This window comes from Amblyomma maculatum, chromosome 11, assembly GCF_055883805.1.
Source record: "Amblyomma maculatum isolate TAMU_Amacu chromosome 11, ASM5588380v1, whole genome shotgun sequence".
Classification (NCBI taxonomy): Eukaryota; Metazoa; Arthropoda; class Arachnida; order Ixodida; family Ixodidae; genus Amblyomma; species Amblyomma maculatum.
In genome coordinates, this window is record NC_139354.1 from 53,408 (window position 1) to 341,765 (window position 288,358).

At 47.3% G+C, this 288,358-nt stretch overlaps 4 protein-coding genes and 2 pseudogenes across 7 annotated transcripts; 3 read left to right on the plus strand and 3 right to left on the minus strand.

The window, feature by feature from the left end:
• Nucleotides 1–33,451: 33,451 nt before the first annotated feature.
• LOC146172628 (uncharacterized) lies at nt 33,452–117,601 on the minus strand. 2 transcript variants are annotated; one of them, XM_084584031.1, is made up of 5 exons: nt 117,083–117,601; nt 107,031–107,192; nt 81,614–81,702; nt 70,953–71,064; nt 33,452–34,128 (listed from the first exon to the last, which is right to left on the minus strand). In XM_084584031.1, exons 3-5 carry the CDS (start codon nt 81,683–81,685, stop codon nt 34,004–34,006), a joined length of 309 nt encoding a protein of 102 aa, XP_084440157.1. In that variant the 5' UTR covers nt 81,686–81,702; nt 107,031–107,192; nt 117,083–117,601; the 3' UTR covers nt 33,452–34,003. The 2 variants fall into 2 exon arrangements, with proteins under 2 accessions (XP_084440157.1, XP_084440158.1); XM_084584032.1 differs by lacking the exon at nt 107,031–107,192.
• LOC146172629 (uncharacterized) lies at nt 88,525–98,387 on the plus strand (annotated as a pseudogene).
• A 22,731-nt stretch (nt 117,602–140,332) lies between the features above and the next one.
• On the minus strand, nt 140,333–149,129 carry LOC146172630 (uncharacterized). Its single transcript, XM_084583993.1, has 2 exons — nt 148,742–149,129; nt 140,333–141,697 (listed from the first exon to the last, which is right to left on the minus strand). Exons 1-2 carry the CDS (start codon nt 149,082–149,084, stop codon nt 141,645–141,647), a joined length of 396 nt encoding a protein of 131 aa, XP_084440119.1. The 5' UTR covers nt 149,085–149,129; the 3' UTR covers nt 140,333–141,644.
• A 1,592-nt stretch (nt 149,130–150,721) lies between these two features.
• On the plus strand, nt 150,722–161,461 carry LOC146172631 (uncharacterized). Its single transcript, XM_084585055.1, has 2 exons — nt 150,722–151,028; nt 160,076–161,461. Exons 1-2 carry the CDS (start codon nt 150,744–150,746, stop codon nt 161,186–161,188), a joined length of 1,398 nt encoding a protein of 465 aa, XP_084441181.1. The 5' UTR covers nt 150,722–150,743; the 3' UTR covers nt 161,189–161,461.
• Nucleotides 161,462–168,601: 7,140 nt separating this feature from the next.
• Top3beta (DNA topoisomerase 3-beta) lies at nt 168,602–212,420 on the minus strand. Of its 2 annotated transcripts, XM_084583994.1 has the most exons (16): nt 212,085–212,419; nt 210,071–210,148; nt 209,886–210,008; nt 209,408–209,575; nt 208,381–208,515; nt 206,286–206,398; nt 205,691–205,891; nt 191,413–191,496; nt 190,218–190,338; nt 188,408–188,590; nt 182,414–182,623; nt 175,810–176,027; nt 172,811–172,991; nt 171,250–171,449; nt 170,216–170,321; nt 168,602–168,983 (listed from the first exon to the last, which is right to left on the minus strand). In XM_084583994.1, exons 1-16 carry the CDS (start codon nt 212,316–212,318, stop codon nt 168,765–168,767), a joined length of 2,574 nt encoding a protein of 857 aa, XP_084440120.1. In that variant the 5' UTR covers nt 212,319–212,419; the 3' UTR covers nt 168,602–168,764. The 2 variants fall into 2 exon arrangements, with proteins under 2 accessions (XP_084440120.1, XP_084440121.1); XM_084583995.1 differs by lacking the exon at nt 182,414–182,623 and having other exon boundaries at nt 212,085–212,420.
• A 21,818-nt stretch (nt 212,421–234,238) lies between these two features.
• On the plus strand, nt 234,239–235,653 carry LOC146172633 (uncharacterized; annotated as a pseudogene). The gene is made up of 2 exons (XR_014702231.1): nt 234,239–234,514; nt 234,665–235,653. The product of XR_014702231.1 is annotated as an uncharacterized LOC146172633 (transcript).
• The last annotated feature ends 52,705 nt before the right edge of the window (nt 235,654–288,358 follow it).

A 288,358-nucleotide genomic window follows, 5' to 3' on the forward strand; every position in this document is an offset into this window, starting at 1 on the left:
TTCCGATCAAACCTAACCAGACCCGACCAAACCCAATCAGACCCGACCGGACACAACCAGAGCCAACCAAATCCAATCAGACCCGACTGAACAGAACCAGAGCTGACCAAATCCAACCAGTCGACCAAAATCAAATCCAACCCGACCAAACCTAACCAGACCCTACTAAGCCTAACCAATCCCAACCAAACCCAATCAGACCCGACCGAACAGAACCAGAGCCGACCAAATCCAACCAGTAAAACAAATCCAAATCAAACCCGACTAAACCTAATTAATCCCGACCACACCTAAGCAGACCCGACCAAACCCAATCAGACACAACCAAACACAACCAGAGCCGACCAAATCCAACCAGTCGACCTAAACAAAATCCAAGCCGACCAAACCTAACCAGTCCTGACTAAACCCAACCAATCCCGACCAAACCCAATCAGATTCGACCGAACAGAACCAGAGCCGACTAAACCCAACCAGTCGACCAAAACCAAATCCAACCCAACCAACCTCACCAGACCCGGCCAAACCCAATCAGACCCAACCGAACACAACCAGAGCCGACCAAATCCAACCAGTCGACCAAAACCAAATCCAACCCAAAAAACTAACCAGAGCCGACTAAACCCAACCAGTCGACCAAAACCAAATCCAACCCAACCAGACCCAACTAAACCTAACCAATCCCGACCAAACCTAACTATATCCGACCAAACCCAATCAGACCCGACTGAACACAACCAGAGCCAACCAAATCCAACGGATACCGACCAAATCCAATCAGACCCGACCAAACAGAACCAGAGAACAAATCCAACCAGTCAACAAAATCCAAATCCAACCCGACCAAACCTAACCAGAACCGACAAAACCTAACCAATCCCGACCAAACCCAATCAGACCCGACTGAACACAACCAGAGCCAACCAAATCCAACCAGTCGACCAAAACCAAATCCAACCCAAAAAACTAACCAGAGCCGACTAAACCCAACCGGTCGACCAAAACCAAATCCAACCCAACCAGACCCAACTAAACCTAACCAATCACAACCAAACCTAACCATATCCGACTAAACCCAATCAGACCCGACCGAACACAACCAGAGCCAACCAAATCCAACCGATACCGACCAAATCCAATCAGACCCGATCAAACAGAACCAGAGCCGGCCAAATCCAACCAGTCAACAAAATCCAAATCCAACCCGACCAAACCTAACCAGAACCGACAAAACCTAACCAATCCCGACCAAACCCAATGACACCCGTCTGAACACAACCAGATCAAACCAAATCCAACCGATACCGACCAAATCCAATCAGACCCGACCAGAGCCGACCAAGTCCAACCAGTCGACCAAAATGAAACCCAACCCGATCAAAACCTAACCAGACCCAACTAAGCCTAACCAATCCCGAACAAACCTAACCAGACCCGACCAAACCCAATCGAACACAACCAGAGCCGACCAAATCCAAGCCGAACAAACCTAACCACTCGGCTAAACCCGACCGAAACCAATCAGACCCGACCAAACAGAACCAGAGCCGACTAAACCCAACCAGTCGACCAAAACCAAATCCAACCCAACCAACCTCACCAGACCCGGCCAAACCCAATCAGACCCAACCGAACACAACCAGAGCCGACCAAATTCAACCAGTTGACCAAAACCAAATCCAACCCAAAAAACTAACCAGAGCCGACTAAACCCAACCAGTCGACCAAAACCAAATCCAACCCAACCAGACCCAACTAAACCTAACCAATCCTGACCAAACCTAACCATATCCGACCAAACCCAATCAGACCCGACCGAACACAACCAGAGCCAACCAACTCCAATCAGACCTGACCAAACAGAACCAGAGAAGAACAAATCCAACCAGTCAACCAAATCCAACCCGACCAAACCTAACCAGAACCGACAAAACCTAACCAATCCCGAGCAAACCCATTCAGACCCGACCGAACCCTACCAGAGCCGACCAAATATAACCAGACCTGACTAAACCCAACCACACCAGACCAAACCCAATCAGACCCGACCGGACACAACCAGAGCCAACCAAATCCAATCAGACCCGACTAAACAGAACTAGAGCTGACCAAATCCAACCAGTCGACCAAAATCAAATCCAACCCGACCAAACCTAACCAGACCCGACTAAGCTTAACCAATCCCAATCAGACCCGACCAAACACGACCAGAGCCGACCAAATCTAACCAGTCGACCGAAACCAAATCCAAGCCGACTAAACCTAACCAGTCCTGACTAAACCCAACCAATCCCGACCAAACCCAATCAGATCTGACCGAACAGAACCAGAGCCGACAAAACCCAACCAGTCGACCAAAACCAAATCCAACCCAACCAACCTCACCAGACCAGGCCAAACCCAATCAGACCCAACCGAACACAACCAGAGCCGACCAAATCCAACCGATACCAACCAAATCCAATCAGACCCGATCAAACAGAACCAGAGCCGGCCAAATCCAACCAGTCAACAAAATCCAAATCCAACCCGACCAAACCTAACCAGAACCGACAAAACCTAACCAATCCCGACCAAACCCAATCACACCCGACTGAACACAACCAGATCAAACCAATCCAACCGATACCGACCAAATCCAATCAGACCCGACCAATCAGAACCAGAGCCGACCAAGTCCAACCAGTCGACCAAAACGAAACCCAACCCGATCAAAACCTAACCAGACCCAACTAAGCCTAACCAATCACGAAGAAACCTAACCAGACCCGACCAAACCCAATCGAACACAACCAGAGCCGACCAAATCCAAGCCGAACAAACCTAACCACTCGGCTAAACCCAACCGAAACCAATCAGACCCGACCGAACAGAACCAGAGCTGACTAAACCCAACCAGTCGACCAAAACCAAATCCAACCCACCCGACCCGATTAAACCTAACCAATCCAACCCAAACCTAACCAGACCTGACCAAACCCTATCAGACCCGACCGAACACAACCAGATCCGACCAAATCCAACCAGTCGACCAAAATCCGATCAAAACCTAACCAGACACAACTAACCCTAACTAATCCCGACCAAACCTAACCAGACCCGACCAAACCCTATCAGACCCAACCGAACACAACCAGAGCCGACCAAAACCAAATCCAACCTGACCAAAGACTAACCAGACTCGACTAAGCCCAACCAATTCGAACCAAACCTAACCAGACCCAACCAAACCCAATCAGATCCGACAGAACACAACCAGAGCCAACCAAATCCAACCCGACCAAACCCAACCAATACCGAAGAAATCCAATTACAGACCCGACCGAACAAAACCAGAGCCGACCAAATACAACCCGACCAACCTAACCACTCGGCTAAACCCAACCGAAACCAATCACACTCGACCGAACAGAACCAGAGCCAACTAAACCCAACCAGTCGACCAAAACCAAATCCAGCCCAACCAGACCCGACTAAACCTAACCAATCCCGACAAAACCTAACCAGACCCGACCAAACCCTATCAGAGCCGACCGAACACAACCAGACCCGACCAAATCCAAACAGTCAACCAAAACACGATCAAAACCTAACCAGACCCGACTAAGCCTAACCAATCCCGAACCAAACCCATTCAGACCTGACCGAACACAACCAGAGCCAACCAAATCTAACCAGACGACGAAAACCAAATCCAATCCAAAAAACTTACCAGACCCGACTAAGCGTTACCAATCCCGACCAAACCTAACCAGGCCCGATCAAACCCAATCAGACCCGACCGAACACTACCAGAGCCGACCAAATCCAACCAGTCGACCCAAACCAAATCCAAGCCGACCAAACCTAACAAGTCCTGAAAAAACCCAACCAATCCCGACCAAACCCAATCAGATCCGACCGAACCCAATCAGATCCGACCGAACAGAACCAGAGCCGACTAAACCCAACCAGTCGACCAAAACCAAATCCAACCCAACCAACCTCACCAGACCCGGCCAAACCCAATCAGACCCAACCGAACACAACCAGAGCCGACCAAAACCAAATCCAACCCGACCAAACCTAACCAGAACAGACAAAACCTAACCACTCCCGACCAAACCCAATCAGACCCGACTGAACACAACCAGAGCTGACCAAATCCAACCAGTCGACAAAAACAAAATCCAACCCGACCAAACCTAACCAGACTTGGCTAAATCCAACCAAACCCAATCAGACCCAACCTAACAGAACCAGAGCCGACTAAACCCAACCAGTCGACCAAAACCAAATCCAACCCAACCAGTCCCAACTAACACTAACCAATCCTGACCAAACCTCACCAGACCCGGCCAAACCCAACGAGACCCAACCGAACACAACCAGAGCCGACCAAAACCAAATCCAACCTGACCAAAGACTAACCAGACTCGACTAAGCCTAACCAATCCGAACCAAACCTAACCAGACCCAACCAAACCCAATCAGACCCGACAGAACACAACCAGAGCCAACCAAATCCAACCAGTCGACCAAAACGAAATCCAAACCGATCAAAACCTAACCAGGCCCAACTAAGATTAACCAATCCCGAACAAACCTAACCAGACCCGACCAAACCCAATCGAACACAACCAGAGCCGATCAAATCCAACCAGTCGACCAAATCCAGCCAGAACAAACCGAACCACACGGCTAAACCCAACCGAAACCAATCAGAGCCGACTAAACCCAACCAGTCGACCAAAACCAAATCCAACCCAACCAGACCCGACTAAACCTAACCAATCCCGACCAAACCTAACCAGACCCGACCAAACCCTATCAGACCCGACCGAACCCTATCAGACCCGATCGAACACAACCAGAGCCGACCAAACCCATTCAGACCCGACCGAACACAACCAGAGCCAACCAAATCTAACCAGTCGACCAAAACGAAATCCAACCCAAAAAAACTAACTAGACCCGACTAAGTCTAACCAATCCCGACCAAACCTAACCAGGCTCGATCAAACCCAATCAGACCCGACCGAACACTACCAGAGCTGACCAAATCCAACCAGTCGACCAAAACCAAATCCAACCCGACCAACTATAACCAGACCTGACTAAACCCAACCAATCACGACCAAACTCAATCAGACCCGACCGCACAGAACCAGAGCGGACTAAACCCAACCAATCGACCAAAACCAAATCCAACCCAACCAGAACCGACCAAACCTAATCTCACCCGACAGAACACAAGCAGAGCCGACCACATCCAACCAGTCGACCAAAACCAAATCCAACCCGACCAAACCTAACCAGACCAGACTAAACCTAAGGAATTCCGATCAAACCTAACCAGACCCGACCAAACCCAATCAGACCCGACCGGACACAACCAGAGCCAACCAAATCCAATCAGACCCGACTGAACAGAACCAGAGCTGACCAAATCCAACCAGTCGACCAAAATCAAATCCAACCCGACCAAACCTAACCAGACCCTACTAAGCCTAACCAATCCCGACCAAACCCAATCAGACCCGACCGAACAGAACCAGAGCCGACCAAATCCAACCAGTAAAACAAATCCAAATCAAACCCGACTAAACCTAATTAATCCCGACCACACCTAAGCAGACCCGACCAAACCCAATCAGACCCAACCAAACACAACCAGAGCCGACCAAATCCAACCAGTCGACCGAAACAAAATCCAAGCCGACCAAACCTAACCAGTCCTGACTAAACCCAACCAATCCCACCAAACCCAATCAGATTCGACCGAACAGAACCAGAGCCGACTAAACCCAACCAGTCGACCAAAACCAAATCCAACCCAACCAACCTCACCAGACCCGGCCAAACCCAATCAGACCCAACCGAACACAACCAGAGCCGACCAAATCCAACCAGTCGACCAAAACCAAATCCAACCCAAAAAACTAACCAGAGCCGACTAAACCCAACCAGTCGACCAAAACCAAATCCAACCCAACCAGACCCAACTAAACCTAACCAATCCCGACCAAACCTAACTATATCCGACCAAACCCAATCAGACCCGACTGAACACAACCAGAGCCAACCAAATCCAACGGATACCGACCAAATCCAATCAGACCTGACCAAACAGAACCAGAGAACAAATCCAACCAGTCAACCAAATCCAGCCCGACCAAACCTAACCAGAACTGACAAAACCTAACCAATCCCGAGCAAACCCAATCAGACCCGACCGAACCCTCCCAGAGCCGACCAAATATAACCAGACCTGACTAAACCCAACCACACCAGACCAAACCCAATCAGACCCGACCGGACACAACCAGAGCCAACCAAATCCAATCAGACCCGACTAAACAGAACTAGAGCTGACCAAATCCAACCAGTCGACCAAAATCAAATCCAACCCGACCAAACCTAACCAGACCCGACTAAGCCTAACCAATCCCAATCAGACCCGACCAAACACAACCAGAGCCGACCAAATCCAACCAGTCGACCGAAACCAAATCCAAGCCGACTAAACCTAACCAGTCCTGACTAAACCCAACCAATCCCGACTAAACCCAACCAATCCCGACCAAACCCAATCAGATCCAACCGAACAGAACCAGAGCCGACAAAACCCAACCAGTCGACCAAAACCAAATCCAACCCAACCAACCTCACCAGACCCGGCCAAACCCAATCAGACCCAACCGAACACAACCAGAGCCGACCAAAACCAAATCCAACCCGACCAAACCTAACCAGAGCCGACAAAACCTAACCAATCCCGACCAAACCCAATCAGACCCGACTGAACACAACCAGAGCCAACCAAATCCAACCAGTCGACCAAAACCAAATCCAACCCAAAAAACTAACCAGAGCCGACTAAACCCAACCAGTCGACCAAAACCAAATCCAACCCAACCAGACCCAACTAAACCTAACCAATCCCGACCAAACCTAACCATATCTGACCAAACCCAATCAGACCCGACCGAACACAACCAGAGCCAACCAAATCCAACGGATACCGACCAAATCCAATCAGACCCGACCAAACAGAACCAGAGAAGAACAAATCCAACCAGTCATCCAAATCCAACCCGACCAAACCTAACCAGAACCGACAAAACCTAACCAATCCCGAGCAAACCCAATCAGACCCGACCGAACCCTACCAGAGCCAACCAAATATAACCAGACCTGACTAAACCCAACCACACCAGACCAAACCCAATCAGACCCGACCGGACACAACCAGAGCCAACCAAATCCAATCAGACCCGACTAAACAGAACTAGAGCTGACCAAATCCAACCAGTCGACCAAAATCAAATCCAACCCGACCAAACCTAACCAGACCCGACTAAACCTAACCAATCCCAATCAGACCCGACCAAACACAACCAGAGCCGACCAAATCCAACCAGTCGACCGAAACCAAATCCAAGCCGACTAAACCTAACCAGTCCTGACTAAACCCAATCAATCCCGACCAAACCCAATCAGATCCGACCGAACAGAACCAGAGCCGACAAAACCCAACCAGTCGACCAAAACCAAATCCAACCCAACCAACCTCACCAGACCCGGCCAAACCCAATCAGACCCAACCGAACACAACCAGAGCCGACCAAAACCAAATCCAACCCGACCAAACCTAACCAGAGCCGACAAAACCTAACCAATCCCGACCAAACCCAATCAGACCCGACTGAACACAACCAGAGCCAACCAAATCCAACCAGTCGACCAAAACCAAATCCAACCCAAAAAACTAACCAGAGCCGACTAAACCCAACCAGTCGACCAAAACCAAATCCAACCCAACCAGACCCAACTAAACCTAACCAATCCCAACCAAACCTAACCATATCCGACCAAACCCAATCAGACCCGACCGAACACAACCAGAGCCAACCAAATCCAACCGATACTGACCAAATCCAATCAGACCCGACCAAACAGAACCAGAGCCGGCCAAATCCAACCAGTCAACAAAATCCAAATCCAACCCGACCAAACCTAACCAGAACCGACAAAACCTAACCAATCCCGACCAAACCCAATCACACCCGACTGAACACAACCAGATCAAACCAAATCCAACCGATACCGACCAAATCCAATCAGACCCGACCGAACAGAACCAGAGCCGACTAAACCCAACCAGTCAACCAAAACCAAATCCAACCCACCCGACCCGATTAAACCTAACCAATCCAACCCAAACCTAACCAGACCTGACCAAACCCTATCAGACCCGACCGAACACAACCAGATCCGACCAAATCCAACCAGTCGACCAAAATCCGATCAAAACCTAACCAGACACAACTAACCCTAACTAATCCCGACCAAACCTAACCAGACCCGACCAAACCCTATCAGACCCAACCGAACACAACCAGAGCCGACCAAAACCAAATCCAACCTGACCAAAGACTAACCAGACTCGACTAAGCCCAACCAATCCGAACCAAACCTAACCAGACCCAACCAAACCTAATCAGATCCGACAGAACACAACCAGAGCCAACCAAATCCAATCAGATCCGACCGAACAGAACCAGAGCCGACTAAACCAACCAGTCGACCAAAACCAAATCCAACCCAACCAACCTCACCAGACCCGGCCAAACCCAATCAGACCCAACCGAACACAACCAGAGCCGACCAAAACCAAATCCAACCCGACCAAACCTAACCAGAACAGACAAAACCTAACCACTCCTGACCAAACCCAATCAGACCCGACTGAACACAACCAGAGCTGACCAAATCCAACCAGTCGACGAAAACCAAATCCAACCCAAAAAACTAACCAGAGCCGACTAAACCCAACCGGTCGACCAAAACCAAATCCAACCCAACCAGACCCAACTAAACCTAACCAATCCCGACCAAACCTAACCAGGCCCGATCAAACCCAATCAGACCCGACCGAACACTACCAGAGCTGACCAAATCCAACCAGTCGACCAAAACCAAATCCAACCCGACCAACTATAACAAGACCTGACTAAACCCAACCAATCACGACCAAACTCAATCAGACCCGACCGCACAGAACCAGAGCGGACTAAACCCAACCAATCGACCAAAACCAAATCCAACCCAACCAGAACCGACCAAACCTAATCTCAACCGACAGAACACAAGCAGAGCCGACCACATCCAACCAGTCGACCAAAACCAAATCCAACCCGACCAAACCTAACTAGACCAGACTAAACCTAAGGAATTCTGATCAAACCTAACCAGACCCGACCAAACCCAATCAGACCCGACCGGACACAACCAGAGCCAACCAAATCCAATCAGACCCGACTGAACAGAACCAGAGCTGACCAAATCCAACCAGTCGACCAAAATCAAATCCAACCCGACCAAACCTAACCAGACCCGACTAAGCCTAACCAATCCCGACCAAACCCAATCAGACCCGACCGAACAGAACCAGAGCCGACCAAATCCAACCAGTAAAACAAATCCAAATCAAACCCGACTAAACCTAATTAATCCCGACCACACCTAAGCAGACCCGACCAAACCCAATCAGACCCGACCAAACACAACCAGAGCCGACCAAATCCAACCAGTCGACCGAAACCAAATCCAAGCCGACCAAACCTAACCAGTCCTGACTAAACCCAACCAATCCCGACCAAACCCAATCAGATTCGACCGAACAGAACCAGAGCCGACTAAACCCAACCAGTCGACCAAAACCAAATCCAACCCAACCAACCTCACCAGACCCGGCCAAACCCAATCAGACCCAACCGAACACAACCAGAGCCGACCAAATCCAACCAGTCGACCAAAACCAAATCCAACCCAAAAAACTAACCAGAGCCGACTAAACCCAACCAGTCGACCAAAACCAAATCCAACCCAACCAGACCCAACAAAACCTAACCAATCCTGACCAAACCTAACCATATCCGACCAAACCCAATCAGAACCGACCGAACACAACCAGAGCCAACCAAATCCAATCAGACCCGACTGAACAGAACCAGAGCTGACCAAATCCAACCAGTCGACCAAAATCAAATCCAACCCGACCAAACCTAACCAGACCCGACTAAGCCTAACCAATCCCGACCAAACCCAATCAGACCCGACCGAACAGAACCAGAGCCGACCAAATCCAACCAGTAAAACAAATCCAAATCAAACCCGACTAAACCTAATTAATCCCGACCACACCTAAGCAGACCCGACCAAACCCAATCAGACCCGACCAAACACAACCAGAGCCGACCAAATCCAACCAGTCGACCGAAACCAAATCCAAGCCGACCAAACCTAACCAGTCCTGACTAAACCCAACCAATCCCGACCAAACCCAATCAGATTCGACCGAACAGAACCAGAGCCGACTAAACCCAACCAGTCGACCAAAACCAAATCCAACCCAACCAACCTCACCAGACCCGGCCAAACCCAATCAGACCCAACCGAACACAACCAGAGCCGACCAAATCCAACCAGTCGACCAAAACCAAATCCAACCCAAAAAACTAACCAGAGCCGACTAAACCCAACCAGTCGACCAAAACCAAATCCAACCCAACCAGACCCAACAAAACCTAACCAATCCTGACCAAACCTAACCATATCCGACCAAACCCAATCAGAACCGACCGAACACAACCAGAGCCAACCAAATCCAATCAGACCCGACCAAACAGAACCAGAGAAGAACAAATCCAACCAGTCAACCAAATCCAACCCGACCAAACCTAACCAGAACCGACAAAACCTAACCAATCCCGAGCAAACCCAATCAGACCCGACCGAACCCTACCAGAGCCGACCAAATATAACCAGACCTGACTAAACCCAACCACACCAGACCAAACCCAATCAGACCCGACCGGACACAACCAGAGCCAACCAAATCCAATCAGACCCGACTAAACAGAACTAGAGCTGACCAAATCCAACCAGTCGACCAAAATCAAATCCAACCCGACCAAACCTAACCAGACCCGACTAAGCCTAACCAATCCCAATCAGACCCGACCAAACACAACCAGAGCCGACCAAATCCAACCAGTCGACCGAAACCAAATCCAAGCCGACTAAACCTAACCAGTCCTGACTAAACCCAACCAATCCCGACCAAACCCAATCAGATCCGACCGAACAGAACCAGAGCCGACAAAACCCAACCAGTCGACCAAAACCAAATCGAACCCAACCAACCTCACCAGACCCGGCCAAACCCAATCAGACCCAACCGAACACAACCAGAGCCGACCAAAACCAAATCCAACCCGACCAAACCTAACCAGAACCGACAAAACCTAACCAATCCCGACCAAACCCAATCAGACCCGACTGAACACAACCAGAGCCAACCAAATCCAACCAGTCGACCAAAACCAAATCCAACCCAAAAAACTAACCAGAGCCGACTAAACCCAACCGGTCGACCAAAACCAAATCCAACCCAACCAGACCCAACTAAACCTAACCAATCCCAACCAAACCTAACCATATCCGACCAAACCCAATCACACCCGACTGAACACAACCAGATCAAACCAAATCCAACCGATACCGACCAAATCCAATCAGACCCGACCAATCAGAACCAGAGCCGACCAAGTCCAACCAGTCGACCAAAACGAAACCCAACCCGATCAAAACCTAACCAGACCCAACTAAGCCTAACCAATCCCGAACAAACCTAACCAGACCCGACTAAACCCAATCGAACACAACCAGAGCCGACCAAATCCAAGCCGAACAAACCTAACCACTCGGCTAAACCCAACCGAAACCAATCAGACCCGACCGAACAGAACCAGAGCCGACTAAACCCAACCAGTCGACCAAAACCAAATCCAACCCACCCGACCCGATTAAACCTAACCAATCCAACCCAAACCAAACCAGACCTGACCAAACCCTATCAGACCCGACCGAACACAACCAGATCCGCCCAAATCCAACCAGTCGACCAAAATCCGATCAAAACCTAACCAGACACAACTAACCCCAACTAATCCCGACCAAACCTAACCAGACCCGACCAAACCCTATCAGACCCAACCGAACACAACCAGAGCCGACCAAAACCAAATCCAACCTGACCAAAGACTAACCAGACTCGACTAAGCCCAACCAATCCGAACCAAACCTAACGAGACCCAACCAAACCCAATCAGATCCGACAGAACACAACCAGAGCCAACCAAATCCAACCCGACCAAACCCAACCAATACCGAAGAAATCCAATTACAGACCCGACCGAACAAAACCAGAGCCGACCAAATCCAACCTGACGAAAGACTAACCAGACTCGACTAAGCCCAACCAATCCGATCCAAACCTAACGAGACCCAACCGAAACCAATCACACCCGACCGAACAGAACCAGAGCCAACTAAACCCAACCAGTCGACCAAAACCAAATCCAACCCAACCAGACCCGACTAAACCTAACCAATCCCGACAAAACCTAACCAGACCCGACCAAACCCTATCAGAGCCGACCGAACACAACCAGACCCGACCAAATCTAAACAGTCAACCAAAACACGATCAAAACCTAACCAGACCCGACTAAGCCTAACCAATCCCGAACCAAACCCATTGAGACCTGACCGAACACAACCAGAGCCAACCAAATCTAACCAGACGAGGAAAACCAAATCCAATCCAAAAAACTAACCAGACCCGACTAAGCGTAACCAATCCCGACCAAACCTAAGCAGGCCCGATCAAACCCAATCAGACCCGACCGAACACTACCAGAGCCGACCAAATTAAAACCAGTCGACCGAAACCAAATCCAAGCCGACCAAACCTAACAAGTCCTGAAAAACCCAACCAATCCCGACCAAACCCAATCAGATCCGACCGAATCCAATCAGATCTGACCGAACAGAACCAGAGCCGACTAAACCCAACCAGTCGACCAAAACCAAATCCAACCCAACCAACCTCACCAGACCCGGCCAAACCCAATCAGACCCAACCGAACACAACCAGAGCCGACCAAAACCAAATCCAACCCGACCAAACCTAACCAGAACAGACAAAACCTAACCACTCCCGACCAAACCCAATCAGACCCGACTGAACACAACCAGAGCTGACCAAATCCAACCAGTCGACGAAAACCAAATCCAACCCGACCAAACCTAACCAGACCCGACTATTCCAGACCAAACCCAATCAGACCCGACCGAACATAACCAGAGCCGACCAAATACCAACCAGTCGACAAAAACCAAATCCAACCCGACCAAACCTAACCAGACTTGGCTAAATACAACCAAACCCAATCAGACCAAACCTAACAGAACCAGAGCCGACTAAACCCAACCAGTCGACCAAAACCAAATCCAACCCAACCAGTCCCAACTAACACTAACCAATCCTGACCAAACCTCACCAGACCCGGCCAAACCCAATGAGACCCAACCGAACACAACCAGAGCTGACCAAAACCAAATCCAACCTGACCAAAGACTAACCAGACTCGACTAAGCCTAACCAATCTGAACCAAACCTAACCAGACCCAACCAAACCCAATCAGACCCGACAGAACACAACCAGAGCCAACCAAATCCAACCCGACCAAACCCAACCAATCCCAACCAAATCCAATCACAGACCCGACCGAACACAACCAGAGCCGACCAAATCCAACCAGTCGACCAAAACGAAATCCAACCCGATCAAAACCTAACCAGGCCCAACTAAGATTAACCAATCCCGAACAAACCTAACCAGACCCGACCAAACCCAATCGAACACAACCAGAGCCGATCAAATCCAACCAGTCGACCAAATCCAGTCCGAACAAACTTAACCACACGGCTAAACCCAACCGAAACCAATCAGAGCCGACTAAACCCAACCAGTCGACCAAAACCAAATCCAACCCAACCAACCTCACCAGACCCGGCCAAACCCAATCAGACCCAACCGAACACAACCAGAGCCGACCAAATCCAACCAGTCGACCAAAACCAAATCCAACCCAAAAAACTAACCAGAGCCGACTAAACCCAACCAGTCGACCAAAACCAAATCCAACCCAACCAGACCCAACTAAACCTAACCAATCCCGACCAAACCTAACCATATCTGACCAAACCCAATCAGATCCGACCGAACACAACCAGAGCCAACCAAATCCAACGGATACCGACCAAATTCAATCAGACCCGACCAAACAGAACTAGAGAAGAACAAATCCAACCAGTCAACCAAATCCAACCCGACCAAACCTAACCAGAACCGACAAAACCTAACCAATCCCGAGCAAACCCAATCAGACCCGACCGAACCCTACCAGAGCCGACCAAATATAACCAGACCTGACTAAACCCAACCACACCAGACCAAACCCAATCAGACCCGACCGGACACAACCAGAGCCAACCAAATCCAATCAGACCCGACTAAACAGAACTAGAGCTGACCAAATCCAACCAGTCGACCAAAATCAAATCCAACCTGACCAAACCTAACCAGACTCGACTAAGCCTAACCAATCCCAATCAGACCCGACCAAACACAACCAGAGCCGACCAAATCCAACCAGTCGACCGAAACCAAATCCAAGCCGACTAAACCTAACCAGTCCTGACTAAACCCAACCAATCCCGACCAAACCCAATCAGATCCGACCGAACAGAACCAGAGCCGACAAAACCCAACCAGTCGACCAAAACCAAATCCAACCCAACCAACCTCACCAGACCCGGCCAAACCCAATCAGACCCAACCGAACACAACCAGAGCCGACCAAAACCAAATTCAACCCGACCAAACCTAAACAGAACCGACAAAACCTAACCAATCCCGACCAAACCCAATCAGACCCGACTGAACACAACCAGAGCCAACCAAATCCAACCAGTCGACCAAAACCAAATCCAACCCAAAAAACTAACCAGAGCCGACTAAACCCAACCAGTCGACCAAAACCAAATCCAACCCAACCAGACCCAACTAAACCTAACCAATCCCAACCAAACCTAACCATATCCGACCAAACCCAATCAGACCCGACCGAACACAACCAGAGCTAACCAAATCCAACCGATACCGACCAAATCCAATCAGACCCGACCAAACAGAACCAGAGCCGGCCAAATCCAACCAGTCAACAAAATCCAAATCCAACCCGACCAAACCTAACCAGAACCGACAAAACCTAACCAATCCCGAACAAACCTAACCAGACCCGACCAAACCCAATCGAACACAACCAGAGCCGACCAAATCCAAGCCGAACAAACCTAACCACTCGGCTAAACCCACCCGAAACCAATCAGACCCGACCGAACCAGAGCCGACTAAACCCAACCAGTCGACCAAAACCAAATCCAACCCACCCGACCCGATTAAACCTAACCAATCCAACCCAAACCTAACCAGACCTGACCAAACCCTATCAGACCCGACCGAACACAACCAGATCCGACCAAATCCAACCAGTCGACCAAAATCCGATCAAAACCTAACCAGACACAACTAACCCTAACTAATCCCGACCAAACCCTATCAGACCCAACCGAACACAACCAGAGCCGACCAAAACCAAATCCAACCTGACCAAAGACTAACCAGACTCGACTAAGCCCAACCAATCCGAACCAAACCTAACCAGACCCAACCAAACCCAATCAGATCCGACAGAACACAACCAGAGCCAACCAAATCCAACCCGACCAAACGCAACCAATACTGAAGAAATCCAATTACAGACCCGACCGAACAAAACCAGAGCCGACCAAATACAACCCGACCAAACCTAACCACTCGGCTAAACCCAACCGAAACCAATCACACCCGACCGAACAGAACCAGAGCCAACTAAACCCAACCAGTCGACCAAAACCAAATCCAACCCAACCAGACCCGACTCATCATCATCATCATCATCATCATCATCATCAGCCTGATTATACCCACTGCAGGGCGAAGGCCTCTCCCATATTTCTCCACTTAACCCGGTTCTGTGCTAGCTGCCCCCACTTGACCCCTGCGAACTTCTTAATCTCATCCGCCCACCTAACTTTCTGCCTCCCCCTGCTACGCTTTCCTTCCCTTGGAATCCAGTTTGTTACCCTAAGCGACCATCGGTTATCTTCTCTTCGCACTACATGTCCTGCCCATGCCCATTTCTTCTTAAATTCCACAAGAATTTCCACCCGACTAAACCTAACCAATCCCGACAAAACCTAACCAGACCCGACCAAACCCTATCAGAGCCGACCGAACACCACCAGACCCGACCAAATCCAAACAGTCAACAAAAACACGATCAAAACCTAACCAGACCCGACTAAGCCTAACCAATCCAAAACCAAATTCATTCAGACCTGACCGAACACAACCAGAGCCAACCAAATCTAACCAGATGACGAAAACCAAATCCAATCCAAAAAACTAACCAGACCCGACTAAGCGTAACCAATCCCGACCAAACCTAACCAGGCCCGATCAAACCCAATCAGACCCGACCGAACACTACCAGAGCCGACCAAATCCAACCAGTCGACCGAAACCAAATCCAAGCCGACCAAACCTTACCAGTCCTGAAAAAACCCAACCAATCCCGACCAAACCCAATCAGATCCGACCGAACAGAACCAGAGCCGACTAAACCCAACCAGTCGACCAAAACCAAATCCAACCCAACCAACCTCACCAGACCCGGCCAAACCCAATCAGACCCAACCGAACACAACCAGAGCCGACCAAAACCAAATCCAACCCGACCAAACCTAACCAGAACAGACAAAACCTAACCACTCCCGACCAAACCCAATCAGACCCGACTGAACACAACCAGAGCTGACCAAATCCAACCAGTCGACGATAACCAAATCCAACCCGACCAAACCTAACCACACCCGACTAATCCAGACCAAACCCAATCAGACCCGACGGAACATAACCAGAGCCGACCAAATACCAACCAGTCGACAAAAACCAAATCCAACCCGACCAAACCTAACCAGACTTGGCTAAATCCAACCAAACCCAATCAGACCAAACCTAACAGAACCAGAGCCGACTAAACCCAACCAGTCGACCAAAACCAAATCCAACCCAACCAGTCCCAACTAACACTAACCAATCCTGACCAAACCTCACCAGACCCGGCCAAACCCAATGAGACCCAACCGAACACAACCAGAGCCGACCAAAACCAAATCCAACCTGACCAAAGACTAACCAGACTCGACTAAGCCTAACCAATCTGAACCAAACCTAACCAGACCCAACCAAACCCAATCAGACCCGACAGAACACAACCAGAGCCGACCAAATCCAACCAGTCGACCAAAACGAAATCCAACCCGATCAAAACCTAACCAGGCCCAACTAAGATTAACCAATCCCGAACAAACCTAACCAGACCCGACCAAACCCAATCGAACACAACCAGAGCCGATCAAATCCAACCAGTCGACCAAATCCAGTCCGAGCAAACCTAACCACACGGCTAAACCCAACCGAAACCAATCAGAGCTGACTAAACCCAACCAGTCGACCAAAACCAAATCCAACCCAACCAGACCCGACTAAACCTAACCAATCCCGACCAAACCTAACCAGACCCGACCAAACCCTATCAGACCCGACCGAACACAACCAGAGCCGACCAAACCCATTCAGACCCGACCGAACACAACCAGAGCCAACCAAATCTAACCAGTCGACCAAAACGAAATCCAACCCAAAAAAACTAACTAGACCCGACTAAGCCTAACCAATCCCGACCAAACCTAACCAGGCCCGATCAAACCCAATCAGACCCGACCGAACACTACCAGAGCTGACCAAATCCAACCAGTCGACCAAAACCAAATCCAACCCGACCAACTATAACCAGACTTGACTAAACCCAACCAATCACGACCAAACTCAATCAGACCCGACCGCACAGAACCAGAGCGGACTAAACCCAACCAATCGACCAAAACCAAATTCAACCCAACCAGAACCGACCAAACCTAATCTCACCCGACAGAACACAAGCAGAGCCGACCACATCCAACCAGTCGACCAAAACCAAATCCAACCCGACCAAACCTAACCAGACCAGACTAAACCTAAGGAATTCCGATCAAACCTAACCAGACCCAACCAAACCCAATCAGACCCGACCGCACACAACCAGAGCCAACCAAATCCAATCAGACCCGACTGAACAGAACCAGAGCTGACCAAATCCAACCAGTCGACCAAAATCAAATCCAACCCGACCAAACCTAACCAGACCCGACTAAGCCTAACCAATCCCGACCAAACCCAATCAGTCCCGACCGAACAGAACCAGAGCCGACCAAATCCAACCAGTAAAACAAATCCAAATCAAACCCGACTAAACCTAATTAATCCCGACCACACCTAAGCAGACCCGACCAAACCCAATCAGACCCGACCAAACACAACCACAGCCGACCAAATCCAACCAGTCGACCGAAACCAAATCCAAGCCGACCAAACCTAACCAGTCCTGACTAAACCCAACCAATCCCGACCAAACCCAATCAGATTCAACCGAACAGAACCAGAGCCGACTAAACCCAACCAGTCGACCAAAACCAAATCCAACCCAACCAACCTCACCAGACCCGGCCAAACCCAATCAGACCCAACCGAACACAACCAGAGCCGACCAAATCCAACCAGTCGACCAAAACCAAATCCAACCCAAAAAACTAACCAGAGCCGACTAAACCCAACCAGTCGACCAAAACCAAATCCAACCCAACCAGACCCAACTAAACCTAACCAATCCCGACCAAACCTAACCATATCTGACCAAACCCAATCAGACCCGACCGAACACTACCAGGGCCAACCAAATCCAACGGATACCGACCAAATCCAATCAGACCCGACCAAACAGAACCAGAGAAGAACAAATCCAACCAGTCAACCAAATCCAACCCGACCAATCCTAACCAGAACCGACAAAACCTAACCAATCCCGAGCAAACCCAATCAGACCCAACCGAACCCTACCAGAGCCGACCAAATATAACCAGACCTGACTAAACCCAACCACACCAGACTAAACCCAATCAGACCCGACCGGACACAACCAGAGCCAACCAAATCCAATCAGACCCGACTAAACAGAACTAGAGCTGACCAAATCCAACCAGTCGACCAAAATCAAATCCAACCCGACCAAACCTAACCAGACCCGACTAAGCCTAACCAATCCCAATCAGACCCGACCAAACACAACCAGAGCCGACCAAATCCAACCAGTCGACCGAAACCAAATCCAAGCCGACTAAACCTAATCAGTCCTCACTAAACCCAACCAATCCCGACCAAACCCAATCAGATCCGACCGAACAGAACCAGAGCCGACAAAACCCAACCAGTCGACCAAAACCAAATCCAACCCAACCAACCTCACCAGACCCGGCCAAACCCAATCTGACCCAACCGAACACAACCAGAGCCGACCAAAACCAAATCCAACCCGACCAAACCTAACCAGAACCGACAAAACCTAACCAATCCCGACCAAACCCAATCAGACCCGACTGAACACAACCAGAGCCAACCAAATCCAACCAGTCGACCAAAACCAAATCCAACCCAAAAAACTAACCAGAGCCGACTAAACCCAACCAGTCGACCAAAACCAAATCCAACCCAACCAGACCCAACTAAACCTAACCAATCCCAACCAAACCTAACCATATCCGACCAAACCCAATCAGACCCGACCGAACACAACCAGAGCCAACCAAATCCAACCGATACCGACCAAATCCAATCAGACCCGACCAAACAGAACCAGAGCCGGCCAAATCCAACCAGTCAACAAAATCCAAATCCAACCCGACCAAACCTAACCAGAACCGACAAAACCTAACCAATCCCGACCAAACCCAATCACACCCAACTGAACACAACCAGATCAAACCAAATCCAACCGATACCGACCAAATCCAATCAGACCCGACCACTCAGAACCAGAGCCGACCAAGTCCAACCAGTCGACCAAAACGAAACCCAACCCGATCAAAACCTAACCAGACCCTACTAAGCCTAACCAATCCCGAACAAACCTAACCAGACCCGACCAAACCCAATCGAACACAACCAGAGCCGACCAAATCCAAGCCGAACAAACCTAACCACTCGGCTAAACCCAACCGAAACCAATCAGACCCGACCGAACAGAACCAGAGCCGACTAAACCCAACCAGTCGACCAAAACCAAATCAAACCCACCCGACCCGATTAAACCTAACCAATCCAACCCAAACCTAACCAGACCTGACCAAACCCTATCAGACCCGACCGAACACAACCAGATCCGACCAAATCCAACCAGTCGACCAAAATCCGATCAAAACCTAACCAGACACAACTAACCCTAACTAATCCCGACCAAACCTAACCAGACCCAACCAAACCCTATCAGACCCAACCGAACACAACCAGAGCCGACCAAACCAAATCCAACCTGACCAAAGACTAACCAGACTCGACTAAGCCCAACCAATCCGAACCAAACCTAACCAGACCCAACCAAACCCAATCAGATCCGACAGAACACAACCAGAGCCAACCAAATCCAACCCGACCAAACCCAACCAATACCGAAGAAATCCAATTACAGACCCGACCGAACAAAACCAGAGCCGACCAAATACAACCCGACCAAACCTAACCACTCGGCTAAACCCAACCAAAACCAATCACACCCGACCGAACAGAACCAGAGCCAACTAAACCCAACCAGTTGACCAAAACCAAATCCAACCCAACCAGACCCGACTAAACCTAACCAATTCCGACAAAACCTAACCAGACCCGACCAAACCCTATCAGAGCCGACCGAACACAACCAGACCCGACCAAATCCAAACAGTCAACCAAAACACGATCAAAACCTAACCAGACCCGACTAAGCCTAACCAATCCCGAACCAAACCCATTCAGACCTGACCGAACACAACCAGAGCCAACCAAATCTAACCAGACGACAAAAACCAAATCCAATCCAAAAAACTAACCAGACCCGACTAAGCGTAACCAATCCCGACCAAACCTAACCAGGCCCGATCAAACCCAATCAGACCCGACCGAACACTACCAGAGCCGACCAAATCCAACCAGTTGACCGAAACCAAATCCAAGCCGACCAAACCTAACCAGTCCTGAAAAAACCCAACCAATCCCGACCGAACCCAATCAGATCCGACCGAACAGAACCAGAGCCGACTAAACCCAACCAGTCGACCAAAACCAAATCCAACCCAACCAACACCTCACCAGACCCGGCCAAACCCAATCAGACCCAACCGAACACAACCAGAGCCGACCAAAACCAAATCCAACCCGACTGAACAGAACCAGAGCTGACCAAATCCAACCAGTCGACCAAAATCAAATCCAACCCGACCAAACCTAACCAGACCCGACTAAGCCTAACCAATCCCGACCAAACCCAATCAGTCCCGACCGAACAGAACCAGAGCCGACCAAATCCAACCAGTAAAACAAATCCAAATCAAACCCGACTAAACCTAATTAATCCCGACCACACCTAAGCAGACCCGACCAAACCCAATCAGACCCGACCAAACACAACCACAGCCGACCAAATCCAACCAGTCGACCGAAACCAAATCCAAGCCGACCAAACCTAACCAGTCCTGACTAAACCCAACCAATCCCGACCAAACCCAATCAGATTCAACCGAACAGAACCAGAGCCGACTAAACCCAACCAGTCGACCAAAACCAAATCCAACCCAACCAACCTCACCAGACCCGGCCAAACCCAATCAGACCCAACCGAACACAACCAGAGCCGACCAAATCCAACCAGTCGACCAAAACCAAATCCAACCCAAAAAACTAACCAGAGCCGACTAAACCCAACCAGTCGACCAAAACCAAATCCAACCCAACCAGACCCAACTAAACCTAACCAATCCCGACCAAACCTAACCATATCTGACCAAACCCAATCAGACCCGACCGAACACTACCAGGGCCAACCAAATCCAACGGATACCGACCAAATCCAATCAGACCCGACCAAACAGAACCAGAGAAGAACAAATCCAACCAGTCAACCAAATCCAACCCGACCAATCCTAACCAGAACCGACAAAACCTAACCAATCCCGAGCAAACCCAATCAGACCCAACCGAACCCTACCAGAGCCGACCAAATATAACCAGACCTGACTAAACCCAACCACACCAGACTAAACCCAATCAGACCCGACCGGACACAACCAGAGCCAACCAAATCCAATCAGACCCGACTAAACAGAACTAGAGCTGACCAAATCCAACCAGTCGACCAAAATCAAATCCAACCCGACCAAACCTAACCAGACCCGACTAAGCCTAACCAATCCCAATCAGACCCGACCAAACACAACCAGAGCCGACCAAATCCAACCAGTCGACCGAAACCAAATCCAAGCCGACTAAACCTAATCAGTCCTCACTAAACCCAACCAATCCCGACCAAACCCAATCAGATCCGACCGAACAGAACCAGAGCCGACAAAACCCAACCAGTCGACCAAAACCAAATCCAACCCAACCAACCTCACCAGACCCGGCCAAACCCAATCTGACCCAACCGAACACAACCAGAGCCGACCAAAACCAAATCCAACCCGACCAAACCTAACCAGAACCGACAAAACCTAACCAATCCCGACCAAACCCAATCAGACCCGACTGAACACAACCAGAGCCAACCAAATCCAACCAGTCGACCAAAACCAAATCCAACCCAAAAAACTAACCAGAGCCGACTAAACCCAACCAGTCGACCAAAACCAAATCCAACCCAACCAGACCCAACTAAACCTAACCAATCCCAACCAAACCTAACCATATCCGACCAAACCCAATCAGACCCGACCGAACACAACCAGAGCCAACCAAATCCAACCGATACCGACCAAATCCAATCAGACCCGACCAAACAGAACCAGAGCCGGCCAAATCCAACCAGTCAACAAAATCCAAATCCAACCCGACCAAACCTAACCAGAACCGACAAAACCTAACCAATCCCGACCAAACCCAATCACACCCAACTGAACACAACCAGATCAAACCAAATCCAACCGATCCCGACCAAATCCAATCAGACCCGACCACTCAGAACCAGAGCCGACCAAGTCCAACCAGTCGACCAAAACGAAACCCAACCCGATCAAAACCTAACCAGACCCTACTAAGCCTAACCAATCCCGAACAAACCTAACCAGACCCGACCAAACCCAATCGAACACAACCAGAGCCGACCAAATCCAAGCCGAACAAACCTAACCACTCGGCTAAACCCAACCGAAACCAATCAGACCCGACCGAACAGAACCAGAGCCGACTAAACCCAACCAGTCGACCAAAACCAAATCAAACCCACCCGACCCGATTAAACCTAACCAATCCAACCCAAACCTAACCAGACCTGACCAAACCCTATCAGACCCGACCGAACACAACCAGATCCGACCAAATCCAACCAGTCGACCAAAATCCGATCAAAACCTAACCAGACACAACTAACCCTAACTAATCCCGACCAAACCTAACCAGACCCAACCAAACCCTATCAGACCCAACCGAACACAACCAGAGCCGACCAAACCAAATCCAACCTGACCAAAGACTAACCAGACTCGACTAAGCCCAACCAATCCGAACCAAACCTAACCAGACCCAACCAAACCCAATCAGATCCGACAGAACACAACCAGAGCCAACCAAATCCAACCCGACCAAACCCAACCAATACCGAAGAAATCCAATTACAGACCCGACCGAACAAAACCAGAGCCGACCAAATACAACCCGACCAAACCTAACCACTCGGCTAAACCCAACCAAAACCAATCACACCCGACCGAACAGAACCAGAGCCAACTAAACCCAACCAGTCGACCAAAACCAAATCCAACCCAACCAGACCCGACTAAACCTAACCAATTCCGACAAAACCTAACCAGACCCGACCAAACCCTATCAGAGCCGACCGAACACAACCAGACCCGACCAAATCCAAACAGTCAACCAAAACACGATCAAAACCTAACCAGACCCGACTAAGCCTAACCAATCCCGAACCAAACCCATTCAGACCTGACCGAACACAACCAGAGCCAACCAAATCTAACCAGACGACAAAAACCAAATCCAATCCAAAAAACTAACCAGACCCGACTAAGCGTAACCAATCCCGACCAAACCTAACCAGGCCCGATCAAACCCAATCAGACCCGACCGAACACTACCAGAGCCGACCAAATCCAACCAGTTGACCGAAACCAAATCCAAGCCGACCAAACCTAACCAGTCCTGAAAAAACCCAACCAATCCCGACCGAACCCAATCAGATCCGACCGAACAGAACCAGAGCCGACTAAACCCAACCAGTCGACCAAAACCAAATCCAACCCAACCAACACCTCACCAGACCCGGCCAAACCCAATCAGACCCAACCGAACACAACCAGAGCCGACCAAAACCAAATCCAACCCGACCAAACCTAACCAGAACAGACAAAACCTAACCACTCCCGACCAAACCCAATCAGACAAAACTAAACACAACCAGAGCTGACCAAATCCAACCAGTCAACGAAAACCAAATCCAACCCGACCAAACCTAACCAGACTTGGCTAAATCCAACCAAACCCAATCAGACCCAACCTAACAGAACCAGAGCCGACTAAACCCAACCAGTCGACCAAAACCAAATCCAACCCAACCAGTCCTAACTAACACTAACCAATCCTGACCAAACCTCACCAGACCCGGCCAAACCCAATGAGACCCAACCGAACACAACCAGAGCCGACCAAAACCAAATCCAACCTGACCAAAGACTAACCAGACTCGACTAAGCCTAACCAATCCGAACCAAACCTAACCAGACCCAACCAAACCCAATCAGACCCGACAGAACACAACCAGAGCCAACCAAATCCAACCCGACCAAACCCAATCAATCCCGACCAAATCCAATCACAGACCCGACCGAACACAACCAGAGCCGACCAAATCCAACCAGTCGACCAAAACGAAATCCAACCCGATCAAAACCTAACCAGGCCCAACTAAGATTAACCAATCCCGAACAAACCTAACCAGACCCGACCAAACCCAATCGAACACAACCAGAGCCGATCAAATCCAACCAGTCGACCAAATCCAGCCCGAACAAACCTAACCACACGGCTAAACCCAACCGAAACCAATCAGAGCCGACTAAACCCAACCAGTCGACCAAAACCAAATCCAACCCAACCAGACCCGACTAAACCTAACCAATCCCGACCAAACCTAACCAGACCCGACCAAACCCTATCAGACCCGACCGAACCCTATCAGACCCGACCGAACACAACCAGAGCCGACCAAACCCATTCAGACCCGACCGAACACAACCAGAGCCAACCAAATCTAACCAGTCGACCAAAACGAAATCCAACCCAAAAAAACTAACTAGACCCGACTAAGCCTAACCAATCCCGACCAAACCTAACCAGGCCCGATCAAACCCAATCAGACCCGACCGAACACTACCAGAGCTGACCAAATCCAACCAGTCGACCAAAACCAAATCCAACCCGGCCAACTATAACCAGACCTGACTAAACCCAACCAATCACGACCAAACTCAATCAGACCCGACCGCACAGAACCAGAGCGGACTAAACCCAACCAATCGACCAAAACCAAATCCAACCCAACCAGAACCGACCAAACCTAATCTCACCCGACAGAACACAAGCAGAGCCGACCACATCCAACCAGTCGACCAAAACCAAATCCAACCCGACCAAACCTTACCAGACCAGACTAAACCTAAGGAATTCCGATCAAACCTAACCAGACCCGACCAAACCCAATCAGACCCGACCGGACACAACCAGAGCCAACCAAATCCAATCAGACCCGACTGAACAGAACCAGAGCTGACCAAATCCAACCAGTCGACCAAAATCAAATCCAACCCGACCAAACCTAACCATACCCGACTAATACCTCTGTCACACGGACACGGCTGAACTCCTTTCAACTCCCTTCAACCAAGGTAGCCATTACCTCGAGGGAGATACGTGCCGTGTCACACGGCAGTCCATTATGGAAGGAAGTTAAATGGAGTTTTGAAGCAAAGGAGATCGACGATCTCCATTGATGGGCGAAGGGAGTACTCTCGCTTCCAATGTGCTTTGCTTCCGAGTCATTAAATAACATATTTCTTCAATAATGTAATTTTTACTCCTAAATATATTAGTTTTTATTGCATAAAATTGTATTCTAACTCGGTTAGTTGCGTTTAATTGTCGCTACTGCACCACGTATTGCACAACGCCGCGCATGGTGTCCAGCAGAGCGAAAAAAATGGCTATGTTTAGAGCATGGCCATTGTTTTCAGCAAATGTGTGTTCTTTTATATTGATATGACTAAAGCTAATTGCATTTTGCGAGGAAAATAGTATAAAAAATATTTCAGTTTGTTTTGGACATTATTTTTTATATCTTTGTGCAAAATAAACAGCGCCTAATGGCCCCCTGTTGGCTGCTCTGAGAAGCTCGTTGCAAGCCGTGTGACACGGGGACAACTCCTTTGAGGCGAAACTCCCTGCGACTCCCTTGCGCTCCTTTAGACCAAGGAAGTTCAAGGTAGTTCCGAGTCGGCTGTGTGACAGGAATATAAGCCGAACCAATCCCGACCAAACCCAATCAGACCCGACCGAACAGAACCAGAGCCGACCAAATCCAAATCAAACCCGACTAAACCTAATTAATCCCGACCACACCTAAGCAGACCCGACTAAACCCAATCAGACCCGACCAAACACAACTAGAGCCGACCAAATCCAACCAGTCGACCGAAACCAAATCCAAGCCGACCAAACCTAACCAGTCCTGACTAAACCCAACCAATCCCGACCAAACCCAATCAGATTCGACCGAACAGAACCAGAGCCGACTAAACCCAACCAGTCGACCAAAACCAAATCCAACCCAACCAACCTCACCAGACCCGGCCAAACCCAATCAGACCCAACCGAACACAACCAGAGCCGACCAAATCCAACCAGCCGACCAAAATCAAATCCAGCCCGACCAAACCTAACCAGACCCGACTAAGCCTAACCAATCCCGACCAAAACCAATCAGACCCAACCGAACTGAACCAGAGCCGACCAAATCCAACCAGTCGACCAAAACCAAATCCAACCCGATCAAACCCGACTAAACCTAATTAATCCCGACCACACCTAAGCAGAACAGACCAAACCCAATCAGACCCGACCGAACACAACCAGAGACGACCAAATCCAACCAGTCGACCGAAACCAAATCCAAGCCGACCAAACCTAACCAACCCTGACTAAACCCAATCAATCCCGACCAAACCCAATCAGATCCGACCGAACAGAACCAGAGCCGACTAAACCCAACCAGTCAACCAAAGCCAAATCCAACCCAACCAACCTAACCAGACCCGGCTAAACCTAACAGTAATGTTTAGCTGTCTTCAGCAGGTACAGAAGCAGAAGACGATGATCTGATGATGGTCAGGAGGAGATATATATTTACAGAAGCAGAATAGTATACATAGGCAAAGTTACAGCAACAAGTCACAAGACAACTGTAACTTAAAAGAAAATGAAGACTCTCACACAGAGAAGTCACTTTACAGGCCCTTACTTTCCTACCGAGCGTTTCGGTTAAAGCCTAGGGGGTGTAAATACGTGCTAAGCACGGAGCCTCAATCTTGACTGTCAAACATGGTCTGAGGACCGCTTTTTGATATCAGACATCAACAAAGACCCAAGGGCGGTCACCTTAGGTGATCCGCCCGAAAAATGAAGCAGCCAATCAAATTATTTAAAAACATGCCACAACCCCAGTGGGTTGGGAATAATCTCGGACCCAGGTCCTTAATTACGTCAAATAAAAATACAACATTCAAAACACACTCTCTTCACTCGCTGGTCCCCAAACCCTCTCACACGGCGCCTTCTTTGCCTCCCCTCCTCAGCGTGTTTGCGACGCGACCTTGCAGCTGGCGCCTTTGTGAAAGAAACGCCGTGGGGGATCTGGAGACTAGGCCACCCCGCCGTCCCGTTCAAGGAAAAGGGGGGGCACTGTCCCAGAGCAGTGTACAGTTGCCGTTGCTCCGACCCAATGTCTCGCGACACAGCGGGAGGCTGCTGGGCTGATTGCCTACTTGGGAGGACCGAGGGTCGCGCCTATGTCGCCTTCTGCAGGACATTTAGTGAGCGCTTGTGGCAGCGCAAAAAGCTTCATTAACGGCATCTCCCGGCACCCATGCTTGGCGCCACGGCGGGAGATCGCTGAACGAGCCGGCCGTAAAGTGGTTCGCAGAAGCGTGCCGCTGTTGTTCCCGGCTGATAATTGGATGCGTCTGCCGTTCGCTTCTTGGCGACGCCTCGGGGCGAAGGGACGGAATAAACCAAGCCTCGCGCGCGCCCAAGAAGAGGGGAGAAAAGCAGAAAATAAACAGCGCTCGCTCCTTGGCCTCGGCGCATTGGGGGTTCGACCGCCAGCTCAACTCCACGTGCGAGTCGCTTTTCACTGCGGCCTTACAGTCCCTCCTAAGAGGATAAATGAGCTTGGAATCCCGTCATATCAGCCTAGTACAACAGAGGCCGCAACAACCCGCGAAGAAAACAAAACATGTAAGACACTTCGCACGTGAATGGAACACCAAATGAATCTCGCGACACAAGTTGGGTATAACACAAAACAAATCACACATTCGCATCGGCGGACCGGACAGTGTTCGTGAAAGTCCCGTGCGCGAGCAATTGGATGTCCTCATGCCAAGTTCACGCGCACTCCACCGTTCACATCACACATTGCACCGGGTACAAGGGAACATTCACGTGTCACCGAAAGGCCATGGCTCAAGCGTGTGCTTGCTCTACGCCCCAAGTCACATTGGGGACACGGGTTAACGTGTCGGCGTTAACATTGCTTGACCCTTTCCTGTGGGTCACCGTCACATTGTAGCGCTGTAGGGCCAGCGCCCATCGCGCGAGTTTTGCCCCATGAGGCATACTAGTAGTGAGATAGGAGAGGGGGTTGTGGTCAGACACCACGTTAATTTCTGCCCCGTACACAGAGGAGTCGCTGGAGAAAGATTTGATGTTGGGAAAGGTTGAGGGTCGCCGGAGAAGGGGTAGGCAGCGAACGCGATGGTTAGATGGCATTCTCGAAGCATTGCAGATGAAGCTATGTGATGTTAAGAAGATAGTGAGAGACCGGAAAGCGTGGCGTGACATGGTCCATAGGGTCACGAAGAGTCGGACACGACTGAACGCCTGAACTGAACTGAACTGAACACACAATGATCAAATTTCTTTAGTGCCCAGATAATGCCGAATGCTTCCCGCTCGATCGTAGACCAGCGGGTCCGCGTTGGCGTGAATCGGTGGCTGGCAAACGCTATCAGCCTTTCCCGTCCCTCGTCTCCCATCTGCGCCAAACAAGCCCCCGCTGCAACGTCGGACGCGTCGGTGAACAGCCAATATGGCCTTTTAATGTCGGGGGTGTTCAGCGATGCAGCTTCGCACAGAGCTGACTTGAGCCTGTCGAGCGCGTTTTGCGCTTCCTGGCTTCACGGAATCGTGTTAGGTACACGTCGCCTCGTCAAAGACGTGAGTGGTGCGGCCACCTCGGCGTATCCTTCAACATAATCGCGGTAGTAACCACGTAAGCCTAGCAGACTCCGTAGCTGTCTCTTGGTTGCGGGGGGCACGAGCCCACGAATGGCCGATATCTTTTCTGGGTCGGGCCCATGGGTTCCACCTCTCAATATGTGTCCTAGGTACTTAATGTGGGCCTGTGCGACCTGACACTTTTCCCAGCTCACTTTAAGCTTGGCGTCGTACAACAAATCAAAAATTATTTCTAAGTGCCGCAAGTGTTCAGTCCACGAGGAAGAGAAAATGGCGATGTCATCGAGGTATGCGGCCGCATAAGCCTGATGTTTCTAGAGGAGGGTGTTCATTATCCGCTGAAAAGTGGCCGCGGCGTTCTTTAGCCCGAACGGCATGACGCGCCAAGCATATTGTCCCTCGTGAGTTACGAAGGCGGTCAGATGGCTCTCCGGAGCTACTGGCACCTGCCAGTATCCAGGTCGCAAGTCGATAAGAGTGATATACCAGCGCGGCCCACCCTCATGATGAGCTCTTTAGGGGGTGACATTGGAAAGGCATCCGAGCGTGTCGCTGTGTGTAAAGCGCAATAGTCAACACACATGCGCACCGATCCATCCTTACCCACGCATACAACGGGATGGGCGCACTCGCTTTCCACCAGATACACCAGCCCGAGGTCTAGCAACTCGTTTACCCGGCGGCTCACCTCACTCCTTAATAACTCCGGCGCGCGATATGGGAAAGTGCGTTTGAGCTGGTGGCCTTCGTGCAGCTCTATCTTATGTGCCCCAACTCGTGCGACTCCCGGCGTTTCGCTGAACAAATCAGCGTAAGCGGCAAACACCTCCGAGATCTCGAGGCGGTCCCGAGTAGGTAGGTGTGCGAGTTTCTCCGCATCTATCAGACAACCACCACATCTCAGGCACAGACCGAGGGATGTACCCGATTTCACCAAACTCCTCGTCTTCCTCGAAAACTACTCCGCCATGGCTGACACGTGCGTAGTAGGGTCGCAGCCTGTTCGCATGCACTATCTCTGTAGCCTTTTTCCCTTGTCGATTCTGTACGAGTTCTGCCTCTCTTGCGCGGTTACGACGAATGGACCGAGCCATTTGGGGGCCATTTTACTGCCAGGGTCTGTGTCAAAGAGCAATACCTGGTCTCCGACGACAAACGTCTTGCTCCGTGCGCGCCTGTTCTACGCCTGCGCGTAACTTCCCTGACGTGCGCTCTCCGTCAAACCCGCTACTTCTAGCTGCTCGCGTAGCTGTCGCAAATACTTCGCGGGTTCTTCCCTGAGTGTGTTCGGGAGGGGTTGCTGGCCTGTCCATGTTCGCTGCAGAATTGCCAGTGGTCCGATAGGGTTTCTACCGAATAAGAGCCGGAACGGCGCCACACCTGTAGTGTCATGGGGGACTTCCCTGTACGGCCAGAGAACGAACGGGACCAGTCTATCCCAGTTCTTGGGATCTTTCTCAATAACATGGAACATGTTCTTCAAAACGCGGTTCCACCTTTCCACTGTCCCGTTGCTCTCCGGATGCTCAGGAGTCGAAAAACGCGGTGCGCATCCCAGTCTTGCTAACATCTCACGCGTCAGCTGCGCCGTGAAGTTCGTTCCCTGATCTGAACAGACTACCTCAGGTATGCCAGTGCGGCTGAAAATTGTAAGCAAGGCGTCGCATGTTGCCCTAGCGGTTAGGGATCGCAAACAGACTACCTCCGGCCACCGCGTGCACGAGTCAACGAGGCAGAGAGCGTACCTATGACCCCTGCTCGACAGAACATCGAGCGGCCCGATTATATCGACATTTACGACCTGAAACGGATGGTCGGGTCTGGTGAGAGGTGTGATGCGGACCCTTTCTTTAATTCGCCTGCCTGAGCGGACTTGACAGCCATGACATGTCCTGCAGTGTCGCTTTACGTCCCCTTCTAAGCCTGGCCAGAAAAAGTTGTACTTAATTCTGGTCTTTGTCTTCCGTGGCCCCAAATGGCCTCCCCAAAGGGACTCATGCGCAAGGCAGAGTACCTCCTCACGCCTGCTAAGGGGGAGCAAAAGCTGCTTCACTTTGCTACCGGAGATCGAGTCCCAGTGATACAACAAGCTGTCTGAAACAAACATGCCTGCCTTCCCTTCCTTTGCGTTAGCCCACACTTTCTTTAAGGTTTCGTCTCATACTTGGTCGGATCTGAATACCTGGCACTGTTTTAGGGCTGCGTCCGCATCATCCTGGATCGAGATTACATCTTCCTTCTCGCTTTCTTCCAGATCTACTTCACAGGGCTGTTCCGTCGCCACACCCTGCTCACCACTCATTAGTTTGTCTGGCTCAGGTCCCGCCGCTTGCTCCTCGTGTGATGTACAGCTCAGCTTTGCGCTCTGCTCTGCCACGGTGACAGACGAGTCAACTGCTTCAGACAGAGGGCAGGCCTTATTCATAACAAGTGCCTCGTAGTGACTGTCTATCTCCGAAAGCAGTTCCCAATCCTCCCTGGAGAGCAAACAATCCACTCCCTCCGCCAGCTTATCAGAAAGCGTGCATACAATGTCTACTGCCTCAGGCCCTGCTATGTGTGCGGTGGGCCGCCTGATGCTTACCGCAAGAGTGACCAGTTTTGCGTTAACCGTCTCCCCAAAAGCCAAAACTAGCTTTATCGAGCCGGATGGCTCCCGACATATACTTGGCACGAGGCCTTCCCTAACCACGGTTATCTCGCTACCGGTATCAAATATAGCTGTCGCCGGTATCCCTGCGCACTCAATCTCCACCTGCTGTAGCTTCGATTTGCGTACCTCGTCGAATGACTGGGGCGTTTTCATCTCTGCTACTAGGGTTGTCTGGGAGGTTACTGACGCTGGTGTTTCGCATGCCTCTACGTTGGCTACAGCTACCTTTTGAGCTCGAGCGCGTTTCTCCTTCTGCACGTTTTGTGAAGCGCGAGGGCATTCCTTGGCTCGGTGGCCAGATGCGCGGCACTCGTAACACTGAATTGGCCGTTTGCTACCATTGTTCGCCGCTTGCGGGGGTCCCTTCGGTTTTTCCGCATACACAACAATTTGTTTCGCTGCGTGCCCCTTGCCCTTAATCTGTTCGAACGTTTGGAGAACGTTGGATATTTCATCCGGTTTTGACCACCTCTCCTCCTCACGAAGACGCACATACTCTGAGCCCTCAGGGCTCAAGCTACCTTTTATGCGACCTGCGATGATCGCATAAAAGGTAGCTTCCCGGCTTTTTTTCTTTTTTTTTTTTTGTTTTTCGAATTTAAGCGCCCGAGGGAGCACTACAGACGGGTTAGCAGAGCCTCTTCCAAATGCACACCCCTGAAAGAGCCGGGCGCCAGGCCGGGGGACGCTTGTACCCAATTTTACCGGTGGGTGTCCGGCGGCGGGTTTCGAACTGACCACCTCCCGCAGCAGAGACGGGCGCCCAAACCACTCGGCCACGACTACGTCCCGTGACCGAAGGTAGTACTGAAAGTACATCTTAGTGCGCGAGGTGAACTGCGCCCAAGTTTCATCGCGGCGTTTCGTCGCGCGCTCAAAGCATTCGAGGTATTCTGAGGGGTTAAGCTTCAGCTCCTTTAAAACGGCTCTTTTTACCGACTCGTAGCTGCCACACTCAACATCCCCGAGGTTACGGAGAAGGTACCTGACACGCTCAGCTAGTGCTGGCATGATTAACTGAACGCGGCTTTCGTTTGGCACCTTGTACGTCGTGAAAATTCTCTCGACTTCCCCGAGCCATACCGGCACGTCCGCGTCACACGGCAGCTTCAGTCCCTTAAGGACTTTAGCGCATTGGGAGACTGGATCGGGCCCCATTCGACGCTGATCGTCAATGTCTGACCTTACAGACGTCTGCCCGCTTCCCGCTATCGCCATTGCAACTGCTGGATCTAGCCCAAGTTTCTGTAACTAGGCGTTCCTGTGAAAAAATTTTCAATTTTTCCAGCTCAAAATCTAGTTCCATGCGGCGAATTGCAACCGCATCGGATACCGACATCTCCGCTACTTCACGTAGCGCTCCTGCTACAGGCTGAGTTGTCGTTTGCTGCGACTGCTCGCCGTCATCTGTTATATCTCCCCGTCTCTCGCCATCATGCTCCGTGTTAAAACCATATGCCACTTTACACTTGAGCCATAGCCACTTCAACAAAGCACAAGAAATCCAGCTTACCCGTGCTGGTGTCGCCAGTTGGGGCCTCCGTCCCTTGGTGCCGCAGCCTCGTCGGAGTCCTTCCCCACAACGCTGCCTCTGGTTGGGGCCTGGATCACCTTGCTGCTTCTGGCTGGACGTGCAGACACTTGTTGCCTAGTGGGTTCCCAGGGCCCGGGTGCTCTGGGTGATGCTCGTTGTCGCTGGTTGGCGAACGCTGTTGTGCTGCGCCAGTGATGTTTTAGCTGTCTTCGGCAGGTACAGAAGCAGAAGCCGATGATCTGATGATGGTCAGGAGGAGATATATATTTACAGAAGCAGAAAAGTATACATAGGTAAAGTTACAGCAACAAGTCACACGCACAACTGTAACTTAAAAGAAAATCAAGACTCTCACACAGAGAAGTCACTTTACAGGCCCTTACTTTCCTACCGAGCATTTCGGTTAAAGCCTAGGGGGTGTAAATACGTGCTAAGCATGGAGCCTCAATCTTGACTGTCGAACATGATCCGAGGACCGCTTTTTGATACCAGACATCAAAAAAGACCCAAGGGCGGTCACCTTATGTGATCCGCCCCGAAAATAAAGCAGCCAATCAAATTATTTAAAAACATGCCACAACCCCAGTGGGTTGGGAATAATCTCAAACCCAGGTCCTTAATTACGTCAAATAAAAATACAACATTCAAAACACATACTCTCTCCACTCGCTTGTCCCCAAACCCTCTCACACGGCACCTGTCTTTGCCTCCCCTCAGCGTGTTTGCGACGCGACCTTGCAGCTGGCGCCTTTGTGAAAGAAACGCCGCGGGGGATCTGGAGTCTAGGCCACCCCACCGTCCCATTCGAGGAAAAGGGGGGGGGCACTGTCCCAGAGCAGTGTAGTCGCCGTTGCTCGGACCCAATGTCTCGCGACACAGCGGGAGGCGGCTGGGCTGATTGCCTACTTGGGAGGGCCGAGGGTCGCGCCTATTGTCGCCTTCTGCAGGACATTTAGTAAGCGCTTGTGGCAGCGCAGAAAGCTTCATTAACGGCGTCTCCCGGCACCCATGCTTGGCGCCACGGCGGGAGATCGCTGAACGAGCCGGCCGTAAAGTGGTTCGCAGAAGCGTGCCGCTGTTGTTCCCGGCTGGTAATTTGATGCGTCTGCCGTTCGCTTCTTGGCGACGCCTCGGGGCGAAGGGACGGAACCAAGCCTCGCGCGTGCCCGCACCCAAGAAGAGGGGAGAAAAAGGAAAAAACAACAGCGCTCGCTCCTTGGCCTCAGGGCGTGGGGAGTTCGACCGCCAGCTCGACACCACGTGCGAGTCGCTTTTCACTGCAGCCTTACACTAACAAATCCCGACCAAACCTAACCAGACCTGACCAAACCCAATCAGACCGGACCGAACAAAAGCAGAGCCGACCAAATCCAACCCGATCAAAACCTAACCAGACGCGACTAAGCCTAACCAATTCCGGCCAAACCTAACCAGACCTAGCCGAACACAACCAGAGCCGACCAACTCTAACCAGTCGAACAAAACCAAATCCAACCCCACCAAACCTAACCAGACTAAACCCAACCAATCCCGACCAAACCCAATCACACCGAAACGAACAGAACCAGAGCCGACCAAATCCAACCAGACAACCAAAACCAAATACAACCCAACCAAACCTAACCAGACCCAACTAAACCCAACTAATCCCGACCAAACCCAATCAGACCCGACCGAACAGAACCAGAGCCGACCAAATCCAACCAGTCGACCAAAGCCAAATCCAACCCGGTCAAAACCTAACCAGACCCGACTAAGCCTAACCAATCCCAACCAAACCTAACCAGACCCGACCAATCCCAATCGAACACAACCAGAGCTGACCAAATCCAACCAGTCGACCAAAACCAAATCCAACCTGATCAAAACCTAACCAGACTCGACAAAGCCTAACCAATCCGGACAAAACCTAACCAGACCCAACCAAACCCAATCAGACCCGACCAAACACAACCAGAGCCAACCAAATCCAACCAATACCGACCAAATCCAATCAGACCCGACTGAACAGAACCAGAGCCGATGAAATCCAGCCAGTCAACCAAAACCAAACCCAACCCGACCAAACCTAACCAGACCAGACTAAACCTAACGAATCCCGACCAAACCCAATTAAACCCAATCAGACCCGACCGAACACAACCAGAGCCGACCATATCCAACCAGTCAACCAAAAACCAAATCCAACCCAACCAAACCTAACCAGACTCGACAAAACCCAACCAATCCCGACCAAACCCAATTAGACCCGACCGAACAGAACCAGAGCCGACCAAAGCCAAATCCAACCCAATCAATACCTAACCAGACGCGACTAAGCCTAACCAATCCAATCCAAACCTAACCAGACCCGACCGAACACTACCAGAGCTGACCAACTCTAACCAGTCGACCAAATCCAACCCCACCAAACCTAACCAGACAACCCAAGCAATCCCGACCAAACCAAATCACACCGAACCGAACAGAACCAGAGCAGACCAAATCCAACCAGTCGACCAAAACCAAATCCAATCCGGCCAAACCCAACCAATACCGACCAAATCCAATCAGACCCGACTGAACAGAACCAGAGCCGATCAAATCCAACCAGTCGACCAAAATCAAATCCAACCCGACCAAACCTAACCAGACCAGATAAACCTACCAAACCCAATCAGACCCGACCGAACAGAACCAGAGCCGACCAAATCCAACCAGTCGACCAAAATCAAATCCAACCTGACCAAACCTAACCAGACCAGACTAAACCTAACCAAACCCAATCAGACCCGACCGAACAGAACCAGAGCCGACCAAATCCAACTAGTAGACCAAAACCAAATCAAACCCGACTAAACCTAACCAATCCCGACCAAACATAAGCAGACCCGACCAAACCCAATCAGACCCGACCGAACACAACCAAAGCCGACCAAATCAAACGTCGACCGAAACCAAATCCAAGCCGACCGAACCTAACCAGTCCTGACTAAACCCAACCATGCCCGACCAAACTCAATCAGACCCGACCGAACAGAACCAGAGCCGACTAAACCCAACCAGTCGACCAAAACCAAATCCAACCCAACCAACCTAACCAGACCCGACTAAACCTAACCAATCCCGACCAAACCCTATCAGACCCGACCGAACACAAGCAGAGCCGACCAAATCCAACCAGTCGACCAAAACCAAATCCAACCCGATCAAAGCCTAACCAGACGCGACTAAGCCTACCCAATCCCGACCAAACCTAACCAGACCCGACCGAACACAAGCAGAGCCGACCAACTCTAACCAGTCGACCAAAACCAAATCCAACCCCACCTAACCTAACCAGACTAAACCCAACCAATCCCGACCAAGCCCAATCACACCGAACGGAGCAGAACCAGAGCCGACCAAATCCAACCAGTCAACCAAAACCAAATCCAACCCGAACAAACCTAACCAGACCCGACTATACCTAACCAATACCCGACCAAACCCAATCAGGCCCAACCGAACCAAATCCTACCCAACCAAACTAATGTAGTAATCCCGATCGCCATCAGCTCACGTGGCAACCCGAAGAGATAGACGAAGTCTTACCAGAACGGCCCTACATTTTATGCTCCACCTCCTTTCATGGCCCCACAATCTCCGAACCCTCGACCGCGACGCCGCATTACGAACCCATGGCGAACCGCCAACAATCGCCCGATTTGCTATGCTTGCGGGCTCCCGGGTCACGTCGCTCGCTTTTGCCGTCAGCGCCCGCTTCATCCTGAGAACACAGTCTGTCAGTTCCACTACGATCCCGAGCCTCCCTTGAGCAACGTCTTCTGGATCGTCTCCACCTCGGGCTCAGTATTCGACACGCCGTTCACCTTCGCCTCGCCGACGTTCCATTTCGCCGATGCTCCGGCGACAGGGCCCTACGCAAGGGGAAAACTAAATGCCGCAGTTCTGGAGGCAAGAACTGCGCGTTTGATGAGCTCGTTAAGTCCGCCTTCTCCCGCCAACGTCATTGAAGTGTTCGTAGAAGGTTCTTGCGCTGGTGGATACAGGTGCTGCCATTTCCGTAATTAGTGATGCCCTTTGCCACAAAATTCGCAAGGTCACGACGCCGCTTTCTGCCTTTTCACTTCGTACGGCCAGTTCAGAGCGCATCACCCCTGTGGCAGCATGCACGGCACGAGTTTGCATCAAAGACATTACGTATCTCGTCAAGATGTTGGTGCTTTACGCCTGCTTCCACATCATCCTCGGCTATGACTTTCTGTCGACTCACAGTGCTGTGATTGATTGTGCCCGTGCAGAAGTTGAGCTTTCCCCTGTGTGTAATGTTTCCCTGTGTGACCCGCCTGTGCGCCCTGCTAAACTCCTTGTAGCTGCAGACACAGACATTCCTCCCTTTTCTTCTGTTCTTGTTCCCCTTATTTCGACATCTGCCCTCCCTAGTCCTGTTCTCTTTACGCCCAAACTCGCCTCAACCCACCATAACCGCTTCCTTCTTCCTTTCGCCGTTCTAACGATTTCTGATGGCAGCTGTGTCATCTATGCTTCAACCCTTTTCCCTGCCCGATGGTTCTTCACGGGGAGTGCCTCGGCTACATTGAAGAGCTGGACCCTGATCGCACTTACATGTTCTCCGAACCTGAAGTTTTTCCTCACGTCGCTGCCCTAACGTCTTGTGCTGCTACGAGTGATGAGCTTCCTGTCGACGCCCTTCATCGCGCTATCGCGACCGACCTTCCGTCCGCCCAACGGGACAAAATAGTCACCCTCCTTCAGCGCTTCAGTGCATCTTTTGACGTGTCCCAGCCTTCCTTGGGCAGCGCCTTGACCGTATCTCATGCAATCGACACTGGTCCTCATGCTCCCGAGGCAGCGACCATATCGCGTGTCGCCCACTGAGCGCCGCGTCATTCGTGACAATGTCGCCGATATGCTACAACGGGGCATCATACGACCATCTCATAGCCCTAGGGCCTCTCCCGTAGTGTTGGTGACGAAGAAAGATGGCACGATCCGCTTCTGTATGGACTACCGGCGTCTGAATAAGATAACCCGCAAAGATGTTTACCCACTACCACGAATTGACGACGCGCTAGATTGTTTGCAAGGAGCGGAGTTTTTCATCGCTAGATTTGCGCTCTGGCTATTGGCAAGTACCGATGGCTTCCGCTGACCGCCCGAAAACAGCCTTCATCACTCCCGATGGCTTGTATGAATTCAAAGTGATGCCATTCGGACTGTGCAACGCCCCCGCCCCCTTCGAAAGAATGATGGATAACATTCTCAGTGGGCTCAAATGGGAAATGTGTCTTTGTTATCTAGACGACGTTGTCGTTTTCTCGAAAGATTTCCCTTCCCACCTTCTGCACCTTCAGTGTGTCCTTATGTGCCTTACTGAAGCCGGCCTACAGCTCAACTTAAAGAAATGTCACTTTGCCGCTACCAAGCTCACAATACTCGGTCATGTCATATCCAAGGATGGCATTCTACCGGATCCTACCAAACTTCGTGCCGTCGCAGACTTCCCCACGCCCACAACTTTGAAAGAACTTCGCATTTTTGTCAGTCTATGTTCGTATTTCCGCCGTTTTATCCGCAACTTCGCCAGTATCATCGCCCCTTTAACGCAACTTCTCGCCGGAGGCCCGAACCTCTCCTCTTGGTCACCAGCCTGTGATACTGCGTTCAGTACACTACGCCGTCTACTGGTCTCTCCCCCTATACTCCGCCATTTTGACCCTGCCTGCTCGACCGAAATACACTGATGCGAGCGGCGTAGGTCTGGGTGCTGTTCTTGCTCAACGGAAACCTGGATATTCCGAGTATGTCGTCGCGTACGCGAGTCGTACCCTCACGAAAGCGGAATCCAACTATTCTGTGACCGAAAACGAGTGTCTGGCCATCATATGGGCCATTACCAAGTTTCGTCCTTATATTTACGGTCGTCCATTCTACGTTGTTACCGACCACCATGCACTCTGTTGGCTATCCTCCCACAAAGACCCCTCTGGCCGCCTCGCCCGCTGGGCGTTACGACTTCAAGGAGTACGATATCCACGTCATCTATCGATCTGGACGCAAGCACACCGACGCTGATGCCCTTTCCCGTTCACTGCTTCCTAACGACTCGACGGCTGGCTTCGTTTGTGCCTACGATAAGTCGCCGCTCAACATTACCAATATTAAATCTGAGCAGCAGAAGGATCCATGGATATCTTCCCTCTTAACATTCCTGTCTACGCCCGCAGAGCTGTCTCCGTCACGTGCACTTCGTCGTCAGGCCCACCACTTCGCCACTCGTGGACTTTTATACCGCCGCAATTACCATCCTACAGGGCGAAAGTGGCTTCTCGTGATTCCGCGCACGGCCGCTCGATGGAAGCGCACTAGGTGCGGCCTGCTACATCGCCCGAAACCGGCGGGTGGCGCCTACTTCCAGTCGCCACCGCCGCGGCGCCACCGTTCGGGGACAGCCGCGCGCGGAGAGCTGCGCCTGGCTGCGCTTTGAGGGAGGCGTCGGCGTAGTAGAAGCGCTTTATTTTAACAATATAAGAGCTCTGTTTCACACAATTTGGCAGCAAGAATTAGTATATTGCCGCATAGAAGACGACGCCAAAGATGATGACTGGGCCCCACAAGCGCAAGCCTGGAAGAGAAGGAAGTTGGAGCGCAAGACTCGTCCAGGTTGATTTATTAAACCCGTCCTATCTTTGGGTCCTCCTTGGCGTTCAATCGAGACGTGACACTGGTGGAGCGCGCTGGGGTATGCATAAGACTCCTTCCGGCAGTCCACAGCGAATCCCAGACGTCGACACGCCTGTACATCGCGCTAGCCGCCGCCTTCTAGGCCTAGCCCCGGAGTACAACCATCTGCCAAGCTACTCTTCAAACGACCAAGTCCATCAGGTCTCCCAAGCCATGGCACATCCCAACCCTACGCCGGTGACTCTTCAGAACACCAAGGTGCCAGAGTGCTTTCGCGGGGAAGCGTTTGAAGATGTCGAGGACTGGCTTGACCAGTTTGAGCGAGTGGCCAAGATTAATCAGTGGAGCGAAGATCACAAGCTTTGCAATGTTTATTTTGCCCTTCAGGATAATGCTAGAACGTGGTTTGAAAACCACGAGGCCAGCTTATCCACATGGAACGACTTCCGCCGCCAGCTTGTAGACACCTTTGCGAGAACTGATCGACGCGACAATGCGCTGCGCCTGCTTGAAGTGCGTGTCCAGAAGCCGAATGAGAGCGTGGCTATGTTTGCGGAAGACATGGCTCGCCTTTTTCGCCGTGCCGACCCTGATATGAGTGAGCCAAAGAAGTTACGGCATCTCATGCACGGTGTCAAAGAACAGGTGTTTGCCGGCTTAGTACGCAACCCACCTAAAACCGTGAGTGAGTTCATTAAGGACGCTACGGCTATAGAGCGAGCCCTCCAAGATCGGTGCCGCCAGTACAACCGACCAGCCAGCTGTGCCCCGACGACTGCGGCGGCGCTGACTGCAACAGATCAGACCACTCTTCGAGACATGATTAGAGAAATTGTCCTTGAGGAGTTGCAGCGAATTTCGGTTACGAAAGCTCAGTCGTCAGAGGCCCTCGTGCAGGCTGTAAGGAATGAAATTCGGTGCTCCCTAACACCGTCTGCCCAGTGCAACGAGTTTCATCCAGTCGACAACGCGGCAGTCATTTCCGAACCACCATACCGCGTTCCACAACCGGTCAACTACACGGCCAACATTCCTGCACCTTATCACGAGCCGCAATCTGAGAGCTACGCCGCGGTCCTACGTCGCCCGCCTCCAGACCACGCCTCACCGAGCGCACCAAGCCGTCAGGAGACGCGATTCTTCCAGGGGCCTCAGTGGGCGCCTTCCAGGTGCTCTCAACTACGCCGAACGGACAGGTGGCGCAGTTATGACAGCCGGCCACTCTGTTTCTACTGCGGACAACCTGGCCACGTATATCGGTACTGCCGTTACCGCGAAGAGGGGCAGGCCTTTCTGTCTGCTTCTGCTCGCCGCCGCTTCGACGCTGACACTGCCCAAACCGAGGACGGCCTTCCGGTCAGCAGGGAAACCGAATCCCCGGGCTTCCGCCGCCGCTCCTCCCCATCGCCACAGCGTTATTCTCCGCCGATGCGTCGTGGCAATGCTGACGTTGGCGGACGGCGGTCCCCTAGCCCTCACCGGGGAAACTAACAGCCGCAACCTCACGAGGGGAGGTTGCACACAGTCTAAAAGTGTCAAAACCCTCACCACCGCCGCAACAGCCGACAGCCCGTGCTTCTGACGCTGCCGTTAGTATTGACATTGCCGCACTACCGCCGAAAATGCCGCCTACATTACCACCGAAAATGCCGCATCAGATGAGCAGCCCCGACGACGAAGCTGATACCGCTGACCTTGCCGCACTTCCGCCGAAAATGCCGAAAGAGACGAGCAACCCAGATAACGTTGTTAGCGCTGACCTCGCCGTTTCCATTGATGGGCTGGAGGTACATGCTCTGGTGGATACCGGGGCGGATTTTTCAATTATTAGCCAGAAACTGGCTGACACGCTGCGCAAAGTAAAAACCGAATGGACTGGGCCAGTAATAAGAAGTGCTGGGGGCCAGCTACTGGCACCGACAGGGAAGTGCACTGCCCGGATAGGAATAGGAAACGCGGTGTTTGTTGGCAGCTTCGTTATTCTCCCTGACTGTTGCAAAGATCTCATCTTGGGCATGGACTTTCTGCGTCTTCATGGGGCTGTAATCAGCATTCGTGACAGCGTCGTTGCCTTCACCAACAATCATGAAGACCTTGGTGTTGCGGAAGTACCACTGATGCCCTTACGCGTCGCCAATGAGACAGTGACATTAACTCCACGATCATGCTCTCTTGTTGAAGTGAAGTGCGACATGGCGCACACCGGCGATGGTATCGCCGAAAGGGCAGTCGCCCTGGTACTAAGCCGAGGTGTTTCTATAGCTCGAGGGCTAGTCAACTTGACCAATGGACAGACCGAAGTGCTGCTGACAAACTTCAGCGACGAGCGTCAGCAAATTCCGAAAGGCACAACTGTGGCCTTTTTCGACAGCATCCCAAAGGCGCAGCACTGCTTCTCACTGCAACAGGAAGGATCAATGTGCAAGACGCCCGTAACCATCGTCGATGTGAGTAAAAATTTGTCTTCTTCAGAACGGGACCGTCTTTTGGATCTCATAGATCAATTTCGAGACTGCTTTGCTTCCGAATCGCGGATCGGCCAAACGCCTTTGACAAAACATCGAATCATCACGGATGACTCGATTCGCCCGATTCGACAAAATCCTTACCGTGTAGCTCCGAAAGAACGTGCAGCCATTCAGCGCCAGGTGGCCGAAATGCTTAGAGACGACGTTATCCAGCCGTCACAGAGCCCCTGGGCTTCCCCCGTGGTACTTGTTAAAAAGAAGGACGGCAGCTTACGATTTTGCATAGATTACCGCAAGCTCAACCAAGTAACTAAAAAAGACGTGTATCCTCTTCCTCGCATCGACGATTCCCTTGATCGCCTACGAAATGCACGTTACTTCTCATCAATGGACTTGAAAAGTGGATATTGGCAGATAGAAGTAGACGAGAGAGATCGGGAGAAGACAGCATTCGTCACTCCCGATGGATTGTACGAGTTTAAGGTCCTTCCGTTCGGTTTATGCTCAGCACCAGCAACATTTCAGAGGTTGATGGATACTGTGCTCTCGGGACTTAAGTGGCAAACATGCCTGGTGTATCTTGACGACGTGATTGTGTTTTCGGCCACATTTGAAGAGCATCTACGCCGTCTGCTAGCTGTATTTCAGGCCATACGATCTGCGGGCCTCACACTAAAACCCGAGAAGTGCCACTTCGGGTACGAGGAGCTGCAATTCTTAGGTCACGTCGTCAGCCAAGAAGGTGTCCGGCCTGATCCTGAAAAGCTCTCCGCAGTCGCCAAGTTCCCGACACCTACGGACAAAAAGACATTGCGGCGTTTCCTGGGTCTTTGCGCCTATTACCGCCGGTTTATTGCTGGTTTCTCACGAATTGCCTGGCCATTAACTTCGCTGACGCATGACAATGCTGTCTTTCACTGGGGTGAAGAACAGGAACAAGCGTTTAATGAGCTGCGGAGACGTTTACAGACACCACCTGTCCTGGCGCACTTTGATGACGACGCCCCTACACTGCTTCATACGGATGCCAGCAACGTGGGCTTAGGTGCTGTGCTGGTGCAGCGCCAGGGTGGTGTGGAAAAAGTAATTGCTTACGCCAGCAGGACCCTATCTAAAGCAGAAGCGAACTACTCGGCAACCGAAAAAGAATGCCTTGCAGTGGTATGGGCGGTTATGAAGTTTCGCCCTTATTTGTACGCTCGCCCCTTTCAAGTCGTTAGCGACCATCACTCGCTCTGTTGGCTGACGAATCTAAAGGACCCTTCAGGGAGACTCGCGCGTTGGAGCCTTCGATTACAAGAATTCGACATGGCAGTTATTTACAAATCTGGAAAAAAGCACGCGGATGCTGACTGCCTTTCGCGAGCGCCGGTCGAACCTTTCACTATGACCGATGAAGACACTGCGTTTTTAGGTGTCATAGATGACGCAACACTTTCCCAACAGCAGCGAGAAGACCAGGAATTGCTCCCTCTTATTGATTTCTTGGAAAAACGAACTACCGTTGTGCCTAAGATTTTCACCCGAGTAATCTCTTCATTCTTTATTCGCAACAACGTGCTTTACAAGAAGAACTTCCGCCCTGGGGGAAACAGTCATCTACTCGTCGTCCCATCTGTTCTCCGCAGTGAAGTTCTGCAAGCGTGTCACGACGAGCCAACCGCCGGTCACCTAGGCTACACCCGAACGTTGGCTAGAGTCCAGCACGGATACTACTGGCCAAAACTGCCTGCGACAGTGAAACACTATGTACGTACGTGCATAGACTGCCAGCGCCGTAAGTCACCCCCTGTAAAACCAGCTGGCCTACTCCATCCTCTTCAAGTGCCAACAACACCTTTTAAGCAAATCGGCATGGACCTCCTGGGACCATTTCCGACGTCGACAGCAGGAAATAAATGGATAATTGTCGCCACCGATTATCTAACCCGCTACGCGGAGACCAAGGCTCTGCCAAGGGGTACCGCCGCCGAAGCAGCTCGGTTCTTCGTGGAGAACATTGTCCTGAGGCATGGCGCTCCGGCGCTCATTATAACTGACCGAGGAACTGCATTTACGGCCGAACTTTTGGAGACCGTTCTCCGCCTCAGTGGTACCAGTCACCGTAAAACTACAGCCTATCACCCCCAAACCAATGGGTTGACGGAACGCCTCAATAAAACCATTGCAGACATGCTTTGCATGTACGTTGACGTGAACCACAAGAATTGGGACGAAATTCTTCCCTACGTCACGTTCGCCTACAATACGGCACGCCAAGACACCACTCGTATGACACCATTCAGCCTCCTTCACGGGCGACCAGTAACAACTATGCTGGATGCAATGTTGCTCCCGAATGCCGACACCGACGATCTCGATCAGGACGCCGAGGAAATCGCTCAGCGTGCAGAGGAAGCCCGCCAACTAGCGCGTGTGCGGATCAAGAATCAGCAAGAGCATGATGCACGACGCTACAATCATAGACGCCGACATGTCATGTACGAACCTGGCGACAAAGTGTGGGTCTGGACGCCTATTCGCCGCCGTGGACTCTCCGAAAAACTATTGCGGCGATATTTCGGGCCATATGTTGTTCAGCGACGTTTAACCGACGTCACTTATGAGGTGGTGCCAGACGGGGTGTCGACCTCGAAGCGACGCCAGCAACAAGCCGACGTCGTCCACGTTGTACGCATGAAGCCGTACAACTCGGACTGACCTTGACCCCCTACTCCCTTTTATGCTCATCGGGACGATGCTTCCTGAGGAGGGGGGCAAATGCCGCATAGAAGACGACGCCAAAGATGATGACTGGGCCCCACAAGCGCAAGCCTGGAAGAGAAGGAAGTTGGAGCGCAAGACTCGTCCAGGTTGATTTATTAAACCCGTCCTATCTTTGGGTCCTCCTTGGCGTTCAATCGAGACGTGACAATATACTGTCATGTCTAGTGTGACCATGTCAGCACTTAGCGCTTGCTCGGCAAGGATGTACACTGCAGTGTACCCCGAAAAACTTAGTCACGGTGGTTCAAGGCCACTCGAATGGAGACCTCGCATTACCGTGATGTTGCATCGGATCCAGTTGTTCGCCACATTAAAATGTCACCCGGCTGTGAACAATTCGAAGCTGTTCAGCTGCCATGGTAGCCTAATGCATAACCACTTAACTGTGTCGCGAATTCCGTGTGTCATTTTTATACCATTTACTCATACCTGCATACAGCTTTTATACACAAATTGATGTCAACCTGTTCTAAGCTGCCAGCGCTATCCACTAAAAAAATGTCCTACTATGAGCAACCTCTGTGAAAACGCGACATGTAACCAACCTTTCTATCTCATTGTGACAAATTTTACGGTGAAAATATGAAGATGTTTATTAGGTTAAATCTAGACGATAACCTGGCATCTTCGACTCAGTTGGAGACCTTAAACTTTGTACGCCAGACCATTATCCGTCATGGCTTCCCGCAGTTTGCATGACCGGACAAAGTAAGCGCGCTTGATAGAGCCGGTCTGCCTCAAGGTGCTACGTATATGCGCCAAAAGGTTTTAATAATATTTTTATTGGCTGCTCGCAAACGCATACAATTTTGCTGGTTCGTAATTTTCAAAAGAAGAACGCGCATCGAGTGTTGCTGTTGTGAAACTAAGCTGTGATCACAAGAATGTTCACGCGTCAGAGCGCAACTGCAGCCGAGATTCAGCGAGCAGCGAAGTACGCTTATTTAATGGCCACACAAAAAAAGGAAGAAAATTACCAATCGCAGACGGAAAACCTTTCTTGAGAGAGGTTTATGCCATAGCCATACACATCGCTCCACTGTTGAGTTGATTTTTCCAGCCCAGCTCGCTATCAGTGGGGGCAGCAACTTAAAGATATCTTGCATAGCGCCTTAGCATGGGCACGATCATTGTTTTTATAGATTAGCTGCAGGTACTGTGTACAGTGAGAAAACAATGATGAAACCAAAAGTTTACACAGCTTGCTACTTCACCGGACCTCTTCAGACTTCATCATCCTGTTTGAAGGTGCTCGTAAGCTGACAAAGCTTGATTACTTCCTTTGCGGGGTACATCAAGCCTCCATTGTCCTTGGTTTTCATTAACCTGTGACTGGTCCAGTTGACTATATTTCCTGCAACAGGCTCTTGCTCGACTGACATGTCGCCTCAAAACCATTACCATATATCGCATAAATTAAGCAACAACCTGGTAGTGATAAACAAAACTTGGGGTTCTTAAGTCTCCTTGAGGAGCCTTGTTAGAGTGCCCGCACTTTGCTACCTGCTTATTCACCGTATCCCGTAATTGCTGCCTCTGTCTCATATCATTAGAATGCAGCCTTAAGCCACTGCATTATATGAAATAGCATCCTACACATAGCTATACTATAAAGCCCCTCTTTACTGCAGCCGTACGAACGTGCCCTATAGTGTGCCTGACTTGGGATCTAAGGGTCCCGCTTTCAATAATTCCCATTTCACCCTTACATTTTATTGACTCTCTCTGGTTTGGCAGCTCCTGCCACATTGAACATGTCATGTGTTCTCATTGCGCCAAAGGTGTCTGGCCATATCACCCACTAAAGTGTCTCTTACCAGACAGGTTTTTTTCCGACTGTCCGCCGACACAGCGGGCGCCGGATTTTCTGTGGAACGCGGCTTTTCATTTTATCGCATCGGCTCAAACAGTCTCAACAGTATAAACAAATTTTGTATGCGCAGGCTCCTTTACTTGCAAGGCCACTAAGACTAGCGCGGCAAAATATAGAACAGATTGCATGCTTATATATAAAAAAGAAAAAAAAAACCTTCGTCGCTTTTTTTTATATGTCCTTGCAACATAACCTGAGAGAAAAGCTTCTGGTGCTACCTCATCGTTTTCATCTGCTTCACAACACATAGTTAAAAATCCTAGTTCACTGGCCAGCTCCCTGGTAACTAAATAGGTTAAACAATGTGACGGGAACACAGGAAAAGAGGACGACACAACTAGCGTGGTTATGCCGTCTTCTTCTCCTGTGTTCCCGTCGCGTTGTTTGCACGGTTAACCTATAATTAATCACCAACAAGTCCAATCTGCTATCCCTTGTAGCAAATTCAATGGCAGCTGATAGGGCATTATGCTTCAGCATCTAGAATTTTTAACCGCAGCGCCGCTTTCATTTCAGACGAAGCGAGTGCATTTCCACTCCTCGCTGCTGTCTTTGCCTGAAGCGAGCTCAGCAGATAAAATTAGAGGGTCTCTTAGATGTCTCTTAAGCGCTAGACGGCGAAAGCCTACCCTTCTCCTATCATTTGCCTGTCATCGTTTGTTACAGTTCGCCATTTCAAGTCGTCGTTTGATATATTGGTCGTTTCTCAATCATGATGAGTCTGCCTGCGTAGTCATTGTAGCCCTTATCACTCATTTAGAATCAGCAGTGGTCATTACATGTCGTTTCACATATTGGTCATTTCGTTGTCATTAACCGTAATGATGAGTCATGCCTAGATATTATAGTCATTACCACACATAGCTAAGCACTTTTACTCATTTGTAATCAATTGCGGTCATTACATGTCGTAGTTTGATATACTGGTCATTACAAATCATTTTAATCATTATTAACCATTATTAGTTATTAGCATTAGTCATTATCTCTATCAATGTCTATAACTTTTATTGATTACCTATCACCATGAATCATTTTCATTCTTGATCTCCCTCCTTGCACGCCCACTTTTGCGACTGGCACACCAGTGCACAGATGCGACGCACAGATAACAGGCACAGCTTCTGCGCATAGATTTTCGTTCCATGGGCCTAGAACGGCTTTCGCCCTAAAAAAATAAACGCATCCAGTCTCAACGTTAACGTGCTTGCACATGCGCGCACAAAAAAGTTTTCGTTTACCACGCAGACGCGAGGCGAACGCGCTCAGAAAGGAAGCAAATCGCGCACTCAGAGCCGGCGACCCCGGCGGTGACGTGTCCCCGAACAGTGGTGCCCTCAGCAGAAATAGCGGGCGCAACTGTAAACTCCCCAAGGACGCGCTTGCCCATTGACGGCGGCGCGACGCAGCAGGCCGCACCCAGTGCGCTTCCATCGAGCGGCCGTGTTCCGCGACATCTCCGTGCTGAAATCTGCGCCTCTTTCCATGCCGATCCCCAATGCAGCCATGCAGGTGTCATGAAAGCCTATTCTCGACTGCGTATCAGATATTACTGGCGCGGTATGTACCGCTTCATTCGTCAATACATCTGATCCGTTACCGCCTGCCAATGTCGCAAGAATCCAACCACTCAGCCAGCCGCTCCGTTGCAGCCATTGCCTTGCCCCAGCCGCCCTTTTGATCGTGTCGGTATCGATCTGGATGGCCCGCTTCCGACCACTTCGGCTAACAAAAGCTGGGTCATCGTAGCCGTTGACCACCTAACCCGTTACGTGGAAACATCGGCCTTGAAGTCTGCCACCGCACGGGATGTTGCTTCATTCATTCTGCATCGCCTCGTTCTTCGTCACGGCGCACCAAAAGAATTGATCAGTGACCGCGGACGTGCATTTCTTTCCGGCACTGTCGAAGCCCTCCTCAAACAGTGCCAGATCATTCACCGGAGCACCACAACGTATCACCCCCAAACGAACGGCATGACTGAGCGATTTAATCGCACTCTTAGTGACATGCTAGCCATGTACGTTGATAGCGCTCACTCTAATTAGGACCAAGTGCTGCCTTTCGTAACGTACGCCTACAATACGGCTACGCAGACTACGACTGGGTTCGCCCCCTTCTTTCTTTTATATGGTTGCAAACCCACGTCCACCATGGATACTATCCTGCCCTACCACCCCGACGCTTCAGAGACCACTCTACTGTCTGAAGCGCACACATTTGCCAAAGAATGCCGACAATTGGCACGCTCCTTCACAATGGAGAACCAGGCTCAACAAAAGCATAACCGGGACCCTACAAATCCAGCGCCTTCATATCCCTCAGGTGCCCTCGTTTGGCTCTGGGTGCCTGCCTCAGCACCCGGCCTCTCATCCAAACTCCCATCGCGCTATCATGGACCTTACTGCATTCTCAAACAATCTCCCGTCAATTACATAGTAGAGCCCTTGAACCCATCTCCAGATCATCGCCGCCGCGGCCGAGAAACTGTACATGTCGACCCCCTCAAACCGTATTATGATCCCCCTACCCTTTAGTTAGTAATCTACCATTAATGCTGTAACTGTAATCAAGGACAGTTTTCTTTCTTGTAATGGTCATAAAAACTGTTTTGTTTGAATTTAATACCATCTGCCACACCTTACACCATTCATGTATTTTCTGCAAGTTTTGATTGAGTTCTGCCTGATCTTCTGGAGTATTAATTTGTTTATAAACGATGCAGTCATCTGCATACAGTCTAAATGGAACGCTCAAACCAACAGGCAAGTCGTTGATGAAGATCAAAAACAAGAAAGGGCCCAGAACGCTGCACTGGGGAACACCGGAATCGACTGGCATGATGTTGGATTTATACTCTTGAACCTGAACATACTGTACTCTAGACGAAAGATATGACCTGAACCACTCAGTTATAGTTTCATTTTTAAATATGGCACTGATTTTTAGTAATAGTTTAGGATGCGAAACCTTATCAAACGCCTTTGCAAAGTCCAAAATTACGATGTCAGTTTGCATGCGGGAATTAATTGACTGGGAAAGATCATGTACAGTTTCCGTGAGTTGTGTGATGGTAGAAAGCCCCTTGTGGAAGCCATGCTGGTTTACAAATAGGAGATTGTTACTCTCAAGAAAAGTTGATAAGTGAGCGTACATATGTTCGAGTAACTTAATATGTTCGAGTAACATTCTACGACGAGTGGCTCCAGCAAGAAAACCCAGACACCAACAGGGCGGCTGAAACAAGCTTCTTTGGGCGAAGTGGCTCAATGGGTCAACGATGCCTGCTTTGGCTACCAACAGACATGGTCTCCGCGGTGTTCTGTACGTGCAGCATCTCGGCAACGCTTCCGACGACCAGCGGCAGCAGTGGCTCATAAGATTATGATCGCGACTGTGTCCTCACAAGAGATGACAGATGTCTCATGAATGAATAAATGTTTCTTTATGACTCAGCCTTCTGAAATACTTCTTGGGCGAGCTAGAACCGTAGGGTGTGGCAGCGTCGACCTAAATTCAGAGTAAAACTTTTTTTTGCCCAAAGGGGGTCGCGAGTTGGGGGGTCAACTTATAATCGGAGTCTACTTATAATCGGCAATATACGGTACATGCTGTGACCTGGCCCAAATGGCTAAACAGCTCTTTCACACACTGAAAGCATTGAAATAGAATATACTTTTATTCAGCTGCTACTGTGTTAATATCTGTTCAAAACGTAAAAGAAATGGAGAAACTGTGTTGTCTCCCCCAGCGGTGGTTCTGTGGATAGGGCTCTTCACTGCTGAGCCAGAAGACATGGGTTTGGTCACGGAACCTATGGCCGCTCTTCGATGAAGATGAAGGTGCTTGTGTATTGTGCGATGTCAGCACGTGTTAATAAACCCCAGGTATTTATTAAATTTCCAGAGTACTTCACTACGACATACCATATAGCCGATGCCACTTTTGGACTGATAACCCAGTTGTCATGCTCCAAGCTAGCATTTCTTTGCTGCCGTTTCTTTCTTTGGCATGTACGACAATGTACGTGAAAGATTTAAAAAGAATGTATCATGCTTGAAACGCAGGCGTTACGGTTTGATAGGCACTAGATTTTCCAGGGATAAAATGAAACGATCCTAATGTGGCGGTATTTATAAAGCGCAACAAAACTTGCCTGCTGTTAGCTGGTCGACTCAGATGCGCACAGCGTGATAATTTGTCTGTGTTAATGGCACACACCACGCAAACGACCGCACAGCCTAATTGGTGAGGTTCAAAATTGGCTGGCATGAAGGAATAAGAGCTCACTGCACTGGCATCGCACACTACACAAGCGCCTTCATCTTCATCGAAGAGCGGCCATAGCTTCCATGATCGAACCCATGTCTTCCGGCTCGGAAGTCAAAAGCCCTATCCACAAAGCCACTACTGGAGGGCACAAGTCCATAGGTCGGCACCATGAGGAGGGGCTCACTCAAACTCACACTCACGACCAGTGACTCTCAACCCACTCACTCGCACTCACACTCAAGCCCGCTGCCATTCACCGCCACTCACTCACACTCATGGCCACTCCTGTTCGCGGCCACTCACTCACACTTACACTCACGATCACTCTGGTACCCATCCACTCACTCACGCTCACACTCATGCCATTTCTCATTCATGGCCACTCACTCACACTCGCACTCACGGCGACACTCATACACGTCCACTCACTCACACTCACACTCATGCCCGATCCCATTCACGGCCACTCACTCACACTCACACTTATGGCTGCTCCCATTCACGGCCACTCACTCCCACTCACACTCATGCCTGGTCCTATTCACGGCCACTCACTCACACTCGCACTCATGCCCGGTCCTGTTCACGGCCACTCACTCCCACTCCCATTCATGGCCACTCACACTCATGACCGCTCTTATTCCCGGTCACTCACTCACACTCATGACCGCTCCCATTCCCAGCCACGTGAGTCTGAGTGAGGCAATATGAGTGCACTCATGAGGGAGTGCGCCGACCGATGCAAGAAAGTATTAGAATAGAGCAGATAGGTTTACGCACGCTAAAAAAGCATTAAGCAGGACATTACGCAATTTGTTACTTCAGCTCTTTTGGCTCAGCCGTTAATTCAGTCTACTGGCGTCATCTTGTTGTTAGAACAGTAGTAGTTTTTATTAAAAAAAATAACACTTGTTAGGTCCCATTTCTGCGTCAAAATCATCACTCCGTATAACAAATAAACTAAAATTAGAGCTACGAGATCTTTTCTAAGCGATGGGTCCGGCGTCAAAGTGAGCCGTGATTTTGGAAACGATAAACACGAACGAGAATCGCGCATGCTAAATGCCCGTTTTATGTAGAGCTGTTTCACCCGCTGACATTGCGATCATCATCAGCCTGCGACAGAACATAGTGTATGTCTAGCCTCAAACTGTTCGAGCAGCGTCACTGTGCTCGCTCTGCGTCCGAACACTGACGAACACCGGGACGTCCTCTGATGTGCGGTCACGTGAGAGGAGTTGCCGCGGCAGAGGTCAAACTATTTTCTTTTCTATTTGTTCTAGTTAAATTGAATTTTTCACTGAATCTGAAATTGTAATATCAACGCATTCCGTATTAACATTATCGCGAGAAATCCCGGATTCCCTATGCAAACATCAAGCATGCTGTCCTTGCGTGTTGGTCGAATCGTACTCACTTCATAAGCGTCACATGCGAAAGCACTGATCAAAAATCACACTGCAACATCAACATCAATATTTTCGTTTGGCGCAAGCGCACTTAATTTAAAGTACGGTATCCCAGTTTTCCGCATGGCGATTTTATCCGGCAGCATTTGAACATATTCATCGCAGCTTTGGTAGCGCTGCCAAGAAGTACAGAGATCGAGTATAGCTCTGGTTCTCTAGAAGATTGGGTTCTAGAGCTCTGCATAGTATAGCCTTTTTTTTTTTCACTTAATGAACATTTGTTGACAATACCACACTCCTGGAGCGGATGAACGGTGAAGATTGCCGGGTCGGGTCGACTCGTATATTTCACCTCGCTCAACTTTTCGGTTCCCTGACGTGCGCTCTCATTGCTTTATGTACTTCCTTTTTTCCCTCCATATCTATACTTCTCGTCCTGGCTTCTTTCGTTCTTGCCCATTCCTCCATCCAACTTGCTCGTTTTTCGCCACAACACTTCTCATATGTATCGCATTAAAGTCCTATATCTGATAACTCGGCAACACATAAATAACGGTCAAATAACACCGAAAGCCGAGCACGGCGAGCGCCCTGGCCATAAGATCGCCTTCGAGAAAGTCAGCTGTGAAACATATAGCCCTCAAGTTGTATCACACCCAGCTCACAAAGGCGACTCAGGTTACTGGGAACGCTACTCCCTTCCGCACGCCAGCTACCTAAACAGGAAAAGCGAAGGATGCGGCCCTACTACTGCTCACTGATCATATTGTTAACATTAGCTTCGGGCTTATTCATCCTTTTAGTGATTGTTTGTCCCCCCGCCCCCCCCCCCCCCACACACACACACTGCACGGGGACAAAAGCTAATTTTCCTGCCTTGCTGTAAAACAGACGAGTTGCAAAACCTACAAGTTAGCTTCCCTGTGAGGCAGGAATTCATGCACAATGGCGGCATAGACTTACTTTGGAATAATAGTTGGGAGCAGCGCTGGCACAGCGACTGGCGGCAGAGTAACTCCAGCATCCCTTGCCCATTCGTCACAGCATTCCGCACGTGGGTCGCCAAACTCCTCTCCTCACCCAGTGTGGCAGTGCTCTCCCTTCCTTTATGCCCGCGTCAAGAATGTCCCAAAAAACCTGTTCTCGCACAATGGCCTGTGCGACAGGGACTGCATCCGAAGCTGCGTGGACTGTAGTAGATGCATGCACTGGACCTAACTATTGCCACGGAGTCAGGTTCTGCCGCCATTGTGCATGAATTTCTGCCTAACAGGGAAGCTGACTTGTAGGTTTTGCAACCCGTCTATTGTGCAGAAATTATTTCACAATGGTGGGGTGGGCTTATTTTCCAAGCAGTAGTTGTATGCAGGGCTGTTTCGCCTAACCGAGGCAGAGATGCGAGGCATCTGTGGACCCACCGTGATTCACTCCCCCCTCCGATCCTTCTTCCGCTCTACACTTTTAACTCTTGACAACAGGACGGTGACGAACCTAGCCATGTCTCTTCGCTTGAGGCGAGCTAGGGGAGACAGGTACAATGCAATGCTTACATTCCGAAGGCCTGGAAGTTGCTAGCACTGTGCACAATTATTGTGCAACAGTTTGTTGCGTCGGTGGTTGGTTGGTTGGGGTCTTTGGGTTATTAGAGAGTTTTAGCTTACCGTGATCCGCGATCCGCTACTGGGATCCGCCACTGCGCATGCCCAGACCCCCCTTGATGCTGACAGATGGCGCCACATACTGGATGTCGGCACACAGACCTGCCGCGTCGGGACCAATCAGCTTGACCGCCCCGGCCACACGCGGTAGAGAGCCACAGTGGCGGATCGCGGATCACGGTAAGCTAAATCTCTATTTTCGGGGGGGGGGATACCGGACACGGGTTATGCCGGCCTTAATTCGCGGCTGCACTCTTGGTGTCTGGCGTCGATGAAACGAGGGACGGCGCGTTCGCAGTGCTCAACGAGGAGGTTGCTTTCATGCCACGGAAAACGACGTCCCTCGTTTGCGTCGATGAAACGAGGGACGTCGTTTTCCGTGGCATGAAAGCAACCTCCTCGCCGAGCACTGCGAACGCGCCCACCACAAAATCGTCTTTGAGAAGGTGAGCGTCCTTGCTGTGGAAACCAATCTTTTCAAAAGACGACAAGTCGAGTCTTGGTTCATCCGACTGACAGCAGCAGCAGTAAATAGGAATTCGGGGACGCTACCCTCCACGTACACAATTGGACTCCGCGAAGGGTTGGGACACCTTTGGTCTCGTGGAAAGCATCATGCCGCCTCAGCCGTCCGGAAAAGCCGTGAAGACTTAGGAGGGGTTAGGTTAGGCATTGCGCTAGCTAGACGGCTCTAAGTCGTTGCGATGGCGCCGCCGCAGCCTAGGTTGCGTCCGTTTACCTTCTTCGGCAGCGTACCGAAGGGGGTGAACAGCACCGACATTTGCAAGGAGCTGGTGAAGCGATTTACCAGAGCTGAGATTGGAGGCGTGCAGGACTTCCAAGCTGGACGCTTTGAGATCTGCCTGAAGAACAAGAGGGTGGTACAAACCTTCCTTGCCGACCCAGTGATCACCGTGAAGGGCACCGCCGTACGCTTCTCGTACCGCGGCTTCTCGTACCGCGGGAAACTAAGCACGACTGTACGCGTGTTTGGTTTTCCAAACGACCTGGACGTGAGAGAACTACGAGAGGCCTTGGAGCGGTACGGACCCGTGGAGTCCATCACCATCGAGTTCGTGCCGGAGTTCGAGGGGATACCGAGCGGCAACCGCCGCGTGAAGATGGACTTGCGACGACCGCTGCCGAACTTTCTGCAGGTGGCCGAATTCACCCTGCAGTGCGAGTACGAGGGGGTCGCACGTGTTTGCCGGCGCTGCGGCGCTAGCGGCCACGTGCGCGCTGCGTGCGATGTCCCCTTGTGCGCACGCTGCGGGGCCTTCGGCCACGCTTCGTGCACCCTCCCCTGCCCCCAGTGCGGCGCGGACCACGTGCTGATCAAGTGTAGCGCTAGGACGTTCGCGTCCGTGGCCAAACATGCCATGGTAGTGGCCGCTGCAGCCGCAGCTTTGCCACAACCCACCCAGCCTGCTGCCAGCGAGCCGACCGACGCGTTGTCTTCTGAGCAACCGCCGGAAGGCACCGAGGACTACGAGACAACCGACAACGCAGTCGCGGTGAGTAACATTTCTCTTACCGCATCCGAACTGTCCTCGCAGGCCGCGCCGAACCGCCTCGCTCCTCGGAGCGACAACGCACACCGCGGCCCTGCTGATCCCGGCTGGAGACTCGACTGTCAGCACCGTGTTTCTATCGCTCCTGTTATTATTATTATTATTCATTCTAGCTATTTCTTATCCCTTCCACACCTCTCCCATCCTAGTCCCCCTAATTTCTGCCCCACCATGGGGCTTTCTTATTTTTTAATCCGTCCTAAGAAGAAAAACCGTCTTCACGAGACGTGACCATGGAGGGCGAACTTCACCCTGCCGCCATCCGCGCCCGACTCTTCGGCCGCCACCGTCGTGCGGGCAGTTATGACTGCTCCCGCATGCTCCGCAAGCTCTGTGAGGAGGCCTCTAAGATCCTGGAAGCCCAGGAAGAAGCGAAAAAGTTTGTGGATGCCACCGAACTGGCTCCTCCCTCGGAGGGGTTTCGTACCCCTCCACAGCGCCCCTCAAGTCCTGACCTGCTAGAGGATCTGGAGGAGCACACCATTGTGCAAACCCCTGAGCCGCCAACACTCCAACGCTTCGATGCCTCCTGGGTGGCAACACCGAACACAGCAGCCCACGATTCCGCAGCCGAAGCGGACGCACATGACGCATCCCTCGCGAACGGCGAGGCGGCCAACGCAGCGCAGCTTCAGGCTGCCCGCGCTGAGGAGGACGCACCTGACGCACCCCTGGCGACTGGCGAAGCAGCCGACGCGGCACAGCTTCAGGCTGCCCGCGCCGAGGAGGGCGCATTTAACCAACACCTGGTGACTGGCGATGTAGCCGAAGTGGTGCAGCTTCAAACTGCCCGCGCTGAGGGCGCACATGACCCACACCTGGCGACTGGCCATGTAACCGGCGTGGTGGCGCAACTTCAAACGGCCGGCGCTGAGGAAGGCGCACATGTCCCACCCCTGGCGACTGGTGATGTGGCCGAAGCGCAACTCCAAACTGCCCGCGCTGAGGGCACTGACCTCCCACTTTCGGATGGGAACACCCAAACAATGGATACCCAGCTCAGAGAGACCCCCCCATCTGAGGCCCTGGACACCCTCCCAGATGTACAGGATGCCTTCGCAAAGGAGAGCTGTCTGGACCGGACAGTCTGGTCTTCTGCACAAAATCAATCCTCAGCTGTCCAAAGCCCTGCTGTTGATGCACGTCCAGGGACCCAGACCAGCGCAAGCGCAGGGGAGAGCAAGCACACCTCCTCTCGGCGCCGCTCCCTATCGCCACCCGCCGAGCGAGCACACCTCCTTCCACAACCGAAAGATGGCGGCACCAGCGGCGCGTCAGCTCACCGGCAGCAGCACACCAGCAGGCAGCCCTCGCAGCCCAAGCGCCGCCGCCCTCGCTTTCGGCCTCTCTCCCCCCAGAGAGATCCCCCTCGCGGCTCTGCGTCATCTGCTAGCCGAAACGACAACACACGGTCCGCGGCAGCAACAAAAAAGGTGGGCCCGGCAGCTCGCTTTTCCCAATCTGGGGCACTTGCGCCTGAACGAAAGCATGCCTGTGACACTGTCTTGTATCGCCCAGTAGGCAAAAAGAACAATTTTCTTGCCCACCCTAGAGACAAAATTGCTGCTGAGCTCTGTAAACATAAGGAGGTTAAAGCCGTCCGTGTTAACCACAGACGCAATGTGGTAGCCGTTGATCTGTGCCCGAATGCCGATCTAGCTCCCCTCCTCGCTATCGAGGCCATCTGCGGCGTCGCAGTTAGAGCTAAAGAGGTGAACACAAATTCCTGCGCTGGCCTCCTCTTCGGAGTTTCGGGCGACTTCACCGATGACGAGATCGCCGCGGGGATTGAAAGTCGAGCTCCCGTCCTAGGCTGCTCTAGAAGAGGGAAGACAGTCCTCATCAGGTTCGCTGGTCTCACCCCTCCCGATGAGGTCGCTCTCTTCAAACTCCGCAGACCAGTCCGCCCATGCAGGCCACGCCCTGTACAATGCCTTAAGTGCGGCACCCTTGGCCATGCCACCGCCGCCTGCACGCGTGACGGACGCTGTTTGCGCTGTGGGGCATCGCATGACACGCAATCCTGCGACGCAGAGAGAGCTCGCTGTATCAACTGTGGCGGACCACACGCAGCCACCGAGCCCCGTTGTCCTCGCTGGCAGGAAGAGCGTCAGGTTGCAACTACTCTGTGCGCCTCACAACAACCCCTAACTCGCCGTGCCGCGCTGTCGCAAATTCGACAGAAAAATAACACTAGTGATCCCCCCCCCCAGCACCGCATCAGATCCCTCCGCCTCAGAGCGCAACCAAACTCAAAACGACCGCTCAACCCGCTCGTATAGTGCAGCTACCCGCAGCCGAACACTGACCTCTCGCCCAGACCCTCGCGATGCAGTCATCACCGCCCTGTCCACGGCTGTACAGGCACTCATGGAGCATCTCCCACCCGATTCTCCAGCGCGTCAGCTCTGTGCTGCGGCGCTTGCTGCTCAACATGCCATAACCAATCATGGATAATCGCTTCCCGGTACATCGGCCGCGTATTTTGGAGTGGAATTGCAATTCCCTGCGCCGCCGCCAAGCTGAACTGGCAGAACATCTCCCAAACCACCCTTTCGATGTCCTAGCCTTCCAAGAAGCATATGCCTATGCTGAGGACATCCGCCTACCTGACTTCATTGGGTATAGCAGCCCCTCGGACTGTGGTGCCAGTGCATGTATCGAACACCCTTGTTGTAACACGACACACCCTCTTGGTCGCCCTCGTGCTGTGCTTTATGTCCGTGCTGATACCGCCCATGTAATCCATGACACAAGTGATATGGTGAATGCTGCTTTTGAGTGTGTAGCCGCTACCATCCGCATCAGCGGCACTGACACTTCTGTAGTCAACGTTTATGTGCGCCCATCTGTCGCCTGGGACCCTTCATCTCTAACCCCATTGCTCCGACGCCTCGCACGTGATGTGATTGTGTGCGGAGACTTTAACGCGCATCACACAGTGTGGGGCTCACAGCGCTGTGACCGCCGCGGAAAAGATCTCACCGTCTCCCTATCCGCCGGACTTCTCTGCATTAATGAAGCCCTCCCCACCTTTGCCAACTCCAGTGGCGCACTAACGGCTATTGATGTAGTCTTCGCCTCACAGTCATGTGCGCCTGACTATGAGTGGCAACGCGCACCTGACACACACGGGTCAGATCACTTTCCAATCTCAATTTGCCCGTCGCGCTATCGCCCGCGCACCCGCAATTACCCCGTTGTCAGGTGGGCAAAATTCCGTGAACTCTGCTCCGAGCCCCCAGAGGGAGTCAGCTTTCTCCAGCATATCGTGGAGTGTGCTAAACAATCAACAACTGTTTGCACTGTACCCATCGGCGCTCCCGTTCCTGACATAAAGCTGCTCAATCTTCGGGCCTCTCGGAGACTCGCCCAGAGACGCGCTATCCGCTCACGACCTCCCGTAAGATGGACAGTTTACAACAGAATAGATGCTGTCTGCCGGCGACACGATAAACGCCGTCGCAGGCAAAGCTGGGCTAGTCTGTGTACCACCCTTGACAAACCCCGCAATCAAGCGCGGGCATGGCGCATTGTGCGCGCACTTTTGTGGCCACGCCTCCCCACCTGCCCTGTCCTCGCGGTGGCCATACACCTGGGCATCTCAACAGAACAGTTGGTTGAGCAGCTTGCTGAGCGCTTCGCACCTGCTGCCCCTCCTGCTCTCCCAGCAAGCCACACTGCTACTCGCCCTGCTCTCCAACAATCCGAGCAAATTCGTGCCTTGTGCGATTCTCCCTTCACCCCCCATGAGCTCCGGTTGTCGCTCCTCTCTCGAAAGCACAAATCGGCCCCTGGAGGAGACGGTATCACGTACCAAATGTTGCGCAACCTAAACGATGAGCAGCAAGCCCTTTTTCTACGAACATACAATGATATCCTTGAAACCGGTCTGGTTCCGGAGAGCTGGCGTTGCGCCATCATAGTGCCCATTTTAAAGAGAGGCAAGCCTCAGCGCTCCCTTTCTTCATATCGCCCCATTTCCCTCACATCATCTGCGGGGAAAATCATGGAGCCCATGTCACTCCGCAGACTGGAGTGGCTTGCTACGGAAAGCGGGTCCTTGGCGCCTCAGCAGAGCGGTTTTCGCCCCTTACGAGCAACTGCTGACTGCATTGCGGATGTTGTCAGCACCCTTGAACACGCCCGCAACACCAGCCAAGTGGGATACCTCATCCTGCTCGAGATCAGAAGCGCCTTCGACTCTCTTCCTCACTGGGCAGTGATCGACGCGCTAAAAAACATTGGTGCGACCGGCCGCCTCCTGAACTTTGTCAGTGCGTTCCTCTGCGAGCGAACACTCTCCGTGAAGGTGGGCAACACCTGTAGTGCCCCCCGTCCAGTGCCATGTGGTGTCCCTCAGGGAAGTGTGCTCAGCCCTTTCCTATTCAACATCGTGCTGGCCCAACTACCCTTGTGTCTCCCCCGTGCTGTGCGCGAGTTTGTGCGTGTGTGTGTGTACGCGGACGATGTTGCCCTGTTCGCCTCATCAACAACCCGCAGCAACACCTCATCGCTTCGCGACCTTCAGCGTGCGCTCGATGCTGTCACCGTGTTTATCCGCAGTGTCGGCCTCGCAGTGTCGGCCGAAAAAACTGAAGCCCTGCTCTACCATCCCCGTGGTGCTGCAGCCCGCAACAAAACACGCCCTCTTCGCCTGGACGGAACCCCCCTGCCTTGGCGCACAACGGTTGTTTACCTCGGCCTCAAAATTGATGCCCGCATCACCTGGCACCCTGCGGTGGATAAAGTGTGTGCAGACACCAAGCGCATAGGTAAACTAGCGCTTCGTCTCCTTGCCAAAGGTGAAGGAGCCTCTCCCCCGCTCTGTGCAAGAATCCATGAAGCGATCGCCTCAGCCAGAGCATTGTATGCCCTTCCCCTGCTCAGCCTCAGCCCACTCCAATGGAAAAGGCTGGACACATGCCATAGGAACGCCATACGACACATATATGGTCTCCCCAACGGATCTCAGGTGGCAGCGACCTATGCAGAAACCCGCACCATCCCCCTCTCACTAAGAGCACACAAAACTGCCCTCAACCACATCGAGCGGCTTCACCGAGCACAAGATGGCTCTGAACTTCTTCGCAGAATTTCAGCCAAACCCAACACACGCATCGGTCGTGTCATGTGCCTCTTCCATGAGATACTGGGCCCCCCTCCACCGCCCCTTGCTGCTCCACAACCCCCACATGAAATCTGTCCGCCCCGTATCCATCAGGGTCTCCCAGGTGTGAAGAGCAAACGAAACACGCCCGTATGCGCCCTTCAGCAAGAGGCCGCATCCAAAATTCACATGGATTTTCGTCACCGTACTCTCATCTTCACTGATGGATCAGTCCGTCAGCAACAAAAATCCGCAGCTGCCGCATGTGTGATTCCCGACTTGGACACCTCTAAATTAGGCAGGCTACACTTCCCTTCCTCGTCACAAACAGCTGAGATAGCTGCACTCAATCTGGCAGCCACTCTTCTGGAAACCCCTGAAATTAAAAATGCTGCCATTCTCACCGATTCGAGGGCAGCGCTTCAGGCCCTTGTGCAGCCTAGCAAAGGACCTCGCCTACTGCAAGTATGCGCACGCAACTTCCAACGCCCCGCCGAATCCGGCTGCGATACAGTCCTACAATGGATCCCATTGCGCTGTGGGATAGGGGGCAACGAACGAGCAGCAAGCGCCACCATTGGCCGAGAGTTCGGAGCACGTGGCGCCTACGCAGGAGGCAGCCGACCAACTGGAGAGCCAGACAAGCGGCAGCCTCGTCCAGTCCGATGACGAAGAGTTTACTCCCGTCACCCGGAGGAAACGAGGCAGACCACTGCAGCGCATTCGTCACCGAACCGCTTCCGCGAGCAGCTCAGCGACATCGGGAGCTGCCACTCAGGCGAAGCGGCGCAATGAGCGATCACCATCGCCGCTGTGCGCGACCGAAGGCGTGAGTGTTGCGCCATGTGTGTTATGTGATGGGGCCTTTCCAGGCCAATGCGACTGTGTGGAACTGAGCTCCTCGTCAGAGGAGGGGGCAAATGCCCCGTGACCGTAACCGCCTTCCTGGCGTGTTGCGGCCCTTGTCCGGGTAGGACCTTCGCCCCAAAACAAAAAACTCTCCCCCCCATTTTTGGAGGGGGAGGGGGCCTTGCCGGGGGCGTCGGATGAATGATGATGAATGATCCAAATCAGACTTTGGATTGGGGCTGATGGATTATGTGCGATCCTGGGACGCGGCACCCTCGGGTGCCAAGTCCCCTTCCTATCTGACAACGGCTAGAGGGAAAGCAAAGGCCCCTGCTTGCTACTACGGGCCTTGCATTTCAGTCGCCCCGGAGGAAGGGACCGAGTTGGTCCTGAAAAGTCGGGTTCTAATAAATATTTTTGGTTGGAGATAGTGTTCCCGAAACTTCTGTTTCAAGAACCGAACCAGGTGGATTTCCGTCGAAGATGCTCTCGTTCAAAATCCAGGCAAAAGTGGCGGCCGAGGAGGCATCGCGCATGCGCAGTAGTGCTACTTGAAAAATGTCCATTGGTACATCTTAAGCACCCGAGCTGCACCCGGCGCAAAGAAAGAAATGCCGTTCAAAAAACTACTTCATATGCCTGACGCCTTCATTTAAGGCTTCGTAGATCGCTCGTGTTGCTGTGCATTCCTTTTGAACAGAGCATTCGCATGGCAAGGGCGTGAGGGCACTGCAAAGCGCCAATCAAAAAAGGCATGCGATATTCTAAACTGAAATAAAAGGAAAATTATGTACTGAAGATTGCCTCCTTTTTATACGAGCGAGAAGGAACACATAAAACAATGCAGAAAAAAATTAAAAGGACATACAATAATCGTAATTATAAAACTGCTTGTGCTGAAAGGGTTTCATTCAGACATTTTATTTGAGAAAGCCAGAGCTGGAATTCTCAGTCATGTCCCTCATATAAGGTTCTCTAATCTTTCAAAATTGGCCTTTCTTTGTATTATTATTTCCTTTGGGTGTATTATAAAGGCGCCCCTAACAGCGGTTACTTTGAACGCGGCTTTCACTAACAGTCGCAAGTTTTTGGATTTGACGACTGGTGGTGGTAGTGGTTATTTATGGAATAATCAAACGAAAGGAAGGAAAAGAGTGCTGCTGGCCGCGGCAACTCCTGCCTAAAATCTGGAGCAAGCGAGCTGCGACCGGCGGGAAAGCAAAGGGTTAGGGAGAGGACAGCGAGTGGTTGTGCAGAGGGAAGCGACAGCAAGAAAGGACACGGGGAGCTTTGTACATTATTTCCAGTTCGCCTTTCAAGCACTGCAACATCGTAATAAATTCCCTGATATTTGACCTGCAGCCTTTTTACTTCTCGTAGAAGAGACCATTTATTTTGCCAGTTAAAGTAAACGCTATGGATAGCAGTCTAGAGCAGCAATAAATCGAATTGTTAGCATGATAGGGACAAAGTATACAAGTAATGCATCATTCTTGCAGCCAGTACAGCACAGACCACGGATTAACGTAGTACAACTGCTTGAAAGGTCCTATAAAAATGGATGTCGATCTCGGCTCACGCCCAATATCCGATAGGTCTCAACAGATGTGAAACAGGCCGAGCTCAGGCTTTCCGATGTGCCCCGGTCGTTGCAGTGCATTAGTCGGATGTTGTCAGATTTTTTTTTAAATTCTCGCCATGCCTAATTGTTGTCTTCTGCTTTTAAGGGACATAGACTGACGTTGGCTTTTATTGATGTGTTAATTAGCAAAGATAGAACTGTCGTTTGCCGGCATTTCATTAAAGTTATATATACCATACCATAATCAGACCAAAATGGAGATTTTGTAAGGGAGGAATGGCAAAAGTCCTTGTCCTTTCTTCCTGTCACTCAACTCTTTTCTTATCCGTCTTTTTTACTGTCCCTTCTTCTTCAGTACAGGTGCTTCTGGGGATTAGATAGCAGATATCAGTGCTGATGAACATCTTTTTGCTTCCCTTTTTGTTTATGTGAATAAAACCACTTACTACTACTATATTACTATTACAGGGAAGGCAAAATATTTACCAGATATATCGGTATACCATCGGCTGTATTCACAAGCAGAATGCGATCATATCAACCACGTGCTGCCGACTCGGCAGCCCTTTCCGAGAACTTTCAACCCGTGATCGCATATTGCTTATAAATAAAGTATGGTGGTAAAATGTGCGAATTCTTGTTTTGTTTTTGTTTTTCACAAAACGCAGAATAAATTTGGAAATTTCCCTAATTTCACGGCTAGTTGGCGGCGTAGCTGGCTCTTTCCAGCCAAGGTTTCCTTTAATCATTGAAACATTGCTGCGGGAGTATAATGATCAAAAATAAACCTGGCAACACGAGTTTGGATGTGTTCAAGTTTTTCTCTGGGATGCAAGCGAATAGCGCATGGCGTTCCGATTTGTAATGAAAAGCTGTTCTTTTTCTTCTTTTTTTTTTGGGGGGGGGGGGGTGACTTTATGCAAGTGACGTCGAATGAGGCTAAGAATTTGAGGATACGCATAAGATGTTGAATATATCTACTCCTTGTCATGTTTACTGAAAACTCGACCCCAAGATATGTATGATGCTAAACCCTTCCAAGACGTCGGCAGACGTGCACGGGTGATTAGCACATGTTGACATTTACCATTCATCGGCATGCCCCACTTAACGAAACATAGGTTGCTGAGTACACTGCTAACATGTATAGTGATCATTTTGCACAGCATGATAAATGACAGAGTCGTGCAATATAACCTCAATTTGTACTCCCGAGACGATACCACATCATTTATTATAGATTAAAAAAAAAAAAATACCGAGGCCAAAACAGACCCCTAGGAAGTCTGGGCTCCTGAAAGAACATGAGTTGGTTTAACTCTTTTGAACAAAGCATGCTGCGCTCAGAGACGAATGATTTCTGAACTGAGCAAATCTATTCACTATGGTATCCGAACTATTCATTTTATTTCTGAAGCATTCAATGCATACTTTACATTGTTACAAAAGGAAGTGACGCGCACACGCACATTTCTGTGACCTACGGTCAAAGGTACCAGTAGAAAATTTCCATAACAGTCACTCATGAAATGGCTTGTCGCGAAGGCTAAATCCTCAAGAAAACAAACAAAAGAGGAAAAGACAGCAACACACCAACTTAATCAGAAAACTCTGCCAACGCCGAGCAAACAAATGTCAGCAACCAAAGTGGCTATGATGATTGCATTGCAAAAGGGATGGTGCACTAGACGTAAAATTAAAAAGGAGTCATATATATCTGAGGCAATAATTGACAAGGCACAACGCTGATAGGATGAGGGAACAAATGAAATTGAAAATTTCAAAATGATCGTTGATGATGGCATGTACAGCATTGGGCTTAAGTCAGGTGGAATATATATTGATCCAGAGATTGACGAAATTTCTTCTTTCCAAAGGGATACGATCGCGTGCTACAATTCAGTCTGTTTATTGATTACAAGTTATGGCTGCATCAAGTATTTCGCGAATAAGCTGGTTTTCTATTTGCCGTTATAGTTGTGTTTATAAAGTTTGGAGGGCGGCAGCTGCAGTGTATACTTTCAGGACAGTGAATGGTCAAGTCACCTAATATTTTTTTCTCTCGTTGTGAATATGCTTCTGCAGTCTTTTGCTGACACCAGTGGCCTGTCTGCCCGACGTATTCTTTGCGGCAAATAAAAAGATTTAAAATATAGGACTTCCAATGGCGCATATGAACCAACGGGTGATCGATACGCCTTACTGTACATTCATGCATTCGTTAGGCTGGTTTGTTCATGCGTCGATAAAATCTAAATAGACAGTGACGAGCACAAAATATTATAACTCTCGATCTCTGCGCAGTCCTTATCAGAATGTGGGACGTGATGAACGTCAGAACTAAAGGCTAGTTTTTTGCTTGACCTCTTGCATTCGGTGAAGTTCGATTTCATTTAACAATTTCTTGGCTTCTTAATGACTGGGAAATACAATCTGGTCCAGCAACATATGTACCAGACACATGGTAATTTCAGTAATATCAAGGCGTGAGGAACTATAGTGAGGCAACCGGCAATGGACTACCTTACAACCGGTGATCATAGAACCCATTAGTTTTTCCGTCAGGTGTTATAATCTAATGTTGGGAGAAACAATGTTCTGTTTTTTGACATATTTTCACTCTGATAATTGAGTCTTTTTCGGTTGTGTGAATGTCAGTATAACCAAAAAATATATATTCTGTTCGACAAATTTAAGCGGCTGGAAAAAGAAAACGGCAAGTTAACACAGAGGCATTATGCCTTTCTGCCCTCTAAGTTGGGTTCCCTCTTCCGCACATAACTGCATGGTGAATTTTTTTATTATAGCTGTGAAGTTCGCTGAACTTTCGGATGCGGTATTTGGTTTCCCGTGGTTGGCGCGAGGTAGCAATCAGGTGCACCTGTCACGGGGATTACCAAATTGGTGGGACCGCGGACGCACGACGGAGGCTCGGTTGTGCTGCAGAGCGCTCGTTCCCCCCTCGTCTTGCATTCCTACCAGAGACGTCTTTCCAGCGCCCAACTTCAGGCAGTGTTCACAGGGTTGAATGTCATTTCTGTGGCCAGTGCACTTTTTTTTTTAGGGCTATTGTGCGTAAGCAGGTACCTGTACAGTGGCTGACCACTGTGCGATGAGGCGCCAATGGTCGTTTGGGCTGCAGGTGCGAGCACCCTCAGAGACAACTTTCTTCTTCTTTTTTTTTCTCTTTTTTTTTTTTTTTTTTTCCAAGAGCCTTCAGCGATTGCTCCTGCTGCATACGTTGGTCTATGCACGTGTGTGGAAAAGAAAACGTAGGGGAAAGCAGAGGTTCGGAATGCAGTGACGTCAACGCTGTTTGTAAGTTTGCTTGGGACGTCTCCTTTCCCAAGTTTTTAACATCCTTTCCCCAGTCTTTGATTAACTGACGGAAACTTTATCTTCCTTTCCCTAATCGTCGATTGGTGAGAAGTGTTGCCTTTTTGAAGCCGTCCCCACCAAAGGCGGATACAGAGGGCTTAAAAGTAAGCGCTCTGGTTGAAACCAGGGCTGATTTTGTCTCATCAACCGGTCAGTCATGTAAATAGTTTTCTCCTTGCTTGTTTCTGCTTGTTTTATTTATGTGTGAATGAATAGTTAACCTTTTTTTTCTGCCGCCGAGTGATGTGAATGTTTGTGAGTCCGAACCACCAATCCATCAAGAAACCCCGATTTCATCATCAAGTGTTCCTCACATCGCCACATGAAGGGGAAACTCAACTCGGCCATATTAACGGAAGATCCTGCTACAGGCGTACACAGTTTAGTTGGCAAGGCCATTTCAAGCCCGCGACATCGAAGTCCTGCTGACGGCTGACCTGAAAATTGATTACGACTTCGTCGGCAGCACGACACATCAGAAGCAAATTCTTCGGATGCCGGCATTGATGAGACAAGTGATATGCAAGAATTCAAGCGGATTTATTTGATGCCACCTTTAGGTAAGCAGGTTTATCACATTTTGTTTGATTTTGTAGGTACAAAGTTACATATTTAATTTAGGCTGACCTCTATGGCTCTGTGATACATGGTTGACAATGCGTTAACAAGTGCAGGGTTGTAGCAGTCGCCTTGACCAAGCCAGGAAGTCGGTTTTATTTTTGGGGCCATTTCACTGACTACTTAGCGATAATTATACTCTTCAGGGACATTCGCGTGTTCCCTCTTAACGATTAAGCCGGCCTGCAAAATTTAAAATTTGCAAGTGACTGAGCGCTCCTGAGTTGCAGCGTTAACTTAACCTAGAAAGCGTTTAGTGGCATAAAGTTGCACAGCGAATAAAGAGGTCACACTATTGGTTCGGATATCAGCGCAGGCATCTAATTTTGCTATAGAATCATGACTGTACAACATACGCGCAATTTGGACAGCAGTAATCTATTCTGTAGCGCAAAGGGGCGGTGGTGTGCTTGCAAGCTTTTGTCCTATCTTGATCCTAACAAAACGGTCAGGCCATCAATATGACCGGTGGCCTGCTTTCTTTGGTTTCGTTAACGACCTCCTTAAAGTTATGGGGAGTTTGAAGGTCAAAACATGGCACGAGAACATAGTCACATTTGCATTTTTTGTACATTGTGGTATTTATTTTACGCCCCAAAAGACGAAATTCATCCAGTTTGAAGAAAACAGCCGAAATGTGGATTTCTGAACATGCTCTTTTTTGATGAAAACTTTTGCAGTAAAAAGAATGCTAATTTGACTGCGCACTAGCTGGCTCTTCATAGCGCGCGCTGTCGCTGCACTTCGAAAATATCTAGCTTCTCTAAATGGCTACAATTCATCCTCAGCAGACGCATGCTTGAAACGCAGAGCACACTACCCATTAAAACTATTACGTATTCCCTGACCACGTCTGTAATGTCGGCAGTGCTAGCGCAAATGGATTTGTCTTACTTTTCATATTTTCTGTGCTTTTTCTTTTTTTGCTTTTCTTGGTGCCATTTACCTTTCACCTTCGTGATTGCTTTGCTTGTATTGTTTCTAAAAGACTCTTTTCAGGTTATCACGGCCAGTAACCCTGCTTTCTGGATCAGCAGTCACAGCCTGTGCATTCGGATATTTCTTTCAAGTCTAAGTGTTCTCCATTTTAATGCTGGTCCCTGCTCCTGAAGTGAGGAGCCCACATAGCATCAGCTAATGGTGGACGTACTTGGGTTGACAAAGACAAGTTTTCTCAATGAACTGTTGGTTAATGGGCTGAGGCTTTCCTTTCATCACGATCAGTTTGGCTGTTCGGTAATAAAAATTTGCTGATCCTTGTGGCTGTGCAGTGCTGAGAATTTACTATCTGCGTGGTAATTTGATAAAAATGCCTGAATGCCATAAAAATGCCTGAAAGGAAATTATTTCCTGCTGAGGAAAAATAAAGGAATCCGGGTTGATGATTTTCTGTACCTGGATGTCTGGGAAGAGAAGCATTCCGACCCGATCATATTGATATTGCATAACGTTTCTTGTGCTATTTCTATTCTGACACTTATCCAATGATGTCCACTCACACTCCGACTACTCTCGCTCACAACCACTCACTAGCACTCACGTCCACTCTCGCTCACAACCACTCACTCGCACTCAGGTCCACTCAAACTCACGTCCACTCCTGTTTGCATCCACTCACACTCACGTCCACTCCCACTCGCAACCACTCACTCGCACTCGCACTCACGTCCGCTACCGCCCACATCCACTCATTCCCATTCACTCACCGCCGCTCCAATTTGTGGCCACTCACTCGCACTCACACTCACGTCCACTACCGCCCACATCCCCTCACTCCCACTCACACTCATCGCCGCTTCAATTTGTGGCCACTCACTTGCACTCACACTCATGGCTGCTCCCATTCGCGGCCACTCACTCGCACTCACACTCATGGCAGCTGCCATTCATGACCACTCACTCCCACTCACACTCACGACCGCTCTCATACGTGTCCACTACTCACACTCACGGCGTGAGTGTGAGTGAGGCGATATGAGTGCACTCATGAGTGAGTGCGCCGACCTATGGGCCCAACACCGTTTCTCCATTTCTTTAGGTTTTGAACAAATATTACCACAGTAGCGGCTGAATACGAATATTCTCTATTTAGATGCTTTCAGTGTATGTGAAAGATCTGTTTAGCCGTTTGGGCCAGCTCATAGCATGTAATGAAATTATCTTTGTTGAGTCTAAGGCAGAAACCACAAAAAGCTACTACTACGCTCAACCGTTTTGCACGCAGAGGAAATGAAAATTTGGATCGCTGTTAGTGTGAGTGCAGACAGCGCAAGCGAAAACGAAAAAAAAAAACTGGAACGTAGGTCCCAGTTTTTTTTTTTTGTCTTTGCGCTGTCTGTACTCACGGATTACCCAACTCGCCCAAGCATCTGTTATAATCAGACTTACACTCTCGTTAAGGAATGGCAAACGAAAGGTAAAGACGAACCACTGGTGGCCAAAAACACTCTTTGCTAAGCAACCTTAGAGCGAAGCTAGCCAATCCGGTTACATCTCTCACTATAGAGTTTGGTCCAAAATTTTACATTCTCATTCGCAGAATCAAAAAAGTAAAAAAGCAAAACATGCATTCAATACTTGTGAAGGACAGTCCCAGAAAAAAAATACGCCACCGCCGCACAACAACGGCGATTTACAGTTCGCAACCTGCATGGCACCTTCGTATGCCTTCGTATATTGCATCAACGAGAGGACAGTGCGATTCAAAATGCTGTAGTATTATGTGGAACAAGAACAAATGTGAGTATAGCGAGGTACAGCACACACCTACATGCATAAGTGGTAGAGTGCGTTAACAGATGAACTGAAGAATGATTACTCACGAACACGCATATTCAACGCGAGGCGCCTGCGTGACCCGCGGTCCCGCAATCCTCTGGCCGCGCCCACCCGACGTAAGTCGCCAGGTGTCGAGAGCAGGAGCGCGCTAGAAGCCTGCGTGCGAGGGTAAAAAATCTATATCAAGCAGATATGTCTGGCCAACAATAACTGTACGCAAGGTAGTGTCCAAGCAACAAATACAAGACCAAGATCATCACTCACATCGTCCAAACAAGACATTCACAACTCGCGCCACAGACACAAACTAAAAAAAAAAAAAACCACATACAGGTGCCACAAATTATGTTCACATTCCCTCCCAATACATCTAAATGAGTCTGCTTTTCGAGTTTCAACGGCAAAAAACACATCAAGGAAACGCTTCTTTCAATCGCTGATCACTTTGGCCAATCTGGTCAGCTGCAGTTCATTACAAAACACAATGGCTTTTGCACTAGCTTTCTTCCTCACAAGGATAAAATTCTTAATTGCCTGGGTCGCCTTCTCTTCGTATAGACCAGCCGGAGCTGCGAAACACTGTTGTTTGTCAGTTTCAAGAAGACAAAGGTTATTCCTCTAAAAAAAATCAGGACTTGTAAATGTCTTCTATCTGTAACAGGCCCATCTCCCGAGAAGTCCTCAGTAAGCCTTCAAGCCCATCCAAAAAGCACTTTTCATGCACCACACATCCTTCGCAACAGCTCATAAACAGTTTCAAGGACTGAAATTTCATTTCTGCACAAGGACAAAGAGGCCTCAATGACACATGTGCTGTCTTTTGTATCTAAACGCCTCAAAAATTTCTCGGGCAATCCTATCCCGACTGTTGCCTGAGAAGGCGACCTTAGGCAATTAAAAAGAATTTAATGCTTGTGAAGAAGAAAGCTAGTACACTCTAAAAAAAAAAGTGTAAAAGGAGGGTAACTTCGGGGTTTATGCTATCTGAAACCGCATGGCTTAAATATACCCTGCGCAATCACCCGCACGGAAGACATTAGTCTCTTTCGCATGACTTTACACCATTTCGTTCCTGCAGCTCAAGCAAAAAAAAAAAGTTTGCCGCTTGTTTCTTTTTTTTTTTATGATGGTAACCGGTTTCAAGCTGGGTGAGGCTGTGTTTCTTCTTCCCGTCTGATGCCCTTTCAAGAGCTACCACAAAAGGACCCCCCGTTTTTCCCTGGAGGAGGTGGGGAATCGTCGAAAGTTGGGAGCATCTTATCTTTTTACAAAAAGCGGTGCCTCCCCCCTTCACTTCCCCCCCCCCCCACACACACACAGACACCCCTTGCCGTCCCGTCTTTTGACTCGTCCCGTCTTTTGAGGGAGCAAGGCCGAACTCAGAACAAGAGCGGACGGAGAAGTGTGTACGCTGCAAAACAGGGAGAAAGGGGAGGTGAGGGGGGAGTGGTGGTGAGGCGAGAAGCGAAGCAGTTGCTTTTTAGTTTTGTTGCTTTTATTCTCAACAAAGCGTCACGTGTTCGTAGTTGCTTGAGCCTGCCTGAGTTCCCTGCGACTCTGCGATTCCGAGAAGACGACGACGGCGATTGTCGCACGAGTCAGCGTTCGTGCTCTTTGTCGTTGGTACTCATCTGTGTTTTCAGAAAAGTCCGGCTGCTCTCAGCGATTATTTCATCGAGTGCGCTTATCGGTGCCTCCCTCTGAAACGACTTCGTGAAAGTGTGAACTTCGGAATGAAACGGCGGATGGCTGGTCGTCGCGGTGGTGGTGTTCCAATGGATCCTTGGCGCCAAATTTCAGCTGCGCATGCAAGTGACGTTTTACATTTCGTCTTACGTGTTTTTCTCTACTATTTAACTTGGCCTGAACATGTTTTGTTATTGCTTACGTCCGCGACGCTGCTTCTTACTGCTGTTTGTCTGTGAAACGGCCTCTGAGCATGACGTCTTGGATCCCAACCTGAGCATACCACTCCCTCAGTTCAGACTGGAGGAGCGGCGCATCCCAAAATTTTCAGATGGTCCCGGCCTTTTTGCAGGATGTTAATGGTGCATTTCTAGTCGTCTACGACGCTCACATGCATATCCTGCGGTCGAAAGTATGCGTCGACGAGCGCAAATCCAGTCCCGGTGATACGTATTGACGTCTTTGCATGCCGCATTATTTTTGCTCGCTGCCTACAATCGATTTTGATCGTCTGTTGTTGCTGCTTTACGGGAACGTTGCCATAAATACGGGGGAGCATGCAGGTTGATGGGTTAAGTTTACGGTTCTTTTGCCAGCAACCTGTACGTTCGAAGGCAGTGCGCTTGATATCCTAAAGCCACGCTTTCAGAATGCCGATTTAACCCCGCAGTTTTGAGCTGGTAGCGTCGAGACCGGAGGTGGGACCGAGCCGATTCGTGTACATACTGTCGCAGTGACACAATGTGCAGGAAAGACATTTCTCAAGCTTTTTTTTTTTTTTGCGCTGCAGGCTCAAGTCCTTCGTCTTTTCTGCGCAAGAACGTAGACTGTCGTTTCTTCAAAGAATTTGAAACTGGTCACTGCTATCCGTGCTGTTAAGTCCAAAGCATTGTTTCCGTTCAGAAAGGGGCGTTTAAATTGACACGTGCACTTTTGTGGCACATATTGCTGATCACTGACATCTGCCTCAATGTATACTGCTTGGGATTCTCGTCGGAGAATATTTATGTCGCGTGCCATGTGTGTGTCTCCTTGCGTGTTGCCATTTTCGCTAATGCCGCGCAATATGGTGCACGCCCAAACAGTGACTTATCAATTGAGTTTCATTGTGTTTGAGGGCGTGTGCGAGTAAATAGTGTTATTTAACTTGCTGATCACTTATGTTAAGAACTGATAATAAATATTGGACTCGATCAAATCACTTAACAAGTGAAAAGTCTGGGTTAGCTGGTGATCAGATGTCTTCAGCATTGAAGCAAATCATGTGTCACCCCTTCTCTGCTTTAAGACTGACTTTCTTTTTGTGATTGGTACATAAAAAGACCACAGCAAAAAAAAATAATTACGGGGACAAAGGAACAAAAAATGACAGGACGGGCGCTGAAATACGTTTTATGTTCCTTTGTACCTGTTTTCTTTTTTTTTTGCCACTGGTCTTTTAGGGTGCTAAGTATGAACCAACTGGCCCAAACAGCTATTTTGATTAAATGTGTTAATTTTTGTTAGCGAGCTAAGGGAAGTCTTTATATCACTAATATTTTTCATTTGGGGATTTGCTATAGTTTCTACTCAGCTATTTCGATTATGAACTTTTCAGCCTCCTGACCAATAACAACACATTCTTTTCCTTCTGTAGTTTCTGTTGCCAGACATTGTGTTATACTCATTACTACAATTCACTGGTACTGAGACATTCCCTCATTGAAGTTAATGTGTATTGTCATTGTGCTAGCAATTTGTCATAAATCTGCTATTCTAGTTTATTTTAGCAGTTATTGCAACTGTAAAGGGGTGGCAGATATTGTTACAGATATATCTAGGAACAGGAGTTGTAGCTTTTAAGCTCATTGTCAAAATATTTGAGTCATTGTTTTGGCATGTGTGGTGCCATTATTTTTTGTACTATAGTTATGTATTTACTAGTTACGAGTATCATGCTAATGTTACGAATGATACCTTTGCTGCAGCGTACTTGCCAGTAGGAGGAATATGGTGTAGAAGTGCTGTTACTCCCGCTGCTAAAGATCAACCTGTTTTCTTCAGAGCTGGACGACTACTTACGGCAAGATTTGTGTGGTATGTATTTTTCGACATAGCTGTGGCATTGTGGTCTGTTCATTGTTGCTTTATGTCTATCAAAGAGCATATTTTTCTATGCTGAGGAGCAATAGCCCTGGCATTACATTTATTTTGGAACCATTCAGTGCTATTGAGCAAGTTAGCAAGGGAGGAATTTTTTCAGTATGTAATCGATCTGAACATGGTGACTTCTTTTTATTGAGTGAGCGGTTAAGGGGGGACGCGGGGTCTTAAACTGGTCAAAAATGGGCGAAAAATTGATTGTTGAGCCGTTTCCGGTCCGCTGATTGGCTGAGGTTTAGGAGCCTTGTTCCTATGCTGTCTTCTGGACCACCTCAGAAGACAGCATAGGAACAAGGCTCCTAAACCTCAGTGCGTCATCCACGCATCTCAAGGATTGGCTCTACCTGAGCATGTGAAATCTGTTTTGTCGCTGGGACCTAAGTTCGCCCTGGATCCAAAACCGTCTTCAGTGGAGCGGCTCACGTTCGTACACCAGATTTCTAGGATCCTTCCCGAACAAGAGTCCGACCACTGTGTTTCCGCAGGTGTAGACATCTTACAACGATGTAAGTTGCAGCCTTCTAGACTTCCTGTAAATCGAGTTAAGTCCTATCTTGAGCAGCATTCGTTGTGTCTTCTTCCCGCAGACAAAGAAGGGGGGTTTGCTGTACTGCCGTCTGCTCTTTTTCATAAAAAAGCATGTGAAGCTGTGTCCTCCGCTTTCAACTGTCATCCAAAACTTAATATGTCAAAACTTAAAGCTGAAGCAAAGAAACTATGCAAGAAATTGGACCTTGGGTCTGTGCTCAAAAAGATTACAGATTGTAAAAAGGAGTTCCTTCAGGTTTTCTTCAGTGCAAAGACCCATAAAACTGATGTACCGTTCCGTGCTATTGTATCTGAGAATGGCACATGGCAAAAATCTGTGGCCCTGTGGTTACAAGAAAAACTAAAACTGCTTTCTGTTCAAGATCCCTTCCTTGTCCGTAACTCTGAGCAGGTGTTAGATTTTGTTAATTCACATGCAGATCAAGGCGTTTTGGCTTTTTCTGTTGATGTAAAAGACTTGTACTATTCCATTCCGCATGACGCTCTCCTATCCTGTATTGAAGATAGCATTGATCAGTATGGGCTGATTGCCTTTCAAAATGCTTGTGGTATATCAGTGAATGAATTTTTAGAACTATTACGATTTTACCTGACTTCGACTTTCATAATTTTGGATGGAAAACCATACCTTCAGAAACAAGGCATCTGCATTGGGTCGTGCATAGCCCCCATCCTAAGCGATTTATTTTTAGCCCGGCTGGACAGGTCTTTTGCTGATACAGTAACTGATACCAATGTTATTAGGATTTTTAGATACGTTGACGACTACCTCATTGTACTTAACAGAAATGACGGTTCCTTCATGGATGACGCTTTTAATGTCCTTGCGCTGTTTCGTAACCATTTCAAACCTCTAGAATTAACATTTGAATTACCTGAAACAGGTGGTATTCAATTCCTAGATATTAACTTCATACTTCATCATGATCGGACGTGCTGGATGTTTAAACCTTGTGGCGAAAAACCATTGTTACCTTTCAATTCATCGCACTCTAAACTTGTGAAACGTTCCATTGCTCGCCTTTTATTTGTTTATTCTCTGAAGAAATCTTGCCCGCACCTCATGCATGACAGTTTTTCACAACAGTGTAAGCGTCTAGAATGTGCCGGGTACCCTTCCCATCTTCTTGTGTCCGTGGCCGAAGGCGTTTTGAAGAAAGTATGCCAGAAAAAAGCGGATGTCAGTCAACAGGCCCCGTGTAAGAAAGAAAAAATTGCCGTCATCCCTTACATTCATAGGCTGTCCCATAATCTGAAAAAAGTTGCGCAGCGATCGGGAGTTAGAGTGGCTTTTTCGGCTCCGAACAAGTTGAGTCAGCTATGCACTAAAACTTCGTCAGAAGCCAAGAAGGTGATAGACTGCACAAAGAAACATAAAGAAAAATTTGTTAATTGCATCCAAAATGTAGTCTACCAAATACCCCTATCCTGTGGCAAGCAATATATTGGTCAAACGGGCAGATGCCTCAATGATAGGCTTCGTGAGCATAACCGGGATGTCAGTAACAGGTGTGGTAAAGGTTTGTCGGCTCATTGCCGTGTTTGCAATTGTATTCCTCTCCTGAAAAAAAGTATGGTTTTAAAAGTGCACAAAAACCGGTTAACGTGTGAAATAGTTGAAGCTGAATGGATTACTCTTTTGAAAGATGATTGTATTAGTAACCCTTCTGTCGCGTTGTTGCCAAAGGAGATTGCGTATCTGAGTGACATGACTTGCTAGCGCATGTTCTTTGGCACATGTGATACGCGGTGGTATAAAACCATGCTTTCTTCCTTGAATAAACATTAGTTGGAAGTTAGCGCTGTGTGTGTCTTCTTTCTCTGTCCTTGTCTTGGTGCGCTACATTTTGTTCCCTTCAAGGTTATGTTCTCTGATGGGTATAATTTTCAACAACTCACATGCTCTTATGTTGCTAGGTATGTCCACAACAGAATGAAACTAAAAATTAAGTACTGTAGGTGATATGTAATGGATGATATTTTAGCACTTTCAGCTTTATTATTTCTTTTGTGTTGTTTATATTGTTTTGTGCCATTTGTGCCCAGCATATTTTCTTTGTGTGTCACCACTACCATTTAACTAATATATATATATATGCCCCCACCCCTTATGTCATGTCTATGGGCCTATAAAGGGAGAATAAATGAAATGAAACTTGCAGTACAATTAGAACTGGATTGTGCAGCACAGTGGACATGCCTGTGGTAGAGGATAATGGATGAATGGCTAATCAACCAAAATTAACTTAACTTTTGCATTTTAATTTTAGGGGACAGTATTATATACAAGAACTGAGGGTCCCCAATATTATAGGTGAGCCCAGTTCTTAAATTTTCTTAAAGAGCAATGTAGTTCAGAATATTTAACAAAGAAAGGCATATTTGAAAACTATTGTAGTCTTGCTTTCCCACATTGCGTGTAAAAAATGTGGCTGCACTTAGTATTGTTGCCAGAATCATGTTAGCTTCTTCTGCATCATCAAAAACACAAAATATGTATATATTCTCTGAATAAGAAATTTCAGCAACACCCTTTTTTAGTTACGTAATGTGGGAAAACCAACTTACAAAGCTTTTAAAGGAATATTTTTGATGCTCATTATGTTAGACCAAATAGGTGATTAGGAGGGTTTTAGACCTAGGCTTACTCATTAATAGCCTTCAATTTTGCAGTTTTCATATTGCCTCTTATAAACAAAAAAAAAAGATAATTAAGTCTAATCCTGAAGCTGTACCAGGTACCCAAAGTCCACATTGCTGCACAACCCACCGGCAGAGACTGCACGGGTGTCTCTTCATAGTTTATGATTTGCAATCTGTAAAGGTAAAGAACATAATCGTAGAGAAATTTGTTGTAAACACTTCTTAATAATCATTCTTGTATAATATTGGTCTGCATTTACAATTTCATTAGTTAGGCATCTAAAGAGATAAGCAGTGGACAGTTCTGGCAAATTGCAGTTTGAGAAATTTTATTCCTGCTGCATGTGCTGCGAGCATTACATGAAGCAGCAATACATAGAAACTCAAGCTTTGTGGTTTGTTCAAGGAATTATAGGGGTATTGAAGTGTATTGTTTTTTGCCTCTTGAGCAAGATAATGTAGTTTTGAAGTGAAACGGCAGTCTTGAGAAGTTTTTGGCATCGGCATAAGCTGATGTGTGGTGTGAAACTAGCAATGAACTAATGTAAAAGTTGCATTTTATTGCCATGCTTTACATAATTCTGCATCTGTGACATCACTGGAGTAATGCACATGATCAGAAGGTGCTTTGGATGTGCCTTGCTATCGTTGCGCTTTTAGCATGAAACGTTCCATCTTTCAGAAGTGGTATCCCGCATTTTATAAGGCCTCTGTGGTGTATTCATGCCTTTTTCCAGGAATGTAAACTGCACTAAAGGCAGAAACAATAGAATGGCCTTAAACATACCCCTGCAGGAACAAGCTTCATTCTTTATATTCATGGAAAATGACGACAAATGCAAGAACAAAAGAACCTCCCCCCCTCCCCCCCCCAAAAAAAAAAGAAGAGATTTGCAGTTGTCACTTGTGATGGATGATCAGATGACTAAAGACAGTGTAGTCTCAGGAAAAAATTAACACTATAGGCAATATAAGATAATGTCATAAGGACCAGAGGAGTGTTTTCTAGGAAGGTGAGACCATAGTGACTAGAAACACGACCACTGGTATGGTCAGGTGTGAAAGCAAACTATAATCTTTGGGTGTTGGAGTGGAAACCAGCGAACAACAAAGGTGAAAGTGAAGGTGATAAAAAAAGTTTAACATATAAAGCTAATGATAAAAAAAGGAGAACTGCACATATGAACGAGTTGAGGGAGGGGTTATTTAAATCACATCTTTTACCTTTATTGGCTAGCTTCTATTTTATCAATATGTTTTCATTCATATTTCTTTAAATGACCCTCTGGAAAGTCCAACATCAGTGATGCCTATGGCTTGACCCTGCTCCTAACAAGAATACGTCTCATTGTATATTGTGTCTTATTGAGCATATTGTCAATTTTTTCTGAGATTGCAATGTGATAGTTGTCTATGTGTGTGCTAGTGGCACAGGTATAGCTCAGGTTTGGATAATTTTCATTCATCTATATATTGTGTGAGTTCACTTCTCATTATATAAACACTTGGAAGCCTGTACTGGTGCACTATTGCCATCTGTCTTCCTTTTTACTTGCCCTTTGTGCAGTGTTATTTTTATATGTGAATTAATTACTCCATAAGCATGTTTTGTGAGACTTTCTTCGTGAGTCACCAATTACAAGTTCTCTTTTCTGTGCAGGTCCAATACTTGGTACATCACTGCCCTGACTGTGCGGAGATTATCCAGTCCGTTGCTGCAACTTCGGTGTATAATGAGGTGAAATAAACACCATGGTATGTTATTTTAACTGACTGTTCTGTAAATTCTTTTTGTTCACTCTGCAACATAACTTACGGCTTGAACACAACATGACACAGCCTACCTCACCTGAAACATTGCTCACTATCACACTCCAGACGACACAAAGATATTGCAATGTTTCAACATTATCTTTCCTTCCAGAAAATCTTGAAATGTATTGGTTAGCTTTATTCCTGCTTCCAATGACCAAGTTTGCGATGCAGATTGGTAATAGTACCCTTGTGTGGATAGCGTATATATACCACAAGATGATGCTTAGATACCCTATGTAATATGGCATTACTTTAAACTGCTTGAAGGGTAACATTATCCTTCTCCTGGTGGTATAAGCTTGCGCCATAAACTGGCAAAACTGTGCACTCTTTGTCATAATATAAATTTATACTCTAAAATGATAACTTTGCACCTGTGCATACAGGATAAGTTTACGTTGTCAAGGTGCAAACTTGCACCTTTGATGGAAGGGTATGTTTATGCCATCGACAGACTAAAACATATGCCTTTATGAAAGGTGCAACGTTATGCCTAGGTAGAATACAGTTACACTGCTTGTGAAGGTGCAAGTTTATGCTACCAGAAGCGTAATGTTACACTACATGCAATGGTATAAATACTTAGTCTTCAAGAAACAGCGTAACCTTACCCCAAAAAGGTGTCAGCTCAGCGACAAGCAGTTTACCCCCCAAAAAGACTAAGATCACACCTTTTTTTTTAGAGTGTAGAGCAAAAGCCATTAGTGTTATGTAATGAACTGCAGCTGACCAGACTGGCCAAGGCGATCAGCGATTGAAATAAAGGTTCCCTTGATATGTTTTTTGTGTTGAAACTTGGAAACCGGACTCATTTAGATGTATTGTGAGTGAATGTGAACCTGATTCTTGGCAGCTGCAGATGCGTTTTTTTTTTTTTTTTTTTTTTTAGTTTATGCCTATGTGGCAGGAGTTAACTCTTGTTAGACGATGTGAGTGACGGTGTTGGTCTCGTATTTGTTGCTTGGATGCTACCTTGCTGACATTTATTGTTGGCAAGACATATCTGCTTGGGATAGATGTGTGCGAGTGTGCTGTACTTGAGAGTAGAGAAGGAAGTTGTGGCCGAGTGTGAAAGAGGAAGTTCGGGTTCAGTTTTGTATTACAGTTTGTAGTGTGTGCTTGTTTCGTGTTTCTATGTGTCTGCCTATGCTGCACCGCAGTTCTGAGTATTATGCGCCAACTCACCCCACAAGCTGCTATACCCCCTTTACTGATTATCAAGGAGGTGACAAATTATGAATATAACATACTTCATCGGAGTTTTGAAAGATTTGAATGCGATTCGCCTGGCACTTCCATTTCTTTTTTTCTTTTTCAGTTGGACATTATGGGGCCTTGGAAGAAGACAAATCACTCACAGATTAGCGTGCAGTTGAATAGATGATCCCTCATATGATCAGCTCCAACATTCTGCTGCCACCCTTATAGTAGTCAGCCAACCTATCTATCTTCCTTTCAATAAATCTTGCTCTGTACACATACTGGTTATGTCTAAAATAGCCAGGTTGCAATGACCCTACAGTGCAAAACCATTAATCAGCAAGCACCTTTATGATTCTCAAGGAGGTGGCAGCTAATCACACTACTATAATAAAATGAACCCCAAGTGATATTGCTCATTCACTTACACTTACTCTTTAGAGGGTCACAATGTATCTGATACTGCACACATGATGGCCTCATCTTGCAGAACACTTTAAATTGGTCCCTCCTGACAGTAAGTGTTGCATGCACAGGCTACTGCTTTAAGAAATGGACTGTCCAATTGGCCCACATCACAAATAAAACTGCAATTAAAAAATACCCAAACTGTTATGTACAGCTCTTTTGAGCGCAGCTGTTCATGGAGTGATGACAGAAAAATCCTTACCATAGCAGACTTGGTGACCTTGCCAGAAATCAGCCTTGGCACTGAGGTCCACGATATCTTAAAAGAAGCCATCAGCTCTCCAAGACCTTCTGCATGACAACACACAAAAGAGGCATGAGAAGCTTTTGTTAAATGCCTAGCAAACAAGAAAATCTCATTTAACCATATAAGTGGATGGAAACTGATATGGTATGATATCCAAAATGAACACAAGTGCATGATGTATAGAGTTCGTGAAACTGCTCCAACACATAGGCCAAGTTTGTTGAGCTGTTCGTAAGGCAAAGTTATGAATTCAGGCTGTCATATTAGGTCAAATGTGCAATCACAAAAACTATAAGCGGTAAGGGATAATTATGTGCAACTACATGACATAAGCTCGTGTCTTGTCTTCCCTTCCACATGTGATTGCCAACAAGCATACAGGCAAAAATGAGTTAAAACTTCCTTCTTAAAAGGTCCGCTTGTTTGAGTACAGGCAGGCTGACTGAGCTCTTTCAATATATAAAACTAATGCCCATGACACACGGGAAAATTAATGTCATTTCCACCGAATGACATTCGTTCAGTTTAATGTCATTTTTTCGACGCGCTGCTACACGACCAAAACTGATGTCATTTGCAAATGATGGTAATTGCGATCGATACACAAATGTTGGTGCGCCTTTGAGAGAATGATAAGCGCTGTGAACGAAAGCGGCCTTTAAAATCATATTTATGCCTTGCATGACTCGTAAATAACCTGTTGATTACAACTAACCATTACGAAGTTAGCGACTGCGCCGGTTGCGTTTGTTTACGAAAAAGTAGGGAACGTGCGCGCGTCGGTGCCATGGGTGTGGAAAGCGGACGAATTGTTTCAACAACGTACATTTTGCACACTCCAAGTGCGACACGTAAAATAGGCAGTGGCTAGTGTATTGAATCTTCGAGTATCGCCCGGCGGCGTAGCGCACCACAGCCCCGTCGAGTTTCGTCATCGCAAGATCGTTTGCTCGGCATAAATGCCCGTCGAAAAATGCCGAACCCCATCCTCATCAAGAAAGCAAACAAAATAGCATCACTTGCTGCGCCGGATCCCACAACCATACTGAAACGGTGCTGCCCGCGAGAGCGGTGGACGACGTCGCTCTGGCCGTGCGCTATGCCCTGGTCGTCGCTAGGCCTAAATGGTTTCGCATCGAAGCCACAGCGGACGACGCGTTGGGAATAGTCAGTTTCCTATTCGTGGAGCTGCTTACTGTAATTTCAATGGTGTCATAAATTTTCTGACAGTAAACGGAAGGAGTAATTTCGGCGACGCATTAGCATTGGAGCTACGTATATTACAGACAGCACGAGATCGGATGACCTGCCTCACACCGACGCTGCGGCTGCTACGGGGCTGTGAGTAGAAAATCGCTCTGGTTACTTATCACCGATCCTCAGTAAAAGTTATTTTTGAGGTTCCTTTATCCAACCGCATATTATTTAAGGTCAGCAGATTTTGACATGTTTTCTGACGGTGGCAAAAGAAAACCACTGTGCCTGCGCTCATGGACTGCGGCAGCCGCGGCCATTGCCGCTCGCGCTGAGTACGGTGGCTGGTTGGCTGGTAGCGAGGAATGAATTTTTTTTTTTTCGCGATGCTATTTGGCATGTTTCACATAATTTATTGACTAGCTACAAAATTGTAGATGCACAATAGTATTTAATGCCTGCAGCACTTTTGCAGTGTATTTTGGCTATATATTCTCGTTGGGTCTCTGGTGTTGAGATAACACATGCCCTCGTTAGTCGCATTCGAACGAGTTCCTCAAACTCATTCGGTGTCTAATGTCGTTTTCAGCGAATGTCAGTACATTTCCCCGTGTGGCAGCAAACAAATGTCATTTTGAACAAATGTCATTCAACGAAAATGACATTAAATTTGCCGTGTGGCAGGGGTATAACAAGGGTCGTTCTGCACCAAACGTCCCGGAGGTTGCACTCAACCACCTGATTTGTCCAAAAAAATTCTGATGACTCATCCCAAGGCGTTTGAAAGACTAAAATGGCTCCAAAACGTTTTTGTGAGTTGAGCAAAAATTCAAACGTTTCAAAAAAGCGAGAAACATTCTATGAACAATAAAGTATTCAAATTTTTCAAAAGCTCTCCTCAAACATCTTAATGCCATTTCCAAATTCTTGCTCTCAGTCTAATAACAGCATGAAGTTTTGAACAAAATAACTATTTAAGAAGTGGAAGAAATCCTGAAAGTGCATAAATTGTAAATTCGTTAAAACTGTCAACTGGCTTTTGAGAATTGGGAAATAGCCATATTGCTTCCCCAGATGTTATTTATAACCAATACAGCTAGTAAATCAGTGTATATCGAAATAAAAAAAAAAAATAGTTTGCTGAAGAAAGTGCATGTTGAACCATGAACACATGTTAGTGTCAGCCTGGAAGGGTTACAGTAAAAAAAGAACAAACGCTAAGGCACTAGGTAGAGCAGCTTATTGTCTTTCGTTTCTGAAATTTTCATCGAGTTAGCTGTTGGTTTCGCTACTCCAGACGACATGTATCCCCTCTATAGACCAACACCGTGTTTACAAACAATGGGGGCGCTCGCAGCATCGCAGCCGACTGGGAGTGAAAAATAAGGTTAGCGCCCATAAGAATACATGGAACCGAAATATTTCTAGGCAGTTTTTAATTTCACGAGACACCTCTGATGACCTTATTCAGTGCAGAGTAACCGTAAACATCCTAAAACAGACCGTGAAAGTATGAAATCTCATGACTAAGGCGAAGTATTTTTAACACACCGCAAAACGTATAGGGGTGAGAGTTGGGAGGGCGACCCATAAAAACACAAGTAAACGCAACATTTTTCTCGTTTCGCAGAGCACCAGAAGTGGTGGCCGGCCATTAAACATTGGCCAGCGCTTTGAAGAAGTATACTGCGTCATTGCGAAGGCGGTCTACTTTTAAAACTAGCCGAATAATCTATGTTGTAAATCCAGACACCCCCAAAATGCTTATGCAGCGAATCCCGTAGTTTTGTTTACAGTCTGATGCGGCAGCATGGAGTAAATTAGCTTGATATACTGTCCCTCAAGTGATACATCCTAGACAGAATTACATTTAAAAGGCAGTTGTCAAACGCCGTACGACAATACTGACCGAACGAGTCGCGCATTGCAGCAGACGACAGCGCAGCTGGTGATACCCACCGCAGCCGCCTCCAGCTCCGGAGTGTCTGCTAGTGACAGCACCAGTGGTGCATTGCCGTCTGCAACTGTGCGCGGTCAGTTTATCGTGCTGTAAACGGTCCCGCAAGTTGTCAGACTTGCAGTAGATGCAAGGGAATGTAGTGTGATATGCAAAATGATGCCGAGGCATGGTACAAGACGTTCACCAAAAAATGAGAAGGGCTCAATGCTGCTGAACCAAGTAAACTGTTGCGGTAAGTTGTGTTTACATGTGTTTCTATAAGTTGCCCTCCCAACCAGCACCCGCATACGTTTTGCGGTATTTTAAAAATACTTTGGCTCGTTAATGAGATTTCATACTTTCGTGATCTGTTCTGGATGTTCGTGGTTCCTCTGCACCAAATAACGAGATCATGGGTGCGCCTTGAAATTAGAAACTTGCTTTGAAACTTTTCGGGTCCATGTATTCCTATGGGCTCTAAGCCTAGTTTTCGCCCCCAACCGGCCCAACCTGGCGACAGAAGCGCCACCGCACCACGCTTACGTCACAGATCGGTGTAGGTCTATACTTTGGCGCTAAGCGCCGTCAGCGGCTCTCTTCGGAGCATGCGCAGAATGATCACCGCCCCGCGGGCCGCCTGCATCCCGTTCGCAGCCTCAACCGTTCGCGGGTAAAATATCTCGAAGCTTCTTCCACAACTTATAGCATTCTTAAACTACAGATAGAGACAAGAGAAGAAAAAAATTGCCCACGATTACATTACTTCCTAATGCTAAATTTGAGCGCAGCTCATCAGCTGTTTCACCTTTTCGATAGATTGAGGCAGATATTTCGAGCAAGACACGTATGTACAATTACAGACAACTTTTTTTTAATTTTCTACACGTATTCCATCAAGAAACACTCCACTAACAGTTCTTGGCTGTCATAAAAGAAGCTTTGTGGTCGGAGAAATGAAGTTCAATTGAGTTATCAGAAGGTTGCGGGAAGCAACGTGTGGGCCCATAGCAACGTTGCGCGACAAATGGATAGCAGCGACTGACTGATGCCACTGACGCCGCTAGCGAGTAAAGCGAGTGAGAACGGGATGCACCAGGATCGCTGCCCAGTGTACCCCCCTTCCCCCCCCCCCCCCCCTCTTCCTGAGAGGCTCCGGTTGCCATAGCAAACTGGAGGTATGAAAGGGGGGCAGAGCATGTTACGAGGCCCCCGACGCCGACGCGAAACTCAGGAACGGGTGCCAAATAGTTGCGCTCTAAAAAAGATCAAAAGTTACGGTGCGTGCAGGAAGTGGGAAACTCGCTTTGGCCGGCAAGCATACAAATGAAACCGAACACAGCAGCAGTAAACAGCTCACCTGTCAAGAGACCGCAGCTCCGCCTTATCTGTTCACACGCGTTCTATTTGTGCTGCTGCTCTCTGAATTCGAGTCGCTTTTTGTCGTACACACTAAGGTTAGCAATAGAACGAAAAAAAAAAAAAAGATGTGAAAGAAAAGACTGGAGACACAAACAAAATACGAAAAAGAACAATGGCTATATTAACAATTAGGGAGTGGATATATTGCTGGTAGCTGGCAAAACAGCTCGGGAAATAAGACTGCCGGCAGTGTCGTCTCATTGGCAGGCTACAGTCACGTGATGCCGACCATTCCGCGAACACGGTCAGTCCTCGCTGGTGGCAGTATTCATCCGTACGTGCCGCTTATTTTGGACATTACTAGAGCTGTGCCGCGTTTGATGATGTTAAAGAGTCTCCGTCAATGGCTGTGCTGGACAGCATCGCCGATGCGGGAGACAACCACATCAGTTTCAACATTGGCGACACGTTTGCAAGCTTTTCGGAGCTTGAAGATTTCACGGTAAAGTAATCAGAATTACATCCAGCTGTGGAAAAGGGATGCACGCATCATCGAGGCGACCAAAAAGCAAGTCGGCAAGATTGCGGGAAGCATGCCTGGCACGCTCAAATACCAGTCGGTGAAGTTTTGTTGCATCCACGGTGGAAAGAAGTTTGCAACCAAGGCGTCAGAACGAAGCTCCTCGTAAGTGAATGATTATGCTGTGCAAATCTATTACATTGTTGAAATAAGATTTGTGCACTTCCTTCAATTCTTCCTTAGGCACGTATTTCACAGCAGTGTGCTCCTTAGAATGGTTCAGGTTCACTGTGTTTAATTGATGCAGGTTGACGGCTTTAATACATGTGCTTTTATGTATTATAACATCTCGACCCTGTAACATCTAGTACAAGAATTGAACCAAATTCGTTTTCTGTCGCATAATCAGTAACCGGTAATATTGCCAGAGTTTTCTAGTTGAAATGGCAGCGGCACGTACCCACAGTAATATGGGTCCACGTGGTCTCTTGATATGGCTTCTTAAGCTTGGAACACACCCCTTGTAGGAGGTAACACCAACCGCCAAGCTCTGGGGGGTGGTGTGGTTGGTGCTTTCGACTCGAATAGGACTATCCGCCCGCCGTGGATGCCAGCAGCGCATGGCGCTCAGTCTGCTTGGTGTTGCATAATAGGTTACATGATTACGCTTGAAATACAACTCTTCTAGCCTATAACGCTTGCTATCAAGTCATGGCACGTATTCGTGTAGCTTTTATGCAACTTCCATCACACAGAGATGCGCACTAACGGAATCCGCAATGGACGTCAGTCGCGTTGCAATCTAAAGCTTGCCTGCTATAACATGACTAATTACAGAATTGCGACACTTGTCCAGCTTTCTACTGATAGTATTTTAACAGAGTCAACCTCTTGCATGTTATTTTGCAGCGTTGTGGTGAAAAAAATTGTTTCATGCAGGACCTTCAAGAAAGACTACCCATTCCACATCTACTTGGTTGCGAGCAAGGATGGTGCGGACTTGGAGATCAGGAGCCTCGTCCTGGCGCACAACCATGCCTTGTCAGAGGCACTCTTTAGACATTTGCCCCAACAGCGAAAGCTAGCACCTGAGCTTGAAGAAAAGGCAAAGGAAATGCTCCAACTCAAAGCGAACAAGAAGCTTGTGAGAGAAGGTCTTGAAGAAGAGAGCAACAAGGTGGTGACACTAAAGGACCTTTCAAACCTAGCTGCAAAATGTAACAACCAAGCTCCCTGAAACAACCTCCAAGCCAGTCACAATGTTGCAAAATGAGTACCATGCCTCTGTCCGTCTCCTGACTGATGAGAGAGATGAACTGAGGGAAATTTATTTTCAGGATGAAGACATGAAGAAGTCTTTTGAAACCTACCCTGAGATCATATTCATTGATTCCACATACAAATTACTGGAGACCAGGATGGCCTGCTTTCTAGTGATTATTGAGGATGGAAATGGTCAAAGTGAGGTTGTGGCCGTTGGCCTTTTTGCCACAGAAGATGGTGACACACTTGAATGGTTTTTCAAGGCATTTAAAGAGCTGAACAAGAACTGGGAATCTATCAGGGGTAACTATGTCAGATAAGAACCTTAAAGAGCGGCAGGTTGTTATGAAAGTATTTCCCCAATCTTCACTCCACATATGTGCCTTCCATACTCTTCAGACCTTTAGAAGGAAAGCAAGCACACAAAAACTTAAAATTTCAAGGCCGGTTCAGAAGACACCTCAGCACATGGTCTACGCCGAGAATGAAGAGGAATATGCCTGCTTGTATCAGACACTTATATTGTCTTCGCCCCCACCTGTAACTGACTACTTCAACTCAGATTGGCATCCCATTCACGAGGAATGGATCATGGGCCTCAAGTGGTCATGCGGAAATTTTATGAATGCACCAAATAACCTTGCACAGACGATTAATGCAAAGATTAGGAGCGTTGTTGACCGGTACAGTTTGCTCGAAAATTTTGTGTGCAGATTTTTCACATTTGTGCACACAACACGAAAAGAGGTGATGCACAAAGCAGCCACGATCCTCCAAAAAAGGCATGTGACTTCAAGCACTGATGAAGCTCATGCTTTACTGTGAGCTGACCCCATATGCATTCAGGCATGTGGAGCGGCAATTGTACCTCTCATCTAGAGTGTGCGTGAATTCATATGATGGAAAAATGGCACAGGTGGTCATCAATGGTGTGGTAAACTCTGCTTCTGCAAATGACTGCTCCTGTGGGTTCCGAAATGCAATGTTGCTTCCATGCTGCCACATTCTTGCAGTAAGGCATCACTTTGGACTGAATAAGTTTGGTGGAAGCCTTTGCAGTGATAGGTGGTCGGCAAAACTGTATGCGCAAACCGTAACAGTGTTCCTGGACTGTGAGCAGAATGAAACAGCCCTATTGCGTGTTGAAAAACAGAAAGATGCAAGAGTTCTTTCAAGTCGCCAAAAATTTAGAAAAGCAGCTGTGATAACAGGAAAGCTTGCTAGCATTGTACCTGAAGGTTCGATGCCAAAATTTGCAGAGCGAATGGAACTGCTGCAAGATCTGCTTTGCCATTGGATGTATGACCACGAGGTGCACTTGCAAAGAAAAGACAAGTGTTCAGAAGCAGCAGGAACACAGGAAGTGCAAGACATCTGTGCAGATAATATTCAATCTGCCCTAAAAGGAACAACCGATCAGAAAATGACCTCTGATGACCTGCTAATCTCCGATGCGAGCACCTCTGACACTGCACCAGTGGGAAATCGGGCGATTTCCACAACTGCCGAAGATTCTACTGCACATGACCTTAATCACAATGTCAATCTGGAACACGAGGCTGCTTTCATGAGAAATGAAAGCCTTCCAACAGCAAATGAGGCTATTGATCTGGAACACAAAGCTGCTTTCAACATGAAAAATGAAAGCCTTCCAACAGCAAATGAGGCTATCGATGTATCAAGTGATGTGCTAAGTCAAATCAAAGTTGCGCCAGCAATGCGGAAGTGTGGACGGACAAAGGGACACACACTGACCGTAGTTCGGCTTATTAAGAAATGGAAACATGTTGCTGGTGAACGCATGCAGTTTAAGCTCTTGTCAGCAAGAGAAAAAAAGAAAAATAATTCTGACATGGTTAGTTGGCGAATGTGCTGCAAAAGCTGCAATGCAAGGCAAAGAACTGGGAGAAACAGACATTGAGCACCGGCCAGAGTTAGTGCACTGTGGTGTTTTAGATGAAAATGTCGACATACAGTACAACCTCGTTAATTCGAACTCATCGGGACCGTGAGAAATCTTCGAATTAAGCGGGTTTTCGAATTAACCGAACACACCAAGAAATAAGACTTAGGCAAAAAAATTCGTTGAAGGAACGTGTTACCTTTATTCGGCATATTTTGAATTACTACTGAAAGTAATCAGAGATGCTGGTTTGCCGCGTCCGGTAGTTTGCGGCTCCTAAGGTCATGCTCTCGAGTTGGTCAAATAGACGAAACATCTCTGAACTTCCACCACGGCACTCAACAAAACTGCGGATAACGTTCAGCGATCCGATAACTTCACCAAGAGCAGGTGCTCGGGGAGGCTCGTCGGTGTCGTCGTCGCTATCGTCGCTGTCATCGCGCATGTTCGTACCAGCAGTGATCTCACTCTCCAAGTCAGAGTAGCCAGTCTGCTCTTCGCTCTCAATGTTGATATACTCGGCGAAGCCGACTGCGTTGGACTCATCCTCTGCGCACAGCGCATTGATGCGGTCGCAATACTCTGCTCCTTCTTCGTCAAGAGTAGTAGTACATGGGTGGTCTGCATCGGCATCAACAATGCTTTCACTGGAAAAACCAGCGTGTTCAAAACACCGCCTGATCAATGTGGGCTCCACTTGTTTCCAAGCGTACACCATGAGGCATATGGCTCCGAGGAGGTCGATGGAGTACTCCTTGCCATTGTCGTAGCAAAGGAGCATGCGCTTGAGCAGGTGGTACCAATAAATCTTCCTAGTGTGGTGAATGACGCCTTGGTCCATCGGCTGTGAGATCGAAGTGGTGTTCGGAGGTAAAAATACCATCTTGATGGCCTGGAGATGTGGGATGTCGCCATGTGCCGGGCAGTTGTCGACGACAAATAGGACATTCCTGCCCGTGGCCACGAACTTGCGGTCAAGTTGCCGCACGTACTCTTCAAATATTGCACCTGTCATCCAGGCTTTCTTATTGTGCCTGTAGACGAGTTCATCCTTTGGCGGCAGTAGCGCATTTTTGAAGCAGCGAGGCTTCCCCGTCTTCCCGACGACCAGTAGCGGCAGCTTGTGTTTACCGCACGTTTGCGCCGAACAGCACAGTAATCCTGTCCTTGGCCTGTTTCCTACCCTTGATGGCGGTGTTCTTCACTGCGAATGTTTTTGTTGGCAGCATCTTATAAAAAAGTGCAGCCTCGTCAAGGTTGTAAACGTCGTCTGCACCGTACTCGCTAAGCAGCGGCGCCAATGTGTGGTTTCTCCAATCCTCGACAACGCTCTCGTTAGTGCTGCCGCTCTCACCACAGACGGTGAGAAAGGTTAAATTATTGCGTTCTTTAAAACGGCAAAACCATCCATTGCTGCACTTAAATTCCTCGTGCCCAAGTTGTAGAGCTAGGTCGTTGGCCTTCTCCCGCAGTAGCGTTCCACTGACGGGAAGGTGGGCAGCGTTTGCTTTCTGCAGCCAGCAAAGCAGAGCAGCTTCCACATCTTGATACGTGGGAGCCCGCACTCGTGACCGCTTCGAAGAATAGGTCTTGCCGTAAGCCTCTAGTATTTTTGACTTGTTGCTCAATATTGTGGACAACGTCGAGAGGGGCACGCCATGCCTTTTGGCCAACTCGGTCTTCGAACAAGCGCTCTTGCCTGCTTCCTGGATCAAGCAGAACTTCTGCTGCAGCGTTAAAGTCTTGTACTTTGGCATTTCTGCACTGCTACGGTCACAAAGCTAGCACTTCTGCACAGTCCCGCCCAAAAAAACGGCACAGTAGCCGACCCCTAACCACAGCACACAACACAAAGAAATGGCGCAGGCGAGACCGGCGCGGCGGTGGTGGTGGTGTACTTGCAGCGTCGGAGGCACGGGGGAAGAGCGGGCGAAGCACACCAAGGGATGGAGTGGGGGCGAGGTCACGTGATAAAAACCGGTATGCCCGCCGTGTTGCAGTGAAGCACGCCTTCTCCTCTGCAGGCGCGTGTTTCGGCGGTGCGCGAGGCGCACTGTGGACCGATTTTTGTGCAGAGTGCTCCGGCTGGGGCGCTTCGCCTATAAATCATCACCATTACTATGTGGCTTTGCCTCGCGGCTCCGTAGGGCCGTCGTTTTGCCGGGTTTGCGGCGAAACATGGATCAGGCATTGCCGCATAGCAGTCCAAATTTTCGAATTAACCGGGCTGGCGCAGGCCGCCTGTTCGAATTATCCGGCCAAATTTACATTGGAAAATACGGGACCGCAGAAAACCTTCGAATTATCCGGGATTTCGAATTAACCGAGTTCGAATTATCGAGGTTGTACTGCAAATGCTGTTAGAGCTCATTTTTCAGATGATGCCCGGCTAGCCGTGACTGATACGGTACAACGTAAACAAAGGCTGATGCAATGGGAATGTGAAGCATGCAAGACCAATCTAGACTCCGTCGTGTGACTGGTGCTTATCATGGTACCATTTCCCTTGTCTGCACCTTAAGAGGCAGCCAAAAGCAAAGGTCTGACAATGCTCCAGTTGTGAATAGCTCTATTTTGTATTTTTTGCGTGCAAAATAAAGAGTAAAAAACTGTATTTGTGCCTTGTCTCTGCAGTAAGAATGAAGGATGTGGCACTTCCTTACACAGGAAGTTTTTTTTTCCCCCTTCACCACAGCCTTCTGGACACATTTAAAGCTATTTCATTTCTGCAAACATATGCAGCCACAACAAAACTACAAGATTGTGGTTTATAGGGTTTAACCTCACTTTTTTAGGAGCTCTTTTATAGGGCATCAGCTGAACCTCTGCAGCAGAGAAAACCAACAATTGTACATGATGGCTTCAAAACACTGTGCGCTTCCAAAATGCGAGGAATTTTATTTGGCAACCAATGGGGGCTAACTGTCATAGGAAACTCCTTCCTCCATGGCTCGTCCCGACTGGTAAGCCTAGCAGTGAATGCCCAGCGAAGCTGCCGGCGTACTTTCCCGATGGCAATTCTGCCGGCATTTGAGGCGTTCAGTGCGATACCGGCTGCTGGCATCTTTACCCCACTATCAATACTGCCGGCAAAAGAGACCTCAAAAGAATATACCGGCACTATAATCACGTGGTCGTAGCCAACCAATGGGGGCTAACCTGCCGGCAATTTTTCGGGCGGGCTATTCAGCCGGCTGCCGGCATAATAGGCGCTTCCTAACAATTAACCACTCTATTACAAATACACTTCGTTTCGCACACGCACTTCGCACAGTTTTCAAACGTCCATTCTCCGTGCTGACGCGCACCACACCGCTCACTGCTTCGCACATTTCTTCACGCGCCCGCTCTCATTGCCGACGCACTGCGCACTGCTCCTCGGTACCCCGTCCCCGTGATTGCACTCTCTCGCACCAAAACATGGACGATGTATTCGCTGCGCACTAGGCCCATTCCAGACGAAAACACAACCAAAACAAGGTAAACACGGACGGACGGCACAGCGAGCCACCGCGGCACCGACTCGTCAGAGGCACGCTGCTGGTGGGGGTTGTCAGTTTACATCGCACTCACGGGAGGCTCACATGTGGTTCAAGGTTCACACAACAGCCGCCCAGGCGGCAATTCCCGGCGCAATAAGTCAATGCAATAAAAAGCTGCGCTAATAAGACACGGACGAAGGAAAGGCAGGACGCACACAAACGCAGACTGACAACTTTATTTCGTGAAGAAAACCAAGGCATGTGTACACGATCTCCGCTAATATCTAATCACAAAAAAACAACAAGCGAAGAAGTGACGTGCACTAAATCAACACAAAATACCAAACTCTGCTGCAGAGATGATAAACTTAACTAGGGCCGGCCCACTAAGTAAACCAAAACCAAAAATCTTCCAGTCTAACAGATTATCAGCATAACCATCAAATGGTAATGCACAAATACAACACAGTGATGCAAGACAAAGCCCATAGTACATCAGACCACCATCTTCAGGCTGGACAACGAAACATGGTATAAAATCAAGGTCACACAAGCAGCTTATACAAGCCTCGTCAGCAACAATAAATGCAGTGAAAAAAGGCACCAAGTCAGGCTAAAACCAATTGTCTAACTCTAGTACCAACCACAACAGCAAAAAAAAAAAAAAAAAAATGTGAAGCTATGACATCTCACTAACACGCAACCCACAACGCAGACACATGAAAGAAGGCCAAAGCAGAGCCTATACATGACCTAAATTCTTTTTCCGACACCGAAATAGAGGGCTTGCTGGCGCAAAAGCTTGTGGTGCTGATGTAAAAGGTTTCAATTACTAGGCGCTCCTATTTGTCTTTCGAGCTGGCCAGAAACTTCGTCCTCTCAAAGTAAGGCACGCATTCCCGTTTGTTTTCTTTCTTGCAGTCAGCACAGTGCTCGGCCAAAAACCCTCTTTCATTTTTCTCCACATTCAACTTGTGCTCTTTTTCTCTTTCATTAAAGCACCTGCCGGTTTGGCCTATGTAAACTTTTCACAACATAGGGGAATGCGGTAAACTACTCCAGAAGCACATTCTGTGAATTTCCTTTGATGTTTGATAGTGCACCTATTTATTCTCTTTCATCATCGCACACACCTTTGAGAGTTTGCAAGGTGCAGAGAAAACGATGTTGACACCGCCTTTCTTCGCAATTCTCTTGACATTGTGCGAAAATTTATGAAAATACGGGATTACGTGGAGCTTCAATGACTGCTCTCCTTCATTACTTTGGAAGTTTTTGGAAGGTCATGTATAGGCTCTGCTTTGGCCTTCATGTGTCTGCGTTGTGGGTTGCATGTTGGTCGGATGTCATAGCTTCGCGGTTTTTTTTTTTTTTTTGTGGTTGGTACTAATGTTAGACAATTGGTTTAATCCTGACATTGTGCCTTTTTTCACTGCATTTATTGTTTCTGACGAGGCTTGTATAAGCTGCTTGTGTGACCTGGTTTTTATACCATGTTTCGTTGTCCAGCCTGAAGATAGTGGTCTGATGTACATTGGGTTTTTTCTCGCATAACTGTGTTGTATTAGTGCATTACCATTTGATGGTTGTGCTGATAATCCATTAGACTGGAAGATTTTTGGTTTTGGTTTACTTAGTGGGCCGGCCCTAGTTAAGTTTATCATCTCTGCAGCAGAATTTGTTATTTTGTGTTGATTTAGTGCACGCCACTTCTTCGCTTGCTGTTTTTTGTGATTAGATAGTAGCGGAGATCGCGTATATATGCCTTGGTTTTCTTCACGATATAAAGTTTAGTCTGCGTTTATGTGCGTCCAGCCTTTCCTTCGTCCGTGTCTTATTAGGGCAGCTTTTTATTGCATTGAACTATGAACCAACTAGCCAGGCAAATTTTACTCACGCAATAAGTCAGCCGCTGGCTTCGATAAACCTCTCCACCAAGCTGTCCGAAGCGAGTTCATTGTTTGTGCCACTCGCGCCACTCACGTTGTTTATGCTAGAGCTCCTCAATACTACCAAAAGCTCTGGGATGTCTGCCGCTTAGGGCTGACCAATAGGAACAGGGCATTGTGAGCGGTTTGTGACTGTGAGCGGTACGTATTTCGGCCCCTGGTCTCTGGTTTATGCGGCCGTCCGCCATCTCTCTCTGTGCGATGCATTGTGGGTCGACGTGCCGACGCTCGAAATAATGAAACAGGAGCCATCTTTACACCGGGCCCCGCGCTGGCGGGCTTCAGTCGTACATGAACGAGTGGGATCTGTACCCTCATACTATGTTGGGATTCAGACCCCTTTTATCCACACAGGACACAATGTTAAGGATTAAGCACGAAATCTTGCCACCTGAGATGAATAACAGGTTAAGAGCCATATTAGCTCCTGACCTTACAAAAGCCTTCGATAATGTGAACCACAAAGCTATCATGGGTGCCCTATCCGAGCTGCAGGTGGGCGCCAGAATGTATAATTATATCAAGGCCTTCTTAACAGGTAGGACAGCAGAAATTCAATTAGGATCTATACATTCCAACAAATTCCAACTAGGGGACAGGGGCACGCCACAAGGCTCAGTACTGTCCCCATTTCTCTTTAATATCACTTTAATAAATTTGGCACGCAAATTGGAACAAATCCCAGATCTAGAACACTCTTTCTATGCCGACGATATTACTCTATGGACAACGAAGGGTCACGCCGGCACAATTGAGGACACGCTGCAGCAAGCAGCAGATGCGGTAGTGGAGGAGACGAAGAAAATTGGCTTGGAATGCTCATCTCAAAAATCAGAACTTTTAGTCATTAAACCAAAAAGATATACAAAAAACATTAAGACAAACATCAATATATACATGGATGGTTTCACTATCCCGAGAGTAGAAAAGTTACGCATACTGGGTATGTACATTCAATCAAATGGCAAAAACACGGATTTAATCCAAAAACTCCGAACGATAAGTAATCAAACATCTTGCCTTATTCAAAGGATATCAAACAAAGAATGAGGGATGAAAGAAAAAGAGACACTAAAACTTGTGCAAGCATTCGTTCTCAGCCGCATTATATATTCCACGCCCTACTTATTCCTGCAGGCCAAGGAAAGAGAAGCTATCGATTCCATTATACGGCAGTCCTTCAAAACAGCACTCGGTCTTCCCATTTGCACGGCTACCGAGAAACTCATGCAACTGGGGATACATAACACACTAGAAGAAATGATCGAAGCACACCTCACGGCACAATACAAGCGGTTGACCGCAACATCGACCGGAAGACAAATACTGCAAAAGACCAACATACAATACGAGGGCAGACACTCACAGGTAACGTCAGTTCCCCGTCCAATACACAAAATACTGGTAGTCCCTCCACTACCTAAGAACATGCACCCGGAGTTTCACCTGCAGCGTCGGGTAGCAAGAGCCCAATCATTAGAGAAATACTATTCCAGTCTACCAAATACGACATATGTGGACGCAGCAGAATACGGGAATAAGAGAGCCTATGCCCTGGCACTAGTCGATCACAAGTATCGCTTACAAAATTCAGCGACGATAAACGAAGTAAGAACGCCAGAGGAGGCAGAAGAGGCGGCTGTAGCACTGGTGATTGTCACGACGGACTCCAAATACATTTTTAGCGACTCAAAAACAGCCATTAGAAATTTCGCAAAAGGTAGAATTCATCAACCAGCAGCCAAAATTTTGAAATTTTTTTATTACTCTAAAAACGCACGTTCGATCAAAATTTTTGTCGGTCCCCGCACACGTGGGTCATCCTGGAACCGAGGCGGTGCACCAGTATGCCCGAGGATTCGTCGTAGGCCGGGAGGTGCGTTACCCCGAACTAAGATCGGCTCGCGAGAGAGACCCTACGTACAGAGGAATTATGAATTGGTATAAAAACAACAGACTGAAATATCCGGAGCCCCACTATACTCTCAGCAAATCACAACAAACACTACTTATAAAACTTCAAACAAATATGTGCTTTAATCCGTATAAGCTAGCACAATGGTATCCAGGCGAATACAGCCCCTCATGTTCACTTTGCGGTGACCAGAGGGCAGATCTCGAACACATCATGTTTAAATGTGAAAACATGCATCCGCCGGAGGGCCTGCAGATTACCAATTCGGAACACTGGGAGGCCGCATTGCTTAGCTCTGATCCAAGCCGGCAACACGCAATCACGGCTTGTGCCAAGGAGGTCGTCGAGCACCATCGAGCGATGACCCCCCCTGGGGCGGCTTGAGGAGAACCGAACTCCCACGAAGAAAGAACTTTCCAAATTCTCCTTAATAAAGTTTCCTCCTCCTCCTCCTCCTCAAAATTAGACCAATCAGCTTACTATCTATTACATATAAGGTGTTTACTAGCGTAATCGCAAAATCGCTAACAGAATTATGACAATCTTAGACTGTAATCAAGTAAAAGATCAAGCAGGTTTTCGAAAATGTCATGTTCATGTCCATACCATCAATCAAGTAATAGAAAAATGCTACAGGGTTCGTACAGATTCAGAACAGGCAAATTCAAGGTTATTCAAGGAATTTCAAGGCCCAGTTGGAGTATTTTCAAGGACTCAACACAATGCTACATGCAGCAGTTTTCAATGTCAGGTACCAATTTTACTGAACAAAATCGAAAAAGAAACATTTCAAGGAACAGCTTGTATTGCACTAAGCCAATATTGTACTAAGCCAACATAATAACACCAGTATTGCACGAAGCCAAAATAATTAAAAAATGTTCAGCCTTGAAAAACACCCTGCAATGCGTTGCACCAATGTCGAAGAGCAATCCATTCTGCAAAACTGCTAATGGCAACTTCAGGGGAGCTCTTGCCGCTTTTCCTGAATCTTCTCGTTGAGGCTACACTGTTCCTCAGTCTTGCTTCGTGCAGCCTTCCTCAGGCTATTGGATCTGACAATTTACTTCAGATCATTAGCTGCATCTGCCTTTTCAGCATACGTATCTGCTGAAGCCAGTATGAAACCGGTGCAACAGCAAGCGGTGCAAGCCGGTGAAACCGGTGTGCAACAAAGTTCAGGGGAAAAGTCTCCTGACCGGTAACTGCTGAGAAGTCTTCCCTCCTTGCAGAAGAACCATGGAAAAGCGCACTCAGACTGAAGAGCAGACAGTCAACTCCCCACTTACTTGCTGTAACACCTGCCCTGTAGGCATTGTGCATGGTGGGCCACAGGTCCCAATGTCCAGACATTGAACTTGGTATGCTTGATGCAGGTGCTCTTGGAAATTCTTGAGTAACCTAAGGTTAACATTGGGAGCATCCATTGAAATCTGAAGAATTTTTTCAGGAGGGAAAGGCTCGAGCGCACTCAGCAGGTTTCCTTGGATGTCCTCGGATGTCGAGTGCCCCATAAACACAGAGGTATAGTACGAATTCCAAAACCGGATGTGAACATCCATTTGTTTCCGCTGGAGATAGTCGTTTGTGGACTCGTCGAAGAGTACCACGTAGTAATCACAATCTTTTATCTCCCGCTGCAAAGCAGATAAAAAGAAGGACCTCAGACCATGGCACGTCACGTAGGCACATTTTTTCTCTCCGCAAGAACACGCTTTGGCCACGTCACTGTCCGGGAACATACGCTGGAATAGCTGGCCTGTTTCCGATGATGACCGATAGGAGAAATGCGATGTGACAACCTTCAAAGTCCACAGAATCTCTGCGTTCGTCACCAACTCGTGTGGCTTGCAAGCATCGTCTAGCTTTCCCGATTGCGAAGGAGGTGGGACGGCTGACTGTTGGCTCTTACTTGGAACTAAATAATTTCACACGAGCTGTTGGCTGCAATCTTCATGACACCAGCATGCTTGGCACTCTTCATATTGTCATGACTTAAGCCACAGAGAGCCGTGAAGGTACATGTAGACGAGGACCCGAGAATAAGGTCGGCTTCACCCCAAACAGATGCCTCGGCTCTAACAGGCAGAAAAACTGTCAACAGCAGCGGCAAATTTACATGTTCGAAGTCTACTCGAAGCACAGCTCGGCTCGCTGCATGAGGCCTTGGCGAAACAAAACGTGTCCGGAGTGCCAATTTGTTCTGCCCCACGTCGATCACTGCGCCATACTCGCGAAGAAAGTCCATTCCCAAAATAACAGCTTTAGGGCAATGCTCTAAGATCACGAATTTCGCAGGGCAGGTCTCACCAAGAATTTCGATGCGAACGGTGCATTTTCCTTTAGGGTATACCAGGTGACCTCCCGCGGTTCATATTGGAGGGCCATCCGACGGGGTAATGACTTTTCGCAGTCGGCGGCAAAATTCTCCACTAAATAGCGAATAATCAGCACCGGTGTCAACGAGCGTGGCAACTTCGTGGCCATCGATTATCATCTTAACGTTATTCAGAAGTGTAGTATGTCCGTTTGTGTCCCCAAGGGTGCAATTGTTCGTTGCGCTATGTTGTAACGTACATGGAGGCTCTTTGTATCGGCCAACTTCGGCAACGCTACCGCCAGGCATCGCCGTACTCAGTTTTCCCAACGAGGAAGAGCGGACAGGCTCTGACGGCGAGAGCCGTGGGGAGGGGAAACTTGCCGACGTGGTGATGGCGAGCACGATGGACGTTAAGCTTGCACTGGCGATGATAGAGGACTTCACCGTAGCGGGCCGCGGATCACGTCGGCTGAATCCTCGAAGGCCGAGTTCTCGATAAGGGCAACGACAATATATGTCGTCCGGCTCACCGCAGTTAAAACACAATGGCCGCCTGTCAGTGGTCCTCGAGATGTTGGACTTTCTTCGCCCTCGCGGCTCCAAGGGTGCTTTACTGCGGCTCATATTCGCGGCGCCGAGATTCTCAGCCTGGGTGTACTGGCGAGGGGCGAGAGGCGGCCGACTGGCCATAGCGGCATAGCTCACTGTCGGTTGTGTGTCTAGAGCAACAAGGGGTACTCCTTCTGAAGCAAGTGCGTGTTGCACTTCTTCCCGAACGGCTGTAGTAATAGTTGCTGGGGAACATTGCTCTGAAGCAGGAAAAAGCCTTTTAAGCTCTTCTCACACGACTTCGCAGATGATATCGCGAATATCAGCGATGCCAAAACCTCCTAAGCTAGGCGAGGTAAGACTCGATACGTTCGGGAAGTTGTTGCCCAATCGCTGATAGTGTGTGTTCCTTGTGGCTAACGCCCGCTTGATAGTAGTAGCTTCAGTGACAAAACTCTCTACTGTAGTCGGTGGATTTCGTATAAGTCCACCAAAAATCTCACTTCGTACGCCTCGCATCAACACGCATACTTTTTTCTCCTCAGTAGCCCTAGGGTCGGCACGAGAGCTTAAGCACAGAACGTTCTCAACAAAACGTCCTCATACTCCGCCCTGCCCCTAGCAAGCCCTATTTTGGACCAGTCCGAGCGACCACCTCTTCTTGTTCCGTGCCCCTTGTACGCCTAGGCATCGGTTCACTTTCTTTCGCACATGTGACGAGGTGACTTTGAGCGGTGTGCGTCGCGAGTTCTCCATCCATCTGCATCATGCCAAAGCTTGGACAGAAACATCGGGTGCTTAGTCTAAATGACAAGGTGGAGATTGTCTGTGCCATCGAGAGAAGGGCAAAAAAATCTGTGCTGGCACGTGAGAGAGACTTACCGCTAACTACTGTGTGTGGCATTTGGAATGCCAGAGAAAAGCTACTCGGCAGTGCTTCCGTGACTGCAAAAAGATGTCGAGTACGAGGATCAACATTTCCGGATGTGGAGGAGGCGCTGGTGCGATGGCTGAAAACAGCTCGGTCGAAAAATATACCAGTTAGCGGACCTCTCCTTGTTGAGAAAGGCCTGGTTTTCGCCTCAGAACTCAACCATGACAACTTCGTGTGCAGCAATGGCTGGCTAGGCAGATTCAAAGCAAGGCAGGAATAAGCACGAAGACTGTAGCTGGAGAAGGCGCCGCAGCTGACATTGAAGGTGCAGAAGATTGGAGGAATGGCCAGCTTGGACAAATTTTGGAAGACTATGCGCCTGACGACATATTTAACCTTGATGAGTCTGCATTTTTCTTCAAGCTGCTGCCGAATAGAATGCTTGCATTCAAGAGAGAACCGTGCACTGGCGGCAAGCATGCCAAGGACCGCATTTCAGTTGCATTCGCATGCAATATGTCTGGAAGCGAAAAGTTGCCACTTCTCGTCATTGGCAAGTCAGCCAAGCCAAGGTGCTTTAAATGCGCCCCACTGCCATCAGGAGTCCTTTATAGGAATAACACCAAGGCATGGATGACTGGGAAGCTTTTTGAAGCGTATGTGCGCTTCATTCACCGCCGTTTTGAGGCGAAAGGAAGAAATGCTGTTGTTACCCTTGACAACACATCAACATGTGCAACATAGTCAAAAGCCTTGAGCTTGAACGCGGCGGTGAAACTGGCATACTGCCCCGTGGTGAAATGGCGTAAACTCACACAAAACCGCAAAGCATGCTGCGACGCTGCCGAATTACAAAACGGCAAACTTGCAAAGCGCATTTTAATCAAGGAATCATGGGAACTCGTATGCAATGCATTCGCTGTGGGATGACTGCAGATCAACCAACAGGCAGCTGCCGCTATAACAATGCAGGACATGAAAACAAAAATGGCGGTGGAAGCAAGTTCAAGGTGCGATCATTACGCGGGGAATTTAAAAAATGGAATTTTGACCTCAAAATTCAGGGGTGCGATCATTAAGCGAGTGTGATCATTATGTGAGTAAATACGGTACTTAAGACAAATCACAGAAATCGATTATTGAAAAGGCAGTTTTAAAGGTGCTATCGCGACTACTCTCAATGCACTACCGTGATTAACACAGCTTGCACTCGAATCACTAGTTTCGTCGAAAACCATGCTTAAACATTCGCAACTTTTTCCAATACTTTTGCCAACTTTTGGTGCGATGTCAGGTGATGGCAACGGTATCCTTTGGTTGGGAAGAGCTGTATCCGCTATCGCGTAAAATAAGACATTTTTAACTCCGCTTAAACTGAACATGACGTACGAAAGCACTCTTTAACATCGCTTGGCATCGTTACGAGTGACAGTTTGTCATTGCGAGAATAGGAAGGAGTTTGGAGAAGTGTTTACCGACTTAAGTTAGTTTTATTTTTTATAGCGAAAGCTACATCGGCCGCAAAGCCGCATTTTCGCTTAGGCGGTGGCCACACCGTGGTCGCAACGCTCCTTGCATCACTGCCTAGCAACCGCTGTCTTGCCATCTGGCATGACGTCCCTGAAATATTAAGTTGATCCTGCACTGGTTTTTTGGTGTTTACGCCCCGTTTAGCTGATAAGTTGCATACGTAGTATTTGGAAATACAGTCCGCGTACTGGAAACTCACACAGAAAGCTGAAACTAGGTCTGCAGAAACGTTCGAATTTTGCCACGGCAGGAGTTCTGACGTTCGTCGTTAGGTACAGATATCACTGAAAGCACGCTGACATTGTTCAACTGCTCAACTGCCGATCTCCTTGAACTTATGCGCTTGCAGCTCTCGAGCCAGAGCTTTCGCCTGTTGGTGCAGTGGGGACAGCGCACATTAGAAGCACACGGTAAGCTCAGGAATTATGCACGCTGCATAATGATCGAAATGCTATTGTTGGCTGCTTAGTAATTATAAGCATGCGCCAAATGCCGTCTATTCTGTTTCTTCTTGAAAGTGAATGGTTGTTTTCATTGAGATAGCAAGCGTTTTAGGTGAGCTTGTGGAAAACCAGTTTCCTCCCCCTTCGCCGCGACCGACCACCACCACCCCAACGAGCTTCATGGCAGCGCCGGCTGGGAGAGGAGGTAAATACCTCCCCTTGGGGGAAGGAGACCAGCGATGGGTGCGCCGCCAAGAGGTCTATGCGGGTTCCCGCGAGAAGACGAGAGGAAGCTTCTGGATCCAGCCGGCAGCGAGAGCGGTCGTCTCCCGCCGCCTCTCCCGGCAAATGCCGGGGGATAGCGGGCACGGAGTACGCTGGGCACACGGGAGGACCCGTCGTGCACGACCGCCCATCTTCTGGTTCCCAACGGCGAAGCAACCGGTAAATACCGCACGCTCTCGCCGCCTCCCGCAACAAACGCCGTGGTATGGCTTCGTCCGAAGAATGCGGCGCGCACGGGAGATCCTGGCCGCCATATTCACGGCGCGTTCAAATGTCCGCCGCCGAAATCGCACCCCCATTCCCCAGCCGGTGAGTCAAAAGTCCTTCTTACGTAGCCTTGCCCTTCCAAGGAAAACCTTGTTGATGTATAGCTAGCCGGAATGCTGTGTATTATTTGCAAGTGCAATAAATAGCATTCGAGTAGTAACCATGTGTCGTCCCCGTCCTTTGTCTCTTTGTTCCCTCCGCGGGTCGCCAGCGAGGACGTTGCACCTGCGGAGTAGGAGCGGGGCGGAAGACCGTTCCCCCTTTAAACCCCCACAATGGTGCATCAACGTGGTTCTCTCGTGCAGAAGCACTTGAGCTAGTTACCCCTCCCTAGGGATAAAGGACGATAGTCAGTTCGCGGCGTGGAGTGCCTGCCCGGACTTTTGACATTAGGCCTGACCCAATATCGCTATGCTAGCAAGGCTATTATGCTTTCTTGACGGTGAGGTGGGAGGAGTTGCAGCGAGAACAAATGGTCGTGCGTGTATTTGTGTGTGTGTGAGTGCGTGTGTTAATGTGTGTGGAGCATTTTTATTTGTGAGTGTGTGTGTGTGCGTGTGTGTTTGTGTGTGCCGACTTCCAAGGCCTTTGAGAGGTACAGCCACGAGGTCCGTACATGGAGCACGAGACCGAGCCGTCCACGGAGAACAGCACGCTGGAAGCGAGTGAGTGCCTCAGCCGGGACGGTGGCCCTACTTTTCTTGTATATAGTTGTAAATATTTCCTCTTCTGTCTCTTTGGCTCTGGGAGCCAGGTGCCGCAATCAGCTGACTGGTATTGCAGCCGTGATTGCCGGAAAGCATAGGGGCGCTCCGACACCGCTGGACGCAGTGGGCGCCATTCGCTCAGAAGTTGCCTTTGGATGGCAGCGAGCGAGTAGGGCCACCCTGGGTTCCTTGGTGGAGATGCACATCCTCGCGGCGCTGCGTTCTAGCTATTGTCCTTAGCGCTAGAGCGAGTAGGCTTAAGGCTCTTTTTGGGAGCTGCCTGTCGCACATCGGAGGACAGGCTAACCGTGGCATACAGCATGCGCAAATGTGGTTTGCTTGTTTTATATTGACCTCGCTGTAGCCGAACATCTCGCTGAATTAGAGGAAGCTAACTTCGTTCAAATGAACTTGGTATTTTTGGACTGAGAAGGAGAATCGGAAATTTCGTGGAACCAGATTATTATGCCGGCAAACGAACCGCGGATGCCCGTGCTTCGTTCGGATTAACGGAACGCAGTGCGGTGCCGGATAAAATTGTTTGGCACTCGCATTGGCCCGCATTTTACCAAATGGTCATTTTGCTCAATTTATTCAACCTTTTTGGAGATCCGGAGGGTTGTGCAGATATCAAGTGAAACCGCCTGGACCTGCCGCCATTGTTTACGTTCCTGCCTGCTGCCCTGTGGCCGTGAATCACCGAACCTCGGAGTCTCACGGAACCAGTCCGGCTTGACGGGAGAGGAGGCCAACCCCTATCTGCCAACAAAGGCGCGCCAGCGGGAACAACACCCTCCCGTCACGCTGGCTTCTGGGACCTGCAGATGGACAGCGGAGGCCCCTTCACCTTGCCGCTCGTCGGATGACACCAACGTTTGGATCGCCCTGCTAAGCCTGGTGTTTACCTCGAGGATGGCGTCCAAGGAGCTGCTCTCGACAACCAAAGGTGAACATTTAAGGAGGGAGGGATGTGGAAAACCAGTTTCCTCCCCCTTCGCCGCGACCGACCACCACCACCCCAACGAGCTTCATGGCAGCGCCAGCTGGGAGAGGAGGTAAATACCTCCCCTTGGGGGAAGGAGACCAGCGATGGGTGCGCCGCCAAGAGGTCTACGCGGGTTCCCGCGAGAAGACGAGAGGAAGCTTCTGGATCCAGCCGGCAGCGAGAGCGGTCGTCTCCCGCCGCCTCTCCCGGCAAATGCCGGGGGATAGCGGGCACGGAGTACGCTGCGCACACGGGAGGACCCGTCGTGCACGACCGCCCATCTTCTGGTTCCCAACGGGGAAGCGACCGGTAAATACCGCACACTCTCGCCGCCTCCCGCGGCAAACGCCGTGGTATGGCTTCGTCTGAAGAATGCGGCGCGCACGGGAGATCCCGGCCGCCATATTCACGGCGCGTTCAAATGTCCGCCGCCGAAATCGCACCCCCATTCCCCAGCCGGTGAGTCAAAAGTCCTTCTTACATAGCCTTGCCCTTCCAAGGAAAACCTTGTTGATGTATAGCTAGCCGGCATGCTCTGTATTATTTGCAAGTGCAATAAATAGCATTCGAGTATTACCAATGTGTCTTCCCCGTCCTTTGTCCCCTTTGTTCCCTCCGCGGGTCGCCTGCGAGGACGCAGCACCTGCGGAGTAGGAGCGGGGCGGAAGACCGTTCCCCCCTCATTAAAACCCCACAAGCTCTAGTTTGCCGTCCTAACCTTTCAGTGCTTGACGTATACGTGCAGTTTTTATACTTGTGCAGCTGCCAAAAACTGTAGCATAATGAACGGTTTCTCTCGCGATCACAAATAAGCATGCGCACATAGCTGGCGGAGCGTCCAGTGTAGGGCGAAAGACGTTTCTCTTGCGTGAGCAGTAGAGTCGAACAATGAAATTGTTAACTTGTCTGTGGCACCCTATGACGTAAGCGACAATATAGCTGCGGTGACGATGTTTCGAGAAGGAGACGTAAACGGCAAGATCGATGCCGCATGCTTTGACAATTTCGCCGGAAGGCAGCTGCAGCGTTCTTTTTTTGTTTGTTTTTTTTAGTCTACTGCCGGTTCATGATGGTGTCCATGAAACACGATGAGTCTTTTCACGCTCACAACGGGGCAGAAAAAAGTGAGAGTCTACATAGAAAGCCTGCGAGATACACGCTGCAGCATAGGCAGGGCCGCTGTTGTACGACTCAGTAAGACTTTCCTTGCCCACAACGAGGCAGCGCCACCCTACTAAAATATCCAGCGCAAGGCTCCTATAGACGTTTTCAAAATTGGCCAACGGGCGCTGCCATATTGGAGACTGGGCTGTGCTCATAACACAGGAAAAAGCTGCGGATTCTCCCCCCACACCTGGTTCTCAGCCCAGTCGAACCGGTTTCTCCAAGGGTCGTGAAAAGGTCTATAGATTGCAGCGCGCTGTCAGAATCGACCAACTATGGAGGAGAGCCCGGCCGCTGCTCAGCACGTAGCCTAAGCTGTCCTAAGCGCAGCCAATGCAGCTGTTGCTTTCACAACTCAACGAAGTTTAACCGGAGCTAAACCACTGCCAATTTATTGTTATGCGTACGCTGCATTAGAGTATAGGAGGGAACTATCAAGATTAACTAGCCTGAATCGCTACAGTGCGTTCATTTGCTTAGCAGCGCTATGTATTGTTATTGGGCCAGCGTCCTCTGTGCACCTCACATGGGTGCATTCTGCTGCCCTGTAATTCGCTAGCGAATCAACCTCTTGGTTACCGCGGTGCCACTGGCGCGTCTTTCGGATGCCATTGGTGCCTAATTGGTCCCGGCGGTACTCCTGGACTTTGGCAGACGACGCCTGCCCGACGATGTTGCCGAGGCACCACGGGCCCATGCTGCGGGCGTCACTGCTGCCGCTTACCGCGTTCGTCGCCCTGGAAGGCCCCTCAGCCGAATGCACCCGGCCTTGAGATGTTCTGGCAGTCGCTGCCACGACTCGGGTGGTGACAAGCTCGGCCATGGTGAAAGCACCGAGGCGCCAGGGCCACTTGTAGCCGCGGTGTTCCGGGCGTGGCATGGGTAGCTACGTAGAACGTATGCAATTCGGTATCGCCGTCACCGATGCTTTAACCCAGAACTGGGGAAAACCCGCGGAAAAAAAATGCTCCCATGACATAGGATCGAAACTGAGACGCAGCTGTTTTTAGTGCTGCAGCACTATTACCTGCATTCTAGCAAAAACCCAATGTCTGATGCCGATTTGACCTCTGACCTAATAGAAGTCTAGTAGAAAGTCTAGAAGTCTAGTCATAGCTGTTATCAAGATGTAGCAGGCCTGAAGCCTTCCTGTAGCTGTGCTAACATTCACTAAAAGTTGGCTAAAAAACTTCTTGCATGAACATTTCAAGACATACGCTAAACGTTCATAACTTTTTCGCCAAATCCTCTCCTGATCACTGCAATAAGCAATCATGCACTATTTGGTGCACCTTTGCAGCCAAGCAAGGTTTTATCCTGACTATACTGGCCATTCAGTGATCCTAACGTGCACAACGGCCACATTTTGTGTGCCCTTACGCCTTACGGTGGATCAAACATCTGGATCTTTTCGCAGGTTAGCTCCTTTGTAATGCACACAAGCACAGAAAAAAAGACCTCTGCACTCGCTAAATAGCTGGATGGCTGTCCTATATTGGCACTGGTTAAAAATTCTCATTAACATTTTGCATAAAAACTATTCAATATGCTATCCCAAAAACAGCACTGTCCCAAGAGGTTGTGACAAAAGCAGGAGAGAAACGCTTCAGTCGCAAGTGATGTAGACATGCAAACTACATGATGGCTGTAACAAATGCATGGCAACTATGAGAGCTGACCTGTAATACCAGAGTTTGGCAGCGGTGCGCGAACGAAAAGCAAGCCTCTTATCCACTCTGCTTTTTGCAGTGACACACGCCTATACTTCACAACACGTGCTGGAGCTGCCTTGGACTGCGACGGCTAACCCTGTCTGCCTGGTCACAGCAGATCATCGGCGATTCCGGTGCATAATCTGCGTCCAATCGCCGTGTGACAACTGTCTTCTGCTGCCTTTAAAACGGACAGCATTCCTGGGACTGCAGTATATTGGCAGCGGTGCGCGAACGAAAAGCAAGCCTCTTATCCATTCTGTGTTTTGCAGGTGAGCGATTGAACTTTTTGTTGCTTAGCCCATAGTTTCGTTGCGCACTGCTGCCAAACTTGAATTTTTGTGTAGTGGTTTTTGTCACTCTTGTGCCATGTCGAAAGATAAAGAAATAGCGAAAGCATTGGACGATTTCAAACGTGAAATGAGAGCTGAGCTGCGTTCTGTCAAGGATAGCAGCAACACTTGCGACGAGACGAAAGTTATCAGCTCTGAAATAAGGGCACTAAGAAAAGAGCTTAGCGAGCTGGTAAGCTGCAATGACAATTTGAGATCCGAAAACAAACGTTTGACTCTAAGGGTTGAAGAACTTGAGCAGTATGGTCGCCTAAACAACCTAGAAATCAAGGGTGTAAAGTCAGATGTTGAACCCATCGAAGTGGTAGAGAAAATCGGCGAGGTCATTAATGAAGAAGTTTCTGCCATTGACATTGACACGTGTCATAGAATCCCCACTAGCCGCAAAGATGAAACAAACATCATAGTCCGCTTTGTGCACCGAGATAAGCGCCATGCATTTCTTTCCAAGGCCAGGGCTGTCTAATAAGGAATTTGGCTTCACAGATACAGACAGTGGGCGTATCTACGTCAATGAACACTTGACCTATGCCAAAAAAAACTGCTAGGAGCGACCACTGCTCGAAAAAAGGAACTCGGCTGGAAATTTGTGTGGACGAATGGCTGCAAAATTTTCGCACGCAGGGATGAATCATCTGACACAATCAAAATCTCTGCAGGATCTGATCTGGCTAAAATGGCTAATTAGGTGTTGACTTATCTGATAGCTGGATTGATATCTCATTGACATGGACAGCCCGTTCCATTGCATTCATTGTGATACACGATGCTTTAGCAACAAGTTTGCCACTTCCATGGGAAGATTCTCTGGCATACATATTAACGTCCGTAGTATGAAGAACAAACTTGACAGTCTTGATGAGTTCGTTGGATCATTAAATCTGCAGTTTGATGTGCTTTTCTTTGCCGAAACTTGGTTAAAATCTCAAGATGATCATTTGCCATTCAAGAACTACCGGCATCATGGGCACATTCGCCCGAACATGAGAAGTGGTGGTATTGCCTTGTACGTGAAAAACTGTTATCCACAATCTGTACTAGAAGACATTTCGATGATAGATCCCAATGTCAAGTGTTTAGCTGTATCATTGTCCGATATCATTGTGGTTGTGGTATACAAACCTCCTGCTGGGAAAAAACTGCATTTTTTAAAGTTTCTAGAAAGTTTACTGCTCTATCTTGCCAATTTCCGGTTGCCTTTTGTAATAATGGGTGATGTTAATATTAACCTAATGCATGATGATTGTAACACACATGAATTTAATAACATTATAGCATCTTATGGTTGTATAAATGCTATATCTATATCAACTAGAGTTACCGTTGATACAGCTTCTCTTTTGGATGTTTGTGTCACAAATACGATTCCTCCTCAAACGGAGGCTGGCCTGTTCTCTTCCGAAATTAGCGACCACATCCTGACTTTTTGTTTTCTTCTTATGAACCACAATAAAATAGTATCCAAAAGCACCAAGAAGGTAACTAGGGATATTTGTGAGCAAACCTTTTTAAATTTCGAACTCTTATCGAAAAATCCAGTTGGGACTATATATATAACATATCTGATGTCAACTTGTCATATACTACATTTCTTGCAAAGTTCACTGAATGTTAAAATACTGCATTTCCTTTAATTCAAGTTAAGCAGAGCTCCCAAAAGTCCAGAAAGCCATGGGTCAATAAGCAGTTATATAAACGAATACAGGTTAAAAATAAAATGTACCATAACTTCGTATGCACTCGTGATGCAAACCTTTTTACTGAGTTCAAGAAATTCCGAAATAAATTAAACAAAGACCTCAAGGCAGCAAAAACGGCTTACTATATAGAACGCTTCTCGAGAATATATAACGACCGCAAGAAAGTTTGGCATGAGATAAACGAATTAATAAACAAGCACAAGTGCAGAGATAATGCAGAAATTCTTATATCTCATTCCAAGACCAGTGGAACTGATATAGTAAACATCATAAACCACTTTTTCATTGAAGCTGGTAAACCCACTTTTGATAAATCTTTATCAAACCCCTCCATACGTGACCTCATTGAACCTTTATCTAATTCTATTGTGCTGTTAAAATAAAAAACAATGTTTCTGCCATCGCCATGACGGCATGAAAGCTATACCGTTAAAGTATGTATCGGCATCAGTTTGCGACATTCTAGCTTATCTTATAAATCTAACTTTCACCAGCGGTGTGCTTCCAGATGAACTAAAAATAGCCCGGATGCTCCCATTATATAAAGGAGGAAATAGAAATGTTACGAATTATCGACCAATTTCCGTATTATCTGTATTTTCTAAGGTATTCGAAGGAGCCATTCACAGCAGAACGGAAAAGTTATTCAGTGTTCATAATATAATTAACCCGTCCCAGTATGGTTTCTTAAAAAATAGATCGACCAAACAAGCCTTACTCGCTGTTAAAGAGAAAGTTATTGATAACATTGAGTCCCGAGCATATACACTTGGTTTGTTTTTGGACCTCCGAAAGGCTTTTGATTGCGTGCAGCACAAAATTCTTTTAAGCAAACTAACTGGGTATGGAATACGAGGTACTCCCTTGAGCATGCTTAGAAGTTACTTGAGCAACAGGCCTCAATATGTTAAATGCAATAATTTTGTTCCAGATTTCTTGTATGTTACTCAAGGTGTGCCGCGGGGATCTATTTTAGTTTACATACTTTTATTTACTTTTTACTTTTTAGAGTTTACTTTTATTTTTAGTTTACATAAATGATGTTTGTAACATACCTGATTTACCTGATTTGATCATGTATGCTGATGATACAAATATATTTTTCACAGCGCGAACTTCGCCAGATTTAGGAACTACTGTAAATGACTACATGGTAAAATTGCCCGCTTGAATGCAGGCAAATCAATTTAGCTTAAACTTGTCCAAGACTAGTTATATTATTTTCAGACCTATCAATGCCACAATTCATTACTCACTTGATGTAAGGTATGCTAACAAACAAATACAGCAGGTAATCACTCAGAAGTTTCTCGGTGTCTGGTTCAATGAACACTTATCCTGGAATACACATATCTCTAAACTTGCCACAGATCTTAGCAGAACTGTTGGCTGTCTCTACAGGACCAGTAACCTTTTACCGGTTTCATTAAAAGTATCTATGTATTATGCTCTATTTTTTTCTAAGTTATCTTGGTGTGGGGCACCACAACAAATAGCAATTATCAGAAGCTTTTGATTCTGCAAAAAAAAAGGCACTCCAGGCTATTGAGGGTTATCATGGTAGACCGGAAAGCTTACCAACATCACCTCTATACCAAACACATGTTCCCCTCCGCGGGTCGCTAGTGAGGACGCTGCATCCGCGGAGTGGCGGCGGGGGGGAAGACCGTCCCTCGCCTACCCCACAAATGCTCACTGGGGATTGCAGTGCAGTAGTAACAGGGACGAGATAAGAACGCAAACACAAGCACTGACTAACAGCTCTATTCTATACATATTGCCCTGAACCACATTACATACGCAGCAGGTTTAAAAAATAGAACCAACACATCATTTTACACATCCGTGGCACAATTTTATCACCTTTGTGTCCCGTTCCTCCAATCTCATGTGATCATTGGTGTTGAGAAATGACATTTATTTTTCGCTAATGCACACAGAGGGGTTACGACACATTTATCTGTGCATTTTGAGATCGCCAGAGCCTCCATTATCACTTTTGTGGTGGTGTCCTGATACTAGAGAAGAATAGTTGCTCTGTCAAGGGCAGGGGTGCAGTCCTTTCACTGGCTACAATGTAAGGCAGGTTCCCCTGTGCTTGGACTCCTTAGATTTCTTTTATGTTCTTACAATGTTGTGTTCACGCACCTCTCTGTCTGGCCTATGTAGATGTTGCCGCATGACAGGAGAACTGAACACACCCCCCCTATGAGACACGGACAGTGCCTTGTCACGAAGCAGGGGTTACATTCGGCGTCAGAATTTACACCTTTGCACAATTGATGCAGCTTTCTTTTGGGCCCAGAAGAAAATATCAACCCCCATTATATTTCCTATCTTTTTGAATTTGTGTGGTACCGCTTGTAGACATGGTATCGCAGCTACCTTTCACCGACATTCCTATCTGGTGGGCCCCTTTCGAGATTTTTTAAGTATGCTCTCCGCAACAGCAAATAGGCGATGAGCTGGATATCCGGCTTGCTCTAGACAACGCACTTGCCTCTGAAAGGCTTCTTCTTTACGGTTCCCACGACTTTTCAAGAGAGCTCACGAAGCACGTCTTCAGAATGGCTCTTTACTATCTTCGAGTAAGCTGAGGCATACGGGGGACTGATTTCTACCCCTCGGCTCACAGGCCCAGCAAACATGTTGAGAGCCGAAGTATGGTCCCAAATCTACGAACTTAATGTGACTGTCGGCCAGGCGCTCGTGAGTCACCGTCATTGGTCGAAGACAATCTGCAAGCATTGCTAAAGGTTCAGACACTCGTGTATTCGCACAACCGTTGTCGTCGTTGAGGATAACCAGCGTCAGCAAACCTAAAACTTAGTCTCTTCCAAACTTAGCGCATCATTCCTGTATCTTGCCGTCATCGACCGTAAGGCATATGTGGCTCAAGATGGGTACGACACAAGAACCAATGCAAATCCCGTTTCGTTGAGAAACAATGTGGTCTCCGAAATATGGAAAGGTGGAATTCAAGTAAGTTCCAAGCAGCTCCTGAATAACAAGAAGAGTTGTGTGAACACACGAGTGTCCGAAGTTTTAGCATTGTTCACAGTGTCTTCTACGGTAGACGATGGCTCACGAGCACCCGGCTGATGGCCACATTAGGTCCTTAAATTTGGGACTGTACTTCAGCTCTCAACACGTGTGCTGGGCCTGTGAACCAAGGGGTAACGAACCAATCCTTCCGGATGCCTCAGCTCACATGAAGCTTGTAAAGAGCCATTGTGAAGTAGTGCTTTATCAGCACTCTTGAAAAGTCATGGGTGCCATAAAGAAGAAGCTTTTCAGAGGCAAGTGCATCATCTGGATCAAGCCGGATATCCACCTCATCCCCTAATTGCTGTTGTGGACAGCATACTTAAACAAATACGAAAGGGGCCCACCACAAATGAATCTTGAAGAAAGGTAGGTGTGATACCTTACTTACATGTGGTATCATACAAATTGAAAGAGATAAGAAATAGAGCGGTCATAGATATTTTCCTCTCGGCCCTGAAGAAACTGCATCAGTTGTGCAAAGGTGTGAATTCCGACATCAAATGTCAGCCTGACTGAGTGATGAGGCACCATCTGCATCTCGTAGATTGCAAAGATATGGTGTATTCAGTTCCCCTGCTGAGCGGCAACATCTACACAGGCTAAACAGGGAGGTGTCTGAACACGATTGCAAGAACATAAAAGACACCTAAGGGGCCCGAATTAAGGGGAACTTGCCTTACACTGTAGCCAGTGCAAGTGCTGAACCCCTTCCCTTGAAAGAGCTATTTTTCGCAAGTGCCGGGGCACCACCGCAAGGATGATAGTAGGCGCTCTGGCGATCTGAAAATGCGCAGATAAATGTGTGCATTAGCGAAAAAGAAATGTCATTTCTGAATGCCAATGATAAGATGCAAGATTGGAGGAATGAGAAACAAATGTGATAACCGTGCCATGGATGCATGAAGTGATGCGTTGGTTTTTCATTTTGTTGTTCTGGACCTAGCGCCTATATAATCTGGTTGAGGGCAATAACATACAGTTGCTAGTGAGAGCTCTTCTTAACTCATCTCTGTTAGTACAGCACTGCAATCTAGAGTATGCAAAACCAACTTGCCACTAACTAATGTTTAAAATAAAGTGCTAATTAGAATTAGCAGGCAGCTCTCTTCATTATACCAGAACAATGGTAGAATTCATCATTAGCCAAAGGGAATGGAGACAAGGAGACTTGTATTCAGCCTGATGCCTGCCCAGATGCAAAAGAAAGTGAACAAATAAAAATGAAATGCATTTACATCAACTTATGAGAAACAATCAACACAACTGCCATTCTCTCTCTGCTCCAGTCTAAAAGGGACACTAAAGACACCCAAATATGCTATCAAAATCTAATAAACGGCTTTTGGTGAGACTATCGCCGTATATCCGGCAGCAAAAAATCGAATTATTGCAGAGATATTGCGATAAGAAGTTGAGGTTTTTTTGTTCCCGCCGGTCGAATTCAAACTGTTTTCTCCTACTACGTAGTAGGGTAGGATGACGCACACTATGACGCAAGAGGAGACTCCGTGATTGCTGGCACACGGGGAGCGGAGAATACTTCGAAGGTGCGTGCAGTGTCATGATCTTCATTTGATATGCACTTAGGGCAGGCGCATCTGCTGCTCCGAGCTCGTATTTCAGGAGCCGCAGGCCCTAACCAAACGATCCGAGCACGCACGAAGTGCCTGAGCCAGACCATAACCGAAACTGGAGTGAACGCCTATAGTGTTAGCTGAGAGACTAGCGGCATGTACCAACAAGCGGACGAAATTAGTATATTTTTATATTTGCCTTGCAGCATTTACGTTGCCTTTTTGTCTTTTCGCCATCGTTTATGTGTGATAAAAGCATGTTATCATATTCGAGACAAAACCGACTACGCATTAAAGCAATCAACGTAATTCGCATTTGTCAGCCTCCGGCATCCCTTACGTGTCACATGATTTGTAGTTGCGAGCCTTGGCCATTTCGGCCGTGGTGGCGATACCTGTATTCCTGTTCTTCCTCTTTACTACCTCATAACAGCTGTTTTCAGAAGGAGTTGCTTTTATGTAACTAGGAACTGGCCTTCTATCAATGCAAGCCCACTTTATTTTTCCCTTTAGTGTCCCTTTAAGCAGGACGCAGCTGTCGCCAAGATGCCTGCATACATGTAAAAAGAATGTGAGGTACTAACAGAGCTAATTAATGCACATGTATTGGTTTAGCTCAAGTAAACATAAATGAAGCCTTGGTACAGGTGAACTACTATCCACTATGAGGGTTTCTGCATGAATTGCCCATCTCTAACCAGGAAGATGCCTGCACACATGAAAAAGAATGTGAGGTGATAACGGAAAGTTAATTAATGCATGAGCCTGCTTGCCTATTGTAAACAAAAATGAAGGCTTGCTGCTGCAATCGTCCAATATATATGTTTCAGCTTGAATTGTGCGGATTGTGCACACGGCGACCTTGCTGCCTTGCAGGACATCATTGTCGGACATCTATCCATACGCTAGAAAGCTGGAAGCCCCAAATCAGATAAAAATAACTGTGAGAAAGTCAAAATGAACACGACACTTAATAAATACCAAACTAGGCTGTCGAGCCTTTTGCAGAGCGTGAAAGACTGAGCAACTAGCATGCATTTACACAAAGTGATGTTTCATTGACAATTCCACAGGCATCGCAGGTAGCCAAGTCTCGAATATTACTAGCCATAAACACACAAACTGCCCTCTGCCCATAACTGAAATATGACACCAGCATCTTTCTTCGCTGACACCCTGTTTAACTAGCTGACACGTCTCCACTAGATGCAGTATTCTTTATTTTATTTTAATCTTATATTCAGCAATTTTTAACATACTCTTTTTAAGTCTGCTATACTTAAGGTGAATAAAGCCAGAACACCTTTTTAATGAACTCCCACCATACAAAAAAAAATATCTTTTCTGAAGCAAACCTGACTTTTGTTCTATTCATCAGCCGTAGTACAGACATACAACTGGAGCGGAGCAGAGCCATCTGAAGTCAATAACTATTCCGAAAATTTTTCGCAATTACTTCAATTCTAGAGAGCAGCATTAACTCAGTTCATCATACTTATGCAGTTACCAAATGGCCCATTAATTACCTCTGTAGTAGACTGCCTTCTCACTTTTTTCGACTTAGTTATATGCTCATCAGAATATAAAAGTCTATTTTGCCGCACACGAGCTATGTTTAATTCGTAACTCTTGTTTGACCAGTCATTTTCTAAGAACTAATAACAGAATGGAATAAGCTTAAGAATGAAACGTTACAGCAATATTAGGATTCATTTACAAGAAGTGAAGTTTTTGCCAAGAACGGCATTGTTGTATTATTGGGTTGTACTTTTCATTTTGTTCAACATTTGTCAATGACTGGCAGTGATAGCCCTAGTTTGCATTTCTTTCAATTATTATTCCCTCTGCTTACTGCCAAAGAGGAGTTTATTACATTTACTTCTGATTTTCGCCCTGACATTTCATCTCCTGTACTTTTATTTTTTCTCATATTCCCGCACCTAGACTGAAAAATCCCCTGTGTAACTATATTTTTTAATTTATTGCAGTTTGTAGCAAAATACAGTTTTTGCCGTGGGACCAAGGCTAAAGGTGACATACAAGTCACCTGCTTGGGCCTTCGGCACCACAATTGACATGTGCAACACAACGCAGCAGGCACAGAGCAGCACAAAATAGTCAGTCATATGTCAGAATGCAATACAAACACAAACCAGGAGTAAAACACATAAAATTCAATATTTAACATACATCAAGGTGATGGTGTCAACAGTAATTGGTATTACACAACAGAAATAGGAAACAAATAGCTCTTGCGCCAACTGCGAACGAGACTTGTTTTCAGCTACGTACACAACGGCAGCGATTGAGGAAAAATGGCAGCTTACAAAGTTCCCCACATGAGAGTGAACACAGGTCAAACTGAAAATATGGGAGCACTTTTACTCACACTTGGAAATAATGTGCCGCAGGAGCTAGGAACAGCACCCACACTCGTCTCGGCTCTCCAGCAAAATGCAGTACGGATGCAGGACTTTTACTCACAATGACTGTGCTGAAACAAAAGAACTCGGAGACTCTTGCTGCAGAGCGCGCGAAATCGGCGAAAACTGCGCAGTGGCAGTCACGCGAATGCCGATCCATTACAGCCAAAGTTACTAAAATCACGTACACGACAGAGTAATGAAGCCACAAAAAAAAAGACATTGTCCTGTATTCACAGAATGTACAACCAAACGGACTACACACGCCGCACGCACACGCCGTTTCAATCGTTTCAATGCAAACGGTTTCAATTGTTTTAACTACGTTTTAACATTTGAAACCTGACGGTCTTGGTCGCCACCGCGCGCAGGGTTGCCAGGTCCTCGGGGGAAAAAAGCGCTAAAAATTTCTCAGAAGTAGCCGAAAGAGTCGCCAACTGTGCCAGACATTTCATTTAGTAGACAAAAAAAGTAGCCAAGGAGCATTAGTGATACTTTCTTTTCAAATCGCGACTTGTATTAAAGAATTTATGCAGAGAAAACAGAGTATTAGCAGTATTAGCAGGCCATGGTCTTGAGCAGGCCGCGGAAAGTCGGCGGGGCGCGCCTTCCCGCCGCAACCGCGGGGCAGCGCTACCATCATGGACGGGACGGCGCAGCTATAGTGCTCTAGAAGATTCTGTTCGCGACAAGGTTTTATAAATATGCCGGTTAATGGGGCTCAGTACTGTTAGCAATCACCTAATTTATTTTCCCTTTTGGCCGTCGGCAACACCTCGCGGAAGCAACATCTACAAGAGCTGGGCTCCGAAGAAAACAGCTTGGAGAGGGCGTACAAATTCAGACTCGCACACCACGCTTCACTCGCCGTACAGCTTGCTTTAGCATTCCTGAAGCATCTAATTGACGTCCAGAAATGCACTCGTTTTGAAAAGAGAGCAGTGTGGAGACAGGATGTATGAAGAAGTCAAACATGCAACATGTGCGTTCGAGCGCTGACTAAAGCTGGCCACAGTAACCCCAATATCAAAACAGTCAAGAATAGTATATTCCGTTGTTTCACGCGCAGACTATGCCGACTACAGTAAGTTACCTGAAGCCACAAGAAAAGTTGGCATTCAGTTCGAATGAATGAAATATGGACTACCCCGCATAGAGGTAGAGACATGAAAAACGAACGATACTAGGCAAACGGCTACTAAATAAATAAACACAGTGGGTCAGAAAAGGTGGAAGAAATGGGAAGTAAAGGATGCACAGAAAAAAAAAAGAAAAGAGACGTGTCGCCTACAAGGGAGGGAGAAAGGATCGAGGCACGCAGCGCCGTGAAAAGAGCGACCGCGAATGGGAACAAACGTTTGGAATTGCCGTGCGGCGCAGCAAACGCACGACGGAGAAGAAAGCAGGCAGCTAAAGACGAAGAAAAATTGAGAAATATGACAGGCAATAAAAAAAAGGGAAACAATCGAGCTTAAGAACCAAATGGAGGCCTGGGAATCAAGAAGGAAGCACACAAAAAGGCTGCAATCGAACGCGTAGATATAAGCGTCGAAGTTTAAGTCAACAGCTTCGTAAAACTGTACACTAATATAAGAACAAACCATTTTATTTTCTTTCCAAAAATTGGAACATTGCTGTAACGGGTAGCTTTAAGTACCCAGAGATGCGCGCTATAGACATTTAATCTCAATGCATTATAGTTTGACAATGACGTAATTGTTCCAGAAAATGTTTTCATTCTAGGTAGTTTTTATTCTGCGTGCTCAAGCAACCGGTAATATGTAAGTCATTGACCCCAGAAGATCGCTCTAGTCCTGTTTTGGTGCACATATAAAATGAAAAAAAAAAAAAAAAGAAAGGTTTAAAAAAAAAAGAAAAGAACGATGGAAAATAGAGGACGTAGAGGCTATAGTGTACGCCTAATTCGCTTCCGCTACATAATTCTTCAGCGAAAGAGAGATTGTGAGGTCGGCACGGTTTTTCGCCACGAACAAAAACTGCGCCATAGGCTCCAAGCTATAGTCGCAATTTACCCAAAAATTTGGCTCGGGTGTACGATCCTTTTGGACGCCTTTGCACTTGAGATTTTGCAACCTTCATCTAAAATGTGGAGGTTCAAAAATGTTACCTATTAGAGCACCAGAAAGCTCACACTTGAAATAATGAAAGTTCATGTGTTTTTGCGGCTTCGCTCTTTGCGAAGTAAGCGAACCACGACCAGAGTTCTCAAAGGAAAAATAATTGAATCCCCTTGGAGTATTCCACGTGTAATATCAACCTTGTTAACAATCATAGCCTGATTAGTTCTGCAAAGAATACCCGCGGCAAGTAGCCCGATTATAGTCCGGCAAGCAGTAGTTGGCGACTTTATTCAGTTGATTACTCACATTTCCATACCACACACTCGAAGAATAAACACGCATTAGTGTCCGCATCTGAATTCGGCCTTATACTAATTGCATGTGCATTTGGTGCCCGTCACCGTTTTTGCATTTTTCGTTTTCTTTCGGTGCGCGCCAAGAACTGCATCATATCTGCCAATACGACGCGCAATTATAAGTGTTCTTTTTTTTTTTTTGCTCTGTACCATTTGATGCCAATAAAGCGTCCGCTCGCAAGTGCCCATATGAACGTATTCCCTCGTATACGTACATGTGACAGGTTTAATTTTTTATATTTTATCTGAAGTATTGTCCTAGCTGTACTTGACATTTTTTAAATCTAAACAGCTGGTTCACCCTTTGGTCAGCGGCGAACTGAGAATAAATGCTTGAGTCACGTATATTTTCCTTTTTTTTTTACTTTTTGCCGCTAAATACCACAGTGCTTTACATTAGAACGGTAATAAATAAATGTGTTTTGCTCGCACACTGTATTTGTAATTTATATAAGCGGTGATAGGGCACATTAAGAACACCTATTAAAGAGATATTTTACAAATTACTGACGATTTAAGATAAACGTTGTTATGTGTTAATAAGCACGAGTAGCAAAATGTAAGCAGGTGTTCGTAAATAAGGTTCGTAAAAAATAAGCTGTTCCTAAGAGACCTTACGAGGCACAAGCTTTGATTCGCATGTATACTGTTTTTCTCCGCGTGTTAATACAGCGCTCCTCGGCAGTAGCCTTTATTTCCTTATGGAAGAACGAATGCAAAACATCACGCTTCGTTGAAAACATTAAGTACAAGCTCATCTGGACGATTTATGGCTGTCTGCAGGTAGAAATGTTGAAAGAGTTTGAAATAGCGATTAAAACATCGCGCGCTGCTCCGTAGGACTGCCCAAGCGAGCACGGCGTCTCCTGATTAACGTAATGGAATGGCAGGGATGAGTTTAAGCACTTGTAATAAGCACCCCTTAATTAAATATCGCTGCATTTGCGTAGTGTGTCAAAATAGCTCCAAAAAGAACCGCACGCCTCCTCTGTACCCCCGCTATCCCCGCGGCCGCTACGCGCCGAGCGGCGAACGTGGCACCCCTGTTGCATGTCGCGTTCTCTCGCGGTAGTCGGTTCCTGTCATCGCAAAAGCGGCCCGCTCTCCGGCGCCGGTCGTCACACTGCCCAATATTCCAGAGCACTATAGCGCAGCCGACTCCGTTACGTTTGCGTGCATGGAGTGCATGGGTTGCGTGGCTTGCTTCGTCCTCGCGCACGGTGCAAGATAAGTAGGTGGGGACACAGCGTACCGCGCCGGTTCCAGATAAAGTCCCCTAGTTAGTCTAAGCCGTACGAGATGGCAGTTCGCTCAGCGGCCTGTGAAACAAAAAACAGGTGAAAAACACAGAAGGTAAAAATCGAATAAATTCGATGGAAAAAAAAAAACAGATTGTGGAATTATACCGAAAGTGGAAAATGCAGATCAGGAAGGAAGATTTCTTTGTTAACTCAAGAGGCAGTGCCTTACTTTTTGAAGCAAGATCAGGGTGCCGCAGCTACAAAAAGAAATTTAACAATGGAGATGACGCGCATGTGCTGTATGTGGAAACTCCAGTGAAACAATTGACCATATTATCATCATCATCATCAGCCTGATTATACCCACTGCAGAGCGAAGGCCTCTCCCATATTTCTCCACTTAACCCGGTTCTGTGCTAGCTGCATCCACTTGACCCCTGCGAACTTCTTAATCTCATCCGCGCCCACCTAACTTTCTGCCGCCCCCTGCTACGCTTTCCTTCCCTTGGAATCCAGTTTGTTACCCTTAGCGACCATCGGTTATCCTCTCTTCGCACTACATGTCCTGCCCATGTCCATTTCTTCTTCTTAATTTCTACTAGAATGTCGGTAACTTGAGTTATTTCTCTGACCCACTCTGCACGCTTTCTATCTCTTAATGTTACCCCTACCATTTTTCGTTCCAAAAAGGGCGAAGGAGCGCGGGATAATGAAGCATAAGGCATTGTGGGGATACAATAGGTATGAGGTATTGAGGGTTATTTGGAAAGGAATTATGGTGCCCGGACTTACTTTCGGAAATGCGGTTTTGTGCATAAAATCAGAGGTACAGTCGACATTAGAAACAAATCAGAGATCCGTTGGACGATTAGCACTAGGTGCCCACGGCAAAACTACAAATGAGGCGGTACAGGGAGATATGGGCTGGGCATCTTTCGAAGTACGGGAAGCTCAGAGTAAAATATTATATGAGGAACGCCTGAGGAAATTGGACAGTAACAGATGGGCAGCTAAGGTATTTAAATACCTGTACCTAAAAAGCGTTGACTCACAATGGAGGAAAAGAACTAGGAAACTAACTAGTAAGTATGCTAGTAACAAGGACGGAGAAATAAAGAGCATTAAGCAACAGGTGAAAAACACAGAAGGTAAAAATTGGATAAATTCGATGAAAAAAAAAGCAGTGTGGAAATATACCGAAAGTGAAAATGCAGATCCGGAAGGAAGATTTCTTTGATAACTCAAGAGGCAGTGCCCTACTTTTTGAAGCTAGATCAGGGTGCCTTAGAACACGCAGCTACAATAAGAAGTTTAACAATGGAGATGACGCATGTGCTGTATGTGGAAACTCCAGTGAAACTATTGACCATATTATACTCGAATGCAATGGTATCCATCCGGAAGTTGATGCAGGCGCAATCACTGTTCCTGAAGCTCTGGGGTTTAGAGATAACAGTGGCCGGGTGAATAAACCGGCGGTGGTAACTAGCAAAAAACGGCTGGAAGATTGGTGGCTTAAAAGCAGAGAAGTGACATAATGTTAGTAATGTAGGAGCGAAATTTAATAAATAGAATGATGGTTTAGTTAACCATTCTAAATCAATAATTAGGATATATAGAGAAAAATGAGCATGATAGCTACTGCTACCACCCATTTCAAATGGGGACGCTCCTATATTCCATCCATCCATCCATGTGACGTAGTGGGAATCAATGCTTTTCTATGGTGAATACACACTTTTTGAGAGCCATTTTCTCGTAAACTGTGGCCGATGATGAGAGAAAAATATATTTGCCGCGTTGTTTCTGTCTAGGTCCATTAGTCAGCGCAGTTTTATCAATCTGCGGCTTCGTGAATGCTTAAATAAAAGCACAGAAGGCGAATAATATTTCGCGCGGAATTTGAACCTGCTGCACGCATAAGCGGCGGCACTTTGACAACACAGCATTAACCTTCGGTCGTTTCATTTGTTCTTTGACTTTGCATCTTTTGTTCGCCCATCAGTGTGCCCGCTCATCCTTAGTTTGCTCCTTACTTTATTCGGTCCCTAAATTAGAGGTCCTCAAACTGGATTATGCCAGCTCCCACTGAATCCCCCCCCTCCCCCCTCTCACTTCCTCTATACCATTACTTCTCTTAGCTTCTTTTTTCCTTTTCCTCATTATTTTATCCTCAGGGTATTCGGTACAGTACAGAGGGGAAGAGAATTTCACAACAATGGAAAAAGAACACCGAGTATAATTTATTCAATACAAAACAATAGAGTTAAAATTACGGTTAACAGCTTTCTTGAATCTACGTTAGAGATTGTACGTTAGAGATGAATTGAATAACGATGACTTAATGGTTGAGTAATGCAGTACTCACTCCCCCATATTTAAACATAAAGTGCAACTTCAACCTTTTCTTCACTTCGTTGTTAGGAATAAATTACGTCAATAGTGTTGATAAGCCAATAAATTATTCTGGACTTCGCTTCTGCAGTGATGCAGTGGGCACGGCTTAAGAATAAAGTGCTACGGTGATGCTTCTGGCGACGACAGGGAAACAGTTCGGGCCACGCAAACGGCTCACACAGGAGAAACGCGCCGCGCGATATCAGCAGGTTGCTATCGCAACGGCATCGTCGATGTATGTGTTTTTTACTTCCAGCGAAGATTCACCGCTACATGGACGCTGACGCTCCGATCAGCGGCCCGGTTAAGTCGGGTCTGATGATTTTCAACGGCTCAACTGATCAGGTCTTAAAATACAAGGCCTTGAAATACCTAGAGTAGCAGAATATAAATATCTGGGGGTATGGGTAAACGAAATATTGGCATACATTGGAAAGCATGAGCAATCACTTAAGGCCAAAGGGCGAAGGAATGCCGGGATAATGAAGCATAAGGCATTGTGGGGATACAATAGGTATGAGGTTTTGAGGGGTATTTGGAAAGGAATTATGGTGCCCGGACTTACTTTCGGAAATGCGGTTTTGTGCATAAAATTAGAGGTACAGTCGACATTAGAAACAAATCAGAGATCCGTTGGACGATTAGCACTAGGTGCCCACGGCAAAACTACAAATGAGGCGGTACAGGGAGATATGGGCTGGGCATCTTTCGAAGTGCGGGAAGCTCAGAGTAAAATATTATATGAGGAACGCCTGAGGAAATTGGACAGTAACAGATGGGCAACTAAAAAATTTGAATACCTGTACCTGAAAAGCGTTGACTCACAATGGAGGAAAAGAACTAGGAAACTAACTAGTAAGTATGCTAGTAACAAGGACGGAGAAATAAAGAGCATTATAACAGGTGAAGAACACAGAAGGTAAAAATTGGATAAATTCGATGGAAAAGAAACAGAGTGTGGAATTATACCGAAATTGGAAAATGCAGATCAGAAAGGAAGAAGGCAGTGCCCTACTTTTTGAAGCGAGATCAGGGTGCCTTAGAACACGCAGCTACAAAAAGAAATTTAACAATGGAGATGACGCATGTGCTGTATGTGGAAACTCCAGTAAAACAATTGCCCATATTATACTCGAATGTAATGGTATCCATCCGGAAGTTGGTGCAGGCGCAATCACTGTTCCTGAAGCTCTGGGGTTTAGAGATAACAGTGGCCGGGTGAATAAACCGGCGGTGGAAACTAGCAAAAAACGAGTGGAAGATTAGTGGCTTAAAAGCAGAGAAGTGACATAATGTTAGTAATGTAGGAACAAAATTTAATGAATAGAATGATGGTTTAGTTAACCATTCTAAATCAATAATTAAGATATAGGGAGAAAAATGAGCATGATAGCTACTGCTACCACCCCGTTTCAAAGGGGACGCTCCTATATTCCATCCATCCACCCCGGTTCGGAGGAGCGTGGCTGGTACTTTATCTGCAAACTTGCGTCCAGCATAGAGAAAGAGATTTCGCCCGTGCTGTGTCCCCACCTATATATTCTTATACCGTGTCCTCGCGTGAACCGCTGCAACCGTTACTACTCCGCTCGTTTTGAATTCGAACACGTCGTCTGCGTCGGTCGTCTGCGTCATAGAGTTCCGTACCCTAACTAGAGGGAAAGCTGAGGACGCTGCACTTCAGCAGCCATGGGCGCGCTAAGAATCATGGGCCTAAAACCCCTCAATAAACTAAAAGTAGCGCCATCTCTTCTCTCCTCCTCCGGCGGCGCCGCTCCTCCTCTCGCATTTCGACCGTGGCTTCACCTACGGTGTGCGCGACTGCGCGCGCTTTCCGGAGCACGCGCCCTTCACAGCCGTCTCGATCAGCGCCGCGCGCGCGCCGATCGAGGCGGCCGTGCGCTGGGTCTCACCACAGCCTTGCATTTTGTCGCAATGTGTTCAGGTTAAAATATTACTCACTGCTGAAACATAATTACCGAATGTTGACAAGGATTTCCCGCCAGAATAGTTTCAGATGTGAGTGTCGTACACCACATATACGCGATTTCGGAGTTGGTTCAACTCGCCGTCATCTCCGTGTGTCCGTAGTTCGTCACCTTTGGCCACTCAGCGGCATGCTTTATAAAATTTGTAACTAGGCGGCGGACAGGAACAATTTTGGAACAGTCTGTGTATGGTTTCTTTGCAGCGTTGACTGGATTGCGAGCTGCCGGTAAACTTGAGAAGTGTGGCAGCAGTTGTCTTCCATGTATTTTCAATTTCAGCTGCAGATCAAATTAACTATAGGCGGCGGAAGCTGCAGTTTGTGTGGAGTTTTTGCAGCTTTGATTGACTTGTGAGCTACCGATACACTTGGGAAGGGAGGTAGCAGTTATTTTTTTTAATATTTGGCGTTGAGACGGTGCCGTTTTCAGCTGCCATGGTGTGTCACCATACGTACACGATCTTGGCGTCGATTTAACTCGCCTTCACCTCCTTGAGTCCGTCAGCCGTTGATAAAAGTGCGCAACATGCTTGAAAAGAATTTAACCAGCCTGCGGAAGCTGCAGTCTGTATGGTTTCTTTGCAGGTTGGACTGAATTGTAAGCTACCGTTAAACTTGAGAAGCGTGGTAGCAGTTTTTTTTTTATATTTTGCGCTGAAACGGTTCCGTTTTCAACTGTCAGTGCGTGACACCATTCGTACGCGATGTCTACGTTGGTTGAACTCGCCTTCACCACCGTGCTTCTATCAGCCGCCGGCCAAAGAGCGCAACATGCTTGAAAAAAAAAAAATTAAATAGCCAGCGAGAACAATTTAGTACCAGTCCGCGTGGCAACAAAACACACGGCGATATGTGCCGCGCGCGCGCCGCCCGCACCGCTGGAAAGGAGGAAGCTGCACGCCAATTGCAAAAAAAAAAAAAAAGCGCGCGCGCGCACGTGACGGCGCTCGGCCAATGAGAGGGTCGAACGACGAAGGAGAGCGCCGGAGAGGAGGCAGGCGGCAAACTTCACATGTTGGCGCTACTTTTAGTTTATTGAGGGGTTTTAGCAAACTTCACATGTTGGCGCTACTTTTAGTTTATTGAGGGGCTTTACATGGGCCGGTGTGCTACTTGTTGCGGGCACGGTTGCGGGGTAGTCGGTTTTTCTCGGGTACGTGGAGTGGCGTTACTGTGATGTTTCTTTTTTTGTCATCATCATCATCTGAAGGTGCGTACATAGACCGCGAAAGCCATAGTAGCGAAGGCGCAAAAGCAGACGTCGCCAATAAATGGTTTCTGTTTCCCGAAATGCCACTAAAAACTTTCTTAAGTGATTGTACAACCATAAATATTTTTATAAAGTTTTTTTTTATTTCAAAGTTTGCCTATTACGTGCGAAATATTGATATTTGTGCTGCTCAAAACTAAGCCAATAGGAGAAAGAGCCATCGCTTATATTGGATAAATATCACACTGGCATGCTGTTTTTCTGTCTTTTTGCAATTTATAGTCACAATATTCAATCTTATGAAATTATTTACGGTAGAACAACGTTTATCTTTGCATTAGTTTTGGCCAAAAGTTGTAGTAGTTCTGCACTCGGTAGCTCTCCGGCCCATGATGCTTTGCTTTGAGCGCCCACGGTGGCTGAACTATGCTGAACTGGCCGTCTGGAAACTCCATGTAAACTCCCATAGACGGCAGCACAGCTTTCCCTCTAGGTAAGAGTACGAAACTCTATGGTCTGCGTAGCCTAGCGCTGTGAATTCTCTGCGTGTTGGCTTATCGGCCAAAGTAGCGATTTTTCGTCGCGGTTCTTTTACTCTGTGCATCTCATTCCTGCTGGCTCTTCGCCCCTTCGTGAGACGAGAGACTTGTCTGCGTGCACCTCCAGTTCCGTGGACCCATCTCGTCTGCTGATTGTGCTGACAGTCGACGATTTCCGCTGTGTTTCGTGTTGTTGAACTTGTTACCTTAGGAGAGACGTAAGTGCGTTTAGAAGAAGACGGTTCTTCCAGGAAGGGTAGTGTAAATTTTTAATCATGCATTTTGGTTATGTATAGCACAGTGACATGCGATTACTTGCATCAAATACCAACCACTAGGTAACTAGAACGCAGGCATTCGCTCGTTTCTACATTGCTTTGATGGTATGGAATGCGTAGAATGAATATGTACATCATTTATTTAATTTCATATTAACTGTACACATGCTGACAGAAGCAGTGCCGGCAAACTGGGTTCTTTTGTAGTGATAAAGCAAGCATGCAAGATTACAGTGTTAGCGCAGAACACAGAACACTACTGTAAACTGTTGGCTATGTAAAGTGCTTGTGTGTGAGGGATACCTCGTCGCATCTTTTCATTTTCTGTTTCACGTGCAGCTAATAAAAAAGAGAAACGATATCTGCTGTTCTCTGTGCTATTTCTTGCTCCGGTCGGGTACGCTTGCTCGCGAGCGCCTGCGCCCTCGAGAGCGCTATGCTTGTGGTTTTTCTTTCCATCACACTGTTCCTGCCGCGAGCCGGTCGCGCCGCGGCTGAACGATGATACGGTAGAAAATCCACGGGCAGAGTGTTCTCTCGGGCGCGGGCGCACGCGAGCGCACCGTTTTTTGTTTTTGAACCAGTCCGATATACGGCCTCCCCCGTCAAGTCCATTTTTTACGCTATAATGGGGAGTTTAGCGCTAGCGTCTGTAATTCGTGGCCGCTGGAAGGTATAGGGAGTTTCACACCCCTGGTATTAGTATTAGCTAACCGAAATTACCGTTATTCAGGTAGTTCCTAATATAAAGCAGCCAGAATGCCGGGTGGCCACGAGGAAAAACGACGCTCTTTATGGGTGATCGGAAATAAAAATCTCCTTCCCGGATGCTGAGAGTAGGTGCCTTCTTATATGTGGCCACTATGGTCATGATTATTTAGGATGCCGGCTGGCCTCGGTCTGGGTTTTTCAAAGGCCGCGGAAAGTCAGCGGCGCTTCCGTCCCGTCAAATCTCCCAAGCAAGGGCGAAAGGAGGAAAGAAAAAGCTGGGAGGAGGACTTCTCCCTCGCGCCAAAATTTTCCCCTCGCACTGACGGCGCCGCCGACTCCGCTGCGTGACTTGCTTCGTCCTCGCCTGAACCGCCGCAACCGTTACGACTCCGCTCGTTTTGAATTATAGAACCATCGTCTGCGTCGGCAAGTAAGGACCAAAGGTGGGCAAATGCCCTCATTTTGGCCTTTCCTCCCTCGCCCTCAATTTCCAATCGGCAGCTCAACCTCACTTAAAAAAGCTCATTCGCCTTCCCTCACCCTCGCCTAAAAAATATTGCTGGTCCTCACTCACCCTCAAACTCATGACCAGCAGTTTGAATATTTTAGTTATTTTTCATTATTTTCGATCTATGACAACGTTACAGCGAGTCAAAGTAGGCGCAAACTATTCTTATTGGCGTCTGTTTTCGGCAGTGTCAAGCCGCATTGATCATTTAGCAATCCGAATTTCTCGAAGCTAGCAATGGACTTAAATAAATGACAGGGCTGCGTTCATGCTGTAACGTATCACTGGCAAGAGCCATCTGGTGCTTGTTCCGACAGCTGCTAAGAATAAGATATGCACTGCACATGGAAACCAGAGGCTGTGAAAAGTGCAAAGAACAATTCTGGCAGTGCCCTAAGCATGCCAATCAAAGGCGAAACTTCGAGGAGGAAGGAAAATAACCACGTGCTTTGCGTGTGCGACGATGCTGTTGTGCCCCCGATGTCTGTGCAGTGTGTTCCAGTTTCGTGTTCTCGCCGGGCGACCGAAGCTTTTGATGCGACCGTGACGTCTAATTATTCGAACTGCACGAAGCCATCTCTCCTGGTCCCTCATTCCTTGGTGTCGGTAAAGCAAGGATGCACGCGATTGTGGACCATTAATTGCTCCACACAGTCAATTCTTTTAGCAGCTGGCATGAAGCTTGCCTCTTCTAGAGAAGACGCCAATGTTAGTGGCCTTGGTTACGGATGTACCAGAGAGGCATGTCGCAGCATCCCCAGTGAATGCTCAACTGCGTGGTATGATTAGTAATTCCCTCAATGCCACAGAGCGTGATGCTATGGGAGATCTTTTATCGAAGTATTCATCCGTTTTTGACTACTCGAAAACCACGAGCCCCCGCTCTTTTCCTGAGTCACGCACCATTCATCGCATTGATACCGGACACGCGCCCAATTCGCCAAAAGCCGTACCGTGTGGCGCCATCCGAGCGCAAGGTAATCAATGAGCAAGTTCGTGAAATGTTGAAGCAGGGTGTCATTCAAGAGTCGTGCAGTCCATGGGCGGCTCCAGTAATTCTTGAGCGAATAAAGATGGCACATGGCGATTTTGTGTAGATTACCGCCGCCTGAATTCAGTCACCAAAAAAGACGTCTACCCGCTTCCCCGCATTGATGACGTCATTGACTGCATGTACTCTGCCTCGTACTTTTCGTCCGTAGACCTTTCATCTAGATACTGGCAGATTCCGATGCACCCAGCAGATGAGGAGAATGCCGCCTTCATCACTCCCGATGGACTGTTCGAATTTAACGTTATGCCCTTCGGTTTATGCAATGCACCTGCGACATTTGAAATATTCATGGATTCCATACTACGCGGACTGAAATGGGAGGTCTGTATGTGCTATCTGGACGACGTAATCATCTTTTTCCGGACATTCAAATAGCACAACGACCGCCTAGTGCTCGTGCTGAACTGCTTACGCCAAGCTGGCCTCGTGCTGAATTCAAAGAAGTGCCGCTTTGGTGAGCGACAGGCGTTGGTGCTTGGTCACCTCATCGATGGTGATGGCGTCCGGCTTGATTCTCAGAAGACCGTAGCTGGTGCTGCGTTTCAACAACCACATAATGTGAAGGAGCTCCGCAGTTTTTGGGGGCTTTGCTCTGTGGTTTCTACGTGGACATAGGCCACCAACCACCGCGGGTTCGAGCGTCGCGCGAGCCGAAGCCCCGATCAGCCGTCACCACGCGCACACTGAAACACCGCAGCGCGCACTCAACCTCTACAGGGAGGAGAGCACTTCGATGCAAGGACACAAGCCTCCAAGTTCACAAAGGAGACGTTTATTGAAACGCCATCCTCCAGCGGCATACACACACACGCGCGCGCGCGCACGCACGCACATACACAAATATACAAACGCACAGACACACACATACTCAGTCACCGTGTCCCTGGAGCGCGCGAGGAGCAAGGCTCCCCTGCGCGCACGAAGTGACACGGATCGAGTGCGCGCCGCAAGCACGCAAGGGCGTGCTGTGATCTCTCTCTCGCTAAGGTGCCTCGATGTAGCGCGCCGCCGTACAGGGTGGAGACACCGCCTTCGACGGCGCCATGTTGGGGCAAGCTCAGATACGGTGGGCTATGGAGCCGCGGCCCGATTTCTTATTCTGCACGCGCTTGCGCTAGCAGGCTCGGCTGTGTACCGTTTTTACACACATACTCGCAATCCTGAGCGCTTTTTTGCTCGAAAAAAAAAATGTGAAAGCAACTACTGTTTGCTAGCATGCGTAGTTTAAGAGGAAAGGATCAAATTGCAGATGGTAAGCATTTACACTTTCGCCGTATCGGATGTTCAAATGCGATTATTTTTACGACTGGCTGTTTTATAAAGCAATGCATTTTGTACTGCCGGACATGAATGAGTTTATGAGGTGCATAACATTCAGTTGCGTGTATTGCTATAGATCAACAACCATGTCTACGTTTGAGTCAGCCGTATATCGAAAATTATTTGTATCGCAATGGCCCATCGTAAACCGTAGAAAAGACACAGCAAAAAACGATGCGTAAATCAACCTTTGACACGTGTCGCATGCTGATGCACCACGCCTAGGAGACATCTTTTTAATAAAAGTTGGCGCCAGCTACAGTTTTGCTGCCGTACCCATCATTCGATTTTTCTGGCTGACTTAGCCAACTAAAATAAATGCGCAAGCGTATCGCTCCAAACCGCTCTAACAGTCTGTTCATAAGCTTTGGGTATTCCGCGCAATCAACCACTGGAATCGGAACGGTTTGTTCGATAAGACATTTATAGGATTTTACTGGACTCTTCAAATGGAAGATGTCGTTTTGTTCCGATAAATTTTTACACGCAATCAAACAATGTCGGGACAGCTGTTGACTTGAGGAGCCACCGTCCATACACTGTGTTTGCCCTCAAACTGGCGCTGAACTGAGATAGGCGACGAAACAGTCATTTTGCGCATTTTTTAGTGTGTATGCAAATGAATGAAATAATAAAAACATTATGGAAGCAATGCCATATTTATATGTACGATCGCAAAAATTTTCCATGGATGCCAAACAAGCGACAGCACTAATTCGGGTGTCAGGCGGTCAAATTTAGCTTCACCTAAATTTGGCTTAACCTCAGACGAGTACTTGCGGGGACAACGGGGTGTGAATATCGCCTCGCGATGCGTAATTATTATACAGGGAAGAAAAAGCTGCATTCAGGATAAACTTTTGTACTGCGCAGGAACCTGCTTCCTAGCTCACGACCGCTTTCACAAGATGATGCCGCTACACCATCCAGCTCACGAGAGCAGTTTCTTTGAAACTTGTCGAGCTGCCAATCATATGCTTAAAATGACTTAATTTTAATGAGAACCCAACTTTTTATATTATTGCGAATCTCAAAAACCTCGCGTAAAACTGCTCCTGTGTATAATTAAAAAAGAACAGCTTCAGAGGACCTGTTATCTGTTTCGCGAAATGTTGTACTAGCGATAAGCCCACTTGCCAAATTCTAGCGCGGCCAACTCACGGGGTATTCAGATATGTGGCGCAAACAATCACAAGCACAGGAGAAGATACACACCACACGCGCGTGTGGTGTGTATCTTCTCCTGTGCTTGTGATTGTTTGCGCCACATATCTGAATACGATGATGCACCAACTAGCCCCTCAAGCCGTTATTTTGAGATAACTCACGGGGTGTTTTTTTTTTTTGCGACCAAAGTAATTGTTACAAACTGCGTTTCACTTCCTACTCTGCCGCGAGATGACATGCCATCCGTCGCTCTCCGTTGTATTATTTCCCGAGAAAGACAGAGGGAATGTAATCTGTGTGAATCTGTAGCCTCGGCGGTTGCCACCAGCTTTCAAGATCGAGTGTAAAGGGGAGCGATCGAAAGGGCACAATGGTGCATTCCTTTGACAAATACCAGGCTCGACCTTCTCCACATGTTCTTGGTGCGGCTATGAACACAGAAAGACAGATCCTCAACAACAGATATTATTGTGTGACACAACGCGAATGATATTAAAGTCGAGTGTCACTCACTGAAAGTTACACTAAATTTCCTCGAGAGACTACAACATAGCAGACGAAATTGTCCATATATTTAGTTTATAAGCCCTCATGTACGCTGAAATTTCAAAATTTACACTTAAAAAACATAGTGCGCTACTCTCGATGCCAGGAAATGCGATGCTTCGACCTGCTTCAACGTTGAAGAAGGCAGACCAAACTCTGTTGCGCACGATGCTAGATTGGGAAGCCAAAAACCGCACAAAGCTCGTGCTTACAAGCAGATGGGTGAAGCGGCGTAAGATAATGTCATTCCAAACAGGGTAACTGCATTAGAAAAGTACAAAAATATCTTGTAAAACGCTTTCGTATAAACAGATACAGACCGCAAGAAAGACGACACGCGCACATACGCAAGCGCTTGTGTGCGTTTGTCATCTTTCTAGTGGTCTTTGTCTGAGCTAGACTTTTTTACACGATTGAAATGCACCTATTCACTCAAACAAAATTTATGAATGCATAAAAGAGGCACAGATATTGTGGCTTACTTCGCAGTCTTCACGCTTCACTTTCGCGTCCCATACATTTCTCCGTCTCTTATCTCATGGAGAACGAACATCATCTGGCTCCTTTTTTTTTCTCTTTTTTTTGCTGAGCCAGCACCCAATGAAACACAACAGCCTGGCATGCTAGTTTTCGCTACTAAACATAGTTCAATCGCCCAGCACCCAGCGCATAGCGCAACCGCTTCGGACACTCCGCTGCAACAGACCGAACCGACTTGCCCCAAGATGGCGAGCGCGGCGAAAGCGGCGGCGCGAGGCATGCCAAAGGGTGTCACCACCCTGTACGGTGGCGCTGGTATCGAGGCACCCTATCTCTCGCGGTTACCAAAGGGTTCCTTTGAGAGAGAGTGGCCAACCACCGCATGGTACGCCTGTCGCGGATCGTTGGATCACGATCGACAGGCTCGAGTTGCGCTCTCAGGTACGACCCGGAGCAGACGAACTCGAGTACACACTGGTCTGTGCGGACAAAGGCCGGCAGACAAGAACAGTAGCGTACGCACCTTACGATGTCTCGGAGGGGTCTCTCTTTGGGCCTCGCTAGGAGGGCGCGAGCGCGGCCGTCGAAGCGGTGCCATGTTCTCGCCAAAAGGCGCCAATGGGAACAGCCACTGGGACGCCAGGGCGGAGCTGTGGCCCGAACGACAGTGACAAGTCGTCCGAGCCTCTCTCCGCCGCCTCAGGCGGGAGAAAGGGAACGAGGAGAACAACTGGGAAGCGGGCGGCGGCCGCGCAAAGGGCAGCCGCAGCAAGCCCGAATCCCACAGCTCCCATTTCCGACGCTTCACCCTCGTTTTGCAGGCCTACCCGCTCATGTGCCTACTACACAAAGACGCTCCATTCGAGTGGACATCTCAGTGTGACTCGTATTTCCAGCAACTGAAGTTCCTCTTAACATGGAATCCTACGTACGAAGAACGAACATAAGGCTAAACGTGCTGGGAAAAGGATAAACAGCTGAACCTTAGCCCCAGCCCGCCATCTAGAAGCGGTCAGTGGAAACCATGGAGGAAGGAAAGCGACGACAGTTTTGCCTAACAATGTTTGTTATTGCAATTTTTGAACATATATAATTTTACCGACGATTGTTCAAAGTTTGCAATTTAGTTTCCTGTTTCCTCTAACGACCCCGGGCTGCCGCCACTATTCGTAGACACCCGAATCCCGAATTTTGACCAATACATAGATAGTGAACTAAAACATGAATTTTATGGGAAGATTCGCAAGTGATAACGGTAAAAAACTTTGGTTTGTACGTCAACGAACAAACTTTTTTTTTTCCTCTGCTGAGCTGACTGCGGAGAGGACATGGTAGAATGTAGAATTGACCTTGGAAAGGACTTGTCCAAAAATGCTCTCTTGGATATATCTAGTTTACCTAGCCACTGCTAATGCCCCTCAATAAACTAAAAGTAGCGTCATCTCCACTCTCCTCCTCCGGCGGCGCCGCTCCTCCTCACGCATTTCGACCGTGGCTCCACCTACGGGGTGCGCGACTAGCGCGCGCTCTCCGGTGCAGGCGCCGGTCACAGCCGGCCGCGCGCGCGCCGATGGAGGGGGCCGTGCGACGGTAAAAGCGCTGGCGCCGGGTCTCACCAGAGAATTTCAGCTTGCATTTTGTCGCTTTGTGTTCAGGTTAAAATATTACTCACTGCTGAAGCACTATTACCGAATGTTGTCAAAGATTTCCCGCCAGAATAGTTTCAGCTGTGAGTGTCTTACACCACATGTACGCGATTTCGGCGTTGGTTCAACTCGCCGTCATCTCCGTGTGTCCGTAGCTCGTCACCATTGGCCAAACTGAGCGGCATGTTTTAAAAAATGTGTATTTAGGCGGCAGACAGGAACAATTTTGCAACAGTCTGTGTATAGTTTCTTTGCAGCGTTGACTGATATTTCGAGCTGCCGATAAACTTGAGAAGTGTGGCAGCAGTTGTCTTGCATGTATCTTCAACTTCAGTTGCAGATCAAAATTAACTAGGCGGCGGAAGCTGCAACCTGTGTGGTGTCTTTGCAGCTTTGGCTGACTTGTGCGCTACCGGTAAACTTGGGAAGGGTGATAGCAGTTACTTTTTTTTAATATTTGGAGCTGAGACGGTACCGTTTTCAGCTGTCATGGTGTGTCACCATACGTACACGATTTTGGCGTCGGTTTAACTCGCCTTCACCTCCTTGAGGCCGTCAGCCGTTCATAAAAGTGCGCAACATGCGCGACAGTCTGTGTGGTTTCTTTGCAGGTTGGACTGAATTGTAAGCTACCGTTAAACTTGAGAAGCGTGGTAGCAGTTTTTTAATATTTTGCGCTGAAACGGTTCCGTTTTCAACTGTCAGTGTGTGACACCACTTGTACGCGATGACTGCGTTGGTTGAACTCCCCTTCATCACCGTGCTTCTATCAGCCGCCGGCCAAAGTGCTCAACATGCTTGAAAAAAAAAATTTAACTAGCCGGCGGGAACAATTTAGCAGCAGTCCGCGTGGCAGCAGAACACACGGCGATATGTGCCGCGCGCGCGCCGCCCGCACCGCTGGAAAGGAGGAAGCTGCACACCCAGCAAAAAAAAAAAGCGCGCGCGAGCACGTGATGGCGCTCGGCCAATGAGAAGGTCGAACGACGAAGGAGAGCGCCGAGAGGAGGCGGGCGGCAAACTTCACATGTTGACGCTACTTTTAGTTTATTGAGGGGTTTTAGCCACGGCCGGTCTCGAGGGAGAGCGCGTCCCTGTCGTTCTTTTTTTCGCGCTGTTCTACACAGCGCGCTTCTCTTTTCTTACGGCCTCTCTCTCCAATGGGGTCTGTTTCCACCGCCCGCCGCGCCTCGGTGGGGTCGCCACCGCCCCACTGCTGCTAGACAGCAGGGCCATGCCTGACGCATCAGCACAAATCAGCACGTGAGCGCTGACTACGGGTGGGTAACGAGTACTCACATAATGTTACTAGAGAACACGGTATTCTGGCGGGGTCGAATGTTGCTCGTTATAGTCAAGTGACTGGGAGCGATTGTCAGAACGATGGCGTCATTTATTTTACCTGTTCAAACTTGACGTCGCAAAAGGCTTGCAGGGGCCAAAGAAATGATTATTCACAGAACACGACGTAACTGGAACTTGCTATATCACGCCCACTTTACAAGGAACATAGGAATGCTCATGCTTCACCCGACACGCTTTTTCCTACTTTTTCGCTGCTTTCTTCTTCACGATGCTAAATATTTTAGCAATATATTTTGTGCTGAGAAAACAACTTAAGAGAACTTCTTGTTGGGCTAGTTGGTGTATATTCATTCTAAATTTAAAGGCGCCAAAACTACACGCACACACACAAGAGAAGAACAGGACAGAGCGCCACTCACAACCGACTTATTGTGAGAAGTACATACTACATATACATCAGTGCCAGCGCATGGGAACACATTCAGCATCATGTAGTATAAGATAAGCTATGCGCAAAAAACGTTTTCTCTGCAATATACAGATTGTTCGACGTGTCACCGACGCACAAATTGCCTTTCTTTTCGACATAAAACGCTTCCCTTAGTTCTCTGGCCATCGTATTGTACCGCTCCTTGTAAGAATGCGCACATCACAAAAACATGGTTCACAAGTTCCAGTAGGGCAGGATATGATATGCTTCGATAAATTTGGGCCCTCTTTATTTTGCTCTATATTCGTTTATGTTCCAGGATTCGCTCATTAACACATCGCCCGGTTTGTCCGATATAGGAGCAACCGCAAGAGAGGGGAACTTCATAAACAACCCCTTCGACGCATTTTATGAATTGTCGCCCATGCCTGGTACCCCAGCCTCTTTCCTTTTCCTTTCGCTATTCGAGGACAAAGGCTTCCGAGCTTCAGGGGAGCTGAAAAGGCGAGTGGGACCTTATGCCTACTCGCAATTTTCTTCAGGTTGTGGGCCAACTTGTACACGTATACCGGCCATCGGCCTCACCTCTTCTCGAAGAACCTCCTCCCTTGCTCCTACTACCTTCTTCTTCATCTATGAAGAAGAAGGCACTTGTGAGCCGTGTTTTTCTGATGTGCGGATTATTTCAAGGAGTGGTAATACGATGTCCAGAGAACTAAATGAAGCGTTTTATATCGGAAGGAAAGGCGATTTGTGCGTAAGTGACATGTCGATCAATCTGTATAATGCAGAGAAAAATTTGGAGGACGCTTAAGCTTCGCCTTCAAGAGTGGAACGCGATAGCGTTATTGCACCTCGTCGAGAAAACTTATTAAACGCAAGGGTAATGGGGCATCCTCGCACCGGTACCCGCGCGGCCCGAAGGGGAGAAGCGGGTGAGCGAAGATAGTGATCTAAAGAAAGGAAAGACGCTTGATTCTACAACCCGTGAGGGTGCACGGCGAAACGCCACGTGTCGGGGCAGCGCCGCACATTGCGTGGAGGGGTTCTTCTGTGTTTGCCGCAAGATGGCTCTGCATGTGCGCAGAGCGCAGAAGAAATGTAGCGAAAACGTACTTCGCTACTCGTGTAACTGCGACTTGTGTAAGTAACATGCTCATAATTACCGATATACACCGCAGTATAGCGTTCTACGGCACGTTTCTAAGGCAACACCGCATTCACTAGAAGCGCTTTTGTACCGCTTTCAAGCATCGAACTCATGGCTGAGCGCTGAGACGGTACCGTTTTCAGCTGTGATGGTGTGTCACCATACGGACTTGCCGTGGGACTGCAGTGATCTCTGAGAAGTGAACTTTATCAGTGACAGTGAACCTTTACGTCTTTCGACACGCTGGCTTAAAGCGTTTCGCACTTGAAACCAGGCTTTTCTGAGTTTTCGCGTGTGCAGGACACGACTCGCTTTCAGTTTTGAACCCTGTGAAACACGGTAACTCGAACCACTTTTGCAGGCTGAAGTGTTCGAAACTATTTTGCCCCAGAGGGAGCGCAGCGGGGTTTGCGGAGCGCCCACCCCTGTGAGAGCCGGGCGCCAGGCCGGGGGACGCTTGTACCCATTTTTACCGGTGGGTGTCCGGCGGCGGGTTTCGAACGAACCACCTCCCGCAGCCGAGACGGACGCCCTAACCCCTAGGCCACGACTGCTAAAACTAAAAGAAATTTTGAAGCAGCAAGACGCTGCGGAGGAGGTCTTGAGTCTGATGGGCGAACTTGTGGTAATGAAACTCCATTAGACACGGTTGTCAGCCAAGGGGCATGGCAACCACGATCTTTTACTGATGTATTTGTACCAATTCATGCAATAAATAGAAAAACAAACTCGTGGCTGAGTGGTGCACTTCATGCCGGGTAAAAATCCCGGCATGAAGTGCATGCCGGGATTTATCGCTCACGGCCAACGCCGCCGACGCCGACGACACCGGCTTGAACGTAGCTTATCTTATACTACATGGTGCTGAATGTGTTCCTTGCACATGCGCCGGCAGTGATATATATGTACGTTTCCCCGTCGGGGTGGCGCAGTGGTTACGACGCTCGACTACTGTTCCCAAGGACGCGGGATCGAATCCCGGCCTCGGCGGCCGCTTTTCGATGGAGGCGAAAAGCAAGGTGCCCGTATGCTGGGCGATGTCAGTGCACGTTAAAGAACCTCAGGTGGTCGAAATTATTTTTACCGTACATCTATTTAAATCTATTTTTTTCCAGCCCCATACATCCGTGTTGTTGCTAGGACGTCATAAGTGTCCTTCAGTATGCAACAATGGATCTAAAGCATCACACAGGATGATTATGTATCTTCCAAGACGGACAAAACTCGAACCTCAAGCCAGGGCAAGGCCCAGGACCCACACATGAGCGCATTTGATAAAAGGGCCAGGTAGACTTTACATTCAATCCCAGTTTCCTTATGTAAGATGCATAATGAACAAACCGGATCGAGCTCAAGGAACGTTACATTATAAAAAAAGCCGGCAGAGCATTAAATACCGCAGTGCACTTAGCAAATAACTAGGGTTGCTCGTTTTGGTTTCCCGAGACTAGTATCAGCAGCAGGGGAAATAAAGGAATGAATGACATTTGATAAGGCGTGCCTGAACAGAGAAAACGAGTATATGTTCATAAACCATGCATCTGTTACCAGCAGGGCTGCCCGTATGAGACAGATTTTGCTTGGAAACCATAAGCGCACAAAATCGCACTTTTCTCCAACGTGGCCAAGCAGGAATCGTAACAAATTCAGCGGGTCTTCGAAACCGGCGTATTCATGTTGGCTCAAGTTCATATGTTTGTGCCTTGCTGACGGGACAGTACAGATGCTTGCGACGACTCCCGGTAACAGGGACTGCAGCAAATTAATTAGAGATGTCAGCAATATTAAAAGGCACTAATGTGCCATAAATATATCAAGACGCCAATTCGTGAGGCGTATGTTAATGGAGTGTTGCTGGCGTAATTTAATTTTCGTCCTCGAATGTAATGCGAGCACAAGACTGTCATATTAAAGCGAATTTCAACCGAAAGAAAATGTGCGTGATAGAATTTAATAGAAATTAACAAATGCGGTATTTTCTTCATCATCCCGAAAAGTGAGTGCCGAAACTGATATAAATATCACCATCAGACAATAATTACATATATTTAGCATAGAGCAGCTTGCGTATCATTTCTCCTACTTCTTGCTCCCCTGGGACATGACTCGTTCATGAACCACTCGCGATTTTACAACACCGCGATGCGATCTACTGATAGTAGCCAAAAGCACATCGATGATCTCAAAGGATCGTTGATTTGACTGAACACTCCACTGAAGAAAATTGTACTAAAATACAAACCTAGGAAAAAAAAAGAAAATAATGCTGTACTTCAAATATCACTGCTATGTTATCAAGATACTGTCACATGATGGCTGCACCGATAGTGACGGTTTCACAGCTTGCCGGCATTGTTTACTTCATGCAAAGTTTTCATTCACAATTCCAATTAAAAAGATTTTGAGAGCCTCTAATACCATAGGAGGAGAGACCCTGCAGCTTCCACCACAATCTCATCACATGATTTGGTCATTCAATGCTCTCCTTAATGCACAATGTTTTTGTCCTTAGCAATAAATTAGAGTAGCATGTGTGCTTACAAGGAATGTTTTTTTTTTACTGTAAATTAATGCGGTAGAAATAAATCAGACTTAATCCCACCAATAGTGTCTGTAATCATGTCTTGCCCTGGATCTCGCTTTCTCTTGTTCCTTCCGTGTCGCTTCTTCTGACCGCAAGAAATGAGTATCGAGTCGAAAAGGTACTGTTAAAGAATGCGTGTGTAATATGGCTTTGCATGTCTGTAGCGACAAGTAACAAACATCAAAGACGGAAAGGGTGGAAGGAGTGCATCGCACATAACGATTGACCAGATTTATGCAAATATCAGTATTTTCCTTTAATACAATTCCATGTTTACAAGAAATCGTTATCGAACTATAAAACATCAATAAATATTTCAAGATGAGAAAATAACACTGAAATTTTCGTATATAGTCTCTTCCATGAGTATGAACATTTTTATCCCTGAAACGAGTCATCGAGACGTGATAACCAAAAAAGCAAGGGAGCATGTTAGTTCTTTATCTTGAGTTCTTTATTTTTAATATCCTGAAGATCCTTGCGAAACCAATTTATACTTCAGAAGAAGGCAGTCGTCATTCACGAAACCGTCGCTTTGAAGCCCACTCAAGAGACATGCTTCCGGTAATATAGGCCAAATGGGTTGGTTCTGCGGCGGCATTGGTCCTGAAACAATATCGCTGACAGGGCAAACAAAGTCAAGCGGCCGGTCCTCTGCAGTATGAGGGTGTATTGCACTTAATGTCAAACCCATTCCCATGGGCCAATCGAGAGACTCGTCGTATTGTCCCCAGTGCAAATTTATCCATGGATGCAACGTTGCCGAGCTCCGGCACTGTAGGAAACGAACACCGGGCGACATGAAATAGCCTCGCAGGTAAACTTCGTCCACCGCCATAAAAGAAGCCGACCCTGTACTAACTACATCGCTCCACATATCGCTGATTCCTTCCACGGTGAACTGGTAAACATTCCTCTCTAGGGACGTTTGTGCTATCATCATCTCATTATCAACCAGCATTCCTCGATTCGCTAGTATCAGTTCAGAGTGCATTACGAGGATTTTTGTCGTGTTGCTTGCGATGTCGCAACGAATCTGGTTCGCAACTGATTTCAGTTCCTGCTTCACCAATTCTTCTAGTTTTCGTATTCTGCCGCAAACTTCCCTCGGCGGCTCACTCAGTGAGGATGAGCTGTCGACTTCCACTGCAGCAGCTCCGTCGAATTTGCCTGGACTCCTTCCAAACATGCGGCGCCCGTGTTGTGGCGTTTCGACGAACTCTTTCTCCTTGAGTGCTCCTATGCCAGTTAGGATTTCGCTGAGTGTCTGCTTGTGCACTGCCTGGTCGTTTAAAATTTTATCCAGCTCAGCTTTTATGCCAGCCATGCGTTGATGGAGCAGTTTCTTGCAGTCTTCCAACGCCACCGCCTCACTCCTTTTGTCTGACCCCCGTCCGTCCTGAGGCGAGGTTGACAGAAGTGACGCGCTACAGTCGCTGATTAGGTGTGCGTAGACTTTGGAGCAGAGAACAGAAGCCGAACATTTTGGACATAAAGTTGAGTGATAGAAACACTCGTTGTGGAAATGGTCGCTAACGTTAGAAGCAGCCATCACGTAGTCGCAGCCAGCTGACTCGTTCCAGCATCTGACCTGTAAAAGAAAAAGAGAAACTTAGCACTCTACTTAAAGTATAGAGTAAATAACACAGTGTACAAGTGAGTCTTGTAGTCCCCCTTCTGGATAAAAATGAAATTGCCAATGATAACTACATTGACCGGAAATTGATTGATACAATCATACTTCTAGACCGTAGATTAAAGTTCCTCTCAACACTTGTTCAGTTATTACTATGTTATAACGTACACAATCTTAAAGATTTGTGCACTGCTTATTCTCATCGTTCAATTTCTGTAAACAAAGATATTTTACTGCGAAGTCATACGGAAGGCACTACTGCAGTGCATAGAAAGCGCCATGCACAGGTTTTACTGCAAAAAAGTTCATTGGAGTAACGCGCAGGACATAGTGCCCAATTTCTGAACAAGTAAAAATGATTACATCCAAATCTACCATCCAGTGTCTTGGTTATCAACAATACGCGTTAATTCGAACGTATGCTCTATACTCACATCTCTAGCCCAGTAATAAATCCACGCAATGAACCAAAAACTGTACCACCTCATCTGTTTAATAGGCATTTCGAAAAAAAAATGGCTGAAGGCTTAGCTTAGTTAAGCCTGGAAGATTGTGAAAGTAATACCCTTGGCTGCGCCTTGTTCGGCGGCTGCGCCCCGATTACTGCGAGGAGCCGAGCCACAGCCCCATTTATCCTCCTAGCGTGACGTCACAAACAGCGAGTGCCCTCTCTCGGCTGCGACACAGCGCCGTGTATGGACTCGGCGCCACCATCCGATGGCGCGTAAAACCCCTTGATACTTTGAAAGTTACGCCAACGATTGAACTTTGCCGCCGCCGCGCTACCTCCTCACCTCCTCCTCGCCCCTTGCGCGCCCCTTCGCTGAAGGCCGGCTCTCCGCCCGATTTCCTGAGCGACGATTGGTCTCCCTGCCGTTGCCATTGGAAACCGACGCGCGTCCGGCGTTTTCCTTGTGCTTTCTTTTTCCTTCGCGCCATTTTTCCCCCAGTCTCGGCGAGCGAATATTGCGCGCTGTGCTTTTATTGCAGCGTGCAAGCTCTATGCCGTGCTGTTGCGCGTACAACTGCAGCAAGCGACCTGAAGATGGTTATGCGGTATTCATAATATCTCAAGGCAAGCGTGACGGCTCGCGCACGAGTCAATGGATTCACAAGATTAGTCGAAAGACGTTTATTCCTAGAAACAACAGAGTTGTTTGCGACGTCGAGTGCCTTTCTCACTCCCCGTAATAACGCGTCACCTGACGCTGCGTTTTTTATTCCTGCTTGCTGCTCAATATTTTTGCGGCGGCAGCATGTTCATTGCATAAAAATAAGGTTGTCCTCTGCAGCATGCTGAATATTCTGCGAGGCTCCAAGGCTCCATCATTTAACACGCTTCGACTTCTGTACAGTGAGAAACAGGGCGCTATAATCTGCTTTTTGCTGTCAGAAATAACTGGAAAATTACAGTCTCTCGATTGCATTTGTCGCGATTATGCTAGGATCCCTGGCCTCCTTCACTAAAAATCAAAATTCGGGCTTGTAGAGGAGCTAGCCTTTCCAGCTTTTACTTGTAGTGTGCGTCGGTTACTCGGGAGCATTGAATGCTGGCCCTGAAAAACTGTTTGGCAAGTAAACCCGAGGTATTGCGGGTAATCCGCACTAGTTAGGTCGTATGGCATTTTTTTTTTTTCAATTCTTGAATGTGTCTTGCCATGCTTCGACGCACGCGTGGGTTAAAAAATATGCGTTCGTTTTATCAGGGATACGGCCAATGTGCAGGAGGTGTTCATATGATCACACACTTCTCTTTGACCATGACTACAAGGCGTTGGCAGGTTACCTTCGCTTTGAAAGCTGGAGCTCTAAAAGCGCGATTCCGCGTATTCATTTATTGCGAGAAAAGTTATCCCATCGATGTGAAATCAGCCAGAATCATTGCATCAATTTTCTGTATTTACGAAACTTAAACAATCAATGATGATTATAGTTATTATGTAAAAATAGGGGAACATTTTGCGAGCAACAATTCCTAACACTGTAACATATTACTCATTTCAATTGTATGCAAGATTTTTTTTTTCACCTAGCCTGAGTAATTATCTCATCGCTCTATGTTCTAGCTACATTTCACTGAAGACCAGTTTGAGCCGCCAATATTACACGAACTCGAAAAAAAAAACAGACCAAACGCAGTTCCATCAATTTTCTCTCACCGACCTGTCCTGAAGTAAAGGAAGCCTCCTCGACAGAGACATGAACCTCGCGCTGATAGTAGTCAGTTATTTCTGTGGCTTGCTCTTTTCTCACCTCCATTTATGAGAAAACAAGAAAGTATAAGAATTAAAAGTCAATGTATAGTTGTCTCGTCAGATATTATGAGATAATAGAGATATGACTGACAACGTAAGTCAATGAAAATTGAAGTATATCAATGGGTCATGGGACGGCATCAGATTAAATAGTGATGGTTATGAATAGTGATAGGTAATGATGGTGACTGTTACGGATAATAATAGTAAATTATAGTAATAGGCCCGGATAGTGACGTGATAGTGTTCGTTGCGGATAGTGACAGTTACGATAGGTCTCTGGCATTAGTAGATATAGTGATAGATAGGATAGCGATAGTTAATGAATTGGCAGTTATATGCTTTCTCATTTCCGCACGTTGAAGACCTATGTGCACCTTGTAATTTTTTTTATTTGATTGTTGCGTTCAATGAAATCAAGCTCTTTTACACAGCGCATGAGACCACAGCATGCTTGCCCCAGAACTTCAGTGTATCGGCAATAGGGCCCACCACTTCTCCCAGTGTACCCTGCTGTCTTGTTAACCACACGCGAAGTCAGTGAGGGGCCACGTACTCATAAAATTATTTAATTCCTCCATCAGCATCATATCAAGACTGCCGTGGCAAAACTGTTCCTTGCCTCGAAGCAGCAAGGAACAGCTCAAAATTTGATTTTATACAAAATTAACTAATGAACGCAGATTATCGCGGATCGCTAACTAGCACAGTGCCATTACACTTGGCCTAAGCTTTCCAACGGTATACGGTTCGGTGTTGCAGCTAAAATTTAGATTTTAATTGCAATTTACTAACTATCAATTAATTTGGCCCAGTAATTGATTGAAATACATGTACAATTAACCAATAATCCAATCTCATGGTTGATCACGTGACATATACTATGCTTAGAGAGATAGCTTGACAGTAGCGAAATAGACTAAGTCCTGCTTTAACCTTCTCTAATCATGAAGCTCAAAGCAGCAGCCCGGATCGTTTTCTGAAGTTTTACCGCGGTGACAGATTTCACGCTCTAAAAAAAACAAACACAAAGTCAGAGGCAGTACTAGATTAAGTGCACAAAGTAAAACCTTATCATGAGACTTAAAAAGTGTCTGTAGCACAGAACTCGCCTGAAAGCTTTGTTTATCAGCATTCCCCATTCAAACAGTTCTAAGAAGAAAGCAATCAATTCATGAACTTTACTATAGGCATTCTCAATGCTTTTCTCGCAATTTTTCAAAAATTTTGTGCACTCCTGGAGCGCAGACCTGGCCCAAAAGCTCGCGCTTCACTCACTGCTGCGGCCGGCCGGCGGGCGTCAGGGGGAAAAAGCGTGTCGTGCGCAGCGCTCGCCGCCGCCGCGCGAGGAGAATCGAGGAGGAAAGCGCGGCGCGGAGGAGAGTGTCGCTACTTTCAAATTATCAAGGGACTTTAATGGCGCGAGCTGGGGCCCCGTCTCTCGGCCTGGCGTGACGTCACACGGCTACGTGAAAATGGCGTAACGTCACCGCTGCGGCTCCTGTAAGGACTCACCGCCACCATCTGATGGCGCGAGCTGGGGCCCCGTCTCTCGGTCTGGCGTGACGTCACACGGTCATGTGAAAGGTCATGTATGGAGGCGCCACGACACGTCAAATGCTCGAAGTGCTAGCAGTATTGCTTTCGCAATAAAAGCGGCCCCCCTGCTGGAGTAAAAACTTGCCGCCCGTTTGCAGTAAGCACAGTTAAAGGTTTAACGAGTTCTAGAATAATAACGGACTTCTGTGGGGCGTCGTCATGGACGCATTCGAGACGGTGCGAGCTAATCCGGCAAAAAAAAGGTATTCATCAATCCGCCTTTTGCGCGAGGATGTGGCGCCATCATGCGGGAGCGGGCGGGAAACACATTGAGCGGCAGTGTAGCAGACGACGCGAAAGCGCACCATACGAAATGGCCACGTAGAAAGCGAAAGCTTCCCCCCTTTTTTGGCCTCGGAGCGAAAAATAGTGACAGTGATTGCAGCATATCATGTTCACGCAGTATGGGGGAAGGTAGAGCGTTTTCACAATCCACTCATAACGCACGTACGCATATACTATCTTCGTATTGTAAGAGCGTGTAGCGCGGGCCGTGTTCGACGTGAGAGACGCTCTCAGCGTGCAGGTTTTCGGCAGACAGGAGAGCGTGGGGGCAGAGAGAGAGAGAGGGATCTCAAAGGGCAAAGCAGCCAGGGGTTTGTTGATGCTGCAGAGCTAGGTGGAATCGTCTCCTGTGACTTTGAGCGGCGCATATGCGCGGGGTGTCTTGAGTTACCGAGCACAATGCGGTCACCGCGGCGCCGGCATGGTGCAATGGGCGTCGCTTCCTCCTCGCGTCATCTACAACCGTGCAGCTATAGGATTTCATCCACGAAGATCGGCAGAGAGTCACATATACACACCCCGTGAAAAGGGCATTGTCCTGGCCGGAATGCACACCTGCAGGAAACGCGCTGCATTTTTCTGGCAATGGATGATTCAGAGCTGTAGCCGGTTTCTGGCCTCAGGAGTCAGAACGGATGTGGTCGCAGTGGTGAAAAGGTTCTCGGTGCGCAGATAATGGTCATTCTGTTGTGAAAGGATCTCCAACATTCATTTCTGCCTCCGCCGCGATTTCTGCGGAATCAACAACTTGGCGACACATGTGAATCTCCTACATATCGGATGCGCATCTCGGTCAGGAACCAACCCTGTTCTACGTCCAGAGCGATCCACTCTGCAAGTGAACGAGCATGAACCCTCCAGGAGACTCATTTATTGTGCCGGGCGGTTTCCTTGCCGTTGCAAACGGTTGGACGAAGACGACGATTATCAAGCTCCCTAACGAAGTGCATCTGATTGCGTACATTAAAGAAACAAAGTCCGGATGCTTTGGCGTGCACGAAGGCGAGCCTTTAATTAAAAAAAAAATACTGTGCGTCGTGCAAGTGTCAAGTGCGTCATATGCTCCGAGCGGCAAAAACACAGATACTACAGGTATGTATGCATCTAAGCGAAATAGGCATGATGAAAAGTACCTACTGGAGTTTTCACCCTGGCTGTAGCGCACCAGTGATAGCTGCAATGAGGATTTCTTCGGTGCGTGATTGCTTCAGTTGCACCGGGGCCTGAAGGCGATGTATTTTGTCCCTTCTTATCTTTATGTGCGAAAGGGCTAGGTAGCTTAGATATCACAGGCGGCTGTGTGCGCTAGGCCGTAATATTTAGCATGTTTTATCGTGACTGCCACCTCACTAACAAGAAAAAAAAATACGGAGTTTTAATGCACTGCCGTTCGCGAGCCTCATAGTTCAACCACTCGGCTCGCTAACAGCGGTGCATCACAACAAACACCCCTTTTTTCTTCTTTTTAGTCAGGCGGCAGTCGCGATAAAACATGCTAAATATTACGGTCTAGCGCACACAGCCACCTGTGATATCTGCGCTACCCGGCCCCTTCGCACATAAATAAAACAAACGACAAAATGCATCGCCATCAGACGCCCCGAACAAATGCTCATTGCGGCTATCACTGGTGGGTTACAGGCTTGGTGCAAACTCCGGTAGATACTTTTCATCATGCACATTTCCTTTAGATGCATACATACCTGTAACGAAGTGTTTTTCGCACAGTCGAGAGCACGCAGTCGGCTGCCAAGGTCGCCCATTCACGTCTTGACGCTTGGTTGCCCTAATCCAAGCTTCACGCCGTTGCAGGTCGCGGCTCGCCGAAGGAAACCTAACAAAACGCGTCTTGCATCCCGGCACGCCTCGAGAGTGGCAGCCGTGAGCGGCACAGGTGGTTGGCATCGTTTTACCGAGGCTGTGAACATGACCGCGCCTTCAGCCCCCGTGCGTTGGCTATGAGTGCGGCGACGAGAAGCGCCGTCGACGCCTCTCAGCGTGTTTTCATCAGTCGCCGCTGGGGCTTCGCGCATGCGCAGAAAACTCGCGCAAAAGGCGGATTGGACGGTTATGTGCTGTAACAGAAAATTTGATCTCAATTGCAGACGCACCCCGCCGGGGTGGTGCAGTGGTAAGACGCCCGACTACTGTGCCGAAGTTCCCGTGTTCGAACCCGACCACGGCGGCTGCGTTTCGATGGAGGCGAAACGAAGTGGCATCCGTATGCTGTGCGATGTCAGCGCACGTTAAAGATTCCCTAACTTTTCGCCTTCACTGAAAAGTGGCCGCCGAGACCTTGGGCGAGACCGAAATGGCCGATCCGCTCGCGGTTCTGCCTGTTGCTATGCGGTGACCGCGTCAGCTGTCACACTTGTCGATGGCGAAACGTAACACTGCATAGGCTTAGTTCCACTGCGCAACATCGAACATATATCGAGCTGGTCACTCCGAAAAAGGGGATGAAACACAACCTTTTGACAATCAGTATTGAAGCCATCTCATCTATACACTGAAGTGGAGGGACCGGTTTAGGTGCTGACCGGTGAAGTTTACTTACTCCCTTTTGTCTTTTATGCGCTTTAAAGGACGCTGCGGCGTGGTTTTCACTGTTTCCAGCAGGTGCATTGCTCCGTACGGAAGCTCACACTGCACGCCCCATTAAGTGTCGAATAGGAAACGATTTTCATACGCTGTCATCGAGGATAAGGAACCCTTCATTTTAACGCGGAAAGTCACGGGTTTACGCAATGTAAAAAAAAAATCGCTTCCAGCTTTCAAGTCAATGGTTATCTTGCTTTGTTGAAGCCATATAGGAACGTAATGAAGAATAGAGGAAAATTTAAACTCTCTTCACACTCACCTGACTCTGCAGCAGTGCATCGCCGGTGATCTCTTCCATGTTGACTTCCTCGTCCAGACACTGGAGACCATCCAGAGGACAGACGCGCGTAAGTTCGCCTTGGGCAGACTGCTCGTAACAGGACTCGCACAAGACGTGCTGGCAGGGCAAATGGGCGCTCACAGGGCGGACGAGACCGCAGGCGCCGCATATCCAGCTCGAAGGAATCGGCTTTACGAAGTTCATGGGCCTCCAGTCCAGCTGCGCCGAAAAACCGACAATGGTGTTGCGCGCACCCCAAAGAGCCATCGCCCAACGTTTGCTGCCGCTTGTCCAATACAAAATACACTTTCTGGGTCACCATGTGTACCACACTCAGTTCGCTATCGCTTTCCTTTTCACATATCACGGCAACGATTGGAACCGCATTGTTATCAGATTAAAAGAACCGGTGCTAGAGTGTGTCGCTCTTGGAAATGCTATAGAAACAATACGGTCATGAACCGTACGACTTTCTTTCGATTTTGACATGTTTTTCGCGCCGTATTTTTTTTTTTTTTTTGTTGTCATAAGTGCTGCTTGTTTTCATTTTTTATTAAAATTGCATTTTATATCAGCTTCACCTCCTTTATTACTTATCTAACTTAGCGTGCCTCGTGTGAAGGATCTGCTATTGTCGATTCGCAGTTTAGAGCAGACAAGCGTGGCTGAACCAATCTGGATGTACGCTGATAGCAAAGGCTCCGTAGATGCTCAAAAAGTTCAAAACATGGCTTATGTTTGCGGATTTTGTTATCTCGGGCGTAAAATTTTTACTTTACGTAAAAGCTTCTTTGATGGAAAAACGTCTAGCCCTTTTTCGAGATCTCCAACTTTTGCATTGACACTTTTCCTCTCAAGACTAAAATTAAGCATTTGCTAACTAGCCTTTACTCATTAATTAACTTTAATGAACGAAGGAACACTTCAGATTAGCATAGGTGACTAAACATCTCATTATTAGTTTGGTTTGCGGGGTTGAACGTCCCAAAGCGATTAAGGCTATGAGAGACGCCTTAGTGGAGGACTCCGAGAATTTCGACCACCTGGGGTTCTTTAAAGTGCCCTGACATCGCACAGCACACGGACGCCACTCCGTTGCGCCTCCAACGAAACGCAGCCGCCGAGGCCGGGATTCCATCCCGCTTCCTTGGGCACAGTAGTCGAGCGCCCAAGGCTTGAATAATCTCCATTCCTTTATTTGTTTTTTCCACGCACCGAACCTTCTGCGCTTTGCTTGTTGCCTTCTACTTGCATGACGGTGCCACATGCGCTTTCATTGCGTACTCGCTTACTTGCGTCCGTGCATGCATTGAACAAAGCTTCTAGTATACTTCAGAAAAAAGTTTTTTATGCCAGCTGATTTTATTCTTGACGCATGTTTTTTTTTCTACCGCAAGAGCCACGTTTCATCGGTAAGTGACGAACTAACATCTGGAAATATGCTGCAGTTTTCGCTCATGTTTGTTTCATAGAGTGAACGTGGTTTCTGCACTGGAAAAAAATAAATAAAAAAGAATTTATATTTAAAGTTTCCAATGAGTGAAACTCAGATATCAAAGGTTTGGTTAGGGATAAGATACACGTTTCGAAGCGACTCAGTCTATGAGAAATATGCCGTAGTGGAGGACAGGGGGGGGGGGGGGGGGGGGGGGGAGAGAAGACATGCAGCGCTAAAAATATCGGGGGTCGGCCTCATACGGAAACATTCCCCTCCCCTCCTCTCCGCAAGCAGTTCAACTTCGCATGCTGCTTGCTAGTAACCTGAGCACTGACTAAGAAGTGGAGACACTGTACCATTAAAAGAACTGGTCCAATTTTACGCAGTGGCCATTGCAGCGATTGTATGTTTGGCGACGATAAAAAAACGAGGGAGAGAGGGAGGGAGTTACAGAGAGAGAGAGAGAGAGTGACAGAGATAGCCGGACAAGCAGGGCCGAACATAATTCAATCAGAGTTGAGCATTCGGACAACGAAGGGCAGGATGCCTCCTAGAACTCTCCCGTACACGCTGGTCGGTTTCACCGCCGAGCTGGACTGGAGGGAGCTGCAGTTTGTGAGCCCGCTTCCACGCGTTGTAGTGTGTAGCGCCTGTGGGCTGGTGCGCATAAGGAGTGCTATTCTTGCCTGCCCACACCGCCTGTGCCAGTCCTGCTACGAGTTGTGCGAACTGGACGGTGAAAGAGTCTGTCCCCTGGATGGCCTGCGGAGCCTGGAAAAAGATGTCCAGTGGATCAACACTCCCCCAGAACAGCTGCTCAAATGCGAGGTAAGCACTGCCCGTAGTGGTTGTAGCCATCTGGTATTTTGTGCTCAAGGTGTAATAGTGTAATTCGTGCTAACCTTGTCAGTTGTGAAGGGGGAAAAAGAAGATCCGTGTCAGTTCTGGAGGGGGAAGAAAAAAATCGTGCGGAGTGCGCGTGGTTCTGGGACGCCGCTGCTTTGCCTGGTCAAGCGCCTGAATTCTCTGCCTCCTGCGCCTCAGCGCCCCAGTCCAGCCCCATCATTTGACCCTGTCCTTCTGGACTGCCGTCCGGGTAGCGAAAGAACCAGTGACAATATAAGGGCAGCGTGTGGCTAGCTTTTGCTTAGGCAGGCAGCGCGATGCCTTAATGCAATAGAAGGGGATATGTTTACTATTGATTAAACAGTGAAAGAAATACTGATTGAGGATTTTTTTTTTCTGTTACTCGACTGCTATGCACAACCGGCCACTTTTTCAGCATTATCGCGCGAGCATTTTCAGGTGCAGCAGCACCGAGGCAAAACAAGGCGACAAGTTTAATCAATTCAATAAGTACTTTCTTCTGGGCGAGTTGGTTCATATTAGCAAAAGGTAAAAGACTTGCGCTCTGTCTTGTTGTCACGTCTTTCTTCATCTACTTTTTGCGCAAGTCTTTTACCAAGTTTAATCAGTAGATCTTTCAACAGTTGTAACTGCAGGTTTCTTAAGCCCAGTAAGATGTTTATCGCAAACGTCTGTTCTTAAGTTATACCGCACGCAGTATTCGAAGAAGGTAAAAACTAGTTGGCCACAACTTCTTGGGAGTCATATCCATTGCAGCTGATAATGGGCATGGGTTGACTTGTACACTCATAAAATTTATAAGCGTGAACATGGAAAAGCGTGCCGCGCTGTGCAATCAGCGCAGGCGCTGGCAGTGACTTCGCGTCCGAGGTGTGCACGACTAAGACTGTTAGATAAACGAATGCACCCTCTTCCAGCTCCTGCTGGCTTTCTGCAACGCACACGTTTATAACAGAGGAGTGGGCAGAGCTTGTGGCTCTTTCGTCCGTCTTCTACACTTTCTTCCGCTGACGGCGACACTAGTCACCGAAGAACAGGCGCATGAGAGCTGCGTTCTAAAACACCGAAACTAGGGAACTGTACGGCACATCAGAATTCTTGTCGCTGCGCGCTTGACACGTAGCATTCATATTTGCGTGCCTTTCTTGAGATGTTATCGCTACGTGTTGCAGATATCTAACACAGCGGGCTAGTCGGTTAGACGAGTCAACAAACGGCATTGGTGGCAGGAAGTGCATCCGATCATCTAACAGTGTTAGCAGCAAGTATCTTGCGCGAGAACTCTGCTAGCGCTCGCTTGGCTGCGTTGATTGTGCAGTGCGGCACGGCACGCTTTGCCGTGTTCACGCTCATAAATTGTACACTCGCGCGGCACTTTTCAAAAAGGGGCCGACTGTAAACTGCGCGCAAATACGAAGTGACGAATGAGAGCATGAAATTCCTAAAACTACTTCACTAGCCTAGAAGGACGATAACACCACAAAATGCCATGATAATCGAGGTTGTCATATGAAGGGAATGAAATGCCCGTCTTTGCTATCTGTAAAGATTTTTTTTTTGTCACTGTGCACACAAAAAATCTCTAGACCACAGCAATATTTTTCCTTATCTTCCAAATACACATGCACTTAACAAAATCTCTAGACCACAGCAATATTTTCCTTATCTTCATACATACATATGCACTTCACGTCCTATGAGGAGTGGACTAGTGCCCTTCTCCAAGCGGCTTCATCCTCTACTCGCACGGAGACCGCTGCATATCTCCCACTTCTGACCCCGACCCCCATCTCATCAGGCTATGGAAGCGTCGCAAAAAGCTTCTCCGAACAGCCAGACTGCAACCCCGCAACATCCAACTGCAGACCACGCCTTCAGACTTGCGAGACGATATCGTGACATATTGTGCTACGCTTGAGGATTCTCGTTGGAATACCCTATGCAACAATCTTGACACGGCGCTTCATAAAAAATCAACCTGGACTCTTTTTCGAACCCTCCTTGGGACCACCCCTGCCCCTGCCCCGACTCTTGCTAAAGCCCTAGTCCGATGAGGTTTTCGAAACCCTTGCAGACCTTTATCTCCCACCCTCTTTGTCCCCCTGTTATCCTGAATACACAGGTTGTGCAAGCAATGACCTCGATGGCCCTTTTACACTGCGCGAGCTTGAAGCTGCACTTCTTGCTAACGCCACTCGGCCGGCTCCCGGTGAGGAATCACTTACTCCGCTCTTCGCAATCTTTCCGATAACGCAAAAGAGCACCATCTCAATTTCTATAACACCGCCTGGGAAGAAGGCTCTCTGCCATCGTCCTGGACTTCCTCCCTTATTTCTCTCATTCCTGAACCTGGTAAGCCTTCAGCCCTTTCAAATCTCCGGCCCATTTTTCTGACCTCCTGTGTCGGCAAGACGATGGAAATAATGGCGCTCACGAGGCTTAATAGGCATTTGGAGGTTTCAAATTCCCTCCCTCATACCCTCATTGGTTTTCGTTCTCGCGTATCTGCACAGGACCTTTTCCTTATGCCAGCATACTTTCTTAGCCTGTGGTAGCTCTCAGCTTCAAGCCCTGGTCACAGTCGATGTCCGCAAGGCATTCGATTGCGTCTTCCATGACCATATTCTTACCTGCCTTTCCAGCACCGGCTGTGGCTCCCGCATGTATAACTACATTCGAGCCTTTCTTTCTAATCGCGAGGCTCGTTTCCGAGCATTGAACCACTTCTACACCCCACCGTCTCGCCCGTGGTACCCCGCAGGGGGGCAGTTATTTCACCCGCCCTTTTTAATATCACCATGGCTCCTCTCGCGATTCAGTTATCATCTATTACCGATTTCTAGCACTTTTTTACGCTGACGACAGCACACTGTGCTCGCACGGATCTCCTGGTCATGTTCTATAGACATATGTTCTATATAGCGCTTGTCCGTGTCTTACTTCCTTCCGTCCTTCGTGTACTTTCGCGCTATTTTCCATCATGAATGATTCCACCATTAAGCAGGGATTGGATATAATTTCTTCCTTTCTTGCCCATGCAGGCCTGTCTCCCGCGCTCGAGAAGTCAGAACTCCTACTTTTGACTCACTCTGCTTATCAACGAGCTCCCAACTCACTGATATCCCTTACCTTGGGCGGCTCCCCAATCCCCAAAGTTTCTCAATGCCGCGTCCTTGGCATGCCTCTGCATGCCGCCAAAAATGTCCGGGCTCTCCAAGCGGATGTTGCTACCTGTCAGTCCGTTACCCATTTACTTCGCTGAGCTGTGAGACGGTCCTCTGGCCTGAGGGAAGCTCGCCTGTCGACTGGCTCAGACGCTGGCTCTTAACGAATTCCTTTACTTTATACCATATATTTCATTCACCCAGGGCCAGTTAGACACACTTGCAGCAGCTCTTCACGGCCTTTATAAAGCTGCTCTTTGTCTTCCCATAACCACTTTCACCGATAAGCTTTATGCCACCGGGTTTTTTCATTCTCTTCGCAGTCTCCTTTCCCTTCACCGTGAGAAAGATAGCTCGCCTCTCCGGCACAGTTCATAGACGCTGGCTTCTAAACCAGGCTAACATTTCCCCCATCCAGTCAGTCCCTCTGCCAACTCCTTACCCTCCAGAGGCCACAAACCTCCGTATACTTTCTCTTCCAGCCAATATGTCGCCGATCCTGCATGCTGGCCGCCAACATGCTGCTGCCTCTCATCATAGTCCGTCCTTCAATACCCATGGAGTCGCTTACACGGATGCCTGTTATGTGGCTCCTCGCGGGTCCAGAAGCCAGGTCCTCTTTCACCCCTGTCACACACACTAGCGGCCCATTTCTCCACCCTCCGGATATTATCTCGCTTGAGGTCCTCTCCATCATTCATGCCATTCAAAGTTTCCATTCTCTTTCACCTGTGCTTCAGTATATTATATACACCGACTCCTAGGCTGCTATCCGTGCCATTCAATCTCGGAGCTCGAGGTTGCACTTGTTGCGCTGCAGCCCTGCCCCGCTTCCTCCGATGGATTCTTGGACACTCGGGGATTGACGGCAATGAGCTGGCGAACCAGCTCGCCTGTGAAACTCGTAACCGGGCACCGTTCATCCCCTGGCCAAGATCCTTGGAGGGCGGGTCGAGACTGTCTTTTCGTGCCACCATCAGCGAATATTACAATGCTGCTCGCTTAGACCGCAAGCTCTACCCCGACCCTCATCCTAATCTTTCCGTTCGGGAGGCTCATATCCTTCGGCAAATACAGTTGAACACACTCATATACGATTCCTTACCTTACACTAACTTGTCGCCAAAGACATCAGATTGAGGTTGCGCTTCACATATTGTACAAGGCCGCCCTTAACGTCCCTGTACATACGTCCACGGAGCGCCTATACTCTACGGGGCTGTTCTTGCCCCTGGGAGACCTCATACAACAACATCGCGACCGGCAAATGGCACGTCTTTCTAGCACCAAACAAGGACATTGGATACTACAGCAGGTTGCACTCAAACCTATGGACCTCTCTATAATTACCCTTCCTTCTTCGCTCCCGGATAACCTCAGAATAATCCCCATTCCAAAAAACGTTGCACCCGACACTAACACAGGCAGACGTTCCGCTCGCGTTTCCAACCATGTTCACCCGACAGATTCCACGATCATCTACACAGATGCATCACGAACTAACGTCGGAGCGGCTCCTTACTCAATTCAGAACTGTAGCGATGTAGTGACACATACCCTCGGTCCTTACATAGATCCTCCTCCTAAAGCGACTCTCGAGACCCTACCAATAGTTACCAGTATTAAAGACCTCGCACAAGCACCCCCTAACCCTTCAGGATATATCATATACACTGATTCAATACAAGCTATACGCGCCATTCACACGGGTCGCATTCCTGAAGAACTACACGATGATCTACACAGAGCTCTTACCAAACTACGTCCCCACACTGTAACACTGAGGTGGATTCCTGGTCACGCTGGAATCCCAGGCAATGATGGTAGTGCATCGCCTCGCCCGCGAACTTCAACACCGGGCGCTTGGGATTCCCTGGCCTTATCCACCAACGTGGGACACTACTCTTCACTACAAAAAAGAAATCAACGTTCACTACGACAACATTAGAGAAACACTCCGTACACTTCCTCTTCCTGATAAGTCTCTCACTACCACGCAAATCCGCATTCTTAGACGCATACAACTAAATACACTGCTTACTCCTGCCCGATCTTCTCTATACAGAATCATACATTCCCCTGCATGCCCAAATTGCCCAGAACACTATGCAAACTTGGAGCATTGCATCTTTTCATGCCCTGTCGCCCTCCAATCTCCTCACTTTCCACACCCTCCTCCCCCAACGTGGCGGGCTTGGTTAGCCTCTGACCAGCTGCAAGATCAGTTGGCCTTGGTGACCCTGGCCCAGCACATTCTTAACGCTTAATGCAATGCTTTAAATAGTGTTGTTTCCTCCTCCTCCTCCACCCCTGCACGGCTACAAAATCCGTCGTGATCCATCATGCCCCAACTGCCCTTCCCCTTATGCCAGCCTTTCATACTGCCTATTTTCATGTCCGGTTGCATTGAAATCGAGGTTCTTTCCCACCTCCCCCCATACTATCTGGACCTGGGTGGACTGGCTTGGCGCTGAGGGTGAAAAAGAATAGCGCCTGCTCGTCCAGCAGGCCATCGATGTATTAGGCGCCTAAGTGATGCGCCTCAATAAAGTCCTTTACTACTACTACTACTATGCACAATTCCTAGCTTCGGAGTGCGTCTCATATCAGAATGGTAAGCATCTTCACGTCGCGAAATCGAATGGCATATGTAATCGCCGGAAATACAAAGACCGTGAAAAGCGAGCATGTGATTGTACGATTGTACTTTTATGGTGTAGATGCTCCAGAAGCTCCGTGTCGTGCATTGAGCAGGTCGTATGGTCAATATTAAGTGTTTTATCTGTACATTTAATACGAGGCAATTCATATAATTCTTAGGAGGCTACCCATTTTGCTTCCGAGCATTACCTTTCCAACCATTGCATTTCTGCCAAGTACAGTCGATAGCGTACTATCTAGATTGCTGGAGCTGTATGACGCTGAGCACGGAGTTCTTGGCCAGCAGCTTTGTTACTGAGCACAATGCAATTGTCATTCTGCGCGCCTCCACTCCAGCGCAAGCATTCATCTGAAACTGAGTGGCCAACAAAAACAAAAGGGTTAGAGTTCGAGCTAGTGGGTAATCAGCTTGTACTATAGAACCTTAATCAATAAACAATTCCTTGGTTGTTGAGACAATAATTTGTTCACAGGAAAGGAAAGGCGAAGTATCTGTCACACTTGTTCTGTGGACACCTCAACCGCGTCGTAAGGGAATGGAGCTAGGTGGGAGTGAAAGCGGAAAGTGAGAAAGGGGTGGCGTAGTAGGGCTCGGGAGTAATTTACACCACTTGGGGATCTTTAACGTGCACTGACATCGCACAGCGATGTGGTGAAGGTGGCTGTTCCTGGCCCTACGGGGCTGGGACGGTAGGCCAACGTCGCTTGCGGCGGTAGCTATCCAGCCACCGAATTTTTATCTGTTGTAGGCCGTCATCGCACCCGCCACCACTTAGATATTGCGGCGCGCGTCTTTCCCTCCTCCTTCTTTTTCTTTGTTGTTGTGTCTGTAGGAAGAAGGAAAATAAAATGCACGTGCCTGCTACTGGCTCTGTAGCTGTGCCACCTCCGCTGCCTCGTGCGGACAGAAGAGAAAATAGAGAAGTAAGGAAAAAGAAGAGGGAAAGACACACGCCGCAACAGCCGTCGTCCACCACCGAAGCAGGGGCGGGTCCAATGGCGGCCTACAACAGATAAAATTCGGTGCCGCATAGAAGACGACGCAAAAGATGACAGTGCGAGCTGAAAGAAGGAGGAAGCTTGATCGCAAGACTCGTTGCATGGTGTAGATGGTGATATGGCGTACCGAATTTCATTCCTCAGTTTCCATGAGGGTCTCTGACGACTGAGCCTTCGTAGCCGTAATTCGCTGCAGCTCCTCAAGAACAATTCCTCTAATGATGTCGCGAAGAGTGGTCGTATCTGTTGCAGTCAGCGCCGCCGCAGTCGTCGGGGCACAGTTGACCGGTCGGTTGTACTGGCGGCAGCGGTCTTGGAGGGCTCGTTCAATAGCCGTAGCGTCCTTAACGAACTCGCGGTTTAAGGTGGGTTGCGTACCAAGCCGGCAAACACCTGTTTTTTGACGCCATGCATGAGATGGCCGTAGCTTCTTTGGCTCACTCATATCAGGGTCGGCACGGCGAAAAAGGCGAGCCATATGTCTTCCGCAAACATAGCCACGCTCTCATTCGGCTTCTGGACGCGCACTTCAAGCAGGCGCAGCGCATTGTCTCGTCGATCCGTTCTCGCAAAAGTATCTACCAGCTGGCGGCGGTAGTCATTCCATGTGGATAAGCTGGTTTCATGGTTTTCAAACCACGTTCTAGCATTATCCTGAAGGGCAAAATAAACATTGGACAGCTTCTGGTCTGCGCTCCATTGATTGATTTTGGCCACTCGCTCAAACTGGTCAAGCCAGTCCTCCACATCTTCAAACGCTTCCCCGCGAAATCACCCTGGTACCTTGGTGTTCTGAATTGAGTCACCAGCGTAAGGTTGGAATGTGCCATGGCTTGGGAGACCTGACGAACTTGGGCGTTTGAAGAGTCGTTCGGCAGATGGCTGTACTCCGGGCTAGATCTAGAAGGTGGCGGCTAGCGCGATGGACAGGAGTGTCGATGTCTGGGATCCGCTGTGGACTGCCGGAAGGAGTCTTATGCATACCCAGCACCTCCACCAGTGTCACGTCTCGATAGAACGCCAAGGAGGGCCGAAAGATAAGACGGTTTGTTGATTAGTAGACTAAAACGAAGAGGCGTCCGTGTGCTGTGCGATGTCAGCGCACGTTAAAGATCCCCAGGTGGTCGAAATTACTCCGTAGCCCTCCACTACAGCTCCCCTTTCTCTCTTTCCACTTTCACTCCCTCCTTCCTCCCTTCCCTTACGGCGCGGTTCAGGTGTCCACAGACACAAGTGTGACAGATACTGCGCCTTTCCCTTCCTTTGAACCAACCAACCAACCAACCATTAGTAGACTAGAACGAGTGTTGCGCTCAAGCTTCCTCCTTCTTTCAGCTCGCGCTTGTGTTCCCAGTCATCTTTTGCGTTGTCTTCTATGCGGCAATATAACGCCATGGAATAATTTTCTTGTCTTTTAATGGCCTGGAGAGAGATTGGCGACACTGACGAAGCAAAAGTATAGACTGAATTGGTATTGTCTGGTTTCTGTCTGGCCAACTTGTGTGCCAGGTTAATTCTGCCACAAACATATGCCTGCTGCCGAAAATGGCGGATACGCTTCTTCATTTCAACCGACCACGTTTTTGTAGATGCATTTGCCTACCGCCACCTTTGATGACTGCTGTGTATGCATGTGCTTATTTAGGTGAATACGTTTTGTGCTTCAAAATAATTTTTACATTACATTGAAGACCCTTCCTTTTTCCTGAGACCTATACATTTCTCTAAAGTTTCTTTTGTAACCTACCTAAAGAACCCTTATGATTGCCTATTCCCTCCAGAATTTGATCATTGGAGCTCTTGTCGGATGATTTGCGTTCGGTACTTGAAGGGCCTATGCTTCTGTAAGTTTGGTACCCCTGACATTCGTTATCATTATCGTTTTGTAAAAGTGACATCTCTCAATTTGATTGTTATTATCATACTCTTATCGGATGATTTCCGTTCGATACTTGAAGGGTCCGTGCTTCTGAAAGTGTGTTCCCCGTGACGTTCTTTATCATTATAGTTTGGTAAAACTGACATCTATTAAATTGAATGCGGTAGCATCTATTCATATTGAAATTGTATTTTTGATCAAGAACGTATACCTGCGGTGGCAATACGATCATTACTTTTAGTTCGTTGTAGGTCTTACTTCTGTATTCATTGATTTTAGCAAATTAACCTTTTTGTGAATCGCAGGTGAACTGCTGGAATGCACAGAACGGTTGCGCTGCTGTAAAGGCTGCCTCGGACATCGCCCAACATTTCCAGCACGAATGCACACACCACTCAGTTCACTGCCCAAAGTGCTCGGCGTCGGTTCTTAACAGCGACGTGTGCACGCATCTAAGGTCGAACTGTTCAACCCTCGCAATATCCCCTCCACTAGAATGCGTACAGAACAGTGACGACCAAGGCAAGCCAGCTTTGACGGCTTGGAGACAAGCCCTTGAACAAAGCGCAGGTGATATGACAGCACTTCTAGAGCAGTTCCTTACCGACACCAAATACCAATTCGACAAGCAGAAGGAAACCTGGAACAGTGTAAATGCCTTCAGTGAAGCACTCAAGCAGCAAATCTCTCAAGCAGCTCGAGAAAGGCAGGGAACACTAAAGGAAAGCACTCGTGGGGTAACTGCACTTAGTCAGAAGTTGGAAGCATGCTCGACCAACGGAAGTGATACCGCCAGCATTCTTTCGACCAGGATAAGTGCATTAGAACAGGAAATCAAAAGTGAGATGGACAAAGCGACGAAAACTAGGCGCGAATACTATGCAAGCCTCTCGGCAGACATAGATTTCCTCAAATGCGAGGCAAGGGAGAATGCAAAGGCAATGAGCCGTATGGCCAGGATCATTCGGCGCACTGAGCAAGATATAGTACAGTGCGATTTTTTTGTGAAGGGTATCAAATCGCTCCATGATGTAGCTATAACGCAAGGGTCCGCTACCTACGACAGCGGGAAGGTCTATCTGCGTGGCTACTGCATGTCTCCTGGAGTTTTAATCGCAAAATTTGGTCAAGCTCTGGTGCTTTATTTGGGATTGCAGCTACACAAGGGTGACACCGACAGCGCACTTCAATGGCCGTTCCAGCACAAATTTAGGCTGAGTGTCGTGCACCCGAGGGAATTCACAAAGCGGCAGCTCGAATTTAAACCCTCGCGTTCGTGCCAGTTCGTACAAAGGCCCATAGAACCATCCAACCAGCCCTTCTATTACCCAGAGGGGTCACTTAATCTGTACGACCTCTCGCGTGACGGTTACGTGTACGCAGACCAGCTTCGGATAACACTGGAGTTGTTTTTTTGAGCCACACTGGCATGGTGGACTCAAGAGGATGGTCGCACAGAACAACACCCCTGAAGACCGCTATTAGTCGCAGGACATTGAAATCACACTGGCATGGTGGACTCAAGAGGATGGTCGCACAGAACAACACCCCTGAAGACCGCTATTAGTCGCAGGACATTGAAATCATGTCTCGAGGATTTTAAAAGGAAAAGTGATAGCAGTTTATATTGATTGACCTGTGCACATTACTTCAGTTTTGTGTAGATATGATGCCAAATAAAACTTTTTATTTCTGGGAAGTGCGTCGTATACATTTCACTGTGAATGACCTTATATTATAGGCTGTGGCTGAAGGTACCTCGGACGGACTCAATCAATGGTCTTAAAGGTACGTCCGACGAACCCGGTGCGCTTTTCTTCGGGATACGTCGGACGGATCCGGGAAATATTTTTCAGAGATATGGCGAACGGACCAGATCAGGTGTAGGTCGTCGGAAAGCCGGACGGATTTGGGAGGGGTACGGCGGACGGACCCGGCGGACGAACCCATATAACCCATTTTGCCAAATAAATGTTTTATACTATTAGGCATTGTTATTGCTAGATAACCAAATGACTTTCTATTTGATCAGTCACTGAGCTTTCGGCTGTTGTAATTGCAGGGTCCTGCCACACGCATGCAGAGGTTACGTCAACTGCGCGAGCCCTATAATAATAAAAAACAAACTGCTCGAATAGATGCTGTTAACATCTGGCTTTCTCCTTGCTCGTAACACGCGTCAACACTAGGGTGCCTCGATGCCTTTCGCCTCCGCTTCCAGGGTGAGGACACCCTTTGTACCACCCCGCGCCGCCGTTTGGGTGCGTGTGGCGCGGCGTTTCTATGTGGCGATGGCGGCGTTGCGACGCAGCATTGCAACACGCCGCTTCGGTGTGGCCTTCCAGCGCGGCGTTCCGGCTCTGTGTCCCGGCTCAGAGTTGCCGCGACGTTGTGCCCTCTAAGCCCTAATCGGGCCCTTTCAAAGCGTAGACTTTGCCGCATTTCCTAATTTTGCCTTCAACTCAAGGAGTACTGTCTTCGTGAAGGCTGCTCGGCATCTCGCGATCCATATTTAATAATTTGTTTCGATGAGAGTCAGGATGAACTGCTTTCGTGCTTCAGTGGGTAGCGGGTTGTGATACCGGATGGTGGGGTATGGTATTCCTGGTAGCTCAAACAGTTCTTTCAGGCGATCCAGGAGTAAGCTAGGCAGGATGCATTCAAGGAAAATGTGTTCCGCGGTCTCCCGCACTCCACACGGCAGCGGATCGACAGAATGCCGCGAGCGCCACATGAATGATGCGCGGCGTGAATTTAGTAAGTGCGTGAAGATGTAATATGCCAGTAATGCCACATGGGACGCTCGGCGGACATTAGATCTCAATGTAGGTAGTTCTAGTATTGTCTTTAGTTGCGCATACTGAGGCTCGTTGACTTCTTTCTCCCACCGCTTAGGTGGTGGACGACAGCTGTTGCGGCGCGCGTCTTTCTCTCCCTCTTTTTTTCTTCTGTCCGCACGAGGCAGCGGAGGTGGCTCAGCTACAGAGCCAGTAGCACGCCCGTGCATTTTCTTTTCCTGCTTCCTACAGCCACAGCAACAGTCAATGGAGTCTTGTAGTCATTGAGACCACGACGTTCGGGCGAGAATTGAAGTTGTAGCTTTTGTATGATGATTTTGTGGTTTTCGGGGAATAATATCTGCACAGTGGATCCATGCCGGCATGCCGAGTGACCGACTGCACGAGCGGCTGTCGAACGGACTAGAGCAGAGCTCAGAGCATTTCATTTTCGCTCTAAGCGCGGAGCGCTTCTCGTCGCATGGAATAAGACTATTTTACGGGCAGACAAGCAACTTTAAGCCAAGTCGGGAGTATGCGATCGTCACTGCCAAGATGAAGACATTCTGAAAACGTACGTTCATGCAATCGAAAGGAAAACTGTAGAAATTCCCCTAGGAAAGTGGATATCCTTGCTAAAACTACCGTCCTGAAAGTTTGTCCTAATGTGTTGGGGTATTTACAGATGCCACCAGCAGAAAGACGCAGGGGAAAGTTGGAAAAATGCTAGAGGAGTGCTCAAAGCCCATGCAGAAAATTGCGGTGACCACGTGGACTTGCAACCCTCAAGATCAGCCGTGCATTTCGGAGCCTCAAATCGTTTATTTGCCAGGCATCGATATATTTGTGATAAAATAAAGCGATCGCCGACTATTACTCTATAGCCAAAGAAGCTAAGCCAGAGGTATAAGCGATCGAGGTGAATGCTGGATCTCTCTGCCGTTTGTTTTTTTGCCGATTTTACTTGTGTATCGTTCGAAACCTGTATCTCTGCATAATAATGATTTGTAAAAAATTCCCAGTAAGCTAAAGAGCTCATCGCTTTCTTTTACTACGGTAGGTAGCTGTGAACTTGCCAGAATAATTTGAAAAATATTCTAAGCACTACCTAATGCGCTGGCCCTGTAGTGTCGTCACGCGCTGATGGCCCCGAGATCGCAGGTTTAATTCCTGGCCGCATTTCAGAGAGGACAATTGTGAATGTCGCAGGCTAATCGTTCATGATGAAGACTGTAGCGCTTGAAAACGAAGACAACACGAAGAAGCGCACGTGTTGTCTTCTTCGTTTTGTCCGTGTTTCCGAGCGCAAGTCTTCATCACGAAATGTGAAGGAGTGCTTTTGCTGTGCTTGAGAGGAAACTCGGTCCAAAATGTCTACATTCGCGACGTTTCATTATCCTCTACCTCATACAATCATTTTTTTACTCCTAACTATAGTGTTCTAGAATCTCCTAACTCTTTACTGAATAAGACAAGGCTTGCGGATATGTTTTGCGTCCATTTGCATCTTACGCGAAATCGCAAACATATCCAAGTAAGGCTACCACCTTAATAAAGATGTTAGAATTGAAATTTTGCTGCTGTGACTCGGACACTCGGCTAAACTGCCAGCGGGCACCGTGGTTGCGACAGCCCGTTGCCGCCAGTGATGGCATTGTGGGGCAACACTGGGGGAATGTTGTACATCCTGACCCTGCAGCGGAGGTGCACCGGCAGCCAGCCTCGAGAAGAGCCTATTGCGGCACTCGGCGTGGGTGGCTGCATTCCCCGCAGCCTTTGTGCGGTACTACGTTCTGTTATAAATTCTATGCACTGTTAGCGTGGGGATTTTTAGAGCATTAGCTGAACATCCACTATTCTTGAAGGTCAAATGACGCTGGGATTTCACCTGTAATGAAGGAATGCAGTCGCTATGATGTACCTTTAGCTGGTGATATATAAATAGTATATGCCAGGTGTCCCAGCCACAAGTTAAAAGGTTAAATATTTGTATAGGCCAGGGAAACCAGCTGCATAAAATTGCCAGCCATCTTGCATACCACAGGCTGTTCTTTGTTTCAGGTATAATTAATCTGTTCATTAGGTTTCCAAAGTTAGACAGCATCTTAAGAAGGCCCCATTCCATTTAATTCTGATAAATAAGGTCGTACTTATATCTTTTTTCTGAGCTCCAAATAAAGCCAGCCGAATACAAAAACATTCACTTGACAAGAGCATTTGTGCGCCACGATTGTGCTGCTCTCAGCTGTGTTGAGTGAACCAAACTTCCTTGCGGCCGTGACTCGAGAGCCCAGTTCTTGCATTAGGCTGATAAGTTGGGGATGTCTGCAGCCCGCTCAGCCAGCTCGCTGCAACTTGCATCGTCACATGCGTCGAATGGCTCAAGCGGGCCCAGAAACCACAGCATACTGGCCTGCGCCCCGCCGGGGTGGTGCAGTGGTAAGACGCCCGATTACTGTGCCGGAGTTCCCAAGTTCGAACCCGACCACGGCGGCTGCGTTTCGATGGAGGTGAAACGAAGTAGCGTTCGTGTGCTATGCGATGTCAGGGCACGTTAAAGATCCCCAGGTGGTCGAAATTCCTCCATAGCCCTCCACTATGGCTCCCCTTTCTCTCTTTCCACTTTCACTCCCACCTTCCTCGCTTCCCTTACAGTGGCCCCGCCGGGGTGGTGCAGTGGTAAGACGCCCGACTACTGTGCCGGAGTACCCGGGCTCGAACCCGACCTCGGCGGCTGCATTTCGATGGAGGCGAAACAAAGAGGCGTCCGTGTGCTGTGCGATGTCGGCGCACGTTAAAGATCCCCAGGTGGTCGAAATTACTCCGTAGCCCTCCACTATGGCTCCTCTTTCTCTCTTTCCACTTCCACTCCCACCTTCCCTTATGGCACGGTTGCGGTGTCCACAGAAAACAGGCGAGACAGTTACCGCGCCTTTCCCTTCCTATTAATAAATCAGTTCCCCCCCCCCTTTACAGTGCGGTTCAGGTGTCCACAGAGCAAGTGTGACAGATATTGCGCCTTTCCTTTCCTGTGAACCAATTATTATTATTATTATTATTATACCGGCCTGCCGCTGCCAACGGGGCTCTGCAGCCACAGCCGCAGCTGATTTTATTCGCTCAAGCCACGGTCAAGAGCAACGCAATCGTGGTGCACGAATGCGCTTTGTCAATACCAGTTGGGCGAGTTGGTCTTTGTCAAGAGATCTTTTTCGTATTTTGCTCGGAAAAATTCTACACGGGCGACTTTACTTGTCGGAAATAAATGGAATAGGGGTGTCTAAAGGTGCTCTACAACTTTGCAACTCATATTTAATGTCTAAAGTCAATGTTAAGTAAATGATAAAATTGAACCTAATTATTTCCAAAACAAAAAGTTGCCTGTGGTGTGCAAGATGGCTGGCAGCTATATGTTCCAGTGCATTTTCACATATTTTGAGCTATTTTTTCGAAAAATTCAGTTCACTAGCAAATTCTCACTAAAATACATGAAAACATTCAGTCACATATGTGAACAAGCTTTTTTGCTCCTGCAAATAGAGCTCTTGATTGATTCAATTTTTCATGATGTCACATGCAGTGAGAGCATATGCGCGGCAGCTCTCCTAAGCTTTCTTTAATGCACTTTTTCACCTAATTTGCCATTGCTACTGCGAGCAGGCCGCACTGCATGTGAGGTGTTTGGCTGGTATGTGCCTTACAGAGGTCACACTCTGAGCACGCGCATGCGTGCGAGCGAGCTGCCTTTTAGTGTGACGCCCAGCGCGATCAGCTTGCAGCAGCAATGACAAAATAGGCGAAAAAGCTCATTAAAGGGTGGTTGTAATGGCTCGTGCGCATATGCCCGCACAGCATGCAACCAAGTAAATAGTGTTCACCACAGTGGTATAAGCGCGCTAATACACGACTGCACGAATGTCTTTCATTGAACATTTGCAAGTAAACTAAATTTTTGTTCTAAAAATGACGCGACAATTGTGAAAACAGAATTAAAATACATAAAATAATACATCCAGGCAAAAGCTGACTGCACGAGTGCACTCACCTCGTGCTCGGTCTACTGGCCAGCATGACTATCATGACATATCGGCTCTTCTGCGTGTCAAATTTGATTACTGCATTGGCCAAGTTCGATTAGGTCATTCCACAAAAAATGTTCCAGTGCCAAAATCGACCACCGCCAATACTTCTGAAAAAAATTGAACGTGTTGGCGATTGTAAGAAAGTCATTTTGTTGAAGTAGTTTTGTTGAGAAAAACTTTTTGCGGACGTTAGTGCTATTTGAACTTTTCATAAAGACTGACAAGTAGGTCTAAAAATATTTTTTAAATCATTCGTGAAGCATGATGCTATCACAGATATTGTATTAAAATACTACACTTGCTTTGCTCTTTGATATGAGTTCATGAATGAAACAACATAACTATTTGTCGCGGTCTCCTAAAATTTAAAAAATGTGCCCTTTCAGTAAATTCTTTACATTAATCTCTATAAACTGTAAGCCGAAACAATTTTTTCGCGCCTCCCCTGGTGGCTGTAAATACAGTACAACCTCGTTGATACATTCCCGGTTGTTACAGTTTTCCGCTTCATACGCACAAGATTGCGGGCAGTAAACCATCTCCCACAGAGTTACGCTATTTTTCCCCAGGTTAATTTGTTCTTGGATACACGATTTCCAGACATTCGAAATTTCGACAAATTGTGGTAGTGTAATATGTTTTGTGATCAACTGGACATGTGCTAACAAGCACTCGCGACATGAACTGATCAGCGGCACTCACCCACCACAGTTGCTTTCCTGTAGTGCCTAGGTGCAAAGGTGCGAAGCATCAAAGAAAGCTGACAAGACAACATACAAGGGGCCCAGCTTCTTTGCGATGCTTTGGGGGCACAGGCGCGAAACATTCGATAACGTTTCGCTTGCATATGAGCGGGCCGGGTCTGCGGAATGCACACATGGGCAAAAACGGTGCAACTGCAAGACATCACGATGGTTTCCCCACATGTCAGTGGTGCAAGGGGGAATAGCATCTGGAAACTCCCAAGGAAGCAATCCCAGCTCGTCATTACCTTCTACGGACCACATTTGTTATTAAACCTCTTTTCAGTTGAGGACAACGCAAAAACGGACTGAATTCCATGACAGCTAAAAAGAGAGCAGTGCATACTTTGCCTATTGAACGCCTTCGTAACTCATTCAGCAGTTAATTTTTTTTTAAAAATCGGGCAGTTCAGATCATATGTTTCCCAGTTATTACGTTTGTGTGCCGCATTGTTAAAAAAAATGTATCAGTGAGGTTTTACTCTAGTGTTAAAATAATTTTAAAGTGTTTAACAAGGCTGTTTTTAAAGCAACTTGCTTCAAACTTTGCAAAAAGTGACTTTTTCTTAATACATATTCAGACCTGTACTCGGAATCAAGGCGATCGAGATAAAAACACTCAAGATGGACCATTATACTTCTCAACATCTTGTCTTTTAATCTACAAGATTCTATGCGAGTGAATTTCATTTGATAGCAAAAATTATTTTCTGAAGCTCATGAGGTTCAAGCCAACAAGTGTTCAAGCTGTGATTCCAAATTGGAAATTGTACTAAATGGTCAAGCTTGTTTATCGAACAATTCCCAGCTGGTTCCAGCCCAAACAAAATGGCTCCAGCTAGAACCAACTTGGAACTGTTTCATAAACCAGCTTGACCTGTCAAGGTTTCCGCCATTGATGCAGGACAAGTAGTTTAAATTAATTGGGTGCACGAGACTATTGCATTTCTTACAGCTCATGGTTGCTTTGGGATGTTAATCCCAAACATATTATATTATCGAAAAAATTCCAGCACGTCTAACTAACACATTTGGTAGCTTAGTTGGCAGGCATTTCAGTTCTAAGGCACGATTCCTTTTTTTTTTTTCTAATCACATTTCAGTTCCCTCATGAATACACTAACTAGTATTTCCTCAAAATGTGACAAATAAGAAAGACTAAGTAGATTGTACAGTAGGGGACAGGGGACACGTGACTGCTTTGATAGCAAACTTGTTGCAGACGCCAATTTAAGTATGTACAAATCGTGTGTTTATTGGTGAAAGTCTGAGCCCTACATGAGGCGTCGCTCTTCTAAGAAACACGCTTCTATGGCCCCTCTGTTAGTGCGAGCAGTTCTTCCAGGGGTCTCATAAGCACACACATATTACACGAAGGATGTGTTCCGAAAGTCACACAAAGTAGGCAGCCAACTGGGCCATCTTGTCCTTGGGCTTGCCCCTGCGCCGGCCACGGCCCCGGCCCCTGCCGCCGCCACCAGCTCCAGCCGGCCTGCGGTAATTGTTCTTCGGCTTCAAAGCCTGGTGCCGTTCCACGAGGCCTGACAGCGTTGGGTCGCAGAAGATGCAGCCGATAGCTTCTGTCTGTGCCCCTGGCAGTTTTGTTTTCTCCTGCGTGCATACAAGCGAGGATATGAAGACAATAGGAAGACCTTTGTGCTCAAGTTATGCATGCGCATGACACAGCGATGACACGCCTGTCAAAGTGAGATCCCCTACAATCAAGTGGCATCCTGTCAGTCTATTTCATGCTTTAATACAGAGTCCCCAATTCATAGCATCAGACCCACCCACAGTGTTTGTCTTCTATTGCTAAGAAACTTTGTAATGTTTGCTTTTTTATGTATCCTTTCCAAAGCCGCAACACGCAGTCTTGCCACTTTCTTACTAATTTAACCAGCGACTCGATTTCTCTGAAACAATTTTATCGGCCGACAACTGTTTTAATGACGTTTGAGACCACTGTAGATAATATGTAAGCACCTAATCTCAAAGATTTGTCTTCTTTCAGTGCTGCCAAGAGTGATGGCCATTCTGAACAACAGCTGCATGCACTTGCTGCTATCAATGCCACAAAGATCTTTTAAGTTTGTGGCCACATGTTTGTCTAACAAAGATTTAATTGCAACAAAAGCCTGACATTCCGATTTCTACCAACGTGGCTGCCACCACAACAATGTGATGCTATCGTGAAAGAAAGGACGGGAAAGGCCCCGTCAATACTAAGCGAGAACACTGCTAATGCTAAGGACGCTGTGGCAGGTGTGACGAGAAGCTGACGATGAAAACTGAGCACACATTTGCTCATCGACATCATAATCATTACCACCAATGGCATTAATGGATCCCTTCATCAGTCTGGGGGTTCACTTTGCCTGTCGCTTCACAAACATGAACAATAACTTTTTTTTTTAAATTTTTACTTTTGCATTTGCAACAAGACGCACAGGTCCTCCCTTGAACAAAGTCCACCAAACATGCCTCTATGGCTTAACGGCAGCGTGCCTGACTCCCAACCCAGAGGTTCTAGGTTTGATCCCCTTCCACCTCAACATTCTTTCCAGCGCAACTAATTTACTTTAGATTCTCAACTCATAATGACATTTGAATTATGTTGCGACCTTATAGACACAATGCATCTGATGCTTTAATCCATTCTGATTTTGTGGCGCCACGACCCTGCACACCGATGAGGAATTGCGTAGTGATGTAAGCACTGTTGTACTGTGTGGCCGTAGTGATTCTGACATCAATTGGTCAAAACTATAAGTCTAGAAGGCTCACAGAAATGCGAGAGCCGTAATTTTTATTTTTTTTTTTGCGGGGCAAAGGGGACGACTGACCAGCTTGTATTCCACGCTGACGAGCTGGCTGCCGCACTCCTCGCACTGCTCGTCTTCGACGCACACCTTGCGGGCATCCTCGCACAGCTGCACTATCACGTCACACCTGTCGACACCGAAGAAGAGGAAAGCGAGGAGTGTAAACAAATGCTACGCCTACCACGTCACTGTAAAGAAAGAACTAACAATCAAAATTTGACACTGGCACTCTTTAACCTAAGAAAAGACACCATCAAGCCATGCTAGTTCTTTAGTTCACTTCATCCCAGTGTGCCTTTTGCAGAGGGCAACATAGAGAAAGAGTACAGTGAATCTAGCACGTGTCTGACCTGAATTGTAAAGTAAAACTATGCACAAAGGAACAGACTAAGCAAGTGAGCTGCGATCTGCCGAATGCAACTACTAACAGTTTACAAGGTGTATGTATTCGGCAACAAATTTATGATGACTTTGTGACAAATCTATGACGATTTTATGATGCCTCGAGAACAAGTCATCTACCACTGATACAGGGATATGCAGTATGCATGCCCCTAACACTTAGAGGATTTTCAGGCGACTAACTGACAAGACTGTGCCAGAATAAATTTTCTTTCACTTGGCGACGCCAGGTGCTGGAAGCCACACCTCCCGCGCATAATCCTCAAACCACTTTGGCACCTCTTCACTTGCATGGTATTTTTTTTTATATCTGACATGACCTACACTTAACTCTGAAATCACAGCCACTGGTCGGTTGCAGAAACCGAAAACTCAAGAAAAAATTCAATTAAAAACTATTTAGTACTCGCAGACAAATATCAAGTGGTGATTATTCTGCTTTAGGGATAAGTATCTCGGAACAAACATATAAGAAGTTGTCAGTTTACTCAAACCACACGGGTCTTCACAAAACTAATTGGCTGCTTAGGAAAGCACATCACAGGATATGTGGAGTACGCTTAATGAGGTTTTGACTACACAAAACTTGCAGCAATAAACACCTGAGTTTCCATGACCACAGGAGTCACAATTACAGATGTTGCAGTACCCACCTATTGCACCCAATCTTCCACTTGGGTGAGGAGGCCGGGTCGAGCACCAGCACCCCAGACGTGCATTCGGGGCAGACCGAGATGCCGTTAGACATCATGGAGTGTGGGCAGGTGGGGTGCGTGCAGGAGTTGCAGCCAATCTGGCGACCAGTGTCTCGGAAGGGCGGGTGGTTGTAACAGTAGGGGCAGAAGATGAAGCTCTGGTGGGGGGCAACAGAGACAGAGAGAAAAGCAGCAGCCGCAGCTGAGGACTCGGCAAGCTAGAGCTGGAAGGTTAGGTGCAGTCAAGCGGCCTACTGCCAACCCTTTCATGCGCTACACATGCGCCTGAACAGCATAACAGTTGAAGTGACTAAAAGTTGCGCTTAAGAAAAGAGCTGCACACCGCTAATGCTTCCGGTTTCTAAAGAAAACCTTCACTAACCTAGGATAATGTGTCATGGCAGAAGACAGTTCTTACATGTGAAAGACACGTACAGGCTTCCAACAAGCAAAGGAGTACTGAAGTCCCTTGTGGACATTAACTCGAGAGAGAAGATGCTAAAATATATGTGCATTACTTCAGAAGAGATTGTGATAGAAGCTGGATGATATTCTTGGAAATGAGCAAAGCCCTGGACGATAGCCCTTTGCACTTGCCGCCTTATTGACGGGCGAGAGGATTTTTTTGCGAGGTTGTTTTTTTCTGGATTAGCAACCAGGCATACTGATTTGTATGGAATTAGATCCTATTTGCTGAGAAAAAGAGCCTAACAATGTTTCATCCCGTCATCTATTTCACCGCAAGCGTACAATGCCATTGGCTACAGCGACCCGGAGAGGTATTCAGACTCCTGACCACATAACACAGACAGATAACGAATACAATTGAGGTGGCCAAAAAAATTTGTACAGCAGTAGCAGGCAGAAAATAATGCTCCACGGTGAAGAGCAGTTGATGTTTTGGGCCGCTTCCTTTCTGTATTCATATTAACACCCAAAAGCATATCATTAGGCTCACTGCTATTACTAGCATTCAAAAAGTTACTGCAGGCCAAAAACATGATAATGCCTAAGTGGTCTGCTAGACAATCTAGATATCGGCAAGCTTTGCACTTTCAGTAATCTCATTAAGGAAAGTTTCGTCTCGCACCGAAATTCCCCGCTTCGTAGCACAGTCTCAAATGACCTTAAAACTGGAATCTAACTTCTTCAATGACATAAAGAGACAGTGTAACAAGTTGGAAAGTTCATTGGTAGCATAGAAACAAGTCTCAATGTCTACGGGTCGGAAACGTTACCGAAAAATTAAACTACAACTAAGCTCCTTTCTTATGTTGGAGAGCTCACCCACGCTTTAAGCACAAACCGAAAACTTTGCATTTGAAAAAAAAAAAAAAAAAAAAAAAAAAAAAAAAAAAAAAAACGTCACGCACAATAAATATGATACATAAGCTGCCAATTATGCATGAATGGTTCCAATAATGCAAAAATGTTTGTTAAAAACGTTTGCTGCACATTTCGAGAAAACCTGAGAGAACAAACCTGCATGCCAATGAGGACACTGAAAAACCCCACCAACCTTTCCTTTTGTGCCGCCATACCACTGGAGGAGCTCGAAATCATCGAGGGGGCACTTGAGCTCACGGAACGTGCGGACACTACCGTTCTGCGGTATGCTGTGCGTGTCGTTGCACTGAACACAGTGGAGCCTGCTTGGCTTACTCGCCACCAGCTTTAAGTATCTCCGGCACTTTCCGCATCTACGATGAAACAGTGAAGGGGGGGAAAATGATGTGGTACTTTAATGCTCGGCGCCTGCATCACAAACAATTTTTTCTTTTTGTTTTACCGGTGTAGAACGTGGCGCATGCAGCCGCTAACAATTATGAGGCATACTCGACTGCTTTCCCTGTGAGAACGGCTTGCTCATTTGTGATGGGCATTCATCAGCGCGTCTGCCAAATGCTACATTTCGTAACAGGACTTTCCAGTTAATATAATGAATGAGCCAAGGTTGTGAGAAGCACTCAAAAATACACACAGCAATTCCCTCAGTGCTCACGGCTCAGCTAGATATATTACCAAACACGAACAAAATGTTTCCAAGAAATATGGAGATGTTACAGTATACGTCAGAGCAAAATTGGCAAAGTGCCATCTGTCACTAGGAAGCAGAAATGGTTGTGAGCTTCCAGATAACTTTTTCTACAGCTTCACCACCCTGTTTACAAAAGATGACGTTACTACTCTTTGGCCAACGAAACTGTTGTTTGCAGTCAAGCCTAGCAATGGATATAGCATGATTTATTTAGAAAAACTACACAAGTCACCTCACTGACCTGAATTTAGACACTAACAACTATCAAACGTTACGCACAAGCTGGCTGGCAGTAACTTCAAGAGTAGCACTTAGGCCTATCTTCAATTGTGATGGAACACTCTGCACAAATGCAATTAAAGTACAGTACAACCTCGTTAATTCGAAGTCATCGGGACCGCGAGAAATCTTCGAATTAAGCGGGTTTTCGAATTAACCGAACACACCAAGAAATAAGACTTAGGCAAAAAAATGCATTGCAGGAACGTGTTACCTTTATTCGGCATATTTTGAATTACTACTGAAAGTAATCAGAGATGCTGGTTTGCCGCGTCCGGTAGTTTGCGGCTCCTAAGGTCATGCTCTCGAGTTGGTCAAATAGACGAAACATCTCTGAACTTCCACCGCGGCACTCAACAAAACTGCGGATAACGTTCAGCGATCCGATAACTTCACCAAGAGCAGGTGCTCGGGGAGGCTTGTCGGTGTCGTCGTCGCTATCGTCGCTGTCATCGCGCATGTTCGTACCAGCGGAAGGTGGGCAGCGTTTGCTCTCTGCAGCCAGCGAAGCAAAGCAGCTTCCACATCTTGATACGGGGGAGCCCGCACTCGTGACCGCTTCGAAGAATAGGTCTTGCCGTAAGCCTCTAGTATTTTTGACTTGTTGCTCAATATTGTGGACAACGTCGAGAGGGGCACGCCATGCCTTTTGGCCAACTCGGTCTTCGAACAAGCGCTCTTGCCTGCTTCTTGGATCAAGCAGAACTTCTGCTGCAGCGTTAAAGTCTTGTACTTTGGCATTTCTGCACTGCTACGGTCACAAAGCTAGCACTTCTGCACAGTCCCGCCCAAAAAAACGGCACAGTAGCCGACCCCTAACCACAGCGCACAACACAAAGAAATGGCGCAGGCGAGACCGGCGCGGCGGTGGTGGTGGCGTACTTGCAGCGTCGGAGGCACGGGGGAAGAGTGGGCGAAGCACACCAAGGGATGGAGTGGGGGCGAGGTCACGTGATAAAAACCGGTATGCCCGCCGTGTTGCAGTGAAGCACGTCTTCTCCTCTGCAGGCGCGTGTTTCGGCGGTGCGCGAGGCGCACTGTGGACCGATTTTTGTGCAGAGAGTGCTCCGGCTGGGGCGCTTCGCCTATAAATCATCACCATTACTATGTGGCTTTGCATCGCGGCTCCGTAGGGCCGTCGTTTCGCCGGGTTTGCGGCGAAACATGGATCAGGCATTGCCGCATAGCAGTCCAAATTTTCGAATTAACCGGGCTGGCGCAGGCTGCCTGTTCGAATTATCCAGCCAAATTTACATTGGAAAATACGGGACCGCAGAAAACCTTCGAATTATCCGGGATTTCGAATTAACCGAGTTTTGTACTGCGTGCTATAATTCAAGACCGACTCTCCCAGAGAAGAAAAGTGAATGTGGTAGCAAAAGTGGGAGCTGCGACAAGGCACAAAAGCAGACATGTTAAGAGTTACAGGTTGCGTTTGCCACACTAGAATTCTCGAATTCTCGGAGCAAACCATGCAGAAGAGGACTACGCTTCCAAACCCAAGCGTGCAAAAATGCTGGCACAAAGCAGCAAACGAGAGAGCAGTAAATGAGCAAAAAAATAAAATAAAAAGAACAACAACAACAAAAACAAACCAGAAGGTCACAAATACAGGGAGGTCCGAATGTAAATCAGAAAGAGGTGCTGTCCTTTTGCTTTGAACAACTTTTTTGCACTCTGATTTCCAGTTCAATATTAAAGGAACAACTGAAGGAGATGAACCGTGATTCGCCTATACTGATGGAGCACCACATTCAAAAACGTGTGTTGCCATTAGTTGCTGATTTCGTAAGTGAAGTGCACATGTCGAAACTTATTTTTGGGCAGAGAATACGCTGCATCACCATTTGCTTCAAAACAGGGGCAACTCGCAGTTCTTGTGAGCATGTCAGGTGTTTGAATGGACAGGTGGGAAGAATTTTGATCTCTATTTTCTCAGTAATAAATGCATCCTTTTGATACCTAACAAATGTTGGCACAGTCAGCAGGAGTCAAAGCATAAAGTTTTCCTGGCAGCAACGGTCACATGAAGTCGTCCTCGGAGGCCTTTTAAGCTTGGTAGGCGAAAACAATGAGCCCAATCTACTTGTGTAGTCGTTAAGCTTAACATGTTTGCTGCCTTAATTTAATAGACAACAATAAATAAAACCTCAAGAATGAGGGTGAAGAAAGCAGGGCCAAAGGAAGCCGGCAGAGCTGACCTGGACAGGGGCTTGCCACTATCAGAGAGCGGTGTGAAGGTGACCTCGAAGAGCTCGTCCATCTGCAGGATGCTGGTGACAAAGTAGCAGAACTTGAGCTGGAACACGGTCAGGGTGTGGTTCAGCACGGCGTCATAGTCAGCTTTGCCCAAGGCAATCAGGTTGAGCTGCTGCTCCACGGCTGCCCGCATGGTCGGCAGGATCAGATCCTGGTCGATCTGGACACGAAGGGAAAAGGAAAAGAAAAGTCATATTATTTCGAAACTGGAACTACACTAAATGCAATAGCCGTTAAGTTGTTGATCGATTTTCTGGACTAGGCAAAGCCCAGAGAATGGGCCAAATAATCAAACTGTTCGAAAAATTTGTAAGCTTAAAAGAAATCGCTTTTCTGCAAAAAAAATCGGCTTTAGAAGGTAACAAAGTTTGCTGCCGCCTATGTTCCATTTAGAAGCAATAACAGGACTGTGCTTCACTTCTGTGCGTTACTAGTGTTTACATGCTGAACGACCATGATGCGGCGGGAGTGCCTGCCATCGGCCAGCGCATGGCACCTTGAAGGCAATCTGTGCATGCATGGTAGCGGATCTCGAAGCATGCTATTCATTAACCCTAATATCTGAGCCAGATACTAATGCTTCTGTCATGTCCACACCACCTCAGGCCATTATACAGTAAAAGCTCATTAACTCTAATTTCATGGAACCAATGAAAAGGTTCAATTATCCGACGTTCGAATTATCGAAAGGCCTTGAAAAAGCTGAGGAGCACCATTTGCATTACGGCAAAAAATTTACTATATTCGCTAGCGTAATGAACCCAAGCACACAATGAACTCGACCCCCACTTTTGCCGCTGAGAATTCGGGGGAAAAAAAAGCATTAGTCGTTACCGCGTCCCTCTGTTTCGCACCGTCACAGCTCACAGCTCGTTTCTTGGCAGCACACATAAATCCTGCGCAGCGATAACTTCATGGGGCATGTATCTTTCGACGTTAGGTCTAGAGGATGGGGATGTGGGGCGGGGGGAAACTTGGCAGAGTACCAGCGGCCTTAGTTAAAACTTTGGCCTTAACTTCTCACTGGCACTCATCCTTCACAGTTCGGCATGGTAGCGGGAGGGCCCCTTCACAAGCAGCCTGCGTTGTGTATGAGGCTTCACTCTGCACGACGCTGAACGGCACCTTTTTTGAAAATTATTATTCAAGGACTTGCAATGCGGCATAGAATGAGGATGTCTTTAACTTAAAGTAAGTCGTGAAGTCAGCGCAAATTTTAAGAACAGCGGAAAAACCACGATGGAAGCGCGTAAAAAACTCCCTATCCGAAATGCTGTGCAACTATGATTTGTTAGCTGGCTCGTGCACGCCGACTGAGTGCCGCTGCAGCGGGCTGGCGTAGACGACACGAAGCTCATAAAAGCGAAACTGAAACATAGCCAGCCTATTAAAGTAGTGTTGCATGAGACCGTCTGTGTTTCATTACGCATGCCATTGCACACACGTGAGAGATGCGCAGTCAACTGAGCAATATGTAGTTCAGGTTTGCTACTTTGACGATCACTTATGGTACCAGATGCGGTGCAGTGCAGTACGAATTATCCATAGCGGAACCAACTCGGGTTCGAATTAATGGGCTTTTATACACAGACCTCTACAGATCTTGACCGGACCAAGCAGTTTAGTTCGAATTATTCAAAAATTCAAACTATCGAGGATCAAATTAACGAGCTTTTACTGTATTAAAGTGTAACAAGGTTGCAGTTTATATTGCAAACCAATGCATGCGCCACGTAAAGCAAAACCAGTCTAATTCCATGACATTAGGAGCATACCATTACTGCCACTATATCAAATGACAGCATTGAAAATAATTTAGCAGAAGTGTTTAAAACAGCTCATGTGCATGAATGTGAAAGCATTACAGTGCAGTGGGTGAAATGTTCTAGCGTGAGGCGTTAAGCATGGATTAAAGTTCTTCCTCCTGATACCGTATTCAGTGCGTGCGCATATTTTCCGTAGACTGCCATGTTTTATGTGGCATGTGGAAGCCATGATAGCCAAAAACCTTGGTTTGAAGGCATGCAACTCGAGGTGGATATGTCGTTTCAAATCCGTGGCCTCCAACTTGACCAATGGATGAATGTGGAGTGGAATGAAAAATCACATCACACCACCTTGAATTATGCTGAAGGATGAATGGTTGTACCACAGTTTCAATATGAAAGTCAAGGAAGGTATACAACTCGAGGTAGGTGCATCGTCAGTTCCAATTCCTTTCGTGAGCTAGGCTCTTATTTGACTGGCAGATGTATGCAATACGCAATAAGAAACTATGACACTGCCTGGAATGGCGTACAATGACCGGTTGAATCGTAATTTTGTTCTGCAACCGGTGTAACGACCCTACAAGAATTCAACACCTGGCAGCAGCGTGTCACCTGCTTAACAACCCACCCTCATATACAGTCGAACCCGGATATACTGAACTCGGACAATTCGAATTTTGGTTATATCGAACTCACAGAATATCTCCTTCAAAATCCCATATGTAAAAGTATAGGAAAGCTGCGTCGTATATCGAACTCAATTTCACCGATCGTACGATATATTGAACTCTGCACTACGCACTAGGAGGTGCGCCTTCCCAAAAGACGATCGCATCATCACCCTCGGCCATTTGCCACGTGACGTTTTTAAGCCATGTGCGGAAGGAATGAGAGGGAACAGTTCGGCGACAGCTGGTCTAGGGCAGCGCCGCGCCCTTTCCGAAAAGGCGTGCACATCTGCGGTGATCGTTTGCCACGTGCCAGCATGTGACGTTTGCAAGCCATGTGCGTGACCGCCGGTACGAAGCAGACGCAGCCAATGCAGTTGTGAAATTACGGAAAGGGGAAAAACACAATAGAGCGAAGCGCAACGATGTGCCCATTCTTCTGCCGAAGTTTATCTCTCTTTCCCAGTATTTGCTCACAGCAGTACATGCTATGCATGCACCAATAACCCAGCTCAGTCCCTGGCAGACAAAACGTCCGACGCTTTCTCCAGTGTGTGTTGTGAATCCTCTGCGCATGGTGGCTGATGTGCAATGCGCATTTTGTGTCGTTGCGCTGAACGTGCATAATCTATGGTGGCTGCGGACGTTAAGAAGTGGCAGATTTTTTTTTTGCGAGAGTCGTCTATCCTGGTTGTCGTGCTGAACGTACGGCGTAGTGTAAGCTATGCTATGGTGGTTGCGGACGTTAATAAGGGGCAGAGTTTTTTTTTTTTTGCAAGAGTTGTCCATTCTTGTCATCGTGCTGAGCATACGGCACACCGTAAGCTATGGTGGCTGTGGACATTAAGAAGCAGCAGATGTTTAATTTTTATTTTGAAAGAGTCGTCCATCCTTGCTTCTATGAATCAACAAAAGCACGCGGTCAGCTGCGATCATAACGCCAGCTTTTAGCATTGTTTGCTTTAAACGGCATTTGCGGCTATCATGCTTTCCAATCATTTTATGGCAGTGGACTACGCCCGCCCGCCCCAAGCGCGGAGTCATAAATCGGACCAGGCTTGAGCAATCAAGCCATCACGGGCACTCTGCCAAGTTCGCTCCCCTCCACCGCAGGAGCTAACATCAAAAGTGCAGTCAAAAGATAAACACGCCGTGACACTGCTGAGCAGCATCTGGCACGCTGTCAATAAATGAGCTGTGGATACGGCGCATGAAATGGAGGGACATGCCATTAACTAAGGCTTTTTTTTCTTATTGTCGGTGGCAGAAGTGGAGGATGGGTTCATTATTGTGCGAGTGAGTTAATTATGCGACAAATACGGTATCACATTTCACGATCGTAAGCAGCGTCTCAAGCCGACTTCTGTATACCGAACTATTTCACAATTCCCTTCGAGTTCGATATATCCGGAATCGACTGTATTTTTGGGTGCAGGAGACATATCATCACACCCTCCTGGACTTCTAACTACATTCGAGTCCACTTACAAACGGCCCCCTTTAAGACGAACGATTGCTTATCACGAACAAGTCCGGTGCGACCGTCGAAGTATACATTAGGGCTATGGCACTCTGTCTCGGCTGCAACGAAAATCTGTGAGACTAACCGATCGGCCACAATGAATGCCTTGGTGCCACAGACCACTCTCCACATGGTGAGATCTGCTGATTCTGTGCTCTGCAAGCCGCGACAATTGGCATTTCTGATTCCCCCGCTGCATCTCGCCCGAGGCATGAGGGGCGGCGCACACGCAGCAAGCGACTTCCCGGTTTATCTCTCGCGGCATCTCGCCGGAGGAATGAGCAGCAGCCCAAATGTGGCAAGCGACTTCCCGGACTATCTTCCGCGGCATCTAAGACGGAGGCACGTAGGAGCGGCGACACAGCAAAGGAAGCGCTGAAGCGAAAAAAAAAAAGCTAGCCGAGCCCAGCACACGTTAGCCACTTGAACACGCAGGTCGAATGGAAGGACCAAGAGTAACATCTCATTCACCACATGATCCCATTCGCCATGGTCAACGTCAGAGCAAAGTTCAAGTTTGCTACCAATCGACAACGTAGCATGCAATCACGTGCTGTCGAACCCGCCTTCCCTTCCCCCTTCCCTCTATACCTGAGTCTCACATGACTGACAGTGACGCAGTACGCAGTCGTTTACTTGTTTTTCTTTCTTGCGGTTGTGCTGGTGCGTTGTTTGTTTCCTAGTGGTGTGAAGCCTATATTCAAGATGGCGGATTTGCCATTGTCTACTTCGACAGTGAAGCGTAAAGCTTTGGACTCGGCCACAAAACTTTCGATATTGAAAGATCTTTCTCAAGGCGCGAAGAATCGCGAACTGGTTAAAAAGTGCAGTTTGTCAAAGTCAACAATATCCACAATACTGAAAGAGAAAGATAAAATCTACAAGAGTGCCGCCACGAAATCCACGACGAGGAAGCGCCTACAGAAGGCCACATATGCAGATGTTGAAGACATGCTCCTTAAGTGGTTCCTTGACGCTCGGGCACGGAATGTGCCTATCTGCGGGCTGCTGATGTGGTCCAAGGCAAAAGACCTTGCATTCCTCCTGGACTTCCCAGATTTTTCCTCTGGAAACAGCTGGCTTCATCGCCACAAGCGCTGCCACAGGATCATTTTCAAGTGCATCAACGGCGAATCGGCAGCAGTAAATGACGAAGATGTCAGTACATGGTTGTTAACAAACTTGGCCCATGTATCAAGGTATGCTAAAAAGGACATATTTAACGCCGATGAAACAGCCCTATTCTACCAAATGCTGACGTCAGTACATGGCTGTCAACAAACTTGGCCCATGTATCAAGGTATGCTGAAAAGGATATATATAACGTCGATGAAAGAGCCCTATTCTATCAAATGCTGCCTGGCAAAACACATGCTACGAAGGGCGACAAGTGTGCTGGCGGTAAGCACAGCAAAGTGCGTATAACTGTACTGCTGTGCACGAACATGAACAGAAGCGATCAGTGCTTGCTATTTGTCATCGGCAAGTCAAAGAGGCCACGTTGCTTCCGCAGTTACGTATCAGACACAACTTAAAATTGTGGATGACATGCGAGTTGTTCAAGGAATGGCTCATCGATTTTGACAGCAGTATGGCAAAGAAAGGGCGCAAAGTTCTTCACATTCTTGACAACTGTGCTGCACACCATGTGCAGGCTCTATTAACCGCAGTTGAGCTGCTTTTTCTGCCCCCATATGCGACATCAAAAGCGCAACAGCTGGACATGGGCATAATATGGTCGTTTAAAGCGGCCTACCGGTGCAATGTTGTGCAGAGGATGCTGATTGCAGTTGATTGTCCTACTGCAAATGAGCCTGCAATGAAAATGATCAAAGCAGCATGGATGGAAGTGACGCCCGATTCCATCCGGAATTGTTTTCGCAAGGCTGGCTTTGCCGATGCCACTGAAGAGGGCATTGAAGTCACTCAACAAAGCTAGCCTGATGACGACTTGTGGCGACGTGTTGTTGAAGCTGACCTGGCCGGTCGCGATATCGATTGGCAAGATTTTGTTGATGCGGACGAGGCTGCTGAAGTCGTGGAGATTTTTTGAGATGAGGCGGTCATCCAGGAAGTGCAACGCTGAAGCATCGGACGACGACGACAGCGAGCCATCGGAGCCAGCGAGCACAGTAGTGAACCATATTGAAGAACTTAAAAATTTTGTATATTTTAAGGCCTTGGGGGACGAACATATCAAGCTTTGAACAAGCTTGAAACTGCCGTCATCGGAGGCGCGCTTAAAAGGCAGAGAACGATTACAGACTTCTTTTCGAACTAAATTTTTTTTTCATTGATGTCAATTTTTTTGTGAGAGACCCACATATCACGAACTTTTGGATGCGACGAACAAATTTCGCGTGACAATCAGGTTCGTTATAAGTGGGCTCAACTAGACCAGCCAACCTTTCTTCATTCATTTATGTCCTGAGGCAGCAAACAATGGTAAATAAAAAAAAACGTGCTAATCCGTTGTGCATCTTTTCTAAGGATCAGTGAGAAGGACTCCATCTTGTTTTTGTACAATCGACTGTTCGGGCTAGCGCATCATAAGATAAAGCAACATCAAGCAAGAAATGGCGGAAACCTTCTGGTATCCGTGGACAAGGACTATGCCTAAGTTCGTCGGGATGAGCCGCCTTCCCGAACCGACGGTGACATAATTTCGCTGACAGATGTTGTTGATGTGCACTGGAATAGAGGCATCCGTGCCAATTCCGTGCTTGTCCATCAGTGAGATCAGCTCCGACTCAGTCAGGTAGTCCGGCGGGTTTGTCTTCTGCTCAGCAAGTTTTGTCTGAAATAAATAAAGGGCCACCAAATGAATACATACCTTTGATGAACCCTATTTTTTAAAATGCATGTCTTTGTGCCTCCAGTGAACAAGGGCATGCGTGTCTCCTTTGTAGCATAATTTTTTTTCCTTCATGGCACCAACATGGGTTATAGGGTAGTGTGTCTGACACTCATCGAATAGTGAGAGGTGTCGCTAGAAGCAATGTCATGACTACATCATGACCCCGCTTAACCAATCAGAATTTTCCGGCCACAACGATGTCTCCTTTTTTTGCCGAAAGGGACCGTTACGCTTTCACTTTAACAGCTGGTACAAAGAAGGCATGCATGCCCTTGTTTGCCGGTTGCACAAAGCCACACAAAGTGACCAAAACCACACTGAAAAGTAGTATAGCTCTAGTAGATATGTGGTTGTAGAGTCGAACCCAGATATATTGAACCCGGATAATACAAATTTTGGTTATATCGAACTCACGGAATATCCCCTTGACAATCCCATGTAAGAGCATAGGAAAGCTGTGTCGTATATCGAACTCAATTTCACCGGTCGTTCGATATATCGAACTCCGCACCACGCATTGAACGCTGCGCCTTCCTCAAAGAATATCGCATCACCCTCAGCCGTTTGCCGCGGGACGTTTTCAGGCCATGCACGGAAGGAATAAGAAGGGCACAGCACATTTCAGCGACGGCTGCTCTAGGGCAGCACTGCGCCCTTTTCCCAAAGGCGAGCGACGTGGGCCAGCATATGACGTTTGCAAGCCATGTGCGTGAAGGAACGAGAGGGAACCAATGCAGCTGTGGGAGAGGCAGCTGTGGGAGAGGGGAAGAACATGATAGAGCGAAGCACCAGGGTGTGCCTACTCTCCTGCCAAACTTTATCTCTCCCCTTCCTCTCTCTTTTCCGGTTTTCGTTCGCAGCAGCATGCATTACACATGCGCGGACAAGGCAGCTCGGTCCCGTGGCAGACGCTTTCTCCAGTGTGAGTTGGACGCTCTGCGCGCAGCGGCTGATGTGCGATGCATGTTTTGTGTCGCAGTGTGAAACGTGCATAAGCTATAGTGGCTGCGGATGCTAAGAAATGGCAGATCTTTTTTTTTTTGTTTTGCGAGCGTCATTCATCTTTGCCGCCGTGCTGAACGTGTGGCGTAGCATATGCTATGGCAGCTGCGGACATTTAAAAGCAGCAATTTTTTTTTTTTCGAGTCGACCATCCTTGTCGTGCTGAACATGCGGTGTAGTGTATGCTATTGCGGCTGCGGATGTTAAGAAGCAGCATTTTTTTTTCTTTTTTTTTGCGAGAGTCGTCCTTATTTGTTCTCGCGCTCAACATGCACCGCTGCATAAGCTATAGCGGCTGCGGACATTAAGAAGCGGCAGATTTGAATTATTTTTTTTTTGCGAGTTGACCATTCTTGCATCTACGAATCAACGAAAGCACGCGGTCAGTTGCGATCATGACACTGGCTTTTAGCATTGTTTGCTTCAAACGGCATTTGCAGTTGTCACGTTTTCTAATGATTTTGGCGCAGCGTGATAAATTGAACCAGGCTTGTGCACTCAAGCCATGACGGGCACTGCCAAGTTCGCTCCCTGCCACTGCAGAATCTATCAAAAGTATAGTTAAAATATAAATACGCCGTGAAGTTATCGCTGCGCAGCATCTTGGCGTGCTGCCAATGAGCTGTGGATGCGAAGGCCGAAACAGATAGACGCGCCACTGAAGGCTTCTTTCTTTTTTTCAAATTCTCGGGGGCAAAAGGGGGGTGGTTGGCTCATTATGCGAGTGAGGTGATTATGCGACAAATACAGCATCATTTTTCACAATCGCAAGTGGCGTCTCGAGCCAATTTCTGTATATTGATTTATCGATATATCGAACTATTTCGCAATCCCCTTCGAGTTCGATATATCCCGGTTTGACTGTAACAATATTTGTGAATTTCATAAATACTAAATAAACAGTGTTCAAGGGGGAAAATATGTATTAGAGGCACTACTTTCTAGAGCAAGTTTTGCATTTGCTCTATGCCTCTTCTTGTAGCATTCAATTCTGTGTACTTGATGTTAAGTCCCCATTCTTTGTTTTCAAATTTTATTTTTATTTATTTTATTTTTATTTATTGATACTGCGATCTTTTACAAGACCTTCCCAGGGTGGGCACACAACATGGAAGTACATCAGTGCTGGAAACAACACAACGATCTTAAATATGAACAACACAATTGCAAAAGTACAAACGAAACACAGGAATGTAGCGGTACAACAATATAAAAAAGTTAAAGGTGGTTTTCAAACCTTTTTAGTGAAGTTTGCGTTACTGCATCATTAGTTAGATTATTCCAGTCTGTAATGGTTCTGGGGAAAAAGGAATACTTAAAGGTGTTAACTCGTGCGTGTAATGGTGTGACTGTAAAATCATGCCGTTGTCTAGTGTTTTGGATGTTTCAATATTGTACTAGCCTTTGATTAACTGAAAAAAGAACTTTAGGCGACAGATGCGGTTTCTGTGAGAGACTGGAAGCAAAACACTTTGATTAAGAAGAGCAGTGATAGACGTGCAGTTATATGAATTGTAAACAAACCGTACTGCTTTCTTTCGGACACTGTCTAATTTAGCAATGTTAGATTTAGTGAAAGGATCCCATATTATGACGGCATATTCTAGCATAGGGCGAATAATAGTGTTATAAGAAAGTAAACGTACACTGGAGGGGCTGAACTTCAGAGCACGTCGGAGGAAAAATAGTTTGCGTAGGGCATTTGCTGCAACGTTGTCAACATGCTCTGTCCAGGAGAGGTTATGGCAGATCCGCAGGCCAAGGTACTTGTACACATAGCTCTTACAGGAGTGTTGACAGTTTACGGACGGACCACTGATCCAACCATAGCAGTAGTACTGCCACTGGTCAATATCTGCTGCTGATCTCTCGCCAAATGGCCAAGCAAGTCGGTGGCTTTGGAAGCTCGTTTATTCGAATTCCATGTGGCTGGCATCAGTTACCGTAAAAACCCGCGTATAATACGAACCCGAATATAATACGAGGTGAAATTTTGGAGACGCGAAATGGAAAAAAAAAGTTTTTACAGCATATAATACGAGAGAGAAAAAACAAGACATTTATTGAAATCGGACCTCACACTTCAATCACTTTCATCTTCAGCAGTTCCTCGGAAATTTCTTTGTCGGACAAATCATCCCACAGGTACTCATCTTCTGTGCCATCGAGGGCGTTTGAGATGCCGCACTTCTTAAACGAACGGCGCACAAGCTCCTCTGGGATGCTTGCCCACGCGTCCACAATCCATTTGCACAGCGTGGCTGGCGATGCTCGCTTCAGCCGCCCGGCCGGCGTCACTGCAGGATCACCTGACCGCATCCATTCCGCGTAGCATCGCTTGACTGCGTCCTTGAAGGGTTTGTTGACACAAACGTCGAGAGGCTGCAGTTGTGAGGCCATCCCACCCGGAATCACAACAAGTTCAGTGCGGCAGTCGCGTAGCAGCCTCTTCACCGAGTCGGCCAAATGGCAACGAAACGCGTCCAGCACGAGGATGGATGGAAAGGACAACAGTGCACCGGGCCGTTTGCACCACACTGACTTGACCCAGTCGAGGACAAGATCCTCGTACATCCAACCTTTTTCATGGCATCTCAAGATGACATTTTTTGGCAGCTCCTCACCTTTCGGCATTGTCTTGCGCTTGAAGATGACATAGGGCGGGAGCTTACGGCCGTCTGCCGTGCACGATAGCATGACTGTAACCCGCGTCTTCTCGTTTCCAGTAGACCGGATACAAACTTGTTTAGAGCCCTTCTCATGGACGGTGAGGGGCGATGGCATGTCCGGGTAAACCGGCGTCTGGTCAGCATTGCCTATTTGCCCCAGCTGAAAGTTCTTGGTCTTTCGCAAAGAAATCACGTGGCGCTGAAAAGCCACAAGCAGCTCTTCGAAGGATTCGGGCAGCTTTTGTGAAATCGAGGTTCGCCGGCGTAGCGAGAATCCAGCACAGCACATGTAGCGACGTATCCAGTGCTTGCTTGCTTTGAAGGCGGAGCTCGGAATTCCCTTTTCCCTTGCAAGCTCTCTAGCTTTTGCCTGCATAAACTCTACGCTCACAGCTAGATGCGCTGCTCGCTGTTCTCGTATGAACTCCGTCAGGGCGAGTTCAATTTCCGGGAATACGCCATTCTTTTGCCCGCGAAAGCTTCTTCGCTTTCCCTTGCACGCGAAAAGGGCTTCTTTCTGTCGTCGCCATCCGCGAATGTTTCCCTCGGTGACGCCAAACTGCCTCCCGGCCGCACTGTTGCCGATGTTTTCAGCAACTAAAATCACCTTTCTCTTAAAAGCAGCCGAGTACTGTTTCCGAGACCCTGGCATCTTGCTCGTTCACTTAAAGAAAAAAACGTACACTTTTTCGCGAAGCGTGGTTTGCACGAGAGCCCATGCGCTGTTGATGTGCGCACTCGACGACTCAACAACGAAGAAACGACACCTCGACGTCGTGGCCACTGCGGGGCACGGCCACGTTAGGGCAACGAAGCCAAGCCGTAGCTGCACATCAATAACAAAGCCAAGCTGTAGCCACGCGGCAACAACGAAACCAAAACTTCTCGCAAAACTTTGACATTTTGGTTGGGATCCGCAAATAATACGAGGCGGAAATTTGGAACGCTGAAAGTTGGAAAAAAATCTCGTATTTTACGCAGGTTTTTATGGTAATTCAGTAGGGCTCCCAAAGTCTACCACATCGAAGTGGCATTGTTTTGACAAATGACTGTCCAAAGATTCTTCCTTGACCTTGAATTGCACACTCCTCGTCAAACATGTATTGTTTGCTGTTTGTGTAGTGAAGCCTCCTCGCGTGCAATGCAGAAACTATAGCTCTACTGCATTGCACACTGAAAGGAGCCGCAGAGGCCTTCGCCATTATGGAGCAACTCTGTACCCGACACTCCTGAGAAGTGTGCGCGAATTATTGCAGTTAAGAACTGCGAAGAATTGCAGTTATCACGGAGTCTTTCCCTTAATTGTTGCTGTGAATGACTGCTGCCAAGACACACTCATGGTGCTTAAACATGGCTACCCAGCAGTGCAAAATGATGCACACAAAATGGCACCCGATTGACCCAGTTTTAATGAAGCGTCCTGTATAATTGAGATAAGCCTGGTGCCATAGCATAAACAAACTGCAGATGCGGATTTGGCTAAGCATTTTGTTTGCTTCTCATCAGGTCAACATGCGTCGATGGTGAAGGGGGTGGTAGGTAGACCTTATACGTGAAGAGACCCTGAGTGGAGTCTATTCCCCCCCCCCCCCTCCAAAATTTGCAGATAACCACACCCTTACTTCTAATTCTTTTGTTTTTTCCTGTTTTTGGTGCAGGTTATATGCGAGAAAATATGGCAAGCAGAGAGAAGACGTTGTGAAAATGAAAGGCAGTGGACTGTTCTAGCAAGTCAACAACTACGTACACCATGTACCTTGAGGCTATAATAAATAAGTAAAGCTCCCATTGCATATATGCACAGGTTGGTCAGATCAGTGGTGCAATGAGAGAATGAAACAGAGGAATGAAATGTAAATTCATCTGATCTTTTTGTTTTGAATTTTTGTAACAACCTTCATTTGCGTGCTCAGAAATTCCTTTTACACTTTTTCCTGGAAAGCATGCAGAAGCCCTTCAACTGTGTTGAATAGGCAGGCATAAAAAAATGATCACCGTGCTCCTTCAAAGGACATTTAGCAGTCAAGTTTTAACAGTGTTGGTTACAACCCACCTGCACAATTGGACAGGTAGTCCCAGCTCTAAGCTGTGGCAGGGCCTCCTCCGGGGCAACTGCATGCCATGACATGAACTTTGTGAATCCCGGGCTGATGACGCTCTTGCCCGTCAGGGTGAACAGCTCCTCGCCAACCGTGAAGGACGCCGTGGTCTGGAGGTACTTCATGTCTTCACTCACCTGAAGCCAATGTTGACAGGCAAGACCAATCAAGTTAGCTGAAGTAACACACGGCACAATTTTTTTACTCCTTGCAGTATTTAGAGCTATATTTTTTTTTCACTGAGGACCAACGCATGCTCGCAAACTTCTTCACTCCTGCACACATAAATGCTCTTCGTCACTGAACTGACAGGTTCTTTTTTCCCCATCTTTAAGCTTAATGAAGAAGTTATTTTCTTGTTGTGACATTTGGGAGTCAAACAAAACTAAAAGAACCTATTTAATAAGAAAAACCCCAGCAATTCTTATCGTAAATACAAAAAAGTAGAGCGATAAAGGACAGGGCTCGAAAAAAACTGCCTTTAAGAAGGTATAAGGGTCACGGAAACTCGTTCTTTATTTTCCAATATATATCTTGTTGAAACTTAGCATGCAAGTGTAGAACAGAATGCTTATTTCAAATATCATCCCAAGGAGAAGATATGACAAAATAACTGCCCTAATTAAGTTGTTTCTTGCAGGCCGTTGCGGTAATTTCTCGTTGAAAAAGATCTCCTTTAGGGACATAGAGCCATTTCAAAATTTCCATCGCACATCCTAAAGCTTCGCTTTTTTCTTAAAGTGTGGTATACTAGCAATTACACCAAATTTTGGCTAACTACTGCCAGATACATTTATCTTTCAGACTTTTGGTATTTCTTTATGATCAAGAAAATTACCAAAATTTCCTTAGCTTTAGCAAGTGCTCGGGAGCTTTTGAAATGTGAGCATGCTCCTAAAAGAAGTACTTGTAAATGAGAAATTGCCGTAATGGCCAGTGAAAAATGGACATGTTATTTTGCCATATCGTCTCTTCCTGATAAAGTATTTGAAATTAAATGCATATTTGAAATCAACATTCCATTTTGCACTTGCATGTCAAATTTGAAAAAATATTTTTAAAAATAAAGAAAGCATTTTCAGGACCCTCATCCCTTCTTAAAGGGCCACTGTCCAGGGAAGGCCCTTTTAAGCAAAGGAGCCCAGTGTTTCGATCAGGTACCGGAGATAGTCTGTGCAAAATGCTACAGTGACACGCGCACCGCAAAGCATCGAAAATACAAATCAAAGCTCTCTCATGCTCTCCTTTGGGAAGACAGCTTCCCCGTTTCCTTCGCTGGCCCGACGGGCCGCAGTAATGACGTACGTACCGCGAACGACGTCCATTGGTCCGTCTCGCTGACTGACGGGAGAAGGACACCCATCCTTCTCCCGTGTCTACCGCTCGCTGCGCGCTTTTCCCTCGCCACGGCCAGACTGAATCCAGAGGCGCGCGCTCCCTCGGCCGTTTTTTTTTTTCGCGCTCGCAAAGTGCCACGCCCCACCTCCCGCCAAACGCGGAGGAGGAAGGAGAATTTGTCTTGCGGAGGCTAGACGACCTCGGGCAGGAGAGTGAAAAACCTTTGCGAAGGAACGGAAGGAGAGAAGCATGACAGAATCGGGTGATTGCGGTGACTGTAACTGCGTTATTAGTTACTCTTTTCAAAAACATTTTGCGGCCTTGCGTTCTAGGGGCAAAGTCTCACAGTCACCGGGGAAGAAAATATTTTCGACCGGAGGGTGGACAGTGGGCCTTTAAAGAACCATTCGATGCGTGAACACTGACCGTGGCTACAAAGTGCCTGGCAATGTAGTCGTACAGCTTCCACGAATCGCCGTCCAGTTCACTCCTCGACGCTTCTCTGGTTGGCGTGATGGGCGGGTGGTCACCGGCGTCGTGACCCTTCCTGTGACGCACACGAACAAGCAGAGGGAACATATGTGCCATTGAAAACAAGATAAGATGGCTCACGAACTGCAATGCCAGCACAGAAGTAATTAGAACACTCATTGCAGTGATCGTTATAAGTTATGAGAATGCTCTCTCTGAGTTGCGTGTTAAAGAATAACAATTTTTCACTCATAGTGAAAAAAAATGCTAACTATATCATTAAATAAATATAACAATAACTTTTCCTTTTATCCAAGCTTATAGACATTAGTTTCAGAAGCTAAATGTGAGACCCTGAGACATGAACTGCTGCAGCAAATTTATGTGAAGAGGACGAACCTTGTCTGCTTTCAGCTGTACACAAACTCTGGTATTGGATGCCAGCAAACGTGGAGCAAATTTTAATAGTAGATTCAGCAATGCTTTTTAGGGAGATGCAAGGTTACCGCTCCATGAGAACAGCCATAAAGAAGAACATTGAAATCAGTGATTGCCAATTCAAATACATTGTCAGCTCGATAACCAACGCTAACATTCAGCCTTCCACATTGCTTACGAACATGCTGCACCCCTCAGCTTGCAATTAGATTAGACAACTTAAGTTTCGTTTCCAACGTCTAGTTTTCTTTTCTCTAACAAAGCCATTTTTTTAATGTGCTCAGAAGGCGCGGCAGTATCAAAGTCAAAAATGAGGATAGCCAGGTCGAAAATGTTGCAAAATCTTGTAACTTTGTTAGGGATTGATTTTATCGATAACGCTGCTTTTACCATCGAAATTCAATTTTGACAGCAACGATGATACAAACCAGGCTGGAACATTCGCGACTGTGTGCCACTGAGATTTGTTTTCATGATTGGCCACATTTTGAGGGTCCAGTTATTATGCTGTTCAAGCTTAGTATTAAACTTAGAGACTTCTTTCTTTTAACATCTTGTTCTTTTCAGGTAGAAGTGTACCTTTGTTTTTGTTTAATGTTCTGTTCATTGTTTTCGTGAAATAGCGTTTTTGGCAATTGAAACTCTTGCATTCCAATGCATATTTCCTAATTCAAACTTATGCATCCAAAAAGCACACAAAAGGAATGCTCACTTTGGCTTGTTGATTCCCTCGGACAGCAGGTCCTGAACATCAGCACTCAGGTCTGGGACCCTCAGGAGCTGATGAAGTGTTCCCCTAATGAAAAAAATAAAAAATAAAATTGAATAAAAAACAAGCCCTCAAACGTCTTATATTTCTAGAAAGCAATGCATGTCCCCTCAAGTATGACACTGTAATACCGAATTGGCCCTGCCACTAGAAGGAGTGCATTAAAGACAACACATCCCCCTTTTTCGCTTAAGTAGAACTTGTTGCTGGGCTAGTTGGTTCATGATCGCACGGGGAAAGTAAGCGCAAACAAAGAGACAAACACAAGAGAGGAGACAAGACAAGTCCACTTCAAGATGGTGCCATAATAAAGTCACAGAAACCTTTACCCTTTTCTAAGCATGCTGTTTTGACACTACAGCACCGTACACTAATTGCCCATATTGTGAGCTTTCTGTGGACCTTCTTTGATTTGTACATGTCATGATCTTCTTTCATTTGTACATACCACCATCATCGTCCCGCGGCGCTGGCTCCGGCGCGCGCCTGGGTTCGTGATCAGATTAAAACATTAGATAAGGCTTCGCTGTCCTTGCCGTCACGACCTCGCCGCCTCGACCTAGCCTTCTTTTACAAGTGGTGGAGGTGAAATTTGATCCCCTTGCTGCCTTGGGCCCTGCCTCTCGCTGGAGCTACGTTCCGGTCGTCGTTTGGCAACTGCCACCATCGCTATGTCTACCGACAGTACCCACGAACAGGCCAGACCCTCCACCTCGGCTGCACCACCCCCTCCGACTGTGCCCACACGACAGCGCGACCTGCTGCTGTTCGCTGGTCGTCGCGATGAAGACGTCGATGACTGGCTTGACACCTATGAACGCTGCAGTGCCTACAACCGGTGGGACGACGCTCTGAAATTTCTCAATGTCTCTTTCTACCTTATTGAGGTCGCCAGGACTTGGTTCATCAACCGCGAGCCCCACACAACTAACTGGACCACTTTCAAACAGCAGTTCCGACAGTACTTCGCCGACCCGGCAGTTCGGACTGAGATCGCGAAGACCAAGCTCGCTTCATGCCTTCAAGGTCCTGATGAGTCATATGCGTCTTACATAGAGGCCATACTTGCACTCTGCCGGCGTATTAGTCCCACCATGGCGGAACCTGAACGAGTACACCACGTCTTGAAAGGAATTAATTCTACGGTGTATAACATCCTAGTTGCTCAGAATCCTTCAACTATTGATTCCATTATTACGACCTGCCAACACGTCGACCAGCTGCAGTCCTCCCGATTACAGCCTGCCAACACTACTGGCCAGACCAATGCTGATCTCGACCTGCGGGCACTTATTCGAGCCATCATCCGCGAGGAGCTCCAGGCCCTCAAGCCTGTCTGTCGACACGGGTGCGATCACTCTTCCGCAACATCTAATGACGCCGGTCTCCGCAGCATCATCAAAGAAGAGCTGGCAACAATCACCGAACATATGGCATCTGACCCTCCGGCACCCCGCCCAGTACCGACTTACGCGCACGTCGCAGCATCCCCCCCTCCTTTGGTTCCCCCGCCTCGACCGGCACCAACCTACAATCACGTCAATGCAATAGCGACGGCTCAACCTGCACCACCCTATTACGCACCTTGGCGCCCCTCCCGACCAATTTGCTATTACTGTGGCATTAGAGGACATATATCCCGCGTCTGTCGTCGCCGCCTCCAGAACGAGCGCCGTGGTTACGATACCTTCGAAAGTGACATCCCTTCAACGTCATATTATCAACGCCGGTTTATTCCAAGCCCACCTCGAAAATCATCCCCACCTCCAGAATCCTCGTCTGAGCCTCGTGGAATCCATGCATCCCGATGTCGGTCCCTATCCCCATACCGCCGCTCAGTTTCCCCTCTCCGACCCGCAACAACTATCCCTGTCCGCCATCCGGAAAACTAAGCGTTGCAGTTTCCAGAGGTCAAACTGCACTCTGCGAACTTACCAAAAGTCCTCCAGATCGCCCGTATAATGTGATTTCTGTTTTCGCTGAAGGATTACCGGTCGAAGCATTGATTGATACAAGAGCTGCAATTTCTGTCATTCACGCTGATTTGTGCTACCGTTTGTGAAAAGTGACACCATATGATGGGCCTGAACTCCGTGGAGCCAATGACGTTCCTTTGCGCCCTCTAGCAAAGTGCACCATACGAATTGTTATTGACGGCATCCGCCATCACGTGCAGTTTGCTGTGCTCTCACCATGTGCGCATCTGATGATTTTAGGATGGGATTTTTTGTCAACCGCTTCGGCGTTAATTTCCTGTGGCGACCGTGTTATCCATATGACAGACAGCGATTATCCGAGGTTTCTGAACGACATCATCCCCTCGTTGCCGCCGCTGATACTGTTTTGCCTCCTCAGTGCGAAAAACTGCTTACCGTTGTTTCTGACCACATCACTGACGGGGACGTACTCATCGCACCATCTTATCGTCATCTTGCACGCGGTATCGCCTTCCCGTCTAGTCTTGTGAGGTTCTGCAACAGCTCAGCGACAGTAGCGGCCACTAACACTTCACGTGAATCCCTCGTGTTCCCAAAAGGAACTTCTCTCCCCTGCATGGTGGATGTTCAACCTTTGTCCTTGATGGTGATCACCGCCCCTCTGCCCAAGCGCCGTGTTTCGCCAGACGTCTCTCTTTCTGTTCTCACAAAGACAATTAATCCTAACCTCACGCCGAACCAACGCCAAGAACTGCTGACATTGCTTCGACACCACCAAGCCATTTTTGATGCCACTTCCCCACCACTGGGACGGACTAGTGTTGCGCACCATCGGATCATTACTGAAGGTAACTCTATCGTTCGCCGACGGCCTTATCGGGTTTCCCTCTCTGAATGAAAAGTAATTGAAGAAAATGTAAATGACATGCTCCATCGCAATATTATTCGTCCCTCGACAAGCCCATGGTCCTCCCCAGTAGTGTTAGTTAAAAAAAAAGGACGGCTCGGTACGCTTTTGTGTTGATTACCGGGCACTTAACAAAATTACCCGCAAAGATGTATACCCAATACCAAGAATTGATGACGCCCTTGACTCTCTCCAAGGTGCCGAATATTTCTCGACTTTGGACCTCCACTCTGGCAAATACCTATGGACGAGGACGATAAAGAAAAAAACCGCTTTCTCAACTCCCGATGGCATTTACGAATTTAATGTTATGCCTTTCGGACTTTGTAACGCACCAGCGACATTTGAAAGAATGATCGATACTGTGCTTCGTGGCCTAAAATGGAGAACCTGTTTATGTTACTTGGATGACATTGTCATCTTTTCGTCGACTTTTAACGACCACCTCAGGCACCTGAATGAGGTCCTCACGTGTCTCGCTTCAGCGGGCCTTCAGCTCAACACCAAGAAGTGCCACTTTGCACAGAAGGAAATTAAAATATTGGGACATCTAGTCAGCCATGACGGAATTCGTCCAGACCCTGAAAAAATCATCGCGGTCTTGAACTTTGCTCGTCCACAACGGATTACAGAATTGCGCAGTTTTCTCGGCCTGGCGTCTTATTTCCGGCGTTTTATAAGGCATTTTGCAAGTATTGCTGCTCCACTTCATGAACTACTTAAAGCACGCAGCCCTTTCGTGTGGACTGAACAGTGCGAAGCCGCTTTTAATAATCTGAAGCACACCCTCACATCAGACCCTGTTCTTGGCCACTTCAGTGACAGCACTCCAACCACCCTGCACACTGATGCCAGTGGTCTCGGTCTTGGAGCTGTACTTCTGCAGCGCGATGCAACTTCGCGTGAGAAAGTGATTGCCTTTGCCAGTCGGACTATGACTCCACCTGAGAAAAACTACACCATTACCGAGCAGAAGTGCCTTGCCGTCATCTGGGCTGTCCAGAAATTTCGCCCTTACCTATATGGTCGGCATTTCACAGTTGTAACCGATCACCATGCTCTTTGCTGGTTGTCTTCGCTCAAAAATTTGACAGGCCGACTTGGCCATTGGATTCTACGCCTGCAAGAATACAATTTCGACGTCATTTATAAATCGGGTCGCCAACACCAAGACGCCGACGCTCTTTCTCGCTGTCCACTTTCGGAATCGGCTTGCTGTTTTTCTTCCCAATGCATTTCCACCTATGACCCCAGCCGACCATCTCTTTCCCCGACGTATATCACAACCATTTCATTTGACGACTCTCAGAACAAACACGCTCTCCGCTCACAGCAATTAGCCGATGCCTACTGCCGTCCTATCATCGACCGCCTTATTGGCGCTTCGGACCCACCCAATGCTCGGCTTCGCTGACAACTTCACAATTTTAAGCTCGAAGATGGCATCCTACTCCGCTTCGTGTATTGCCCTGATGGAACTCACTGGATCCCAGTCGTGCCGCGTGTGCTTCGCCCACGTATACTGGCGGCTCTCCACGACGACGCTACTGCAGGTCACCTTGGTGTTGACAAAACCTACGACCGCGTGAAAAAACGATTCTTTTGGCCTGGCCTATCTTCCAGCGTTGCCAAATACGTCACATCCTGCTCTCTGTACCAACGTCGCAAACGGCCGAGGTCTTCGCCCGCTGGCCTTCTACAACCTGTTCCCTGTCCCGCCACGCCATTCGACGTAGTCGGCATCGACTTATATGGTCCCCTACCTCTCTCCGATGGGGGTAACCATTGGATTATAACAGCTGTCGACCACCTTACACGCTACGCTGAGACAGCACCTGTACCGACCGGTTCCGCTCAAGAAGTAGCAAATTTCTTTTTGCGATCAATTGTATTGTGTCATGGCGCTCCTCGGGTGCTCCTAAGTGACCGCGGGACGGCCTTCTTATCGACAGTCGTTGCCGAAGTTCTTTAAGCGTCATCCACCCTTCATAAGACAACCTCAAGCTACCATCCCCAGACTAACGGGCTGACTGAGCGATTTCACTGCACCTTATCGGATATGATCTCCATGTACATCACACCGGATCATCGAAATTGGGACACTATTCTACCATTCGTCACTTTCGCCTATAACACAACAGTACAGCGGACTACCGGTTATTTTCCATTTTTCCTCGTTTATGGCCGTCCTCCCACTAGAATTCTCGACGCTTCCTTCTTCTCTATGCCCGACTACTCCACATCAGTACCTACCCAGTTCTTATTTCGTGTGGCCAGATGCCGTCATCTTGCCCGCCTCAACACAGCAGCATGCCAGGAAGACCGCAAGAGTCACTACGATTCTACGCATCGTGTGGTCTCTTATCGTCCCGGTGACGAAGTACTGCTTTATACACCACTGCGCACCCCTGGCCTTAGTGACAAATTCCACCACCGCTACCTTAGTCCCTACGAGATCATCAGCCAAACTTCTCCAGTTAACTACAAAGTCACGCCTGTTGATCCCCCAGCCGATCGACGCCACCGTGGAACTGAAATTGTTCATGTTTCTCGCTTGAAACTGTTTGTGCGCCGCGGTACATCGGTTAGTTAGGAGCGGCCAGGCTGGCCGCTTCCGACCCCCCGGGCAAATTGTGTGAGCCTTCTGTGGACCTTCTTTCATTTGTACATGCCATGATCTTCTTTCATTTGTACATACCATCATCATCGTCCCGCGGCGCCGGCTCCGGCGCGCGCCTGGGTTCGTGATCGGATTAAAACGCTAGACAAGGCTTCGCTGTCCTTGCCGTCACGACCTCGCCGTCTCGACCTAGCCTTCTTTTACAATATCTTGAATGGCCTGAGTCTAACCTGCACACAACAGCCGGCGACAAGGAACAAAACAATCACTGCTTCCACACTGGTTAGAAAAGAATAATAAACCACTAATTTAATCTAAGAAGAAGTTGAATCATAACAGACTGAAAACTAAATAACCAGCACAAGCCACAACACCACTAACAGCAAGAAGAATTACATGCAACTAATGTTCGAGGAGGTTTATTTTGGTAATTGCTGGATGCGCAGGCCACATGTCGATGCAATCGCCCATTCGGATTAACGCAGCGAGCCCATTCTCGTCCAAATTAAGGAGCGTCAGATGCCATAGACTTACACGGGCGTTCGTCAGGACCATGTTCCTAGTTTGAACTATCTGAATTTCCAAATGAATGGGGGTCGAATTAACAACATTTTGCTGTAGCAGGGTCATGAAATAGACACACGCTTCCCAGCATGTGAAGTATTCCATTACGTGTCACAAATTTGTGGTGTTTGCTTGCAAAGGCACGTGACATTGCTAGACATGACGAGATCAAGAACTGCATGCTATGAAAATGATGCTGCCAATGCACTGACCTAATAGCATCGACTGATGTCATTGAAATAACTTCCACCCGCTTTGAATAAATATCAACAATGAACAAGAAAGAACGATCCATGAACGATTCCTCAAATCAATATGAAGCCTTCACTTCATACATTAGTAATTGGCAACCTGCTGAGAGCATCTGCATGACCCAAGTCAAGAGCAGAGCTTGTGCACAAGCTCATACTGTATGCAGAAAGGTTCAGTGCCCGTCTGACTACTAGCTGTGGTGGCGATTGTGACAAAACAGGTTTGCCATAACTCAATAACCCCAGTACAGCAAAACCTCGCTATAAGAGACATTCAAGGGACCCGAAAAAGCTGTCTCTTGTAACCAAAAGTTCTTCCCAAATCACGTATGTCAAAATGTCCCCGTTCTTTCAGCCACTGTCATCACATTCCTGTGTGACTGAAACAACAGGAACATTCTGACTTCCCAGTCAAGAGGGGGCACTCCTCGATTCCTGACATATTGCAATAAAAAGAACACTCATATGGAACAGAATTAAGTAAGAAAACCTAAATTGCCGCACATACGAATTGGTATGAGTCAGGTTGGTACGCGTCAGCTGTGTTGCATGAGCATACCCGAGTTGTGTCTCTTCTAAATAGTGAAGAAGTTACTTTAGGGACCTGTAAAAGTAGCCCTTAGTAACAGAGTGTCTCTTATAACCATGTCTCTTGCATGCAATGTTGTTAACACGGCAAACATAGAAAAACCAACCAAACCATTTTCAAGTGTCTCTTCTAACTGAGTGTCGCTTGTAACATGTCTCTTTAAATGAGGTTTTAATGTAGCAGCTTATGACCTATGTAAGTAGTGAAATGAATGCCTCACTTTTACTTGTGGAATTTTTCCACTCAGTTTTGCTCTCAACGAGACAAATATATGAAGGCAAGAGCAACGGCCATTCATTGGCCATCAGAATCTTGCGGTGCTAAAACCGTGTTGATCCCACGCGGAGAAACATTAGGCTGAGACACGGTGGCTTTCCTGTGTCAAAATACGTGAAGACTGGGGTGGATATTACTAACTGCTTCAATGCACTGAACAGGCTTCCTTGATTTTTGTTGCGAAAGCAACACTACGCCAGCCAGCTCGGCTCGTCGCGTATGCTCGTATGCCGTAGCCACAAATGGCCAACTTGGGTCTCTCGTTTCACATGGGACGGTTATGTCAGAATCAGCCTGCCAGGACCCTGGTATTCACGTTACCCCTATAGGACAATAAGGCACCGCTCATACGGCTTGGTTAAAACAGACCGGAATGCCTAGCCGAACTGAAAAAGAGTTGGTTGTTGTAACGGAGGACTTTAATAAAGACAAGAACTCCGTCTTCGTCCAAGCTGAAGAGGAGCAGTTTCTACTCGAGTTGAGCCAGTACCAACCTCACAACCTCAAACCACCAAACATTGGGGAAGCAGTTTAGATTTAGTTTTACACAGAGCCTTGGCAGATACAGAGCACGTTGTCAGCAGAGTGGAACTCCCCCCCCCCTACTTCGCTCGTCATTGCAGCATACTGTGCCGGAGTACCCGGGTTCGAACCCGACCTCGGCGGCTGCGTTTCAATGGAGGCGAAACGAAGAGGCGTCCGTGTGCTGTGCGATTTCAGCGCACGTTAAAGATCCCCAGGTGGTCGAAATTACTCCGTAGCCCTCCACTACGGCTCCTCTTTCTTTCTCTTTCCACTTTCACTCCCACCTTCCTCCCTTCCCTTACGGCGCGGTTGCAGTGTCCACAGAAAACAAGTGAGACAGTTACCGCACCTTTCCCTTCCTATAAATAAATCAGTTTTTCATCATTGGTGTAAAGAATAAAAGCCTAGTCCTGAACAGTTTATCTTGTCTATACAATAGAGCTAAACGAATAGCTTAATTACAAGCTACAACTACAATTGCAGCCGTGCAGCTGTTGCTTTCGCAATTCAACTAGGGTTAACCAGAGCTAAACCACAGTGAACTTTTTATTGCGAAAGCAATACTGCTAGCACTTTTCTGCCATCGGTGGAGGTCGTTCCTTCGCTCCGGCGCACCACGTGACAGCGTGACGTCACGACCAGAGAAGAGCAGGGGCCCCAACTCGTCTCTTTGGCCGTAGTCGTTCCTTCGCTCGGCGCGGCGGCTACCACGTGACGGCCTCCTCGGCCCGTCGCGTGAGGGCGCTCGCTAGGAGAGGATAAACGGGGCGCTGCAGGCGCGCTAGTCATGTCTGAGGAGTTGTACAAGGCGTCGCTGGAGCGCCATGCTGCGTGCAAACACCGGCGCCGTGTCGAGGAGACAGATGAAGAAAGGCAAGAGCGGTTGGCTAAGCAACGCGCCTATGCCGCAGATTGGCGAGCCCGGCGGCGTTCTACAAGTTCAGTGGGCGAGAGTAGTTTCATGGATTCTCTGAATGTCGAATAGTCTATGAGTAGTGCAGAGCAAGAGTACTACCCAATGGGGTAGCAGTCTAGACTTGGTGGTGTATAGACATTCGGACGACTATATAATTACCAGTCTTCAGACCAAGAGTCACTAATTTACGGACCACCAAAGCGTGTTCATTGGAATAAACAAACAGTAGAAACCATGTTGTGTCCAGAGTAAATCTTTTAGTTGCACAAAAGGCGAACCCATGCCAAACCATCAGCAGAGCCAAGTGCAGACAGGGACCTATTGCTTTCGCAATCAATCAGGCTTAACCAGAGCTAAGCCACAGCTATTTTTTTTGCCCCACAGCCAAAGGCGTTCGGAAAAGTTTGGCAACAAAACTCGCCTGCAAACGCTCACAAGTACCAAAAGAATTTGGAGTTCCTTGACGTTGTGGGAAGCAGGTGCATGAAGGAAGGCAGGTACAATCTCTTGCTCAAACTTGAAGAATGCCTGTTGTTTAAAATGCCAAAAGAAAGACATATAGAATGGAAAAATCCCATGTGTGACATACAGTCAAACCTCGTTATAACGAAGTCTCATTTTGCACGGAAATTCGTTCGTTATATCCGATATTCGTTGTAAAAGTACACACAAATTTCCACAAAATAATTCTGTTCATAAACCCAAGTAAAGGCTACCCTAAAATGGAAAGCACAGAGCTGAAAAAAAAAAGCATTTTTTTTTTCTTTAAAGCGTGGTATAAGCACGCTAAACCTTACCTTTCATTTTGCACTGCCAAGCAAAAATGAGCACACAAATCGGGATTTAGGCCACGCAGAACTGACTTATTTAAAAAACGACATAATCTTCATTTGGCGGTACTTCACACTAATAAATTTCTCAATGAAATCGACACTGTGCAGCGCTTTCCCAATGTCAGCTGATTTGGCCACAGGTAGGTTCTCAAGGTACCTTCTCAATTTCCTCGCCATATCGGCGGCCTCGGTGCTGCTGAGAGCTCGCTCTTCGCCTTCTTTTTCACTTTCATCGCTGCTCGTAGCATCATCTGTAGGAAGCAGCTGATCGACAATTTCTTGGTCGGTCAATTCGGGCGCCACAGACAAGTTGTCATCGGCAGCAATAAAGTCCTCGAACATAACATTCGGAACCGCCAGTTGACGCCAGTTGACGCCATGTCGTCTCGTCGAAATTGTCCGCTTCACCTTCAGAATCGTGGGCGTCGTTGGGCTCAGTCTCACTGGTGGATGGGGCTAGGCCAGCATCAACAAAGCAATTTCTTATTGTCGACTGTGCCACTTCGTTCCATGCACCGTACAGCATGTCCAGCGTAGTTTTGAGGTTTATGGCCGTTGATATGCCCCTGTCTATGTCAAATACGAGCTGCGTAACCAATCGCTTTCGGTAGCACCATTTTAGTGAGCGAATGATGCCCCTGTCTAATGGCTGCAGCACTGAGGTCGAGTTTGGCGGCAAAAAAACTAGGCGGACCGCTTCAAGTGGTACAGACACCTTATGGGCAGAGCAGTTGTCCAATATAAGGAGCACTTTCCTGCGCTGCTCTGCCATGTCATTGTCGAAGGCCTTCAGCCATGCTTCAAAGAGTGACGACGTCATCCACGCCTTTTTGTTCGAGCGATAGTCCGCTTGGACATTCCGGGCGTTGCGCAGGCACCTGGGGCGAGCAGATTTACCAATAACAGTTAGCCGCCTTTTATCTGACCCATCCATGTTGACACAAACAACAACGGTGACGCGGTCTTTGCTTTTCTTGCCTCCTCGGCACAGTTCGTTCTACGCAACGAGTGACCTTTCCGGGAGCAGCTTAAAAAAAAGCGCAGTCTCGTCCACGTTGTAGACATCGCGCATCTCGTAGCCATCCAGTTGCATGCGGAAGCTTTCTGCCCACTTCTCGCAGTTCTCTACATCGACGGCTGCTTCTTCGCCCAACAAGGTGTAGCAAACAATCTGGTGGCGGTCTTTTAATCGCTGCAGCCAGCCACTGTTTGCATAGAAGTCATCGTGGCCTAAGACGCAAGCGAGACTTCTTGCCTTCATTTGAAGCACGGCACCAGACACAGGCAGGTTGCGCGCTATAACGTCCTTGAACCACGCGAACAAGGCATCTTCAACATCCTGGTGGTGACAATACCTGACGCGCTTCCTGTCGTTCTTCACGGCGCCTGCAAAGTGCACGTTTTCTATCTTCTGCCTTGCGCTCAATATGGTTGACAGAGTGCTAGGCGCAACGCCGAAGTCTGCGGCAATCTTTCTTCTTGCGCCCGCTGTCGACCGCCCTGAATATTTTTATCTTTGTTTCAAGAGAAACTGCTTTGCGTTTCGATGCCGCCATGCTGCAAGACGACGGCACGACCTCAAGGAAAGTGAGCACACGCGCGGGTCGGCAAAAAGTAGGGGCAGGGCACGCGGGCGGTGGTTCAATCACGTGCAGGTCACATGCCAGGCAGCCGTTGATACTAGATTCACTTGCGGTCCCTAGATGGCGTGGCGTGCGAAAGCGCAGGTGATTCAAACACATTTTATGTGGAGGCGATTGATAAAACCGAAATTTAGCGTTTTGAAAAACTTTTTTTTTTGCTTCTTTGCGGATTCTGAGCCGTGTGAATACGAAATATGCTTCGTTATAACCGATTTATTTGTCAAATTTTCAGTTTTTCATTTCGTTATACAGATAGAACTCCCATAGAAATAAAGCACAGCCAACCAAACTTTGCTTTTACTTCGTTATATCCGATAATTCGCTGTATCCGTGTTCGTTATAACGATGTTCGACTATACTACTTTTTGGAGCCTTCATCAAAGACTACCATTAGGCATTGCTCTAATCCCACTTGGCAAACTTCAAGACAGCATGGACCACAGGTCTTCTATGTTTGGATTCTGATTCTTTTCTACTACAGCCACTCATAAATCTTAAAATCTTGACAAATCCTGATGCATCCAGCCTTCTTAGCCACTGGAACGAAGGTGCAGACCAAGCCAAAGAAGAAGCGAATGCCTCCACGGTGCCTTCCCTCTATAAGCATTGAACATCTTGTTACACTCCATCCTCCCAGGCATGTGGGCAGTGGCTTCAAAAAATTGGGTAGAGCATTTTGGACAACAGTTGTGGCTTTATATACCCACAAAAGTTCCAAGGATCCATTCAGACACCTTAGGAAATGCTGAAACCTTAATATCACAAAAAAAAAAGGATGAACATCTGCTTCACCACGAGCAATGTTAATGCCCAGTTCTCGAAACCGGTTTCGGCCCAGAAGTGTATGTGGCTGCTCCCCAGTTAGGAACAAGGGTAGCACTGCAACTTCTATCATAAAACTGCACTATGACCTCTGGTTTACCTTGAAGTTGCATGAACTCTCCTCAGTAGTTTTGCACAAATACATCAGATGCATGACAAACAGGTCATACCATCTGATATACTGACGTCAAAAATTTTTTTTTTTCCATAAAAGAAATGCTTGCACCAGTATCCAGCTCTCTACGGAGCGGCTTGTCTGCAAGCACTTATGCTCACAATGAAGGGTGGCGAAGGCGTGATGACATTGATTGGCCGTATGTCAAACACATCAGGACGCAAAGTTTTGAAAGCCAGAGGCAAAGCTGGACATGGTGTTTGCACTCAGAAATGAGGTGCTGATCCTTGCAGTGGTAGCATCTTGATATGTGCCAAGCATATTCCCGCTTGTGCTCAGTGTTTTGCTGGCATCCGTTTTTGCAGCTTCAATATTCAGAGTGTATTCAAACGTAAGGTCCGCTTTCTCGAACAGCCTAGTCTGCAGTGCTGTGTTGTCGAAGCTGCACACAATGCAGTCCCTCAACATATCACTAAGCTCAGATCCGAAGTTTCAATGTTCAGAGAGGCTTTTAAGCAATGCCACAAAGTTACCAACAGACCTACGTGAGCACACGTCGAGCCTAATATTCTGCACGACAGGGGATGGCTCGGGGCCATTACGGTTGCACACAAGCTATGTTATGTGTGTTATGTGCACACAAACGTACACCAATATCAAAGAAGTTACTGATGCTCAGTCTGGCTTCAACGATAAAGATGAAATTCAACATGCTGCAAAGCGTCATTAATGCATTGACACCTGGCCCCTTCACTACTGTGAAAGTACCGTAAAAACTGGAATATAGGTCGCAATTTTTTTTCAAAAAATTGTGGCGAAAAGTCGACCCTCGTCTTATATACCGGTCATTGGCGGAAAAACTATGGAGGTCTTGCAACAATGGGCGGCTGAAGTCAACAGCCTCCATCACATCTCCATCATCATCGCCATCAGCAGCAGTGCGGTGTGGCACCGCCATTTTGCGTTTCCGTTGTCTGGAGCTAGCCATCATAGTCTAGAGTTATTCTGCTAAAAGCTAGCTTTTGACATTTTTGCTTCAAAATGAGCGGAAGCTGACGACAATTGACCGTCGCCTTCAAGAAAAAGGCGATTGAGTATGCGGAGCTTCACGGTAACCTGGCGGCACAGCATGAATTTGGAGTATCCGAAAAAGAGCGTTCGGTACTGGCGGAGTCAGACGCTGCGTAATTGCTATTTGCAGCAACCAGAAGAAAACATCATTTCATGGGCGGACTCCACCGTATCCAGAACTAAAAGCCAAGGTTGCGAATTTCGTCTGGGGGCTGCGTGCAAGGTCGCTGCCTGTGACTGCCGAATGCATCCGCGTGAAAGCGGTAGAGATTGCGCGTGCCTCGGGACTCACAAAGACGCAGTTCAAGGGCTCACCATCCTGGGTGTGGCGCTTCATGAAGAGGAAGGGCTTTGAAGAGTTTGAACACAAACTCATCGAGTTTCAGTTCAGCGCTATGTGATTCCACTCCGGCACCAACGCAAGTACATGATGGGACAGATCGGAAACGCCGACGAAACACCCGTGTGGTTCGATATGCCGTCAAGCCGAACTGTTTCCGAGAAAGGGGCGAAGCAGATCAAGCTTCTAAATACGAGAAATGAGCACTCGTGATTCACTGTGATGCTCGCGTGCACAGCCGATGGGAAGAAGCTGCCCCCTTTCATCATTTTTAAGAGAAAAAAATTGCCGAAGAAGGAGTTCCCACACAATGTTATCGTCCGGGCCAATGAAAAGGGCTTTATGAACGAAGCGTTAATGCTGGAGTGGATCCGGCTCGTCTGGAAGCGGCGACCTGGTGCTCTCTTTGAACAAGCGAACATGCTCGTTCTCGACTCGTTTCGAGGCCCCCTGCCAGACATCATTCGTAACGAACCGTAACTTGTGCTTACTCTCGCTTCTTTCGCTGCTCCGTGCCATGATGATAAGGTGCTGACAAACGCGCGGGTCAATGGTCGCGGGATACTGTTGAAAAATTGGCCGGGTGTACATACGAGCAGCATTTAAGTGAAAATAAATACTGTCACCACTGTGCAGCCGGTTGAGTCGCATTTGTTTCAAGGTAAGGGTGTCTTTCAGTACTTTTGCCATTAAAAAAGATTTTTCCATTTTTAGAACTGGTCAGTTAGGGGGTCGACCTACATTCCGGTCCGACCTATAGTCCGGTTTTTATGGTAGCCTCAGATGAGATGCTGCGGCCAAGGCTCTCTTACCTCAGGTCGAAGTTCTCGGAGTACTGGGTGGTCTCCGTTCGCGGGTAGCTAATGTAGCCCTGCGTGTAGAGGCGCTCCGCGATCTGCATAGCATGGTGGGGGCCCATGCCGAGGCCAGAACTGGCAATCCGCATGAGCTCCACTGTGTTGAGGGCGACAGGACGAGGCTTGCTCTTTTCCTTTTGGCTCACATCCGTTATCCTGTACGAGAAGAGAAGACAAAAAAAGAAACGGGAAAGGGAGGGGGGGGGGGGGGGGATGGTGGAGCATTAAGATGAATCCAAATCCAACTACACAGGCTCCATTAGTACAACTACCACATCAGAACATGGAGAACATAAAATGCTTTGCGTTCCACTCATATCTTCTTCATCTGTCCTGCACACACTGTAGATTCATGACAAAGCAATAGTGGATATAGACCTAAGTATAACCAGGTTCTCTGGCCAAATGTTTGCTAAGCCTAAGTAATAATACCTTACAGCACACAGTTATGAAGATTAAACAAAAATTGGGGTGGACATGGAGGCGTTAACTGAGGTGTCTTGGAGAATGCTGCTTCGTAAAAGGTAGCCGCAAACACCACACCACTTACGTAGCTTCCTTGAAGTTAGACGTCTGCGACAGAAACACCATGGCCACCTCTCGGTCAAAGATTCTGCCCCGTTCCCAGTCCAGCGTCATGGTTTGTTCGTTGGTTACCTTCACCTGGATGGAAAAACATAGATTGTTTCTATCACTGCTCTGGCAACCAAAGGAATTCAGAAAAACAGCAACTGGTTACTTATTACAGTCTACTAGTTAACCATTTACATTGCTACTCATTACTAACATACTAGCCCCAGCTCTTTAATACAACTAATTGGGAAACTTCCAATAGGGCACATGTATCAAGAAATGGCGAATTTGGGTGTTTGCAGATAGTGGCGGCGCTTGCAGTCATTAAAGTAAGGTGTGTCTATCTTGAAAACTTTCAGACTGTTGATAAATGCACACCTGACAAACAAAAACAGTTGAAGAGATGCAGTAGCAAAAATTATTACATGTAAAAGTGGCAGAGATAATTAAGAGGCAAAAGAAAATAAATTTTTGGAAGGCAATGACAGCAATAGTGGATAGATTTTACAGCCTGCTTTTAGAAGGTACCACAATGCATAAGCACCCAAAAAGTGAATAAAACTAGCCACTTTTTGCAGCGGAGTTTCCCAAATGGTATGACCAAAAAGCTCTGCATAACAGCATAATTTAGTAGTCCAGTGGTAAATTTGCTCTATTCACAAAGCCTATGTGCAGAAATGCAAGGTACGCTTTTTAGCTCCAAGAGTCGTTCCCCTAGTCATCAATCAGGAGCACAATTGCAGTCACTGCATAGTAAAGTAGTAAAAGTATGTCCCAAAGGCTTGGTAAAAAATGGCTGCCTCTTTGCTGACAGGGCCTTCACAACAGGGGTAGGGACGAAGAAGGAGATTGCGTACGATGACAGAATTTTACTAACACTACAGACAATAACACACAGGTTTATTGTACAACATTAGGCAGCTTTAGTAATGACATGAATTTCAACAAAATGCAAGGCATTTCTCTTGTATGTAATGATTGCTGATCATAAAATAAATGTACACTACCATGTGCATGTAAAGATGATGTGAAAGATGTATGGGAAAAGGGCTTGATTGTAGTGGTCAGTACACTGTGATTCCCTCTGCGATAAGCATCATTTGCCTCAACACCAGATGACTGATGAAAATTCATTGCCGAGCAGAGATGTAGCTGCCCAGCAGTGTGCTTCTTCAGATGCTGACTGCATCACGGACACCTAGCGATTTTCCAAACCCTCAAAATGCCGAAGCGGCCTGAAAACGAGGCAGTTCGAAAAAATGAGTTCACACTAAAGTAAGGTATGTTACTGGGCGAGTTGGTTAATGTCAGAGGAAGAATGCTAGCAGACGACAAACAAGGATGAGACAGACACACACATGCGCTACACTGCGTCAGGCTAAAAACACTTCATTTACCGAGCGGCGGAAGCCTTTTGCTACCCCCGTTGGTTTAAAAAAAAAAAAACAGTGACGCTGACTCCCGAGTTCCAGTAACCATCTGGAGTTAAAATGAATCTTGGGGTGGGAACACAATGCTCACTTGGAGGTAATGTTTAGCTGGGACAGCCGGTGTACTGCAAAATGACGTAAAACCAGCGTCTCTTGTCAATTGGCAGCAGGCGCTTTTCACTGCACTAGACAGGCGCGCAATATTTTTATTTCCCTTTCTCCATGCTCGTGCATCACTGTCTAAAAGTGGACTCATTCCGCCGCGATCGCCGTTGCCTCCATCACATCGTCATCTGACAGAGGTGGGGCGACAACAGAGCTCCGTCCAATGGAGGACAGGCCAGTCAGCGCAAGCGTGCTTCTACCACGCGACTGCATGTCACACGACTGTACGGCTGCCGCTCAAGTACATCTTTGCTACAAGTGAGAGAGCCAGCGGCGTGTTACCGTGGCGGCTGCAAGCTGAGTCACGAAGGTAGTGCTTGCTGTCGAGAGTATAGCACGTATGCGGATCAACCAACAGAACATATTTACTATGCCTGCTTAGTGAGCAGCATGTTTCATAAAGCACAGTGAATGCAATCAAAAAGAGGGCACACATACATAAGTTCTAATTCTGAAATTCTAAAAGGCCACCTTTACCTGAACGCTGAGGACCCAGTAAGGCTCAGGCTTGAAAGACTGTATTTTGTCATGCCGGTCGACACAAAAGCCGAGCGTTGGCGTCTGACACGGCCCAAATGAGATGCATGCACTGTCCAGGTTCCCATACTTTCCCTGCAGTATTGAAAGAAAATATAGTACTTGAAAGAAAATCTCTCCATGCACTTCTCGAGGCAGAATAGAATACTACAGAATAAATGCTTATACCCAGACTCTGCTGCTTTTGCAATCCTGACCAAAATAAGTGCTGCCACTTGTGTTATTGTTCAGTACTTTGTATAGAGAGAAACATGGCTCCATTTCTTTAAACAAATGGTTCGAGTGAGAAAACCTAGAAACTCTAGTGAGTTGGTCGATCATTTTGTGAATAAAAAGCGTGTAAAGAAAAGACGAAAAGAAAAACAGAAGCAGGATAAAACCAGAGAGTTTCTTTAACTAAGTGAGCAGCACTGGTCATGCCTTTGTGAAAAGAAATGTAAAGGTAATGCTATCCCTTAACCAATTGATTAGCCAAAAGTCTCCCACAACCAAATCACCTAAAGTTTATATATCAGACACACCATCAAAACTATATCACTACACAATAGCATTATATTATGCTTTGGAGTAGTTGCCTTAACAGCACAGGACAAGCAGGGGGTGTAGCAGAGGCGTGGAAAAGGCACAATGTTGGAGGTAACGTGCATAACAAAGTAAAACATTTAAAACAGAAAAGATATCCAATTCGGTAAACAGTTCCTTGGTGGAGCCTTTCATTCATAGACTGCATACAAAAATTATGAGCAGAACTTTTCAACATTACACATCTCGCAAGAAAATGTGATAGTGTATCAATCAGTCCCGCTGGCACAGAACAGCAGATAGTAGGTAAACAAAATCACAGCCAAATTTTACCCCTTCAATCACAAGCGAAAAGAAAATGAAGAATGACTGACTGTAAGTGTAAAAAACATAACAAAAACTGTTTTGAAACCTGTCTGATTAAAAACTCTAATAAACTTCATACCTGAAAGTACTTGGTCTGAAAACGAGTGAATGCACAGCCAATACGGAGATCCAGCTCCTGTCTCGCATCAACGGACCTAGCTTCGTTTTCATTTGGCTCGACAAGTTGGTTCATGGCGGCTTTGATGTCCTTCTCCGTGATGGCACTGAACCGTGCCCGGAAAATATACTGTGAGGGGAAAAAAAAGGTATGAAAACAAATGCAGCCATCTTATCATTCACATCAGGTATTTACTGAGTAGACATCAACTGGGAAACACAGATTGAAACATGAGTAAAGCAGGATAAGTCTTTAAGGCTCCTTGCTTTTTTAATCTTGACATTTAATGCATTTATTCTTCACATTAACAACCAATCAGCAACAAAGCGATTTGGATCGACTGTCATACTGCGATATCAGCATCAACTGTGAAAAGCCCATAAATTTGAGACTATGAAACTGGATCGAAAGATGCGGACGACTACCTCTGGATACATACCTGCTGATTGTATGATGCTGGCCGCCTCAGCACCGGCTTGACAATGTTGATCACTTCAAAGCAAATGTTCTCGCCTTCCTTGTCACAGTCGAGCCACAGCACAAGATAATCACAGCCCTGACCCTGAAAACACAAGATTACAATGATAGTATAAACAGTAATAACACCTTTTTCTTCGCTCTTACCTCTTTCTCAAGAAATTTCGGTAGCTGAAGCTTTGGGTTCGCTTCCTTCTTTTCTGTGGGCGCATGGAACAGCTCCGCCTGCACAAAAAGTCAGGCATGGTGAAAGTCTGGTTTGGTTTGTGGGGTTCAACGTCTCAAAGTGACTCAGCATGGTGAATGCATAACACCCAGTGCCAAATGACCCTCTGCTTTTGCTCATTTTCTTTAGAAGACCCCAGGCACAACAGCCTGTCGTCCACTGCATGGCACACAATACACTGCGTCAGTGTGGTTTTTGAATTGCCTCACCATTAGCTGGTCCATAACAGAAATCTTGCTCTTTCAAAAAACATTAGGAAACTAATCTCCCAATCTAGACATTTCGTATAGCAGTCCTTTAAATTCTTTCATGTCAAACTGCATACCTTTATAGGTTAGTCGCTAGAACGTGTATAGAGGCTTTCCAATATTTTTTTTCTTCCTTCCATTAAGGCTCATGCTTTCATCACAATGACGATTCATGGTTTTATTTTAACAAAGGTGTGTTTTTCATGCAGGGACAGAGGCGCTCGTTTAAGCTTTTTGCGTTTACGCTCGTTTTTTTGTTTTTCCTATTTGGACTTCCTCACTACGTGTTTCTCAAGTATTAGGTATCAACACACAGAAAAATGCTAGTCAAAAAGCGTGAGTGTGCAAGGTCCTAGGAATGAAGACAGGGTTTCGGCACAAGGTTCCTAATACGGTGCTTTTTGGCAAACGGGGATTACGGCCCGGAGAAACATGTACTAGAACTTTCATGATGCGGTGCAAAAGGCGCGGGGCATTTGCGACGGATGTTGTGCAGCCGGGGAAATCATGCACAACTGTTGAAGACCGGTTTCTTGTTAAGATTTTCTCTCTATGATCTGCCCAAGCCTACACCGTTTGTTATCAAATTGGTGCCGTAACGTACAGCTGAAAGTCATTTGCAAGCATTTAGAGTAAATTTCTATTTTCATTTTTTCGAGGCAGACCGAAATTGGCGACCAGTCGCCCTTGCATATCAACCAGGTTCAAATGTGGCCGGCCAGGTAGTCGAGTGTCTGACAACTCAACGCGATACTCATTCAGAGTCAGGTAAGTGCTTCTGGGAAAGAGAGCAATGGTTAGCCTTGACCGCCCAGTAAAGAGCAGAGACATTAGTCTGCCAACCAAGATCCGTATAACTCGTGCTATGGTCTTTCCAGTTATGATGTATGGATGCGAGAGTTGGACTGTGAAAAAGGCTGACCGCCGAAGAATTCACGCGTTTGGTGCTGGCGAAGACTCTTGAGAGTTCCTTGGACTGCCAGAAGATCAAATCAGTCGATGTTGTCGACCATAAACCCTGACTGCTCATTGGAGGGTCACTTTGGTCATCTGATGAGAAGAGAGCAGTCGCTGGAGAAAGATTTCAAGTTGGGAAAGGTTGAGGGTCGCCGGAGAAGGGGTAGGCAGCGAACGCGATGGTTAGATGGCATCCTCGAGGCACTGCAGATGAAGTTATGTGATGTTAGGAAGATAGTGAGAGACCGGAAAGCGTGGCGTGACGTGGTCCATAGGGTCACGAAGAGTCGGACACGACTGAACTGAACTGAAGCTATGTTTACGTTTTAGCACCGATCTCTTGGCGCTCGCCAATAACTTTCGCGGTAAAAGGGACTTTTTCGTAATCTATTACCTTTGCAACCTGCAAAAATTACAAATCGCTTCTCCCTAATTTTCTTCTCACCGTTTCGGAAGCAGCCAAGTGGACGAATTTAACGAGGCATCAAAACAGATTTGTTTCTTTTTTTTTTTTTATGGACGCTCCCCACGCACCTTCTGTTTTGTCGATCTGCTCAAGAAATGGGGGTTCATACAAATCAACTCGGTCAAATCGCAACAGGTACGAGCTCTACTGTCAGAATGCTATTAACCTGAATGTTTCGCCGAATAAAAAAATATATATATATATAAAGATAAAATAAAGCAACGGCCTTCAATAGGCAAACTATTCACTGCGTGACATACTCACAGGGTCCACCCTATCCCAACTGTTGTACTTGCTGAGAAAGTCCGTGGTCATAACGTGCCCGCACACCGATGTCATCTTGAAGCGTGCCGGCTCGTTGTAGAACTTGCCGACGTACTCGTAAACAGTGCAGGCGCTGCTCGAACCCTTCCGCGGTTTCATGTTGCCATTGGAGAGAATCGTCGCCAGCGACTGAGCCAGGGCTGGCTTCTCCGCAACCATAAGAACGTTCTTCATGCTGGATTTCTCGCGAGTTTCCCTCGCTGACCAAGCCTTCACGGCAGCGACATGTTGGATTTGATGCGGATGGAGACGCGTTGCCAAGACGCGCCGCCAGATGGCTGAAGTGTCTAAGGTCTGTTCGTTTCACCTGCACTGCGTGAACTGGTTCACGTGGATCTGCACTTCACCATTTGTTTCAGCGATGCAAGATGACGCCCTCTGCACCACGCCGTTCGTTTCAAAAAGTGCAGACGTCATGCAGGTCGAGTTCACGAAAAGTTCAGCAAAACTGTGCACCTCCTCAGCGGTCAGTGCCGAAATGGTGCAGCTGCAGCCGCCGCATGAAAGCAGACGACAGCTTGCGTGACGATGGCTTGCGTGTTGTGATAAATAGTGAAGCGACACTTAAGGTCTCTTCGATTTGACTTGCACTGGCTGCACTAGTTCTGAAAAGTGCTGCAGCGGTGTCAGGTGGTCACGTGAACGTGCAGTGCCAGTTCCGACACTGGCGTGCGGCGACAGCTGCCAAAACGAGTACGCAATTGTAGGACTCTGCAACCTAGCAGATGCGTGCGCGCATCATACATCGCGTGCTGTAACATGATCACGTCCAGTTTCGAAGCCAGCTGCCGTAGGCCTACAGCGCTCGATCGGAAAGTGACGACGACTAACAGTGACACCAATTGACCAAATACGTGCGACTGCGCACGATCGTTATATCCACTGATCTCCACTAGGGGGTTGAGATCAGTGGTTATACCGGACGGTCTGCGAAGGTGTCATTCATGCGCCTGGGTACGAGAGAATTAACGTTGTAAGCAGTTGCCACGAGTACTAGTTTAAATAATTAAGACTGCCTAACAAGACGCTTGATTGGTTTCCACGAACTTACAATTCTGTCCAAAAGCACTAGCTACGCACGTATGTTTGTACCTCATTGCGCTCTCAGACATTCTATGTGCTCCGTGGGCGACAAGTTTGATGTCGCATAGTCGCTGGCACACACACTTGGCACGACAGAAACTCGATCGATCGCAACTGATTTCTGTTCGCATCCACCCGTCTTCCGAGGTCACAACGCGATAAAAAAGAAAAATAGTACATAAGACAACGCGCGCGAAGGTGCCGTATCGCGGCCACGTACCACTACATATGTGACCACAACTACATATAATACCGCTCCTCTATCAACAAAATGCCAATCACCAGCATGCAGCCCAACTACCTTGTATACGCAACCATTTGCGGATCCGTTAGCAGCGAACCGTCCGGGTTCTGAAGGAGACGGACTTTACAAAAGCTATGCAGAACGATGCGCAGCGTCGTCTGCTCTTGGCCAAGCGGAGCGTACGCCAACGCGTGCCGTCTGCCGCCGGCGAGCTGGTCGTTTCAGTGGTTTCAGCGATGACAGGAGAGAGGGCGCTGTGTACAGGAGGAGCGCAGTGAGCGCGGAGCAGATAGCTGGGTGAACCGCCTTCGTCACCGCTAGTTCAATCGGACTCCGAAGGCGCGTAGCAAGAAATTGTGTCGCTTTAGCTCTCACACGATTGTCTAAATGTATTAAAACGGTTATGTTCATGAACAAAACAACTATTTCCCTATAAAATAAGCTGCCGTCATCAGGGAACGCCAATACAAATACAGGCAATGTAAGATACAGATTGCCGACGAACTGACAAGCAACGACAAGATATATTTCCTGAACGTATACTGGGTGCTTTATTTCTCGAACAGGTTCAATGACGAATGTCTAACGTATTTCTATGATCACGTAAAATGTTAATACTGGATGCACCGGTTTATGCGGGCTAGACTGAAGTCTTCCATAAACGCTCGCACGTACTGAAAACGCTGTGAATGGTATTTTGGGCTAGGCTAGCGTACTTTTTGCGCCACATGTAAATAGAGGTATGCGAAGATTGCTTGAAGACAGAAATTATGCCAGCGTTGACTGATGACTTTGTTTAAATGTGGGCGAATACATATGAACTGGCAGTCCTACTCAAAACGAAATGAATGAATGAGAGCACATAGCAATGAACGAAACCACATAATGGACGACGTGAAAAAAAAAAAAACAAAAAAACAAAAAAGAATCGCGACTTAGTGCAAGAATATGGTACAAACGTATAAAACTGTACAGAACTATATGAGAATATTAATGAACTGTACTAGGCCGTGAATAAATTAAGCTGCTAAATTTGAAAACACACAAGAGAAAGGCAGAGTGATTAAAGTCCTCAAACACGATTACTTGCACCTCCTCAGCTTTAGGTGCTTTACCTGCTCTGCTTTAGAGGTCTGTTCTTGGTTTAGCGACTTGGCATAAAAACGCAATCGCATGAGGACGTAGAACTTCACTATGTTAAGTGTCATTTCTTTGTCATGAGTAGGGCAACCAAACTTGGAAACCTCTGCGCTTTGCAAAAACAAAGCAAATTCACGCATGCTATTTGCGTTAATCTTTCTTGAACTAAAAAAAAAAAAAAAAAACCGTGAAAGACTCTTCCAGCGTGTGCACGAGCTTTGCAAGCTCCGAGGACGGATAAAGAAGACCTCCGTGGTCGAAGTTTGAGATAAATTGATTTTCTTCTTTTTGTGCCGCGCACGATTTGCTTGAAATGAGATAAGCGGAGCAAGTACTGCATTTTGACTTCTTCATGAACTTTCTAGCGACATATCCTGCAATATAAGCTATGAGACGGCTAGAACTGTGCCTAGTGACGTATCTGTGGTCATCTGAAAGAAGGGAATTCAAAGTAGCTTCGACGTCCTCGAGCCTCCCTCGTCAACCAAACGGTCAAGCTCATCAATAGGATTTGAAAGAAGCTGGGTAGGTTTCTCGCTTGTACGGCTAATTCCAAGTAAGGCATTTACAATTTCAGCATTACAATTTCCTGTCTTTGGGGGCTTCGCTAAGTGTAAAATGCCAGAGCATTAACTGTCACTAAAAATTGAGCCGGCGTGGGATAATCGTTGCAGCTATTAAATTGCCTCACGACGCCGAAGAGGTTTTCTAGTTTGTCTTGGCTTAGTCTCGATGTGATAATGTATGTAAAACCGCATTTTGCAGATAAGTAGTCAACGAGGTCGAGACTGCAAGTTACCCTTCCGGTGCTGTTGCTTAGGAAACCATGCTTTGAGTCAACCATGCTTTGAGTGTATTTCGAGAAGGGAAGGGTTCGAATAGGGAAGGCAGCAGAAAGAGCGCGCAATGAGCAAGAAGAAAGAACGAAAGGAAGGAAAAGAGCATTCAGTAAAAGAAGGGGGGGGGGGGGGGGCGAAAGTCATACGAGACGGACGGAACTGTTACTGTGCTCTCTGCAAACATGTGTTTTCCTGCTTGACCAATCATCGCTGTTCGCTCAACAACGCGCCATAGTACAACAGCCAGAGAAGCAGACGCCCCAAGCGTTTCCTCTGCGGCGCGCGCGCTTGTGGTGCGCTCCTACGGCTGACAGCGCCACCTACGCTTTTCATCGCTCCGGCGACCACGTTACCACGTCGCTCCCATTGCCGCGCGCCGAAGACGGCACACTTCCCAATTCTAAGGGAGAAAACCTGGGCCAGGGGGCGCTGCGCCGCTCTGTGCGTCAGCGCCCTCCATGGAGATCCCGTCAAAACCTACGCGCAGTGCGGCCGCGTCGTCTGCTCCCCGCCGCATAGAAAAGCATGCTGTCGTCTGCTCCGCGCTGCTCTCCAGCACGTGTTTGCGCGCGCTCGCTCGGTTGTTTCTCTCCTCCTCCGGCCGCAGTCTGGCCGCCGTCGCGCTCCAACAAAGGGGGCAGGAAAAAAAAAACTGGAACGAAAAAGTGACGGCGCGCTTTTTCGCAAAACTCGTGAAAGTGTTTTTCTCTCTTCTCTGTTTCGTGTTGAAACGATGGTTGTCGGTTTTTTTTAGGTATCTCGTACCGCTCGTATCTCGCACCTCTGTTTGTAACTGGCGGTGCCGCAGCAGCCATCGCAGAACCAAGTCGGCCTCAAGAAACAAATACATGTCATTAATGCCATCACTCGGCGCTTATAAAGGGAAAACGCATACGTTAATCGTCCTATCCTTATACGCGATCCTGCTTCGGGAGCTCAAAACTGCGCATTCGCTAGAGGAGATAAATGAACTAGGGATTGAACAGCGTAGCTGTGGAATTAAGAAGACAAAGGTTTACTTGGAGAGATGTCCCCGCCTGCATGAAAATTCGTCAGGCATTTCCTCGCTCTTCGTCTCACGGAGAGAGGAAACCGCCGAAAGAATGGCATGCCTCGGCTTCTCGTCAGTGATCCAGGTCGTTAAGAAACCTCTCATCGCTAAAGGTAGATAAGTCATTGATTTCGGATGGCAGCGCCACAGCAGCGAACTCCCCCTGACCGCTGTCAGCAGGAATCAAAGGGTAAGGCGGCATGCTTTGTGCCTTTGTAGGGAACGCGTCCTAAACGCGCCGAAAGCAGGCACCACGGCGCCGGCAGCATCGCCTAAAACGTTTGTCCCCAAAGAGTTGAATAGGCCCCTTTCAAGTGAGCAGTCACAAAGGGAAAGGAAGCTCCCCAACCAGCGCCCGGAGCACTCGTCGCTGTGTACACGCGTATCAATTCTCAACGAGAAGGCTGGACCCTTCATTCTCTGAACAACATGGAAGAGACATCAAGAGGTGCCGCCTCAAGTGCTTCAAAATACCTGTCGCTTGCCTCTGCCTTCGAGAACCGAATTCGCGTTCATGTTTATTTTGACTGAGCCTGCCAACAAGCGCTCTCTGAAAACAATGTCCGCGGCGATCAATTAATCATAATTTCTCACTTTCGAAAGCACCGATAAAAAGCGTGCCTCCAGCCAGCCTCTATGTCAGCCGGGCACAGAAAAAAAGCAAAATTAAGAAAGACCACTGGCAAAGAGCGCCGGCTTTGCGCGCACAGACGCACGACCATCCCCCCTCGTCCTCAGTCTCCTTCTCCCGCTCCGCGTGCACGTGCGGCTGCCTGTAGCACGCGCTCCCGAGCGAGCAGGCTGCGCAGACTCCGCAGACAGCCACGCGCAGCGCGGGCGCGGATGCGCGTAGGTTTTGTAGTTCCTCTCCGCTCCGCTGGAAACCGAGCGCTGGCGTCGCGGAGCAAACTCCAGCTTTGGTTCCCTATACCAATGCTGCACTTTTTTCTGCACCTCTTCTGGAGCGAGTGCAGAGTGAGCGAGAACTCGTGCAGACTAGCCCTGCACCTTGACAAAACGAGAAGAGAAGTGCAGACGGCGCGCGCGGCACTGGCAAAACGAGGACGGCGGTGCTGCACTGCTTGAACTAGTGCAGCTGGTGCAGCCAAATCGAAGAGACTTTCGAAGAGACCTTTATTCCACTCGTCAACGAGAACGGTACCCGTGTTTGCCAAAGAAACGACGACGCGTACTTCAAACCAACGCTAATAGAACTAAGTTCTATTAACGTTGCTTCAAACCATGTCTACCAAGTATAAGCACGTGCATGCGTTATGGTTCATGCGGACTTCAATCATGATCGAAGTTTGTTATTTGCGCTTCGTGCCAGCTGCCGCATGGTGCGCATAGACATACATCGACCGAGGCTGGTTCGCTTCATTGCGATGTGCTGTTTGAAAATTGATCTTATTTAGCATTTTGGCGCCGGTTGATGTGAGTGGCAATATAATTCACAGATAGCCGACCACATATGCGGTCGGCTTTTGTACATATATGCATCGCATATATTCATGAATGAATAAACAAACATGAAGATTTTCAAGTATACCACATCGCATTAAGTATATTACGTCTTGTGCAAATGCATATATATGCGCTTTTTGCGGCAGCCGGCGATCGAAGCGCATATAGTCATGATTGAAATATATATCAGCATGCATGACACCGCATACGTGTGTCTACTTCTTGAGTATGCGCGTAGCCGATACCTTGGCAAACTCGATCGTGTTCTCGTTGACAAGTGCCGTTTATTACAAAGCACAGGCCAAAAGCATCGCGGCTGAATAATGTCAAAACTTCGTTGTCATGTGCTATTTGAAAATTCATTAAGTTAACCGGAACGTTGGCGTCCGCTGACGCGATGTTGCACACAGCCGGCCGCGGCTTGTTGGCGACGCCAAGGGTAGCAGACGGCCCGGCCTGCACTCTATCATTCGTTTGTAAGTAGCTGGTGCCGATGCTGCACCTGAACTGCTGGAACTGGCTGGTGCTGAACGCGCGGCACCGCCGCAGAACTTTACGGAACTGGTGCAAAGAGTGCAGCTGAATCGAACAGACCTAGGGCTAGGGCCCGATTAGCCCGATCCTCGATATTCGCCTTTTCGGCCATGTTGTGACGTACCCGTGACGTGTAAATTGAGGCGGTGCTAAAGCGCGTGAACACAGGAATTGATGACGAAATTTAAAAACAAGGAAAAAAGTTACAAAAAATAACGCCGTCGTCTGCTACTTGGCGCCGATTACAAAAAAGCCAACGCTGCGATGCCGAGAAGCTGAAGGGTCGGTGAGAACCGTGTTTACGCTGCATATACGCGTCGCGCGGCAGGGCAAGGCTGAGGAGATAGTGAGAGTATACGTTGCGGCTGTACTATACTATTAGTTACGGTTTGTGACCACAGTGCATCATAGTACACGTACGCTGTCGGACGTCCAGCAGCAGTATAGGCTGAGCGAACGGCGGTACTCGACGCAAACCCCACAAACAGCCGGTCGTCAAGTGTGAGCGATGCCTTACTTGAGATGAGTGCATGTGGCTAGCTGTGCGTAAGTTTCATTTATGGACTTCTCAAGGTATCACTGCCGTTGGAAACTGTCTGCGGCAGCCCACCGCTTCCATCATATGTTAGCAAGTCTGCTACGGCTACGTGTCTGCTTCAGTGACGTAGCGTGCGGATGTCGGCCCGGTGGAGCGGCGTAGCGAAAACACGCATAGTGGAGAGCTCGATTAGGCCATATATCTGGCGATCTTAGCCTGCGCTGACGTCGGACCACATTTAGTGCGTTAATTACATCGAAATGCGATCCTCATGGCTGGGCAACGCACATACTGCGGATCAGAGAGCCGAGCGTCTATAATCATTATTGAGCCATCGCGGCTGGGACGTTTTCACGCTGCCGCACAGGAAACGTTACCGCGAATTTCGTCACAAAAATAAGCAGAGAAGATTTTCTGGCAGCAATCAAAATGAAATAAAAAGTGTAGCCAGATGCCCACTGGCAACAACAGGTTAGCTTTCACGCTGATGGCATTTAATGTGCCCTGAATTAGACATAGCACGCTGTATGCACATTTCACCGCATGCAGGGTGTGTCACTCTGTTGTGGCAGATGTATTACCTCGTTAAAATAAAAAAAAAAAATATTCTCCTTGGTTTCTGAGCATGTTGCATAAAAACATTTTATAAAAGTAGCAACACTGTTCGTCTGATGCAGGTACACATCACACCACAATGTCACAAGTGAAACGAAATTTGTCAGGTACAGCCTAGTTCCTTTGCTACTGTTTACCAGTTTTGCACTTGCAATAGCATCTGGCACTTTCTTTCAGTGCAGCAAGATTCTTCAGAGGAGAGAAAAGGGTGAAGAGGTCGGCTAGAGAAATGCCTTCACATATACTATTTGACGCTCAGGAAGTGCAGGAACAGACATGAATAGTGAATATGATATGATGCCTATTTACAATGAGCTAGATGCAGTATGAAAACCATTTTCTTGAAGCAATTGTCATTGAATGTAGCATTCATGCACACATTAACCAGTGCACATGCTACACAAAGCCCGAACCTGTCTCTGAGTGAAGCAAGGGAGCCAAAGGGGAAAACAAGCGTGACTATAAGGACACCGTAAGTAAAAAGTAACAGCAACAAAAAAGAAAAACAGAAGCATGCACGGGGACAATATTAGACAAAAAGAGGCATGAACTGCAAGGCTGATGTGGCCTGCAGTACATTATTTTTAGGAGAGACAGCAACGCAATCGGGTGGTGTTCTGGATTTTTTGGCAAAGGTTCATTAATGCCAGGTGATAATACTGTATGATTTGTATTGGCTTTGCCATCCCCTGTGTGCTCTTCCAGCAATGCATAATGTCCAACATGCAACTGTCTAACATCCACTCTCTACACTCCGACTCAAAAACATGCTCAAATGAACCTCACCTGAATACGGGCATAAATATGGGAATAAAGCATGGAATTTACTTTTTCGATATTCTGATTGCATATCATTGGAAAACTAAATGTGATGGCTTGTTTAAATGAGCGTATGATTTGCAGCTAGTGTGTCTTGTATGCACGGTTTTTCCAACAGGTTGCAGTATAGCTTCTGTCCTTTATTTTGGCAAAACATGCACACTTTAAGAGACCTGCTACTCACGTAACACATTCCCTGTAGCTTTAAACAGCTCGTCGTTGACTAACAATTGGTGTATCATTTGCTTTCGGTACTTTTTGGCATTTTTTTTTACATGCACCTGACATGAAGCCTTGCTTATAAGAAAACTGAAAATTACAATATACAAAACAATACAAAATTTATTTATAGCACTGCACACTCTACAATACACAGCCTAAAATGAAAGGCTGTCACACATTCAAGTAATTACAGTATTGTTGTACAGCTCATCGCCATATCTGAAAGGTGGCACGGCCTTGGAGACCAAAGAAGAGAAATTAGTTATACAAAGCAAGGGAACACAAGATAGGGTCAAAAACCCATTCTCCAAGTGTTTGGCCTAAGATAACCCCAGCACCAGCAAAGCAAGCACCCACTGTTTTACCAATGAGTACCCAACACCACTGAGGATTGGTCCCCAAATGCTCAAACCACTAGGCTGCAACTACAGTCAAGGGATGCTATGCGTTCCGCAGTATTACCAGTATCAAAGATCATGGAACTCAACGTCATTTAAATGGTAGTCGGCACCTGGGACAGAGCAAGTATTCCCTGATTCTGTTATGGACAGGGCAAAGGTAGTTATAGCGTGTGTAACAATGATTTTACCTGTGCATAAATGCCTGCCACACCTAGAATGTTCCCTTTATGCAGTCTACCAAAAAGCAGAAATGTTTGTCTCAGGAAGACAAGCCTTAAGCATTATTTCAGCAAGTCACTCAATGTGACGGCTATCAGGCAAACCAGCACAGCACTTGAAAACTTCATGCTCTAAAAACAATTGTGGGGACACGCAAGCTCAGCATTTACCGCTATGACACAACAGCTTTTATGACTCCTGTCTGCAGACTCTCATTCGTGTGAATCGACTTTGCTACTGCTAACACCTAGTATTTATTCTATGATACATATCAGTAGCGTATACCTGTAAGTTATCCAATTATGTGGAAGACCACTTGTCTAGATACCTATAAAGCCCACTCTAACCAAGCTGTACGGATGCGGTTCCATGGCCTAAGGGTTGCCTGTCTTATTACCCAAAGATCCTGCAAGGTTTATCACCTCACACATTCCCACAGAAACAACAGATGAATGTGGTCAAGATAAAATGAAATCGCTTTGTTCACAAATTCTTCAATACATCATGAAAAAGAATGGCTCACTTATGGATAGTATGACGTCTACTGTGTTCAATAGGATTGTACCTTCAGGAAGTTATCTTTTGAATGCAATCTTAAGAATATATTGTGGTGTTCAATTTAGGCTGTACACATAGCAGACGTGCAAAATATGGAACACGTTCTGAGGGTTAAATGCAGAGAGGATTGCTGAAGCTGATATAATAGGAAAGCATAGGGATACTAGATAACGTAGAAAACACATGTGACAATAGGATAGGTGTAAGTGAAACTAGTGCAGCTGTCACTTATGAGAGCAAAAAGTTATACAACTCAGTACTTGCACAATGGTACAAAATGTTGAAAAGTGATGATGAAACACAAGTTTCCTTGAAAGTGCTTCTACATGAATGAAATGAAAGTGATTGGCATAAAATTTATGCCCCTTCCTTAAAATTCTCAATTTAAAGCTCACAAAGAACAATGAAGATAAGGCTACAAAAGCAACTAACAGAAAAAAAATAATGAGGTAGTTATACACAGCTGCAATCATTTGATAGACATCTCGAGTGATGAAGCCATGCTCCAGTGGCTTAGAGCATGAATATGTGAGCTTTACCAACCCTCTTTTAACATATGTGAGTGCCGGAGGGCATGTGGCAGCAGCAAGAATGTGTCAAGAAGCAACTGGCCCAGATAGCAGCCTCATAATAGGGGTATGGAAGGTCTACACACAACGCTATCATGGAGGGAGATATTTTATGGAACAAGATATGTAGCAATGCACAAAAGGAGCAAAGCATTTTGTAGAGCTGCAGTCAAAAATTTATGAAGGACAATCTTATCAAAAAGTTTTCATTTCATTCCTACGCTTGTGCATCATTATTGTGACTATGGGTTATATAGTGAAATATGAAATGTCAAGCAATTTATCTCGTACACAAATGAATGCATTCTTTCCCCTGCGAAGCCACCTTCAAGAACTTTTTCCAGTGGGTGCACATGCACATCAATATCACCTAGTTACAAAACAGAGAAGTCAATAGTTGCCTTTGTGAAAAAACTGAAGAATACAAAAATGTTCATTGATAGCCGAGCCACACAAATGATGCAGAGGTTAAACAGGTTATCTGGGATCTTGATTAACATTACTACAAAGCATCAGTAATTGCAGTGCAAAATGAAACTGGCAAATTTTGCAAAAGTGGAATCTAAAATTGCCAAATTGGGTTAAGTTGGCGGGGGCCTCATTTTCCGTGCATACAACAATGAAAGACAATGACCACCAAATAGATGCACAAATTATCCTTGGGAAAACTAGTTGATTGCTGTTCATCTACATTCAGCATATGAAGAAAGCAATATAAAGCAAGCATAAAGGCAACCAAATACAAAGAAGCACAGCTCGCTTCACTCTGCAGTTTGTGGAAAAACACAGTGGGCACCTCACGTTTCACCCTAGTAGCACACAAGATAGGTGTAACGAAATGGACTCTGCTATGGTAAACGACTGCAGACACATCCCCCAGGGTGCACATATGTTAAATATTCTCACTGAAGTAGTACATCGCAGACTGCCTGCTTGCCACAAACACCAAAGTGAATTGTGAACTATTGGTGCACGCACGTCCTACTCAGAATGGCACTTCTGGAGGTAGAAGGAGAACGTTTTTGTACCTTCCTGTGTTTCATTAACATGAAGCACTTAATAAAATACACACTGAGTTTAAGCAGAACACAAAAAAGCAAAGTATACAACAAAGAATGACAGCTCTCAGCAAGGGCCACAGCACTTGTAGAAGAATACACTCAGTATGTCTACAGATGGTAGACAAAAAATTATAGCACCAAGGAAAGGTTTGGTTTGGTTTGTGGGGTTTAACGTCCCAAAGCGACTCAGACTATGAGAGACGCCGTAGTGGAGGGCTCCGGAAATTTCGACCACCTGGGGTTCTAACATCGCACAGCACACGGGCGCCTTGCTTTTCGCCTCCATCGAAAAGCGGCCGCCGAGGCCGGGATTCGATCCCGCGTCTTTGGGAACAATAGTCGAGCGCCGTAACCACTGCGCCACCCCAAAGCTGAACTTGGTTCTTGCACATGCTATCAACAAAATGTACACCAAAGAGATGGTTATATCTCAAAACCACAGAAAAAATTAAGACTTGGACGGCTTTTCAGCAGTATGCTATCGAATATGAAGCAGTAAGAATGTGCACATTGATCACTTGTGGCATATATCAAAATCATGACAGCGAGTGAAAATCTCAAGTGCAGGTGATCAAGTTGTTCCTGTCCGAGTTAATATAAGCATTGCATGTCCTCTTCCTTGTACTTGTTGATGTTTCTGCTGCGATTACCATTGGCAGGTGGCGTCAATGTCATGTGATCTGCACACACTACAAGCTGTAACTGTTGTGTTCGGAGTTTAGCGGTGGGGCAGTTGCGCGTTCCTGCCGCGGTGTGGTGCGAGTGTGCTCCAGACTAGTAACGAGGCGTGGAAGACTGGCGTCACACATATCAGTGGTGCAGTGGAATGCGGTGTGTGTTTTTTCTTGAGTGTTGTCACGGCTGGGGCCGGACGAAGTTAAATAAAATGTTGTGAACCCGACATAACATTGGCGACGAGGATGGGATCCTGGGTCGACGTCGTTTCTGCTACGGCTAAGGGAAGTTGACATCGCGGACGCCCACCTGTGCAGCATGGCCGCCACCGCCAGCGAGGGCTACATTGAAGTTTTCGACTTGTCCCGCCCCGAGGACTGGGAAGATTATGCACAGCGTTTCGAGTTCTTCCTGGATGCGCAAGGTATAACAGACGGCGGGAAAAAGCGGTCCACGTTCCTTAGTCGTTGCGGCTCCGCCACTTTTCAGTTGGTGAAAGCGCTCGTCGCGCCGGCCCAGCTCGGAGATACCCCGTTCGAAACAATACTCGCCGTGCTCAGGGAGCACCTGGCCCCGAGGCCGCCGGAGCTCGCAAGGCGATACGAGTTCCACCGACGCGACCAGGCACAGGGAGAGCCGGTGGCCGCCTACCTTGCTGCCCTTCGAACCACGGCGCAGCATTGTAATTTCACCACCCTGGACATCGCGCTTCGAGACCGTTTTGTTTTCGGGTTGCGGAACGACAAGGTAAAGCGACAACTTTTGGCCAAGAAAGAAGTGACCCTCGCTAGTGCTGTGGAGGAGGCAACCGCTGCCGAGGCCATCGACCGGGAAGCTAACCGCGGCGTCCGTCCAGGTCTAACCACGCCGCGCATCGAGCCAGTACATCAGGGAACGAGCTCGGACGTCGATAATGAGCAAGACGCCACCGAAGATGTCTTGCGTCTACGGAACATTCCTGCCCAGCGGACGGACCCAGAAGGAACAGGGGGCGTCACCTGTGCTGGTTGCGGCGGCCCCCACGAACGTCGTCTGTGCCGTTTCAGGAACGCCCAGTGTAGGGGCTGCGGAAAAATTGGTCACATATTGAGGGTCTGCCGTTCGCGGAAGCCAAGGAACTACCGCCAGAACTCCGAGACTGACAGCAGGACGCCTCGCGCGAATATTTCCTACTGCGACGACCAAACTGCGACCGCTATACACGATGTGCCTGCACCCGCCCTGAAGAAGGTACATGTGGTGGTCGAAATTGAAGGTAATCCATGCCGAATGGAGGTGGATTCGGGGTCAACTTTTTCACTCGTATCTGAAGCCACAGCCAGGCGGATTTTCCCGAGCGGCCGTTTGCCATTGCTGAAACCACTGGATATCATGATGAAGGATTACCAGGCCAATCGCATAGCCGTGCATGGGTATGGCACGTTCAGAGTGAAGTTTAAGGATTTCGATGGCCTGTTACGTCTTATCATTGTCAAGGGTGAGCGTCCAAGTCTGCTTGGACTGGACTGGTTCCCAGCATTGGGTATCAACATTACAGGAGTGCAGCATATCAACCAGCCATCCCACTTGAGTGCTGACATATTCCAGGAGTTCAGTTCAGTGTTTGATGGAGCACTGGGGTGTTACAAAGGGCCACCTGTGCAGTTTGCACTCAATGCCAAGGTTGAGCCAATCCGACTGAGGGCACGCAGAGTACCTTTTGCACTTCGTCCAAAAATCGATGCAGAGCTGGACAAGCTCATTCAGCAAGGGGTCCTGGAGCCAGTTGATCATGCAAGATGGGAAACACCTATCGTCACTCCTTTGAAGGCTAATGGGGACATCCGTATCTGTGCAGACTACAAGTGCACAATAAACAAAGCATTGCAGCAACATGCATATCCAGTACCAGTGGTGAGCCATGTGCTGTCGTCCCTCTCCGGTGCAACTGTGTTTGCTAAACTCGATTTGGCTCAGGCTTACCAGCAACTGCCAGTGACCAAGGAAGCGGCGGAAGTGCAGACTATCGTAACTCACCGGGGAGCTTTCCGTGTCCACAGACTTCAATTTGGGGTCAGCACCGCACCCGGCATTTTCCAGAGTCTCATGGAAAACCTTCTACGGGGAGTGCCTGGGGTTGTTGCTTACTTTGATGATGTCATTGTTGCTGGAACCTCGGAAGAAGAGCTGCTCAGTCGTCTTCGTGAAGTTCTCAGAAGGTTCCAAGATGTGGGGCTTAAGGTCAAGAAAGAGAAATGCCAGCTTGGGGTGGCTGAAGTAGATTTTTTGGGGTTTAGAGTCGACGCCGAGGGAATTCATCCAATGCCGGAGAAGACTCAAGCGATTGTGAAGGCACCACGTCCTGCAGGCAAGACAGAGCTACAGGCATTCCTGGGGCTCCTCAACTTTTATCATGCATTTCTGCCCCATAAGGCAACTGTCGCAGAACCACTGCATCGGCTCTTGAACAAAAATGCGCCCTGGGTCTGGGGTCACACACAGCAGAGAGCGTTTGATAATGTGAAGCACCTCCTGTCATCCAACCAGGTCTTGGTGCATTTTGATGAGAACAAACCACTCATTCTGGCTTGTGATGCCTCACCATATGGAATAGGGGCTGTGCTAAGTCACAAAATGCCAGATGGCAGAGAAGCACCAATTGCATTCTACTCAAGGACGCTGTCTACTACTGAGCGGAATTATGCTCAGATTGATAAAGAGGCACTTGCAGTAGTTGCAGGCGTAAAAAAGTTCCACGACTATGTATATGGCCGGCCGTTTCAGATCCACACGGACCACAAGCCACTTCTGGGATTGTTTGCACCAGACCGCCAGACGCCGCAGATGTTGTCCCCTCGGATGCGCTGGTCCATTTTTCTGAATGGGTACCAATACTCTCTCCTTCACCAGCCTGGAAAACAGCTGGGCCACGCGGACGGCCTCAGCAGAATTCCCCTGACAAACCAGCAACCCGAGGATCCGTCCCCAGCTGAGATCATTATGCTCTTGGACACTCTTCCAGAACCTCCACTCCATGCGGCTCACATTGCCACGTATTCCGCCAAGGACCGTATAATATCCCGTGTACTCAACTGGGCATGGAAGGGGTGGCCACCAAAGCACAGCATTAGTTCTGAGTTCACACCATTCGTGGTCAGGCAAAATGAACTATCGGCCCACAAGGGCTGTTTACTGTGGGGTGACCGTGTAGTTATTCCGCAGAAGTTACATTCCAGGATTCTTGAAGCCTTGCATGCCGGGCACCCAGGAATTGTTCGGATGAAGGCACTTGCCCGCAGTTATGTATGGTGGCCGGGAATCGATGCAGCTATTGAGGAATGGGTGCGACGATGCTCTCCATGTCAGGAGACACGGCCAGAGATGCCCAGAGCACCAGTCCATCCATGGGAGACGACGCGGACACCATGGTCCCGCCTACACATTGACTTTGCAGGGCCGTTCCAAGGACAGACGTTCTTGATCGTGGTGGACTCGTATTCAAAGTGGCTGGAGGTCATTCCAGTTTCATCGATGACATCACTCACTGTGATCAACGCTCTGCGGAAGCTGTTTGCAACACATGGCCTTCCAGCCACTATCGTGTCTGACAACGGGCCTCAGTTTACGTCTGCCGAGTTTCGGGGGTTTCTCGATGCCAACCTAATTCGTCAGGTGACTTCTGCACCCTTTCACCCGTCCACAAATGGTCAAGCTGAAAGAATGGTGCGAACCACTAAAGAAGCACTGTCCCGCATTATTCAGGGGAATTGGTCACGGCGGCTAGCAGATTTCATGTTACAGCAACATGTAACCCCGCACACAGGCACAGGGCGATCACCAGCCGAACTTTTGATGGGCCGCCGGCTGTTAACCATGCTGGACCGGTTGCATCCGGACAGGGCCCCAGACAGGTCTTCCCAGCATACAGGAACGCTGCCGATGCCACGTTCATTCCAACCTGAAGACCCGGTGTTTGCACGCAACTATGGCCAGGGGCCTCCATGGGTCTCTGCTGTGGTAGCCCGAGCCACAGGCCCAATCTCCTACGAAGTTACGCTGCCAGATGGCCGAGTGTTGCGCCGGCATGTGGACCAGCTCCGTCGACGGGCCGCTACCCCTTGCATAGGTGAAGGACCAGTACCCACAGAACAGCAGCCAGAAGTCTGCCCCTCACAAGGAGGGCCACCGGTAGAAGCTTGTCCTATGCAGGGAACACCACCCGAAGTAGTGAGCAGCGAGCCACCTGAAGACCAACCAGTGGAGGAGCAGCCAACAGCTGAACCTTCCTCTGACGATACTGTCACACCACAAACGGTACCAATGGCTATGCCTCTACCACTGTCTTCAGGGGAGAAAAGTGACCCTGCTGAGCCACCAACCCTACGTCGCTCACTTCGAGCTCGGAAGGCTCCGTCCCATCTGCGGGACTTTGTGCTGGCTCTGGCCGACTGTTGAGTCCGAACTAAGGGTGGAGGAGTGTTGTGTTCGGAGTTTAGCGGTGGGGCAGTTGCGCGTTCCTGCCGCGGTGTGGTGCGAGTGTGCTCCAGACTAGTAACGAGGCGTGGAAGACTGGCGTCACACATATCAGTGGTGCAGTGGAATGCGGTGTGTGTTTTTTCTTGAGTGTTGTCACGGCTGGGGCCGGACGAAGTTAAATAAAATGTTGTGAACCCGACATAACAGTAACGATCTTCAAAAAGAGCTGTCCATCTGCATAGCACTTCACATCTGATGTGGCCGTCCAGGGACAAGGCGTGGCCTCCCAGATTACACAAGCCTAGCAGAGAGGTTAATGATGTTGAATATGGCCCCAGGACTTCTCACCACATGATGACTCGGATCGGAAGTGCTGCAACGGCTGCACAAGGTCCACACGATCACCTGCAAATGTTTAGTGCCTAAATTATATGCAAATAAAATATCAAACACGCATGGCACAGGAACATTCAAAATCATCAATGCTGCAAGCTAAGCTGCGGTAAAGTGTAATCTATGAATGCAAGAAACGGTCAGTGCAAAACCTAAACCTAAGTGAACCATTTCCGTAACAGGTAAAGACGGCTTGGCGGCGGAAATTGTATTGTGACGGCTAACTTTTTCTTTCTTTTTGTTGCAATTAGAACGACTTATATCAGGCGATTTCACTTGTTTTTCCTCTTTCGGTCGTCGAAACCATTAACCAAGAAATCTTGACAACTACGAGCACACTAGTTGAAGAAAATTATAATGCGTCGCAGAAATAGGCAGCTAAAAGCAACGCAAAATGCTGATTAAAAATATCGGATTCGCCGCATGCGTCCTGTGAGTATTCCTTTAATCTTCAGTCATTTCCCGCCTGCGTACAACTTGAATGCGAATGACGCTGTATGAACAGTCACCTTTACAGGCTTTCCTATTACACTTACCTCTGTGATGCTCGACGTGCTGCACCATTTCCAGCAGATCGACTGCGTTGCCTTGCTGGTCGACACCCATCGAGAAGCCCGACACATTCCGGGAGCTTGTCGCTCGGCCGAACGAATACATTTCGTGCCATCCAACGTCAGAGGCGTTCACCACTGGCGATCACACCCGAAACACCAGTAGCTCAACAGTTCAACATTCCGAGCGCAGGGCAATTCTCGCCTCGGAGCTTGCAAAGCCGCCACACTACACTCATCAGATGACTGATCTGACTGTACTGACGAGCTATCTTTCAAGACAATTTGACAGCATTGCTGTGCTGCAGCAAATCCTCGATCACTACTTGCAGACGACGGACGGCACGAAGACCACTCATAAGCGTACAAGTTCTTTCTTTCCTCCATGTAAGCTATAGTGAACTAGAATATATATTCTAGTTCACTATAATGTAAGCGTACCTCCCTTCATGCCTCCCTCCATGGCCGCCGCCATTGCTGGGTTATCATAACCGCGCAGACCAATGATTTCTTACCATGGGAAGAAAGGGTTTGAAATAAGAAAGCAGTTAGCGCCGTCACGCGGCCTCACGCTTCTGCCCCCATTAGAGATTGTCTCAAGCGTCCTTTATTTCATACGCGCTCATAATTTGCCTTTCTATCGCGTTTAAAAAGCCATGCAAGGTGTATATAAAGTTATCCTTTTACTTTTAACAACAAGCTAAGAAACTACGGTAGGCTAACGGCTGCATAAATCAGCTTGCCTGTCGCCATAGTGGGTGCGTTCCAATTCACGTCTAGCAAGACTGCTTCGTAGACGTCTACGTCACTCTATGGTCTACGTAGACGTCTACAGGTTCGCGTATTGGAACGCGTCTATAGTGTTCTAGAATTGAGAAGTGTGCCGTCTGCCGCCGGCGAGCTGGTCGTTTCAGCGATGACAGGAGAGAGGGCGCTGTGTGCAGGAGGAGCGCAGTGAGCGCGGAGCAGACAGCTGGGTGAACCTAAAGCCCCTCAATAAACTTTATTGAGGGGCTTTAGGTGAACCGCCTTCGTCACCGCTAGTTCAATCGGACTCCGGAGGCGCGTAGCAATAAATTGAGTCGCTTTAGCTCCCACACGCTTGTCTAAATGTATTAAAACGGTTATGTTCATGAACAAAACAACTAGTTCCCTATAAAATAAGCGGCCGTCGTCAGGGAACGGCGATACAAATACAGGCAATGTAAGATACAGATTGCCGACGAACTGACAAGCAACGGCAAGATATATTTCCTGAACGTATTGGGTGCTTTATTTCTCGAACACTAGCGGGAGGTTCAATGACGAATGTCTAACGTATTTCTATGATCATGTAAATTTTTAATATTGGATACACGGTTTATGCGGGCTAGACTGAAGTCTTCCATCGACGTTCGCACGTACTGAAAACGCAGTGAATGGTGTTTTAGGCTAAGCTAGCGTACGTTTTGCGCCACATGTAAATAGAGGTATGCGAAGATTGTTTTAAGACAGAAATTATGCCAGCGGTTGCTGATGACTTTATTTATATGTGGGCGAATACATATGAACTGGCAGTCCTACTCAAAACGAAATGAATGAATGATCGAGAGCACATAGCAATGAACGAAACCACATAATGGACGACGTGAAAAAAAAAAATCGCGACTTAGTGCAAGAATATGGTACAAACGTATAAAACTGTACAGAACTATATGAGAATATTAATGAACTGTACTAGGCCGTGAATAAATTAAGCTGCTAAATTTGAAAACACACAAGAGAAAGGCAGAATGATTAAAGTCCTCAAACACGATTACTTGCACCTCCTCAGCTTTAGGTACTTTACCTGCTCTGCTTTAGAGGTCTGCTCTTGGTTTAGCCAGTTTAGCGACTTGGCATAAAAACGCAATCGCATGAGGACGTAGAACTTCACTATGTTAAGTGTCATTTCTTTGTCATGAGTAGGGCAACCAAACTTGGAAACCTCTGCGCTTTGCAAAAACAAAGCAAATTCACGCATGCTATTTGCGTTAATCTTTCTTGAACTAAAAAAAAAAAAAAAAAAAAACAAACGTGAAAGACTCTTCCAGCGTGTGCACGAGCTTTGCAAGCTCCGAGGACGGATAAAGAAGACCTCCGTGGTCGAAGTTTGAGATAAATTGATTTTCTTCTTTTTGTGCCACGCACGATTTGCTTGAAATGAGATAAGAGGAGCAAGTACTGCATTTTGACTTGTTCATGAACTTTCTAGCGACATATCCTGCAATATAAGCTATGAGACGGCTAGAACTGTGCCTAGTGACGTATCTGTGGTCATCTGAAGGAAGGGAATTCAAATTAGCTTCGACGTCCTCGAGCCTCCCCTCGTCAACTAAACGGTCAAGCTCATCAATAGGATTTGAAAGAAGCTGGGTAAGTTTCTCGCTTGTACGGCTAATTCCAAGTAAGGCATTTACAATTTCAGCATTACAATTTCCTGTCTTTGGGGGCTTCACTAAGTTGTTAAATGCCAGGGCATTGACTGTCACTAAAAATTGAGCCGGCGTGGGATGATCGTTGCAGCCATTAAATTGCCTCACGATGTCGAAGAGGTTTGCTAGTTTGTCTTGGCTTAGTCTCGATGTGATAATGTATGTAAAACCGCATTTTGCAGATAAGTAGTCAACGAGGTCGACTGTGGACTGCAAAGGTACCCGAAGGCCTTCCGCGGTGCTGTTGCTTAGGAAACCATGCTTTGAGTGTATTTCGAGAAGGGAAGGGTTCGAATAGGGAAGGCAGCAGAAAGAGCGCGCAATAAGCAAGAAGAAAGAACGAAAGGAAGGAAAAGAGCATTCAGTAAAAAAAAAAGGGGGGGGGGGCGGGGGGGGGGGGGCTAAAGTCATACGAGACGGACGGAACTGTTACTGTGCTCTCTGCAAACATGTGTTTTCCTGCTTGACCAATCATCGCTCTTCGCTCAACAACGTGCCATAGTACAACAGCCAGAGAAGCAACGCGATGCAACAAAATTCACGCAGGAAACGAGCCGCAGAAGCAGACGCCCCAAGCGTTTCCTCTGCGGCGCGCGCGCTTGTGATGCGCTCCTACGGCTGACAGCGCCACCTACGCTTTTCATCGCTCCGGCGACCACGTCGCTCCCATTGCCGCGCGCCGAAGACGGCACACTTCCCAATTCTAGAACACTATAACGCGTCTACCTGTTTACGCCTAGCGTCACCTCGCGGCATAAAGGTTGAACTAAAAAGTTTTTATAACTATTATAACGCTGTTTTCTTTAAAGATTTACGACAATACAGGTAAAAATTACGTTTTTATCGGTTCGCCGATTTTTTGCAGCAACAATATTACATGTGTAATCGCCACAATGTAGATAGACTATTAATAGGTTAACTTGTAGGAGACCGACTTCTGACGCAATGAGCATGCTCATGAATTGACGGAAGATAGCGTTAGTCCGTTTTTCCTTTTTTTATTATACTGATGCTGAAGTGTACATGCTTCTCAGATGTCTCATTCACACAGCTGTAAGAATGAAAACATGCAAAATACTGTAAACTTGAGGCGATTACGGACGAAAGGTAATAACCGGCTACAGCAAACGAAGAACTGCTGTTACACCTGTTGTCTGTAGTCACTAGACGAGGAAACCAAAGACAACTTGTTTTAATAATGTACAGGCACAAAAAAAAAAATCAATGCGCAACAAGTCGGCATCGTCAGGGGAGTTCGTTCTTCTGAGATTAACTGAAAATGGGCGGAAGAGTTTGCCACGGCTACTACAGCAAGGTAGAAACACACACGTGCGCCGTACAGCAGCCGTCCTGACTCCCGGCGAAGTGCGAAGAGTTCGTCGATAACATCAAGACTGAAGCAGACAGAAGAAACTCGTCAAGTTAAAAAAAAGAAGACCAACAGCATCCAACGCACACTTTCCTCTTCGCGCGGTAATAGAATCTGCAGTGCTATATATATCTCACGACCATAAAGACAGCTAAATTAGCCTCTAGCTAGCGCATACATTGACGTAACAACTCACGTTTGAAAGATCGTTCATATGCATACTCCGGCGTTCGCAAAGAGCACGACCACCGTACAGCTACTGCAACAACCGCACGCACGACTCGCTCAGCGCGAAACGCGCTCTGTCCGCCATGTTTAGACAGCAAAGTAGTCTGCATCGATGTTGACTTCGGCGAAGCCGTCTTCGCGAGACTGCTTCGCGAGAATTGGAACGCATCCCAAGATGGCGGCTGCCCGCGCAGCACCTGTCTAAGTAGACGTCTACGAGGGGGTATTGGAACCAACACCTCCTAGACAGCTTTCAAGGCCTGCGCGCTCCGACGTGACGTCACTTCCTGCCGGCCTACTCCCTGCGTCCCCGGCATGGAGGAAGGAAAGCTTAGGAGAGGCCCTGACGTCATTTTTTTGAAGCCGGCGCGGCCGCGCCGCGACCGGGCGCTGCAACGTCTCTCCTCCACCTTTAACCTTTCTCCGCGACACTCACGTAGGTAGGGCCCTTAGCAACGCTGTTGCTAGTGGCCCGAGTTTTCATAGCAACGCGTCGCCGTTGCTAATGGCCCGACTTGGCCAACCCTAAATTTTGACGTCACTTCCGCCACACTTTCTCCAAGGGCCTCTCCTAAGTTGTTTCCTTCCTCCATGGTCCCCGGCGTCCCGGCGCACCAGTCAGCCGCGCGCCATATTTACTTTGTGCCGTGTGCGAGTGGGCTGCTGTTCTGCGTGTGTTTTCTTGCCCTATTTGGTTGCTGTGCGCCCATGTTTTGCGGCATATGCTGGTTTTGACATGCCGAACAAGTGTTGTGTACCGGCATGTTCAAGCAATTACCGAACAGGGGAAAAAGCCCAAGTGTTTTCCTTCCCGAAGGACGAAGTGCAACGCACGAAGTGGCTGCGGGCGATACCGAGGAAGGATTTTATTCCTACAGAGAATAACAAGGTAAGAGATTTGTTTGTTACACTGTGCTTCTAGACTACGTTTGAAGCGCAATTCGATTATTCCTTTTATCGAACGAGAACAGTATATAGCAGGTATTTCGCTCTAGCAGTCGCATATTATCAGTATGCCTTCGCTTTTGTTTGCATGCAGGTATGCGCACTGCACTTCGAGGAGTCATGCCTTGAACGGAAAACTTCGTACACGGATCCCAGGACCGGGCGAGTGCTCGAGGTTTCATTGAAAGTACCCCGGCTTCGAAAAGGATCAGTGCCTGCTCTCTTTCCGGGATGCCCATCCTACTTGTCAAAGCAAGACGCCTGCCCTTCCAGAATATCACCAGATAGCAAACGAACACGCCGAGAAGCATCAGACCTTGCTCGTGCGATTTCTGAATCCGCAGCTTCCTACCACAGTGAAGAAATTAAGCGTAGTTTTTTCTCGCTTCCTGAACTGAAAGAACGATTGAAGACAGTGTGTGTACCTGATGTGTGGGCAGTCATTCATCGCCCTAACTGTGCGCTGTTTTTGAACATAGTGAACGAGAGTGCACCTGTTTTGCAGTCATCCGTGACCATCTCCGTTGATATGGAGTTAAGCGTGTGTTTCTTGGGCAAAAGTTTGAAGCGTTTTGGAAATTACTTGGTGCCAAATAAGGTCATGGATGGCAATGTTCTCCTGGAAATATTGAATCGAATGCAATGCATTGAGAGCGACGAGTGTCCTTCTGATGGCCTTCCAGATATTGTTTGTGCTCTTCTGGAAAAAATTGAGGAACACATCACAGACAGCAAAAGGGATATGATTAGATTTTTGAAAGAACAGGTGACATTGCTTGTAAAGGAACGCATCCAATATTCATCAGAGATTATGGTGCTTGCTTCTATTTTGCACACCATATCCCCTCACGCATACAAGTTCCTTAGGTCATCTTGTGTCCTTGTCTTGCCACATCCGAGTACAATAAGAAATGTCTGCTCTTCATTTCAGTTGTCACCGCAAAATGAATCTGGGAATGGTAATTTTCTGAAGTACATCGCCCACAGATCCAAACAACTGAAGCAATATGAAAAAGATATTGTTCTGATGGTAGATGAAATCCATATCCAACCATTTTTTGATTATAAAGGTGGCAATATCAGTGGAGCAGCGGCAAACTCCAATGTGGCCGCTACATCCGCGCATGTGTTTATGTTGCAAAGCATGCTCAGCTCTTTTCGAGAAGTTGTACACATTCTTCCTGTGCGAACGCTGAATGCCGAGTCTCTGCACAAAGTGCTTAAGGAAGTCATCCTCGGGCTTGAAAAACTTGGATTCAGAGTGCTAGCTGTTGTGTCGGATAACAATTCGATCAACAGGAAAGCCCTTAGTATGTTTTCAAGTCCCCCCAAGCTGAAAATAGCTTATCCGAATCCGGCTGACGCATCACGGCCTTTATTTTATGTTGTAGATGCCGTGCATTTGCTCAAGTGCATTAGAAACAACTGGTTAAATCAAAAAAATCCTGGAACTAACCTTCATTTCCCACTGTTTGACCTTTCAAATAACACAGTGCATCATGATGCCATACAGTGGGCTTCTTTCAAGGAACTACGTGAGCTTCATAAGCTTGAAGCTTCGCAGCTCCTAAAATACAGCTACCACCTCTCCTCAAAAGCACTGAACCCCAGCAACTTAGAGAGACAGAATGTCAAGCTCGCTTTACAGGTATTTAATGAATTTGTGGCTGAAGCATTAGATGCCCACAGTGACTTGCCAGCATTTCAACATGCTAAGCAGACTGCAAATTTTGTTAGAGTAATCGTTAGATGGTGGAAAATTGTAAATGTTAAAACACCGCACAAAGGGTATCACCATCGAGATGTTTACGAGCAGCCAGCTTCATCAAGGACAGATGACCCTAAGCTGACCTTCTTGGGTGCCTTAGTGACTTGGTTGGACGTGTGGGAGTTTTATAAGCATGACAATGGTACACTCACAAGAGAAACTCTTACTGCTTGGAGGCATTCAGCCTACGCTTTGCTGGAGTTCACAAAGTACTGTACTGTTGAACTTGGTTACAAGTACGTACTTCTCGGAAAGGTGCAGACAGATGGTCTCGAACACAGGTTCGGTCAGTACAGGCAAATGGCAGGAGGCCACTATCACATTAGCATCCGACAACTTTATGAATGTGAAGGCAGGCTGCGACTGCAGAGCACCCTTCCGGCATTAAGCGATGATGATCTGCTAGACACTGCTTCTTCACAAAGTGCCCCACATAAAGCGTCTTTCGACATTAACGTAGAGTCTGAAGACTTAGACAAGTTGAGTTCACGTGTTGCTGTGTTTGGCTATGTTGCAGGCTTTTGCGCGCACTCTGTCTTGAAAGTTTTGAAGTGCGACACCTGCAAGGAAAAGCTTGTTGTTGAGAGAGATGACGAGAGAGACACGGATATGTACTCACTAACAGCGAACCTCAGTCGAGGGGGCTTAAAATTTCCCAGTGCGTGTGTTGTTACCATCGTTATGCACGCCGAAGTTGTAAAAAAATTGCTGCAGCCCGAAAATGCCACGAACTTCTTGCAGATGTCTAATCACAGGGACATTGTGAAGCACCTTGTGATTAAAAGCCTGCCAGAGTTCGAAGAACTGTGCACATGTGAAAACGGCCATGAGCCAGAACTTGTAATTAACATGGCAGCAAAATGTGCTACAAATATAATCCTGAACAATTATTGTAAAGACAGGAACGATACTGCCACTGCTGCTGCAAAAGCTGATGCAAAAGCACGCAAATTAAAGACTGTCACCAAAAAGTGATAATGAAAGCAATTGTTGGCTGTTTATTGTGCTTCATCATTTGTGCCGCAAATAAATTTTGTCCCCATTTGTAAAGCTTTTAAGCATTTTGCATTTATTTAACTGGAGCGAACGTCACGACATGCTATTTGTCAATTTGTCCCCATTTGTAAAGCTTTTAAGCATTTTGCATTTATTTAACTGGAGCGAACGTCACGACATGCTATTTGTCAAACGTTCTCATTCTTTTCTATTTTTTTTAACTCTTCCTACATCTCAACGATAATGTGCTACATCTACACGTCACTTGCGCACCAACCACGCGTAGCTTCATGGAAAGCCTGAGCGCGGCTACGCAGCAAGCGCCAACAAGCAGGGGAGAGTTGGAAGCGGCGCGTCGCCTGGGACGGGCAGTGGTGACGTAGCTGACGTCGAGGCACGTGACGCGCAGGCCTGGAAGAAGTTTAGGAGGTGTTGATTGGAACGCACCCAGTCTCATTAGCATAATTCGGGCGCCTCGCCACTCGGCGAAATTATGGCGGCTAAACGTCAGCATTTTCGGTAATGGCGGCACATCAGTTACGTCATGACGCGTCAATTTGACGTAACCTAAATATGCTTGCGTATCACGTGGTTCACGTGACATAGCTCCAGCCAATCAAATTTGAGCATCGGCTCCTTCCCAGTATGCCATTATTTTCATCACATTGGTTAATCGAGCGTAAGTGTTCTCCAAACCACCATCAGTAACTTTGCTTCCACTCCAAAATCATTCGTATTTGTCATCCAGACAACAAGGATAGCTCCGGTTGAAATCAATTTTCACGGCTACGCCATTTTGACGTAACTGCTAAAAGTGCTTGCCTCAACTGATGGTTTCGCGCCACAAGTTTGAAGCACGTGACTCTTTTCAGAGCCAATCAGAAAGACAATCAGGCGCCGCCAGGGGAAGGCGAATATCGAGGATCGGGCCCCTAGTCATTGGAAGAAACAACTGGACGGCTGAGCTAGGTTATAGTGCCCTAGAATATTGGGCAGTGTGACGACCGGCGCCGGAGAGCGGGCCGCTTTTGCGATGACAGGAACCGACTCCCGCAAGAGGGAGCGACGTGCAACAGGGGTGCCACGTTCGCCGCTCGGCGCGTAGCGGCCGCGGGGATAGCGGGGGTACAGAGGAGGGGCGCGGTTCTCTTTGGAGCTATTTTGACACGTTACGCAAATGGTGCGATATTTAATAAAAGGGCTACTTATTACAAGTGCTTAAACTCATCCCTGCCATTCCGTTACGTTAATTTGAAGACGCCGTGCTCGCTTGGGCACGGAGCAGCGCGCGATGTTTGAATCACTATTTCAAACGCTTTCAACATTTCTTCCTGCGGACAGCCATAAATCGTCCAGATGATCTTGTACTTAATGTTTTCAACGATGCGTGGTGTTTTTCATTCGTTCTTCCAGTAAGGGAATAAAGGCTACTGCCGAGGAGCGCTATTAACACGCGGAGAAAAATACATGCGAATCAAAGCTTGTGCTTCGTAAGGTCTCTTAGGAACAGCTTATTTTGTACGAACCTTATTCACGAACACCTACTTACATTTTGCAGCTTGTGCTCATTAATAAATAACAACGTGTATCTTAAATCGTCAGTAATCTGTAATATATCTCTTTAATAGGTGTTCTGTATGTTCCCTAATCACCGCTTATAGAAATTACAAATACAGTGTGCGAGCAAAACACATTTATTTATTACCGTTCTAATATGAAGCACTGCGGTATTTAGCGGCAAAAAGAAAAAAAAAGGAACATATACGCAACTCAAGCATTTATTCTCTGTTCGTGATTAACAAATACATATATCGCGGACATTTCTTTACGTGCCGCTGGCCTAAGGGTGAAGCAGCTGTTTAGATTAAAAAAATGTCAAGTACAGCTAGGGCAATACTTCAGATAAAATATGAAAAATTAAACCTGTCACATACGTATACGAGGGAATACGTTCATAGTGGGCACTTGAGAGCGGACGCTTTACTGGCATGGAATGGTACAGAGTTAAAGAAAACACTTATAATTGCGCGTCGTATTGGCAGATATGATGCAGTTGTTGGCGCGCACCGCAAGAAAACGAAAAATGCGAAAACGGTGACGGGCACCAAATACACATGCAATTAATATAAGGCCGAATTCAGATGCGGACACTAATGCGTGTTTATTCTTCGAGTGTGTGGTATGAAATGTGAGTAATCGACTGGATATACTCGCCAACTACTGCTTGCCGGGCTATAATCGGGCTACTTGCCGCGGCTACTCTTTACAGAACTAATCAGGCTATAATTGTTAACAAGGTTGATATTACACGTGGAATACTTTCAAGAGAATTCAATTATTTTCCCTTTGAGAACTCTTGTCGTGGTTCGCTTAACTTTGCAAAGAGCGAACCCGCAAAAACACATGAAATTTCATTACTTCAAGTGTGAGCTTTCTGGTGCTCTAAGTAGGTAAAATTTTTGAACCTCCACATTTTAGATGGAGGTTGAAAAATCTGAAATGCAAAGGCGTCCAAAAGGATCGTACACCCGAGCCAAATTTTCGGGTAAATTGCGACTATAGCTTGGAGCCTATGGCGCAGTTTTTGTTCATGGCGAAAAACCGTGCCGGCCTCGCAACCTCTCTTTCGCTGAAGGATCATGTAGCGGAAGCGAATTAGGCGTACACTATAGCCTTTGCGTCCTCTATTTTCCATCGGTCTTTCTTTTTCAAAGCTATTCTTTTTTTCTTTTTTTTTATATGTGCACCAAAACAGGACTAGAGCGATCTTCTGGGGTCAATGACTTACATATTACCGGTTGCTTGAGCACGCAGAATAAAAACTACCTAGAATGAAAACATCTTCTGGAACAATTAAGTCATTGTCAAACTATAATGCATTGAGATTAAATGTCTTAAGTATAGCGCGCATCTCTGGGTACTTAAAGCTACCCGTTACAACAATGTTCCAACTTATGGAAATAAAATAAAATGGTTAAACTGGTTCACAGGAAGGGAAAGGCGCAGTAACTGTCACACTTGCTCTGTCGTGCGTTTGCTGCGCCGCACAATTGTTGACATTTGCGGTCGCTCTTTTCATGGCGCTGCGTGCCTCCTTTCTCCCTCCCTTGTAGGCGACACGTTTCTTTTCTTTTTTTTCTGTGCATCCTTTACTTCCCACTTCTTCCACCTTTCCTGACTCACTGTGTTTAGTTATTTAGTAGCCGTTTACCTGGTGTAGTGTCGTTCATTTTTCATGTCTCAACCTCTATGCGGGGTAGTCCATATTTAATTCATTCGAACTGAATGCCAACTTTTCTTGTGGCTTCAGGTGACTTACTGTAGTTGGCATAGTCTGCGCGTGAAACAACGGAATATACCATTTTTGACTGTTTTGATAATGGGGTTACTGTGGCCAGCTTTAGTCAGCGCTCGAACGCACATGTTGCATGTTTGACTTCTTCATACATCCTGTCTCCGCACAGCCCTCTTTTCAAAACGAGTGCATTTCTGGACGTCAATTAGGTGCTTCAGGAATGCTAAAGCAAGCTGTACGGCGAGTGAAGTGTGGTGTGCGAGTCTGAATTTGTACGCCCTCTCCAAGCTGTTTTCTTCGGAGCCCAGCTCCTGTCATGTTGCTTCCGCGAGGTGTTGCCGACGGCCAAAAGGGAAAATAAATTAGGTGATTGCTAACAGTACTGAGCCCCATTGACCGGCATATTTATAAAATCTTGTCGCGAACAGCCCGAGACGACGCACAAGCAAACAAGAACGTACAGTGCGCGCGGTGTCCACCCTGCTGCACAGCGCGCATACGCGGGCGCCCGGACGGCTGACACACCAGTTGCTGGTGGCGCCCTCTGCGCTGCGGCGCCTCCGTCATCGCAAAAGCGGCCCCCCGCTCCCATGCATTTCGCGGCGCGGTCGACACACTGCCCAATCTTCTAGAGCACTATTCGCAACTTTCACGGGCTATAGGCGGCGCCACTGGAAATCCAATATGGCTGCCCTTGAGGGGATCCGGCTGTCAGGCTTCAAGTGTATTGTGCTGGGCCGCTGGGCTACGTTTCCTGAAGCTGCATTAAAATATTCGCGCGAGTGTTCTGGGGTGCGAAGGTATGCACGGTATTGTCAGTCAGCGTATGCAAGCCTTTTGTGAGCATGCGTTGCAGGGGTGCGATACAAAGGACCCCTCAAGTGTGGCGGGTCAGGTACGTGAAACATCCTACATGCTGACTGTGTTGTGCGCAAGTACGACAGGTTCCCAGGCGACTCTAATCGCGCCACTAAGTGCTGCAGAGAAACGTTCGACGGGGACAGAATAAACATGAATATAGATAAAACTTTCAACTTTTATCCAGGGATCACGGGCACTCGCGAACTGCAGCATTTCAAGAAGTCGTGCTGCGTATTCACGCGCGTAGCACATGTATGCCGAGTGGCCAACCCCGCATTTTATGTGGGCAAATTTTTTCCTTCACTTCAAAATATACGCCGTCGCATCGAAATACGCACTACTTTGTCTGGGCACAAGGAAACATCACTACAAGGTAATAATGATGGTCTACTGTGATCGCTTTAACCAACCTGTTTTTCTTTTTTCTTTGCAGCACCTCTGATAGGCAGTGATTTTGACTTTCGCAAGTGACGACCTAGTGCTGACACAAACGTTTTTTTCGGGAACAGCTACTTGAAAAGCAAGGCAGCTAGAGCGCCGGCTTTGAGAACAGTCCGAATATGGACTGTGAGTGTATGCTCCGTAACGTTCAATATAAGCTTCTAATTTAGCGTTCATCTGGCAGCTGCTGATTGCAAACACTGTATTCACTCAGCCGGGTAGGAAACAAACATTCTTAACTTCTCGAACATGTGTGGGCCATGAAATGGTCGGCAGTCAAAAATGTTATTACGTATGGCTCGCAACTTACGCCAGTCTAACTTCTCACATCAGAAATGCGCACCGAAAACCGTCATAGCTTTAGTCGCAGTCTTTTTTTTTTTTTTTTGCGAAACTTGGTTCTGCTCAGAGTTTAGAGAGACTCATGCATAATCCCAGAAATGAGATAGCTACGCCGCTCATACTGCCACTAAGGGGGTGTTTCTTCGTCGACCAGGATTTATCACGATGCTTTTCACGATAAAGTAACCGACTTGATCTTACCAAGATCTTAACTTAATTATCCTCTCCTTCCGGGACATATAATCTGGAGATAACATGTGCAAGTTTATCCCGCCTTTTACCGTGCAGTCAGAACACATCGGTGTATGGAAGATTCGACTGCTTTTATGTTTTCCCCTCCTACTATGTGCCCCACACACCAAAATACAAGTTATATTAATAATCTATTGTCATGGCTGCGAGCCAAATTCAACTCGAAAAGCAGTTACACACTACAGGAGCTGCAGTACCGAGCTCCACGCAAAGAATTTTCGCGGGAGGCGCAGCAGCAATTAAGCTGGAGGAGCACGAGCCGTTCTCCGAGTATCCCCCCAAGGGCGGTACCGGAAGCGGCCGCGTGGCGGCGGCACTGTACGTGAAAGTTGCGAATAGCTAGGTCACGGCCGGTCTCGAGCATAGAGTTTCTTACCGGCCGTGACCTAGCTCAGCCGTCCAGTTGTTTCTTCCAATGACTCTATAGGTCTGTTCGATTCAGCTGCATTTACTTAGGGGGAAAGCTGTGCTGCCGTCTATGGGAGTTCACATGGAGTTTTCAGACGGCCAGTTCAGCCGCCATGGGCGTTCAAAGCATCATGGGCCAGAGAGCTACCGAGTGCAGAACTAGAGTCCATAGAGTTAACCGGTTGGCCGCTTCCCGGATGAAAGCGCAGGGGGCGCTGTACGCATTCGGAGCGTGGTCGCGTTGTGTACGTGGTGCTGTGGCGGTTGTGCCGTACTGCAAATCTGCGCCGCGCTGATCCGTTGGTGCCGTGGCAAGGCTCGTGCACTTTTTTTCGCTCGCGAGCCGGAATGCGCGCAAATTAGCTAGCATGTGTGCAAGTGTGCCTTTTTTATGGATATGTGATCGCGTCATGTCCAGAAAACGGGGTAAGCGTGATAGCACGTGTTTCTTGCCCGGATGCAAGACCGGGTAGCGCTCGTGCAAGGTGAAACGTTCTCTCTTCAGGACACCGAAAGACGCAGGGAAGAGGCAAGAGTGGGAGCGCAACATCAAGCGCGGCGGCAAAAGCAATAACATTGTTTATTGTCTCAGCTAGGGCATAAAGGAATATATAAAACGAAAATTAAAAGGCGTAATAAATGAAAGAAAATAGGCTGGCTGTGTTCTAATAAAATTCAAGAGAGAACGATGATAAGGCCCTTGCGTGCAAGCAATGTACGAAGATGGGTTGCTCGGTGAAAGGCCCACTACCGTCAGGTGCCGATATTGTCGGCTTCAGTGGCGGGCAAACCCACAAGTGGTGAATATCTTCCTCATTATTTTGTGAGTTGCAGACAGGAAATCCTGGAAGTTGGTATAAATATCGGTATATATAAATATGGGATGATCCGGATCGGGGTTGCCCTCACATTACTGTAACACGAATGAGCTAGTGTCGACGTTTGTGAGCGACACTTCAAACCCTGCTTTATTGAGCGAAGTTTTAAGACAGTAGCACAATATGTTTCTGTAACATTGCAGCAACATTGTCAATGTTGTACAATGTTGCGATAACATTGCACTACATTTATCCAACATAATGCGAAAACTTTCAACATTCGATAACGTTGCTGCAATGTTAACAAGTAACATGCTGGCAATGTTGCTCTAAAGTTGTCTTTCCACATTGCAGCAATATTGTCAAATGATGTATAAATGTTGAACCACATACGATGACATTGCTATAACATTTGCTTTATTGGCTAACTGTCGTTCTTTCAGACTATTTCTATTTCTGCAGCCCAAACAAAAAAGCCGGTATTAGGTCACTCCATTGAACTTGTCACTTCCCCGCATGACAATGTTTATTTATTTTTTAGTTTGAGTGCAACCTTGCATGTAATGTGCATGCGATGAACAGTACAAGTGTACTGAACTTTGTTACACTGAAATAGAAATATATATATTTATATGCAATATATTTAGACTGCTGAGATTGCATTATCTTTCAATTAAACATGGGGATTAAAGTTATAACTGCTGAAGAAATTTAGTTCTGTTTTCTCTAATGCCCCGCAGCCTAATGGTCATGAAGATCATCGCGAATCCAAATCAAGTCGAGATCGCGGCCTCGCCGAGAGCCAGTCCTGCCAAACCGCGTGTAAGCGGCGATCGCGGCAAATTCTTCACGTGCATGGAGCATTTTCCTTCCTCCATGGCTCACGTGTGTTTCCCTTATTCTAGCATAGTTTTCTTGTGGTCGCCGTGTTCTTGCTGCTGTGTTGCATTGCGGCTTCATAAGAATTCAGCTGAAATGACGGAGGCCTGCACAGAGGACAACATCAGTGGTGAGTGATTTCTAACCTACGTTGTTGAGCTGTGACACGTGTTGCCTGGCAAAAAGCCAGTAGTGCATATATGCATGTGTTACCCATGCCCTTCGTGATAGTTTGGTAAAGTGCTACATTCATTGTATCATGAAGAGAGTGAAGTGTTCGCTAAGCAAAGTGTCGATCCGACAACGACGCCGAAGAATAGCAGAGGCTGTTAACGACGACTAGAAAACTGTTCGGCAGATGTCAGTCCTGATAATGGTCGTGACAGCAGATCATGAAGAGAGTGAAGTGTTCGCTAAGCGAAGTGTCGATCCGGCAACGACGAAGAATAGCAGAGGCTGTTAACGACCAACTAGAAAACTGTTCGGCAGATGTCAGTCCTGATAATGGTCGTGACAGCAGATAATGGTCGCGACAGCTGTCCATGTCTGTGTTCATAGAGCAGCGTAAAAATTTTGTAATTAGAGATGTGCCCACCAAGATGCTTAGCTGAGCAATTCGATTTTTTTTTTCAGGGATGCAGCTTCACTTGTGACATCATGATTTAGAAGAGACCCTCATCGTGACCAGCTGGAGGCTACCAGGGCACAAGCATTTTTAGACATGCTAAATTGTTCAGTCAAATGCTGACAATACTTGTTTGTAGTTTTCCAGTGCAATGGCGCATGTCCAAAGAAGGAAGGATTAAACTAGTCGTAATGACTCTACTGTTCATAATACGTCTGCTTGTTTCTGAATACCGAACTAGGTTCTACTCCTACTTTGTATATTTGTGTCAAGTTTCTGCAGAAAATAGTGCTACACTGTGCTATAGTGTTTGTGTAAATAGTTTACTGAAGTGATTTATATTTGTAAATCCAAGTTGAGGGGTGGTGGGTGCATTTTCATGCTATGCTATTGTGCCCAGTAACTGTTCAAAACATTATCTCTGGTTCTTGTTCCTGAGTAGCCGATGTGTTGTTTTGTAGCTTTGTTGCAAGTTACTTCATAAAGTAATTAAATAAAATAAATCTTGTCTGTGAAATGTAGGCCCATGTGGCACATTTCTCAATCTATGCCAATGTGCCTGTGTAAATGTTAAGTATGTTATATATCTGCTTCCGTTTTCTGAATAGGCAGTACTGCTGTTTTATATTTTGTTGCAAGTTTCTGCAATTAATAATTTACTAAAGTGTCATGTTTGTAAAACTCAAGTTGAGGGACATGCACATTTTAAAGCTATGCTGCTGTGCTTAGTAACTATCGACATTATTTGTGCTTCCTGTTCTTGAGTAGCCAAATCGGCTGTGTGCTATGTATGATTGTTGCAAATTTATGCATAAAACGATTGTCTTGAAGTAAATGTCTTACATTTGTGAAACTAGCTGCTGTATGTCAAGCTAATGAGTATACTGGAATCAAGCTTGCTGTTAGGCTAATTGAATAAATTCTTGACAAATAAAATAGCGCTGAAAAGCAAATGATGGTTATTTGTAATGCACATGCATATATACAAATCATTCTAATTGCCAGAATAATCACTTTCAGTGCCATTTTCAGGTCACAGCAGCTTATAGCATCTAAATGAGCACTGGTACAGAGCTGATGACTATTACATTTAAGGTCTCATTCAGAGCAAGCGGCTTGAAAAGTGGGGAAAAGCTGTGTTGTCCCCTTTTAGGTATTCGTACTCCTCTGCACCGCACTGCCGTGTGGCAACGAGTAATGTTTAGTTGCTCATTCTTGCGACCTTAAGCTACCATAACCATTGTGGTATGACGATACCATTGCACATGGTTTAGCCTTTCACAAGATATATTTATTGAACAGCAAGCATCGATAGCTAGTGGCCATCAATGCGGCGGAATATTTCAGTAGCTTGGAATGCTGCCTGAAAGTTTCTGAAACATTACAATAGCTTTGCAGCAATATTGCGCTAACGTTGTCATGGGAATGTTGCATGTGTGCAAATAAAAAGTTGTACCAATATTAAGAAAATGTTGCAGCTACGTTGCATTAATATCGTCTTCAGAAGTGGCTTAAACATTGACTAAAGGTTGTTGTAACATTGGTGCAATGTTGCTTCAATGTTGTCTTATGTCTGTTGCATCAACGTGGCAAAAAGAGGACACTAGCCACGTTAAGGCAATGTTGAAAGCAAACATTGCGGCCACATTGAGGCAACAAAGTGTGCTACTAGGAATAGGTAATTGAGATTCCACGGGATGTTACGCAACTAACGAAGGATGCCCTCTCAACGCTGTTTCCTGACACTCCAAGATACTTGTTGAAACCCCTGCCTCTCAAGAGAAAGGAGCGCAACTTGTACGAGCAAAAACAGGAGCCAGTTGAAGAATACAGCGGTTGTGGATCGTGTGACGTGAGCCTGCTCCAGGAATGCAGAAAGCTGCATGCCACCGCCACTGGGGACAAATGTCGATCTTTCTGATGTTGAACAATGAACATTCGCATAGTGCCACTCAAGCGAGGACGAATCTCCGGAGGCAATTGCCATCGGCGAGTTCTGTTCCATCGCAGTGGTGAAGCTGCCATGAATGCTGCTGTGTGCATTCGAGGAAACAAAGTCAAGGAGGTAGCTGTAAAGTCGACAGAAGAGGTAATTAATCTTATTCAGGATCTGCGAAACTCAGCTTGTGTCCTGGCAGCGGATTGAAGCCAATTACCAAGACCTTTCCCACCTACAATGGGCGTTACTTAATTTGCGACGAACTGTACCATTATTTCTGATGCAACATGCATATAGCCTGCAAATACTTGCGAAAGTTAACTCAGAACACCCTGTCAAGAAGAAGAAAAAATTAACAAACAGACTTCTATGTCTCGAGCAGTTTGTCGTACGAAGGACAAGGTGGCAAAGCTGGTAAAAACTCTAGGTGAAATGAAAAATGAAAATGAACACCTTCAAGGACAGAGTTTGAAAGAAGTGTTAGCGCCCTTCCTCTCAACTAACAGCTGGCTGTTAAAATATGTTTTAGAGGTTGCAAAACGGAAGGCAACAAAAGTGACCGCATATTCTGATGAGTGCACTACTAGGCTTCCTAAGTACCAAAGAATGCCTATCAGCAGTTTGCCTGAAGCGCGGTGCGATTTGAAGGGCTCGGGTTCCCATCTTGCGTGCTTTAATTTTGCATGCATCCGAAAGTTTCTAGTTCTACATTTGTGTTATAACTTAGCTAAACGTCCGAAGAAGTTAAGATGAAACTACAGCGTGAAAGAAAACGCCGGCGACAGCGCTCTGTTGCTCGCACACATGGTCCTTGGAGCCTAGAATGTGCGTCTAGTATAGTTCTGCATGCAAGCGCAATTGTTTGCACAAAATCCTCAGAAGTCTTCATTACAATACGGCACGGCGGTAGCTTCAGCAGGATAATAGGGTATAAAAAGCAGCTTCGTTTCTACATCGGCTCAGGGGCATGCGCGCAAAACTTCGCTCACGAAAAAAAAAAGTCGCATCCGTGGTTATGCCAACAACTCGGCTGCGAATTCAATATTACGACTAAACTGAAATCAAAGACTAAAGAGCGGCATCGCATGTACAAGGCACCTGACAAAGAGCATGCAGCGAATGCATCATTTCGAAGCGCACGGGCGCGCGCGTCGTCTGCTCCGTCACCAGTGGCGCACTCCGGTAACTCCGGTTCACCGCAGCGCCACCGCGGCGATCATTCAGCGGCAGCCCCCGCCGCGGCCGGCGGACGACAGACTAGCAATATTTCTAGGGACCCTAGCAGAACTCTAGCTGCTCTAGCCACTGTAGCCAAGGTCAATGTACTGTAGCAGAACTACAACTTTTGGCCAAAACTAATGCAAAGATAAACGTTGTTCTACCATAAATAATGTCCTAAGATTAAATATTGTGACTATAAATTACAAAAAGAGAGAGAAACAGCATGCCAGTGTGAGATTTATCCAATATAAGCGATGGCTCTTTCTCCTATCGGCTTAGTTTTGAGCAGCACAAATACTAATATTTCGTACTTAATAGGCAAACTTTGAAATAAAAAAATGTAATGAAAATATTTATTGTTCTGCAATCACTTAAGGAAGTTTTTAGTGGCATTTCGGGAAACAGAAACCATTTATTGGCGACGTCTACCTTTGCGCCTTCGCTACTATGACTTGATGATGATGACGAAAAAGAAACATCGCAGTAACGCCACTCCAACGTACCCGAGAATTCTTTACTCTCCGCTATCTTATGGGCGAAGCCATGACGTCACCTCATCGGCTCACGTCAGAAATAAAAAACTACAAAAACAGAAACCGGTGGAGGCGCTGCTGCTGCTGTTGCTGCTGCGTTTTCCGTGCGCGGGCGCCCCTCTGTGTCGTCTGCTATTTGTCCTCGTAGGCAAGCAGTCCCAAAATGATGGACAGCGATGACGAGGACCCACAGGAGACCGTAATGAAAAAACATTTGAAGGAGTTGAAGAAAAATGACAATAACTGGACCGGCTTTCTTGAATCCGATGAGGATCTCAAACGTTCGAGAAGAAACTTGCATCTGCTCGCGTCCAGGTTTGCGCGGAATCATCGAAGACATTCAAGTCCGGAGCCTGTGAGTTTGCCTGTTTCATGTGCATAATTATGATAGATTCAGGATCGAGAATTTAAGATGATGTTTTTTTCAGCTCGCTGTTTGTGTTGTCGGTAGTACTGGCGCACCGGCGGGTGCGCTATGTTCGCGCGTCTTGATAAATGGTTTCTATATATATTGAGCAATCAAAAAAGTATCTAAATTTACGCGATTTAGTGCGTTGTAGACAATTGGAAATATTGGGATATACATGAAATTGTGTCGACGGAACTTCAGAACCCTTGGAATGCACCGACTGCGGATCCTTTGCAACTTTGGACGCTGCCCGACGTGACCAGACCCGACAGCTGGACGAAACCGCCGTTTCTGGACGATATTGCCAAGTTCGGCCGGCCACTACAGTCATGTACATCCGCCCACCCCGCTATCAGCGTTGGAAGCGCGGGATATAATCTGCAACCGGACAGCGTTTTCTTGGGGCACGACATCGCTTTCACCATGAGGCACTCACCGTTCGTGTTCTTCCAGGTCAGTTACAATGATGACTCTTTATCTGCTAAAACCTCGAATCGTTTTTTGTTCGTGGTGTCGTGCCCCAGACACTGGTTGAATGTTCTCACTGTTTGTAGAACTAGAATGGCACTCTGTATTACCAGCATTCTCTTAGCGCTTTCTGGAGACGTAGAGTCAAACCCCGGTCCGCCTGGCACCGATCAAGAAAGCGTTCTCGCAACTGTACTTGCGACAGTCCAGAGAATTGAATCTGGCCAGGATGATATCAGGAATGACCTACGCGCCCTAAAACAGTGGCAAGCATCAGTGGACGTTGAGCTAAAACAGCTTTCTGCCAGAATTCGTACAGTCGAGGTCGAAATGGCAGAAATGAAATCAAACATTTCAATGCCATCCACAGAACTGTCTACAATAGGTCCCTCAAATTTAACCGAGCAATTAAAGATAATTACCTCTCGATGTGACGACACAGAAAACAGACTTCGCCGCTCTAACCTGCTTTTCTTTGGTATACCTGACGACCAGTCCGAAACATGGTCCAGCTCAGAAACCAAGGTGTTGGAACTGTGTGCGGAACACCTTGGCTGCACACTTGAGCCAACACAAATTGAAAGGGCTCATCGGCTTGGTCGATACCAACCAGAGAAAAGTAGACCGATAATCGTCAAGTTCGCGCACTACAAGGACAAACAGCATATCATAGACAAAGGCTACAAGTTTAAAGACACGCAGTATGTTGTTCGCGAAGATTTTTCTTTCCCAACGCGCCTGGCTAGGAAAAAACTGTTAGATTTCGCAAAATCGGAGGGCGGGTCGTTTAAACTTAGAGTTGATAAAATGCGCATCAACAATCATGTGTATATATGTACGACGCTGCTTCCGACACACAATGCACCCAATAGCAAAAACGAAGAGCGGTTGCACACAAGGCAGACTATCATCCAGAGCCTTCATACGGCGTCATCCCTTCGCTTTCCATATCATTTACTAACATACGTAGCATCCTCCCAAAGCGCACCGAACTCTACTCGTATCTAGAAGATAATAAGCCTGACATCATAACTTTAACAGAAACGTGGCTGCACTCGGATATAACTGACGACGAAGTCTTACCCGATTCACCCGATTTTGTTATTTACCGGAATGACAGAACTAATAAAAGGGGTGGTGGCGTGATGATCACCAGCCCTGACTGCACCAACATTTCCTGAAGCAAGTGACGTCATCGTGAACAAGTGGAAAATTCCGACAGGCGGAACGGCATCTTCCGGCAGCGAGCATATAAAGCCTTCCCTGCAACCGACGGCCTTCAGTGGGGGCGGCAGCACCGCAGTGACCATGTGGCCTGAGCATGCTTGGCTTGCTTTGCAGGTTCGTTACTATTCTTATACGCGAACTTTTCGTTCAAATTGTCTTTGCCTGATTGTGCTGCCGCTCCCAATGAAGTTGCGTGAATGCTTGCTTATCATGTGGTGTCGTATTATGCTTATGGCGTGTGGTGATATTGAAACTAATCCGGGACCAACAAATCAGGAATTGCTTCAACTCATTTTAGACAAACAAGCTCAGATTGAAACTCGTCTGGCTGATATTGAAAACAAACTAGAATTATTCACAGACCAGTGCGCTAAACTGCTAAAACTTGAAAGTGCCGTTTGTGACCTTGAGCGCACTGTGCAGCAGCAGCAACAAAAATTAAATGATATGGAAGACAGATCCAGACGCAATAATGTTATTGTATTTGGTGTCTTAGAAGATCCTAAAGAAACTAAAGCAGACATTGAAACCAAAGTGATAAAGGAAATTTTTTCCGATAAGCTTGGAATCTCTGTGACGTCAGTGGAAAGGATACACAGACTCGGGCGAAGAAAGACTGGACACAACAGGCCAGTTATCATGCGACTATATGATTTGAGTGAAAAAGTAGCCATTTTTAAGAATTGCGGCAAACTGAAAGATACCGGCGTAAGCATTTCTGACGATTATTCACAGGCAACTCTGCTGAAAAGGAAACTTCTTTGGGAATCAGCTCAGAGTGATAAGCGCGAGGGGGCGAAAGTGAAGCTTGTGCACGATAAACTGATTATCAACAACACTGCGTACATCTGGGACTTGGAAACAAACTCTCGTATGAAGCTGTCGGCTACCAACGGGAACCCACCTAGTCCTCAGGAATGACACAAGAAAAAGCATGAACTAAGATTACTAAACGTAAACGCGCGAAGCATTTTAAATAAATCAGAATCCCTCGAGTACCTAACGCTACTGCACAATCCTCACGTTGTTGCTGTGACAGAAACATGGCTGCACGGCGATATTAGGAGTGAAGAGGTTTTTCCTAGCTCATACAATGTCCTCCGCAAGGATAGATCAAACAGAGGAGGAGGTGTGGCGCTACTCATTAAAGACAAATATCAATATGAACCACTCCCCTTCATTAGTGACCACGAAAGCGTGTGGTGTAAACTAGTTATACCTGATATGACACTAGTAATCGGGGTCATTTATAGGCCTCCAGCAAGCCCTGTCGAATACCTCCAAAAGATTGATGAGCATCTAAGCATAATAACCAATGATAGAATCAGAATCATACTTGTAGGGGACTTTAATTTACCTGGTGTAGATTGGGATGCACGTATTCCAGGGGCTATCGACCGGTCTCATTGTGATACCATGTTAGAGATTATGACTAAGTACGGCCTCATTCAGACCGTCCAGAAACCCACCCGAACTCAAGGAAACTGTCATTCGTTGTTGGATCTAATATTTTTGTCAGGAGAAGCTTTTGATTGTAAAATAGATATTTACCATGGAATTTCAGACCATACAATTGTACTTGCTACTATTAATATTAACAAGAAATGTGCCTCTAAAAACAAGATGGTAAACATTTACAATTTCAACGCGGCTGATGACACTTCAGTTATTGACTACTTGGAATCTGCTTTTGATGTAATGCCACAAGATGATAGTGTCGAGAGCATGTGGCAATATTTCATCTCAACAGTGAGGCATTGTTTGAAACAGTTTATTCCACTGAAAAGAAAACGGTTACGAAAACAAAATCCGTGGATCACGAGAAGTATTATTCACATAAAATGCCGTCTACAACGTGCTCGCAAAAAGAAACCCAGACGTGACAGTGTAGTTGCAGCTCTCAGTGCGCAAGTGCGAAGGGATTTGAAGAAAGCCAAATCACATTTCCTTTCTACCACGCTGGCGGAGTACATACAGAGCGCGCCGCAGAAATTTTGGAGATATCTCTCTGGCTCCAACCAAGGCATAAATGGAGTACTAATAAATGGCACTTTAAGCTGTGAACCGAAGTCAATCGCTGAAGCCTTTAATAGCTTCTTTGTATCTGTATTTACTCCAAAAAGAGACGAACCTTTGATGAAAGCGTCAGACCGGCATTACAGTGATGGTATTGTCATATCACGGGAAGGTATAGTCTCCTTGCTCTTAAAGCTGGATTCTAAGAAATCACCTGGTCCTGATAAGATTCCTAATGAATTTTTGAAGCGTTATTGTGAATGGGTTTCCTATTTTTTAGAAAAGATATTCGTAGCATCGTTACGTGACTGCACTGTACCGAGTGATTGGCTGTTAGCAAGAGTTGTTCCGGTTTTCAAATCTGACGACAAATTTGTTGTTTCCAATTATCGTCCAATACCTATCACATGTTGTGCATGCAAAATGCTTGAGCATATAATATGTAAATATCTTGTAGAATACATTGAAAATAATAGACTTTTTTACAGCAAGCAGCATGGCTTCCGGAGTCGTCTATCGACAATAACACAGCTTTTTGAAATTACTCATGCTTTTGCGACAGCCATAAACTCGAGAGAACAAATTGATGTGATTACTTTGGACCTGTCAAAGGCATTTGACAGAGTGTGTCATACGAAACTTTTGCACAAACTGCAAGAGTTCGGTATCGACTTGCAAATTATCAGTTGGATTCAGGCTTACTTGTTGAACAGAAAACAGTTTGTGGTTATTGATAATGTTTACTCATCAACATCACCAGTGTCATCCGGTGTACCGCAGGGGTCCGTTCTTGGTCCCATATTATTTTTGTTGTACATAAATGACATTGTAAAGGACATACACCCTCTCGTTGAAGCTCGATTATTTGCTGATGACATCATATTATTCTGCCGCATAAAAAACCTGCAAGACCAAGTCCTTTTGAATGACTCTTTAAAAGTTGTGTATGAATGGTGTGTTAAGTGGGACATGGAAATCAATTTTGAAAAGTCAATTAATATGATTGTGTCGAACAAGAAAACCCCGTTAGTGTTTCCGTATACAATTAATAACATTGAAATAAAACATTCCACAAGATTAAAATATTTAGGTGTTACGATTTCTCATGATTTGAACTGGAGTGATCATGTACAGAATATTTGTGGAGCAGCCCAACAAAAGCTTGGATTCCTACGACGAAAGTTAAGAGATGCGCCACCGGCTGTAAAACTAAAAGCTTATAAATCATTGGTAAGGCCAAGTCTGGAATACGCGAGCATAATTTGGGATCCAAACCAGAAATATCTCATAGATAAGCTTGAACGGATTCAGAGATTAGCAGTGAGGTTCGTGTTTTCTCGCTATCGAAGAACACAGTCCGCAACCGAGCTTATTTCACTTGCTGTGTTGCAAACCTTGGCTATTCGTAGAAAAATTGCTAGGCTCAAGTTCCTTTATCAACTTTATAACAATAAACTCAATTTGGATTCCGGCTTGTACTTGCGGCCGCCCGGGAGACTGTCATCTCGCACTAATCATTCCTTTGCAGTGATGTCGTATGTGCCAAGAGTTCATGTATTTAAATTTTCGTTTCTGCCTAAAACAATCATTGAATGGAACAAACTTGACCGAAGCGTATTTGAAAAAACTTGTTCTTTAAAAACTTTTGAGAAAGAGTTGGAAATTTGTTGTACTGCTTGAATGTACATTGCCCACCCTGTAACAGCCCGCAAGGGCTAACAGTACTTGCAAATAAATAAATAAATAAAAAAAATCACATTCCTTCTTTTCGTGTAAACATTTCGTCCCCTCTAGAAATTTTATGGGTTTGCATCACGTCCTCATCTCTTAAGTCCCTTCTTGGTATATGCTACCGACCACCAGATAGCTCAGAAACTTTCGTAGCAAATCTGTATGCTAACCTCTCAGATATTAGAAGCAACTTCCCAAAGGCCGACATTTATTTATTCGGTGATTTCAATTACCCGAATATCAACTGGAATACCTTAACTGCATCGGCACAGGACCCGGTTAATTTCGTTGAACTAACATTAGACTTTTCTTTAACTCAACTTGTTTCTAAACCTACGCGTGGCCTTAACATTTTAGACCTTGTTTTCACATCGGCTCCAGACAATGTTAGCCCAATCTCCCTCACGGATGGTTTCAGTAATCGGAAACTGCTCCATTTCATTATAAAAATGCCATCCCGCCCACGCAACCAACCTCAGAAATACATCTTCGACTATAACAGAGCGAACTACGATGCCATTAACCTCGGCTTGCAAACCTTCTGCGATTCCTTTCTGCAATTCCTTCCTAATCAATCTGGTAACGAAAACTGGCGTCAGTTCAAAGATAAACTCACGCAGTTAATGAACACCTATATACCCCGCATATGTTTCCGTGCTAACTCATCTAAGCCGTGGTACCACAAGAATCGTCGTACGCTGATGAACAAAAAAAAAACGACTTTTCAAAACAGCTCAACGGCTGAGAACACCCGAATCACGGGAAAAACATAAAAATTCCGATAAAGAATACTGCTTGGCCATACGGAAAGCTAAGCATAAGTTCATGGCTCACGATTTGCCATCCCTCCTTAAGAACAATCCAAAAAAATTTTGGAAAACATTATCACCTTCCGAAACTTCTTCAGATTTTACATTGATAAATGAGGCTGGAGATCCCATTGCTCCAGATGAACGCCCTCAGACCTTCAATAACTTTTTCGCCAATATGTTCACGAAGGAAGACTATTCCAATATTCCATCGGCACCTGGATATGACTATGATTACATGAGCCCAATAGACATTACTGTTGATGGTGTTGCGACATTGATTAACAATCTAAAAGTAAGTACTTCATGTGGTGTTGATGGGATTAATTCAAAAATTTTGAAACATATCGTGGCTCATTCCATCGTCATACTCACTCATATATTTCGCCAATCCCTTTCAACAGGAGAGATACCATTTGAGTAGAAAATTGGAAAAGTTATTCCAATTTTCAAATCTGGTGACCGAACTAATGTTGCTAACTATCGCCCAATATCGCTGACATGTATATCTTGCAAACTTCTCGAGCACATCATTGCATCTAACACGGCACTACATTTAGAAGGCAACGGTTTCTTTTATTCACAACAACACGGGTTCAGAAAAGGGTTATCATGTGAGACACAACTACTCGAGTTTACTAATGAGCTGCTTCACGGTATGGACGAAAATCTTCAAATCGACTGCATATTCCTCGACTATGCTAAAGCCTTCGACCGCGTTCCACACTGTCGTTTAATCGCGAAACTCTCATCCTTGCACCTTGATTCATTAACAATTTCTTGGATAAGAAACTTTTTATCATTTCGTAAACAATTCACTTCTGTTGATAACAATTCGTCCCCTTTAATTGATGTAACATCAGGCGTACCGCAAGGTAGTGTAATAGGCCCTTTACTGTTTCTGATTTTCATCAGTGACTCACCGTTAAGAATCACCTCAACACTCAGAATGTTTGCTGACGATTGCGTCATTTATCGCAAAATCCGCTCTGCTAATGACCACATCGTCCTTCAAGAAGATCTACACCGCATTAATAACTGGTGCGCATCATGGCAAATGTCCCTTAACACTGATAAATGCCAATTAATGACATTTAGCCGTAAACAGACTATTCACCGTTTCACTTACTTGCTTAATCACAGTCCAGTCACCCTTGCGTCCTCATACAAGTACCTTGGCGTGCACTTTTTACCAAATCTCTCATGGAAGACCCACATAGAAAAAATTACTGCCAAAGCTAACCGTACATTAGGTTATTTAAAACGTAACCTCAGAGGTGCACCTTCTTCCACGCGGCAGTTGGCATATCAAACATTTGTTCGCCCACAACTTGAATACGCATCTTCCATTTGGTCACCCCACCAACATTACTTAATTCATTCCCTAGAGCGCGTACAAAATCGTGCCGCTCGTTTCATTTCTCGCAACTATTGCCGACATTCCAGTATAGCTATACATTAAGGCGTCGTTATCCCTTCCATCCTTAGAATCTCGCAGAACAATATCTGTCTCTTCCATAAAATTGTTTATAGCCATCATTCCTTCACACTACCTCTCACAAAACCGGCCCGCACATCTCACCGATTGCATAATCACCTCAGTTTTAAACGCCTTTCGGGAAGAACCACTGCATTCAACTCATCAGCCCTGCCCCGTGCCATCATTTATTGGAATAGTCTTCCTGATAACATTGTTCACATTTCAGATTATGTTATTTTCAAAGAAAAAATAAGCAACATTTTGTTCTGAAGTGTGCTGTTACTGAAGTGTGTTCTATAGTGTGCTTTTCTAATTTTGTTCTCTTTTCTTGTGTTTGCCATTGTATAATGTTAACGTTTTGAACATAACGATGTTAAAATAACCATCTCCTACATGCCTCTGTTTCGCACCCCAGTTATGTAACCCCCCCTCACATAATACTCCAATCGGAGCCCGTGAGGTATTTGAATAAATAAAATAAATAAATATTCGCTTTTCAAAACGTCTCACGTGTAGAGGAAAGCTATCCCCATTAGGTAGAATAATAATAATAATAATAATAATAATAATAATAATAATAATAATAATAATAATAATAATAATAATAATAATAATAATAATAATAATAATAATAATAATAATAATAATAATAATGTTTATTTTTCCATCACCGTAGTTTGATGGAGAAGGTGGGAATAAAAGCGATTAACGCTTCACTAAGTTCCCACCCCCTTTTTATATATATAGCTTGCACATCTAAGGAGTTTTTTTATCAGTAGTATTTTTTTCTGGTATCCTATTGTATTTTACCGCATCAGTTTTCAAGCATCAGCTGATGCAGCGTATATGTATACAGTCCCAGATGAGAATGTGTGAAGAAACTGAATGAACTTAATTTCCTCCGTAGTAGTCGGGATACAATGATCGAGATGAATGTTCACGCAGCATATACAATTAAGTGATGTGTGCGCAGAATATATCGCCTAGATGAACGCGCCGACATTGGTTAATTTCTCACGCTTGACATTCTCGGAACACGTCTGGGAACAAAACTTTGGCTGTCCGAGAAAAAGGAAACGCTGTTAAGTAACAAAAACAAAAAAAGATATTCGTTTAGCTCGAAATCGGTGGATGCGGGTAAATGAAAATTAAATCAGATGCTTCTAATTTCATAATATCTAACCGCTGCTTCAGCCGCAAGAACAAAAATGTATTGTGCCTGTAATTCACGTTCACTTTTCCCCACTCGATGACTTTTTAAAATATTTTAACATCCGCAAGAACAAAAATGTATTGTGCCTGTAATTCACGTTCACTTTTCCCCACTCGATGACTTGTTAAAATATTTTTAACGTTTATTCTGTAACTGTCTTAGTGCATTATGGAGTGATCCTGCTTTTTAATTGCAAAACGCATGTAAGCGCCACACACCCCAACGATCACGTTCCATAGCGAGAAGATCGACACCGTAGCAAAATTGCGCATATGTGCATGCGGTAGCCACTGCACAAACCTTTCACTGCTTCACGAGTTTCAGCAGCCTAGTTAGCCTAGTCAGCTCTTGCTCTCGTATGGAATGGTGTTCGAGTATGGAACGTTCCCAGGCTGATTCATCAAAAGGTCGCCGCAGAAGGGCAGTTTTCAACGAGCACCCGGCGGAACAAAAGCTGCAGAAATCGGGCGTGCAACTACAGGAGCGATTCCCTTTCCCAGACGGCCATAGACGTCCGACCGACGGACGTCCGTTTTCGGACCTTCGGACATCCGACGGAAGTCTGGTTGTGTTCGATATACGTACAGCGGACGTCCGTCGGACTATCGTTCGTGGATCCGGATCGCGTCCCACGGACGTCCGACGGACAGCCGGAGGCGGACATTCGGACGTTTCCCGGAACTTGCTTGCAGGGCCCGCTATTAGTGTAAAAACTTGCCAATAACATTCGTGTAAAGCTCAGCAAGCATGTGCCGTGGAAATTTCACTCACATACTAGTGCTCAATGCCTTTGTCGTGAGAGTAAAGCAGACAATAGAATATGCAACAGGTTCAAGTTTCCTGTTGTCTGCTTTACTTTCACACACAAAGCACTGAACAGCAGTGTGCAATTAAAACTTCCATCAAAGAGGCACATATGCTCGCTGAGCTTTACACAAATGCACCATTCCTGAAAACATGCGAAGTGCATAGGCATACCAGCATGCGAGGTTGTAAAAAAAGCTTTTTTTTTGGCTTTATTTCAAAACCTGCATGCATAAATAGTCTACACTAAAAAATATCGATGTTAAGGTATGGCATGGTAAAATTCAGGCCAACTGGAGTATTAAGAATCTACTTGGATAATTTTTTTAATTATCCTTGGCCGTGACAGCTCTTCCCTTGAGGAGGTGGTGGAGGAAAAGGTATTTATTGAAACCTAATATTTCGGAATTAGCGAGGAGATGATCGAGTTCTCTGTGGGCGGCCTCCGCAGGCCCGGATTCCAGGAGCAGTTACTATCCTGTGCATTTGCTCGATCAGCTGTTGCTGGTCTTTCAGGCCTAAGATGGAAAGAGAAGGTTGGGCTCCTCCTGCAATAGAAGGGAAAATGAAATTCAAGTTATCTGTGCTGAACTTTGATTACACATCTCCAAGGGCAACTGCCAGTTTCTCTCAATTGCTTTTTCCAGATGGCACTGTACGCATGCATCTCCATTCAGAACTGTCCCATACTATATAGAAAGGTCATATAACTGCAGCAAAACCCATGCAGAATAACAAAATATACAAACGTAGTTTGACCAGAACCTGGCATTCAGTATTTTAATGTTTTTATGTCGTCTCTTTGAACATGCCACTCTGACCAAACATGGCATGTTATGCTTGCTGCTATGCGCCCTCAGCAATGCCCAAGACATGGAGTGCACATGCAGAGAAACTAAGCATAAAGGATGCTGTATATGAACATAAAGCACAGCCAGAGCATTGAAGTATTACACAGGTACGCATTGGCGGCAGAAACCTGCATTTTGAGCGGTTTAACAGGCAGATTTCTAAAGTCATTGTTCCTGCTCTGAAAAGAAGTGATCAATAATAACACCATTTAAAATTGTTACCTTTTTGTTCTGTAAACTGCACATTTCACTGGTTTCCATGTACCCTCTACCGAAGGCATTCCCTGGGCGTGTCAGGGGTATATCGACATCAACATCTAGGCTACAAGCGTCTAGAAAGCGTCTCCTTAGAGCAGCTGCGACGAAGTAACTTATCTGATAACATGCAAGCTGCTGCAGCAGAATAAAGATAGACATTTGACATGTGGCTAAAGCCCAATGTGGAAGCATAGTCCGCCGCAGTGATTGCGCAGTGTTCATGCTTCTACAAGAGTTAAAAGTAAAGTTATTTGTTTACCCACAGCGCTATATGTGACATTACAATAGCAAGGCTTATAGTTACAAAAAACACAAAAAGCTGACAACCACAAGCTCCTGATGTATTACCGGCAGCATGCAGCATGGATGTTAGTTACTGAATTATGGTTGCATAATTCTGGCAACCAGCTGTGCATGTATGTCATGGATTTCTCAACTATGCACAACAAATTACAAAAAATAATGGTCTTTATAAATGCAGCCAGCTGTTCACAAGAAACACTGTAGCTTTTTTATGGGGAAGGTAGTGGGCGCCAAAGAAACTGCCCCTGTAAAGGCGCCTAATTTGCCCCAATGTAATATCGGGGACAAAAGTGTGCAGACTACACAAACTGCAATCAAAGCACATATAACTTTCACATCGACCAGGAAACTCGGACCATACTTGTCGATGTGAACGTTTAACGTTAGTTCTTTCATGTGTGCAAGAGAAATAAGGTCACAATTCGTTTACATCGCGATTATAGTCCAAAATCTCCAGACATACTGTCCAGAGACTTTCGCCCCCACACTATAATCCACTACTTGGGAAAGAGATTAGTAAAAGAACTGTATAAAAGACATCAGTGCTGTTGGACAGCCATAGCTATAAAATAGGTATTGACATTGGAGTACTGTCTTAAGGCGGGGCCTAGGGCATTACAAAAGCAAGAGTTAGTGTCCGCTGGTCCTCATTTGAACGAACAAAAAGAGTGGGGGGGGGGGGGGGGAAGAAATCTACCTCAACTACATGTTTTGAGTGACACCAAGCCGCAGTTAGCATTAAAGATATCACACAGTTTTGTGGAAGATTTGGGAGTGCTTTGCTGCTTTCTTACAGGATTGGACAAAAGAGCTCACCATCTTCAGAAAGGCATGTTATATAGAAATGAAAATAGTGAATTTACTGCATCTGGCCACAACAACTTGCACACGGAGAGGAAGATGAACTGAAAACTTTATACATGAATGTGCGTATTCACAACAGGTGAAACAATGACCATGATCTATGCCGAAGAGGAAAGAGATCAAAATCTAGCTCAGAACGAGTTCTCCAGGCCGCGGGGCCGTTTCATTAACTTCGGGACTCTGCCCACATTTCTCATCCCCAATGACAACGAACTCACACATGACTGGCTAACAAACATTTTGGCATGTCTTTCCACTTTCATAAGGTTCTTCACCCTCTCCCTAATACAAGCAATGCAAAAGGGACAACAAATTCGTTTCACAACAAACGGAATTTAGAGAATGGACCTCGAAATGATTGGCTCACTAGGTCACATGCCAAACTCTCTCCCCTAGGAAATAAAAAAAAAAAAAAATTAGAACCCATCAAAACGGTGTCCCACGTGCGCAACCATTGCCCATAGCTTGCACCCTTGGCGGCTCCTTTTACAGGGCAATTATTGCAATTATCGGCGTCCGAGTCAGCACCATTGCGGACCGCATCAGAAGAGCCAACCCACATCCTCCCGCTCCGCATCATACCGTCACTGTTACACATTTGCCCTTTTTCAACGCCGCCATCTCCCACCATTGTTGACATCCAGGGTTGGAATCCTCAACGAGACCCCACTCAGCGCGCCTGCACTGAATAATTGTCACTTTTATGGGCTCCCCAACAAGAAAGAGGGCCTTACACCCTTCAACCTGACAGTGTTTTTTCTTTGAACGATAAGCAGTTCTTCCAAAAGAGGTGCTCGTTTCAAAGCTGTGCTGCCTCTGGGTGATGCGTCCAGTCAGCGTACTAAGGACCCCTTAGTACGCTTAGTACTAAGGACCCCTTAGTTGTATACTGTTCGTAAAGCTCCTTAAATAAAAATGAGCCGCCTACATGACACAGCAACAGGAACAAACTGCCTGTCTCCGCGTCTTCGAGTGCGACAGCAAAGTCCTCGGAAGAGGGGACTTCTTTCCCTCTCTGCCTACGTTTCCGTTAAGCACTGTAGCTGCTGTAGCTGCCTCTCTGTGCGCGTCTCTCCGCCTCCTGTCCGAGGGCAAGTGGGAGACGGCCGCAGCTGGGCATTGAACAGGTGACACAAAAAGAGCAGACTAATAATGGTGCCTAGCATACCCACCGATCCCTTACAGAAATCATTAAAGAAATGAAAGCAACACATCAGATAACGCTACAATGTTTCTAAGTGCAAAGTCGACAACTCCAAGTCATATAAATATATGTACATCTCCGCACATTAACTAGACAGAAACAGTGCAGAGTAAACTAATAATTCAGCATCTAGCAACACTATTAAAAGGGGATAAAGGCCACGGGGGGCTACGATTATTAGTACCGTTTTGCCTTTAAACTACACTAACATACTTGTTGCAAGCTTAAAATCAAAGATTCACACCTGTCCCACCCACAGCAATGGAACACACATCTGACTCAAGTCTGCAGAGAAAGAGCAAACTAGACTATTACAGACGCACCCTTGGTTGTTTTTCTGGCATTTCTGAGGGTGAAGAATCTGACTTGTCAGTAGCATGTATATGAATAAGAATCCTATGACAGTGAATGCATAGGATTTTCTGGAGTGGCTTTTCTTTGCTGACCACATATGAGGTGAGCTATAATTTATCCAACTTGGCTTAGGTTTATTCTATGAATAACAAAGCTATAGCAGGTACACAGTCGTCCACTCAGGCTGAACATGCGAGTGCGTGGCATGCACGTTTTGAGATGCCACTGCATCCATCGCAGCCACACACCGTAGCGAAGAGGCAGACAGCGTGATGTACCAGCCTCTAGTCCCTCTACCACCACTGGGGTCCCAAACTAGGGACCCCTTGTTTTTGTCAGGACAGGCCCCCTCAGGGTCAGCTAGTGAGTAACCTCCTGTATTTGTATCTGATGGAAATGTTTTCCACCACCACCCACAATATGCAGCTGCGCATCATAGCAGATGTGAAGCAACAGCTCCTGGTCCTTCTACGCATAAGCCACTTTGCCTTGATGCATGCCTGCGCACCATAGTAAAGAGGCAGACGACATGACGCAGCAGCTCATGGTACATGAGCCCCCCCCCCCCCCCCCCCCCACTGTACTTCGATACGCACCATAGCAAATATACAGACTATGCCACACAGCAGCTCCTGGTCCCTCTATGCATAAGCCATTTTGCCTCAATACGCACCTGCGTACCTGAGCGAAGAGGCAGACGTGAAGCTGCAGCTCCTGGGCCCTCCATGCACAAGCCACTTAGCATCAATGCACGGCTGTGCACTGTAGTAAAGAGGCGAAGGACGTTAAGCAGCAGCTCCTGGTCCCTCTACACATCAGCCATTTTGCCTCGATGCGCATCTGCACACCGTAACAAACAGCCAGATGTGACAAAGAAGCTCCTGGTTTCTCTACACATAAACCACTTTGCCTCAATGCACGTCTGCACACCGGAGCAAAGAGGCAGATGACGTGAAGCTGGAGCGGCTGGTCCCTCTACGCACAAGCCACTTAGCCTTGATGCATGGCTGTGACGGATGCATTGCTATTTTGCAAACTGCATGCCACACATTCCCATTCAAGCTAAGAGTGGACGACTGTGTAAACGTAAAATACTGGTTATTTACTTCAATGGACAATGACAAAAAGTAACATGGTGGACAATGTAAAAAGAATTTGCTGCATAAAGTTTGTTGAACCAGCTCTACATCCTACATGTAAACAAGCTAAAACCTTAATGTCGAAGGGATGTCCTGTGTGTTTAAAATCATCACGCTCAAACAACTTCAACCTGACAATCATGATTCAATATTAATAATATAGATAATGATACAATACTCACATTTAGCCATACCAAAGAAATGAGAATGCAAAGGGATGTTGCTGTTTTTTCCCCGTGGATGACAGTTTTCCATGCTCAAAGTGCTGCTTCCCGTTGGCCTACGAAATCGGCTACAGCAAATGGCATCTGAAAAATTTTTGGAAGCCTCATGCTAGTCTTCAACGAGAAAAGCATTGTCATACAGAAGCAGAACACAAATAGTTTTACAACACACTAAAAGCACCAACTGCGGTGCTGTTTTTAGGATGACTAGGTACAGGTTTTGCTGTAGCAAGCCAAATGTTAGCCTTCAATAAGGAAAGCATTCCCATACAGAAACAGAACACAAAAACTTTTACAACACATTAAAAGCATCAATTGCACAAATGCTTGTAAAATGACCAGGTGCAGGTTTCTGCTATAGCCTACATCATGCGACCAGCGGTTATCAGAAGCCTTGTATGTGAGCATGATGCCCTAGATTCAATTTATGGCTATCACTGTATTAACAAGCATGGGTTTAAAGCTACTTTAATATGATAATCTAAGAACATGGTAAGAGCTTTCAGTGCGAGACATAAGCTCAGTATCATGCACTATAAGGTGCTGCATGGCTCTAGTGTAGCTCTGGCATTATCTCGCTGTCAATAATGCAGTGAAGTTCTGAGGAGCCTTTGAATATCTGTAAGGACAAAGCAACAACAATTTTGTTTTCATCTCACTTTTGCTCAGCTCGTTTTTTTTTTGATCCCGCGGCTTGCATGGCCTCCCAGTATGCCTGTTTTGCATAAAAGAAGGCGTTGCAGGCACCGGAGCTCACAGCCCAACTGTATCGCGGCGGCGGTATGTCAAATTCGTGCCAGAACAGCGCAGAACAACGGGTCAAGAAAGACAAGTGCTGACTTTTTTTTTCTCTCATCTCCTTGTCCGGTTGTTCTGCGCGGTTCGGTCCCACATGCATAACCAACATGCGCAAGGTGCTGTCCTGGTTCGTCAAGACTGAAGGAGAGTACTAAACCTTTAGTTATTTATTAGCTACAGCCGTTCCTTCTAGAAACTGTAGTTGCCGTAAAGCTCAAGAGAGAAAGATCAGCGGCTGTCCATTAAAAAAAAAAAAAAAAAAAACTCGCGACGTTTTCACAAGTGTAGGCATGTCGCACGATAGGCTCGAGGAGTGCAAAAGTTTTCTCGTATAGTTTTTACAACTCAGCACGTTGTGCATGGTTAACAAATTAACTCCTTTAAATCTCGGGCAGGCACTCCTTTATCAGAGACAGAGAAGTTGCGCGGCTTACTGGCGCAGCGACCAGTAATGCCGAGAAAGATGGCCCTCAGACTTGAGGCTGCACTTTAGTTAGTCGGCGCGGAGCCATCCTGTCAGTCTCGCCTAAAACACTCGACCGTTCGACTGCTGTACAGAGCTGTTTCCTTACCCAAAAGCTCAGCACCATCGGTGCATCGAAAAGTTCCACTAAAGAAACAAAAGTTCGGTGAAATACTTACTTTGGAATCGGCGGGTGAACAAAGTGTGCCAGCCGCACCAAGCCACAGCAAAAACAATGCTAGCTTGTGTTCGAATAGTGTTCAGAATGGCATATAGTCTGCTCCCCCTGCGCGGCATGCAGTGTACGCTGCTTGTGAATCTGTGTAAACATGGTAGGTGCACGGAGCCCGATCCTGTCTTGCTACTATTCGAGTAATGGCAAGTCGTATGGCAATGAGTTCGAGATTGGTAACAGTGTGTTCCTCGGAAAGGCCTTGAACTACCGAGGTTTCTGACAGAGTCGTGACAAGCTATAGCTGCGCAGTGTTGAAACTCAGCGGCGTCTGTGTATAGTTGGATAGCTCCTTCCTGGGCTAGCTTGTGTGACATCTTCCTATGACGTTTGGCGGCAGCTTTGTGCCTTTGAGGATTAGCCTGAGAGAGGAGGGCTACACCTTAATTATCAAATAGATTCCTGCACACGAAGGAATCACTGGAAACGAAAAGGCACACCAGGCAGCGCGCGCAGCAGCTCTTTCCGCACCTTTGCCTGGATCCACATTCGTTTCCGCTTCGTGGCCCCCTGAGGACGTTACGCATCCGTTGTCGCCTCATATGGATAGGGCGGAGACATGGCATCGAGCACAACGCTATCGTCGAAGCATACTGCAGCACTTGGCCAAACCTGAGCAACTATATCGCCGCCCAGATAGCTTATTCCGGAGAGTGGAGGCAGTACTCCTTCGCCGAGCCCAGACTGGTCAGCTTCTGTCACCCGCGAAGCTGCACCTCAAAAACCCGCAGGTATACCCTTCTCCTCAGTGCCCGACATGCCCGGCCAGAGGCACGGCCGAACATCTTCTGTGGAGCTGCCCTACTTTTGACGCAGTACGGGAGAGAGCACTCAAGTCCCTGGGCGGGCTTCGACCTGCAACCCTGCAGGCATGGGTCGATCCCCCATCGCACATTGGGCTATCAGACGCAACCCGGCTCTGGCGAACTTTTCTTTCTTACTTCAAGGAAGAAGAAGGACCAGGCCATTACTTCGCGGAGCCGACCTCGGGACGACCCTACCTCGAGGAAGAAGTGGACACCGGTCCCTCATATCTATCCCAACCTTCACCCCTACCCTGACCCATACCCTCACCCCCACCCTTAACTGCTCCCCCACCCCTAAATCCATGAAGCAACTTAGTTCTGCCGCAAGGTAAACGCCTACCGTAAGCAGAAATAAAGACGTAATAAAAACAAACAAACAATGCTAGCAGTGCATTACAGCCGCAGGTATTTGTAACTGCGCAGATAATGCAGAACACGGAAACAAGAAACCATTTTCCATGACTAAACTTCAACTTGTCAAGTGGATTTGATTTGCTCATTTCAGATTTTTTTGAGGATAGGTTCGGTTTCGTTCTTTTTGAGCTTGCTGCTTGCTACGTCTATTCAGCCACTGATTAAAATTTCACCAATGACTTGCTGGTGAAATTTTAATCAGTGGCTGAATAGACGCAGCAAGCAGCAAGCTCAAAAAGAATGAAACCGAACTATTACATCGCGGAGCCGACCTCGGGACGACCCTACCTCGAGGAAGAAGTAGACACCAGTCCCTGATATCTATCCCAACCTTCACCCCCACCCCCACCCATACCCTCACCCCCACCCTTAACCGCTCCCCCACCCCTACATCCATGAAGCAACTTAGTTCTGCCGCAAGGTAAACGCCTACCGTAAGCAGAAATAAAGACGTAATAAAAAAAAATTCACCAAAGCATCATGATAGAAAAATGTTTAATGGTCATTTAACTTTTAATCAAAAATTTTTGATGGAAGAATTCAACGATGAAACAAGCGGAAAATAAAAAAAAAACTGCTTAATGGAAACGCTTTCTATCGCATCGATTCGCTCTGGCATCAAATAATGCAGACTTGACGGCATTACCGATTTATACGCAGTTCAGACGAGCACGACGACTACAAACTATATCATAGCTGTGTAAAAGCAAATCCAGTGGCGGACGTACGGCGGCTGTCCGCTGGGCGAACGGATTAGACCATCCGCTTTCGTACGTACGCCGGAATTCCGGCAGACGTCCGAAATCGGCCGCCGAGTTGCGGCCGAGTTCGATTGTCCGTCGGACGTCAGTGGCCGTCTGGGTTGTTTACCGTCCCTGTCGGCGTGTTAGAGGACACAGGATGGTCAGGGATGCGTGGTGCAAAAGGAAACCGCAGAAGCCGCCTCGGGCGGTTCCCATAGCCAGAAACGGGAGAACAGTAGTGGGGAAGGGACCTCGCAGGAGATGGGCCAGCGGCCGCGGGTCACCGTCCGTGTGACCGACCCACTGCGAGGGCGGACGACGGCTTCAAAGGAGCCGCTTGAAAAGCCTAGCCTGGGAAAGAACAGGCACTCCGAAGATGCTACGTGCAATCCTCCCCCTAGTTGAGATAGAATCAATGGGGAGGAGGAAGCTGAAGTTTTTGCTATCGATTGCGTCCAGTTGGTCGCTGTATGCCGCACAATAACAAAAAAGGAATGTTGAGTTATTACACAAAGTGTGTATGAGTGAAGAAAAAAGTAGCCATCCATTTATTGTGTGCCATTAGTTCATCTGTCAAACCATTTCATTCTCAAGCAATATATATATATATATATATATATATATATATATATATATTTAGAGAGAGAGAGAGAGAGATCTGTGTCACATATAGTGCCACTTAGAGTACCGAAGTCAAAGTGCCTTGAACTGTAGCATTTTCAGCTGTTAATTGATGCTCTTTGTATAAAAAATAAGTTAATGCATTTTTTTCATACTAATTAATGGTGTTATCTTTTCACACAGCGCAGCTCATGTTTTCCTCAAATCGAGGGGCAGTGCCAATCTCTCTCAACATGCCAGTTCGCGTTGTCCGGCGAGTGAGCAAGGACTGCGTGCTGGGCATTGATCGCAACAAGAACAGAAAATGTCCAAGCTGCAGTACGGTAAGGAAACTACACCTTACATAATATATAAATTAAACACTTTTCTAGAACAGTTACAACTGCTACTCACAAAACAAAGGCATGATCTTTTTCCAGTAAGAATGGCCGCCTAAAATATGAGTAAGATGGCCCATTCCCATTGGAACTTCTGCACAACATTCTATTTTGTTTTGAAAGCCTCTTTCATCAGATGTGGATGTGGTTACCTCAATCAGCAGTTGCCAAACTAAACCTTCTGCATGCCAATTACCACCTATCAGATGACCTCATCAGATTCTAGCTAGAGTCCACCAGGGTCATTGTGTTTTCCTGCTCTCTCTTGGTAAACATTTTTGCCAATAACAACCTCCATCTGTGCCATTTTTAACAATTCACTGACTAACATAGCTTGGAGCCAGCAGAAATGCTTTGTGCTTGAATAGGCTCCTTAAGTAAAACAAAAGTAAAGGATGCACTATATTAGTCCTCTGTTATATAGTATTTCACAATGCATTTTAAACACACCCTCAGCATGCTATTATAGAATTGCAAGATAATTATAAATTTGCTCAGACGCAGTTTGGCATTAATTCGGAGCAACTCCTACTAACACTTCTTAGAACACTACTTAACACAGGCAGAAACCTAAATATGTCTTGATGAGCTGCAGATCTACAGATGATGAACATCAGTGTAAAATGGTGTAAGTGGACATTTGTATTGACTAACAATAAAATTTATTGCTGACAGATGCCTTCATTAATATTGTAACATCATATTGTGCCATTTTGACAGATGAAAGCAGCAAATATTATCACGAGTGATTATTCTTTCAGACAAGTTGCCCACCTGACTGGCCTCAAGATGTCTTTGGAAAGAAAAGGATGAGGTTACAGGGAACAAAGAAAAAAGGATGCACTGCAAGCATGCACTTAAAGTGGCTTATTGTATATCCCGACTTCAAGGTAGGTCTGATTTTTCTGCTCCAGGACAAGGATTTAAATTTTAGCAATGTGTATGTGATGTGCAGGGCTTAATATAAGAAAAAGATAAGGAGGAAAAGTCTAAGCGAAGGTATAGCCATTAGCAAGAGGCTTCTGTCAATGGTTGTCTCAAAGCAGCTAGAATAGCGAAAGGTTACTATAAAGGCAGCTGAGGATAAAAACTCATGTTAGAAACACCTCTTGCAGCCTATATCACTTTGTGATTTAAACCCTATAAACCAAATAATCTTAATGCCAGTGAAACCAAGTGACAAAATGCTGTTTTCATTTATTCAAGCATGAAATTAAATACAATTTTCTCATAAAAATAGAACAGGTAAAACTGAAGCTAAAATCACCAGAATGGCAGGAAGATGTACAAGGTGAATTCAGGTTTATTACTTTGCTCTTCATAATTTTTTGTTCTGTCAGCATAATGGGTATGCTACGGACAAAGATGGAATTGTGGTGCCAGGCATTTAGAAAACGAAAGAGCCAGCGGCATGCCTAGGACCATCACAACTTCCTGTGCTGCACGACAGCTTTGCTACATTCAGTTGTTACGGCAAGTTAGTGTCTAGCTCGAGATTCTGTCACAGCACTGATGAAAAATGTACACATGTGTCAAAGTATTTTGAAGACAAATAAAAAAGCTGAGGCCGTTAAGCTCACATTTTGATGAGAACAGAGAAGCATACCCACACATCAGCTACATGAGAGTTGAAATCATGAAAAAAAAATTGCAGTGCAAAAAAAAGCCAGTCAAGGAACTCCGTGCAAAAAAAAAAGAGGTTGCCATCGTCCCATAAAATCATTGACTGTCACATAATAAAAAAAAAAAAAAATGGTGCAACGATCTAGTGCTAGATTGGTTTTTCGGCTCCTAATAAGTTGAGTTATTTCGCAGATGTGTCAGAAGTTTAAAAGGCGGTTGGCTGCACAAAGAAGCATCGGGAAAAATTTGTTAACTGCGTCGAAAATGCTGTGAATGCATGCAATATCTCTCTCCTGTGGCAAACAATGTATGGGGCAAACGGGCAGATGCCTAAATGATTAGCTGCGGTAGCATGGGCCAGACGTTAAGAACATGTGTGGGAAAGGTCTGTTGGCCACTGCCGCATTTGCAAAAGCATTCTTCCCCTTCTCAAAAAATGCTTGGTTTTAAAAGTGCACGAAAACCGAATAACATGTTAAATAATTGAAGCGAAATAGACCGCACTTTTCAAAGGTGATTTTGTAAGTAGACACCTGTTGTGCTGTTGCCGAAAGAGCTCACATATCTAGGAGGTACGTTTTGCTAGTGCATGTTCTGATCGTGCACTTACGATACGATGGTATAAAAACCGCCCTTCCTTTCCAAAATAAATTTTGCTGGAAGTTAGCACTGTGCGTGTTTTCTTTTTCTGTCCATGTCTTTTTTGTGCTACGCTTTCTTCCTTGCAAATATATTTGTACCTCTGGCTTAATTTCTAGGAGTGTGAATTCTCTAGTAGTACAATTCACAGTAGCTATCTTACTTAGGTCTGGTGCACTAAGAGTTATAAGCATGCAGCCCAAATATTGCAGAATACATAGCAAACTGTTTATAAAATTTTTGCTCTACAGGAAAACAGGTTATATCAGTATAATACAATAGAAATTATTCTTGGTGATGTCATGGTAATTAAAATAATTCTCAGTGTTATGCAGTATATAACCATAATGCCACCAATAATATTGCATAAGCAAAGGATCAAAACTGTTCTAGTTACTGGAGGCTGGTTGATATAACTTAAAATGCTTCAATATCCATTGCTCTGATACCTACACATATTAATCTTTTCGAAACATATATATTTTGTAGACAATATACACATCTAATAATTGTCATTCCCTTTTGATCATTTTGCATTTCAGGTTGACATCGCTGATGGCACAGGAATAGAAAGGACATACGGAATGAAGGCTGACAAGACAAGACAGCTGGAAAATGAAATAGAAAGAGCGAACATCAGGACCGAGCAACGTATATACGTCACAGTGTCATCCATGAGAGTGCACAGTGGGCATGAATTTGAACACATTGCAGGCTTCAGCCAAGCTGTGAGTAAACAAGTATCGGCCAAAATACATGACCTTCTGCGCGAAGGCACAACATGTGTCCAAACAGTTAAACAATGCTTAGACTTTTATGTCAAAAAAGTTCTCTTCGCAAATCGGTCAAAGCCGGACACAAGCTGCCGAGCATTTTCCCCAACTGATGCAGATATACGTAATCATATCCAGGCTGTCATAAAGACAGGATTAGCTCCCTAGATCAGGAAAATGCCGAAGTCTTGATAGGCACATACCAAAAGGATGAACCAGACAGTAACGTTTTTTACAGATCACACAAAAATAAAATCTGTAACAATCTGAGATGTGAATGTGATGAAGTACGAGAAGAATTGGAACAAGAATGTGAAGAAACACTTCTTTTCTGTTATCAATCAAAATTCATGAAAGAGATCATGCTAAAATATGGCCAAACTGTTGCATGCCTAGATGCAACCAATAAGACAACAAACTATGCTTTGACACTTTTTTTGATCGTTGTAAAGAGCCCACAAGGCTATATGACAGTTGGAGCTTTTATACCACAATTTGAAACAAGCACTTGCATTGCAGAAACACTTGCAATTTTCAAAAAATGGAATCCAGCTTTCTGCCCTGACTATTGGATGATTGACAACAGCCAAGCTGAGATAAATGCTCTGCATGAATCTTTTCCGACAAGCAAGGTTTTCCTCTGTGATTTCCACCGAGAGCAGTCATGGGACAGGTGGCTCAAAAAGAGTGAAAACTGTGTGCAATCAAAGGAAGCTGTACTTGTTGCTCTCCGGAAGATTGCAAACTCAACTAGTGAAGAGGAAATGGAACAGAACATCAGTGACTTGAAGAGCTCCGAACATTGGGAGAATGAAAAACTGAAAAGGTACATAGAAGGACATTGGCTGAATGTTAGAGAGATGTGGGTGAGAGCTTACAGGCTAGATTTCAATGTTGTAATAACAACAAATTTACAATGGTACAGAATCACAAAACAAAATTTTGAAGCACAAGTATTTGAAAAGTAATGAAGGAAGAAAAAAGTCTCTGACTACGTTAGTATCTGTTATCGTAAAGAAGCTTTTACCAGGAAGGCAACAGGAATACCATAGGCGTTTGATGGCTGCATTGTCATCATACAGGGCTTACAGTGACACTGTACCGAAATATCTACATAACAGACCTCCATCTTTCGTCAAACAAATGATGCAAAGAATGTACACAGCTCTAGAATACACTGAAAGTGATGTCAGCAGCACAGGTGCGGCCGGATAGTTCACTGTGCGGTCGCAATCTTCCCCTGGCTGGCACACGGTAAACATGTCTCGACCAGAATGTACATGCATGGACTCCAAGGTGACCAAATTTCCCTGTAAGCACTTCTGTGCAGTCTTCCGGCTAACAGAAATTTCATTCGAACAATTACCTGAGGGCTATTTAAACAGTTCATATATCTCTGTAGCAGAAATGCCCACTGTTTCGAAACCGGGCACCGAAGTAGACTATGAAGTGAATCCCCACCAAGAGAGTGACCAACAAGAACACAATAGTCAGAATGAAGAGTCAGTGCTCCCGATAGCCTCATGCTCCTCCAACCAATTAAAACTAAAGCGAAAGAAAGCTCGAAGCCTTGCAGAAAAGTTCAGAAGCTCTTTACTATTGTACCGATTCTTTGGCTTTGGACGATGCTAATGAGAAGCTCGAGGCAGCTTGTGCTACTTTGAGTGCATCAATTCCATCATCAAGTGGCTTACATATTGCAAGGTTCTTTTCTTTAAATCTTCTGGCCACCTTATTCTGTGGCTTATTCAGAGACAGCAATCTAAATAGACGACCATACTGACCAAGCTAACAACGAATACTTTTATGTATAGACATGGACGGGACGAGAGTAGAACGAGCAAGTGGGATGATGGCAAAACACAAATTTTCAAAAAGTCACCAAGTTGTTGGATGGAGAAGCCGGTGCAGACGCTCCGGGTAGTCAGAGTTTTGAAGGGTCGGTGCAGTAGGGCCTCAGTAAGCCCAGCGGAAGGCTAGGCCACCGGACGGGGCCCAGTAGAGGCAAGAGGCCTCGAGTTGCCTTTCCACGGCCGATGCGTCAGGCCTCCCCGACGTGCCTGGGCTCAGCACGGCGCCGAACGTGCTGAGCCCGGCGTTTGGTTCATCCCACAGCGCCAGTTCAGCTTACCAGAAGTGGCCCACTTGGCACTCTTATCGCAGCGGGAGGCCTCAACCCAGAAGGCCTCCCGTACACCCCATTGAAAGTTTGAGAATAGGTTGAGGACGTTTCGACCCCAATGCCTCTAATAATTCGCTTTACCAGGTGTGACTGCTCTCCCATCGAGCGCCAGCTATCCTGAGGGAAACTTCGGAGGGAACCAGTTACTAGATGGTTCGATTGGTCTTTCGCCCCTATACCCGGATCGGACGATCGATTTGCACGTCAGAATCGCTTCGGACCTCCACCAGAGTTTCCTCTGGCCTCGTCCTGTCCGGGCATAGTTCACCATCTTTCGGCCACGAACAGGACACGGTCGGCAGGCCCCAGGTCTGGATCCCCGGGTTAAGCCTGGCAGAAGACGCACCGCTCCGAGCTCCTTGGACAGCCGATCGGCTCCGCTGCTCACCTATTCTCCCCTGCTCGTGCCTCGCGCTCCTCGAGCCAACCTCCACGTTTTCCTCCTCTTCTCTCTCCAAACGTGGTTTTCTTCGTCTTTATTTCCAATTATCACACGTTCTTCACAAATATGCCCTCCCTTTGAGAAGTTTTTTTTCGGAAAAAAAAAACTTGGGGCCATGACACTGATGCACTTTTTCGGAGGACGACCACACACCACAACACTGCTGCACCCATCACTGCACACCCCACAGAGTGGCCACACCATTGCTATTGTCTGCTGAGAGTCTGAGTCACTCGCGCACACAAAATAAAAAAAAAACATTCGTACTAATACAAGTAACATTAACACTCAACACTTGTCAGAAGAAATAAACTCTTAGAAATATACTATGAACAGCACGACGACACCTCCAGAAGCTTTGTAAGAAATGTGCTCTAAGACGATATATCTCCAACGGCGTTGGAAGACAGCACGGAGATTAACATTGTCTCCCGTATCATTCTCGATTAAACAGTTCACTCTGGGACCAAGGTTCTTCACTGAACGTTGACAACGGAGCTTTCGACTCGACGTTATCAAGAACTACAAAGGATGAAGCTTGTAGGGCAATCACTGGCTGGCGCTCTTCGTAGCGTTTTGTGTTAATGGACATGCGTCATAATGGAGCGTTCCTCAAGTTTCCTTACGGGACAGTCCTCTGACATACATCGCACGACCTCACAAATCGCTTAATGTCAGCTTGCACCCCTGGCCAGTAAAAGTCATTAAGCACTCTTGCGGTAGTTTTTCTGACACCCTGGTGGCCGGCAAGTGCACTCCCATGTGCCTGCACGAGGACCTGACGGCGCAAAACCTTCGGAACGACCGCTTGTTCAATTGTTTTTCCTGGACAAAGTTGATAGGTCCGGTACAAAATGCCGTCACTTAGATGGAAGGTGTAGGCCGCCTGCCCTTTTCCGTGATAGGTTTTCTTAATCTTGCGACGACACACGTCTAAGCTGGCGTCCTCTTGTTTCTTGCGAAAAACAGACCGAGATAAGTGGAGTACGGTTTGAGTGGCATCCAAACCAGTCCCTGAAACTTTCGCCGCCAGAACCTGGAAAGAAGCACTGGACCCATCATCACTGGCAGGTATGCTTCTCTGGCCCGTCAAGACTGTTGGAGCGTCGGCGAATGGGACGCTTGCACCCGGAACGTTGCCGATAATTACGTCATATGATGGCGTCGGCAGGCACCTAGCAATAGCTTTGCCTGTGAAGTATGGCGACTTGATAATAACCTCCGCCTCAGGCGCTTCGATGTCAGAACCATCCGCTAAACGTAAAAATGCTCGCTCACCGGTATATGCAGCCTCGGGCACCAAAGCCTGACGCACCACGATGCTATTAGAACCCGTGTCGCGCAGCACCGACACTGCTTGTCCGAACACTTCTCCATGCTCCACTGGCATACTGTTAATAATCTGAGATGGACTAAGAGCCGAATCGTCCCTTCGAACATCTAGGCATGTTCTTCCCAGCTGACGACCAGGGCGGGAATCTCGAGGGGACGTGCAGCAAGCAGACGTCTCCCGGTCATTTGAATTTCCGTATCGACACAACTGGGTTTCATGCCTAGATTTGCGACATAATGTGCAATATGGGGGCTTCGGTTTTGTACGGCAATCCGCCGACCTATGTCCGATCTTTTCACAGATGAAGCATCGAATTCTAGTCTTTGGGTTTGGAGCTGCGTCCTGCGGTTTCGCAGAATTCTGCTCAGCTCTATCTTTAAAAACCGCGAGGTTATTCTGTCCCTGAGCACTGTAACATGGGTTGCCCTGAAATAGACGAGTCGGTGCCTGGTCGAGATTGCCGAGGCCATCGGCGGCCTCGGCAATCTCGTCCACCGTTTTACAATCACGTTCTCGCAAGAAGAGAACTAAACGATTGTGACAGCTGTTTAAAAACTGCTCAGCCACTATCATGTCCCGAACCACTTCAAACGTGCGACCTTGTCCTCGCATCTCAACCCAGCGGTCAAAAAAATTTAACAGCCTTGTGGTGTACTGGGAAGCTGTCTCGCCATCTTGCGGCTTGCTTCCACGAAACTTCTCTCTGTAGCCCTCAGCCGTGAACCGAAACCTCCGAAGTAAGGCAAGTTTCGCTACATCGTAATTGACTGAGTCCTCAGGAGAGAGTCGTCCAAAGACTCTGAGAGCTTCTCCGCCGAGGCACAGACTCAAAGCCGTGGCCCACTTCTCTTTCGGCCAACCTTGGCCAATGGCGACATGTTCAAAACGCTTCAAATACGCGTCCAAATCGTCCCTTTCCTCATTAAACAGTGGAATCAATCCATGAGGACTAATGGGGAAAGACGAAGCTGGTACGGTACCGTGCTCAGCGCTTCCAGCACTAGGGGCGTTTTCTCCCAATTCCGCAAGTCGTATTCGTAGCTGCAAATTCTGGTTTTCTTGCTCCAAGCGCTGCTTCGCTCTTTCATGTTCTGCAGCTTTCGCTTCGCATTCTGCAGCTCTCTCTTCGCGTTCTGCAGCTTTGTCTTCCCTTGCCTTTTGCAATTCTTTCTCCACCCACTCGCGCAACTCGACTCCCTGCCAACCTATACGTTCCCCTACCGCGAGCAACTCTGGTGCACTCATTTTTCTCCACTCTCTAGCCGCGGGAAAATGTTGCTTGGCCGGCCTGGTCCTGCCGTGGACGCCAAAATTGTGAGGTTCTTTTTTTTAAATCTTCTGGCCACCTTATTCTGTGGCTTATTCAGAAACAGCAATCTAAATATACGACCAGACTGACCAAGCTAACAACGAATACTTTTATGTACAGACATGGACGGGACGAGAGTAGAACGAGCAGGTGGGACGATGGCAAAACCCAAATTGTCAAAAAGTCACCAAGTTGCTGGAAGGAGAAGCCGGTGCAGACGCTCCGGGTAGTCAGAGTTTTGAAGGGTCGGTGCAGTAGGGCCTCAGTAAGCCCAGCGGAAGGCTAGGCCACCGGACGGGGCCCAGTAGAGGCAAGAGGCCTCGAGTTGCCTTTCCACGGCCGATGCGTCAGGCCTCCCCGACGTGCCTGGGCTCAGCACGGCGCCGAACGCTCATGCCAGTGAAGAGCTGGCGCTGTGGCACTCCCGGGCCCGACCACCGTTCCGAGTTTCGTGGACGACAGGAGAACAGGACAGGACACGGCCGGCAGGCCCCAGGTCTGGATCCCCGGGTCAGGCCTGGCAGAAGACGCACCGCTCCGAGCTCCTTGGACAGCCGATCGGCTCCGCTGCTCGCCTGTTCTCCTCTGCTCGTGCCTCGCGCTCCTCGAGCCAACCTCCACGTTTTCCTCCTCTTCTCTCTCCAAACGTGGTTTTCTTCGTATTTTTTTCCAATTATCACACGTTCTTCACACATATACGATGTTCTCCGACCAAAGGTTGTTCAAATCATAGGCCCCGTCCTCTGCAGAAGAAAAATCTCAAAGCAAAAACAAGTTCCTCGTTGCCAGCAAGGATGGGCAGTGAGCACTGGCGCACTAAGGGTCGCATTGGCAAGCGTGCTGAGGACTTACGCAAAACAATCAACGCTAACCCTTTTCTGTCGGCAAGCAAATTAATTTACAAAAGCAATCAGAGGAAAATCATTACATTGGTCAGGAAGCAGTACTTATACGAGAGTCTCAGCATTTCAAAGTGGCCAACATGTGGAGACTACAATGACATAACTGCTGTAGTATAGCCCTGATTTCAAAGAAACTACTTGTGGTTTTAGCCAATACATGAAGTTATCAGTTTTCATAAGCCACTGCTAAAAAATTGGCTGGACTCTGTTTACTGTTTTCCTGTAGATAAATGGACTAAGAAGAACCCTAATTGCATGGCAGTACAAAAATGCAGCCACAGACTGAAGAAACTACTCTGTGCTACCTAAATAAGGCTATGCTTCCAGGCAGCGAGATGAATTTCCTTTTTGATGGCTGGTTGATTTATGGGGTTTAACATCTCATAGGGACTCAGGCCAATGAGGAACGCCGTAATAGAATGCTCCGGATATTTCGGTCATCTGAGGTTCTTCAGCACGCACTGACATTGCGCGGTATGAAGGAGCACTGAACAAGGGATAAAGGGAGTGGAAGCCTCAGTTCGCAGGTCGAGCCAACGTTTTGACAAGTGGACTTGTATTCAAGGAAGAAGACAAGTCCACTTGTCGAAATGTTGGCTCAACCTGCGAACTGAGGCGTACCCCATTTACCCTTGTTCAGTGCTCCTTCATACCGTGTAAACCATCTTCTTCCTCTCATTCTACCTGACATTGCGTAGCACATGAACACCTTTCTTTTCACCTTCATCGAAAAGCGGTCGCTGCAGCTGAATTTGATTCGTCCTTTGGTTCTGCAGTCGAGCGCCCTAACCACTCAGCCACTGCAGCGGGGTACCTTTATTATGTTCAGCAATCTGGTACCTGTGGGCATATGTACACAGTACTTTGATTTTGCATGCAAAGTTCCTAACTTTAGTATTTCTCTTTCTTATGCTCACACACTCACCTAGTGACATGCTATAACTGCTTACATGTTAACTGTACCACATTTTAGACGGAAAAGTTCACTACTGTGTTCCCGAGTGCACACAGCTTGTATATTAAGATAACTTCTTGTTGGGCTAGTTGGTGTCTATTCATTATAAGTTAAAGGCGCTAAAACAACACGCACACACACAAGAAAAGAAGAATGGGACAGAGCGCCGAAGTCTTGATAGGTCCCGTTCTTTTTTTCTTGTGTGTGTGCGTGTTGTTTTGGCGCCTTTAACTTATAATGAACAGCTTGTATAGTATCCTACTGCATTTTCTGTTCCTGTAATTTGTTTGCCTGTTCTTGCATTGACTCCATTATATTTACGATGAGGTGATGCATGTTGACATGCACTATTTACTGTATATTCTTGCTTTAGCATTAACAATACCAAGCCAAAGACTTCCTGTTTTTAATCTACCTTGCTAAATAATATTTTTGAAACTTGTTTTTATTCCGTACAATTTTTATTATTTTATTCACGCAGAACATGTTGCCAGTTGTTACAGTTGTTAATGTAATAAACTGAGTTTGTTCTAAACGACATTATCACATGTGAATAAAATATCCATACTGAGCATCGTTGTGTATGTGTGTCAAAACCTGTATGCACCCACCCATTAAACGACTGCAGTTTTATCTGCGAATCAGTTTTCATTTGCTGTAGCATACATGGAGCAAAGCACCGACTGTAGCAGTATTTTTGTGTTCTTTGCAGAAGGTTATGTTGTAATTCAATCTGATATTAAGAATACATTGTCTTTTCTCTCCACACTGCTTTATTTCCTTGATGCACAGCTGAAGTCAGTAAATGCTTCCCCATCTACACATTACAGAATGAAAAAAAAAAAGAACATAAAACACCAGTGACATGCATTTTGCTATGCCTATCCTGACGCTATTTGTAGCGACTAGACAGCCATAGGCTGCTTTAATTAAGGTGGTTGAGTTATTGTTGACCACCGCGGGTGAACACAACTGCAACACTTTTTTCGAAAAATTAGCCGCAAATATGTAGAACGCCCCTACACGTAGTACCTGCGCATTGCAATAAGCGTTTTGCTACCAACGTTGACACACAAGCTAATCGAAATTCGTTTTTTTTTCTTTTTTTTCACGTATGCTTTTGCAGCGCTCGTTGCGTGCGTTGGCTAGTTTCATTAGTAGGCTTTAATAATCAGTTATCCTGTGAAGCGGCCACTCTTTCACCTGTCATTTACGAAGTCGTGAAGGTACAAAATTAAAGGGCTAAGAAGACTGCAAAGCACTGCACAAACGCGAAGGACGCTCAGAGAAAATTTGAATAAGTATTCGCCTAGCCCGTCTAATCTGTCCAATCTTTCTGAGAGAAACAAAGAAACGTATTCCTGCACGGCAGCTGTAGCTGTAGTTTTCATCTTGAGCTGGTTTCTTCCGAGGAACCGTATTCGCACCGTATGTGAGTCGTGTCACGTACCAACAACACACACATGGGTAACATGGGTTTCACGGTTTTGTTGAGCGCACGCACACCACCCAGCAATATCAAACCGATCCTCGGAACTGGCCGCACTGGGCGGGCCGCAAGGCTGGCAGAAATACTTCTAGGGACTCTACTGACAGTCTCTTGGCGCACATAGGGGGTTCTAGCCACCCTAGCGCACACTTGCTTTTCTTCTTTTTTTGTGACGTCAGCGAAATAACCTGACGTAATGGCTCCGCCCATAAGATAGCGGAGTGTGTAAAGCCAGCACCACCTAGTAAAGCATGGCCGCTCAATAGGGAACCAAAGCTGGAGTTTGCTCCGCGACGCCAGCGCTCGGTTTCCAGCGGAGCGGAGAGGAACTAAAAAACCTACGCGCATCCGCGCCCGCGCTGCGCGTGGCTGTCTGCGGAGTCTGCGCAGCCCGCTCGCTCGGGAGCGCGTGCTGCGTTCAGCCGCGCGTGCACGCGGAGCGGGAGAAGGAGAGTGAGGACGAGGGGGGTTGGTGGCGCGTTCTCGCGCGCAAAGCCGGCGCTCTTTGCCAGTGGGATTTCTTAATTTTGCTTTTTTCTGTGCCCCGGCTGACATAGAGGCTGGCTGGAGGCATGTTTTTTATCGGTGCTTTTGAAAGCAAGAAATTATGATTATTGATCGCCGGACATTGTTTTCAAAGAGCGCTTGTTGGCAGGCTCAGACATACATAAAAAAAAAAATGAACGCGAATTCGCTGCGTGAAGGCGGGAGGCAAACGACAGGTATCTTGAAGGACTTGAGGCGGCACCTCTTGATGCCTCTGTCCATGTTCACAGAATGAAAGATCCAGCCTTCGAGTGCTCTTCCTTTCCCTTTGTGACTGGTCGCTTGAAAGGGGCCTATTCAGCTCTTTGGGGACAAACGTTTTAGGCAGTGCTGCCGGCGCCGTGGGGCCTGTTTTCGGCGCGTTTAGGATGCGTTCCCTACAAAGGCACAAAGCATGCCGCCTTACCCTTTGGTTCCTGCGGACACCGGCCAGGGGAAGTTCACTGCTGCGGCGCTGCCATCCGAAATCAATGACCTAGCTACCGTTAACGATGAGGGGTTTCTTAACGACCTGGGTCATTCCCCAGAAGCCGAGGCATGCCATTTTTGCGGCAGTTTCCTCTCCACGAGACGAACAGCGAGGAAATGTCTGACGACTTTCCATGCAGACGGGGACATCTCTCCACGGAAATCTTTGTCTTCTTAATTCCACTGTTACGCTGCGCAATTCCTAGTTCAGTTATATCCTATAGCGAACGCGCAGTTTTGAGCTCCCGAAGCAGGATCGCGTATGATGATAGGATGATTGACGTTATGTGATCGCATTAATGACGAATACCTGTTTCTTGAGGCCGACCCGGTTCCACGATGGCTGCTTCAGCCCCGCCAGTTAGAGAAGTACGACACACGAACGTTACGAGATAACCGCCCCCCCCCCCCAAAAAAAAAAAAAAAGGCCCACAACCATCCCGTTACCGTTTCCACACAAGCTTCGCGAAAAAAGTGCGCCGTCATTATTTTCCTTCTAGTTCTTTTCTTTCTTTCTTCTTCCCCCCTCATTGTTAGAGCGCGACGGTGGCCACAATGCAGCCGGAAGAGGAGAGAAACAACCGAGCGCGCGCGCGCAAACACGTGCTAGAAAGCAGCGCGGAGCAGACAACATGCTTTTCTATGCGGCGGCTAGCAGACGACGCGGCCGGGCTTCGCGTAGATTTTGACGGGGTCTCCATGGAGGGCGCTGACGCACAGAGCGGCGCAGCGCCCCCTGGCCCAGGTTTTCTCCCCTATAGGCAACCAAAGCTGGAGTTTTCTCCGCGACGCCAGCGCTTGGTTTCCAGCGGAACGGAGAGGAACTACAATACCTACGCGCATCCGCGCCCGCGCTACGCGCGACTGTCTGCGGAGGCTGCGCAACCCGCTCGCTCGGGAGCGCGTGCTACAGGCAGCCGCACGTGCCACGGCCGGTCTCGAGGGAGAGAGCGCTTCTCTTCTCTTACGGCCTCTCCAATGGGTCTGTTTCAACCGCCCGCCGCGCCTCGGTGGGGTTGCCACCGCCCCACTGCTGCTCCTCCGCTACAGCCGTTCACGCGCAAGGGAAACGCGCGCTCGCTTTTAGCTTCGCCCGCGTCAGTTGCAACTGGCAGGTACTGACATTTCGCCCCTTATGGTTTATACAAAGTCCGTCATCAACATCTAACATTTATCGTGTACGAGGAATAAAATACGCTCCTTCGTCAGTGCGGCCGTGCACGGTCGAATGAAGCTTCGGGTACACTTCAACATTTTTTACCTCTAAGTTTTGTACAAAACTAATTTACCAGGCTATGCAATCTGTCTTTGAATTTTTTAAAGCGCAACCTCACGTGAGTGCATGGGGAACTGTTGGGTGGAGATTCTGTCAACCGCTACCGTTTTCGTTTAGATCAGAAGAGGCACCGGCAAGAATTCATGGCGCGTCTCCGATTCAGAGTAAATAACAAAAAATTACTCATATAGTAAAAATTTCACTTGTCTAGTGGACTGGGCTGTTTTAGCTTCGTTCAAAACGTATCAGTCGGTTGAAAGACCGAAGATGTATATGTAGCCTCGCGACTACTTTTAATCAATGAAATGGGCATAAACAGTTAAGCAGAATCGAAAAGAGCAGCAAACAATAGAAAAAAATTCCTTCAAAGTTACACATTGCACTATATATTCATCAATTCATCAAAATGCGACCTGCGTCTAGAAAATTAAGGCTCAAAATCTTCCTGCATGGCTTGTGCACATAAGGAGTTGACCTTTCGGTCTTCTCTGTCACTTTCCTGGTATAATTAATTGAGAAGAAGAATTCTGAGAAATTTTTCAAATATCAAAGAAACGGACCTAATAACGTAGCTGTTGTCAATTCCTTTCTGGCAACTCAGTGTTGAGTTCTGAAATGCTGACTGAATCAGGATCTTAAGTACTTCGAGAACATCTGTGTGTTGTAGGCAGTTTTTTTCGAAAAAGAAAAGGTTTGTCCAATAGGGCAACAAGCTCTGGTTTTGGATGATGCAGTCCACTAGAACATTGTCCTCGTAGAAGAGCGTACTACATGGGGCTGCTTCTTTCGCTAGTTTCAAGAAGAATAGCGCAAGCATAAGACGTCCCGAAGTTGATTAACTAAACGATATATCCAGCGACGTAAGGTGAACCGGAATATGAGACAGTGGAAAATGGGATGGTAGGAGATGCCATTACTTCCTTCCGTGCCTTGATTTTGCTCTCAGATGAAACGTCCGTCTTGACAATGTAGTCATGTAGTCATGTGCCGCTAGCTGTTACGGCCCTCGCATCTGGCATATGTCATTCCCTTCCGTACATTAACCTTACTTTCCCGAAGAGAGCCTCAATGGGTCGCTATATAAGGCTTGAAATGAGTCTTCAGTGAACTATCTGCATTGGCTAGACGTTTCGACAAACCGTCAGCCGTCGACTCATTTTTTTTGTTGTTTTTTTTACCAATACCCTCTCTAGCGCTCTCAGTGGAAAACATTTTCTGTAAAACTGAATAGATTACAAACTGATTGTCCCCTCAAACTTTTTTCTTTTTAATTTTTTTTGCGCAAAGGGCGAACGCATGCTCAGACTATGCTGGCTGAGACGCATTATGAATGTTCATTTAACATTGTGCACAATACTTACAGCTCAATATGGACACGCGTGTAATCCCCGACAATTGATAAGATATAATTTTATCTCCTGTAAAATTCCTGGCTTCAAAAGACTATTACGCTGCTTGAAGGCCGCATCAGGCGATCAGCGGCGTTCACCTGCCCTCGGGCGAAGGTGACTGGAAACTGCACCGGAATTCAGAACGCACAGTACGCAGCCCAAGCAAGCGGGGATATAAAAAAATCTTATCACGGTAAATTTCATCATTGGCCCGTGCATTAGTTTCATAAAAGCAGCAGTTATTACATGTATTTCAGCAGTACTTGTATAATTAAAGTTTGGTTTTGTTTGTGCGGTGTTACGTCTCAAAGCGACTCAGGCTATGAGTGGAGGACTGCGGAAATTCCCATCCCCTTGGGGTTCTTTAATGTGCACTGATATCGCACAAAACACGGGCGCCTGGGTTTTTGGCTCCAGCGAAAAGCAGCCGCCGAGGCCGAGATTCGATCCCGCATATCCTAGGGAATAGTACATAATTAAATTAAACAGATTCACTTACATGCCCACACTAACTTTCCTTCTCTGCGCAATCAATTCGTATAACTGCATAGACATTAATAGCAACGTCAAGGTACCTCTTAACGCCCTGCGAAAAAAACTCGGCAGCAGTGCAAAGACTCAATATCCAATTCCTGAGAAAACGTCAGGGTCGTTCTCGCATTGCCATGGCTACTGCTGGCGCTAAAAAGAGCTGGGGCGTGAGGTATAGCCATTCTCTTCAATTCACAGGCGCTTTCTTGTCCCAGAAAGGAACATGAACTCGTGATACATCTCCCAGAAAAACGGTTGCCTAGGCCATGATGTGCACCTTATGTAGAAAGCGTCTTCTGTTCTTCCGCCATTAAACAAGAGGGTCATTAGCTCTACTTCCTCGCAGAATACTTCGATAATACACATGACACCTGCATCAAAGCAGCGCTGTTTAAAAGTCAGCTGGTATTCTTACACAAGATACACAGCAGCAGTTAGCACTGCGCGCCGATGCGTTCCGAAGGCCAGCAATGACGGCCGTCCTAGTGGCGCCACCTGTTAGGGAAGAGTTGAACTACTCGCTGTAAACGGTCTATATCCAGCGACGTAAGGTGAACCGGAATATGAGACAGTGGAAAATGGGATGGTAGGAGATGCCATTACTTCCTTCCGTGCCTTGATTTTGCTCTCAGATGAAACGTCCGTCTTGACAATGTAGTCATGTAGTCATGTGCCGCTAGCTGTTACGGCCCTCGCATCTGGCATATGTCATTCCCTTCCGTACATTAACCTTACTTTCCCGAAGAGAGCCTCAATGGGTCGCTATATAAGGCTTGAAATGAGTCTTCAGTGAGAGTGTCCTTCTTTAACGGTTTAGAAGTTTCTTGCATACTTTCGATATAGCAGGTGAACTCATTTGCAAGTCACTGCATCGGGTATCACCTTCATCCTTTATTGGCCTTTTTTTACCACTTCTAGCACAAGTGGTGTCATGAATATCAACCAGTTTTTGTTTTCATATTAAGCATAATATCATGTAAAAAGTTCATTAAAATTTGCAAAATTAAAATAATGTTTATAATGCCACAAATTGCCAAGTATATGAATTGTAATAACACTTAAAACTCAACCCTACAACGTTTACTTTGACTGTTATACTAATACTTTATATCATGCAAGCATTTTGCAATTTACATTACATTTTTATGAAATTATTTTCATCTTCGGTGCTACATGAATGGTTTCGCATCTAGCGCTGAAAGACGGTTTTGCTGTTGCAGACGAGTTGCTGTCATGTTAGCCTTGAAGAAGCTTCGATGTGATCACTGCTCATTCAGTTTTCTTTTTGTTCCCATTCGTGTACAGGCTTGGGAAAAATTCGGATTAAAAGGAACAAAAGTAGCTACCGTGCTGCAATGTATGCCATGCTTGTCGAACGTTTGCTGAACGACAGTGTTTTTTATATCCGTTCACGTGTGATACGTTGACGACATGCCGCTGCAGCATCTACCTTCTGTGCTCTTTAATTTCGGTGCTGCACTCACCACGAAACTCGCGAGCGACAGCGCGAAACCAGGCAAAAGCCACCCGCCGCCGCTGAAGCAGACGCGGAGCGACGCCCCTTGCGGTGGCGGAGAGCGTAGCTCAAGGAGAAAAGTTCCCATTGTTCCCGCAGCGATTGAGAAGGCCTTAAGAAAGAGCGCGCTCCCTCTCCCTCGAGACCGGCCGTGCACGTGCACGCGGAGCGGGAGAAGGAGAGTGAGGACGAGGGGGGATGGTTGTGCGTCTGTGCTCGCAAAGCCAGCGCTCTTTGCCAGTGGTGTTTCTTATTTTTGCTTTTTTCTGTGCCCCGGCTGACATAGAGGCTGGCTGGAGGCACGCTTTTTATCGGTGCTTTCGAAAGTGAGAAATTATGATTAATTGATCGCCGCGGACATCGTTTTCAAAGAGCGCTTGTTGGCAGGCTCAGACAAAAAAAAAACAACATGATTGCGAATTCGGTACTCGAAGGCAGAGGCAAGCGACAGGTATTTTGAAGGACTTGAAGGCGGTACCTCTTGATGTCTCTTCCATGTTGTTCAGAGAATGAAGGGTCCAGCCTTCTCGTTGAGAATTGATACGCGTGTACACAGCGACGTGCTCCGGACGCTGGTTGGGGAGCTTCCTTTTCATTTGTGACTGCTCACTTGAAAGGGGCCTATTCAACTCTTTGGGGACAGACGTTTTAGGCGATGCTGCCGGCGCCGTGGTACCTTCTTTCGGCGCGTTTAGGACACGTTCCCTACAAAGGCACAAAGCATGCCGCCTTATCTTCGGTTCCTGCTGACAGCGGTCAGGGGAGTTCGCTGCTGTGGCGCTGCCATCCGAAATCAATGACTTATCTACCTTTAACGATGAGAGGTTTCTTAACGACCTGGATCACTGACGAGAAGCCGAGGCATGCCATTTTTTCGGCAGTTTCCTCTCTCCGCGAGACAAAGAGCGAGGAAATGCCTGACTTTTCATGCAGGAGGGGACATCTCTCCAAGTAAACCTTTGTCTTCTTAATTCCACAGCTACGCTGTGCAATCCCTAGTTCAGTTACCTCCTCTAGCGAATGCGCAGTTTTGAGCTCCCGAAGCAGGATCGCGTATGAGGATAGAACGATTGACGTATGTGTTTTTCCTGTATAGGCGCCGAGTGATAGCATGAGTGACATATATCTGTTTCTTGAGGCCGACTTGGTTCCGCGGTGGCTGCTGCGGCACCGTCAATTACAAACAGAGGTGCGAGATACGAACGGTACGAGATACTTAAAAAAAAAAACCGACATCCATCGTTTCAACACAAAAGAGAAAAGAGAGAAAAACACTTTCACGAGTTTTGCGAAAAAGCGCGCCGTCACTTTTTCATTCGTTTTTTTTTTCTTGCCCCTTTGTTGGAGCGCGACGCCGGCCGGAGGAGGAGAGAAATAACGCGCGCAAACACGTGCTGGAAAGCAGCGCGGAGCAGACGACAGCATACTTTTCTATAGGGAACCAAAGCTGGAGTTGGCTCCGCGACGCCAGCGCTCGGTTTCCAGAGGAGCGGAGAGGAACTACAAAACCTACGCGCATCCGCACCCGCGCTGCGCGTGGCTGTCTGCGGAGTCTGCGCAGCCTGCTCGCTCGGGAGCGCGTGCTACGTTCAGCCGCGCGTGCACGCGGAGCGGGAGAAGGAGAGTGAGGACGATGGGGGTTGGTGGCGCTTTCTCGCGCGCAAGGCCGGCGCTCTTTGCCAGTGGGATTTCTTAATTTTGCTTTTTTCTGTGCCCCGGCTGACATAGAGGCTGGCTGGAGGCATGTTTTTTATCGGTGCTTTTGAAAGCAAGAAATTATGCTTAATTGATCGCCAGACATTGTTTTCAAAGAGCGCTTGTTGGCAGGCTCAGACATACATAAAAAAAATGAACGCGAATTCGTTGCTTGAAGGCGGGAGGCAAACGACAGGTATCTTGAAGGACTTGAGGCGGCACCTCTTGATGCCTCTGTCCATGTTCAAAGAATGAAGGGTCCAGCCTTCGAGTGCTCCTTCCTTTCCCTTTGTGACTGGTCACTTGAAAGTGGCCTATTCAGCTCTTTGGGGACAAACGTTTTAGGCAGTGCTGCCGGCGCCGTGGGGCCTGTTTTCGGCGCGTTTAGGATGCGTTCCCTACAAAGGCACAAAGCATGCCGCCTTACCCTTTGGTTCCTGCCGACACCGGCCAGGGGAAGTTCACTGCTGCGGCGCTGCCATCCGAAATCAATGACCTAGCTACCGTTAACGATGAGGGGTTCTTAACGACC

Bases quoted from the DNA above. Each gene is read 5' to 3' on its own strand.
- LOC146172628 (XM_084584032.1), bottom strand. From the start codon at position 81,685: ATGGCTTCTTTTAAGATATCGTGGACCTCAGTGCCAAGGCTGATTTCT. The intron at 71,065-81,613 runs GTAAGGATTTTT...CCTCGCACGCAG, and splicing joins AGGTCACCAAGTCTGCTATG to GCTTCTAGCGCGCTCCTGCT. The intron at 34,129-70,952 runs GTGAGTAATCAT...GACCATCATCAG, and splicing joins CGCGTTGAATATGCGTGTTC to ATCATCGGCTTCTGCTTCTG.
- LOC146172630 (XM_084583993.1), bottom strand. From the start codon at position 149,084: ATGGTGACCCAGAAAGTGTATTTTGTATTGGACAAGCGGCAGCAAACG. The intron at 141,698-148,741 runs GTGAGTGTGAAG...TTTCTTTTACAG, and splicing joins ATGCACTGCTGCAGAGTCAG to GTCAGATGCTGGAACGAGTC.
- LOC146172631 (XM_084585055.1), top strand. From the start codon at position 150,744: ATGCCTCCTAGAACTCTCCCGTACACGCTGGTCGGTTTCACCGCCGAG. The intron at 151,029-160,075 runs GTAAGCACTGCC...TGTGAATCGCAG, and splicing joins AACAGCTGCTCAAATGCGAG to GTGAACTGCTGGAATGCACA.
- Top3beta (XM_084583994.1), bottom strand. From the start codon at position 212,318: ATGAAGAACGTTCTTATGGTTGCGGAGAAGCCAGCCCTGGCTCAGTCG. The intron at 210,149-212,084 runs GTGAGTATGTCA...CTTTTTGTGCAG, and splicing joins GTTGGGATAGGGTGGACCCT to GCGGAGCTGTTCCATGCGCC. The intron at 188,591-190,217 runs GTCAGTGTTCAC...CATTGGCTTCAG, and splicing joins CCAGGCACTTTGTAGCCACG to GTGAGTGAAGACATGAAGTA.